Below are 288,358 nucleotides of genomic sequence, written 5' to 3'. Positions count from 1 at the left end.
TCCTAAAGATATTATATCTTCCAAAATTTCAACATTAGTTTATGCTGAAAGATAACATAGCAATAAGAATCTTTTGCTAAAATTAAGCATGTCCCTGTGGTTCTTGAACTGTATTTTCCAGCATTTCCAAAAGCACATTGCTTTTCAAACCAGGGGTCTGAGATATCTAAAATTCCAATGTTGTTTATGAACTGATGATTTCAGTTAACACATATTGCCAAGCATTCATTTTCCAGAAGCTGAGACTGCTGAAAATGGAATCAAATTCCAATTTTTATCAGACTTGCCTGTCTGATAAAAATTAACTCCTTAAACTGAAATACTTTAACAGGGGGATAAATGCACACCACTTAGATGGTGAGGGAGCAAGAAAAAATCACAGCTTGATTTCAGAAATAAGAGGTTGTTCTGTCAACATATACATGCTCAAAAACTTACCTTTTAGTTGACCACTACACATTATATGTTTGCTCTATAATAGCTGTAGGCATGGAAATTACTTTAGATTTCTTAGCTAGTTTAAATTTTGGTTTAGAAGGACCGATATAAGCTCTTTTTTTCTTGTTAGATTCCAATTTTCATGCCTCAAATTCTACATTTAGGCAATGAGTAAAAATCCAGATCAATTCTTAGCCAAGATTATCAAGCTTTGCTTCCTTAGAAGTCAAAACCAAGTTCTTACAGCCTTGACCTAAGACATGAGCAACATTTGAAATCTGGCCTGCCTTCTTCCAATAAATGAGAGGCCAGCCATTAAAGCTGATCCATGAGTAATTATTACAGGTGCCCTTCAGACTCAATAGTTACTAAAATGTCTATCACAACACCAGCTCTTGATAAAGTGTCATTCCTCCTGTGCAGATGTTTGCAAGGAGGACATCCACTCAGTGGTATGTTATTAATTCTGGTGTAATACACCTGCTCTTGTGCATTTTGCAGAGGAAGAGGACACTGGTGCTTTATTATTCATACATAATTAAGAAGTGTAAAACGTTCTGGTTTGAAATAAAGCTAGATTAGATGCTTCCTTTTGAATATAAATAGGAACTCAATGGACTAATGGTTATTTAAATCACTTTGATTCTCTTTGAGGAGTCTTATGCTAATAAAATGTCTTCTCTTTGCACATCAGCATAACAAAGCAAGATCTTCATAAATTTGCACATCTCTTCCACTTCCTCCAGCCTTGTTTCCCTAAGCACCACACTGACACCACCAAACCTGCCTGTCATTGCCTTGTCTGCCTCTTTTGTAGATGATTGAATAGTCTATTCCTCTAAGGTTCACCTATTAAACGTATTCCCTATTTGTGGGGGTGGTTTTCCCTTGCTTTGCACACCAAGGGACTCCTTGGCTCCAAGCTGCTCATGCCATTAACTACTATTTACTCCTCTCTTTTCTTGCTGCCACTTGAAGTCCACAGAAATTATTCCTCTAACTAAGGACCCTCAGCTTCTTCTTATCAGTTAACCCAAACAATTGAAAGTGGTCCACGGAGGTTGTTTTGCATAACAGTATCCATGCATCTTTGCTAATTTAGGAAGATAAGCAGGTAGCATTTAGAGCTTCTATTATCCAAATCCATCAGGAAAACAATGATTCTAGGACCCCACTCCAAGAAAACTCTAGTTTGCTTAGCATCTTTTGAGAAACAGATGCTTTACTAGACCAGAAGGAAAGGTATATTAAAAGCTTGCTTCACTGAGATCTAGAAACCATCAAAGAGTTATTTTAAAAAGCATTATTGTCAGAATGGAAGTTTTTTATATGGTTATTCTGATTTCCCTTACAATTTGAAAAGGAAAATGCCTTTGAAACTGCTAAAACTTTCCACTTCAATGAATGGCATGATTTCAAATTGTTCGATTAACTACATCATTCCACTAGAAATACAATGTCAATGACTTTGCAATCTGATTCGGAGAACAGTGGGCACTTCCTTCCTCCCTTCCTTCTTCCTCCCTCCCTTCCTCCCTCTCTTCCTCCCTCACTTCCTCCCTTCCTCCCTTCCTTCCTTCCCTCCCTCCTTCCTTCCTTCCCTCCTGCCTTCCTTCCTCATTTCCTCAAAAACTGAAGTTATTTTTTACCATCAGCTCTACAGCTGGCTTCTTTTAAACCCACCTCCCAGGCATATCCAAAATTCCCTCACTCCAAAGTAACACTGCACTTAACCTGTGCTAACTGGCCCATTACAGATAGAAGTTCCTGGAAGAGGAGACACCAAAGCAGAGGATACTGACATTCCCCACAGCTTTCTCAGTATCTCCCTCTGTTTTCTCAGGACACCACAGTGACCCCAGCTCTCAGGGACAGAGTTGCACCATACTTGGCTGCAGGTGCCATAGGAGTAGTAGGATAGCAAGCAACCTGGAAGATCTAACAATATATTTGGGTGGTTAGGTGGTTACGTTACAAGCATAATTAAAGCATCTAAAATATTGCCTTCCACTCAGGCTGCTCACTGCCAGGATAAACGCATCCACACGTTCTGAAGCCAAGGATTTTCCTACACGGATATCCAAGGATAAAGAGCAGTGAAAAGAGCAAAAGCCATAGAATTGACACCAGGCAATGGAGGAAGGGAGCTGATGGATCTATGAGAGTTAGGAAGGAATCAAAGTTCTTTAAACACTGATGCACTTCTGTGCCACCCCTAACAGATGCATTACTTACGACAGTAGCATAAAACATCTGCTTATTGCTTTATTCACAACTGGGGCCACTAAAACAGAATGCTCTCAACCACGAGATCTGCACATCTGCTTGGTTGCTTTTTTTGAGACACATTAGTTCAATAAAGGAGTTCCAAGGCTGAAGTAAGAGATAATCTCAGGAAATTATTTTATTTAAACACAAGGCTGTCATTAATTCATAAGAAATGAGGACCATTAAACTAGATTCAGACATCTATGGATAGAACTGACATTTAATGCTTTGTCAAATCATCTAAGTATAAACATAAATCAGATTCTATTATTTACAATAGAAAATGTGATGAACAATGAATCCTATTTTTTTGGTTTTTTGATCATTTTCCATTAGCAAAAACTATTCTTCGTATTTTGAACATGCACATAAAGGAAACTTCCTGCTTTTTTACAATTTTAAAGCCACAACACAAAACAGAATTCCCCCCAAATTATGCAAATTTGAAACTCAGGAGAACTTCTAACTGCAATAGCAATTACTAGTAAACTTTGAACAAGAACAGTTCATTAAGCAATGGCAGAGGAATCAGATCCTATGAATGGAAATTAAGAGGTGCTTTAAAATGACATGAGGATGTTGCTTTAATGAGACTCAAGGATGTGTGGCTGAAAGGTTGTTTTAATTCTGTTAAGACTTGCATGACTTACCCTTCTAGGCAAAATATTTTTCACAGGTTCACCTCAAACTGTCAAATCTCAAGGCTTCTAGACTCTAGACTTCCAGAAATTAGTTGACTTGCCTAAAATCTGAAATCTGTCATGAAAGAAAAAAAAAAACAAACCCACAAAATACTCCACACCAACCTTGGAAAAAAGTAAAATCCATTATAGGAGAAAAAAAAAAATTAGAGAGTAGATATGGAGTGAGAATCTTTATATTCACATGCTAGAGGAAATTTTAAACATGAAATGGAATGCCCGAACACAGAGCTTCCAATATAAAATAGCTGGCAAGAAATTTTAAACAGTACATAACTACAAAAGAATCCTTAAGAAGTGTTTCTCCACAACACTGAGAACCTCAAAGGTTTTGGTTTTATTTTTTTCTTATTAGTTGCATTTGCATAAGGACAGAAAGTTTATTTTGAAACACATGGAATATATCTATAATTGGGAACAGTTTTATAATGAGCATTTGGATCATCCCGCAGCACGAATACCTTTTTAACCCACAGACCCATAAGCAATGCCAGATTCAGAAGTTTTGACTTGAGATCTTTTTTCTCATGTGATCATACGGTGACCTAGACTGAAAAAAAGGATGGGGGGAAAAAGAAATTAAAAAAGCCCAAACAACTGGTTTTATGCAGGTATGCAAGATTGTTTTTGCAGCCTTTCCTCTGACCAGCTGAACAACTGTGTCCCAGGGCAGGGGCTGCCTGTGCTAATGCAGTGGCACTGCTGCTGAATGCCAAAGTGTTGACTCAGAGAGAAGAGTACAAACTTTCCTGAAAGCTGTGTACCACTCTCTTTTGGATGCAGATATGTCACCGTAAGAGGTTAAAGGAGGGTCATCTCCTTTTGCTTGTCTAGTGAATGCTATCACCTCTTCCAATCTGCCATTTAAATTGTGTGTGTGAGCTCTCACTGGTCCATTTAAAACAAAATGCATTAGATTGCTGTCTTAACAGTGGGACTGGGAAAAAAAATGGAGGAATTTCTAACAAATTCAAATTAGATGACAGGTCCAATGGGGTAGAAACCTCAGGAGAAGTGGCAGTAGATTATTGGCATTATGCTGCAAATCTCTTTAGTCAGCATCACTGCAGGACAAAGAGTCCTCCTCTGTACACATTTATATGTATATGTCCCTAATTATATGTATAAATTTCTAATGATACTGTTAAGGAGGGTAGAGTTAGACAAGACATACAAAATTGACACTGAAAAGGTCTGCCTTTACTTTCTTTTCCATCTCTCCCTCTCTATTCCTGGAATTATACCCTTGTTTCCTGTCCCATCTCTGTGGTCTCGTATCTAAAGAGTTGATGGCAAAAGGCTTTTTCTTCCTTTTTTGTTGAATTGGTTTCCTACTAATTCACTAAGAGGAATCAGATCTCTGAGTTACAGCAATGACAATATATTAAACAGTGAACAGTACCAGGAAACACTCCAAGGCACTGGAACTGGATTGTTTATGCTGTCCACAGTAAATTATTTTAATGACCCCAGTATGGTTTTGGCTCAGGTTAACTACATCTCTTCCAACAATTCCTAGGAACAGCTGCAAAACCATCATGGACCAGAAAACATTCCCCATAGGCAGCTCATATATGGCCACCAACTGCTGGAAGTTTCAAGAGCGTGATGGAGGGGGAGGGTGCTCTTTCTTTCCAGCTGGTCTCTGTGCCAGAGTACAGTCCTGGGCAAATATAATTTTCTAGAAGACTTGGAGCCCAAGGGACAGACATGCCTGAGAGCTGGTGAAAGAGGAGGGAAGGAGTCAGCAGATGAGAATGAGAAATAAGTGAAAAGCTGTTGAAGAGGAAACAGGACAGTTCCTCTCAGCAGCAGTAAGCTGTTACACAGGTTCTGCTTGTCTCATATAACTGCATCCCCATAGATTTGCAGTTGTGCTTTTCAGTGAAATATTGGTACCAGTTCCTGCTGACTGCAACAAAAACACCAGCCAACTGCAGAGAGAATATGGAGGCAACTACTGCATGAAGGTGAAGAGGTAAAGAAGCTGCTTTTCTCTCCTTCCTTCCAAGGCTGTGGCATTGTGTTATCACAAAATAACCCCTGGTTTGACATGTTAGCCATGTAAACTTTTGGTTAATGGCCATAAAAAGAGTTCATGTTTAAAGAATTTTGGATCCACCAATTTTCCCTGAATCAGAGCATAAGCAATCTGGATGTACTAGACCATTAACCCCCTCAGCCTCCTTGATGTATTAGTGGGATAGAATGGCTTACAATTATGACTGAAGGAATTCAAAGGTGAATCCTGAAAGAATACCAAGGCCATTTTTGTGTCTATCCATTTCTAGAAACAAAGGCAAAAAAATTATGAAATTGTTATCTGTTGATTGGATCAGGGCCAAAAAGATCAAGAATGGCTTCTGAAAAAGGGTCTTTTTCCTACTTGTTGCTTTTAACTCCAATTACCTCACTGATACAGTACAGTATTTCACTGTCTTTCTATCTCTCTCTGTCCAAAAAGGTTCCAGCCCAGACGGAGGTGAAAGGGCTTAAAGTGGAGGTGTCTGAAACAAGTGCTGTCAGATATGTTATTTTATGCTTATCTTTGGCCAGTAGATGATACAAGAAAAGATCTGTCTTTCTGTTGCGGTAATATTTATCTCCTTCATACTTCTCTGGGTGCATCTTGATCCACCAAGTTATAGCTGTACAGCCAAATAAATAACATCCAAAGACCAAGCCTGTGCTCTGATCTAAGTGGCATCAATTGACGCACATCCCCTGCTTAGGAGCAGACCCTGGTGGAGCTGATTAGTCTTGGAAATTTGGCAAGATCTGCCTTGCCTTGTGCAGAGCAGAGTGCAGCCTAGCAGATGCACAGTGGGGTAAAGTGCTTGAACTCATTTCCTGGCCCTCTTGTACTTAGCAGCGCAGATGCAGTCAGAGCAAACATGACAGAACATCTGGAAGGAAAAGATGGGGTCAAAGAAACTTAACAGAGATGAGAACTTTCCGTGGCAGTTTCTCAGCTAATTGCTCAAGGAAACATTTTCCAAAGTTGCATTCTCTTCTCCACGCTCTCAGTACTGCAGTTCTGTTTGATGATTAGGATTAGCTCAGGAGTTCCTGACAGGGAAATTACCTCACAAGGGCCTTGGCTTGAACATCTGATTCTAGACTGGAAGTTTAAAATAAATCCAGTTAAATAAATAGTAAGCATTTAAACTAGAATATTTGTGACAGTAATTCAATGAAACAACAAAACCAAATCTTTCTAAAGGCCAGTTACTTGAATTGCTTCCTACTAAGTGCTCCACACTCCATACACTGCTGATAATTCTCTAGATAAAATCTCACCTAAAGCTCCCCTTTACTTGATTGCTTTATAAAGCAATATGTCTCTAATTGTTCTTAAATTGATCATATCTCCCTCCTTCTCCTCCTATCTCACTTGAGATCTGTGGGGATTTGATGAAATACAGCTAAAAATGAAACACAAAAACACAAAAGAGTCAACCTTGCATTAACCTGTTGCCATCTTATGAAGTTATTTTTGGTTATTTTTGGATGGTTTATGTGCAGAAAGTAGAAGCAAAGAGCAGATTTGCACCAGTGACAAAAAGGTGCTCTAATCCTGCCATAACCAACTGCTCCAGAGAAAGGTCCATCTGCTTTGCATCAGTGATGTGGTGAGAAGCAGCTGGAGGATCTCAGTGGAGCTGTCTCTCATTATCCATAATGGACCTATTTCCTCTTTACACTGTTTTACTGTATGGAGTTCAGTGGCACAATTCCCACCTGTCCTGGGCACCTTAGCAGCACTGCCAATATTATTCATTCTTCCCTGCAATCACTGTTGTCTTTATTTTCCATGTACTTTCACCACTGTTATTCTTTATCTCCCTTCTCCCACACTTATCTTTCTCTTTTCTGGGGTATGTGTCAATTCTTTCCTTTTTCTCACTCTGATTGCAAAAGAATTCCCATGTGGTAGCAGCCAACCACCCATTTGCTTCTATCCAATGGAAAAACCTGGGCTTTCTACTCCTTCTACAGTGTCTGCCTGTGACCTCTTCAAGAGTATGAAGTAAAGTCATCTAAGTCTGCATTCAACCCAGCTGCACCAAATCTATGAAAGTTGTGCCTTAAGCTTCAGTAGAAATTGGATTAGAGCTGAAAGAGCCAAGTGCTTTTCCACAGATTTCTATAAACTTCAGTAAGCAGAATATGTCATACTGCTGTGTTATAAGGGACTCACCCAAAGAAGGTGATGCATGAAAAGCTTTGGTAAAAAAATTTAACAGGGAGTTAATAAAGGCCAACATAAAAGAGAGAAGCAAAGAAAAATAGACAGGTCTTGCTGGCTGGACATGAAGAATCTGGTCTTAAACTTGACTAGATTTCATACACCCACATGAAGCAAAAAATACCCCTTGTTTGCTCTGAGTGGTTATGTCAGGTAGCCACAGGACTAACTGGACTTTTTGGTGTTCTGTCTTTGTGGTCAGGTGTGCATCTGGTTTACTCTTCCACAGCCTTAAAACTCACCCAGTGAGGCATCTTGGGAAAATAGAGTCCATATGAATAGCAGAATCAAGGAGAATCGAGTCCTTCAAAATCAGTTTGTATTTTGCTCCTTGATTTTGTCTTTTATGGAATGAGAATCCTATACACTAGTTCCACAAGCAGATGAGTGGCATCAGCAGCAAAGTGAGATAGGATAACTTACAACAACTGTGCAGCTGCCATGTACCTGTGCGTTACCATACTTTGTGTCTTATTGCACTCATGTTGTTAACATTGCTTCCGTGGATTAATTGGACACTCATGTTCATGGTACTTTATTAAAGAATAAATCCTTTGTTTGAATAGGATTTCTGGCAAGTCCCGAAATATTGACTTTCCTTACATATGCTTAAAGCCACCAGATCTTTTTATATACACAACTAAATACAATTGATATGACTTGCCTATAAAGAATATTCAAAGTTTCACAAGGAATTCAGATTTTACTAGGAGAAAAAGTGCACACTACGACTGAACCAATCTCTGTTTATGAAGGAGTCCCTTTTTTACAGTAGAACTCTTTTTTCCTCTTCTAAGCCCCTGACAATATATAATCTTGGGCTTCAATGAAAACAGAGAGAGAAAAAAATATCAAGTATCAATATTAATGATTCCTGAGGTCAGCTTATAAAATCCTAGTTTTCTTGTCTCTTCATAGCATATTGCCAGATCTCTAGCTTGACTTGAGACTACAAACCTTTCCTCAGGGTTAATAAAGGATCACATTTTATCTCTAGACTTTGTGCCAGTGAGCAGGCAATAAACTGAGAATATTCTGTCTCCATGGATCTTCAAGACATATTCAGAACTGATTAAGATTGGACTCACATCCAGCCTCTCACCCACCAGTGCCCACAAGTCCTTCTTGGCAGGGCTGCTCTCCATCCCCTAGCCTGTGTTGATAACAGGGGTTGCAGCTTGCAGTTGTTGTTAAACCTTCTGAGATTCCCTTGGATGGGACTCTTCCCCTTCTTCTCTTTCATCTTTGTTTAAAAAGTTTAATCAATTCAAGAAAGGGAGTATACAACACAAGAAGGCATGGCAAGAGAATAATGGAACTTTCCAATACTGCTCTTCCACTGAACTGGTGAACTCTATTATTGTGATACTGTAACTTTTAAGGGGTTTTAAGTGGGAACTAAGAATGGAGAAAGTTGATTCCTAGGTCCCTTTTCTGACAAGACTGCTTTGGGTCAGGTTCCTTCCAACCAGCTCAAAATACCTCATGGTTAGACTGAACTCTCTTACAATTCATTAGAAAGAAACCTCATGAAAGCAATTAATCACATTCTAAAATAAACATCTAAGATCAAACAAATCACTTTAAAAGCACTCATTTCTCACATCTACTGAAAAAAAAAATAAAACAAAAAGTTCATGGCAACTAGTTCACGGTTGAGCACCCCATGCCAGTGAAAAAGATTCCACACTTACAGTTAGTTTTTCATCAGTTTTTGTTAAGAGCTGAATGAGGATCTTTCTGGACGCTTTCCCAGGGAATTTCACATAACGCATACCTTTATTCTTCAGCATAGAATGCCAAAAGTTGTGACTGATACAAATGTCTTAGTGATATATCAAAGAGCAAGCCATTGACAAGGATCTGGATAGAATTTGTAGCTGAATAAGCTCCCAAAATTGCAGGTGCTAGTAATCCTGATAATTTACATTACTTTCAGTATTCATAGAGAATTTTCAAACCTCATGTACCCTTAAGTATTATAAATGTATTATTAGGATTTTTTTCACCTTTAAGTCTTCTAAGAATAGCAGCTGTTTGCCAAACAAGAAGCAGGACCATTCTCTTCTGGTACGTTTATTTCTAGCAGTTGTTATTCCTCCAGTCATGTTTACTTTTCAAATGACTGATCAGATATTAAATGCAGGAAATAACTTTCCTTGTCTGGCAGTATCCTCCCTCCATGACACGAACAGCAGCAGATTCCAGGACTTGGCTACATTCGCAGGCTTCGTGTCACTCCTAATTACCCTGCTCATCCAACTGGCAACTCAGGCAAAAACAACGTAAGAGAAAGGAAAGACAGGAAAAGAGCTTGACAGACCTCAAAGCAAGTAGTGTCTAGTTCCTTTCTTGTTTCAGACTTCCAGATGTGTTTTTCCTACAGTCTTTAAACAAGCAGGCAGTGCCTTGGTCTCCAGTTCTTAGCAGAAGTCATTAATTGAATGTACTTGCTTCATATGTTGACAGTGTTACCACACAGACCAAAGCAAGGGTCCTACACAGGAACCCAGGTTCTCTTCCCCCTGAAGCAACTCAGATTCCTCTGAAAGTCAAATGCTCCAGAAGCAGAGCATGTGAACAAGGTTATCAAGTTTTGCAAATCCTGTACAATAAAACCAGTGTTCTTAGAACATCTTTAAAAAGTGCCTTTTCATCAGTTAATTGTTCTGATGCACCATGTCCACTTATTTGGGTGGGTTTCACTACACTGTGTACAATGTAAGCTCGGGGTCATATCTGCTTTCCCTGAGGGACCACATCATTCACATGCCAGTTAGAACCACCATGTCAAAGGAAATTCATATTGAGGGATTCAATTGGTACTGCAAGGGTATTCTCATTTGTTAGACTGTACCTAACAGACTGGTAAAAACAGAATAAACTGGGTGGACCTAGAGAAACTGATAGGGTAGATAATACTTCTTCATGAGATGTAGCTAAAACATTTGAAGAAGAGTTGAGCTTTTGTTTTCAAGGGCAACTGAATAAGTTTGCAAAAGAACTCTCCTTGGTCTTTTCTCTCTCTTTCTCTTTTGTCTTCCATTTTCTCACACACATAAACACAGGAAAGTAGATGCATGGTTTTTCAACATGACCCAAAAGATAGATAGATAGATCGATAGATAGATTGATAGATAGATAGATAGATAGATAGATAGGTATGTATATACTATGGCTTCTATGTATCACTGCATTCAGCAGGTACTCAGAAGGTCAGTAGCTTCTAGGTTTTAAAAAGTTCTTCCACAATTGTTGGAAAGTTGTCCTTCCTTTTTCTTTCTCTTTTCTATTCCCTTTTCATGGTTATTGGTCTTTAAAGTTAGACTGGAATTAACACCAATATTTTGACACTGCCCACGTTTTTTGAAAACGTGTAAAACTATTTATTTTCCACCTACCTTTCTTACCCAGAATTCTGTCTCTACTATTTTTATATTATTTAGGTACTTGTATAGTAGTGGAAACATTGTTTTGATTAACTTATTCTCTTTCTAGCTATACAGTTCTCTCTGTGAGGAGACTTTCACACTCTTAGAGAATTCTGAATAATGATTTTGTTTTGGTACTGCTACTACAGAGTCAACTTTACCTGGGGACAGAGAGAAAAAAGAATGTTAGTGGCTTGTGACAAAGACATGACTTTTGCCATTGCTATTAATGTATTAATATGAAGACTAGAGTTTACAGTGCACTGTAGAAATACACAGTCATAGAACTGACATCCCCTGAAAAATCCATAGTCCAAATACGTGATTTTTCAATAATCAGTTAATTTAGTTTCTGATAAACTGTCAAATAAATTCCAATCCCCATCCTGAATCATTAGCAACCAAAGCAAGATTGAACCACTCAGGGGACAAATAAGGGTATGTGTGAAAAGCATGTAGGAAATATGTCAATGTTGTGAAAACAAGGTGCTCAAAGAATAGAAAAATTATTTTCCAAATGAGTGGTTTCCATTAATTTATTTTCAAAAAAATTCCAAGCTAATCTGGTTGCAGTACTGTGAAGGTACATCGGCAGTACAGTTCACCTTTCAGAACTTCCCATGCTTACCACCATTCTGCCATTCAAAAATGCTTATGCAAAGAATGCCACTCATTTTACTTACAACACAATCCCCACGGATTTGGGGTATCTTTGATCATTTGATCCTAAAATAAATCAATTTCAAGTAAGGAATGCACTGCACGGCAGCCAGAGGAAGAAAGATGGGCAAAGAATCTTAGTAATTTCTTGAACTAACCTTATCTTAGCAACTTCATACAGAATGGTTGTCAAACCCAACCTTAATAAATATTTGGATAACTATGAAGCTACTATTAAGTTCAGACAAGGGGTTTGGTTACAAGTAGCAATAATATTTTAGTACTTACGTTATCAAGCATTTCTAATGCTGCTGAGCTGTTCAAAATGATATGAAGCAAAGGTTGCTCCAAATGGCTTTATAAAATTAATCTGCTCTTAAGCATCACAGGCAAAGTCTGCATTGCACTTACATTTTGAATTGTTTACATTTGATGGTATTCCATTATCTCTAAATGAGGTGAGTTACTCTAGGGTCATGATCTGTTTCTTGTTATTAGGTGGCATGTTCCACTGTGTATACAAGATAAAGAGTATTTGATATTCTGTCTTTTTGCTTAAATTTACTGAGGCTGAAAGATAACCAAAAGTGATTTTTCTTCTATTCCAAGGGCTATAATATCAAATACTTTGAGAAATTATTAAGGTTCTGTGATGCTTTCTTTGCGTAGTATTCTCATCTCAAGAAGTACAGATTTTGGATGATACATATCAGATTTCTGCTGAATCAGTGTTTGACGTTGAGAGTGCCTGCAGATATAGGCTCTAAGGACAGATAAGAAAAACAAGATTTTTCTTTTTCTACTGTAGAGAACCATCATGTCTGCTGTATCATCATTTTATCCTCACTGCAGAAGCAAAAGCTTTTACATAAGGGAATACCAGCCTTTGCATACCTTGTCACTCCAGGCATGCACCCCGTCCTCTTCCACCATACCGCCCAAATGATTAAATAAGCTTTTGGAAGCTGGAGAAGGAAGTTTTTCTGATTGAAAAATAACCCAGAGTCAAATTAGGGAGCTATCAAACTGTCCATGAAGTCACACTGTTGCTAGCATAGAAGAGTGACAGTGTGTGGCCAGCATTAAGGGAAAGTCAGTGCTATTCATTCATAGCTGCAGTGGCGACATGAATTAACTTACACTAATTGTAAAATTACACCCTATAGTCAGCTGTTTGAAGGCAGTGGAGACATTATCCATTTCCCATTAAAATACCCCAGCTGTAATACAAGGGGATTTAAGGCCTCATTAAGCATGTAATTATTATGGGGCAGTGAGTGGTTGCTCTAATACTGGTTTTTTGGCTAACAACTACTGTCTGCAAGATTGCAGCAGTACCTACAACTGAACAAGCTGGACAGCACTTTGAGCTCACAACATGGTGCCTTAAAAGTGTATGCTCAAAACCTCTCTGAAGGTAGCCCTGAGAAATGGGACTACAGCATTTCCCAGCTTTTAATCACACAGGAGCCATGCCCCAAAAAGACTGCAGCCCCTCTATGCCAGGCATCTTGCTGCTTAGCATGATCCACAGCTCTAATGTTTGCCTGGGTTGCCTGTTGAACACAAGGTGATTTCCCAGAGAAGACAGCAATCTAAGCTATCATATTGGCCAGTAATGAATTCTGGGATGAAAGGCAAAGCAGATTCTACAACTCTTATTAAGTTAAACTATTACTTGTGTTTGGCATTTTGTGTTGTGAAGTCCTTCCAAGATATATGCCTGATACGGCCCTTTCTAATAAATCTATTCAGCATTGTAGAAAGAAGTTATGATGCCTTCTCCAATTCTCCCAAAAGCCTAATGTTCACTAGATATGTGTGAAGAATATGATACATGAAAAAATACAAATGAAATTTTCTTTTGTGCTTCCTTCCAGCTCTGATATCTCACAAGGAAGGTCTGACCCCGGTGTTGTCAAAGTCCCAGAAGCCAGGTTCATCCCTGTTGAACATGCTCTGGTTTGTAAAAACTGTCGCGCTTGACTAAGCACTCTTAAACAGGTCCTCCCACTGCCAGCTGAGTTTCCCTGTCATTAGGTTGCAAGGTAATTCTCAGTGTTTCTTTGGCCCAATGAATGTTTAATACCGCCATGTAAAGAAAAACAGATCCAGCAGAAGAGCTAAGGAGACCCTGTTCCTTCCCCACCCATCAGCACTCACAAGCCTTTTTTATTCACAAATTTTAGAGATGCTGTGTCCAGATTGACTCCTGCAGAAGTTGTAAGGAAAAACACCTCTTACAGCTCAGGTGAACACTCCAATGAGTCAGTTATTGAGTAAAAAATGGAATTAATGCTTTTCACATACTGGTTTCTGTACTAAGCACGATGATGCAGCTAGTAGGAGAGACCTACCTATCAAAGACAGCTGTAGGACATACCCTGGGTATGCCCTGGGATGCCTAACAATCCCAAGACAACAGCACTCCAGCAAGTTCAGAATGGCTCACATGTAACAGGAGAGTTAGGTAACTGCTGAGGTGTGGAAATTGAACACTAAATAGTTGGAATGGCTGAATCCTCTTGTGCATCTGGGGTTTTGTGTTTTAGTGCATTAGCCTACTATGTACCAGGATTTGGGGTTTTTTTGCATTCTAGTTGAAGCAGTTTTCATTTTAGAGATGCAACTCCCTACATTGGTACCCTTCACTTCATCATTTCACTGGAAGTTTTCTTTCTACTCCCATCTCACATCTGTTCAGAAATATCTTTTAGAGGAATTCAAGAGAAATGGATGGATTTGTTGCATTTTTAACCTTAGTTCCTTTTTGGCAAACTTCTTCCTAACTTCCTTGGGAAACACAATATCCTCACAGATGAACTCCCTGTTCACAAAATGCACTTTAATAAATTATGTGGCCTGATGACCTAATGGCTTATTTGGAAGACAGAGTTGAGTTTACAAGACCTATAAATGAAAGACTTAAAAAAAGCAACTGGGTCAGGGTGTATATAAAACCTATTGCATAGAGCTGGACGTTCTTATCAGTTAAGAATGAAGAGTTTTCTTCTGATATACCAGATATGTGGTTTTCCTATGACCAAAAGTGTCATTTGTCATGAGGGAGAGGTGTATGTCAAATCACAGAGAATCACAGAGTTAATCTCAATCCCAGTTCTGCTGTCACTTATATCCATTTTACATAGTTTAATTTCTCCAGCTTCTGTGTTAATGGTAGGATAAATGACGATAAAATCAATTCTGAAAAACAGATTTTACTGAATCTGAAAAACATAGCATGAAAATTCTACATTATTTAGTTATAAGGAAATTAATCATTCCCACCATGGAAAGCCTTATAGATGTTTTCTTTATTATTATTTTCTTCAGAAGAAATTAAGTAGGGCTTGTAAAGAGCTGAGTCTTTTGGCCACTGCATCTCTTCACATTTGAGTTGTCATGAGTTTTTGCAGGACTTGCTACCCCGAAAATGAATTTGTGTAACTGTTGTACACACAACTTCACACACAAAAATGTGCTTATATTATACCCTAATAATCCCTATTTTACAATTGAACTGAAATATAGAGATTAAACATGGGAATATGATGTTTCAAATTTAGGAACATACATAATAGGAACATGTATAAATTCAAAGTAGTCAGTCAAAGCTGCTCAAGTCAGTGTGCAGAAACAGACAATTCCAGAGTTCAACTCTTTTAACCTATTTTGACGTAAATTAGAAGAAATCAACCCAAAGCTAAGTGCTCAGGACATAATTAAAATCAGTTCAGTACCAGAGGTCTTCATTTTCCATCTGGAAAACTAGATTGTTTCTCATGTTATTTGTCATATTCAGGATACAGGTAAGATCAATGGAGATAGTCTAAAGGTAGCCTTAGCCAAAGAAAATTCAATTTATGGGAAAGGAAATCTTTCCTTCAGTTAGTTACCTTGCTTTTCTACTTACACTGGTAGGTGTAATGAAAGGGATAAACATTTTTCCTACTTCATTCCCATTTCACCCTCATAATTAATGAAAGTTAAGATTATAGACTAGTCCCCACACCATTTTTGCCCTTACAAAACTGAGGCCCCTGGTTAGAATTGTCCATGCTTCTGAGAAGAGCAAACAATAATTTCAAAGCAAGCTGCCAACATATAAATAACAGCTAGTGCAAATGGATTTCATTAATCTTCTGACACAGTGACACATGTTCCAGTGTTCTACATTTTTATGGGACAAAATGTAACTAAAGGCTATAGAAATGGCACAAAGAATTGTTGAAAGAGTTTTCACAAAAGTATTTTGCCTTGAAAGAGAATACAAGTTTTGATAAAGAAGTAAAAATTGGAATTTCGTTTCAATTTATTCATCTAGTTTTGGCAAAGAATTATGAGAACAGCACTTCAGACAGATGTTCAGCAGAGGTTTCCAGCTGCTAGCAGAAATTATGTCAGAGCATTGTATAATCCCCTATGTTTGTAAATGGCTGGAATAAACAGTCCCATCATTAGCTCAGTTATTAGTATCCAAATTCCTTCCAAAGCTTCTGTGTTATGAACTGAACATCACTGTGTATCTTATAGCTCATCTCAGTGACCTTATAAGCCTGTGGGTTTTGGACTTCTGTTTTATTTAGAGTTGCTTGTCTTAGCAGTGTGTATAGTGTGAGACTCTACAGGTAGAAAATTAAGCCTTTACTTTTATCAATCCATGATAAAATTGTCTTCTCAAGGCCTGATCCTGAAATTCTCACATTAGCCAAAGGCTAAGCTGCAGCATCAGACTTATAAATGTGCTTCTGCGCAAAGTTTCATGTTTCAGAAGATGCTTCATAACATTATTTCCTAGAAACAGAATGGGTGAGCCATGTACCCATGGCATGTTCTTCCATAGCCTCTGTTCTCCTTAAAATTTAAAGCCAGAAAGCCAAATTATAGTCTGTGGACAGCATCCCTTGCACTTTATGTATCATCCATAATCCTTCAAATTCTTCTTTATTTCTCCACAGTTCTACAGTTCTTCTGCCTTTGAATCTGTTACAAAGCATTTTCTATGTTTTATAAATTATAAAGGAAATATGTATTATTAAGGAAATGTGTTGCCCGGAATGAGGAGCCATAGTACTTGCAGTTGATGATTGGTTTTGAGGAAGCAAAAGTGGCAAAAACACTCGCTAGCCAGGTGGCCCAGTCACATTGTTGTGAGTTTGAGAGTGTAAGGAATCAGAAGACAATACCCATTGCCCCAGCCAGAATTTTCATGCTGTGGAAGGAACTCATGTCTTTCAGATTATTTGAAGCTCAGTGGGAAGTTGCTGACTCTACAAGCAGAGCACTTAGATCACTTAAGACATGCAAAGACATTTTTGTTTACTGATCCTTCCTAATCTTCCCACATGGAAACTTATAGAACAAAAGGGCATTTTAAAGGCAAAGATCAGGAGGCTGCATTAAGTCATGTACTTTTTTCATTTGTAGCTCAGTCACCAGCCTTCATGTAGATGTTAGACTACATTTTAGAAAGCACTATTTCATCATGGGTTTAAAACACATCTGTACTGAACTGTAAATCAGTTCTGAACAGCTTACTGTGGGGGAAACAGAAGGAAATAGCAGTTTTCAAGTCTGGTAATGAACAGGAAAAATAAAATAAGCAGAAAAAGTCACAAGGGGGGAAAAGTCTGTCTGATCAGATATTCAGAAATGGTAATTTCATCATAACAATATTAACACATTTTTGTTTATTCTTATAGATATTGTTGTAATCATTAATCTTGACTGGTTTCTTCAGTGCAGAAAGCAGTACTTTCTGGGACCTGAAAGAAAAGAGATAAAGGGACTGTAGTTTATATTTATTCAACCCCCCTAAAAAGAATATGTTTCCCTGGCAATTAATCCTCGCTAATCAAAGTCTAGATCAAAACTTAAATTTTCATCTATTCTGCAACACCCTGATTAAATGACATTTTGACATATTCTTCAAATATTACTTAAGACGCTAAAATGCACATCAGACTTTCTGTTGTGTGGTTCATAACAATCTCAGGGACTTCTCTGCCTGCCAGGTCTGAGAGCAATTCTAAAACGGATTGGTTCCTGTTAGATGTTTATCCGTAGCATATCCATGAACTGAATTCATTGCAACAAAAAGGAAATGATAACCTATCATCATTCTTCCAGGCCATGATACTGGCGCAGAGACCTCTCCCGTGACTTCTTGTCCTTAGTTCATCTCACTGAATCAATCATTCTTTGAAGACAATGAGGGAGCTTTCTCTGAGGAAGAAACCACAAACCTCAAACAAGTTGCTTATGGGTGGATCATGGGAAAGGAGTTGTGAGGTTATATTTATCTCTACCTACATTACAACTGTATTTTCACTGTTGACAAGCTTTAAAAGTTTACAATACATATTGATAAGTATGGGTCAAATGTTAGATGATAAAGGAAACCTGGAGAAGAGAGAGGAAAGACTTGCTAAAATTGAAGGCTGCTAATATCCTTTCTTGATAAGGTTTTCAAGCTATTTTGAGAATAGAGTTTCTACTCCTTCACAAATCAGTATCACATGTCTTCAAGGACAAAATTAATTTTAAAATTATGCTTTACCTTGTAAAATCTTCCCTGAACTTCTCTGAATCTCTCTAATGTGTACACAAATTAATATGACATTAACTTTTAATTGACACTTCACCTTGCACATCTTCTCTGAACTAATGAAATCACCCATTTTTGCTAGAGGTTTTCAAATGTGTGAATCTGAATTATAGCTCCTTTTGAATTTAATTACAGCATATGTAAAGGGAAAAGCTTCAAAATATTTTTCATCCACATCAGAAAGATAAAAGACTTTTGTTATCACACAGAATATTGAAAAAGGAAAGCCAATTTTCTCCTCATTTGAGGTAAATATCTCAATGTGCAGAATACCTATTTCCTTCCCTTTTTATCTATAAAAGAAGCTGTAAAATTTTCATTTGTGCCAATACCTAATTAAATCAGTTTCATTGACTTCATTGTTGCAGATACTCACTGGAGATGACCAAGGAAGTGGATACTGAAGTCAAAAGTTTTCTGAAAATTAGGCAATAGCAGTTCTGTTGTAAAGTTCTCTGTAACTACCCATAGAGGAGATGGCAGTGAACAGGGCAGATCACCTGGTATAAGGTAGTGGTTACTGCAAAATGAGGTAGGCCAGCCTTTGGTTGCAGAGCCTAGAGGTCATGCTTTCTGCAAGGTCTATAGGTTATACTGCTACTTAGGTTATACCAGTGAGAAGAGGGGGGAAAAAATGGTTCCCTTAAGGAAATGAGGGCCTCTTATTAAAATCCCTTTTTCTTGCTTCCTACGTTGCCTATTAAAGCCTATTAAATCCTGTTTTTTTAATTATTGTTTTCAATGTGTTAAAAATAGGGATATAAATGGCACCATAATTTCTGACCTAAATATTTGGTCTGACATTTCCTTATTTACCTAAGTGACATTAACTAGCACACTACCATAATAGAGCTCTGCTACCAGGTGCAAGTATTTATATTAGACATGAGCTAATAACCCTTTTCATCCCTGTAAAAAGAAATTCACTGACTGCCAAATATTTCAAACTTCCTTTGAATACATATCCCTGAGCTATGTTAAATTGTGTACTGTACACGACATATTGTCATGAGGACATCCTAGTATCTACTCTGCCTAAGAAATCATAGGTGTGCTTCAACCACCCTGACACTCTGGCAACAATATTGTTGGGGGAAGAAAGCACCTAAAGGAGAAGAAGAAAGTACATAAAGGGAGCCTACAAGAAAGCTGGAGTGGGACTTTTGACAGGGACACATAGTGATAGAACACAAGGTAATGGTTTTAAACTGAAAGACAGTAGGTTTAGATGAGATATTAGGAAGAAATTCTTTACTGTGACAGTGGCAAGGTACTGGAACAGGTTGCCCAGAGAAGCTGTGGATGCTCTACGCCTGACAGTGTGCAAGGATGGGTTGGATGGGGCTTTGAGCACCCTGGTCTAGTGGAAGCGGGGTTTGGAACTAAATGGAACTAAAATCTAAGGTCCCTCCCAATCCAAACCATTCCATGGTTTTGTAAAAGTTTCAGATCACAGCCTAGAACTTATCAATTCATCTGTTAGGGTTTCTACTTCCCAAGCATCTGGTGTGACATCAGATCTTCATTTAGAAACATATTCTTGCTGGATTTGGGTACATATCCAACAGAAACATTAGGCACTAGATCTCACAGCCAAATGCATCATCCTAAGTGCTTCTCCCAATAAAGGAAAGGTTAGTTCTTGGGATGGGTTTCACTATAAACTTTGTTCTAAAATAACCAGTTGAAAACACCAAAATAGATGTGAATCAGAAATCTCTTCAGAAACATCATGCCTGAGTTAGTGTAAAGAACACCAGGAAACTGGGTTTCCACAGCCTTGAAACCCTTCCTTGTGCTTAGATTCTGTATTCCTCCTTTTAAGTGTAAGGAATTAGACAACAGGGTTTTTTTTCTGGAAGAAAGAAGACTTTCACAAGAAAATTTTCTGCCTGAGGTATTCACCGGGAAGAAAGAAATGGAGATATATTTCTTCCCTCCAATCTCGGAGAGGAAAATATTCGCTCCTGCTTCTCTTGCTTGAAAAAGTTACAGCGTAAGTACCAAACTATGGAATAACAATGGAGGGTTCAGCTTCTTCCTATACACTCAGAGTGACTGAGGAACCAAGAATACCAAATTCTTGGGTCTGTGAGGAAAGCAAGCATATTGGATGTTACTAGAAGTAGGATTAGTTTCACCTAACTTAAACCACCTATGGGCTAGACACCTACAGCAGAGCTGGTCCTCCATTTCTTTCTTCCTGGTGAATACCTCAGGCAGAAAAGTTTCTTGTGAAAGTCTTTTTTCTTTCACAGTTATGTCAATCTTTTAATTTATGAGTTGACATTGAAAGTTGCAGGTCCAGCAGAATAACTGCAAGTAGCATAAATCAGGCTTTTACATACTTAAGACACAAGAGAATAATTCAAATAGAAAACATGAAATACATATTTATGCAAGTGTATGATCTCACATACTGGCAAGTTCACTTAAATTTCTTACATTTCTCTGGGTAAAGAAACTTGAAGATATAACCATAATAAAAATGCTTTGAAGAATTTTTAGTCTAAGCCAGTGTAGACAGCTCTGGAGGGTAACAGAAGTAGTGTGATTAAAAAAATACATAAAACCTATGTGTTATATATAGCATAATTCTAAATCAGTATTCAACTATTACATTGAATATTTTAGCCATATTTTTACTACGGAAAATATATTGACTAAAACCTAAATTTTCAGAGAATTTGCTTGGCTAACTGATAAGCTTATCATAGTGAAACTTTGCAAAAGACAGAATTATTTTGCTTAAGGGTAAACCTGTAATATGAGAATCTGCACAAAGTCCTGTCATTCTTCGATATTCAAGAAAGCTTTTCACATCAATGCCCCAAAAAAAGAAAACAGAAAGAACAAACCAGTCCGAGCAGGTTGTGTGGTTGTGACAGGATCACCAGGAAACTTGCAACGGACTCAGCTTTTCTTGTTGATTTATGTTTCAGGCATTCAGATAATTGGGCAGCAGTACAAAACTCTAAGGTAGATATCTACTTTAGATCATTTGTTCTGTTCGGTTTTTTCTCTCTGATATTATATCAACATTTGTTCTTTACTAATTCCATGTAATTTTTGACACCTCATTACCTAATATAGATTACTGCATATAAAGACAATTTTCTTTTACATGTAGGAAAAAGAACAGCTTCCTTTTGTGTGGGAACCCAGAGTGCCGAGAATATTTCTCTGCCTGTTTTTAAGGGTTCTTACCCCCCTGAACAACACTGTTTTAACCTCCAACCTTGGAAAAAATTACCAACGATCAGACAAGAACTAGAAAATACAGTGGTGTGAATTAGGTGATAGACTATTATGTAAGATTGTCACAGGGTGAAAAATTTAGAGGTTTTGGGCTTCTCTTTGTAGTAAATAGATAAGAGTAAAAAATATCAAAATGGAGGATTGTTGTTGTTCTCTAAATCTTCTTCTCCTTCTTCTACTACTCCTGTCCTGCAGTAAAAGTAGCTTGGAATGATTGGATAGAGAATTCCGCAGTTCCTGCCCGTGTTACTGAATAATTGGTAGGTAAGTGAAAATAATGTATGTTTTTAGTAACTATTGGTTAAATTATCTTTAAAAGGCTGTGTAAATCTTGATAAAGAGAGACTTCACTCCTGCTTTCTGTGCTCTGTGCTGTACCTGGGTCATGCTAGTGGCTCTGTTCCTCTGATAAAGACTTAATAAACAACTATCTAGCAGCATTGAAACTCAAGGAAAAGTCTCAGTTTATCTTTGAAACTCCTTGCAAGGACTTTTAGAAAATTCTCTCCCAGCAGAAGGGATTTGATTTATGGCACGGTTCAGTGTCATTTTGTAAAGTGCTTGTGGAAACACATATAATAGAGTTATTGTCTTATCTACAGTAATAACTTTCCAGAGAAATTTTGACCAGCTGATGATGATTTACTCAATATCATTTAACAGTGAGAAAAACTCAGGTAGTTCTGGTTTACATGTCTATAAATAATACATTTAAAATTGAATATATCTGTTTACACCTCTTCCTTCATCCTGTTGAAATAATATTTTCACACATGCTGTCATTTTCCTTTTATGTGATGTTAGAAGTCGGTGTGCCTGCCCATCCATGTCTTAATTATTTTAAACAACAAGTTGTGTTCTGAGTCCTAGCAAAGTCTTGACCTTGAAGTGCAGCTGGTGTTCTACAAACTGGAAATGTGGGAAATGGTGGAACAATATTGCCGAGCTGAAGAAGCATGGGTGTTCAAGACAAAACCAGGTGTTTCCTTTTGGTGGTCCAATTTTCCACATGAAAAACTGAAGCCTAACCAAAAAAAAAATCCCAGAAAACAAACCTCATATACCGTTCTGACTTCATGGTGTCACACATATTCTGATGCTCAAAAATAAAAACATGAAAAGGAAGGTATTATCACATGTCAGCAGAGGCCAGATAATTGTAAAAAAATTATGTCTCTCATTAGACTGCTTTCTCATATCCAGTCTTTGAAAAATGTAGGTGATAGAATTTTCCTATAATAGTCCAAGAAAGCAAACAAATCAGGTATGTGTTCAGCTTCAGGTATAAAATTATAACAGAACAGTCAAAAACTATTACAAGCAGCATTTTTGATACTGTTAAGGGGTGAATAGTCTGAAGGAATGGGCAATGTGACATCGTGACAAATTTTGCTGCATCTGCTTTCTTCCAAAGCCAATCTTCCTCAATTTCACCATGATTTACTGAAAAGTATCAAGATGAGACTCCAGTGGATAGATATCTTCCAGATGCCAAATGTATCTGGCATATCTTCCAAATGCCAAGAGTAAATGAAGAGGGGGCATAATTTCAACTTCTACTAATGTAATCCTGAAAAATAGAAATAAACATGAGATCTTTATTAAATTCTTTGTGTAGTTCTAGACACAGTAAAAGAATGTGTCAAATAGTAACAAAAATAATAGCAGACTTTGCAGACAATAATTATTACTTTTTTATTAGGATTATTTTAAGAAATATTATCCAGTAAGAATATTTTACAGTAATAATATTGAAGATCCAATACCAGCATGCTCACTTGGGCAGTAAAGTGATTATAGTCCAAGAATGTAGGAGCACCTTGAACATTTATTTCAGAGGCAGTTGAACTTCCAACATAAATCATTGTATGATTATATGAATCATATAATCATTATATATGATTATATGAATAAATCAAATAAGTGCATGATTTCTATCCCATAACCATACACATGTTCTTAGCAGTGTCAAGCACTGTTGAACAGATACTCATTCAAAACCAAGAAACAATAGGAATAAATAAAGCCTCCTCCTTACCAGGAGCACATGCAACAGGTCTAATCCTCTAATCCTGTGGAGAACTTTACAATCGGTTATTAAACATTAGATGTTAACAGCTAAGTAAGAAACACTCTCAACTTGTAGAAAAAGATTTAGGCAGATATAGGAGATTTTCTTCAGATCAAAATGCAAAGTTCTAATCATGGAATAATCAATAACAATGACCAATGTAACAGTAACCAGAAATAACTGCAAAGAATCTTAGTTTAACGTTGAAACTTTAAAAGCAGAATCACAAATATAGGAATACAGTCTGACTTTAGGTGTATAGCTAAGGCATTACAAGCAAGAAGCAGTTTTGTTTTAAAATTCCTCTAGAAGATATCCCAGAAACCAATCAAGGTCCAAAGTTCAAGAGAGATCCATGTCTCTTGATTTTGAACATCTGAAACTGACATTTTTTAGCAAAGGTGTTTGGCTACACTCCATCTAGTATAAAAAGAAAGAGACAATTCTCTAAAAGATGATTTATCCTACTTGTTTTAGGATGGGACCATTATACTGAGGGACAGCTTAATTCTTTCTCAGTGGCTGTATCTCAGGCACATGTCTGAGGCTAAGGAAGATTAATTTGGACTTTTTAAAATAAAGATAGAAGAAAAAAAATTATATTACTTCATTATGATCACTTTGAAAAATTTTGAGCTGCAGACCATTAAGTAAGAGGTTGGGGACTAGAGGCTGCTATTGTTTGTGTACAAGAAGGACTAGACACAGTAAAATCTGATGTCATAATAAAAGACAATATAAGTATACTCTTGTTAATTTAAAGTCAGAGTACTATTTTGTTTTCAGTAACTAGTTTTTGTCCCCGTGCCCTTTATTTCTTATAATATTTGAAAGAATGTGTTCCTTTCAATTACTCAAATGATAATTACAAAGTTTCTTTAGGATAAGCTTACTGAACGAATTTTCATAAAGAAAAAACATATTTGCACATTATATTGAGAAAAGTAGGAATACAATTTAAATGCAAATCTTGACCAATATAATGAATACTTGAGACTGTTCTCTAATCTGCAGTATTTAAAGTGAGCACTTTTTCTAATAATATTTTTAAATTTTAAAAAGTTAAACTTTGCAATTGTTAATGTACAAAATTAGTTTGGTTCTTTTATTGGCCAAAAATGTGATAAATCCCAATTTTTTACAATTTTACTAGCTATATAATCTGCTTTTGGATTTACCTTATCTATCTATCATTTACACACTACGATAAAATCTGCTCCATGTTTTCTGCTGTGCCAAAACCCATCTTTCATATTGAGTTTATTACCACTTTTGAAAGTCTTTATAAAACTTTACTTCATAAAAAGTAGAGTTGAAGGATATCTTTAGCTGAACAATAACTTACAAAGGTCTTTAATCCACAGAACAATTGTGACTGAGCAATTAATCTCTGATGAAAAATTAAATATGCCCCCATCTCTAAATTCATATGTTCAAACACTGTGTTAAACTGAGGCCATTATCTTCCATTCATAGCAATACTTAAAACATGATTCAGGGTATTATTTCTTTATATGTTCTCCATGTTAATCACTAAAAACACCCTACAATTGTTTTTAGAATGCTCTTCACTGTCTCATGCTTACTTTGTGTGCAGGGACATGATTGACCTCACATTGTTTCAGGGATTAGAGACTCACTGTGTAGCCTGCAACCTGGTTACACAGAAATGCCCACAATCTGAGCAAAATTATTTGAGTACTGCTTGGGGGAAAATTCCCCAGCCCATGATAAATAGCCCCAACAAAGAGGTTTCTTCTCTTCTGTCTCCATTTGCACAGGGCTCAACCGTGAATAACAGCCTTATGAATCTCATAACTACTTTTCAGTAGAAGAAATAAGCTTTTTCTCTGTGTGCAGCAATGAATCCTAATGGCACAGGGAGATGATTAGCATACCTGAAAGCATAAAAATATGTCATAAAATATGTTTCTATGACTAAAGCATTTAACTGGAATGAGGCACAAAAATTTTCACACTGACATGTTTGTTCGAAACTAAACACTGGACAAAAGCAACACAGGCTCTCAGGGCGATGCAGTTCCATGGCAGATAATCAACATAAAGGGGTGGAGAGCAAGGGCATGGGTAATTTGACCGAATCATGCAGAAATGGAAAATCTGGCTAAGAATACTGGGTGAAAACCCTACTCCAGGAAAGTTGTCCTGAAACTTTTAGATGTTGATACTGAAAAACAATTATAGGTCTCCTTTGAAATTCCACAATGGCAATGCCAAAAAAAAGTATACATGAGGCATGACAACAAACAAAACTATGCAAGATGCAGAATCTATTTTTAAAACCTTATTCAAAGCAGTTACACATAAAAAACTCCAGAAGTTCAGAGTTTCTGTATTAAAGGATAAAGGGCAACACTCTTTCATAGTCAAGGATTATATTTCAAATTAATGCTAAAACCAGGAAGCTAGTTTTTCTGGAAATTTCAGCTTTAAAGCCTCCAGTTGGCTCTTTGTTCAACTTCTTTTATGCAAAAGACAGGCAGAAATACTTCTTTTTCTCCTAGTATGTAGTACCTATTTTTACTACAATGAAAATGCCCACAGGTTTTTTTCCTTTGTAGAAATACCAATCACTCCAGCATATGTAAAAGGACACTAAAATCTAGTCAAAAAATGAAAATCTACTTCTTCCTATTCATTCTTCCTTTAGTTGTATTTATTTGTCACTGCACTGTCTAGTATCAATTACATCAGGACAAAAGGAAGGAAGTTCGCACTGCTCTGCTGCTGCTGGCACTAACATTTTAACAGTCAAGAGTGAGTAAAAAAGGAAACATGAACTAATGTGCATTAAAATGTGTGCACAAAACAAAATGTTAAAGCTCAAGACTGAAACTTCATTCTCACAAGAAAATTATTTTCTCCAAACCACATAATAATCTTGACCTATAACATAATTTAACTTTTTTTAAATCAATGGTGAAACCAATAAAAATTTCAACGTGAACAACTATGAATATTTAAATGCACAAATTATCAATATGGTTACTTCATAAAATTCAGTTTTGATGCTCTGTTACTGTTTTGAGTGGAAACCAAACAAAACAAAAAAAAAAAAAAAAACCAGTAAGTGTCTATTGAAAGCTTTGACTCAGCCAAAACAAAATTCTGTGTCTTTGGTTTTGGGTAGTAAAACAAACTTTGAGTAACCATCCTGATTTTCCTAGTTCAGTATTTCTTTGTGCAGATGCAGTTACTCAGAGTTGCATCACAAACTTCCTCAGACATAACACACAAACAGGCAAAGCTTGAGAAGGCATGGCCTGAACTTCAGTCATCCATAGCAAATGACTCAAATATAACAAAGCTTGACATATTTATATCAGTAACTGGGTAATTTTCAGTGCTCGATAACTCAGAAAGGCAATGAAAATATACATTCAGGTTGTTAGTAGGAAGTTACCAGCTCTTGATTAGAGTGAACATCTTATATTCTGGGACTGTGTCTTGAGAAGAACAGCTGAAGTTTAATGACCAAGATAGCAGAATATGTTAGGACAAAGTTCTGGAAAAGCTGCAGCAAAAGGCAATTTCAGCATGTGCCACTGATGACTTAATATACTTTTTCCATCTGTGATAGATTCTATAGCTCCTTTATTTATGGAGAATTCTAGACTCAAGGCATTTTGCTAGGAATGACTGGACAATTCACAGTTATTGACTGCACTTTATACTATAGCCATTCTTTGCCCACAGATGGTTTATTGCTTGCTCTCTCTTAGTGCCATAAAGAAGTGCCACAGGCTAATTGAATTTTTACATGTAAATGGTCTTTCAGACCCTATTTCACTTATAAGCAATTGAAAGAAAACAGAGTCTTTCAGTGGAGGGTTTAGCAGAAGTGATGTTTCTTTGATTTCTTTAACTGCATATAAAAACTTAAGTATACATGATATCTTATACCAGCTTAAATCCAAAAAAAATTTAAAAATTAAAGAAGTAAACACTTGTTTTGTCACATAGGACTAAGAACTCCAGGAATAGCCATAATACAACTGCATTTTTGTCTTTTCTCCAGAACAGTTACAACTGGGGAGGCCCACCAACAGCTGCAAAGTGTGCCATGTTCTCAGAGGAGCTTTCAGCAGAATAAATTATGAAGCTGAAGTAAGCCGTCTATGGGGTAAAGATTGATCTTTGACCATGCTGACAGCCAGAGGTCTTATCATCTTGCTCAGCAACAAGTCAAATTGGGCTTTAACTGCTTTTCAGAGAACAGTGTTCGATTAAGTGTACACGACACAGAAACTGGTACGGGGCAGAAGGGAACAAGAGATGTCAAAGGAGTCATGAGACAAACCCCCTTTTTGATACTCTATTCTAAAGACAATGTGAGCTTTGTATGTAAAATGAAACACACAGAAAGGTTCCCTAACTACCAGGCACTGTCCTGAAACTTAGTGCTTAATAACTGGTTTCTGATCAGCAGTAGCTTGAAATGTATTTAGGCCAAATCTGTACTAAAGAGGGCTGCACTAAACCACCCTGTCAGGGCCCATTTCATTAATTCATCTTTGTAGTAGTTGGTCACAGGAAGATTTAAAAATAAGTTCAAATTAAAAAGTTTAAAGGCACAATATACTGCACTCAAGGGAATTCAAGGGGGGTTTTGCAGATATTCTTATTGAGATGCAAAATGGCCTAGATTCCTTGTAATTTAATAGTCACTTTAATAAGTGTTAATGTCTGAGTAAGCCTATCATCTCCTGTACAACATCACCATAAAACAAGTTACCCATTTTCCTCACCTCAGTCCTTTCATGCTTGCTGAGAAATTACAACTAATGTTTAAGGTATTTTTTCTGAGTTATTGGTAACAGCTGTCCAACAACATGTGTTTTCTTAACCAGTTCTAAGAACAGTGGCAGAGTTTGAAACATGCCTACATTAATAATACTTGCCAGATACAAATTGTAGGCACAGGTACCTAAAAGACATCTGTCTACTCAAAAAGCAGACAAGCCCAAGCACATCTGATATCTTAAACTACTGTAAGGCAAGCTATGAGGGCCAGATATGGTAAAACCATAGAAACCCCATCAGTTGCAGACACAGGCCAATGTAAACATGGGACCAAAGCTGGAATTTAATTTAAGAAGCAGAGACCAAATCATTTTCCCACAACTCTTTCTAAGTGTAAAAGAAGGGGGTTTTTTTCAGGAAAAAGCAAAGCCTTTTATGACAGCCCAAGTTCACCAAGTTCACCTTCATAGGTGCTAAAAATTTGATTCTGACTGACAGCAAAAGAAACAGGAGCATGGAGTCAGTCACCTCCAGCAATCTTCATGAAACTGTGGACTCTTGGCAGTGACATTCTACAGCTCTTCCTGTAATCAACAAAGGCAATAAATTTTTAACCCTGCCCAAGATCTACCTGGATATCAAGGCCTTAAACCTGGTATTTTCAGGCAGATTCTTTCAATTCCAAGAAACAAACATATTACTTATATTCGGGGTTGGGGGGATTTTTGCATTCTGTTTTTTACATAATAACATTTTTTAAATATCAAATTGCCTTTAATTATATTTATTTTAGTATAATGTTAAATGTTCCTTTGATAAAGAAAATGTTTTCGCACTCAAAAAGCTTTAAGCTTGGAAGACTTTTTTGCTCTCCTCTTCTGCACAGTGGTGGAGAGGTTTAGAAAAATATATTTTAAAGTCTAAGAAAGATGCAGAAAATATGTACACATCCAATATAAACAATGGACTAGGGTGTCACCACTGTAGGTATAAGGCTCTATTTTTACTGACTTGTTGGTGTGGCTTCAGTTTAGATACCTCAGAAATGTATTCCTTAAAATGCAAACATTTGATTTCTTTTGTTGGTTTCTTGTTCTCCATGTTTAGATAAGTTTAAAAAGTCCCTTTTGTGTCATATAACACAAAAATCTAAACCTACAGTTTTGTGGCTAGAAAACTTATGCTGGAAATCTTGCATGAAGTCCTAGCCAAGTACCTTGTGTAGAATATCATAAATACCAGGCTACAAGATTACTATAGTTTATCCCAAAAATTCCATCATAGGTAGACATATTCATCAGTTTCATTAAAAAAAATAAGTATGTTTGGTTTTTATTTATTTTGAGAGATTATAATTTTAAATGGAAAAGATTCCTCATCTAGTTCTGTTGCTTCTTCCTGTCTGAATCACATTTTCTTTGTCTGTACTTTCAGATTATGATAAAGTGCATCAGGTCTACTTTGCTAATTTTCTTTTATTTCCACAATTGATTTCTTCTAAAGGAAATACGATTCTCATTAAGCCATATTTATGATCATTCATGACAGTGATTCTTTTAAACCATGTTTAATTGAATGTGTCAAAGGTATTAAATGCAGAACACTGGATGCCATGACCCAGAAGTCACCTAAAGAAAGGAACATAAATATTTGAAAACATCTTGAAAAAACTTTTTATTTACATTTAGATCAACGATTTATTTAAAAAAATAAAATCATTACTTGAAATGTGTACAATTCTTATCTTTTTTAACACTTCCAGGGAAGGTGATTTCACCACTTCCCTCAGCAGCTTGTTCCAAAGCCCGTACACCCTTTCAGCGAAGAAATGTTTCCTTAAGTCTTGGTTAGATTGTGTCTTTCAAATGTTGGACAGGAGAATTTATGTCTGAAGTATGACATATGACTTTTTAGTGGAGCAAATCTGGTCTAGTACCTCATAAAACACTTTGCTGTGGTCTAAGTCTTAGAGAGATCATTGGGACTTTCAGTGATGTTAAATTTTCCTTGAAACGTAACAATGCACTGATTTTAAAGCCCATCAGTTTGGCAATGGACAAATGTCTTATGCACCTGGCAAAAATATGACATTTAAAAAACAGAGTCTGGCAACAGGATATATGAAGAAGAGATAAAGGTTTTCAGCTGGTTAGCTCTATAACTACATTGAGAATATGGATTAAAATCTTTTAAAGTTGGATAAAAAAGTAAAAGTATGAAAAAAATGCTGATAACGTGAAATTAATTCTAGGAAGACCTACATTTGTGCTTTGCAGCAGTCCCACAAAATTAATGTTCTCCTTTGATATTATAAAGATAATGGAGAACATTTATAAGTTGTCTCTAAGATGTAGTTGTCTACTACAATAGATTTGAAGATAAAAACTACTATGCAGAAAATAATAAAAATAACAACTATTAAAGCTATCTTTATGTTATGGTTGGGACTCTGTGAGAAGGTATCTTGTGAAAATCAGTTGGTCAAGTTTTTGCATAACTAAGGATTGTGACTGCCCTGTGACTGAGAATAGGTAATTTAATGTTTTACTGTTTCCTCACTGGTTTTAATGTCAAATGACAAATGTGCTAGTGCATTTTATTTCTTTGACTTGCCTCAGGCTTCGAGGTTAATTGTTTGCAACAGTGATGATATTTACCATCATTCCGTTCAATAAAGTATCCCCTATCAAAGGGAGAAACAGTAAACAAAGAAATGAATGCAATTACTTTGACAAGCTGTAATCCACTGTAATGAACTAAATAAATTCATTTTTAAAAGCTGAATGAAAAAAATTTGGATCTGCAAATTAAATTGTAAAACAGGCTTTTTACGCAGACCTGGTCACAGGCCAGCCAAAATCCAGAGAAGGGTTAACTTAAGCAGTGGGGGTTTTTAACTAAATGCACTGTTCACCAAGCAAACATAATGGCTGGTGATTGTTAAACACTTACTAAGCAAATCCCCAGTATCACATACCAGGCTGGTAGTTAGGATGCAAAGAGGAGTCTGAAGCAGACTTTTCAAAAGCATGATCTTACCTTAGATATACTTTGGTTGAAAACTTACTTGAACAACACGTTTCACAGAGATGAAAAAATGATCAAAATGTGTCCTTTTCTTAACTTGGAAAAAAACCCATTATTTTACAATTAATTAAAATTCAAAGTTATAAAAATTGAAATATTGAAATTTATGTGTAATAAACCCCTGAAATAGGTTGCTTTCCTCAGGATTTTCTATGTCAACCCTTCAATCAAAAACAAATCTCTAAAAAAGTGCATTCAAAACCTCTGAATAGTGTAAATTGCAATAACAGTGACATAAAAGTCATGCATTATCCAGATCCCAATTTAAGCTCTTCCATTTTATATTCTTTTTATATTGTTTCAGTGTTGCCAAACTTACCATAAGAGAACAAGCTTTCCTTAGTGCACAGCAAGGACAGAGGCACAAAATATCACACAGGAAATAACGATATTCATGCTGTGCTATAAAATCTTCATCCAAATCTAACTCACATTTTGAAAAGCGCTTTTGCTGTAACACTCTGTTAGGATAATCTCAAATATTGTGGGAATAGAGCAAGGTGTTTGAATCCCCTGATTCAGAGAAAGGATTAATCTGCTTTATCTCCCCATTAAATCATTATATATTTAATCCAGTTTAACATTCATGCAGTGTCTTGGTATTAACAGGCTTAGAACTGCAAATGTTCAAGATGGTAAAAGAATTGGGTATTAATTCACTGCCTGCCAGTTCCCAGGTATGCTTTTTAAACCATTGCCTTGGCTTTGGGTATTTTCTGCAAAAAGGACTAATGGAAGACTGTAATCTCCTGACCAGTAACTTAGTATGCTCTTCATATTTAGTTGCTAAATTTGCCATTCCACACCTGAAGATCTCTCAAATAGAAGAACTAAGAGGGAACATTCCAGCAGTGCCCAGAACACAAGAGCCAGAAACCTCGTAAATAGCATTTGCAATACTGCATTGTAGCTTCTGCCCCGATCCTGACCTTGATTACACAGATGTTGGTCAAGTAAATTAAAGTTCAGATGGCACTATTAGTAGAATTCTTGTGCTCCTACTTATGATTAAATAGATCTAGGTATCTCCCTATAACAATGAATTCTGGGTAACTATGTGTCATGCAATATATTTTTTATCATTTTTTATCAGGTTCAGCAATAATATAATGAATGGTGTAAACCACATGTAGTACGGCTAAGGAACAAACTGATCAGTGGATTCGTGGTGAACCTGGCAAGCAGTGGGCAACAAAATTCAGTATTATTTAAGAGAGTGGAAAATAAAGAAAGGGAGGAGAAAAAATGGCTAATAAAAGTCTGGATAGCTGGAAAGTCTCCTTATCTTCCACACTTGACTGTTAGTTTCTTCCCATATATTTTCTTGCAAATTATGTTCTTTTTGCACTCAACTGAATGAAATATGAATCCAAGGTTGTCTGCAGTTTATCACAGGCATCTATTTTTTGACCAGATTATAAGTGGGTTAAGTCCTGCCTCATACTCATGTCAAGATATTTGTTATTTGTTTCAGTGGAGTTAATACCCTGGATGTCTAATTTATACATTTACATCATTTCTAAAATAGACACAAATTTTTCATGGTGTTTAAATTTTCTTGGTTTATGTTGAATTTGGTACAAGGTTTAAGGTTTCCTTGTTACCCACAAGAACAACTTTTCTCTAAGAAGTAGAACATATGTATATTTCGTGGAAATAGAGTCCAGTTTCTATTTGAAAAGTTTTGTTTTGTTTTGCTATATTCAGAAACAAGAAAACAAGTTTGCCAGAAATTTCCTCTTCTGATAGATAATAAATTTGTTGATCCTTGTTATTGCATTGTCTTTTTGCCTTACAAACGTATTAATACATGAAGTCTAACAAGTTCTGCATAGCTTTATGAAATGCTGCTGAGAATACATGGCTTAACATTGCAAAAACATACAAAATTAAGAGCATTAATAGCAGCATGCTTTATATTAAATCCAACACACAAGACATATTTCCCACTGAAATGTACTTTTGAAAAGGAAATTTCTTATGAAACTTGGCATAAACCAACATAAAAGTAGTAAGACTGAGAGATGTCCTTTATTGGGATAGCACAGAAATTCTATATACGAACAAATAAAATGGTAATTAGCAAGGAAAGACAGTCAGACTTGCTGGGCTTCAGTCTAGTAACTGCTCCTCCAGGAGTGGACTCTGTAGAGATGGATTTGGAGGGTATTCTAGCATTCCCTAAAGAGATCGAAATTCATGAGTTAGTTAAACAACCAAGCCAAAGCTGATCGTATAGCCTGTCAAAAACTTTGTCAGAGAAGATAGTAGTGTTCTGATAGTAGATCATTTTTAGAGGAAGCTTAGACTCCCCCAACCCTTAAACTGGAAAGAGGAGGCACAATAAAAGCTCACATTGCCCCTAATAGCAGTGGCTATTTAGGTAGTATGGAATAAGGTCAGATTAGTACATATAGGTGGACCGTATATCTTTGCATTCTAACCATGACAAGCCTGGCAGACTTAAGAGCTAAACCAAGACACACTAATAATAGAGGTTTCTGTGGAAGCTGTAATCAGAGGTTGAAAATCCAGAACTGAGACCTAAGCAAAGAAACATATGATCAGATCGGTGTTCTTAAGAGGATTTTGATGAAATATTATAAAGAGAGTGGTATAAGGAATATGAGAATTACTGTGCAGCAGTCCATACCAATTCTTTTAAATGGTTTTGACATTTGCTTACTCCTCAGTCTGTTGCAGGTTAAATTGCATGTGGAAGCCATCCTACTCAGTTTAATAATATTTAACAGAAATTGCAGGTGTATAGCTTCAGAGAATGATCCAGGTCACCTAACACACCAGTCCAAATTTCCTACAATAGTTATTGGAGATTTTAAAGTACATGCGAAGACCAGCACAAAGGAAAGCTCTTTTCCCAATAGAGGCATTTCTTTTGCCTGAACACAGGCACTTCCTCCATTGCCTCCATTTCAATTAAACCTCTGCTTCTGTCAGAGAGCTGAAATATTCAATGTAAGAGCCTCATTCACATAACAGCAGCCCATCAGAGGACTGTAATTTCTATTTTTTTGCAGTGTGATGAATATGTTTGGAACTGCACCTAGGGAGAGAAACATTGCCCATGTTGTAAGCCAGCGCCCAAAATTCCAAGGAACAAAGAAACATCAATAAGGACACTCTCTCCTCTTAGCACTAGGCTCCCAAAAGACAACATGTATTTACTGAAGTGACATAATCCTGCTTCAAAAAAGGGTCACCTGCTATACCTTATGGCCTGATAATCAGGACACGCTCCAGCATTTTGGAGATGAGGATTTAGTACCCCGCTCAGACTAAATCAAGTCAAATGTTATCTAATTCCTTTATTACTGTTCAGATTTCTTAATTATTACACACCATTTCTGAAAAAACAGTGCTAGCATTTTAGAACATTTTTAGAGTTCAGTTGCCTGTATACCTAATCCTGGATCACAATCCATTTGTTGGCAGTGTTTAAAGGACATTCCTCAAGAACTTTTAAGCAGTCAACATTGACTTCCTTTAAGCACCCTAGAAATATTCCATCTTAGTAGGGAGGCACCTAATCAAAGTCATCATATTAAGCATTAAGCAGTCTTTGAAAACTGTTGACTATAGATGAAATGGAAATCAGGTGACTGTGTACTCCATCTCTACCTAAACCAACTAGATACCATCTACAGCTGTTTTGCATTCAAGTGGCTTTCACAATTTGAAGGGTTAAGGGATTTTTTTTCCCTGTGAAACATCTGGGCTTTGAATACATATTATTATTCCTGTTTGGAAATGAACTATTAAAATGAAAGATATATTTATCCACAGGAAAAATACATCCAAACTAGTAACAAAGAGTACGCATCTGCTGCTGTCCCACAGTGTCTTGCTAGATAGCTGAATCTGTTTATGTAATTGTCCTCTGTCACTCCTGGACCTTCCTGAGTAGAAGTCAATTAAACTTAAATTTTAATAGTTTCTTGAACATTTAAATTTTAAGTCAACGTTTAAATGTTGGTGGCTCACTGGGACCTGTCCTTTCATCTCAGACTTCTGTCATGTCTTGATAATTGACTCCACACTTGTTTATACAGGTTCTTCTTCCTGTGTTTTGACATTTTCTAACCCACTACTAAACCTGCAAGTAATTCAGGAAAACATATCAATTCTCCTGTCACTTTTTTTCTGTGCTGACGTTATTTTGGCATTTCCTTTTCCATAGTCTTTTGCCAGAATGTTCAGTCAGTCTATGGCCTTTACTTGTACCCTCGACCACTGCACCTTCATTCAAGTGCTGACAAATCAAGGACAAACAAGGAAAAAGTTTTTCAATTCAGATTTTTTCATTAGCGTTGCCTTTGTAACAGCGAGGAGTTTGAGGGACATATATCTATAGTTCACATTTTTATCAATTCCTTCAGCCACTAAATAATCTAAGTTCTTATCAGGTAACTTGGCAAAAGTACTATCTTGAAACACTTCCAGAATGAAAGGCAAAGTAAAAGATTGTGCAAGTTTAATTCATCACATAAAAGAACAAAAAAATATAATCAATCATACTTCTGGACCACATTTCATCAGCTTCCTCAATTCTGAGGGAATGAGAGCTTTAGGGAAGTAAAAAATTCCAGTCATGCTAAATAAAGATCTGAAAAAAAAGGAAAAAAAAAAAAGCATTTTTAAGTTTTCTTAGAGAATTCACATACATCATTTTATGGCCTGTAAAGTGCTTCATACTTTGTACAATGTCTGGCAAAAAACTCAGAGCACCAGATTCTCTTACTAATAAGTATAGCAATGATGATAAAAACTCCCGAAGGAGAGTTTTATATTGTGCAAGCTCTAACCAAGAAGTGTCAGGACTGAAAAAACCATGGGCTGTGCCAGCCAGATATCTGTGGAGATAATTAACTGCAGAGTCCACAGCTGTGGCTAGCCTGGGCACAATGTCATGCAAGACTGCTTCCAGGACTTAAGCTACCAGCTTTCTTTTGAACTAGGCTGTCAGGGAGAACTACGAACACATTCAGAACCAAAGCTGAAATCCTTGTGTGATCCCATGTGGTCTAGACATACCTCAAATGGTCAGCAGCACTGAAGTTTCCACTTAGATTTATTTTTTTTTAGCTTCAGGCATGTATAATTTTAAGTTTTCCATGTATTTCATAACAGGGCCTCTGCAATAGGAGAAGGGATAATGGTTTTAAACTGAAGGACCGTCAATTTAGATTAGCTATAAGAAAGATGGTTTTTAACAGTTAAAAAAAGAGAGTGATGAAACACTGGGACAAGTTGCCCAGAGAGGTGGTAGATTCCTCATCCCTGGAAACATTCAAGGTCAAGGTTGGACGGGGCAAGATGTGATTTCAAATTAGACACATATTTCATAGCCTGTCATAAAAACACTCACATATCTTTTAAAAGACTAAATCCGAGATTCCTACACCTGTGTGTTTTTCTCTTCTGCTAAGATACCTATTGGTTTTAAATTTCTTATTTCCTCCTTCCCTTTCCTACTAAGTGATTCAGTTTTTCCAGTGACATTCCTATCATTTTTCTGCTGAACTGCAGCTAAATACTGAGTAGTTTAAAACATAGGTATCTAAGTATACAGGTATTAGTAGTAATGCACTATGGTAATTGCACTTTTCACACTGAGGTCTTAAACTGAGTTTAGGAACACAGTGATACCTAGGCTGAATAAAGAACCAGCATTTGGTAAAGACTCTTCCCTTAATGAGTGTTTCAAAGTCTCCTAGCTCCCTTCAGGAGCCTTTGGGAATCTTCTCTACTAGATTCTAGATACAATCTAGATTTTTTACTAGATTTGCTAAAATCAGTCTCTGAAATACTTAGTACAGAATTCAGCATTTCATTATCATATAATATTGATTGCATAGTGTTGCAATACAATGTAATATAATTAAATCATACAACATAATATAGCTTTTGCCTGAAAATTCTCTAATAGGTCGGAAGGTACTATATTGATAATAATCAATGTCCTCTATTTCCTAGGTAAAAAGTATTCTAGCTGGTAGTTTCCAGTGCAGAATGTAAACTATCACTTCACAGAATCAGAATGGTCAAGGTTAGAAAGGAACTCTGGTCCAAACCCCCATCACCTGCTCCAGCTGTATCCATCTGGATGGCAGCGACCAAGAGTTGTCCTTGCTGAAGAGTGTTTGCATGGAGCTGGTTCACCTTCACTTCCTAGGATTGGGCTGAGATCTTTGAGACGTGGATCCATCCCAGTTAAAAGACCTGAGAGAACCACCTGCTTCATGATAACTTCCTTCAAGTCAATGCCTGGTGTGCGAAAACTACATAACTTCAGCCATGCTTGCATCAGTGAGATGACTACAAATATATATACAAATATATAAACATATGACCACATACAAATAAATGTATTTGAAGACTGTATGTGTGGTTTTAGATGAGTAACACATATTCAGCACTAATGATTGTTTCCTTCATGTTAACCATCAATGGTTTCCCTGAAAATGGGCCTAAAAAGATGATGAAATAAGAGGATGGTGGGAAAGGTCAATCTGTGCCTTACGCTACCTTCCTAACAGTATAATTTTTGTCTCTTTATACTTACAATCTTAAAATTCTGATTTTTTTTTTCTTTCACTTTAGAAACCTAGCAAAGGATACTGGAAAAATTCCAAGACATCTCTAGCCTCTTCTCTGTCAAGTCATATGTCTATAATGTTCCTCTTGGAATACAATATATATAAATGTACTGGCTAGCAAAAACTTTAGCACTGAAGCTGACACATCACAAATCAAAATGAGAAACTCTTTGCACGTTGAAACGTTTGTGAGGACCAAAAAAAGCCAAAAGACTCTGCACATCTTTGCATGATGTGCACCAGAAACATTATCCTTTCACAGACAATTTAGGCAATGAAGCCTTTAGTTGGGGGCTCAAGCTTTATTGGATGAAGGGAAATGTAAAGATAGATATAAATATCAAAGGAAGTTAGCAGTTCTTTTAAGTTTATACATTCATAAAGTATAAGAAATGATCCCCCTACTTTGAAGTGTGGACTAGGATACAGATAATTTAAAATAACTAAATAATAGCTCTGGCAGAAATGAGAACAAATAAATGGACTGTGATTTGTTGCTCTATTAATACAAGTATGAAATCAAAGCAGACTAAAAAAATGATTTTTCTTTTTTTCTGTTGCTACTTTATGAAGAGTAATAATTCAGTCATTCTGCTCAGACAAATGTTTTAAAGTACCCACAATGGAAAAGAGTGAGGATCTCACTAGATATTCAATATAGCATATCCCCAACACATATTATTCCTCCTTTGAAAAAATTACTAATCAGAGATTAAGGAATTCCCTGTACTTCATGGAAAGCCAGTGACCAAGAAGAGAAAAATAACATGCTGCAGCTCTTAAATTAATGATTTTTGATGTCAAGTAAAAAAATTATTTTAATAGTTTACTCATTCAGTAGTCTCTATGCAGAATGCTAATAGAACTCTTAAATACACTTCAACTGGATTTCATAACAAATGAGGGGTTGTTTTGTCTCTGCTTTTAGTCTGGGAAGGTGAGGGAATTACCTGGTTTCTCCTTTACATTAATTTGCTTATATTATTCCACAAGCATAGAAGAGTCTAGAGGCATTTATGCCAACTCTGAATTCTAAAAGACATGTATAATGAAAAGATCAAATTATCTATGTCTTTGTCAATCTCTTAAAAAACACACAGTGCAATGAAGATAATTTTTATTAACTCTAGAACTGGTACACATCTGGCCTGTGTCTGAACTAGAGAATTTAAAAAAAAAAAAAAAAAAAAATCATACTGTAGCCAATACTAACTCAGCTGCTCCAGCAGAGAGAAATTCTGGCAGCTTCTGTTGTTCCCACCAGCACATCTGCTAATCCTTCATTTTATGAAGAAATAAGAAGCCCAGTCAAGCTGAGCACCAAACAACTGCCGGAATCCGTATAAGACCAGAACGATCTTTGTAAAGAAAAATATTATTGCATAGAAATTGGATCTTGACCTTTTTTTTTTAATGAAACTGATAGAATGGTCTCTTTTTTTTTTTTTTATTAAGTACACTTGAACAGGATCCTTCTCAGCTTACTCTATCTAGGTGCACAGCAAGTGTTAGACATGAAGAAAGCTCCCTCTATCACCAGTAAACATCAAAAGGACAATTTTTGCAAGTAGTCTTGGACAAATCTTCTGCAAATAACTTTTCCACTGACTATAAAGAAGCCTAGATTCTCACTTCAGATTAGATGTCTAATTTCAGTGAGGTTTAAAGTAGGCAAGGTAAGTCAAATCACCTATATGTTTATAAGACCAATACACAACATACCTAATACATGTATTATATACTTACTGGTATATCTAGTCTTTGTACATGTCCATTTTTGTAAATACATGGGGGAACATGGGAAGATGAGTGTGCACATGTGAACTCAAATTACAGAATGTGTACATCCTAACTGCTTTACAGATTTCATATAGGTATACTGGAGAACATAAAAATATATTCCTGGGTGCTTCAATAGAAGCATGCTCTTAAAAAAAAAAATCCTCTTATATAATGAATAATCCAAAGCTTTTAGGCAAGAGTTTGCCAGAGTATAACAAAGAATATTTCCTTTTTGATCTCTCAGTTGTATAGTTACACATGTACTTAGGAGTATTTAATAATTTGGCACTCAATGTTGACACCAGCCAGAGCATGAAATAGAAATAATGCCCCACAAGAGTAAGAAAAAATGTGAGATTTCAACCCAGAAGCAACAAAATAAAGTCTTATTTATGCCTGGTGCCCAGTGAAATAATTTATATTCATAGAACAATTTTCTTTTTGCCTACACACGCTCCCTAATTGGTGTAATCTGTGTTCTCCAAACTCTTCTTGCTAAACTCAAATCCATAGACTCAATTTTCTTTGGAATCACTGACCAATTTTCAGAATATTTTCTATAGCAATAAAAATGGAAGAAACTGCATAAAGAGGGTGCAAGGAAAAAGTAAAATGAGGAGTCACTGCCACGATGGAATCAAATTTCCAGACATGTCATTAAAATGAGGAACTAATTACCAAATCCTGGAGTCAGATTTTACACTCGGATACATGTACATAACTCCCACAGGTTTCATTAGGACCTATTCTTATGTACCGGAGAACACAGTTTGGCATAAAATCTGTAATCATATCACATTAAAAAAACTTGTTCTTCAGGTGCAGCCAGAAGTTCAACAAGTTAGTCATGCAAATCACACCATGTAAATATTTGGATTCATTACTTTTTATTTTATAAACCATTTCAGACTAAGCTCTGAGTCCTATTACACTACTTGTTTTATCAGGGACTGTTTCTAGCAAATTGCCAAGTCAAAACAGAACATGGAGCAGAACCACAGAAGAATCATGAGGCAAAATGCAGGAAATAATGTGTACTGAGACTAGTCATTGAAAAGCAGCGTGACAAGACACTAAGAATTCTAATAAATTTCCTGTTCTGCTCCAGCAGCTAATAATAGAAAGACGCTAAGAAGTGCTTAGCAATACTGTTACAAATACTCTATACAACACAGTATTTATTGTTTATCAAGAACACCTTGACTAACTCTCAGTAAAGATATACACAGAAGGTATAATTGATGCTGTATGGTGGGAGAAGATTTACAGCTGTTTGTGCAGCCCTTAGCATCATACAATTGGTATGAACATGTCTGTGGGTAGGACTGTGTTACATATTCAAGCATGCAAAATGAGGTGAATACCACATTGCACCTGTGAACTATGAATCTAATCTGACATTATAGACACAGTGTTCAATTTAATTGCCTAAACATAAAAGGGTGGTATCTTCTCTAACATCCAAGGGCACCTAAGATCGCACATAGAGCTGAGAGATATGAGACAGGACCTACATGGCATTTAGACCCTTCTAAGTAACAGCAAAAGGACAAGTAGAATATTCTAGACAAGGCCTTGGCCAATACACAGACATAATATACTTCCATGAACAGAAGCGTCAAGTGCCATTTAACATTCTAAGGATGCTAAAATATCTGTACACATCTGATGCATGTGGCTGGAGACTGATGGGAGATCTGTGATTTTCCACAAAAGCAGCTGGAGACCACATGGGAGACTTACCTTGGGCAGTCTGAAATGGCACCAAATACAGATATTTAAGCAACTGCATTGTGTCAGATGTAGTCTGGAGAGCTACTGGATGCATCCTAGAGTAGGCATCCTGATGGAAATTCATTTAGCTAAAGGTAGCTATGACATTTGAGACTCCTTCAGGTATTTTATAAACCTTCACAAGTCAGGCAAGGTATGTGAGGACATCTGAGAGACTTAATGCTCCTCTGAAGCAGCAGTTTGATACTTCTCTGAGTCTAAAATTACATTAGTCACCTATCAGCAAGTAACCTCTTATGTTAGATGTGCTGAAAGCCTCAATACTGCCTTTATGGACGTCACAGATTATTGTGGGAAGTTGCATTGTATGTGGATTTTTTTAATGTAGGCACATATATTTGAGCAACTGAACCTGGAGTTGAAATTAAACCAATTCACTAACTAATGTCAGAGTTTCCAGTGCATCTGAATTGTTGGTAGAAGGCTGGACAGGAATATCACCACTGCAATGCTATGAAACTTGGAAGGTAGGGAAATCAGCCCACTCTACTTTATAATCATGGAAAGTAGTACAGAAAAAAAGTAGCTTTAAAAGACACAGAAACACTCTTGAGCCCTTGTTGAATTAAGTGCAAGTTGAAAAATGCAAATGTAAAAATTATTTGTATTTATGTCATATCATGAATAATCTTTATCCCTCATTCATTCTATCTAATATGTTCATTAGACTATGCAGCTTAAAGCAAAGATATTTAAGAATGGGAAACTGAAATTTAATATTCTTAGGTAGGAACCTTAATATAGTGCAAAAGCATAGATTTGGTCTTATATTTCTGCCCTGAAAACCAGACAAATTCTTACATGACAGACAAATAAATGTTTGGTCTATTGCAAATAACTAGTTTACATAATTTTGTATACTGTTGTATACTCACGTAACACAGCCAAAACCTTGAAAGACTCAGCTATCTTACCTCTGTCCTTCTGCTAAATAAACATAAATGGCTTAATTAACATTCAGGCCTTTAAGCAAGATGATTTTAATTTGGAATCATTTTTCACCTGAAACACATCTGACATTATAACTCTTTATTATTTTTTATTTTTTTCTTTTTCACTTTTACAAGCTTTAGATTGAATACCATAGAATCAATCACCAGAAGGGCAGATTATGCACTCTCTTGTCCCAGAATGCTTCCAAAAAAGAACTAGGAAAGGCAATGCATTTACATTAATGATAAATTTATATATCTGAGAAGTGAATCAAACTCAGTGTATGTAAAATGAGTAGGACACAGATCTAAGAAACCTACACTTCCAAAAGAACCACCTTGAGTCTCTCAAGACTAAATAAGAATTCATATGACAGTCAGAATAAAAGGATCATGGTGAAAATTATTCCAAAGTGATTTTGAGTCCTATGTACATTTAAATCAGTGGAGCTCTGTTAAAGGCTCCAGCCAAATCCAGTGCTCAGCCACGCAGAGGACCAGATGTTTATGTGTCAACCATGCAGAGAACCAGATGTTTTCATGTAAACCTGGAAAAGGACTTAGGTTAATAAGAGCATGATGAATGGGGCTACTTAGGGTGTAATAATTTTGCTGCATGGGACAAGAGTATACAGCCAGCAGCAATCAGTGTGAAATTAGTGGTTATGCAAAAGAGTAAATAAGAATAATTCACTGTATTTTATTGAGTTCACCATCAGAAGATCCTGAGAATTGCTATCTTTGCCATTCTTTCCTCACAATGCAATTCCTGAATCGCAGCCTGCCACAACAACCATTAGGTAACAAGGAACTGAGGGTGCATTTTACACGTCCTGGAGTGCACAAGTGTCTGTCAAGGACTTCTGAGCTGGGGGGATTCCTGGGGAATATGTGAGGACCTCTGACACATGGGAAGTCAAGCATGGCACCTCCACACAGGGAGCAATACCTGAAGACAACTATCTCCTAAACTGCACCTAGGTCTTACATGGAGATGCTTGCTTAGTTCACACTAAACAGAAGCACAAAGTTAGCCTTGTGGCCAAGATCCAGGGGTTCTTGAGAAGTTATGTTCTTGGCAATGTAAACCACACTTGCATCATGTTTAAGACTGTGGTAGCTATTTCATGGAAATAGAGACTGCAAAACACGGAAGTGTGCTCTGAAACAGAAATCCAAATGGAGAAGTTACAAATGTAAACTAAAATACAAAATGGTAGGGAAAAACAAAACAAAAACAAAACATAGAGATTTTTCTTTGCCTCCATTCAAGATTCTTGTCTCTAGCAGGTGAAGGGCCCACTAGAAAAAAACAGTCTGACTCATCAGATGCCCTTTGAGAAACAGCCAGAAAAAATACAGATGGGTGATAATGTACAGTTAATGTATCCACAGATAAAATTCAGCCCAAACACACTCTGGAAAGGAAGAAAACTGAAATATGAATATGATTTCTTAGTCAGGCTGACTTAATCATCCATGCCTTAATCATCCAACCCACAAAACATAGTAACTTCCTGTAGAAGCCTTTACAGAGAAAAAGCTTTTTAAAATTTCCTGAGGTACATTTTTCAGTGGATAATATGAAATAAAAATGTTCTGAACCAATGCATCTCATAGGTATCATGACGATCCTCTGATCAGGATTAATGATTCAGCATTAAACTGATTCTGAGGTAGGCAGAAATTCTGTAACTATTTTGCATTATGTCAATCTGCCCTGGAAGATTTTTTTTATCATTTCTGTCTTCCTTTATGTAGTTGCAGATGTGAAAAGAGCCAATCTGTGTGATGATGAGGCAGGGCAGTGGCAGTTCTTCTAGACAATCTCTCCTTCTCTCAGAACACTGCAGAGATTCATATTGCAGAGCCATGATAAACTGTGGGAATACAATGAAAAACTGGCAGTCTCCTACAGTCGCTTCAGAACTCAGAGCAACTATACAGCTAAGTGACCTCTGCTTCTGCTAGGTCACCAGGAGGTAAATAACAAGAGAAAGGCAGTAAATGAAGCATTATTGTGCAGACTCTGCCTGTACTGTATCAGTTCTGTAGAAAAATAAAGGTTTCCTGTGTTCTCTTCCTCCATGGTCTCAATTGCATGATTAAGCGCAGCGCTACGCTATGCGTGGTGTGAGTTAATTTGCCCCAGGCTGAGTACTGGGAGGTTCAGGGAAACAAAAAAGCTCCCAGAATGATGTGGTTTACTCAATGAGAGCTTGGGTAAACTTCTTTATCTCTATGGCCTGGAACATATGGGCTGAGCAAGCCTCAAGCCTGTGCCTTGAACTGAGAAGCAGGAAGAGGGAAGCCTGGTCCTGCAGATTACCTATCCCTTTTCAAGCCACTTGTGCCTCCCCTATCCTTCTCCCCACACTTTACTCAGGCCATAATTTGCAGCACCATCTCTCAGTGACTGCATTTACAGAACCTGGTCTTGCTCACAAAGAGCTAGTTGTATGCCTTGTGGTGATATTCTCAAGGAAATGCTTAACCCTTCTCTAGCAAAAAGAAGGCTTAGAAAGGTAAGTTAGGTACTGTTTTGGTAAACTCAAAATAAAGCAGCCATATGAAACACAGAATTAAAAAAATAAAAATTTTGGTTTATGCCTGTGATTTCTAGTCATTCCCATGGATCCTAATTTACCGTTTTTAAATGTTTGATACGCAGCATATGATGTTAAAGTCATTTTTGTTCCAGCAAAAAGGTGGTTGAATTGTCAATCAAAATATGCAGCAGGGTCGATGTCTCTGCTGACTTGAAACCAGAGTTGAGCACGATCCTAGAAGCCTTTGTTCTTTCCAGGAATCCTTGCACACATGAATAGCCCCAGTGAAGCAGTCAGGATTGCCCACTTCAGATGAGACAGGTATAACTGGCCCATTATCTTCCACGTTCTGAATCTCACATTAAAAACTTGTTTATGCATGGCTTGGCCACATTCACTGTTGAAATTCTTAATTTAAAGTAATGGATCTTCCAGGTATTTCGGTCAGAATTGCACATTATATTGAAGCTGAAATCTACTCCAGCCGGCTTTTGACATGCAGAGATTAACTCCTTTCATCATCCACTTAGCCCTTCTTCCTGCAAGGATCCAGACTGCAATTTACCTTTTACTTCTCTACTACTAATGAAATATCATATGTTTAATGGGAAAAAAGCAATACGTGATTTCCCAGACTCAGGACCATATTTGAAATAGCCGTAGCTTTGAGCTGCAACCCTGCTTTGTTTGCAACCCTTGCTAATATGCAGCATTGGAACATGTTTCTCATAAAAGCTGCACTTACAGGCAGAATTATGTTATTGGCCACCAGTATAATCTTTAGCAGCTACTTTGCAGTCAGTTGTCTACTAGATATTATGGACACAGTGACAAAGTTGATATGGTGACAAATCAGGGAACAGGAAAGGCAAGACTGATGCATAAATGGTTGAAACTGTAAAGATACATGTGTTTACAAGATTAAAGAGGGAGAAAGATGAAGAAAGAGACCACAATAGATAGAGTATCTGGAAAATATGTAGAATATCTGTTAAATATCTGAGTCTGAAAAAATTTTTCACAACAAGCTTATCTGACACAAGGAGAATTAAGAATGAATTTCATTACATCTGGCTTTCAACAAAGTATCTGTAACCACATCAACCCTGGCCTGGGTGGCCAGGCTGCTTTGGTGGTCACTTATTTTCCCATCAGAGACATTCAAGTTTATCTCAGATTAAAGTTCTACCATAATGAAATTTTATGATCTGCAACAGCAATCTATTCTCATTCAGACTGCTGATATATCACCCTGAGCATTCTGACAAGACAGAGGAGGTCTTGAAAAACAGGCCAAAAAATGCTGTGGATGTTTATGTACATCATACCATTCAACTATTTCACAATGCTGAGATATTTCTATTTATATTTTCATCAGAGATAAGAGGTATTTATATTTTCCTCCAAGAACTGTTGATTAAATAATACTTGTCAACTAAACTTCAAATTTGCACTGTTTTCTAGGAACAATATTATAATTACCTATTTAAATGTTGAATTAGACTTTCTTGTAAGATGCCAGAAAAACCACAATCTGACAACTGAGGCTTTTCTAAGGATAGTTGTAATCTAACTAGAGTCTCAGGGTCTAAAGTTGATTTGATTTTAGTTACTAGTGGAGACAGCCACCAGAAAAATACAACTTTTCTGCATTTCATCTGGAGATACTGGCTCATATTCAAGCCCTCACTTGAACAACTTGCTTGGGGGAAGAGCTGGGCATGCCATCCAGCCAGGAATTATGTGACTAGCACCAATGTCAGAAATATATCTTTGTGTCTGCCAGCATACAGACACAGAAGGAGCTGAGCCTGTAGTCGCATCCTCTTCTTCTTGCTTTGATTGCAGCTCTCACACAGCATCAGTCTCACGCAGGTATCATTCATGCTTAGACCTTTCCTGAGTACATATGGCTCTCTTACGTGGCAAGTTCAGTTTGGCCCCACACAGAATGACTTAATCTTTCTTTACAGTCCCCTCTACTTTGAGAAATATTTCAATGTAATACATTCCCAGCTGGTAGATTCACTCCATCCAGCTGCCAGAAGAATAGCTCTCCATATCTCAACAGAGTCCTACAACTTGGTTGTTTTACAGGGGACTATACAAGCATCATACAAAAGCCATATTTCAGAGTATAAAGTTCTTAATATAAATCTATGGTTCTCAATTAGTAGTGACACTGTCTCAAGGAAAATACTCCAAATGCAGGGAAGAAAAACCTTAATGAGGGAAATCTGACTGCATTTCTTAGACCATGCACACCCAAGTCATTGCCCTGGCAAAACAAACAAGGTCTTCATTTTCTAAATAATGGGTGCACGCACTTATCGCTGTGCCAGAGATGCCAAGGCCAACTGAACGTCTAAGGCATTCCTCAACTGAGATGACAAAGGCCCTCCACTGTGCAATTCATGCTGCTGGGGCTCAGTGAAACCTTTTATGTCACATGTCAGACAGACATACTCAAATGTATTTGCTCTGCATGACGTTGGTGACATTCCTTCTTGATAACAATGGACTTTCTCATTTAGGCTGGATCAGTTAGAGTTATGTGAACAGGAAGGATATGAAGCCCATACCATATGCAGTTTACTATGTGATATACACACACAATCTTTGCTTAAAAATGTTTTCAAACATTTCTTGTATCAGGGTGTTCATTGCCATTTTAGTCTCAAAGGGACATTTCTGCTGTCTTAATAACCGCCAGTAATTAGCAGGTGAAGACAATTTAATCAATACTAAAATACCATGAATATATGAGGGCATTTATGATTTTATTTCATATCACCAGGAATTCTGTTCTAAGCAAGAACAAACACCCTTTCCCTTTATCTCCAGCCCATCACTAAGGAAGAGAGCACTCCCTCTGGTATGCTGTAATAGCCCCATGCCATGTCAGATATGCAAAGCAATCATAAATCCACTTTAGCTTGTTAGTTTACTGCTGTTTTCTATCACCAGACAAGCACAAAGCAACTGGAATGTGTCAGTGAATCTGGCCCTAAATCACACTTCTTTTTTTCTTTTTCAAGTGGTATTTTTAAACTGTGCCAAGTAATAACATTCCAAGACACCCAGGGAAGAGAGTTACAGAACATTCACTGACTTTATAGCATGTAGATGGAATGATTCTCCTGATTCAAGCAGCCAGTTCTCCAGGCTGCTTGGCACAGTTTGAGCAAAGCAATATAAGCCCAGCTCAGCTGAGTAGTTAAATGGAGTTTACTAGAGTAGTATGTACAAGTATAATGCTCCTGGAAGAAATGTACAGGAATTCAATCATTCAGGTTTTTTTGCTTTGTTTTGTAAATATATTTTGGATCATTTAGAAATTGTAGTGGAAGAAAATTTTCTAAAAGTTTTTCTAGGAGGAATAGTTTTCTTCCCTCTCTTACTTTCCTTTTATTTTGAAGAATTTTGAAGAAAGTAAATGAAGCATTTACTGCTGTTTTATCAAGAGGAAAACCAGAAGTAAATAAGAAACAGTCAGGAAGATAAAATTTCACTATTAACCCAAAGTTGTAAGTCAGATCTGAAGCAGGGTTTACAGGATACAAAAAATCCACATAGAAGATGTAAAGGCTGATGAACGTAAGAGACTTTCTTTCTTTAGCAAGACATGGAAACACATAAAAGTCTCTTTAACCTCACATTCCTGACTATGTCTGGTTCCATAGTCAGACTAAATGAAATAGTAATTGCTCATCCATTACATTTGACAAGGATGCTGCTGTTACTCAAAAAAAAAAAATTAAATTGCTTCTTTTGTGTGCCATTCTATTCCAAAGAAAACTTTGAGAGTACACAAATGGCTCCTGAGACATTATGATGGTATGAGTGCTCCTGTGACCAGGGAATGACTTATAAACACATGACTCTTAAAACTATGGCCCTTATATTGTTTTGCTTATTGTGAAGGGAAAGAGCAAGAATCTAATTCTGTTTTTCCTAAATCATGCATAACAGCTTTAGTTGCTTTAAATAAATAAGTGGATCAAATTACCTACATATATATAAAAAAAAATTCTCAAGAAATCAAATGCAACATGCCAACATATAGTCAGCAGCAAGTCAAGTAATCTAGGGCACAAGAGAGACTATTTATACTGGGAGACAGCTACTATATTTGTCACTTAACTCTCCAGCCCAGCAGGACTTCAAATAGAGCCAGCAATTAAAGCTAGTTAGGCAATCAAAGGTTACGTAGAAGCAAATGAGGCCATAAAGGGGCCCTGCTCATAAAAACTTTTGAGAATTACAGATTTCTTTTGTGTATATTCTGTTCTTCTTCCACAGAAAATGTATTTCATACGTATTTTACAGTGATAACTTAGCACCATATGCTTTCTCAGAGTAGTCTGAAAGAGAGGGAACTAGAGATTGGTATAATGCAATGGCCTGATTTCACAAAGCTCTGAGGATATGGTCAGCTTTTTCCCTGTAAGCCTGCATGTTTTCCTGATTGTTATGAAGCTAATTAAGTGCTGTCAAGAATTTCAGCCCTTGGTGTTATAACTGTGGCTATCTGTGTTTAATATAAGCATCTTAAAAGCAGCATGGGAACATGCTTTGCTTTCAGAGTATCCCATGTTCATATGCCTGCCACGTGGGTGAAGAGCCCACCTATGCGTGCCCTGGCCCTGAGCATGCAACCACACAGCAAATGATGATGCCCGGAGGCTAAACCTATACTAGATCATAAAACAGCTGGGACTGGTGCTCAGGTCAGGTGGCACAACTGCCTTTGTGTGTGAAGCTCTTCTGAGGGTTTATTGCAGGAGAAGTTGTAATCTGTGATGTGTAAAATCCAGCCACTGGAGGTGTCTTGTTTGCAAGTTAGAAAATAAAACGCCTACTGAGAAAAGGAGGAAGGAAGTCCTAGAAATCATACGTGACGCAGTATCTCAGTTCCCATTCAGTACAACAATTATTTGCATTCTCAGACAACTTTCTGATTAAATGTACATTACCATATTTCACCTGTAACAGTGGTGTTGGCATTTGGGAAGCAGCCATAGGATAACATGTTCACAGTACTATTGAGGTGGAAAGGGACCTTGGCAGGTCTCTAGTCCAAGCTGCTGCTCAGTGCAGGGCTAGTTCTCAGGTCAGATCAGGTTGCTCAGGGCTGGGGGTTTGACAACCTGACAGAGACAGCACAGCCTCTCTGGGCAACCTGCTACACTGCTTGACAATCTCAAGGTATCTGGGTGGTGGTTTATTTTTGCTTTGTACAACTTTGTAGTTCTTCTGTTCCAATGTACCACTGTAGTTTCTTGTTCACCTGCCATGCATCTCCTTAAAGAACCAGTCTCTGTCTCCTGATGAGTGCCCTGTACAAGGGCACTGCTGTTAGATCCCCCCACAACTATCCCCTATCCAGGCTGAACAAGCCCACATCCCTCAGGCTTTTCCCAAAGTGCAAGTGTGCTGGTCCTCCTGAGCAGTCTGGTGGCCTTCCACTGGGCGATTCTCAAGTTCTGAACATTTAACATCTTCTGGACTTGTGGCTGAGGACAGAATTTGGGTGGGAACCCTCCTTTTAAGGGTTATTTAATTCAGTACGCATTCGTAATGCAGTTCCTCCAAGAGTTCTCACTTAAACCTGGCATCGCAAACACTGCAGAGCTTTCAGATGTTCCTCTTTAGACTCTCACATCACAAATGAACATGTCTCTATGATAATCATATGTAAAACTATACTCCATATTATGTTCCTTCACTCCCCTGGGGCTTTCACCCTTCTCTGCCTCTCTCCCTTTTTTCTCTTTCTCATTCTTTCCTCCTCTACACATCACATCTTCCTTAATATGGAAAAAATCCCATTCCAGCTACTTCACAAGTTTGTAAAGCTGCAAAACATACAAAAGGAAAAACCACTTAGGTCCAGCTTTGTTTTCTCTGATGGGTCTAGTCTTGTTTGGAATAATAATATTAATAATAGTTACAGTAGTGTATAATTGCAATAATAGTAATAATAATAGTGTAGTGCATCTTAAAACAAGACTTGCCAAACTGTGAGACAATTTGAAACGAAAAATACAAAACAAAACAGAAAAAAAAACCCAAACCCAAGCAATCACAGTCAGTTCTGACAGGTACAAAACATTTCTTTTCTGTGACCATTTTCAAGCTGTTATCCCAGCATTTAGTTAGCATTTAAAAAGAATAATTACCCTAAGCTGACAGGCTAAAAAAATTTCTAATATATCTGAAATCTTCTGAACTATAATAATGAACTTAAAAACCTATTTAAACCAGAAATATGACATTTCTTTTGAAAAGCACTGGTTAAAAAAGTTCAGTGTTTGGCAACTGGTTGCCCTCTGCTTTGGAAGGGAGTTATAATTTCCTTAAAAAACTTCCCAGCTTTAGGCAGGGAAAATACATTTTGGAATTGGCATGCCAGTTTTGTATTTCAGTCATTGTTAAAATGGGCTCTAAGCTAGGCAGCAAAGCAGAGAATGAATCAAGGCACCTACTGTGTCATTGTGCCAGCATGAACTCAGAGTGCTGCTCTTCCAAGATTAAATCTTTTCTTCTGCTACTTGTACTCCTATGAAAAAAAAGTGATCTGTAAAAAAGATGCTTCTATTCTGTGCAGACAAATATTCAGGCCAAAAAGGAAAAGCATGCTGAGGAGAATGATGGTCTAGTTAAATAGTCAGAAGCAGTGTCAGAAGAGGCTAAATTTCCCATTCCTGTTTCCAGTTTACTCAGTGACTGCATGAATTGATCACAGCAAAATTCTGGCAGATGGTGCCAAAACCCATTGAGTTGTTGTGTAAAAAGTATAATTACAAAGCCCTGGGCTGTCATTTTAAAAAAAAGTGTCAGCCAAACCTGTCTGTGTGTATTGTACATGCCCAGAATACACTAGATCTATTGGGCCTATCAGGGAACACAGGCAAAGGAATATTCACTATCCAGATTGCAACTCAGTTAGGATCAGACACTCAGCTCTGCTCAAAACTGAGTAAACCTGGGTGTAGTTGGAAACATGAAAGTCAGAGTGAATTTTCTATGGCATTTGATTTTTTCAAGTTGTGTCGTGTGTACTTTTATTTGTGTGCATTTCATTTCAGCTTAAACTCTCCATTACCTACATAGTTCCTGAGTTTTGATCTAGTTCTCAATGTACCTACATCACCTTTTTTCCTCTTTTTCCTTGCTTCCTCTTTTTCCTTCCTTCTCTTATGTCAGGTACCTACAAAAATAAGGATAGAACTGGTCACAGAGCCCTAGGAAACCAGCTTCTGTGTGACCCAGCTTTCCAAAGTTAGGAGTTCTTTCAAAGTAGTAATTTCAAAGGAGCAAGACAAATGCTGATGAACTGACCTTGTTTAAATATCTTGGACAAAACAGAATTGCTCATGCTGCATGCCAAAACCCATGCCAAAAATGGCTCTGTCTTAGCTTTGAGAAGTCTTTTCTTTGGAAATCTTTATCTAATGCAGCATATTTCTCAAAAGACTTTTGATTTCAACTGCAGTTTTCTAATGAAAATCACTTTCCTGAGAAATGCCTAACTGCTTCCACCCACTAGCAGGACATGAGCTTTTTTTAAGTTAGATTATGACATATGAGCTGGCTACACCTTCTTGAGAAACATAGCAGACAGTTTCACCAAGCCCCAAATTTGTCTGTTTTTCACTGGCTTATGAGCAGTCAGTAGCCAGTAAGCCCTGCTCTTTCAGTGCAATAACAAAAGCAATGTGCATGGCAGGCCAAAGCACAAAAACCTCAGGCAGTTTGCCTCAGGATTGTCCTGGCAAGTTCCTATCAATTCTTCTTTAAAGTCTTGAAGGAAAGTTGGATAAAAACATCATTGTTTTGTTATCCAGCCATGACATGGTCTTGACTCTTATCAGACAATCAATCCCTTACAGAAGCTTCTTCTTGTCTTAGTGGTCCTTGAAAGTGAGACTAGTATGGGCAGAAAAAACAAGGAAGGATTATACTTAAGCATCTTAAAAGGAATGATGTCAAGAGGGACAAATCAAAACAACACAAATTAAGAATGATTTACTATTTTTTCTCTCCTGGAACAAGTTACAGCTTGTCACAAAGATGGTTCCAAATACTCATGTGGTCTGGTTTTGGATTATCGCTACCTTTTGGAGTTTGTTTATTCAAAACAGTAAGTGATATATAATTAAAAACACTAGGGTATTCAGTATTTCACACTGATGAGGGACATTTTGGATCAGATTACTAGCGGCTCATTTGTTCTTTTGCTTGTCTCGTTTTTGGCTAAGACAGCACCACTTGTTTATATGCCTTGATATGGGCTCATCAGTAATATAATGACCTAGCCCTGCCTTAGGGCTGGCCTTAGTCAAGGGAAATTCAGACCAGAATCCACTAGAGTATTTGTTTAACCATCCTACTGGGTCAGGAACAGTGATCACCATATTGGCAGATCAAGTCTGCCTGTATGATACTTTGATGGGGAAAAAAAAACTTATATGGAACCTCTAAAGTTAATGTATATTGCACTTCTAGAACAAGCAACTATTCAGGATTTATTATCGGAAGATAATGGAAGCACTTTTTCTCCCCTCTTATTGAAGAGAGAGAAAAATATTTTTAAGGTTTCACCTGGGTAAAGATAAATTGTCTAAGACCCTGGGTGTCTCACAAAGAACCCAAATCACTTTTGAAGGGCAGAGTATGGAGCACAGGGCATCACCAGCGTTTTACATAGAACACATTCTAACATGCCCTTCTTGCTTTGGAAATTGTCATTATCTAATTATTTTGGGCTCATAATTCTTATGTTATTTTCTACATTTCAGTCCCAGCCAGGAGAAAAAAAAAAGGCTTAGTACAATAAGAAAGCACAACTGAATCAAATATATTTAGAAATTCAGAAGTGGAAACAGAAAGAAACCACTGACACATAGTGTATTGCATAACAAACTAATCAAATGTTACACTTAAAAGATCATCAGTAATGTGGTGGATAATCAAATCCCCTAGACAACTATTGTTCAATTTTAGCATGATCTGGACAGTAAAAAGGTAAGGGAACACTGGCATTATTGGTAGTGGAAGAAAAGGTTTCCATGAAAATGTATCAAGCAAAAAGCAATGTGATCTCAGCAGGTTAAAAAACTCTATGACTTTTCCTCTGATGGCAAATTGATTATTGCTGCACAGACCCTGCACCATGTGGCAAAAGGTGCCTACTAAGGTCTTATATCTGCAGTGACAGCATAAATGTATTTTACTGGGATCTGTATAATTCCCATCTATTCCGCTCTGTCAACACATCTGCATAAATTGAAACTAAACTTAATTCTAATTCAGATAGTAATTTCCTACTAACTGCCTAAAAAAGCCTTTTATTTTCTAGTCTCTGTGAAGGGTAGAAATCTTATTCTCAGCCTTATCCCCAGCACACAGGAAAACTGCACAACCAGATGAAATGAGATTGCATCATGTCACTTAGGCTTGTCCTTAACTACCTCCAAACACCGCAAGTGTGCAATCCAGATCATTCCCTGTATCTTTGCCTGTTCCATCTGAGTATCAGGACACACATTTTACTGTAAGGGTGGATGAGCCTTGGGCCAGGTTGCTCAGGGAGATTGTGGAATCTCTAACCCTGGAGATATTTAAGTCACCTGGACATGGTCCTGGACAACCAGCTGTACATGGACCTGTTTAGCAAGGGAGTGGACCAGATGATCTCCAGAGGTCCTTTCCAATTTCAGCTTTTCTGTCATTCTGTGGTAGTGTAATCTTCAATGCCATAAAAAATTCTTTCAAAGGAAAGAAGGTAAGACTTTCAAAGGAAGGATGATATGGAATCGGCTATGAAAAAAAAATGGACAGAATAGGGAATTCACCTAAATTCAAATAGTTAGTAAGACAAGATATCTCAGACTACATCTTATCATAGCTCTTCATCCTATCCTGTTTACCACACATTTTGCTACATAACCCTGCTAAAATTCAGCTGTACATTTGCTTTTTCTGATAGCTGAGAGTGAGTCAAGACACAGCCAGACTGATTGGACTTCTGCATGATAATCCAGAACAAAACTCACATCAAACATAGAATATTTGCCCCATTTATGTTACACTTCTGTCTTTGTGATTTGGTTCCTATTAAACAGCCCGGAAGCTTTACCAAATCCACTGAGAGCATCCCCCCAAATATCTCTGGCGTGTGGCCACATCAGGTCTCTGTAGCAGTGAGACTTACCTACCATCAAATGCAGCAGCTGTTTCAGAATCCCTCTTCTCCTTAATAACTTCATTCTCTGGTAAAGCCAAATTCTATTTCCTTCAGGGTTCATTATTACCTCATGAAGAAAAGAAAAGTCCAAATAATTCTTCACTTTGTAGCATATAGTCTTCCCTTTTGCTCCACAGCTCTTAAGAAGCTCTTTTATTAAGGTTGGTTTTTGACTCCTTTTCAGACAGGATCTTCCTGTTTTCAGTCCTGGATATCTGTAGGGATGTCTGAAGTCTCTATCTGCATGATCTAAAATACCTTAAACACTTTTTACAACTTCCTAGTTACTTTTTAAATACTCATCCTCTGATACCATTCATAGAAATTTTCCAGGCCTTCATTCATGTGTCAGTTCAGGAGACAGCCGTATTTCATAATATTGGCATAAGTTCATCTCAGAGGATCTCACAGAGTCCTTTGAGATGAAACCTGAAGATTTGCTTTATTTTAAGCAGTCTTGGAAGTGAAACACCTTGCTTGATCTGCAAAACACCTTAAAAGCAAAACCCTGTTCTGTTACTTTTCCAAATAACAGTTTACTTGATTAGCAGCTGAATCACACAACTTCCTATTAATTGACTTCAGGTTACTTTAGTTGGATATTTAAAAACACATTAAAAAGATTTGTGAAGTTTCTGTCAGATTGCATTCACTTCAGACTTGGTAACTGGCTAAGTACTTAATGAAGTGTTTTCATACAGAAAATCATGGGCAAATTTTGGAAAGCTTGGATAAACAAACAGATGTCCAAATATTTAAATGTTGTTTGAACTTAATAAGTTGTATTTCATGACAACCTCATGGCATGAGTTTCTCTCAAATACTTCCTAACTGTGACTGTGCCAAAAATTCATGAATGTTGTAACTTCTTAAAATATACTGACAGATGCATATCTAATTCTTCAGCAAGTTATGCTCTGTAGCCATTTAAAAAAATGATAAATAGATTTAATTGGTTTGATTTTTGAAAAGGCACTATGAACTATGATTCAAGCTGTGCTTCCTATAATCTCACTTCTTTTTTACAAAAGAAGTTCTTTCATAAAATATCAGGAATTATGCTAAACAACTGGCAGTTATGTTAAAGCAAGTAAAATCCTGTGATGGCTTCTTGAAGTCCCTAACACCTTTGCAACTTTAGAGTATTTATCAGCACAGAAGTAATGGTTAAAGTTAGATCAGCGTTTGTGAGATGAAAAGGAATGCCCAGAATCTTACACCTTCAAAATTTATCCAATTAATCTAGCTCACCTAATCAAAGTGTTTTAAGGCATAAATTATTATGACAAGATTCTTTTAATAGATCACAAACAGCCAATAAAAATGGTTTTTTCCTCCTCACACGTGTAGAAATAAATCATCTGTATAAAATAGAAATTGCCTGTCGTGCTTTTTATGAAAATAACAGTAGCAGCTCAGACAATGTAGCCAAGGGTGGGACTACCAACGGTTATAAATAAAACATTAACAACGTCATTGTATTTCCCTTGACTTCCACACTTGTATCTCTGGGGAAATAAAGGCCCTGTTACTTACTAACTTGAATTCCTGTCATTGTACTTTGGGAATCAGTTGCCTGAGATGAAAATCTACAACATATGCCTAAGGTTATCATATCTGGGGACATTCACAAGCACTGATGTATAGTTTAAAAAAATTATTTTCTTTTTCTTTTTTTTCTTTAGAAAAGCACAGAGTTATAGAGACTTGTAATAAATCAATATAAGCAACAAACTATGTGATGGCAGAAATTGCAGTGGAAAAGTGAAACATGTTCCACTTTATTTTTTTTTTTATTAAAAAATAACCACAATGTACTGTTATAGCATTTTTTTAAAGTTTTAAGCCAGTCCAAAATGGTGGTGTGTCAAACTTTGCAAAAACACCTATTCATCATTTCCTTCCTAATATCTTCCCCTCCTTTCTGCCACGACTCTGTTAAAGTGAGCTAATGACAGCAGAACCTTAAGTGAAGTGCTTTTTTCCTATCCTAGCAAATGCCAGTAGGTAATTTTCTCTCAGCTTTTTCTAAAAAGGGGAGGGGAGGGGAAGGGGAAGGGGAAGGGGAAGGGGAAGGGGAAGGGAAAGGGAAAGGGAAAGGGAAAGGGAAAGGAAAAGGGAAAAGAAAAGGGAGAGGGAAAGGGAAAGGGAAAGGGAAAGGGAAAGGGAAAGGGAAAGGGAAAGGGAAAGGGAAAGGGAAAGGGAAAGGAAATATTTGTCTCAGACAAATTCTACCCATTTAACTTCACTGGTGCAGCCTATGTAGGTGGCTATTTCTAGTTAAACCACATCAAGGGCTACTCTAACAAAAATATTGGCAGACGCAGAAGAATGTATAAGCTTACATTTTCATAATTCTTAGTTTTCTAGTAACATATGATGAAAGAGACATCTAACTCAAATGCATTATTGCTCTAAGTTTCCTTTCTTGCCAACAGGAGATACAGGTCCTTCAGGTTTCATATGGTCCAAATCACAGTCTGCATATGTCGATCTTTTCCCATTGAATATATGGGTTCAGGGAAAAATAAACTCCAAACAAAAATGACTCATTTAACTTCATATATTAGTTGGAACTGAACCAGTTCAAATTTTGACACTGATATTTATCAAACAACTTGTACGAGAATGTGATGTTCTCAGGTCAAAACTTGTATTCAAGTGCTATTTGAGCATAGTCGATAAAGCCTAGGCCATCAAATTCAGTCAACTTACTCTTTGCACAGAAATTTTCTTTAGATTTTCAGATAGTCTCAATAGATTTAATCATTTTGATGATTCATACAAAAAATTTCCATTTATCAGAAAATATTGGTTTTTATTTTTAAGCACAAAAAAGTTAGGGTGTCGACGTCTCTTCAGTAATGCAGAGTACCCTCTGTCCTTTGCTCATGGCATATTTATTACACCTGGATTTTGTCCAGAAAAATAACTGACTGATGTGAATTTATTTATTTTGGTATCACTGTTTTTAACTTTAAGATAATTGAATTCACCAAATATATTTATTATGAATGACTCTCTCTGTCCCTCCAGAAGACCAATGGGAGTGCTATTACTGATTTCCCAAAGTGAAGGATTATGTTCAAAACATCTGAATCAATGTCAAGGAAAAGTTTGTTTTGGTCTGAGCTTATGGCCAATTCCCTAAGCCAAAAATAGAGATAAAGGAAATGTTTCATTCTGATCATTAATATTAACCCATTTGAATCAAAATATGTGTTACTCTAACTGGGATTTTAGAAATGGAAATGGTATGGAACATTCACCCAGCCATTGTCTAGAAAAAGTGATCCAAATTTGCTGGTGGTTTAAGTGGTGAATAATGTTACACATGGAGAAATAATTGGTTAGGAAACAGATGTTAAGATGAGGAATAAATGATAAAAGAGACAATATGACATCATTTGTCCTTGAGTGTATCTAAAGTTTATGTGACAAAACACAGACAAATTTAAGGATTCCCAATAAACTCAATAAACAGATGTAGGAATAAGCTTTTATTTTTAACCTATTTAACCTATCCTAAACCTTCTTTGAGCTAAAACTCAGACACTAAGTTTCACCTCATCTAGTTTTAAACAGCTAAAATATTGAAAATTAAATCTGAGTTAGTCACTATACTCTCACCAGACCCAAAGGAGAGAGAATAATAGATTACCCAGAAGACAAATCCTCTGAGCAATCTTATACCCTAATGTCCAGATGCAATTAATCACCTTCAGAGACAACTGATTTTATTCATGCAAAGAAATCTTATAAAAGCTGCTTCAGGTTCAGCATCTATCTTGCAGATATCTAGCTTGGAAACTACTTTAATGCAGAGTACAGCCTCCAGCACACTTTTTGTGGGTAAGAAAGGAGATCAGGAAAAACAGAGCTTCATTTATCCAGAAAACATCTGCCATAGTCTAGTCATTGATGAAGGTCTTATTTGCCTCCTACTCTATGAGAATTAACACAGTGCTCTTCAGACATACTATGGCCAACCTGCAGAGACTCATTAGGCTACTTAGGTCTCACCTAGCTTTAGAAGGGGAAGGCTTCTTTTTCCCTGTTCCACAGATGCAATTCCCTTTTTCAGACTGAAATGCTCCATTGTTTTGCCAGATGACAGTTTTCCATCAGCTGCTCATCTGCTCTGCTATCTGAATTACAAGTGGTTCCAGCTCTGACTCTCTGGGAGCTTTGCTTACATTTGGGGTAGTGACTCACTAACTGTGTGTCACTCCTTGCTGGCAAAAGGTAATTCCAAGGTCCACTGTAACTCTGTCTTCAAGGCTTCCCTGGAACTTGCAGGACATGTCTGTATTGGTAAATAGAATTAACCAGGAACCCAGGGTTCAGTGGCATGCTGTAACTTACCTGCACACATCTAAACCCTCTTCCCTATAACCCATCCCATCCTATATGCACCAAAAAAAAGTGCCCAGATTCTTTACTGGAACAGTCTCTATCATGCATTATCCCATCCAGAGCACACCCAGGCATTATCTAGGCCAGCTCTAGCTGGCACAGTCACACTGCTCTGTGGGGGTCCTCTCAAGAGTGGTGAATTTAACCCATCCATCCATCAGCTAATTAGAATTATATGGAATTACACTTTCCCATTTCCTAAAACTTGCTCTTGCACAATAACATTTAGGTCCATAACTGTTCTTGGTGTTCAATGGGCTGGCATGCTCACAAAACAAGTCACCTGCCAAGGGGGAGGCAGTAAACGGGACATGAAGCCCTCAGAAATGATGGTTGATGAACATTCTTAGGAACATATTATCAGTATCTGAGAGAATGGCTTGAAGTTATGTCAGGGGAGGTTCAGGTTGGGTTTTAGAAAAAATTTCTCCACCCAGAGGGTGTTTGGGCACTGGAAGAGGCTCTCCAGGGAAGTTGTCACACACACCAAGCCTGTCTGAGCTCAAGAAGCATCTGGACAACGCTCTCGGGCACATGGTGTGACTCTTGGGAATGGTCCTGTGCAGGACCAGGAGTTGGACTCCATGATCCCTGTGGGTCCCTTCCAACTCAGCATATTCTGTGATTCTGTGATCACTTAGCTGCTGATATGTGGTAGGAACCACTGATTACACATTTACAGCTAACATGAAAAATTAGGGAAGGAGTCTGATTCTCTAGCTGTTCCCTTTTATTCCAGATGCAAGAAATATATATATCAGTTTCATGTTTCACCTATTGAGCCTGCTGGGGTTTAAAATATTAAAAGGGGCAAAGGGGTTGCTTAAAATAGCAGCTGCAAAAAGAATGATGAGAAAGGGAGTGGAGCATGGCTTTTATTAATAGTGAGGGTAAGCATGGAGATACCTTGGCAGGCTCATTATTGGTCTGAAGCATAACAGTGTTAACTAACCCCAACTGCCTCATGCCATCAATAAGCAGCAGTAAATCTGCCTATCTGTATTATCAGTCCATAAAAAGGGGTCAAATTCAGAAGGAATTAATTTTAACATTTTTACCATTGTACTGACAAGATACTTTTGGCAAATTGGATGTTACTACAAAAGCTGTTATACAATGGAGAAAATTACAGTTGCATTCCTAAATGTTATGGCACCTTATCTTTGCCCTAGTTCTCATGGCTTTTTGCTCTTTGCATCTGGACTTCTGGCATAACACAGTTATGAAAGAAATGCTTTCAGTCAAGTGATTCAAAGGAATGTTTGCATCAATCTAAATGCACAAGAACCATATCTGAGGGATGTAACTTGTATTTAACCAGGAAGTTCACAATAAAGTGTCTTGTTTGCAAGAGCATTCTGTGTTTAAAAATAGATGAAGCAATGATTCTCATTCACGTCATTAGAGTAGGTAGGCAAGGAATCTGTATGAGAACATGGGCTAATGGGTTATCATTCTTTTATATTTAACCTAAAAATACAACTTTCGTACTTTATTTTTAACATAATAGGAGCTAGCTCATTCTGCTCACTATGAACAGAAATAGGGGAAATGGCTCAGATATACTGAAATCCTCTTTGACATTTTGCCCAAATTAGAATGACGCTTTTGGAATATGCGATATTTGCACTTACTTTTCTTCATTGTCATTTAATATTCTTCTTCAACCACTAGCCAGAAAAAGAAGTGATGAAGAACCAAGTGCAAGATAGTCATTGCACAATTTCAGTCCTGACTAGAAACCAAAAAAAAAAAAAAAAAAAAAATAGAAATGGAGATAGACTGAGTTTCTACAGGTTAAAATTAATTCCAAAAAGTGCCCAGAGCTGCATTTGCTAACACAAACTGAATGCACAGTTCAGCTAATATGAGGTAATACAGTACTGTGAATTTCTGTTCAGTTACTTTGCACATTTTACCTGGTCCCATTCTGAAAGACAGTTGCATACGAATGTCAGCCACACTAGAAAAGAGAAACACAGGGCATGGGAGTAAATCCCCAAATGATTTGATCTGTTGTGCAGATTAATGAGCACAGGAAGACAAAGATGGGCTGGAGTTGGATTTGTAGGTCACCAGGAGACTGGCATGGTGGAGAATGAGAAATGAACAGTACAAACCTGGAATGGTGAGAATGACGCAGAAGAATCTTGGAAACCACAACATCTACTTGTCATTTTCAAGATGCTGAATATTTATTTAATTTAAGGACATTATCATTATCTGCAGGTGAAAAACCCTGGGGAATTTATTCCCTGCTTACAAAGAGCCTTTAGCAAGATAGAGTCATGTGGACTGCAGGTAAGGTTGGAATAGGCTTTCTAAGAACTCCTCATCTGTTAGAATAGTCTCTCTGAAATCTGAAGTTGAAATTTCAGCACAGAATCGAACACACTTTATTCTGCCCACTTACTACAGAATCACAACCCTTATTCAGTTACAGTAAAAAGACTAAAAATACATCTGTAGGAAAGTACTGGCATTATGAAGGAGACGAGGTATCAGCTTCTGCAAACAGTAAGGGAGCAAGATCACATTCCCAGAGGTAAAAAATGAAACAGTAGAAGAAATGTCAACAGATTTCACCTATGAATGTACAGGAGATGATAGCAGCAATGTTTGAATATCAGTTTTGTCAAAACAGATATCTGAGTCATGCTGTTTTGCTGAGAATCTGTGAATACAAAGGTCTCTCAGGGTATTACATTCATGTCATATTCAGAAGCTTTGAAGCAGGAGAGTTGGAGAGGAAACCAGAGGATTGCCTTGAGAAGAAATGGTATTCTGTGGCTGTGTCTTCCAGTAAAGTTCAAGTTCTTCTATGGGAAGATTTCAATAGATGTGCTCAAGGCTTCAGAAAGTATATCAGCTATAACAGGAAAAGATATGCCAGCAGCAGGATTTCAATGACAGGGTGACAAAAATAATAATTTTTTTAAAAGAAAGCAACCAAAAAACAATAACAAAAAGATCAGGGAAAAGTGAAGTAGCTATAGAGAAGAGTAAACAATGGAATAGAGATAGAGCAGGAGCTTGAAGACTACATTTGTACCTCATGATAACTAGGGGGAAATGAAGTGTGCACTGAAATTGTGCCATGGTATTTTACTTGAAAAAAATGAGTGGCAGTAGCAGAAAGTGTCCAGCTTAAAAAAGTGAGGGAAAGAGTTTAAGGAGTTAATTTCTGACTGATATTGAGGAGAATATGATTTCACTGGCCTGGAAGCTTAAGAGAAAGAGAAACAGGTATGCTTCTCTAGCAAAACAGAGAAAGAAGGGTCATGAAGGGGAGGTTGCAACAAAATGGTACCTAAAGGTCAAGGATGGGAGAGAGCTAAAAACAGGTTAGGGATAACTTTTCCCTGGAGAAATCAAAATGTATTTTTGAGCAGGAAGTAGCTTTGAAACAAGGATACTCCATTTCCTGGTGATAAAAAATAGATTGCTGTTAGGAGCAAAGAAGTCCATTTCAGAGAATGGTGCGTTATCTAAGAGCAAATATGTGACTGGGCTACTAGAGCATCTACAGAACCTTGCTGTAGATCTGTGGACTCAGAAACAAGTGAGGTAATGTTCTGTTAATGGCTGCAAGTGGATCGAGTGTACCAAATTCATGTTTGTGCCAGCTGGGTACCAGAGTTCCAGGCTCCTCAGTCTAAAAGAGGCACAGAGTGGCTGGAGAGACAGCAGCAAAGAGACACAAAAATTATGACCTCCACAAGTCCTTTCCAACCTCAACCCTTATGTGACTCTGATGATAGTATCTGTGGCTACCAAACCTACTCAACCAAAGGACCAAAGACAGCAGGAGAAAACATCACACAAAATCAAACCAAAATGGAATTCCAGAAAAACAAAACAACTGCGGTGTATTTGGGAGAAAAAAGGACAGCAAACTAAGAAAAGAGTCTATCGTGCAGCACAGAGTGGTCTGTCTTTTATGGGGAACTTTGAGATTGCTGGTCAGTACCTGTAGGGGTTATGTTAAAGGATTATTTTAATAGTGACCATGCACCTAAACAAAGGGACCCACTTAGGCCTTTAAGCCCAGATTCCTCAGTCTGTTGAAATATTGTAACGGAGAAAAGTTTTTGAACCCAGGAACATCAATAAAAAAGTCAGATGTTGAGGCTTCTTCCAGAAACCACCTTCTATAAATAAAACAGGATCTGGAGACAGAATTCCTGTTTTGCCTTTGTTGACAGCATACAATCTTCTAGCACTAAATATAGATGTGTGTAAAAACTGATATTAACGGTTTGAGCCTTTACCATGTAAAAGGAGAAGGTATTACTCCATTACAACATTTTTAAATGGTAGAGGCTAGATTTTGTTGCAAAATGCACAAGGTAACAATAACACACGCCTGTTTTCAACATATTATGGGCTGTGTTTGTTAATGTCCTGAGAAGACATGCATGTATAGCAACTACAGAATGTCTATATAGAATACAAATTCTTCAGCAACACTTTGAAAAATGTACTTAAACTAGCTACCTCATCAGGCGGCTGCACTGATTCAAAAGAGTGTGGCTTCAATTTATTAGATCTTGGCCTCTCAAATACCTCCTCCCAAAAATGTGGTGTCCAGTGGAAGCAGTAGTGTTAGGAACTTCCTAAAAGTTAATAGCCAGCTTCAGTCTTTGCTGGCCTGCAGAAGACAGTGCTCTGATTTTCTCTGAATTGAGAGCTGATGAGCTACAAAGATATTTCCATGGCTAACATCCAAAATTGAGAAAATGGCCAAGAACTGTTTTCATTCTCAATCCAACATTTGTCTGAAATAAAAGTGAAGAGCTTCTTCAAAGGTCTGATCAGTAAGGACCTACTTACACAGGTGAGATATTTTATATCTTATTAGAGAAAATCTTAGAGCCCAAGGTCATCACATAAATTGTAGAGAGACTTTTCAAGATCTCTGAGCATTTGAGTACCTTCCAGTCAATCACATAAACAGTACTCCTACCTCTTGGGTATATAGCATCTAAACACTATCTCTTGCTTATTCCCCTGAGTCTTTCTCTGCAGTTTGGTGAAAGTTGCAGAATCATGGAATCACTTAGGTTGGAAAAGACCCTTAAGATCATTAAGTCTCCTCAAGGGAACAACTCTCGCCTTAGAAATGGAAGTGTCTCCCTCTCCAATGCAGGCAGAGGATACCAGGGACTATTTTAGTTGTTAGGAAGTGCAGCCACGTTACTGCCCAGGAGGAACCCCAGTGCCTTGTGGCAAGAACCAACTTTCTTCACCACTTAGGCCTGGAGCCACAGTACCAGATTTGATTTTGTAGCTAGGTGGAACCATCCTGTGTGGAGCCAAACATGAAGCAAACAAGAAGCCTGTGGACAGCCAGCTCTCTGGCACATGAATTCTCCCTTTTACTTCACAGCATGGATATCCTTATTCTGGCGATTCTTAACTGAATGATTTTATTAGTGTGCATCTTATCAGTACATTTTAAAGCCAGAGTGTTGTGGCAGATTTGCTCTAGCCAGATGAGTGCAGTGTTTGTATTAAATGGCCACTCTTGCAGAAAAGCATGGATGAGTGAATCACTGCACCTCTTGTTGACGTCAGACATTTTGTTTGGAAATTATTTTAATCCAGACTTATAAAGCTCGCCTGGGTGATCTTTGTGTAACAACATAAACAATGTATGGTCAGTTATCACCTCTCTTGAATAAAGGTGCATCACAGCAGCTATCACAGCAGCTGAAACATGTACTTTTTTTAATAACAACTGATCTTATTTAGGCTTCCTGGGAGATTCTGATCCAAACTCGTATTACAGCTGGTATTTAAAAGTAAATTTGCTCATTTTTTTTCTATTGAAGTATCATGGGGAAAAAAAACCAAAACAACAGTTTTAATCATTTCCACAAAATTCAGAAACACTATTCTTTCAATCCTGCAGCTACTTCCCCAAACCCATTTCAGTAACTTTTCCCTTAATAGACAGTGATTCAGTATATTCTATACCTCAATTTAATTACATGCTGCTATATCAGTTTCAGAACTGTAATTTACCTTGTGATTTCCTTTGCTGCTGCTGAATAGGAAGGATGAAGGGAATAAATTTTACTAAGTGGCATATGGGTTTTAATCTTAGAGCTAGATGGGAAAAAAAAATCAGTTATCAAGTCTGACTCAAAGCCTTGAACTTAATTCCATATAAAAATCCTCAAACTCTTATAAAAAAAAAGACTATAAGAGACAGACAAATGTTTTCTTCTTAGTACAAATTTGATTGTCTTTCATTGGTTTGCATCTTGCAATCATATACAATGTAATCTACATTAAAACAGGTATGTGCATCCAAACTTCATGTTTAATTTGTGCTATCTACTGGTAGAGTTTTATGATAACTTTTTATGATAAAATAAATTTTGTTTCATTGTTTCTAGAATTAGGTATAATGTCAATACACTGCAGTTGATCACCAACACTATTATTTACAGAAGTTGCTTAGCTTTGTAGAAAAGGAGACAAAGCACAGTTACACATACTAAAAAGAATTCCATATTTTTTGCATGTTTAGACTAAGAAAAAAAATGAGACAGATAACGTCACTCTTCTTTGTCATCTGTCCAGTATATGAACATATGCAGTTACAAAACTCCAATATCCTAATATCTGAGTTTCTCAAATTGATTCTTTCAAAATTGCCATTGGTAATGTTTCTATGGTAGCTTCTGTAACACAGAAGACTATTTTCTGACTTTAATTCAACTCATGCATCTAATAAGTGGCTCACACTGAGACAGCTATTCTTTCTATTCATCCCAGACTTGCCCCAGTTAGTGGGCAAATTTCCACCAGACTCAGTGAAAAGAAAAGCAGGCCTGATGGAGCAGACTTCTAAGGCTGCTTTAGTTGCTGAACAACATAAACAGAAAATTAATGGAATTTGCAAAAGTACCTGCACACTCATAACAAAATTCTCATTGATTCAATAAGTATTACATGAATTAAAATACACTATCCTGCAGTGTTTCTCATGAGCTTGTTAATTAAAGGACTTTTTGATGCCATAATTGTGACCACTTCTCATGATTTATATTACATATAACATGATAATATTTAAAGTCTTTCTGTTGTTAAAAATCATCCTGGTGATGATTACAAGTTATCCAATCTTTTTACTTTGTATATTATTCCAAATTAGAAAAAAAGGAAAGTCAGAACATTATCAGTCGCGGATGGCAATGTTGCATCTGACATAATTAAAAGAGTGACTGGCTACAAGTCATATAATCATTAATAGCTGGTGGGATGAAATGGAGTGGAAGTGCAGAATACAATAAAATGAGTAACAGACACTTTAGAGGACCTTTTAGACTGGGGTCCAGCTTTCCCTGCTTTGTACAAAAGTGAACTTTCCAAAGGACAAGGAGTATTTCTGCTTCCCAGAAAGGGGGAAAAAAAATAAAAAAGCAGCAGCTTGCATAATCTTATATAATGTATTTATAATGTATTCCATACAGTTCAGTAAGGAATTTCTTTCATAGCTTAATTAGCAGAGGCCACTTAAAGGGCACACGTTAATTATATTTACAGATGTTTTTGTCTTGTTGCAGTCTAGATTAACCTTTTTAGTTGATCTCCATTCAAATTACAGTTAATTTGCTGAGATATCTGATATAGCCTTGGTATTTAATACAGTATTATCTTAATCCTCACCTAAATATACGTGAAACTGTGTTTTCCTTTAATTTTTGTTAATTAAAGCAGACTTATACCACAGCATATGCTGGGTTTAATTCCTCAAATATCTGATAAAATACTAGAAACAAAAAAAGGGTGATAAATTTAGCTAGTTGCAGCCAGAAGCAGCTTAGATGCTTTGTCATGTAAACTCATTTTGTGCAATATTAAAGAGTAATGTGCTTCAGGTATCAGCATCTGCCCAAAGTTCCGTATATACTAAGTTCGTATGTACTAACATTAAGCATTTCAGAAACTAAATTGCTGTTCCTAAAACTTCTGGAGCTGAAGTAAGTGGCAGAAATGGAGCTGCCACCAGTAGCAAACATGTCTTATGAAGTTGTGATAATAAAAATGTTAGCAAACATATCTCAATGTAGTTGCAATATATTTCTTGATCGCCAGGATCAGCATAGAAGCCTTTGAGACTTAGCTGGAACCTTGCAAGTACAAAAGCATTTTGAGATTAATGTTGTGTTAATTGGCAAGAGTTTCTAAATCAATATTGCATTTAGCTAAACAGTGTTCACTTAGATTGCTGAATTGGAAATTGAGAAAATGCAAATGTGAAAACTGAAAAGACTGTTTAAATCCCCAGGGCTCAGAATATAATATTGAATTCAATGTCCATACTTTTATCTTTGGGAGAGGAATCAGCCATGGTGTTTAAAAATGAATCACACTGCAAAGCACAGTCTTGAAAAGCCTGAACTTGGAAAGATCATTATTGCAGCTGGAGTGCAATCAGCCTCCAGGTACCCTTGTACAGTTTAGAAGTTACTTTAATGGCTTTATCCCACAAGTACTGTAATTTAAAATGGGAAGAAAAATCACTGTGACATAAATTAGGAAAATTATCAAGAATGATTAAATGGAAAGGTGTTTAATATAGCAGTCTTTTAAACAAAGATGGAGATGTGCAAAGGAAGCTAAATGAGGACAAGAAAAGGCTGTCTGCTACAGTAGCACAAGGATATGTTAGCAGGAGATGCTGGAAAGATGTGATAAAACAGATCACCAATTTTTGAAAAAAAGCATATGGTTTTCAGTGTTTTCCCATATTGGTATGTCAATAATGTAGGTGAGCAGGTTGCTTCTGTAACAAAGCATGTATATATCCAAGATTTAGCATCCAGCATGATTTAAGGGAAAAAACATCAGGGAGATGGACAGAGATGCTGAAAAGCAGGTTTAAATTCAACTCTTTAGTTAGACATGCAATTGTCTCCAAACTGCAGAGGTTGTTCTTAGTCTCCACAAAATCCTTTACAAATCACTTTCCTCCTTTCCTTACGCTTCACTGAAGGGTGCAACGACTGAAACGAGTTCACTGAGATCAGGCGCCTTGCTAAGGCTGCCCAAAGCGGCAACCAACCAGGTAACCGAACTGCAACTTCAGAGCAGTCAAAATACTATTTCTGATGTAGGAAAGGTTTTGTGAAGCGCTTTAAAACGTGGCACTAAACTCGTAGACGTTGCACACGCAGTTTCTCCAGCGTGTGAGCCCCTCGGGCTGTGCAAGGGGGTCTCTGCAGGGGGGAGTACCCCGTACTCAGCTACTGGGAGTGAGCCTCGGGCAGGACAGCGGGGAAGTGCCCCTCTTCCTCCCAATTGTCCTCCAGCAATGCCCATACATCTTGTAACAACCCTCCTGAAAAATTGTTTCAAATCCCGCAAAGGTGCTTCTTTAGGCTGCCAAGTCAGCCTGGTACAAGACAAGGGGGAGGTCGCAGGGCACACAGCCTGGTCGGTACTGTGCGCATACTGTGCACATACGGTGCGCCCTTCGGCCGGGCGGGACTCCTGACAGGGGTGATGGGAGGCTCCGGGAGGCTCCGGGTGGCTCCGGGAGGCCGGCGGGCGGGGGGGCTGGGCCGGGCTGCGCTGGGGGAGGAGGACGCGGGTGGGGTCTGGCTGTGACTGATGGGCCAGATGCGGTTGAATGTTTTAGAAAAGGGGGGGCCTGCGCCGCCGGCGCGACTTTAGCCACGGGGTCTGGTGCGCGGCTGACGGACACCGGGCTCTGCCGCAAGCGCCCGTCCCTCGAGCGGAGCGCCCATCGCTGGCGAGCGGCGGCAGCCGGGCCCGGGCGGGGACGCGGAGCGCGGCGACAGCCGGCGGAGCGTGTTTGCCTTGCCTGGCCGGCGGGCGGGGAGGATCGGCTCGGCTCCGCTCGGCGAGGTGAGGGGGAGACGAGCGGGGCACAGAGCGGGGCCACACCGAGCAGGTCCGGCCGGAGTGGGCTGCTGGCCCCGGCCGCCGCCGCACAGGTTTTCGGCCCGGCGCTGCTCTGCCGGCTGAGCCGCCCGCGGAGCCTGCCCACCGCCCGGGGGAAGGCAGCGCCCCGGCCCCGTCCCTGGCCCCGGGGCGGCGAGCGGCGGGGCACGGTGTCCCCGCAGCTGACGCCCTGTCCCCTCTCTCCGCGCAGGTCGGCGCTGACGGCGGCGGGGGCAGTCTGCCGTGCCGCACAACCATGCCCGCCCTCCTCGTCCTCCTGCTGCTCCTCAGCTGCCGCGCCGCCGCCGAGGACGACGGCTCCCTGCTCCGGCCGGGCCCGGGCAGGCAGAGCGCGGCCGCCGCGCCCCCGACGGCCGCGACCCCCGAGCACAACGCGTCCCGCCCGGCCGCGCTGCCCAAGGGCGCGGGGGCGGCTGGCGGGCGGCCGCGCCCGGCTTCGCCCCCCATGTGCACGGGGCAGACGGAGATCAAGGAGACTTTTAAGTACATCAACACGGTCGTGTCCTGCCTGGTCTTCGTCCTGGGCATCATCGGCAACTCCACGCTGCTGCGGATCATCTACAAGAACAAGTGCATGAGGAACGGCCCCAACATTCTCATCGCCAGCTTGGCTTTGGGCGACCTGCTCCACATCATCATTGACATCCCCATCAATGTCTACAAGGTGAGGAGGGGCCGGGGTAGCGGGCGCGGGGGTGCGGCGGTCACCCCTCGGTGCTCCTTTCCAGCCCCCGCAGATACCCGTCCCCGCCGAGGGGAGATGCGTCCCTGCCTGGTTGGGAGACACCCGTGGACTTCACCTCACGCCAAAACCCTGCCGGAGGGTGGTATTTTGGTCAGATGTGGTCGCAGATGGCACTCTCTCTGTCTTCAGTCCCATCCCTCTCAGCGTTCCAGGCTGGGAATGAGGCAAGAGCGGCCAAGCTCTGATAATCACCTGGAAACAGGTGCTGTCGCAGGGATAAAGGAAGTAAATGCAATAGATAACTGTTCAGTGGGTTAGTCGAGGAATAGAGGGGAGGCACAGAAGACCCTCTCCTGTGGGTACCATTTGGTCCCTTGTGCTCAGCTGCGGCAAGCTTGGTCATGATACTTCTTCACATGGGTCTGTAAAGTCCCTTTTGGCACGGGGGCTTTTCCAGGAGGAACCAAGATCGTTCAGCTGAACGGTTTAATACATCTCTTGGTTAGGAGGCACGATGCTTTCCCGAGCTGTGAACCCTTTCCCTCCCTTTGCCAGTGTTGCAGCAGGGGCAGCCGAGAGGGAATGAGCCACACCTGCTCCTCTTGCAGCTTCAGTAGTCTGTGTTTTGACTTGATAAGCCTTGCCACGGAGGGAATACAACCGCTGTTTTTCTTTACCCAGCTTGTGCCATCCATTTGTCCTTAGGAATTAGTTGGGCAGTTGAATCCAGCCTCTAGTTGTAATCTCGCACTCTTTGGAGGTGTACTGGAAATAACAGAGCTCCTTCTGCTTTGAAAGTTTACAGTCTGGATCCCTGAGCACCCATCAGTGACTTCATAAAGTGAATAGAAGAGTCTTTATCTATCACCTTCTCTTCACTTTGTATGCATGATTGTAAACTAGGGGTTGTTACTTGTACTTTTAGAAAGATACGTTGAAGGGGCAGATTTTGAGTCCATAATAATTACTCCCAGAAGCTGCTGAAATGAGAGAATCTTCTCTCTTTATCCTTTTAAAGTATTTAGGTATTACAAAGCAGGGAATGTCATCATTGTGTTAAATTCCAGTTAATTTGGATTACATAAGAGTTCTTAGATTTGAAGTTTCAGTGATTTTTATACTATACACTCTCTTAATACTTGAGAGAGGAGTGTGCTCTTTTGAATGAAGGTGGAATTCAGAAAACAACAGCTTTTAAAATATGTTTCTGTAAAAAAATGTATTGAGCAAAAAGATTTTCTTCTGTTCTCAGAAAAATCAAAAAGACAAAATCAATAACAGCTGCTCATCAGAAGAGTTTGCAATGTCTGTGATACTATTTCAAAAGTAATGTTAAGATGCAGTAATATACCTCAGTTCTTATCTTGATTGAATGTCACCAAGTATATCATTATGAGTAGGCTGGAGCAGGAGGAATAAAGGGTCAGATTGCTAACCAATAAATATTACACCAGCTGCAAGTATGGGATTTTTATTGTGCTATTGATAATGCTAGGAGTTGTGCAATAGCTCCCAGGTGCTAAATCTCTCACACTGCCACTCATCTTTTTGAAGAGCTCATAATCATTTTATATTATCCCGTATAATAATGAGTGAAATATTTGCTATTTTAAGACACAACTTTTGAATAAATGCAAGTTAAAAAAAACCAAACAAAAAACAAACAAAACCCCACCTATTAGATATTGTGTTTATTTAATCAAAATTTTGTGGGCAGTTTGAGTTGATGATAATTTTTTATCAACTCTACAACCCATTTCATTCCAGAGCAACACAGAGAATACATACAACGTGATAAAAAATTGGCTTCCATTACTCAGCAGTAGAAGAAGCAAAGGCTTCCTCAGTAAATCAAGTATACTTAGCAATTGTAACTTGCAGTTTGAAACAATTTAAGACAGGATGAAAGAGCTCCAGATTCAGAATTTGCTACCAGATCCTCAGTAAGGCAGCTGCATGAAAAAGAGTGTGAGAGAATTTCTCACGTTAATAAAATGCCAGCAGTTCTTTCCCCAGCACTTGCCCTAGAAAGTGTGAAAATGTCTATGAATGCTTTCCAGATGGATCTGTAGGAGACAATTCAAAAGCTGCACTAGAAGAAGCTTTTTATTAGGTATTAAAAGGGATGACTGCGGAAGATGTCCCCTGTGACTATTTAAGTGAATACATAAGTAGCTGAAAAAGTGCACAAATGAAAATTGACATCTTCTAAATCAAGGGCATGGAAAGAAAAACAGGTGTTATCTAGACAGGGAGGCAAATGCAGTCCAATGCATAAGATGCTAATTAGTCCATTGCACTTCCTAAATTGGATTATCATGCCATACGTTCAGTAGAAAATGGCAAGTATCAGAATCTGTCAGTCAGGAAACTGAGTATGAAATGAGGGCTTGAGGGGCGTTCAGTTCCAGCATGTAGAACCTGGCAGACCTTTTTCGCATTCTGAGTCCTGGTGAATGGTCTGGCTTTGCCTGGATCTCTGGGCTGCAGAATGGGAAACAGAGGAAAGTCTGAGACAATCATTCTGCAGTATGTAATGTTTTGACAGTGTAGATACTTTGCAAAATTGCTACTAATTGGATGTGCAGGTGATCCTGTGCTGCTCCACTAAACTGACTAAGTAAGCATGTCTTTGTTAATTTGAGGCCAGAAACATCAATTAAGGAGCAGAAGGATAGAGTAGGTGCTCAGTGAGCTTTTTATGTCCTTGTCTGCACTTAAATTTTGGAAGACAAGACAGTGGCAGCTTGTACACCTGAAAATACAGGTCTGCAGTTTCTGGACAGCTTATGCTGGCTTTCCCAAGTAAATAAAGTTGTTAAGTCCTGTTGTGCAAGACACCAAAACATCAGGACTGGAAATTCCAAGCTTGCACTAGCTTTGCCTCTCGTAGACTTAAAAAGCCTTAATCAAATCACACAATAATATGCTTTCTCTTCTGATACACAAACAACATCTCTCTCTTATTTTGTGATATTTATTCCTGTATATTAAATCCAATTTATTGTCATGTCCCAGTGGATTTTTAACAAGGGGAGCAATCTAGGCTCTGCACATTATTGTGTGGCATTCTGAAATCGAACTACCAACAAATGTCTGAGGAAGAATGTCTACCTGGCAATATTGTCATGGGTTCCTTTTTCTCAGAGCACAATGGAAGTGCAGAGAAAAAAATTTCCAGGGAAATTAAAAAATCTGGTCTTTATCCAAGCCGGTAATCAAGGGCCAGAGTCAGCTTTTCAGGCACTGATTTATTTTCAGGAATGTAATTTAGGGATTACATAAAAATTAAGCTTAACATAACATGGCATTATCAAGCACTGGAAATACAAGAAAGAGCAGATTAGGGACTCTATATACCATGCAGACACAAACTGGCTCCTTTTTCAATCCATCTATTCTCTGAAAAAGGCTCTGGAAAAGATTTCCATGGAAATTTATTTGTGACTTACCATGCAAGTACTTGTAGGCCGTGCACTGTGATAAAGCCAGCGTCTTCCTAACTTTCTAAATCAAGGTGCTTGTCTTTAGAAAGGAGTCTCATTATTCCATGTTAGAACTCTTGTCACTGGTTCTTCTGATGTTAAATAGTAGACATTTTATTGGGAGAAATGCATTATTGCCTTTCTTTCAACATCTGAACCACTTACTGGAGATCTCGCAAAGTTCATCTCAGAATTTCTTACACAAAGTTTATTATCTCTGACCATATTAAACTAGAAGTCTGTCTTGCCTAAGAACACTTTATGATGAACAAGTGCAGTGTATAGGCACTTAAGAAAGATCTGAATCGTCCAGTGGAGGAGCCTGTCTGGATTCTGCGGGCAATGGCGAGGAGGGGTAATTTTGTTCTGTATTTAGATGGGAACAGTCTACTCTAAAGTCAAGTATATGGAGTAGTGGAAATGTCTGAATGCTGTTAAAAGTACATATACATAGTTTTCATGGTGGATCTCCAAACTGAAGTAAGTTAGATGATGCTAGTATAGATTTGTAAATTTAAAGTAGGTTTTTTCAGTAGGTATACATTTGTTGTGTATACATTCACTTAAAAGATGCATGTGACAAATTTCAAAGCAAGTTTTCACCTGTTTTGGCTTTTTCTTCTACCCTGTGTTTATGCATCCCAATCTGACAGCAGCATGGCTTTCCAAGTGGTTACTTTTGATGCAGTCCTTTCACTGGGGTTGTGAAACTGCAGAATTTTTTTACTTTGACAGCACATTACGAGGTTTCTGTCATTTTCAAGATGACTGTATAAAATCACTTTATCTTAATTTTTTTTTAATTAAGTTTCTAAGCAGTAGTTATAATAAAGACACAAGTAAAGAAAGTAATTGCATGGCGCATATTAAGATTTTACTCTGCTTATTGGATAGATCAGTAAAGCATCTCTAGCTGAGCTTGAAAGCAGGAAATATATTTTCTTGTCTAGAGGGGAGATCCTCACCCTGACACAATTATTGCTAAATATTAATAAGTTTGTAATGTTGTCTGACTTATCCCTGACCATAACCTAAATTTCCTGGGCAAATTTTCTGTTTTGAAAAATGCTTGCTCCTATAAAATATCTGCATGACCTCCCCGTGTCAAAAAAATAAATCAGGTGAAAATCTACCAGTCATTTCAGAGATAAACTGAAAGACTGTTGCTTGTGAATTAGGTGTAGAGTTGCATGTCTGGTTTCTCTTGTACCTGCCGTTTATAAGGATGAAAATCAAGTCCAGTGTCCTGTGAACGAGACTTGCTGTGAACGCACAGCTTAGCGGAAGCACAAATTCCTGCTCTGCGTTTCCCATGTGCATTCACTGCTCGGGACTGGAACACTAACAGGAATATTCGCATGCTTTGCTGCTTCTTCCTGCCCAACTGCAGCCCATCAGCAGCAGTGGGCTGGAGCCAGGTATCAGCCTTCTGGCTGGGGACCACAGCAGCTGAGCCCTAGAGCAGTGTGCTATGCTTGTTCCAGCAGCAGATTGAGAACATCTTCCAGTTCTTGCACAACTAAGAGGAAGCAGAGGGGGAATTGTCATTCACAGGTGTGTCTGTGTGAGTCACAGCATCTCTTGGGGCTACTTTCATAGCTCTGCAGCTTGCACATCAGTTTAGGATCAGATCTGTCTGGTCTGAGAAAGGGTTGGCTAGGAGAGTATCAGATGTATTGGCTCTTTCAAGTATGATTTCACTTCATTCTGCAGTGTCTTCCCTTTCTGTTTGTTCTGTTTCATCTTAAACACTTAAACTCTGCTGCTCAGCAATTAGAACTTTGCCTGTGTAAAAAAAGTGACTAGAAAACATTGGAAAGGTCACTCGGAATACAGCCAGTGGTAGACTACTCTTGGCATCTTACTTACGAAAACACAACATCATTTTTCTCTTTGCTGCCACTTGGCAGTATCTCCTCTCATGGCTCCAGGTCATTTGTTATTTGTAAAATTACAATCTTTTTTACAGCTACCCTATTATGAATCATAAGAGAATCATTTCACTCATACAAAATTGCAATAGGCTACATCTGTACTTCACTAAGAATTATCATTGCTCCTGTCCACAAAGGTGATACTCCAAATACTTTACATTAGATCTTCACTGTACTTTAAGGCCTTATTTGAAGGGGATGGCAATACAGAGAACAAACAGAAACATCAAGGAAACATAGTTCAGCAATAAAAACATTCTTTTTTTCCTTAATGTTTTCAAGCTTTTGGTGTAAAGCATATCATTAACCACTTGCAATACCATGATAGGGAGACTTGTGACTCATGCATTAAAATGCTCAAATTTCACAATACATCAGCTGCAAGACATAAAGCACATGTTCTTGCAATCCAGTGCAGACAGCTGCATGTCCATTCTGCCCTGATATAAGCTCGCTGAATGAATGTTTTTATGTTTTGATAAACTGAAGCTAATGCACCCTTTCTCTCAGTAGCTAAATTCTCTCAACTAGCTAAATTCAGTCATGTGCCGTGCCTCTATAATCCCAAACTGGAGCTGGCTCAAATCCAGTCAGCTTGGAGCACAGGTGTGACCATCTGCACCTGAGAGATAAGTATTAGTTCAGCAAAATCTACAACATGTGGCTGAACTGCTGTGATTTTAGGGAAGAGAGACAGGGAGTGTCTTGTACTCACACCAGCTAGGTGTAAATAAAAGTTTTCAACAGAATCTGCCAATAGAGACTTGACCAAAGTTCTGCATTTCTGTTACAAAGAAAAGAATATTTTACTTCAAAGTGCTTTTTTAATGAGTTCTGTTTGGTCAATATACACACATGTACAATGTACAGTAGGCACCATAAATAAGTATACAATGTACTTGCTACCCAGTCCTTGATTTCTATAGCAAATAGATGTGAAAGGCTGGAGATTCACTGCCTGATTGATATAAATTAAATTAGTCCAGGTGTCATTGAGTTTTGTAGAGTGTACAGATAGAACACATGTAATTATTCACATTACAGTTTTCATAGTAGATTATTACTGTCACCGTCTTACAGCAATTCAGAAGTGTCAGGGAGAGGCTTTACAGAAAATACTTTAATTACAGATTATGTTATTTTCCCACATCACATAAGCAAAAGACACTGTATAGTTATTACAACCTCATCCCTACTCCCTCTGCTTTATTACTTTCTATAAAATTCTTGAGAAGCATAAATCGTTAGAATTTATTTCTCTGCTTCATTTCTGTAGAGGCATTATATTTATTGTCTTAGTTGAGAAGATTCATTGAAGAAATAGAAACCTGGGCCATGTTGCAGTTTGTCTACTGCTGTTCTTTTAAAGATTCCATTACAGCACATGGCTAAAGCAGGTATTTGGAGATATACTGGTATCTGAAAATACTGGTGGGCACTTCATAGGATTTCCAAAAGTCCATGGTCATGAAATGTTCTTAACATCCTTTGTGTTCAGATAAAATTATACTTAAATTATATCAGAACTCTTCAAAAAACTCTCATGGACCAAGTAAGTGTTTACCCTTAAATGGACATGCATGTTTGCATAAGGACTTTGCTGAACCAAACCAATGTGAGCAGGAAACTGTGGCTACCTTCAATTGTGGAATCATGGAATCATTAAGGTTGGCAAAGATCTCTAACATCATCAAGTCCAACCATCAACCTTGCACCACTGTGTTCATCCCTAAACCATGTCCCCAAGAGCCACATGTACATCTTTTTTTATCACTTCCCTGAGCAGCCCTTTCAGTGAAATTTTTTGTACCCAATGTAAACCCTCCCCTAGTACAACTTGAGGCATTACCTCTTCTCCTGTTGCTTCTTACTTGGAGAAGAGGCCAAGCCCCACTTTATTACAGCCTCCTTTCAGGCAGTTGTAAAGAACAACACGTCTCTTTTTCTCCAGACTAAACAGTCCCAGCTCCCTCAGTTGCTCCTCATGCAACTTATTCTCCAGACCCTTCACCAGCTTCGTTGCCCTTCTCTGAACAGACTGCAGCACCTTGGTGTCTTTGTTGTAGTGAGGGGCCCAGAACTGGACACAGCACTTGAGGTGTGGCCTCACCAGTGCCAAGTACAGGAGGACAAGCACTGCCCTGGCCCTTCTGACACAGGCCAGGATGCCATTGGCCTTCTTGGCCAGCTGGGCACACTGATGGCTCATGTTCAGCCAGGTATTGACTAGCACCCCCAGGTCGTTTTCTGACAGATCTTTCCAGCCACTTCCCAGCCACTCTTCCTGCCTATAGTGCTGCATGGGGCTGTTGTGACCCAGGTCTTGTTGAACCTCACACCCTTGGCCCATCAATCCAGCCTGTCCAGAACTCTCCTTAGAGGCTTTGTAGCCTTACTGGTTCCTAGAAACATCCACACAGTATGATGAGCTATTTCTTCTATTCTTACAACCCTGTTAAATGAGTTGTTTGAAGAGACCTGAGCCAAGGGAAAGATTTTCCAGACTCTTTTGGGTCGTCCTCATTCTTCCTTTTCCATTTTGTAGCTCTCTGTCTGCAACAGATTCCAAAGAGCTCATTTGAAGAAAGTTATGAAAAACAGAGATGGACTTAGATCATCTAACTAATTACAGAAACTCCAAAAGTTTACTCTTCTATATAACAATTGCGTCTATTTCTTGGCACAGCCCTTGTTGTGGAGAATGTTGTTTTAATGAAAACTGGAAGATTTGGCTGCTGCTGTGGTGTATTTGACCACTAAAGAACCTCACAGCAGATTTCAAAGGTTAAATGTTGATAAACTGAGGCTACAGATGTTTGTCTATTCATAGAATCAGCTGTGAGGAAGGTGCTTTCTGTGTCCAGTAAATCTTTTCCCCTAAATCAGGTAAAATGTGCAGCTGGGGATGTGACAAGATTTCCATTAAAGTGTATGATTCAAACTGTAAGCGAGCCAACCTGAAATTCATTCTGCTGCTTTATCTCTTCCTGAGCACTTACAGGTATGCTGAATGTGCAGATAGTCCTTTTGGTATTTTTATACAGAATATTGGAAAACTGGTCAATAAAGACCTTTAGTGAAGGATTCATCTGATCTGTCTTTACTTGCTGCAAAACATTTAGATCAAACTATCTGTCTGTGCTCCCTGAGTGTCCAGTGGGTCCTTTCATTTGTTTTCAGATGGTCAACTAGAAACTGTGAGGGATACATTTCTCTCCAGTGTTGCCTGACTTCTCAGCTGATGGAGCCTAGACACTAAACTTCAAATAAACCTCACCCCAGATACACACCTACTGGCTTTGTCCCTGTTCTGAACAGCCTCAAGTAATTTTCTGTATTTCTGGTCAAGGATGCGTTGTTTGGAACATGTAAGAAAAGCAACTCAAGGCAGATAAAGACAATTCAAAGAAGAGAAAGATCCTCACCTGTTCTGTCATTTTTTACCGTAAACACTAAGGTGATGAAGTTAGAAGCAAAAGGAGTGGAGTGTGCAGAGCTTAAGGAGGCAGGACTAAGACTTAATTGATACCCTCGTCCCACCAGGGAGTGACTACAAAGCTGCTGTCTAGCTTTTAGGACACACACCTCAGGGACTCTTTCATGAAAAGGTTCTTCTTGACTAAGTTTTGCATAGAATCATAAAATGGTTTGACTTGAACTTTAGAGATTGTCTAGGTTCAACCCCCATGACATGGGCAGGGACACCTTTCAGTGGACCAGGTTGCTCAATGCCCTGTCCAGCCTGGCCTGGAACACCTACAGAGATGGGGCATTCACAACATCTCAGATTAAAGCCATTCCCTCTTTGTTCTATCACTAAATGCCCTTGTAAAAAGTCTCTCTCCAGCCTTCTTTCATGCCCCTTTTAGGTACTGAAAAGTTGCTACAAAGTCTGGAGCCTTCTCCTCTCCAGTCTGAAAAAACCCCATTCACCCTGTCTTCATAGGACAAGACCTGGTGGAAAACAGTCAAGACAGAACTCCATGTTTCAGCATTGGGAATTATTTTTTTTTTAATAATTGTTTTCTTTTCACAGCTACTTGCAGAGGACTGGCCCTTTGGTGTCGAAATGTGCAAATTAGTGCCCTTCATTCAAAAGGCGTCGGTGGGCATCACAGTGCTGAGTTTGTGTGCCCTCAGTATAGATAGGTGAGACCCATTTTTCATTGAAGTCTCTAATTTCTTTTCTATATGGGCATTGGCTCAAATTCACCTTTCCACTCAGCTGATACAATGAAAAGAAAGGAAGTTAAACCAGGTGGGTTTTCTCATATTTTTAATTTGTAAATATGTGCTGTTGCTCCAGGTACCGAGCAGTCGCTTCTTGGAGTCGCATTAAAGGAATTGGAGTGCCAAAGTGGACTGCTGTGGAAATTGTCCTGATCTGGGTCATATCAGTGATACTGGCTGTTCCAGAAGCTATTGCATTTGACATGATTACGATGGAGTACAGGGGAAGGTATCTTAGAATCTGCTTGCTTCACCCCATGCAGAAAACATCTTTTATGATGGTAAGTCACTAACGTTTATAAAATCTCTTGGAAGAGTTCCTTGGACCTTTGCAGTGTTGTGTGGATTGTAATGTGCACAGGTGTATGTGACTTGTAGGTGAATATAATGTTCAAATGAATTACTGACATTTCTGAAGCATATTGGTTCAAAGAAGAGCATTCAGAAATCCTTGACTTTTTGTGGGCTTTGAACATCTTGCTGTCTTGTCCTTTTTTCTCATCTGTCACGTACACCTTACAGAGATGCTTTTCAGGACAGACTGACCAATCAGTTACAGCACACTTAGCAAAATGCTCAGCATTTAACTCCTAACTATGTTTTTGCTTTGCTTTTTTCTTTACAGTTTTACAAGCAAGCTAAAGACTGGTGGCTGTTCAGCTTTTACTTCTGTTTGCCGCTGGCTATCACAGCATTTTTCTATACTCTCATGACTTGCGAGATGTTACGAAAGAAAAGTGGGATGCAGATTGCTTTAAATGACCACTTAAAACAGGTAAAAAGTTATCCCTGTCCACTCTCTAACTGTAGACAGGATAACTAATAACTTTATTGATTTTCCGGCCACATCATTCTGTTCTTGTATGACTCTGGATTAAAAGCAAAGAGAACTTTCCTAGCAGTGGTGCTGCTGAACTCATATACATATGTATGTATCAGAAACCTGAGGTTTTAACTGACAATCACAAAATTGTTTCTTTCTTGTTTGGCTTTAATTTTTTCACGTTTTATAGGGTTTATTTCTTCTTTACAATGAGAGTTGGCTATTTTGTAGTGCAAACTGAAGTCATGCTCTAGTCTAGAAGGTGGTGCTACAAAACTGTTAATTATTTTGAAGCAAGTTCTTGCTGAACCCTAGTGAGGTTAGCAGAACAAAACATATTCTAGCATACATTCCAAGTTACTGGTGCACCAGACACAAACATCAGACATCACTAGAATTAAACTGTGTTTGTTCTATAATGTATATTTGTGCTCCTTTCCTCTTACCTGTTTAGAGCTGTAATTAGAATCTCTTGGGGCATTTAAAGTAAGACCTGAGATCAAAGCACAAGGAAATGCATTTGAAAATAAGCTGGTATTTTAAAGTGATAGGGGAGACAATTACATTCTTAATTTTAATTTAAATTATTGCTTAAATTAATGTTTTTCATATTATCACTCATACTTCTTGAAATGAGTTATATTGAATCAATGCAAGACATATAAAACAATAGAAAAGATTAAGTGCATATTCCGAGAAAATAAGCTATTTGATGTTTTCCTAAGTCCTATTTTGATAAGCTTTTTTATTGTGTTTATTGAACATTTGGATATTAGAAGACAACAACAATCCAGAGAGAGAGAAAAAAGGGAAAACTGTAACACTCTTCTGTCCAATTTTCTTTCTCAGAGACGTGAGGTGGCCAAAACTGTGTTCTGTCTGGTACTTGTTTTTGCCTTGTGTTGGCTCCCACTTCACTTAAGCAGAATCTTGAAACTCACTATTTATGATCAGAAGGACCCCAACAGATGTGAACTTTTAAGGTGAGAATACAAAAATAAAATGCCTGTACATTGTGGTCATTCTCCATAAGCATTTCCTATTGAGCTAGCTTACTCTGTGCATCTAGAGTTGTCCCTGCTTCTTCATCTGGGACCCTCCGGTTTCACTCCAATAGCAGACACAGAAAATTGTGAGGAATTCCCTCTCTTTTCCCCACCGTCCTTTTGATCCTTTTTGGGACTGTCCTGTCATGTGGTGCTATGAGAATAGAAGGGGAATTTCTGTCCCTATTTTCCCTTTCAACAGAACAGCTAGGATTCAATTAGTGCAAAAACAACCTTGTGAACATCTTCTTCCAAAAGTTAAGATGGTTGAGTCTTCTGAAATTACTTTCACAAGAATGGTGTTCTGCTTCAGACTTTATTGTTGAGTATAACTGTTACCTCCATGAGTTAATCCTGTTGGTTTAAGCCCCATTACCATTACATTTAATAGCTAGTCTTGTTTGAGTGAAGCTGAGTCCAATTTTCATAGTTGTAAACCTCTACTAAGCCTTTTCAAAGCAAATGAGAAGTGTCTCACTTTAATTCCCACACAGCTTTTTTCTCGTGATGGACTACATCGGTATTAATATGGCTTCACTGAATTCCTGCATCAATCCAATAGCTCTGTATTTGGTGAGCAAAAGATTCCAAAACTGCTTTAAGGTAAGTGGCTGCTGGCAGCTTCTCCTTTGGTTAAGAGATTATGTCAGCAGTAAAATTAATTCCTTAACATGCACAAAGTGTTTTAAACGGTCATTAAATTTTACTTTAAGTTTTAATTGGGCTACGGTAAATTTTCTCTCCCTCTCCTGCTGAAGCTCCATTGGAAGGAATTAAGGTTTGATGGGAACAAAAAGAGAAAGCAAAAGAGCAGAATGTACAATAAACCCTCTGGGGACCATGCTAATCAGTGCTACATCACTTCCTGACTGAAGCTGGCACCCAGCTACTTCCAGAGCACTGACGAAGCAGACTCGCCTGTGCTGCAGAGATTCACGTAGCCATATCCTCTGCATCCTGACAGGGAGGGTGCTGACCCTGGGCTCTCTCATCCTGACTGAGCACTTCAATCAGTCATGTAAGGCAGAGGGTGTAAATCTGTACTTGTCCCTTTCCAGCGCCAATGTTTTATGAGACAGACCTGGTCATAGTTCTGGCTTGGTCTGAGTGAGTAGAGCTGGGCACTAATTCTCCACACAGGATTTCAGGCTCTGGATTGCATAGGGTTTGCAGCCCACCAGTCCTTCAGCCTTCATGTCTACTTGGAAAATACCAAGATTTGGGCTTTTTTTGTGAACCCTTACCATCTTCAGACACTGTATCGGAGTCCTTACATTGCCAATGGAAAATTCTTAGATTTTTCTTTTCTTGCCAAGCATTTAACCACTGGCCACAGCTAGGGTTATTGTCTGGCTGTTTAAATTCCTTACTAGCAAGAGGAAAACATCTTTCAGTCAGAAGCCAGTCAGCTCTACATGTAGTAGTGTTAATGTATTTCCCACATAATTGTGACAGCACAGCTTGCAGAGGTGTTGGTCTTGTCTTCCCTGTCTATGCTGCTGGCTCCCTGAAAGAGTCACTGGAGCTGAGAGCACATAAGAGATCTCCAGCACCCTGAGCTTGGACGTAAGTGAGTATGAGGAAGGGACTTCCAGCACCCAAAGGCCAGAGAGGAGCATGAGAAGAAGGTCTGCAGTACAGCTAGTAAATGCATGAGTTGTATGTAGGTTTTCACCTTCTTCTACTGACTTCTCTTTTTTCCACCTCAGAACAATGAGCTAAATAGCAGCATCTTTCTTAGAAAGCACAGATGTGAATACATTTTTTCCCCAAGAAAGATAATCAGAGAAAGGACATCAAGGAGTCGTACTTTTATTTTCAGATGCATTTAGAATTGCAGACCAGATTTGAAGGGGTATGTGTGTGGCTGTTACTATGTATAACTACTCAGTAGAACTCTCACTGTACTCCAGCAGTAAGGTTGCTAATGGGGCCATTTGAGCAACTCAGACTTGAACCCCATTTCTTTGTTTTACGCTGTAATCCCAAAACAGCAGCTTGCACATTTGCCATTTCCTACTGTACCCTTGAGGAAGGGCAGCTTTTCAGTGCATTTTGCCAGATGTGCAAAAACAAAGTCATGTGAAGTGTTTATTTCTTTTATTTTAACAGTCATGCTTGTGCTGCTGGTGCCAATCCAAAGATCTGTTGTCCCTGGAGGAAAGGCAGTCCTGTTTAAAGTTCAAAGCTAATGATCACGGATATGATAATTTCCGCTCCAGTAACAAGTACAGCTCTTCGTAAAACAAGCATAAAAGGTATATTCTCTTACATTAATGCTGGTGCCTTTTTAAGTAAAAGTGGCGATTACTTTTAACAAGATGGTAACATCCAGAAAAATCTAGTTTTGTATTTGCACAAAAAAAAAGAACATTAAAGAAAATTGCCCTAAAACTGTGTCATGTTGAAAATCACGGACATTTATGAAATCATCATTTATGGAACATGAAGAAAGGCATAGAAAGAACAAGTCATTGTTAGCACTTGAATACTTCTGAATCAGCACTTCCAAATGATCCCCACTTCCTGTACATTAAGCGATCGTTTGTATTCTCTGTAACAGTTGTAGGAACTGAAGTCACAGCAATTATTAAGCAGCATAATATAAAGTTAATTGGATCAAAGCCATTATTATATGTAACTCAATGTATTATCTTTTCTAAAGCAAATTAACCACCATCACTATTGTGAGGTTTTTTTAAATAAAACATGAAATACTTTGTAATAGAAATCTAAATGTTAAAAAGTAGAATTTTTATCAGGTATATTATAGAGGTAGCTACTGAAAATATTAAAGGATGCAGTAAAGTCAAAAGTGCATTTTACTTTGATGATTGTTTTTACCTATTATTGCTAGAAGGAACCTCCCTAGGGCTCTATAAATTCCTTTCTGTAGCCACTGTGCGTCTTCAGTGCATTTGGCAGCACTTTGGGTGTGAGTATTTGTGTTTACTGATAGCAAAGGAGAGAAAAACACACCAAAAGCAAAAAATTAATACTACTAGAAACATACAGACAACAGCCTTTTTAGCTGAAAACAAATGGATTGTATCTTGTGTAAATGTGGGCATTCCAGATCTTGATGGTTCTTTACTGGAGATACTTTTGTGACGATTTCCAACTGTTTTTGCAATCCAAATACCATCTTAGGGCAAAATTTTTTAGAAATAGCAGGTGGGGAAAAATGTAACCAAGGTTAAAAGAGAGAATTTGAACTTTCTATCTGCATTTAGATTTAAATCTTCATAAAGAAAATAATTCATGAACTGTACTTCTAGAGAACAGTACTATGTAGCTTACTCATCTTCATACTATTTTAAAATATATTCTACTTCCGTAGTTCAATATTTATGGGCATAAGAAGATGTGTGATTAGTTTCTGCTTCTGTAAATAGTGTAGTGAAATGTAATTAATTGTAAAGTATTAAGATATGGGCAGGACCCTGTAAGAACAGAAAAAGATAAAGATGCCTGTAGTAAACATGATGTGTGTTGCCAGGAGCAATGCATATTTTGTATATACAAGACAGGTTATTCTTTGACTTTTCATTTCCTATTAATTTGTTACAGATCTCCCCAAAGACTTATTAACATATTTCATGCACTAAGGCATGAGTTTTTCAAGAAAAATTGTCATATATGCAAACATGCTTTTATGAAAGACATGTTTTCAAAAGGCTTGGTATTTTATTATAATAAAATTATTTATCAAAACTCAGGAATTTTTTTATTTTAAATTTCCAGATCTCACATGTAAGGATTTTTACCTTTTTATTTTCCAGTCTTGATTAACTTCCAATATTTTACAAAAGTGCCTTAAATGTGCTCAGGATGAAAACAGCTTCCATTAAAATGTTCAGCTGATGTTACCTTAGATGGGTTTCTGACTTTAGGTAGCTACAGCTACCTTGCAGACAGCTAAAAACTGGGTGGTGAGCCCCATTCCTGGTGTTGCCCCCATCAAAAGCTGGTAAGTGAATGCTTGTATAATCAAGCTGAGGAGGACCTCTGCACATGCATTTGAGCATGAGCACGTGTGTGTTTGTGTGTGTGTGTGCAAGCGTGTGTGTTGTCTACCATAAGGTTGCTGTTACTGTCTTGCTGCAGCACATCCACTCAGCTGCTATAATGCTGAACTTTTATAAATATAAATCTATTTTAAGTTTCCTTCTTTACATTTTTACCTTAATTTTCATGGTAACTTTCTCACAGTAAGCCATGAATATCACTTCCTGTCAGCCTACCTGCATCTATTTCTGTGAAATGCATTTCATCTGTTAAGGATGAATAATCAGTGAAATCCTAGATTTGATACTGATCAGTGTTATTTTCCTCAAGTTATATCATTACAATATTGTACATGTATATTATTATTTTTATTTAAAATATAGCTGTTGTATTGGCGACTGTGTAACATACTTTTCATTTTTTCCTGGACTAATTCTTTGTTAAGTCCTGCTAAGTCAGATATTCAGGTTTTCAAATAAAGACCATATATACTGTCCCTTTTTTGGGCTCATATATAAATATTAGTACACTCTTTGTCATTTTTTCAGTATTATTCAAAGCACTATTTTTATTGAAGCTTTCATTTCCTATAATAAAAAATTTCAAAACTTCTGTTCTTATACAGAATATATATTAAATCCCTTAATACTCCACACAGGTGTTTTCTGAAATCCTCAGTACAGGTCTTTTCCTCCACTCACTGAAATCAGTAAACATTTAACCATTCAATTCAGTTCAAGCAGAATTAGGGCCTAACATAGCTCTTTAAAAAATCTGACATTTGCTACTTTGAACAACAACCAAAAAAGCTACATTCATTTTTTTTTTCAGGAGTCGATTAGAAAACATAGGAAAAGAGGGTAAAATCAGCTTTTGGGGAAAAACATCCAGTCTAAGGCTCTCTAATCCTCAAATGGGGTCACAGGTCACAGAACAATTGCACAGAGACACAGGCATCTTTATAGGAGTGCTTGCCCAGAGTGGTGTGACAGTAAGAGTTATCTGTCCCAGTGGTCTGAAGAGTTCACACAGAATGGCTCAAGGTGAAAAAAACAACTTATAAGAGACTACATCACAACTCTGTGTTTTGGCCTTCAGACAGCAGTTAGATTTTAGTTCCCCAGCTGCTCTGAATTCAGCCTAAACTGAACTGAAACACTGGTACTACACCTCAGAGAATCAAATGCAAAAGTTGTTGGTTGTGGAGTGTCTGCTGTGAGCTGTGACATTTCAGTGTCCCAAACAGCTCTTGATCGAGACACAGCTGGCTTAGCAAGAGAATGTTGTATGTACTGAAATAATGTTTAAAGGAATTTTTTTAATTGTTCTGTATAGCTGTGTAAAATAATTCTATATTTCATTTTCTGTGATGACTTAAAATAGCAACTTCTGTAGTTCAAGCAGAGTAAACATTCTAAATTACCAATAAAATATTTGTAATTTTGATTCATTTCAAAAAGATGTCTGACCTTTTTTCTCCTAGGGGGTCCCATTTAATTGTTAAACAGTGACATTGATGTCAAAAGAAGCAAGCAATCCTAATCTAAATATCAAAGCTTTTGGGTAGGATGGTTTTATATAGCTGTTTGAAAATTGGAGAGAGTTCAGACTTGCATATGCATTGCAAAATTGTCTGATGTTTATTGGAACAATCATTCCTATCTTTGCTCCGCTTGTTTTTGCTCAGAATGTCAGTCGCAATCTCTTCTCTACACACCCTTATATAGTCAAAAATTCTCTTGTGTTTGGGACATCACAAATAAAAGGCAAGAAGCTTTTAGTTCATTAATTTAGAAGTGTATGCACTCAGTGCTGGAATATGTTACATGAAAACCATCATCCCTTTGTGTGCTGACAGTGTAATTTTGTGCATATTTTAATTTACCTTTCTTGAAGCAGTGGAAAACTGTATTGGGCTAAATATGCCTCAACTGGTCAAATATATGACTTTATTTGCTTGTGGTACATGTACATCCCAAAGTGTGTTTGATACTACTGCTGGTTTTGTTCCAAATACTTAAGTTTCCTTCCGTTTACTTGGTGGCCTGTTGCATCCACATAGATTTGTCTTTTTTCATGGTCCCAGGACCTTTAGCACATAGTTTCAAGTTTCCTGTGCCTGGAAGAGAAGCACCTGTAGCAATGAGATCCCTTGTAAGTAAATGTTCTGCTCAGTATCTCTCGTGGCCTCTTCACTTCCTTTCCCTTTATCCCTGTGGTCCAAGGTCTTCACCAACCACTCGTTATGAGGAAACACTTTTTGCATATTTCTTTTAAGATCTTACAGCCTTCTACAGGTATGCCAGAGCTGCAGGTTGTTGTCAGTTTTCTAAACATGCTGGAGCTTTCCCAACATCGTGCATGTACATATATCTTGCATTCTTCAAACACTGACTTACTCTGACCACTCTTGAGCAGGGCAGATTTGGCACTTTGGTGTTGGTGGGGCAGGATGGTCCAACTGGTAACCTGTGGCTGGCTCTGGTCCACAGAGTGGTTCACATTTTATTGCACTCTCCTGCAGCCTGCTGCTCTGACCACCACAGTCTTGTACTCTGCTCAAAAAGGCAATGGAGTTCTCCATGTACATGCTGTGCTCTTGGGTTCAAGTTTCTAAGCCAAGTTGCTGAACACTTCAGAAGACCAAGGCAGACAAAAGGACTTAAAAGTGCAGTCATTAAATAAAACCGTGACATCTCTTTGGTCTTGTCAGTCTTCCTACATACTGTCATTTAGCTGTGTAGGAGGTCCCAAAGCTCAGTGTCACCAGTGAAAAGGCACCACACCCCCCCCCCCACCCCTTTTTCTTACTATCAGTAAGAAAAATTTACTGTAATGTAAAGTAAAACCTTCAGAAATTACTATTTTACCTTAGTGATCAGTATCCTAAACCTTCATTAAATCATTGTGACAATCCAAGGATGTCCTGATTGTGGGAGGAAGTATCTGAAAGGAGTTTTAAAGTACAAGGTGGCAAGTAGCCAGACACATCAATATCTACATGATACCCATCAGTAGATATCTTCAGTGTTGCTATAAAACTTTGCATCCTCTGTAGCCACCCTAGAGGCTTTGGAAAAAAGTGGGAGTCAAATCCTGAAACCCAGTAAAACCTGAAAGGACACACTGATAAGGAGTTAGGGTAACCAGACCTCCATCACAAACCACATCCTCCAGAAGCTGCTTCAATTTGTTTTGCTCTTGGGTGAGTGGGATGAGGGGAAGCATTTGCTGCCTTTTTAAATTTTCATGATAATTCATTTCCCAAAGTTTGTGTGGATTACCCTGAAGAGGGTACAAGCTGGATTACCCCGAAGAAACAGATCAATGGTGAAACCAAGGTAGTCAGATGATGGCTCTCCTTTGAAGCTATCGGGAAAAAGAATAATGACAAATCCCAAAGAAGCTCACATCTTCCCCAGATAAATGGGTTTAATGCATGCAGCCTTTGCAGGAGCAGGAGAGAAACATGCCAAGTTAACAAAACCAAAACTGGTGGATTTGATAAGTTTTACTTGGAGCTGCAAGTGAAATGGCAGATGTAAAGGAAACTGGTTTTTTGGTTGGTTGTTTGTTTTTTAATTAAACTAAACTGGAACAAGCATCATAATTGCCAATGGGTGTTCACAGGACCAGACTGGATCTTGCCAAAGATGAAGGAAGCTTCTTCCTGGAATGCACCTACAGCAAGTAGCACGTCCTACAAATTTGGCCCCACTGGTCTCAAGGAACTAGCATAGATATAGCATGAAAGGTTCACATCTGCTGTAGTCAAATACTGAACACATGCAATAACCAGGTGCATACACTTTTGATGTGTATTTATATGAGTACATAGATAAGAATACATATATATTTACATATTTATACTTGTAAATATACAAATGAAATATATTTCATATTATGTAATATAATTTGTGTGGTATACAGAATGCTTTGCGTGAGTTTTATCTGAAAAAGTTTTCAATGAAATAAAGAATTTTTGAAAAACCGTAACAGTCTGAACAAAATGTAGCCCACTGTCTTTAAAAAAACCACAAACACACCACTTTTAATGTGTCCTATCACTTTAATCTCATATTTTGAATTTTAAGGGGGTTTTCATATATTTGGAGACAATTTTTCATCAGTTCATGCCATAATATGAGTAAACTGTGTGTGTCACTCATGCAAGCAATGAATGTCTGCCTAACCACTGGACTAGTCTATGGCATTTTTAAACTTTTATGTTCATTAGCATGAATAATAAAGACCATTGAGCACTGATGGAAATATTTTTATTGTTTTCTGATGTGGATATCAGTTTATAGTAATAAAAGTTTGAAATGCTGACAAATCATGTACTACTCACACTGAATGGCTAAACTGTGACATGTAATGAAACTACGAATAAACATTTATTACGTGGTATTCATAAATTCAAAGAGAATTGGTTAGGAATATTATAAAAATTTTGTCCTTTTAATAATTTATAATTTAAGTAATTCATAGCAGTGAATGGTGTAACTTTTATGGCCATTTAATGACAACAGAAAAGATACTTTTCAAAAATTTCAGAACTTTATATTTTTATAGGAGATGGAAGCAGATTGTGAAATGACCCATGACAATAATGCTCTGCTTCAAGGACCTCCACATAGGTTATGAAGACACTTCCTGTCAAACTAAATACTAAAATTCTCTTGTTAAATTTGTTTGCCCAAATTTGATGTTAAAGAACAAATAGCCAGAGAATATGGCAAGCTTCTTTATATTTACAACTCATTATTTAGTATTTTGGAAGTATTGGATCTTTATAAAAGCGTTCATACTGAAGTTGAGATACATCACTTACAAATGTCTTCAGAGGAAGAACAATATGTCACAAATAGGTGAGGCCATTTAATATTTGTTTACATATGCACTCAGTTTATGCAAGAATTCAACAACTTATTTTTAGTTGACCGAAAAAGAATAAATTTATATTCTAATAATATGCAAGTCAAATGCCTTTAAATTACTCTATAAACATATCTATGCATATATGCATTTTTACTTTTGTGTCTGTACACAAATATACATATATTACATAAGTCAGGATATTGGTCACAATATAAAAGATGCTGAAAAAACTAGAGAAGGTATAGTTGGGAGTAAAAATACAAGAAGTATATAGCATGTGTGATCTGCTGTGACTTCTACTGTGCTTTTGCCTGAAGAGCTTACAGCTTTCAGCTAGAAGTAACCAAATTTTCCAACTCTTCAAGGTCTGACCATCCTTACTCCAGTCATCCCAATGAGTTGCAAAACCTGCAGTAAAATGACATTTCATGTCACTCTTACAAAAGAACAGGAATGCCAGCCATGGTCTCCTGGCCAAATTCCAAATTAAATAATTACAATCTGTTTCCTCTGTTCCTCTCACTTCCCGCCAGTTGCAGCATGGGTTAGCAGAGCATCCTGCCCCACTCTTCACTTTCACACTCTGTATGGAGACATCTGCTCTGTCTTGTGCTGGAGGTGACTGCATTTCCATGCTAGAAAGTAGGAGCCTCCCGAATCTGTTGTCAGTTTGTAGAATATTTGTGAGTGTTTCAGAATGAAAAGTGAAATTTAAATGTAAAATCAGTATCTTAAAGTTTCTTTAAGCATATGTCGACTCAAGTTTAAGTGGATCTAAATCACCCCTTTTTTTACTGACTTTGTTAAGTTTTATAAACATGTTTTAAAAGGCTTTTAAATCTTTGTGTATGATTTATTTGTATAGTTGGAGAGATTTATTATGATCTGGAATTCATTAAATAGTGCTCAAATATTTGAATAGGCATTAAGGATGTCTTCAAGGTTGAGTGTAGAAAGCCATGAGCTGCAGAGATCAGTGTTCTCCAAGCTTGGGCTGAAGTAGTTGCGCTGCTTCCAGAGCAAAACAGACTAACTTCTATTTAACTCAAATCTTGGGTAGACTGAGCTAGTGTCAGTCTGCTGTCAGGTGAATCCTAAGCGAGGGTTAAATACTTAGAAAGGTGAGATTCTGTGTTTGAACCATTAGACTGTACAAGTAGAACAAGTTCATCATCATTTATTTCCTGTATTAAAAAAAAAAAAAGAGTTGCTTGCTTATATTCAGAAATTTCATAGACTGGTTTGGGTTGGAAGGAAACAGCACTAGGCAGAAACACTTTCCACTTGACCAGGTTGCTGAAAGCCCCATCCAACCTGGCCTGGAACACTTTGAGGGATGGGCCATCCACAACTTCTCACAACAAACTGTTCCAGTGCCTCACCACCCTCACCATAAAGAATTTCTTCCTAATATCTGGTCTAAACCCATAGTTTCAGTTTAAAGCTGTACCCCCTGCTTCTATCACTACGTATCCTTGTAAATAGTCCCTTTCCAGTGCCTCTCCAATATACTTGTTTGAAAGAATCAACAAAGAACTGGCAATATTTGCTTTAAAGTATCTAATTACTTAAATGCACTTTTGGAGGATTTGACAGATAAAGAGAGGTTGAGAGAAATGGGACCCCATACCCTCGAGAAAAGAGGGCTCAGGAGGATATCATTAAAGTGTATAAACACCTGCTGGTATTCAGTGGATATTTTGGAAAGCTTCTCTTACAACACACCGAAACAGACTTCGTTATGAGATAGCTGGACAGCTGAAATCAATGGATGTTTGCCAGACAAAGATGTGTTGAACCTTCTTAGAAAATTTAGTTTAGTTTAGTTTAGTTTAGTTTAGTTTAGTTTAGTTTAGTTTAGTGTGGGCAAATGCATATCAGGTATAGTGCTAATAATACCAGGCAAGTATGTTTACATTTTAGTTTAAATATTCAAAGCCTGCGTGTCTTCTTTCTGTAGACTATCTGGAGTTTGTCTACCCTTTTATATCCTTCAACAGGGATTAAGTTATGATGGTGCCTCTCACTGCATTATTATTTCATTGTATAGGAAATATAAAGCCCTGATCTCTCAAGCATTTCTTTTTCTGAATAGTTTTTTTCCTATAACTTGATTAAATAAGATGAACCTAGTGCATCTTTTGGAGGGTGAGAAGCAAAGGCATGTCTTATTTGTAAGGCAACACTAGTGATAATGTATACACTCTCCTCCATTTTGTCCCATAAACAATTGTATGCATTTCGAGTGACATTGAAGCAGTAATTCTGTTGTTCAGAAACCTTTGATTTTGTTGCACTTCTTGAAAAGCAAGAAGGAAGTTGTGGAACACACATCACATATATACAGATGTCAAGTACAGTTAATGAATATAAGGAGATGCATTCCTTAATAGCAATTAAACCGGAGGAGGGAACACACTGTCCGCTCGATTAGTAATTGTCTCTTCAATGCTCCCTACTTGACAAGGCTTGTCAGTTCCTTTACCTCATTCATATCAATATACTTTTACATTACTCCTGAAAATATGCAGCACATTAAAGAACACCAGACTTCTATGTAAGACAGGATTATAGATTTTCAGCTGCAACTGCAGCGTAAGTACTTAAGATTGTGACATTTTGCTGTAATAGGTACCTGATAGATACTGACAAACTACTGCACAGTATTTGAAAGATATTAAAATCAAAGTTATCTCACACTGGAACTCTACAAAATATTTATCATACATATGAGTCTCCTTTCAGTGTGTCCCAGAATGAGATTTTTCTCTTTTTACAATCATAAAAACTTTAAATTATCTTTACACGTTCATCTGATCTTTGCTTCTTGTAGCAGCATATACGACTCACCTTTACAAAGTTTCACACTGATGGTTACAGACCACCTTAGTGGTCTCTGATTCATCAAGACAGTTTTGAATTCTAGTACCATCTCCCAGACTGCTCCCAGACTCTATTTCTTACTCAATTCTTTAAGTGTACACTGTGTATAAACAGCCTAAAAGTGCAGAACAGAACCACACGCACAAATGATTCTTGCAAAGTCTTACTTGAAATGATCTACCAGCTTGACAGAGGTAGCTCCTGCTTAAGAATGGTTTTAAAACAGTTTGAGTTCCAAACAACCTTAGAGTGATTACTTTTTAGATAAATATTCTTCAGGGTGTTCATGAGGATATTACATGAGACAAGGTCAAGTTGAAGTCCAATCTCTAAGCTAGCCCTTATTTCTATCTCATGTAAATCAAACACATCATTGCTCAAGCCACCATTGAATACACAGATCTCTTGAGCAGAGCCTTCTTTCCGTCCCTGTTCGTGCTGTATCCGGGTGATTCTGTGGTGCCTTCTGCTGAAGCTACCTTCCCACTCTGAGTTTGGGCAACATGGATTGTCAGACAAAAGGAAGGAATGGAAACAATCCTGTGGCCACCATGACTATCCCAGCAAGACACTTATTCTAAGGAGCTGTTTTCTGGGATATCCCTTCCTCGGAAGCAGAAGATAAGCAGAATTGGTGTCCTTGTCGTGGCTACTACTTTGAGCACAGTCAGCTGGAGGTTCTGGGCCTGAAGAAATGGCTTCTTGTTTGTGTGCAAGGGAGAGGATCCTCAGTGCCGAACTGAATAGTATTCAAAGGAGCTGTGGGAAGGGAAGGGAAGGGAAGGGAAGGGAAGGGAAGGAAGGGAAGGGAAGGGAAGGGAAGGGAAGGGAAGGGAAGGGAAGGGAAGGGAAGGGAAGGGAAGGGAAGGGAAGGGAAGGGAAGGGAAGGGAAGGGAAGGGAAGGGAAGGGAAGGGAAGGGAAGGGAAGGGAAGGGAAGGGAAGGGAAGGGAAGGGAAGGGAAGGGAAGGGAAGGGAAGGGAAGGGAAGGGAAGGGAAGGGAAGGGAAGGGAAGGGAAGGGAAGGGAAGGGAAGGGAAGGGAAGGGAAGGGAAGGGAAGGGAAGGGAAGGGAAGGGAAGGGAAGGGAAGGGAAGGGAAGGGAAGGGAAGGGAAGGGAAGGGAAGGGAAGGGAAGGGAAGGGAAGGGAAGGGAAGGGAAGGGAAGGGAAGGGAAGGGAAGGGAAGGGAAGGGAAGGGAAGGGAAGGGAAGGGAAGGGAAGGGAAGGGAAGGGAAGGGAAGGGAAGGGAAGGGAAGGGAAGGGAAGGGAAGGGAAGGGAAGGGAAGGGAAGGGAAGGGAAGGGAAGGGAAGGGAAGGGAAGGGAAGGGAAGGGAAGGGAAGGGAAGGGAAGGGAAGGGAAGGGAAGGGAAGGGAAGGGAAGGGAAGGGAAGGGAAGGGAAGGGAAGGGAAGGGAAGGGAAGGGAAGGGAAGGGAAGGGAAGGGAAGGGAAGGGAAGGGAAGGGAAGGGAAGGGAAGGGAAGGGAAGGGAAGGGAAGGGAAGGGAAGGGAAGGGAAGGGAAGGGAAGGGAAGGGAAGGGAAGGGAAGGGAAGGGAAGGGAAGGGAAGGGAAGGGAAGGGAAGGGAAGGGAAGGGAAGGGAAGGGAAGGGAAGGGAAGGGAAGGGAAGGGAAGGGAAGGGAAGGGAAGGGAAGGGAAGGGAAGGGAAGGGAAGGGAAGGGAAGGGAAGGGAAGGGAAGGGAAGGGAAGGGAAGGGAAGGGAAGGGAAGGGAAGGGAAGGGAAGGGAAGGGAAGGGAAGGGAAGGGAAGGGAAGGGAAGGGAAGGGAAGGGAAGGGAAGGGAAGGGAAGGGAAGGGAAGGGAAGGGAAGGGAAGGGAAGGGAAGGGAAGGGAAGGGAAGGGAAGGGAAGGGAAGGGAAGGGGAAGGGAAGGGAAGGGAAGGGAAGGGAAGGGAAGGGAAGGGAAGGGAAGGGAAGGGAAGGGAAGGGAAGGGAAGGGAAGGGAAGGGAAGGGAAGGGAAGGGAAGGGAAGGGAAGGGAAGGGAAGGGAAGGGAAGGGAAGGGAAGGGAAGGGAAGGGAAGGGAAGGGAAGGGAAGGGAAGGGAAGGGAAGGGAAGGGAAGGGAAGGGAAGGGATCCATCCTCAACCTTCTCACCTATTTTTTGTGTAATTCCTATTTATTTTTCAGATTATTTAAGTGTTTCTGTGCTTGCACGTAGCGAGAATGCTATAATATTAATTTTGAGTTTTCATCATATATTTGTGTATTGACACTGTTGGTTTAGGGAAGCCTTTTTAGAAAGATGTTGTAAAGTTCCAAGTGACTACAAAATGTAGGAAACCCTTGTTAAAGGCAGAGTATATAATATACACCCCTAGCCCACACAGGTATCATGGAATCAGAGAATGTCTCTGGAAGATTCCAGGGATGAGACCCAGTAATACAAATAATTGCTTGTGTGTTGCAAATATTTATCTGGAGTAAATAAAGAGAGGTTCTGGTGCAATGACTCGCCTACTGACTGATACGATAAACAGTTACAAACAACTGTGAAAATGTCTCCATTAGATTTTTGTCATTTCACAGTTTTTCACAGAAGAGTTATTCATTTCCTCATCATCTATTTCCTCTTCTCAGTATGAATAATGTCACAATAAGTCCTCTGTCCAATGTTTCTCGTTAAATGATGTAGGGACATCAGAGCCAAAAAACATCTAAGAAAACCAGGAATAATGTGTCATAATGTGGCTAATATGCAGAGGGAAGCAGACACCCTGTAATGTCTCAGCTATATCTGGTGTCCAGATACATACAAGAGTTTAAAATACCACAATACAGGTTACAGTAATGACTTTACCTTCATTAAAGAGAGAAGCACTTTATTGTGACCATTTTTTTAGTACATGAAAACATACTTTCTTAGGGTCTATGTTGAACTGTACATACATCAAACAGCTGCACAACCCTGGACTGCATAGAGCCAGCTCCACAAAGGGAAGCAGCATAGTCACATTACCACAGATGATTGACTGGCCCTTGTGCGTGACACAGTTAATTAGCCAGAGCTCATCACCAGAATAACACTGCTGTACTGCTTATCAGATCTAAGGTAGCATCATCCCTGGGTCATGCCATGCAGATAACCAGCTCTCTCAGAGCACATATGCATGCAGGCATAGAAAAAGAGCAGAAGGGCTCAAATAGACAGTCTGATCCCATCAGTGACAGAGTGCACAGGTCTCACAGGGTTATTTCTGCTTCACAATAAGTAAACTTGCCTTTAGAGACACACCCAATCTAGAGTAAAAAATTACCAGTGATACCACACTACTTCAGCAAGTGAATATAGCCATTAACTTAATGGATTGTTAAGAAAAAAGTGCCTTACTTTGTATTTGAGTTTTTAGCTTCACCTTTTTGACAGAGGAGATTGTCAGACCTCTGACTGCTGGACTGAACAGCTCTTTGCTATTTGTCCTGTTTTGTGTACTGTGACCAGTTATCCTTAAGTCATCATGTTGATAAGCTGAGATTGTACTGCTGGAGACTTTCCAGGTCCTTAATATTCTCATGGCTTTTCGTTGACCCTTCTCCAAATTATTCACATCCATCATGAATTCTGAGTACTAGAACTGGACACTCTATTCCAGTAGCAATTGCTTCTCTGCCAAAAGTGGCAAGGCTGTAACCTTCCACTTCTTTCCAGTGGATACACCTACGGGTAGTATTTGCCTTTTTTTTCCCATGTGGTCTCAATAACGTCCTCTTCAGAATCTCTATTTCACAGCAAAGTCCTTTCTCCTGTTTTTATGGCTTATGTTTCTATTCCTGTATGACAGATCTCCTATTTGGCTGTACAGAAATGTCTTTTTTTTTTCCTATTCTTGCTTACACAGTGTCCCTGGATACTCTTTTTTGCTGATCACTATCTTCTTAGAAATTTTTCACTCCTGTAATCTTGTGTCATCACCAAATTTTGTCAGACAGAATGCGATGTCTTTTTGGCCAGTTATTGGTAAAAATGCTCAATGACATAGAGCAAAAATTCTCCCCCTGGCACGTCATGGAAAACACAGTTAATCAAACAAGACACAGATACACTCTTATTTACAATTATATTTGGAGAGAAAGAGTTTTGCTTCATCATAATATGTGCTACATTGACCTATTTTTCTGTGGTGTATTAAAGAAAATCTCACACAGTACCCAGTCAAAACTCTACCAGAAGTTTCTCAGTTCTCCAACCAAACTTGGATCTTCACCCAAAATATTCGGTAACTTGGCCAAGATATATTTCTCTCAATTTTATTGACTGAAATTAATTATATTAATATATCTTAATATTTTTAATTTGTGTATGTATACTGATCCATTATTTGTCCTAATACACTGCTCTGACTGCCAGACCTGCATTATTCAGCTCTGGGCTTTTATCCATTTTCTGTTCTAAAATAATGGCACAGTGTTAACTTCTCTGCAGTTCTCTGGAAATTCCAAGGCTTCTTGAAAAGCAACCAGAGGTTCTTTACACTAATCTCAACATTAATCTTGATAAGGGTTTGGTTGCAAGGTTACTGGAACTGCTAACTTAAAATCACATGATGTCATGCACCTGCTAGCTATGCTTAGCACCACTGGAGGATATTAGATCAGCATCATCCAACAGGAAGACATAATTCTTTTTTCTCCCCAGTCCACATCAAGGAACTGAAGCACTTACGGAATGCTTCTGCCTTCTTTATGTCAGTCATTGCATTTCTATTAGGGTCGTCCTGCTTTTATTATTGTAAGTATTGGTTTTGTTTGGATCTACTTAGAAAATACTTTATCTTTAACCTAGACGGTTACTCTTCCATTCTATAATCTTTTTCCATTAGTTTTTTTTATTTGCTGACTTCTATGCTGTTCAGTGACACCACTCATAAATATATCTCTGATACCACTCATAAATATGTCTTCTTTTTTATTATTTGTTCTGCTCTGATTTCTTGTACATCAAAACTGCTTATTTTCTTAGATACAACACTGTTTTCTTTGGGATAGTGCAGCTTTTTCAACTTCTAGTAACACATTTCGAAGCAAGTCCTAGTTATTAATATTTCTTTTCATATTTTTTCTTCTAACTGGTATGTGTATCACATTGAGTGATAAGAATCAGTACTGTGCATACAAGTAAGAGATGCAGACTGAATAGCAAAGGCTGCTATGTTAGAGTGGGGAAACAGCAACGTGTGTATCAGACAACGAGGCCCGTGGAAAAGAAATAGATATGGACCAATTCTTGATAGCTGTTTCAGAGATGTTTATTTCTCCAGCCGCATTCTCCAGCCGCATGGCCGGGCTCTGCCGAGGAACTGCTCAATCACGGGACCCGAGGGTCCCTGCCCGTGCAGGGGAACACAAAACAACCAATGGGAACGAGGCTGAGCAGGGGCAGGGAACACCATGCCTCCCCCCAGGGCCCCTCTCCCAGGGCTACATGGCAGGGGGAGGGCCCCAACACTGCTGCTCTCAGATGAATCAGGCATCCTGCCACTTCAGCTATCTGGCAATGGACCAGCACAGGTTTAAAGGGAGAAAAAAATCTCAGAAAGATCTAGTTACCATTACCTTGTACAGAAAGCAGTGAAAGCATCCCCATCACCAGACAGCAGTACCACCCTAATGTCAGCAGGAAAAAGACATATAGGAAAGCTTTGCTATCACTGAAGAGTTAAACTCACATAGCACTCAACAGCTATATCTTCATAGCAGCATACCAAAGACCAGCGTCAGATATGAAAAAAAATCTATTTAAAGTTAGTTGCAGTCCTTGGTAGTCTTTTTAATAATATGTATTATTTGTGCACGCTTAAAATGTGTTTTATATTTTTTTACATTTATTGCCTACTTTGAGGCAATGAGAGGAAGCAACAAAATAAAAAGAAAAATCCCTCATACAGTATTTGGTTTGCTTTTTCTCTGGCTGTGGTGAGTAGAAACTTTAGTGTGCGTCTTTGGACACAAATATGAAGGCTACAACTTACTCTGTTGTCTGATCCCAGGAAAGGGCAGAGTATCATTCCATTCTTTTTCTTGGCTCCACACATCTAGGCTGCCAGCACAAACACTTCCTGTAGCACCTCTGCAAACATGAATTCAACGGTTACAAATCTCAGTTGTTCTTTTGATGTGTGGCTCTGGTGTTCTTCCCGTTAGCCTTCCATGCCAAAGTGCTTTCTCAGCATCAGCTTCATGGCAGAGCAGAGGCCAGGTGGAAATATACTCCCCTAACCTAAAACAGCAGCTTTTGTTAAACCTGAAATGTTTTACTTTAAAAAAACGATGTGCCTATACAGAAACTCTGAGATCCTTAGAACAGAATACCTCCAGTGTAAACTGTTACTGTCTACTACGATGATTTGGCAATCAGCTGATAAGAAAATGAAGAATAAACTGAAACATAGGCACTTACTCATCACTAAATAATAAATTTAGCAAACTAAAACCCTTCATGTTTTCTCATAGATTAAATCTGTCAAATAATTTCATGTATTTAAAAAATAAAAAGCAATATGTTTTAGAAAAGTTATGTAATACATTTTCTTTTGTCTTTTTATAAGCCTCTTGTCCACATGCCAGTACTTCCAGTGATCCCTTCCACTTTTTTTCGGGATTTGTGGACACCCACTGCTTTCCTTTTGTCCACACACCCAGTCATTTTATTATAGAAGGCAATCAGACTCGGCTAGGCATGATTTACCCTTGATAAATCACATTCTTTTCCTCCACATACCTGGAAAAGGTTTCCAAGAGGATTTGCTCTATAACTTCCCCACAGATTGAAGTGAGATTGACTGGTCTGTAGTCTCCCAGATCCTCTTCCTTGCACTTTCTGGAGGTGTACATGGCATTTGTCTTTGTCACATCTCCAGGAACCTCCTGCACTCTCTACCACTTTTCAAAGACCATGCTGAAGAGCATTCCAATGCCACACAGCAGCTCCCTCAGCAATCTTTGATGCATTCTGTCCCTGGGGCTGGACAGAATGCATATGTCCGATTTGTTTAAGTGGTCTCTAATTCGAACACACCCTACTACAGGTAACATTTCTCTCACCCCAGACTCTGCCACAGAGATTTGGGAAGCTGGAAAGCAGACCTTGCCAGTAAGAACCAAGTCACTCAGACTTCACCGTTAAGTCATCTGTCCTATTCAGCCGCAGATCAGTATTTCTGTTGGTTTTCCTTTTTCTCTCAATGTACTTATAGAAGTCCCTCTCGTTGCCTTTCCTATCACTCATCAGTTTAAACTCCAGCCAGATTTGGGTTTTGATGACTTCACCCCTTCAAGCTCAAACTACAATTTCCATACTCCTTAGGTGATCCCCACTTCCATTTTCTGTGTATTACCATTTTGTGTTTGAGCTCAGCAATGAGTTCCCTGTTCAGCCAAGTTGGCTGCCTGCCACACCTGCTGTTTCCTGCACATCCGGATGGTCCTCTTGTGCTTTGAGGAGTTGTCCCTGGAGATCACTGCCCTGCCCTGCTCCTTTGAGTGAAGTCTTGCTGCGGAAGCCACTGCCAAAGGTTTCAGCATTTCTACAATTCTGCTAGAAGAACAGTTTATATTAGGGTTTCCTAATCCACTTCAGACAAAGCAAACCAGGTAAACTGCTTAAACTAAAGAAATGAATCCGATCAATTTTTCCTAAAATTAGTTAAGAAGTACTCACAAATTGCTTTAGGGCTGGATATAGGGTTGTAAATAGCATTGAGGGGGTAACAAACAGCTGGAGGGAAACAGACCACTGAAACTTGGTGAATCTGTCTTCAAACCAGGCTCAAATGGGCAATACTTAGAGCAAAATTAGGAAAGGTTGATCTGGCACATATCAAAGTGAATGTTTTTCAAGTTATGTGGCAGAACCCCTATCTCCGGCACACAACTTTATATTCATATATATATATATATATATATATATATATATATATATGTGCAATTGTTGAAAAAATAATTTTAAATTCATGTTGATATTTTAAATACTTTATATACCTCTAGATATCTGGGGTATTTTGATACTTTCTCTCAATATCTTTTATTAACACTATTTCATTGTCTCTTAAATACTTCAGTTCTTCACATGTAAGAATGAAAAGTTCTGGTAAGTTCTGATAATATTCCAAACATGGGTTTTCAGCCAAATGAGTGGCAAAAGTCAAGATCATCTCAGACAAGGGTATTATGTTGAAGTTGCAGCTTAATGATCTGGATTATGGGATAAATCCTTAACTTTCAGGGGGAAAAAAAAGCAGAAGTACTTTTTAAATTTTTTTTAACGGATAAAGCCCTGAAAACCTCTGCAAAATATAAACTACTCTTGTAGTTACTAACTGCTCTTGAACTAGTTGTATCCACTCCTTGCACTCCTACTGGATATCCGTACTCCTGGAGCGAAGAGTACAAGCACTCCAGCAGTGCTTTTGGTGATTTCTGGTTGTCCTCACCTTGCCAGCAGGCTTGGAAAGGTTGAAGAATAGTAGAGCTGGAAGAAACTCTCTGCAGTTACACATGGGTCTTGTCATTGTGCAAAATCACAGCTCCTAGCCTTTAATGTGCCATTGCCCTGTTGCTAAAAATGCTTCACTGAGTGGTGTGTCCTATTGATCACAGCTGCCAGTTTTGTGGTTGATAGCCACTTGGGGAACGGTTTCTCCCATACTCTTAGCAGACATGATGTAGAGTCTTCACTAAACCCTTGCTGGTGCACCTCCATCATGGCTCTCAGTTTGTCAAGACCATGAGGCACGGCAGGTAAAATTTGAGGGAGGCTTAATGACTGGTCCCCTGGTTGTGGGATACACCGGAGGCCACCTCAGCACATGGGTCCTGTGAGATACCTCCGCCAAAGTACTAAGAGATGTACAGAGCCTATCTATCTGTTTCCAACTAAACAAGCAAATTTTGTTAGTTGCAAATATAGGTTGAATTTGCATGTAATTTCAATTATTTTGCTGGCAAATAACAAAAAAAATAGGTGAAAATATTATTCAGTTCCAGCCTTGTATTTACTGCAACAGTTTTATAAAATTCAGTCACAAATAAATTATAAACATCAGTGTTTTGGAAAACAAAAAAGGCAGCAATTTTCATCTTTATTTCAAATACACACACTTTTCTTCCCAGTTATTTTCTGGCTAAAAATTCTAATGTTCCCTCCACCGTTTTTTTTTTCATAATGATTTTGCCATTGTTAAGTCTCCTCCCCTTTACTGGAAATAACATTTCATTTTTCCCTCTCTTCAAACATCCTACTCTGCAGATGAGCAGGATACAGAAAAAGGCACACCTACTTACTGAATCTAAACATGCCTGAGTTATCATGACATCTTCAAAGTGCTCCTCTTCCTTCCACTCTTCCCCCCACCCTTGTTGCCACATACATACTACAATTGTTTTTGATGTCAATGTGTCTGGATTCCTGGTTCTAGTGACAACCATCATTTAGGATACTTAAAAGAAAAATTGAAAGAGGAAGAACAAGTCAGACTAGGCCTGTGTATTGTTGCAGGAAGTCTTCAGAACATAACTCATTTTAGACACAGGAAAAATTGGATTAAGATCAGGGGGGTTTAAGCCATTTGTTTTAAGAAGCTGTGAAAATATCTTACAAGACCAAAGACTAAGGGCCAAACCTAGATCCATGGTTTTGTATCCATAGCATAACGTGGTACATTGAGGTATGCTAGGAACCAGGAACCAAAGAGCAGATTAATGGTATCAGCCTTGCTAAGGCCTGAGTGGAGGCTTTCAGTTCCCTAAACACCAGTGACTGGAACAGCTGGAGATGTCCTGCCTGCTCTCCCCAGTGTCCTCTTGTGTGCCATAGCTGATGCACTCAGTATAATCCATGGTGAGACACCTCCCTGAGGACTCTGGGTCATCTCCCACAGATCCCCTCCCCAGCCACCCTCCCCCCTGTAGTTATTGACCCAACTAACAACTCTACATGGGCAGTGAAATTTTGGATACTGTCTCACATCTGCACCTGTGATGTCAACCTCCTATGACAGTCTGCATCTAAGCTACAGATGGCTACAATTTTGGCACAGCTGAGCAGCTCAGCATATATTTCATGTTTATACATAATTGGGATTTTAAATTATGCTTGTTTTCCAAGAAACTCAGTCTGGCAGGTACACTCTGTGCACACAAAACACTTCTAAGGCATAAACTCCATGAAGAATACACCGATCATGACCACCTTCCTTCTAAAATTCAGAACTAGGGTATTTGCTATGCAAAAAAATGGTATTTACTATTCAAAAAAAAAAAAAGTTTACCTTTTCTTGCCTCCAAAATGTGTACCAGACATCAGGCTGCAGGCTGTTTATGTCAAGAAGCAAAGCTTATCCATCCCTGATGCTCATCTGTTCTACTATACATAAATCAAAAGTGAGGCCAAGATTGATTAGTCTGGAAAGGAGCAGAAAGCTGATTACTCCTCTCCAGCAATTAGGGCACTCACTCACAAATGTGGGCTTCTCATTCCTACTCCAATGTCTGCATTTGACATGAAATAGTCACCAGCTAGCATGAGCACTGAGTGCTTTCATGATTTTCCTTTCTTACGAAATTATGCAAAGCCCTGAATGTAAAGAAAAAAACTCCAAATGAAATCTGTCTTTCTTCACCAGAAAGAATGCCTCACAAACACATTTCAAAATTCATCACAAAAAAGCTGGATTTGCTGTCTGAGACTAAATAGGATCTGTTCAATTCTCTATTTAGAACAAGGATGGTAAGGTCACTGCAAGTCAGCAGAAGTATTTAATTCACAAAAATTATTTTGGATTGCTATTTGTATTTCTTGTTATATATGAAAAGAGAAGAAACTCATTAAGCCGCAACTTGTGAGACAGGCTAGGAATTAGTTCTACATTCAGGTTTTTAGGGTGGCATAGATAGCAAAGATACAACAAGATTAACATTGGCAGAGATACACACAAACCTAAAACTGAGGATGGAAAAAACCTTTTACTTTTCTTAAAACAAACTGTAAATAAAACAGTCTACCTGAATGTCATGTGATAGATTGCTTTGCAAATCTGGGATTTCTGTCAATGTACTTATGTAATTTTTTTTCTTCTGCGCTTAGAATGTTTTCTAAAATGTGTCAAGGGAGAGGTTGTGTGTGTAATATTTTGGGCATCTACAGAAATGTTTAAATTCAGTTTAATTTCCAGTACCATGTATATCTCTAAAGCAAACCAAACAATAAAACATGTCTTAAATTTCAAACCTAGAATTGCACGTGGGATCTTTTTCTTTTAATAAATTTATATAATGTTTTAAATTTTTACAAGAACAGTGGAGAACATTATGACCTCTTGGTATACAGGTTCTTTGAGCTCTTTTAAATAGATTAATTAACTTAATTTGAGAATATGATATAATGGGTGTTTCCAGTCCCAAATTCCAAATGTAATCCATCCATATCTGTGCACATTTCTGCAGAACATCACACAAAACCTCTGGGAAAATCCAGCCTCAGCAACCAAGGGAAACTACACTCTTATCACCGTGCTGGTAAAACCAGCAATGCTCTATCTGTGTTGGCATCTGGTCTTTCACCAAGAGAGCAGACCACAGGCAAGCAGGAAACATTCCTACTCCACGGCAGAGGACCATTACTTCCCAGGCTATACTTTCCACACATCTTTTGCCTGGTCCAGGCAGCCAATGGAGAATTCTACAGGATCTTTACTGTTCCTCAGAATTCCTGAAAATACGCATAGTTATCAATGGCCATGTTGTTTCCACACGGCTTCATTTTCTGCCTGGAAACTTAATTATGGTAGTTTTAAGAGAATTTAGAATATTCATCTAATATCAGTGTGGAAATCCTGAATAATATCCTGATCTCCTGTCTACATAACCTAGATTTGTTTGCAGCATGACTAGAGATCAGCTGCACAGGAGGTTCACTGAGAATATGTCCCATTTGCAGCATGTCTCATCTTTACTTTCACATTTCAAACTGAAAGAAGGTAGATTGAGATTAGCTATTGGGTTTACTCTGAGGGTGATGAGGCACTGAAACATCTTGCTCGAAGTTGTGGATACCCCACCCCATACCCAGGACACAAGGAATACCCACATTCCTAGGACATTCCCTAGATCAGGGATACCAGTGCTCCCCAGACAAGTTTGTGTTGTGGTGCTTGCACCAAGCCCTGGTGTAATCCCTTTATTATAAAAAGTGGTTGAGCAGTCCTATCAGAACTGAGCTGAAGCCAGGATGCCTGTCCACAAATTTCTCTTCTCACAAGGATTCAGAAGCAGGGACCTGGTTGACACCCCCATTACCTCACAGACACTGCCATTCATCACAGAATCACAGAATGGTTAAGGTTGGAAGGGACCCTGGAAGTCATCTGGTCCACCACCCCTGCTCAAGCAAGACCATCTACAGCTGGTTGCCCCTCTGTGAGAAACCTGTTCCAGTGCTCAGTCTTCCTCACAATAAGAATAGTGTTTCCTGATGTTTGAGTTTGTGCCCATTGCCTCGTCCCTTCATCCCTGCGTGGAGATTCATCTTTAACAGAAAATGAGGACCATCCCTGCATCTTTATTTTGGCAGAGGTTATATAAAATAGCAGCTCAGGATTCAAAGCTCCTTATAAAAAGAAGGACTCAAAAAACAAAGCTCCCATTTCCTATTTCATGAGCTCCATGTCCTGCCTCTGTTCACATGGAGAAGTGAACCAAGAGTTGTCCATGTGCTCAGTGGAGCATAGGCACCTATCAACTGCAGAAGGCTTTATTGTTATTTTGTGCAGGTATCTAAGGACTTTCCAGATATATAAGGGCTTGCAGTCCACAGGAGTCACAGGTACCAAAACTGGTAGCCTTAATGTAGCCCTACATGTCCTCATTGGCCTGTAAATGGATCAAATAATGCATCAATAGAAGACAGATTCCTTGACAGTATCAGATGGTAAAAACTATCATATGAAATAAATTGTTAATAGTATCTAGTAAACACATCCTAGTAAACACTATCTTACTTTATTGGAATGTAACAAAGATTGGAAGACATGAAGACAAGTAGCAATTACCTTAATAATTTTGTTTATTGCTTACTGAGTCACTTGAGTCATCCTGAAAGAGACTGAATGACCAGTTTGGCAAGTCTCTCTGAAGAATGGGTACTTAACATTTAACAGAAACATTATTAGTTTGCCCTTTAATACCCCCCGTACTTCAAGCCTGACAGCAGTTCAACATTCAGCCTCCTCTGCATTCAATCTACATCCCATTAAAGTCAATGCAAGTCTCTCACATTTTAATGGGATTTAAATCAAGCCTTTAATCCTCAGTGTCTCTGTCCTTTGTGTCATTCACAGACAGAAAATTATGAATGTGGGTTCGTGATGTAGATATTGCTGCAATGGGAGGTGAATGATAGCAATCTGTGCAATTTACTGTGAAAAAATACTTCTTTGTGTCTTTTCTATTGGGAGTAGCATATCTTGTATACTTTAAGAAAAGCTAAACAAAAAAATCTTGAAGCCCTTTGCTTTGCCAAATCTACACCTCTGAAGGGATTCATCTGCATTAATAAACTTGCCTAAATATTGGAAGCTACTCCTTCAAGTTCTCTCTTCACAGTACAAAAACGTCATCTGCAGAGGGCAATTTATCTGATCTGTCTTACATATATGTTTTCAGCTGAGATGAACAGCATTCTTCTGATGCTTATTTCTTGCTGTTGATCATACTGGTTGAGCAGATAACTCAGATATCTCATGTTTAGGCATCTATAATTAAGGCAGATATCTCACCCCTTACAGGCGACTTTTTTAAACCTGTGAGAGGTACCCTTTAAGCCTGGAAAGTAGGTAATCCACCTCTACTGTGATGGTGTTCAGTTCCACTTCTAAGGCTAGATGCAAGGAGCATAACATGCTGGTTTCGAAAAGTAATTTTTTCCTTAAACTCAAATACATATTTTAGCTAAAAACAACTGGTTTTATATACATATTTTGAATTACAGAGATATCATCACACATCTTGTTAGGTTATTGCTATCATTAATTATCCTTATTACTAAATGTATTATTCCAGCTCTGGTAGAACTCCATCATTTCTTTAGTATTTGATGCAAATCCTCTCTAACAATTTGCAGTCCATACATTCAAGGCTTGCATTTACCCTTTTAATCACAGGAGGATGTCAGGAGTACATAAATAATTTGTTCACTGAAATTCTTTAGTGCTTTTAGGCATGTTGCTTTTCAAGGCACATATCCTTGAATAGTAATATAGTCTATATTCACTTTTTCTGCAGTGAATGCTTCATAATTAGCTGTACTATTAACCTGTTTCTCTCCACTGAAGAGGTTCTGTGAATTTGCTCTGCTAGCAGAGCTATTTCAGCAAAACAAAATACTGAAGGTGTTTTTCCACAGTGTCTCCACCACGCCTGCTTTAATGATGCTTGCTAAGCCAAGATTAGAGCTCCATATTGTGTGGACAGATAAATGCGTTTAGGGTGTGGGATTTTTTTCCCCCAGCTCAGCTGAGACATCAAACTGACAGAAAAATTTTCCATCATAGACCATATCCATGCCTAAAATTTTGCCCACAGAGCTTTACTAATAAAGTTATACTAAGGGTAAAAAAGCAACTGAACAAAAAGAAAACTTAATGTACGCATAGCTTTCAGTATTTAAACCATCATAAGAAATATTGCCTCATTTCTAAGTATTTTGTTGTTATAGGAGTTCCACCCCAAAAATCTGTCCCTTGATGCTATCCCAGTGCTGAAAAGAAGTGTGTAACACCTGTCTGAGTCTAGCATGCAGCATGAGCTGCATGAGTGATCTTTCCTCCTCACAAATTAGCTGTTAATTCTCTGTGCTATTGCCAAAATATGACTGCTATAAAAAATTACTATTATGAGAGTTTGGTTGTGGACATTGTGATGATGTTCCTTTGTTATACATAATGCAATTATTGAACCATGAATCCTTTTGTTGTTTTTCTGCCTTGTATTTGAGGGAAAAAACCCAAACCACAAAATACTAGTTAAAATTGAATACAGGGAGATCACCTTTTTGGTGGATTTTCTGAAAGTACAAAAAATATGTGATTAGGACTAAATTGCCCCTTGTAAGCTAGACACTGGACTACATGTTAAAACACAGGAAAAGTTAACCTTTAAGTCACATACAAGATGTATAGCTATGAGCAAGAATATTCTTCAAGTCACTAAGTTTTACACATAGCACATATATTAATGAGTATGTTTTGAGCTGAGGAGAGAAACCTAAGGATATTGAACAAGTGAAAAACTTGGTATGAAAAAGTCTTTTCTATAACTCAGAAAGAGTTGTATGTGATTGAAAGGCTCAAAGACCTTTCTAGTAAAATCAAGCAAGCCACCCTTGAGGCTCAAAAAAAAAAAAAAGAAAAAAGAAAAGAAACAAGTAGGAAGAGTGAAGTAAAGAAAATTCAGAATCAGGAGTAAATTTTTAATTTGTGGGACTACTCGAGTGCTTACAGCTCACAGCTACTGGCAAATGTAACCACAGGGGTAGCAGTAGGTTGCTTGTGCCTTGTCTTCACAATGCTTCCTTTTGTGTGATGGCTGCAAATGTTTGACAGTCATTAGAAAGTCATCTAAGGAAATACTTCCTTTCCATGTACAAGATCCTTTTCGTGGGGTTTTAACACTGAGCATTCTCAGTAATTCAGCTATCATTAGCAAAAGAATAGTTTCTTACAGCCTGCCTCTGCCCTTAAGGGTCTTTTATAAAGAGGACAGAAGCTCTTTGTTGTCACTCCTTCACACGTTATTAACAGAGGTTTAACAGAAAGAAGAGGGGCTTGTTACATACCCGCTGCAATTTGTTCTTTTTTCGGTTCATTCAGATTTCACGATGTCCACCAGAAGATGGATTAACCCAGATCTAGGGTGACTGTTTCCATACTGAATAGAAAATGAATTCAAACAAGGCAGACGGAATAATCTCTCCCTGCAAAGAATCAAATCAGATAACGAGATGGTGAATATTCCTGCATGCCAGACAACATTTTTGTAAAACCAACTACTGTTCAACAAAGGAAAGTAAACCTCAGTAAGATATATTATCTTGATAATTTGATATGATCATTGTTTTTCCATCATTTTTACTTTTTTGTCTCTGCTGCCTAATTCTTTCCATGCCACCTATGCACATCCATTGCTGAGCCCCCCGATTGTTCTGCACAAAGCAGTAATTTACGGTGATTGCTTCTAATCCCATCGCATTTGGGTCTGCAAACTGATAGCTGTGATGGGGCTGTCAGCTGGTGTAAAATGGGAATGCTCTGCTGATGACAGCAAAGTCGAGCTGACTCAACGCTAGCTGAGCTGCAGCTTCCTCAGTTCAGCATTTGGCAGGGTCCAGGCCCCCACAGTGACTTGCCACTTTTGCAATTCCAGTAATATTTTTGATGAATTTGGGACCATGTCCAGTATGAATCATACACAACTCTTCAGCACTGCTGCTCAGGGCAGGAAGTTGTAGATTTTTCCATCGTGGCCATTTAGGTTTCTGTGAAAATTTCTGTTGGTTCAAAATTTCATAAAGGGATGATGAAAACCAAAGACACACAAATATGAAAAGGAACTTCACAACAAAAACTGTCAAGCCATATACTGATATACTAAAAAACTCCACTAAAAAACTTTTCGACAGTCCAGAGGTCTCAGCCTAAGATATTTTAAGAGCATCTGAATGCTGAAGTTTAAAGATAAGATTCCTGATGTGCAGCCTATCCAGGAAAAGGTATCTAACCTATCTTTTTCTTAGAGCCTCTAAATCTTCCATATCAAGAACAGTGCAGTGCAGATCTGCTGGTTTAGTTCACAGCGAACAAGTAATTAGAGGACACTCCCTCCCTACAGGTAAAGTTCTTCCAACTATTGGATAGGTTTGAGCAACCTCCTCAGTTCAAGGAGTGTAACAGTCTCAGAACCAGCACAAATTTGGCCATGTGTGTGCAGTGCAAGATGTTTTGTAAACAGCCTGGCAAAGAGTGCCATGGTGAAGCCTGTGGATGATATTAAGTCATTCAAGGTAGTGTAGGAAAGAGCAGCATCCTAAGTGACTGAGCAGTAAAATGGTAGGTGGAATTCTATGTCGGTAAATGTGAAGTCATGGGGAAAACCATGTGGAAAAACAGATCTGGTATCACATGTAAAACGGGTGGTTACATATTAAATGGGCTGATGGATTCTGCAGAAGGATTCTGCAGAAGGATTCTGCAGAAAGGTTCTGCAGAAAGGTTTAGGCTAGATAGCACTGTGAAAGCACCAACTCAGTGTTCAAAAACCAACTAGAATATTAGCAAACACTAGGAAAGGATAACCAAACAGAACAGGAAAACCTTTATGTCATTGTTTAAATCCATCATTCATTCACACCTTGAATAAATATTGTGTAAAGCTTTGATGCCTTCATCATAGAAGGTGTATTAGAAACTGACAAAATTTTGCCCAATTTTTCCTTCCTTTCATGTCCAGACATGGACACTGCTAGGGCAGGGTACTGTGCTAGACAGACTCTGTCTGAACCATTCCTATGCTCTTATATGCATGTGAAGATTATTTTGTGACTGAGAGGTACAGCTTACAGTTCTGAAAAATGAGTGTTGTCAGCCAGTTCCAGCTGAAAAATGCAATTTGGCAATGGTTTACCTGTTACATACTCAACATCGTATTCCATGTGGGCATGGAGGGGAAGAAGACTCGATTACAAAAAGAGCATTTGAAACACTATACATGTGAGATCATCTCAATCAGGAATCAGGGTAAACAATTTGCTATGCCACCTATACAGATGTAAAGTTGAATGCTTATGCACATGGAAGTAATGCTATAGAATGCAGTAACTGCTCAGTATTGTGATCAGGGTTAAAATAGCTCAAAATCTTCACTGTGTGAGATCAAGCCATGACAGGTACTGACACATATTACAATCATCTAAAGCAGTGCTCTAACTGGGTTATAAAACAGCCTAAGGCTACTGCACAGGCAGGGCTTTTGATGCCATTCTCCCATGTACAGTTCAAGCCCACCCCATCTTTCCCACAGCTGCATGCAGGGCACCACCAATTCTGGAAATCTCACAAGCAAATTTATGTGGATTCTCTATAAATGGTTGCAAATCCCACGAGAAGCTGATCATTCCCTCTTTGTATCAGCAATATTTGCAATGTGGGAAAGTACAAGCAATTCAAAGGATAAATTTCTGCTTCTATGCCAAAATAAAATGTCATTTTCAGGTCTCTGAAAATATCACAGACTCTGGTAACACCAACAGTACCCTATTGTTGGTGGCAGTTGCAAGTAACACACACCCCTTTCACTCGACTGCTCGGACACTAAGGGAGTTCTTCTCTTCCTCACTCTGCTTCCCCTCCGCTTGGCTCCTAAACTGACAAAAGGAGGCCAGCTGAACACTGTGGTCATTTTTATGAAGTATAAAGCCAATGCCTTCACAAGGTCTTAGGAAAACAGTAGTGCAGACACACTCAGCTGCTTCAGAGAGACTGAGCAATATGGAGATACAAGTTGGACTAAGAGAGATCAGCATCAACTCACATCAGCACTGTGTCTATGCTGCTTGCTGACCATGAAAAAAATGGAGCTGAAAACCTAGATACTGCTGCCAGTCTCCTCCTTGAACATTTTATTGATTAGGGTTCACAAGCAGTTTGAGTAGCTGGTTACCCCCAGTACTGGTATTTCAGGTATCAGCTGGAAAAAATTGATTCAAAATTAAGCAAGACCTTGATCAAAGCAGTGGTGGAAGGTTTAACTGGTCTAAATGGTGTTTGGGAGCCGAGAGAATGGTTTTTCTAAAATGGGACTTGTGTACAGTATTTATTTTAGAAACAAGGAGAATATACAGCAATCACTGTGGCAGTAACCATGAAATACACCCTTAGGTATCTATTAAAGAATATGGCCTACTGTAAATGAAAAACAACATCCATAGTGCAATAGGTATCAAAAATGAAGGATCCAGAAAAACAGTAGAAAATATAAGGACAGTTACCTCTGTAATGCCATTCACTATACAGTCATCTTAGAAAATCTGACAGCCTGAATATGCATGTAGCTAATACGAAAGCTGCAGTTCATCCCTATACTGGTGTTTAACCCAGGATTGCAACAGTGAAGGGAGAGGAAGCCACCAGAAGCATAAGAAGCTGGCAGTAGTGCCAGTGACAAAGGACCCAAACCCCAAAGATATCTTCAGCCTCAAACAGTCTTTATGCAGTGCCATCACCTTCTTTGTGTGTTTTCAAGTGAAATAGTGTTGGGGTCCCTCCCCCTGCCATGGAGCCCTGGGAGAGGGGTCCTGGGGGGGAGACACGGGATTTCCCTGCCCCTGGTCAGTCTCATTCCCCATTGGTTGGTTTGTGTTCCCCGGGGTGGCCAAGGACCCGCAGGTCCCATGACTGCAGGGTTCCTGAGCAGAGCCCCGGCCATGCAGCTGGAGAAATAAACATCTCTGAAACATCTACCACGAATCTGTCCATATATACTTCGTTTCCACGGGACTCCTGGTTTGAAATATGCTTGTTGCAGTAATCCCCGCTGCAACAAAATAGTGCTCCCCAGGTATGTTAACCAGCCTGATCACAGTAAATCAGCCTCCAGGAGTTCAGGTTCCCACAGGTATAGATTGGGAAACTTTTGTGATTACATAGGATCCTGAGTTTTCTGTTCTTAGGGAAGCCTGCACTGCAAGTCTAGTAGAATTAGAGGTTTCCAAGGGCCATCAGCTATCTGTTGCAGACATCCTTAATTTTTCTTTTGAATCTTGGCATCAAAACTCAACCTGAATCCAGCTGAATACATGTCAAATTTCAGTGTGAACATTCTAATCTGACACTGAGTGTGCCTTTCTGCACCTAAGCATTATCCCAAATTATACCAGTTCTCAAAATGTATTAAGCAAAATTGCGCAAATGTGTTGCTATTGAAGATAAAGTGGTTCACATAAAACTCCAGATATGCTGACCTGGTGCTTTTCTCTCTTCCACATGATAGGGCTTAGAGAAACCCTCCCTTAAATTATGTGATTCGACTCAACACCTGAATTTATGTGAAATAAACCCAGAACATATGGCCTGGACAAGAGGGTGTTCACAGTGAAAAACATCTAGCAGAAAGGCCATCTAGTGAAGTCAACTAGGTAATCACAAAGTATTATTCATATACAATATGTAGGTGGGAACAAGAAATACTTTCAACAGAAGAACATTCACTGCTGCATTTCTTCAAAAAGCCAAAGCAGATCATCCTACTAGGAAGTGTTCAAGTTTGAACTCAGAAGGGAAGGCAGGAAAAAGAAGGAAAAATAACAGCAATGACCTCCCTCTTATACTTTAGGAAATACTTGTTTGGAAGAGTTGCATGAGAACATACAGAATTAATGTTTTTGGTTTCTTATCAGGCTGGACCAAGCTCAAACCAATGACCTCAAAGTTAAAAGCCCTACATGTATTTTCCATGTTTCTAAACAATCTAAGCCTTCCAACTAATAAAATACCTTATTTGGAAGTCCATACCACTGAATTACATACAGCTGGCAAAAACAACTAAGTCTAGACATGGAGGTTGTGAGGCTATGCAGGCAGAAAATTTTATGGCCCAAAGCCTAACTAGAATTTAATCCGGTTACTGCCATAAAAGACAATTAAAAATGTTTCTATAAATATGTGACCAAAAAAAAGGGAACCTTCATCCTTATTGGATGGATATTCTGGCTGGCTGGATGAGCTCAAAGGGTTGTGGTGAATGGTGTTAAATCCAGTTGGTGGTCGGTCACAAGTGGTGTTCTCCAGGGTTCAGTTTTGGGGCCAGTCCTGTTTAAAATGTTTATCAATGATCTGAATGAAGGGATTGAGGGCATCTTCAGTAAGTTCACAAATGACACCAAGTTGGGTGGGAATGTTTATCTGCTGCAATGCAGGAAGGCTTTGCTGAGGAATCTGAAAAGGCTGAATTGAGGGGCCGAGGCCAATTGTATGGGGTTCAAAAAGGCCGGGTCCTAGGACCTTCACTTGGGTCACAACAACCCCTTGCAGAGCTCCAGGCAGAGTGGCCAGAAAGGTGCCTGGCAGAAAAGGACTTGGGAATGCCAGCTGACAGTAGCTGATCATCAGCTGGCAGTGTGCACAGGAGGCAAAGAAGGCCCATGGCATCCATGGCATCCTGGCCTGTGTCAGAAATAGTGTGGCCAGCAGGACCAAGGCAGTGCATTTTGGGTTACTTCAGTGCCCACAGTTATGTCAGACATCTGTGTGAGCAGGAACTGCTTTGCCAAGAAGAAGTGGGTGTGTATGCATATGTGAGCATGTGTGTGTGTGTACGAAAGAGCAGAATTAGGCCAAAATCCATTCTGGGAAGGTGTAGTGGGCATAACTGGCAAGGTTTGGGTAGCAGAAGGCTACAGGAGTGACTTGTCTGGGAGAAGGCCATGAACTATCCTGTACAATAACAGTTCCAGCCAGCTCAACAGCCAATACAACCTGTGCCAAAACCTCAGCTGGTCAGAGGAACACACAGTAGCTCTGCTCAGACATATTTAGGAAAGGACAGGAGCTGCCAGATGCCCAAACTGCATGTAAGGAGACCCAAGAGGAGGCACAGGAGGGGACACGTGAAGATACAGGAGGAGGGACACAGAAGGGGACATTTTGAGGGGCATTGGGGGAGATGCACTCAGAGGAAGCACTACTTGCCAGAGGACTGGAGCCCATGGATAAGCCTGTGCCAGTGTGGATATGCCCATGAAGGGACAGTGGCCTGTGGAGGACCCCACACTAGAGCAGAGCAATCAGAGCAAGTAAATGTTTAGGAAAAACCTGGCCTGGGTCAGTCGGCAGTGTTTCATTGAAGTCGTAAAAGTGATTCAGATAGACAAGCAGTCTGTTCTCAGCAGGTATAATTTAAGGAGTATAAAGAGGCAAGTTACCATTGTCTGCAGTAAACCACAACTTACTCAGTCTGGATGACACCAAAAGATTCAACTTCATTGTGCCATGAAAAAGTACATCAAAGAATAACAACATAAGCATTTCAGAGATAAGAACTTTTAAATGGTTAAAAGATATATTGTCTTTTATGACTCTTTTCCATGTAGCCACACAAAAAAGCCAGACTATTTTGTTACGTGAATTAGCTTGACAACTCAACTGGGTAAATTATGAAAGAAGTCTTTGCATCACATTCTGCATACCTGAATTCCTATAACAGATGTCTCGGTTTTTGAGACAAAACTTCAGGAGGAAACACTCCGGAGTGAGTGTCTTCTTTGAAGGGAAAAGGGCCTCCCCTTTTCCTCTGTCAATGAGACAAATGGGTCACAAGAAGTGAGAGTGGAAAAGAACAAACTGTTCCTTAACACACAAACAAAACAGGGTAGAACGGGATAAAAAACCCTCAAAATACAACAAATTCCCGGAGAGGGAACAGACATGTGGGCTTGGACCAGCCGGGGCCGTCCTGCAGGCTCCCTGGACCGGCAAGGAGGGAAGGGAGGTAGTGAGGCAAGGGGAAGGAAAGGGAAAAAAGAACAAGAAAAACCAACAGAACCTTTTCCCAGCTAGCTGGAACACAAAGGAAAAACGAAAAAGCAGCACAGTGCTCCTGGCACACTCCCTCCCGAGCCCTGCTGAGCCCCAGAGCCCCTGAGCCCTTGGGCTGAGCCGTTCAACTGCCCCGCACTCGGGTCCCGAGGCCCCACCCCCGGGTCCATCTTACAGGCACAGCGTCCTTGGGCATTGAGCAGATGGTTAAGGAATGAAGCAGCTTCATAATGTCAGCCCAGGACAATAGAGTTGCTCATTAAGACATATACTGTGTCTGAAAATTTCAATTTTTCAGTTTAATGAAATTTTTGTTTTACTAATTCAGTTCTCTATGTTTGGCTGTAAACACTGCATATATTAATATAGAATATAGTTTAAATCAAAATGCTGTTTAATTACCTAAAATGTTACTTTATTACAAAGAAAGGTAGTTCAATATATAGGAAAATGAATGCGTAATTACTATGATGTTACAAAGATGAATGAGTTGAGGGAATCACAATAATATTATGGGGACACATTCCAAAAGAGACTAGTTGAAAGAACTTTGTGTCATTAGCTCTATTTGGAGCCTTTCCAAAAGACTCAAGTTGAAGGAACTCATGCCATTAATATATTTGGGAGTCATTCCAAAAAAACAGTAGCTGGAAAATCTTTTTGTAGTTTGATTTATTTGTTGGTTGAAGCAGATAAGTTAACACTTTTTGGTATTAGAGGCTGGATTTTGACAGCAATTCACTCTACTAATGGCTCTTGCAAAGGGAGTTGGGGTTTCCTGGACTAATATTCATTAAATGTTGAAGTTAACCACTTGAAATCAGGTAAGTTTTTTCCTGTCTTCTCCAAGCCTCTTTAAATAAATTTTTTATGGCATGAACACCAACATTAATTTTCCTGATTCTTCACAGCTCAGCCTTTCTATATTTTCTCTGTCTTGTATTTATCACTGACATGTGTTGCTACTATTACTTTTTCATTTGAAGTGTGCTTTTTTTGCCATAACAGATCATGCTCCTGCAGAAAAGTTCTCAAAATTTTTGATTTACTGGCCAGTGCTTCTGCACTGATAGTAGCTTGAAATGCTCACTTGTCTTCTTCCACTGCCTGACTGCCTGAAAAAAAGGATGTTCTCTTTAGTACATGGGGTGGATTCAATACTAGGAAATTTTCCTCATTCTCTTACATAATCAGGGATATATCTTGCATGTTTGTTATGCTGGATAATATTGTGTCATAGCTCCATCTTATTTTCATATCTTTTCATACCCCTATCTCAGTTCTTTTCTCAGATAATTTTGGAACAGGATTTGTGTTTTCTGTCCTTTTAGAAGAGCACTGAATATAGAGTAGTCCTGGCTACTGCCTAATTACAAATAGTGTCCTATCTTTACTGTTGCATTGCTATATCCCATGTTTCACATTCCAGTCATAGTCTATTGATCTTCCTGGCCACATGCATGTTGTTTATCATCCAATATTCCTTGTAGGGTGGTGTCGGAAGGGCTGGAGCCTTAAACAAAAAGTGCAAGCATGAACTGGAAAAAAATAAATGCCAAAGTTTTGTTCATATATGAAACATAAAAATAAATCCTATCAGATTTGGTTTCTTCAGTCTGAAGGCTTCACGGCCTCATGTGCCCTTCCTGATTCTCATGCTATAGACCAAAACAACATGCCTTAACCTTGGCAACATGCTCCAAAACATTCTTGTGTTAGATTGTGAGGCACTTGTCTTGTTTGTATCCTTTGCTGAACAGAATGGTGCCAAACAGCATTTAAAGAAGCGGCAGCTGGAGCCAAGAGGAGATCAACACTCATGGTTTCACCATTTCAAATTCAGCAAACATCATCTAAAGCCAAAAAAAAAGAGGCTGGAATTTGAGGGAAGTTTCAATATTTCCAAAATATGCACAAAATCTTTGATGGAGAATTAACTATCCTACATGCATATGATCCCATGTGCTCAAGGCACACCCTATGCAGGGGTGCTAGAGTCCAAGAGATAGGTTTGTGTCTCAGTATCTCCAGACTACCCAGAGCCCAGCTGTGCAACATCCCACATGATTTGCCTCCAGATGTTGGTAACCATGGTGGTGAGGGCCCCAGGGATAAGTGGACAAGCACAAGTCATGACATTAATGAATCTCCTCACTATCATCAATGCCCTGCAGGATCAGGGAGTGATGCCTCTACTGATTCACAGAGTTGTAGGTCTTAGCACTGGGAAATCTGAGGGAAAGTGTCCCTTTAGTTTCTTGTATTCACAGGGAAAAGATGCACTTACTGCTTCAGAAAGGCCAAGAGCCTACAATAGAGAGGCCAAGAGAAGGGTCTTGCCTTACCTTTCCTCTGAGCCTGCTGAGTTAACTTTCTCCAAACTATTTTGGGGTGGACAGCTCCCCCAGGACCACTTCCAGTCCATGACAGAAAGGTTCTGATGATGCCATGTTGCTGCTGCAAGGCATGAATGAGCACCCCACAAAGAACTTATATGTTCCCATTCCTAACTTCAAGTTTTGGAGGTGCTTTGAGCATCCCAAGTCTAAAATATAATGCTGTGGTTGTTCCTCAGCAACAAAGTCTGTGGCTGCCCTCCTGACAAAGTGAGATAAAGGGTTGTGTCACTATCAAAAGAGCCTTGTCTGAGAGCATTGGAGACGAGAGGGATCCATCTTGCCAAGGTCTGCTCATCCTCTGCTAGACATCTTTCCTCCGACAAAGGCAGTGTGAACAAACCTGAAATATTCTTCCCAGTCAAAAGCATAACACTGCCAATAAGAAATCAGGAGCCACACCAATGGACAAATTACTTAACAGGTCCAAATAAGAGGTTAAGTGCCTCTCTCTGACATACAGAGAACTGGAGGTATTTAAAACCCAAGCGGACAAAATCCTGAGCAACCTGATCTAAGCTGACACTGCTTCAAGCAGAGTGTTATATCAAAGAACATTAAGAGGTCTCTTCCAACTTAAACTACTCTTTGATTCAGGGATTCTAACATACATCTATGCTGGAATACCACCACACGCAACCATAGGAGAAAAAATAATCACCTAACTTAGAAGACCAAAGTGAAGTCCAAATGAAATCACTGCTAGTGATTGTGATAGTACAATATAAAGCTTGAAAGTTCTTCAGAGTCCGGACGTACCATCTTTCTCTCTGCCTTCATTACATATGTGAAAAATAGAATATATATAATAAATAGCATGGACTAATTTTCAAATTACTTTTTATGTACAGCATTTTTCTTTGTGGTAAATCATTCACTACACAAGATACATTCTGATAAATAATATGTGTAGCACGAGACCACAATTTTTTAATGGCAGTCTACATCTTGGACTAAATTTCAAAGGAGAATGCAGATATCTGTAGACTTACACATGAAACCCTCTTCTGTAGTCTACCTTTCAAGACCAAATAGTGTAACCATGTGTATCCAAACACAAGAACACATATCAAAAAACCAATTTTCTCTCATCCAATACAGAGCAAAATTCTGTTTCCCTTTGTCATCACAATCTCTGACTCTGTACTTTCTCTCTCAAAGTTTGATTTTGAAATGCATATATTTGGTATGCATATACTGTGCAGATCTAATAGAAGCTTATACTGTGCTTTAAGAACCATTAAGAAACATGGACTTTACCACAATTGTATAAATATGCAATCAGAGAAAATATCAGGACCACAGAACTTAGAAAATACACTAGACAGACAAAGGGCAGAAGAAAGGAAGAACATACAAGCACAGCAAACAATGTGGTAGTAGCAAATATTATCTCTGTTAGCATTGCTATTATTGGCTTTATTTGTTGCTTAAATCTTTGCAGTGGAGTTCTGAGAAGAATTACATAGGTGGAAAAACAAAAGGATAGGAGAAAATCAGTGAGAGCAAATGGCAAACCTGTATGGACAACAGGCTATATGGAGTTAAGACAGCAGAAATAAGCTTTTAAAGTCATCACTGTTTTAATGCTTTCAGCTTCCACAGTTTCTGCAGTGGCTCTGTCAGCTTTACTCTTTGGCTGGCTCAGATCTGCTGCTTCTTTTGTAGGTTTTAAAACCTGTATGATGAAGGAAGGAAGATGTTTAAGCTCCGTTCAATTTACTGTCAGTGATGTACACCCAGATGTCTACATGACAGTCTGTTTAAGCAGAGTAACTTCTGCCTTCATTCCATGGTAAGCTAGGAAAGCTGTGCCTCTCCATCATCTCAGTCCTAGATGCACTTCTAACCCTGATCACCTAGACACAGCCTTAGCAATTCCTAGTCCATACTTCTCAGTTTGGAAAGTTATACAGCTTCACAGAAATCTTTAAGCATCACTTGCCTATGCAGAGTACACAGCAAGGCTGAGTACAAGCTGAGGATAAGACTTTTAAAAAATTACAAATACTATTAGCAGAGGGTGGTCTCACCCATCCTGTGAGAGAGAATTTCAGACTCAGACAGAATTTTGGACAAAAAAAAGAACATTTTTGCACTCTTGCTTGTATAAAAGACCGTAGAGGTCATTTAAGGACTGAAAAACCGAAGAGAACCAGAAATGCTTTCTATTGGCTCAGCTGAACAGAGATATTGAGAAAACTTTCAAGATGTGTTATATATTCCAGAAGAATAAGCCAAGTCAAGCAAAAGAGCGCCTATTGGTGGCACAGGAAAAATTGTTCCTTTGGAGCAACATAGACTTAGATTTGTTTAGATTGGCCAAGAAAATAGATGTACTTTTTTTCTTTTTCTGGACTAAGTTTACTCAGAAGCAGTATTTTGTGAAGTTTGGGTATAGACTAGTTACTGCTAGTGTGCCCTTAGTCGTTATCCAAGTGACTTGTGAAGAAGTTTACTACAATTAAATTACAGGATATAACAACTTAATACAGGTTGCCACATGTAGGTATTTGTTTGACAAGGAGAATTCTAACACTTTTACTGATGATAGAAGTAGATGTCAGAGATTTGTGGAAGTATAAATACAGCTATATGCAATATGATTAATCACCTGACTCAAAGCACCGTATATGCACGTGATGGAAACTATTGATCAGAACACAAAGGAGATGGAGGAGCACAAAGTCCAATCAAAATTGCCTCATGCCATGCACTCTAATCATATGACAATTGACCAAATTTCCCCAATTTCCCACCTTTTCCTACTTACACTGTGGCTAGACAGAGATGGACTACGATACTGTTGTTCACATGCTTCTGAGAATGACATCAGTAGGCAAATGCTGCTGCCTCCAGTTTCAGGAGAAGATGTAAGAGTCATTCAGTGCTTTTTTTTTTCTTTTCTAGTCATAATTAGGCAGATGTTACAACAAATAAGACAACTAAACCCCAGGTCCTTTATAGTATCTAAATAAACTACTTACAATTTCCAATTAGCAACAGTTATGATATTTCAAAAGAGACCTGTCACCTCAGAGACTAGTCAAAAATACCTCAGTGCATGATAACCAGTTTATGTAGTAGGTTCATTGCAAATATTTGGAAGCAAGCCCTATACGTGTACCTTAAGGATGAATATATTAAGTGTTTTGAGCAAAGAAGATCATGTTCTGCATGCATGGAAGATCTCTTAGATTGTCCCTCCTTGCTGGCATAGAGGGGAAAGTGTGGAATCTGGAGGAATGAGCAAAGGAACATTCTTAGGTATGTTTTATGTTCATTTCATGTTGTATATCTATTTAAAAATTAATACTAAACCCAAAAATATTATGTAACTGCAACTCCACTAAAAGGCCTCCTAATGCTTCATCCTAAACTAGGAGATATAATAGAGCCTTGGCCTTTAAACCTGGATGGCTCAACAGTGACTGAGATACAACCAAAAGTAAGAAGCAAGTAAACAGCTCTGAAGTTCTTGGACTCAAACTGGAAGCTGCGTACTTGAGGAAAGAAGATGTACATTGTTTCTGCTTCTTTGCTTCCCCTCCTCCCCTTCCTCCTTCCCTCATTTCCACATGTTTAGCACTGTTTAATCTATTAATTTGTTTGGTTCATCACAAATATCTAGAGAAGTATTTTTCCAGACAAAATATGTTTATTTTCCCAGGTTTCTAGATGAATATTCAAATCTCTTTTAGTAAAGAAACTTCTAGCAGCCTTTTCTGCTGCCAATAAGGCCTGAGAAAAAGACTACTGTTGTTAAGTTTTAGCTTGGAAAATAAACTGTGGTGTATGAAATCTTACCTTTAAGGAGTTCATCTTGGAAAGTGATAATCAAAAAGGATCTCTCTCTATTACCACAAACCCTGAGGTTACCTGTTTACCTGTTGACCACAAACTGCTCAAGAAAGGGTGTCACTTTGGCTGGCACCAGCATGCTTACCTCAAACTGGCTTAGGACTAATCTCCTAGAAGCATGTCTTGGAGATGGCTGGCTGAAGCAGCCCAAAAGAAAGACAGGGAATGAACGAGGAATTAAATGGTGTAGACCATCTTGGGTATAGTGCCTGAGCTTCTTCCCCAGCTCTCTTTTTTTCTGCAGCAAGAAGTCACTCAACTAGCACAGAATAGAGGAGGTGTCTCTGCTAACTGTTTGAGGATTGCTCCTCAGAAACCTTTGGTTATTCCAAGCTCTTACCTGTACAGGGATACATGAACATGACTTTTAACTAAGGCTGTCACACCAGCCTTGCATCACAGTTTACTCCTCTGCAGGCAGTGTGCTGCACCATTCACAGGACGTACAACAAAGTCACAAGGAATCTTCTGCAAGTAGTTCCCAGAAGCTGACACCAACACAAAAGTTCCTGAGTCTAGCTGTTAGCAGGGATGGTGCTAACAGGTCTTTAGAAGGGCCTTATGATTAGGGATCTCAAGACTGTCAGCCACCCTGCCCAGGGGTGATTTGGACGGATCCTACTGTATTTGTCTCTCCAGATCCCCTTTTTGATGGAGGGTTTGTTTATCGGGCTAATGTCTGTTTAAGAGTCACTTCTCTTTAAGAGTCACTGTCTCTTCTGCCAAGGCAAGGAAGGGACTGAGTTTTCACATCAAAGCCTGTGCTATACTCATGTTCTTTAGGTTTAATGCAGATTTAAAAAATGCTCCAGGAACTATAGAGCATCCAAAGGACTTCTAGCCTGTGATAAAGCATATTCCTGGACCAAAGCTGCTAGAGGTATTATGTTACATGAATGGTCAGCTGTCCCTGTTGTTCCCAGTTGTATTTTCTTTTGGACATGGGAACATAGCCACTTAAAAAATAAAACCCAAACCACTCTACCGTGTTGGTCATACTTCTTACAGATGTTATTAATTGCCCTCTGTGACAGAAAAATAACTTTCCTCATGCAAAAGTCTCTTAGAAACATGATCTAGAGATGTTTTTAAATAATATTTTTATCACACCTTCAGGCATTACCTTTCTACAACACACGTATGAGGTGTACTGTCATGTCACAGAATACCATATGACTAGTAGTAAAAATAAATTGATGTACAGGCTATGTCTGTCCTGCAAAATTGCTGCAGGTGCTGCATAACTTAATATAAACATCCTAAAATGTATAAACATATACTCATTAAAACCTACCACATAAAATTCTAACAAATGAGAATGAAGTGAGCATGAAAAAAGGGTTTCTGAGCTAAATAAACCCCAAGTAACTGTTATTTAGTTTTAACATAGTCACATTACTCTAGCTGGTACTGAATCAATTACTTTAATGCAAGGCAACTGTACACCGATTGGAAAAGTTCTCTTGATAAATAATTCCACTGCTCTCAACTAAAATGCCACCAGATGCCTGTTAATAGAAGAATTTGGCTTCTACGAGTCAGATCAAAACCCATTATAATCAGCAATCTATTTTTCTGAAAAATTTCTGTTAAATGACATCTTAGCTCTCCAGACACCACTGACAGTAGTAATTAAATGTGCTTTGATTTTAATGGGAGCTTAGACATGCAATTCATTTGCAAGCATTACATTCAGGCATCTACAGTCTGGTACTAAATCCCACTCCTAAATGGTTTAAGTGGTGAAAACTAGAGAATACAGGACTTAATTCAACAGCTTAACTACAACAGGGCATCATGCTGGGCCTCCTGCTTTCTACTAGGGAAGAGCACAGGTCTCCCACAAGTCCTACCAGTCTCATGTGGATGGCTCAAGACACCTTATGGAGCAAGTATGTTTAGACACCTGAACTGGTTTCCACATTTCAATTTTTAGATGAGATGAACAAATGCCTGCTTCTCTCTACCGAGCATAAAGAAAGAATAGCAGGTAGCTCCGGTATCAAAGCTGATACAAGAATCTCACAGTGGGTGATCTGACTGTGGCATGGTGGTGGCTTAGCAGCTGGAGAATTAACTCTTCCCATTTGAAAAATCCTAAAGTCAACTTCAGTAAGTAAAGTTCAGCCTAGTCTTTGTGCATATGCAGAGACAGGTAAACGATCTTAAAAATTACTATCTCATCTTGGGAGAGAAAACAAGGAAAGGAACAATGTCATTTCCTATCTGTGACTCATCTTGGAGAGAGAAAACTCTTTTTAATACCAAGCTTACAGTTTCCAGCTACGTTTCAGTGCTTCCATGTATCAGTAATGATTGATTACCAACTCACAAAAGCTCCTGTACTGCTGTTTACCCTTCATGTTTTCCTTGGCCTTACAGCATGACTGGTGCAGGTACTCTCCAGGTATAATCTCACCCCAAAGAACTTGGTCTTGGGCCAGGGCAGACTGCAGTTTCCAAAGCTCAAGTCTGTCAATGAAGAGTATGTATTTCAGAAGGAAATTAATTTTCTGCAGAATTAATGTTAAAACACACTCAAAATAAAAACTCCACAACACCAAACAGCAAGACGTGTGATAATAAATTTCATGTAAGGAACTCATTCTTACTAAGATGGGTTTTGTGGTGTGTTATATCACAAAGGAGAGGTAAACAAGGACAGGATAATCATGTATGTTTGTACACTGAAAGTAGCTCAAAGCTTCCTCACCTTCATGGAAAAACATCATGAAAACCAAAACAAGTGGACTGGAAAATCATGGGTTTCACAGTAAAGATCAGTTTTATAAAAAAAATCAGAGCAGAAATCACTCTTCCATTGGATAATTAACATGTTGTGTTAATCTCCAGGAAAGCTGGTGTTAGACCTTTCTTTTACATCTTGGCACCTTTTCCAGGTTAAGTTTTTTTGAATTGCTTTACCTAAGTGGCAAGTGTTTCCATTTTCTATAGCCAGTCTCCTAGAGAAGAGTTAAAATTCCAGCACTGTCTTTGCTCTAAAAATCACTCAGTCCTCATTCTTTCCTACCATGCTGAAAAATCTATTGGTTTTCGTTACTGCAAGTTAAATCTCAAGGGCCATCCTTGCACCTTGGAACTATTTTAGGATAGAGAATTTGTTTGATTTTGTTTCTCTGCTTCCTAAAAATTATTCAGTGTGATTCACGGAGTCTTTTAATCAACAGCTCTTTCCTCTGTAGCAACATTATGGATAATGCAAAGTATTTCTGCAAGCTCTCTCTTTCTCAAATCCTACCTGCTACTGGTTGCATTGAATTCTCTGAGTTTTCAAAGCATATGATAACTGCTACGCTTTCCATTTCCTCATCTGGACATCCTTTGTCTGCATTAGATCCAGCACATTGTCAGAAGGCATCATTTAACATAAAACCTGAATGTACAATAATAGAGCCAGGATTCATCCCTTGTAGTTATTAATATTTGGGTGAGGAATTGAGACAGAAGTGTAAATATCTGATGCTGTAGTCAATGGAGAGAAGTAAGCATTACAGAAAGACTGAATTACCCTCCTGCTAAGTATTTCCCTCTATTAACTAAATAAGGAGATGAAATTCATATTCTAGATTCTGTAGTTAGATGCCTGACTTCCATGAGAATACCTCCAAGAAAAAAAATACAAATCATACTTCTAACACAAAGCAAAATGGTGAAGTTAATGCCAAGAATCTCTTGTGGATGTACCTGTACTTATTTTGCATACATCATAGCAAAACCAAAGTAAATGTACTGATATCAGGCTGAGGTACTTAGTTTGATTAGTGTCAAGCCTTGAATTTCAAGGTAACATCTTAAAATTCTTGAAAAAACTCTCTCTATTAAAAACCAAAAAATTAAATCTTGCATAATTTCCTAGGATATTACTAACATAAATACAAAATTTATACCTCTTTATTGTCCTGGCTCACCCTCTAAAAAAATTCTGGAATAGGTAATAGCTTTTTTGTACTGGATTCTAGTAAAAACGAAAACTCAGTTTCCAGAAAACTTTTTTTTTTTTTTTGTAATAAAGACAAAAGACAGGCAACCTGATTTTCTTCTCTGTTATCTGTTAAAAGAGTACTGCTCCTTGTACATAGCTGTTACTTTGCAAAGCCACAACACATCAGCATGAGATGATTTATTCAACATTTATATCTGTTTAGGAATGCACTAAATGTGAATGACTTTAACTACTGGGGAAACAAGTGGCTCCTATAACTCCAGGAATCAGAAGTAAACAATTTGTGAGCCGCAACCATGGAGAAGCATACTTGTGTAGTGGATGAGAACAGCTGTAAGGGAAGACAAATTGACATTTAAGGATAAGAAATATAATTTGCAGAGAGAAAGCAAGAAAGTGATGAAATAAAAAAAACCCTGAGGACAAATGTCTTATTCCTACATAATTAGTGTGATGGGTGCCTCCCCGGTTGCCTATCAGCATTTTATTTCTGCACAATCTCCAGTGGTTACTTGAGCAGTTACTGTTCATCATATTTGCTTCAATGTCTAGAGTTACTTAGCAATCAGGGTGCTTCAGACAAAATGTTTACTACACAAGTGCTATAAACATTACACGTGAGTACGTGCACAAAGAAGAGAGAGAAAGTTCATCTTGCAGTGCCATTTAAGTCTTTCCGAAGTTGCCCATGGGCACGTATCAAATGGGATCAAATCACTTATTTTAAACCTGTGCTCACACGTTTAAAGTAAGTGACGCCTTCAGTAGCTGTCACTGAGAAGAGAAGCAGTGTTTGGAAGACATGCACCTTAGTTTTGTCAACCAAAGTGTGTTTTAATTCATTTAATATCTATCCTAATGTTCCACTAGCAGGAATCTTGAAAGCATGGGTAATACTCTTTGCAACCATCCCAGAGGTTATAGGACATGATAGGGGACAGGATTCTCTCATTGCAGACTGTGATCTAGTTGCCTAGGCCTCTCTGCTTTAATGGAGAGACTGACACTTCCACAGGGAAGCCAACCTGAATTAAGGTCTTGGTGAAAGAAAAATTGCTCCAAAGAGAATCTTATCTTTCTTTGTTGAATATGGGGAAATTGTGTATGGGATAGCTTGAAGGAGATGCCTAACTTTGGGGTGGTTAAGGCTAGTTTAAATACATCATCTCTTTAGAAATTTTATTTTGGGCTGAAATATTTTTTGTATTTCAGAAACAAAGAACAGATGACAGAGCAACATCAATGCATGTGTAATGGCACTGAAGGAGTGGGAAAGGCAGTGGGCCCAGCAGGAGCAAGTGGTGCGTACAACAAAGTTGTTCTCTATCAGTTGCCCTTGACAGTTTTTATCTCCACTTAGATTAATAAATCAACCAAACCGCTTTCTTGTTTTATTACTTGTTTGAACTGTTTTATGCCTTTACTGGTGCTGAACTGTGAATACATGAAAGTAACGAAAGACCAGGCATATACAGTGGGCAAACATACAAATCAAACAAAAGAGAAAGGCCCCTTTTGTATTCAAACTAGCAAATTTCATTTCAGTGTAGCCAGATCTGCTGCTGGAAACTCTGTCTCATACTGACTGGACAGATTATGCCATCATGCTGTTCAGATGTTACTGCTGGCAACTGCTAAAATGGGTTTGCATTTCCACCAGCAAGCTGATCATATTGACAGATTTAGGTCAAAGCACTGAGGAAGCAATTCACACCTGGTCTGGAGAACTGGACAGGCTAATACTGATGGAAACCTTTACTGTATTTAGTTTTTCAGCGCTGCTGTGGTTTTCTCACTATACTAGCAGTCATCTAGCTGCCTTCTAAAACCTGGAAGGGTTTTCCTTCCTACACTTTGTGTTTTGAAATTGGCAAATTGCCTTTGTTGGCTTTTGAGATTCTTTTGTGTAATTTAGCTACTGTTTCATGTAAAATACTTGAAAATAATGAAAACAAATAGTACTCAAGAAACCTTAGAAGACATGGAAGTAATGATAATAAGCTCCCAGTTATCTTCACCAATGAATTTCCTCTCTTCCTGTGTTTCTTGTAAACTCTAGGCTATTCACATCCAATAGTAATGTATATAGAAGGCATTGCAAATGCTGAACATGTTGCTTGTGCTAAACTAAAAATCATCTGTAATGTTTTAGCAGAACTGTAAGTCCTGATCACGTTTCTATTACAAAGAAAAGACACAGATCCATCAGTGAGTTCCCTTGTCCAAAGCCTGTGTCCAGAACAGGTACAGCAGTTCAAGAATTTTGAACAATGCCCACTATGAGCAGGCAGCAGGCCATCCAAAAGACATCCCAGATATCAATGGGCACTTCTGTAAAGTACATTCTTCCTCACTTCTAACCAAACTTGAAAGAACTGAGGTAACTGTGAGCACTGTGTTAGGTCTTCCTTTAGAGGATCCTTGTCCAGCAAACTGAGCAGCTATGTTTTGCTCTAGCTGAGTTTCCCAGGTGGTCTTTTCAGTGCAACCCTATTGAGAGAGCTTTCCAGTGCCACAGCCCAAGAGAATAAAAAAGGACACTGCTGTGGCTAGATCATTGCTCCAAAATAAAGCACATAAGCAACCCATGGAAATCAGAGTAACTCCTTTGATTTTGTGGGCTGAATACACTCAGATTAGACCTGCAGCACAAAAGTCAAGAACATTTCCACAACAATTTACCATTGTTACAGAGATTTTTCAAGGGCAAATGAGACCATATAAAACCCTTAGTAAGTCAATGCAAATAATGACCTTTTAATTTAAAGAACTTTTTCCAGGTGACTGGGTTGTCTTCCTCCATCAACAAGCAACACACCCATCCATACATGAATTCAGGATTGCACTTGTATATAGATTTCCTCAACCTCAAATTCAGTAGTCAGTACAGAGAAATGCTTGTCAGGAAGGGACATAAGCAGAAGCAGCATGAACACAGGGATACAATTATTTAATGTTCCGGAGGGATGCCGTGGACAGAGAGACAGTAGAAGAGCCCCACTGCATGGTATAGAAATGGCGACAGAGTTCAGGAAAGAGGAACACAGACCTGACACAGGCACCTGCAGTACTCCTTCCTGCACTGTGCTACAACTTCTCTCCAGCTTTGGAAGAGCAGTGCTCCGGTGCTCCAAATCTAAGTCACCTGCACAAGACAAAGAGGAAAGAAAAGTGGGATTAAGAAGGAAAGAGAAATCAGTAAGTCATTTTCTAAGTAAAACTCTTTCTCAAAGAAATGGAAGAGAGTGCACTGAATGCACTAGTGTACTGGTTTTCAGTAAAGCAAAAATGCACAGATGCAAGAGAACTTGTAAAAAAAAATTCTAGAGTAAATGAAAAATCATTTGTGATAGCCAGTAAATGGGAAAGATACACTTAGAATTAAAAAATGAGTTCCCCTTAATATAGTAAAGAAAAACCCTCCAAAATAATGAGTCGACAGGAGGGCAGACAAGCTTTGTTGAAGATGAAACCAAAATTAAAAAAAAAACAAAGCAAGTCCCTTTTTCTTTTTTTTATAAGAGTACTCATTACGCTGGAATTAAGGAATGACACACCACAGTGTTTCTGGTTTCTGAGTGTGCCTTAGTGGCACTCAGTATTGAGCAGCATTTCTTAGGTGCCTTAAAATCCATGTATACCTTGGTTATTACTGCTCAGGACTCACCATGTTGCATTAGAGCCACTTGGGTATCATTTGGGTATACATAATTTTGAGTCAATATGGTTCATTCTGCTCAGATGTTTGACAAGATACTCCCTGTCCTAAAGGAAATGTGATTTAATTCACCAAGTATGAAAGATTTGCAGACATACATTGAGGCAAATTTCACCATCTGCAAAACCATTGAAGTGAGGGGAATACCACAACCCTACAAACCCTGTAGCTTTTATTTTCCCTACGCCGGGAATTTACCTATTCAAAGGGGAAGGAGGTATGTATTTTACATGTTAGGTGGTAAAGTACCCTATTATCTCAGAATCAGAACTTTCAAACTTGAGAATATTTACTCTCCCTTCTGTCCTCTGGGCAAACAAGATGCAGTGCAGTTTACCAGTGCTCTGGGGGGGTGCGTCATGCACAAAGCTTTAAAAGTTCCTGTTTATTCTGAGTGGACATTTGAGATCCTGGGACACAGATCATAAAACTAGACCTTTTTTCTTTTATACTTTGCCAGCAGCAGACTGCTCACTCTTCTGTGGTAGCATACATACATATATAACAGCTTTTGGATCATTTGAAAAACCATATAAATGTAAGCTATAAGGAAGGTAGTGAAACTTGAGAATCATGTGTAGCTTGTCAAACTGGGAATTATGACAGCCATCTACTTTAAGAGTGAGACTATAAAGATCTCTTATGAGGAAATCCATTCTAATTAAAGCATCCACAGACAGCTGCTCATATTTTTTTTAAAACACAATTACCCTGTGCAGCACTAGCAGTCCTAGTTCTAGTGAAAAAAAAATCCAAAAAACCCAACCAAAACCAAAACAAACTACAAAACTATGCAGTATTACTGAGTCATATGTTAGTGTGACAACTTCTGTTTATCTTAACTTTCTGCAGCTTTAAACATGAAATCTAAGAGGGAGGAAGCAGGAAGACAATTTAGCAGTCAAGAATAGCTGGTGTGAAAGGAAGGGAGGGAGCTTTCCCCTTGGGCTGTGAAAAGATAACTTGCAAAGTCTTGCTGTTTCTTTCAAAATCCACTTAAAATTGGGGATGGTGATTTACAGAATACACAGGTTCTGATACGTAATAGAAATCATTTATGCCAACTTCTTTTTTTTTCCAAAAAAACAATAATCTTCTTTTGGTCCAAAAGATTTTTCTAGAAAGAAACAGGTTCCATAAGATGAACAAGAAGATTGTAGGTGACCTTGTGCATGCATTCAGAGTATATAAATATTATTTGGTGGTATATCTTAGAAATATAAACTGGCTTGGGTTGGAAGGGACCTTAAAGATAATTTATTTCAAACCCCTTTTCCATGGGCAGGGACACCTTCCATTAGACCAGATTGCTCACAAGCTCATCCAACCTTGTCTTTTGTCTTTTATTTTCTATAATAATTTTGAAATCTAATTTCTATAGTTCACAATAGCAAAAAAAAAACTCCAAAACCCAAAACATACACACACACACACACACACACACAAAACCCAACCAAAAAAATCCTGGTACGTTCAAGCAAGTTCTTGTCATTCAAGTTAAAAAAAGTTTTGTTTCCAGTTCTGGGTTTTAAAATGGTTTTAGAATGTATCTTTTGATACACTTACATTTCCTTTGAGGAAGAGGGAAGATATTTCAGTATTTTAGACAGCTGTGCAAATATCCCCATTTAGGAGTTTTTGCATTCAGTAATTGTAACAAGGAGCAAAACTGACCCAGCTGTGCTGCCTTGTCAGCACAGGGATGGATTTTCTCCCCATCATGAAACTAGCAACAAATACTGGATAAAACAAAGCTTTGTACATCAAAAAACAAGAGGTTCTACAGTTCTTCACGTCTGCATGATTTTGAGGGCCTAGCCAGTATAAATCTGCACTCTTGCTACCAAGTGGAATGAAGATTTAGAGCCATGCACATTCACATACTCAGAAGCCACAGGAGCTGCTGGCATCCTTTTTTCCACTATGATGATTAAGTTACATACACACTGTTGTAGCACTTCAGCTCCAAAATTCATTTTAATAGCTTAAAATGAAGCCAGAATGTGATTAAGCAAACTTCTATCTGTAAAAGAAAATTTGGGACTTCTAGAAAAATGTTCTACAGTTACTTTTAGTTCTGAAAAAGCCATACACTAGTGTAGCACACATGCCAGTGATGACTGAACATTTCTTGAGCGTAGGTTTTTGATCTATGTACAGGTAGACACTGTGACTGTTTGATGGTGACCTCTGATGTGAATGCTGCTTTTCCAGAAGGCAGAGCACTTGGCACAAACCTGAAAGTCATGAGACTTGCATGAGACTTAGACATTACCATCTGTACCTTCGACCTCTTTTGTAAAATGTTAAGAACTGCCACTGTTCTCTCTTGAATGGCTGCTAAAAAGCTTAACTAATCATTGTTAATAAAGTACACTGAGGCTTTCTCACAGCATGAGTATTTGGTTCTCTGGGACAGAAGAAAATGGAAAGAAGAGCTATCAATGAAGAGCCACAATTCCATCTTAGAAAATGAAATTTTATTTCAGAACCACTAGGATACACAGAATGAGATCCTCAGAATGGCAGCTTCATTGAAGCCTGCTGAACTTACTGGATGTAGCTCAGTAAAATATATGGGCCTCAGTTTTTAAGTAGCATTTTAAAAACGTTTGAGAACTGGAAATTAATGCATGAGTGCTTTGGATCTTCATATTCATAAGAGCCCATATAGAGTTTTCAATTAAGTGTTTATTAAATATACATTGCAATCAATGTTAGGCACCTGTTTTCATACTTTCCTGAAGAGGAGCAATGTTGTTTAAGAGCTTTCTCAGTCAGTTTCTTCCAACTGCAGTTATCAAAACAATCAGATAGATAGGGCGGTTTCTGAGGCTTCAAAACAGAACTCCATGTCCCCTGTGTGCAGTGAAACAATATCTATTTAATGTTCATTTCACAGAGTACAAGCTCTCTAAACTATTTTTGCAACTGTATTTTCACAGTGTTCATTTCCCTGGTATCTGGAGAGGTTAAAGAGCCTTGCTCATCTACAGCAAAAGCAGTAATGTTTCTACCAATACCTGAGAATGAAAGCTGAAACAGCACTCAAATACATCAAAATCATATCCTTAGGGTTGTTTCCCTTGTTATTGGCAAATCAAGTTTGCATGTGTCTGATAAAATGGTTTGAACTATGGAAGTTTAATACTGCAAAGAATGTTTGATTATGTTAGGACATGCCATATGACAATCTCAGAGCAATTCACAATTCTCCTAGTTTGCCAGTTCTTGCTACTAGAAGAAATCTATCAGATATATCGAGCTGGACACTCACTTTCTTTGTCTTTCTAGTTACTGGAATTTTACAATTAATTTCTGAAGTTTTGCCTCCTACCTTTTTTGGTAAGCCTGACAATTTGTATTAACTTGTCTTTGTTGCAGCACATGACATAAAACTCCCTGAACTCTTCTGCCTAAATGATAAAAATGATAGTCCATGACTTTTACATTACTCAAGTGAGAAACAAGGCACGTATTTTTGCCAGTGAGGAGGACAATTAGTAAAAGAAAACTTTATGAGGGAAGAATTCTTGTATTTTTCTCTCTCCTGAGCACCTCAAATCATTACTAGGTAACTTCCCAGAGATTCAGCTAAACACAGAGATCAGTGGTAAGATAAGTGGCTAAACGTGTAGAAAACAGGAAAGATTTTAATCAACAGAGACTCATAAAAGCAAAGCAAAGCATACTAAGCCAAGCCAAATGAAAAAAACAGCTAGAGTAGTACTGCTTTAAATAGCCTTAAACCCTTTATTGAATTCTATCAACTGAATTGGAGCACTTTACTGGGCAGAGATGCTCTTCTACAACCACCTCTGTAATTGTCACCCCAGTGATGTTGTGTGTTCCCCCCAATATGTAAAGCCCCAACCAGGATTGAGGAGACCAAGCCAGTCATGAAAGACACCCCAAACACTGGAGGCTCTAGGATGGTGGGCAATATGGATCCAGTTTCTATTTATTTAATTCAAATAGGAACCCCTGGAAACTGAGGAATTTTATTGCACCATACTATTTTCAGTTGCAGCATTAATTCCATTTCCTTCTACTTGTGAAATTTCTACTTTTCAGAAACAAAAAGTTTCCCAATGTCCTATCAGTGCTTGTGGTGGTGTCAGAAGCACAGAGAACAAAAAGAAAAGCTTTTCAGTTCTCTATTGGTTTTTGGCTGTTGAAACATTCAACTGGTATTCTGGCTGACACACAGCTCTGGTCAAAAGAGAGAACTGTGATTATGCAGAATGACAAACCAGTGCTCAGCAGGAGCGTGATTGCATTAGGCTTGATTTGGTGGTGACTTTCCATCATTTCAAGGAGTAAAATGTTCCTTGATTTCTTCCAGGACACACGAACTGCAGACATTTTTTTTTCTGGAAATTTTTCAAAACCAATGCACACTGAAAGCCTCTGAAAACTGAGCACAACCTTTTTAAAGAAGTACTCCATAAAAGTATTTGCAAAATATTTATGGATGGATGCATTTGACCTTGGCTATCATGTTCCCGTTCATATCTGCAGAGCAATAAAAAGAAGTGTGTTTGTTTGGCATACAGCTTAAAGTATAGCAACAAAACACTGAGGCAATTAATATGAGGATTTTAAGACTTCTAATTTTCCCCTCCGTGGTCTCCCCTCTTCTCGTCACATTTTGAAATAATCATTACAAATTTTGTAAGCCATGTTCAGGAAAAAACCCAAACAGGAAGAAACCACAAGTTCTGTCTGCTGATGCTAGTAACTACCACTTGCATAAAGGTTTGCAGTGCTGAGTACATCTAACAGCTGCAGCCTCTTCCAGAGAAAAGCAGTGAAAAGGGCTATATTACAACAGATGCATTTCAGATTCTCCTGCTGAACACAATCCTTTCTGTGATAATATACACAGCCTGCATCTACATCTTGTACCTACATTTGTCATGACTGCTTTACAGTAACCTCTTTGGGGATTTTTCCAAGCTTTTTTTTTCTTTCAGAAATAGAGCCAATAAAAGGAACCGTAGACATTTAAACTGTATAGTAATTCCTGTATTTAAGAACTGCTTCCTCTACAGAAATAGTCCCAGGAGAAAAGCAACTAATCAAACCAAACCCAACCAAGAGAGTGTTTCCTTTCCCTTAACTATTAGCACTCAAAGTTATGCAAAGTTATTCTCCTTCTCTGCCCTGAAGCTTCCAGTAGTATTTTCTGTCCAGTTTAACAGGAGAGTTTGAAGGAATTTCATGGCAGTGGCACTCCTTCGGAACCTGTAAACCAGGTCTCCCACTTCTTCAGAAAGCATTGCAACCATTGATGGCTGTATAGAGAGTTGTTGTCTTGGAGGCTCTCAATTAAGGCTGGTAGTTCTCTCCAAGTCTCACAAAGCATAACTTTACTGCTAAATAAGAGAGACAGAATTTGGGTTAAGCAGCAGGCCCACAAATAATGCACAATATTTAAATCTTAGTTCACACCCTGATTCCTTTTTCCTGCTTCAGGTAACTCTCTCCAAGACAAATTTAGTTCCAGAGGAAGCCTCAACTGTGCAGCCTTGAGCCAGTTTGTGCCACTTGGCTTTGAGGCCAGGGATTGACTCACGGCCCCTTTTTAATTAGCAGCATAAACATCTCTTTAAAGAACATATGTGGGTGTCAACCCTCATTAAAGGATTTGTGGTTGTGAATCGCAAGTGAGCAGTCATCTCTGTCGAAGACTTAATTCAAGCACCTGCAGTCTAGAAAAAGGGAAGGATTTAATTAGAATTTTTTATTAGTTAGCCCTAATGGGAGCACTCCTCTGAGGTGTTTCGCTTTCCCTTAGCAATTAGGATGCTTCCTTACTTTGACTTAGTATTTTGGATTACCAACTAGGACAGGAATGCCAAAGGTAGACATCCCATTTTGTACCATGTAGGCACCCACCTCCACAATCGGATCCACCCCTACACTCCTCCATGGAGCATTTTTCTTTTACAGGTTTTCACCAGGCTTAGACTTAATCTCTCATTAAGCCTCTGCTGATGCAAATTTAGATGAAGAACAGAAACTTCCTGGTTGGAACTGCTTAGAAGTGATTAAGAGACCAGTCAGGACAGAACCTCACAACCAAGGAAAAAAAAAGTGCCACATGATTCCATAACACTGAATAACAGAACCATGTTCTTTTTCCTCTGCTGTTTGTCAAGTCATCATAGATGCTATCATTCCTGCTCTTCCCTTCCCCTTTAAGGGGTCAACATCAGCTCACAGATGACCACAGTCATGTGGTTGCTGGCTCAGGGTCCTTAATCTCAGAACTAATACTTCAAGACCAGCTCCTGTGGCAAATCCAAAAAATGAGAAAGAAAGTTGCCAGAGACTTTTCCCTTTCAAGTACAAACAAACTAAGCCATATCTGATTTGCTCTATAAAAGTACACGAGTTTGTTTTGTTTAGTATTATAGTACATTTTTCCCCTTGCTTTTCAGACTTTTCAAGGCAGGGACCTGTTCTTGACTTGATCCAGTTTTACCTCCTGACCAACAGCAGTTGAACAGGTCCGGTCCTGCAATAACACTGACTGCCCTGAATATCAGAAAACAGGATGGTATTTTTGTTTAGCTATTGTAACCCACAAAATACTGAAGCGTTTGGATTGTGGTGGAAAGGACAGTGCATGCATAACCAATACATACTATCAGAACATCAAGTGGTCTAGCGCAGATGCTCTGGTTCCCTATTACTTTTGTGAACCACCTCAATACAATGTAATATAAAAACAAATACAGATGAACCACAATTGTCTCAGTTTTCTACCATTCTCCCTCCTTCTTCTCCTACGTCTTGACAGCTGGATTTGCAGCCAGCACATGTAAGAGTGGACACTAGAGGACATTTATATTTCCTCCATTTTCTGCTACCTGAATACAGGTCATACCTCTATCATCTTGTCTCTCCAGCATCCCAGGAAAATCCACTGTCCCTCAGGACAAGAATCAGTATGTGTGAGATTAAGGATGAGTAGCACTTAATAGTGCTTTTAACGTCTCTGGAGATCTTTTAAGTGAGCTCTCCACTTACAGCTCAAAGGAAACAGCATGGGGATGATAAAGTGGCTCCCAGTTGTGGCTTTTTGACTGTTGATGCACATGACAGATCAGTGCCTCCTATGGAAGTCTCCTTGTCTTCAAACAAGTACTGCTTGAAGTACTTCAATTACCTTTCTCTCCTTTCCTGTCGCTTGTATTTGTCCTATTTTGTTGCATGACATGAAAATACAAACCTTCATCAGCACACAGAACAAAAAACAAAATTTAACAAGCTGTACATAATTATTTCCTTATGGATTCCTAAACTTGCTACACAGACTTTGCTCATTGACTAAATGCATCGGTAACACAAAATAATCCCATTTAGACAGCACATATCTGTACAAGATTTTATTTTCAAATTTGAATTATACAGTTCTGTTATTCCACTGCTTTTCTTCATTGCTACCTGTGTTCAATAGAATCAAAAATTATTAGCTTTACTGTAGCTCCCATAAAACCTAAACAGTAACTCTATGAGTACATGGTAAGTTTGTTAAAACAAGAACTGTATAAGGAGAAACTCAATTATGAAAGAACACAAAAAATATCAGCTTTAAAGAAAATGTTTGGGAAAGACAATCCAGGTTTTCTGATTTTCAGTTTACTGTCCTGACTGTTCCTGTTTTGGAATTGGTTCTGCAATTCACTTGCAGCTGGAAGAGCTTTATTCACATGACAAGGCGCACAGAGCTTAGGCACTGCCCTCACTTAGACTGCCAGCTGCTTTGGACAAGGCTTTTTGGCTTCATTCCATGAAGTCCAAGTTGCTCCCAGCCCACAGACACTACCAGAGCACATTTAATCCCATTACTCAAGTGCGAGCATGTCAGGCAGGTTTTCTGGTACTACTGAGGTTTCAAGAAAATGCATTCATTTCTACTGTTTTGTGATTCTATCCGCAGGCTAACACATGCCACGAGACAGTTTTTCCCGTATCTTTTTTCCACACAGAGGAAAGGGGAAAAAAACCCCAAACTATTTCACAACAAACTTAACCCGTGGAATTAAGGAAAAGTTTCAAAACAGAGGGCAAAGCTGCCGTTTACTGCTTCACAAAGGATTAAAGGAATATACAGAAGATGTACTTCATAAGCTCTCTTCAAGGAGATGGCCTGCTTTTATGTAAACTCCCTTTCATCTTATCATATATTGTTCACACTAAGGATATAAAGTAGACAGGATATCGAGTGAGGCTACAAAATGATGCAGACGGAAACAAGGCTCTTTTCAGCAGTTTATGTTCCAAAACACTGCTGAAACACTCCAAGATTGCCACGTCCCTATCTTTCTTGAAAATATGTTTGTGCTTATGTAAACCCCACATGCACCTGTGATTTATATTTTGAAGCAAGACATGAATTTCTTGAGCAAACTGTTGGTTTAGACTATATGGAGGCAGAAAGTCTACTCTTGGGAATGATGCTAAGGCTTTCCACAATGGAGTCCTCCATTATGTTAATGTCCCTGAAGGGTAGTTTTGGCTGTGCTGCATTTTAAAGTTAACTTGGATTTTAATGAATACCTGATACTGTTCAATCAATATTGGCATTTACACTCAATTCTGTATAAGGAGATTGTGTGCCAGGGAAAATTATCATCCCAGTTGTCTGGAATAGCTTGCCAAATAAATAGCACATTTCTTCCTGTTTCCTTTGGAAAACGGATCATTGACAGCGCAAAACAATCTTAACCACTGTTTTTAACAGAATGTTCTGTGCACTGAGTTTGGAATTCCACAAAAGTACAAATTAACCATGCCCAGACAGTGAATTTTATTCCAAGCCAGTTTCACTCAATGCCATTGTGTAAACTGCTTTCTGAGTAAAATCTAAGATACTGACCTGTGAAAACACAGTAATGAAACTTCATTTTAAATGGGACCTTAGTAAGACAGTATCAGCAAGATAATTTTTTCCCCACTGTCTAATTCCAGAGGTGCTAAAAGTCTTACCACTTTAACTAGATGCAGTTGGGGCTGGAAGTACTCAGTGCTTCAGAAAAACGTGCCCATGTTGACAGACTGTGCATAATTACATTTGGCTCCTCATCAAAGAGGATCACGCAGCTCATACACAAACCACAGGGCTGGATAAAAAAGACACAGATTTGTTATCAGCTATCACCTACCACGCTGATAGGACCGAACTAGGTAAGGCAGATGCATGGTCTCCCTCCACCCAACCCACCCAGCCACAGATCTCCGTCTGCACAGGATGAGCCAAAGTAATAAGATGTCTTCAGAAGCAAGATAAGTGCCACTAACACGCACATAACTCCTGGATCAGGCTGCAGTTACACCAACAAGATGAGAGCATAATTAAAATAGTTGAGCCCAGCTGCACCAATCCAAGTAGTTGCATCTGTAAATTAAGTGGGATGGGGTCCATTTTATATCACCAATGCTGTTTCACATTGATTGAAAAGACCAGGTGCTAAAAGTGTTCCTTTTTGTAAGGCAGAAGTAGGTTGTTTAATTTTAATTCAGATTGAGTGATGAGCAAGCCATTGATACAGCTACACCTTTTTGTCTGATGCTTTTTTCCTTCTCACATAGAGAAAAATCCTTTCTGCTGAATATGTATATACCTATTCAGAGCTGCATAATTTACTGCAGTCAGTGACTGCCTAGATAAACATGGATTAAATCAAAATACTTTTTTTTTTTTTTTTTTTGGGCTTAAAAAATATCACGTCTTCTAAATAATTTTTTTCTTCTGAGTTCCTGAACTTTCATTTCAATTATTTACATTTTAAAGGAACTGAATGGGATATTAGCAGTATGTACAGAAACGGTATGCTAGCATCAGAATATCTCAGTTTTAAAAACAATGTAAGTCTCCTAAAGAGGTCAGTATTCATTAAACATTTTCCTAAAATTGAATTCAACACATTTGTATTGGCTCAATGAAAACCATAAGAAAGCAAAAAGCATGTATCAAGGGTTCCAAAAACAAAGTTAGTATAACCTCCTGCAGGAAGGGTTGAAAAGCAAAAGAAACATTATCAGTACCTTTTCTGTTTTCTATTACTGCAAAAAAAACGGTTCCAAAAATTTCAGTTTAGGTGTATTGTAGTTGACATGCCCATCATGTTATCTGCTGCTTACATTATTGAAAAGTTCAGTCTTGGATACAGATAATATACCTTGTTTAGTAACATTTGCGTGCAGACTGCAAAGTATTAAGGGTTGGCTGGATTGCTAGAGCTCAGTTTGGGAATTTGGCCACAGGCTCATTCTTTCTATATGTCTGGCCACAAAGACAAAGGAATATTTTATTTTTCATGGGGAACAACAGAAATCTCAGGGGCAACAAGTGAACAGAAACAAAGAAGAAATATTATTTCATATTTTTTTAACACAGAAAAATATTATTTTAATTCTTCTAACTAAAAAAAAATTAGTCAAAATAGGAAAGTTCAGCAATAAATGCATGAGCAAAGGAAAAGAACACTACAGAGCAGAAGATCATGTCTGAAAAGGCAAAACATTATCTTTTAGCTATGCTCACAGAACAAAAATAACGTTTGACTATCATTGTGTAGTTGCACTCTGCCCCAGTAACAAGACTCTTTTAAGCATTCAATCTTAGCAAGCAAGGAATGTCCCCTCTCTGGTACCTTCACAGAAGGCAGTGGGCAGCCAAGGCTGCATCTGGGTGCCAGGTGTGCAGCGGGCATCTGTGCTCCTGGAAAACAACAAGGCTACTGCAGATCCACACAGCATGGCCAAGTCTACTCCACACTTAGGAGCCACAAGGGGGTTTTTCTGCCCAGCCACAAGAACAACTTGAACGGCTCAATCTCTTTCAGATGGTCAACCCCTCTACAAAGAAGGCTGAATTGAGAAGCAGCAAACACCTAACAGAGTTGCCTTCATTTTGTGTATTTGTCACATTTTTTTTTCAAGTATGAGTCACTTAATAGTGTGTGAACATTATCTACTGTCTGACTGTAGTTTCATACAATTTTGACACCTGCATCTGGGAATGTGCACCTCTTTTGACTGTGTTAGATACCAAGCTTCTCTCTTCACTGCTAAAGTCAAGATAGATTCACATCAAAAGATTCACTTTTGAAGTAGTTCTCTGCAAAAAGTTTAAGTTCAACCACCATTCATCGTCCAAACTTCTTACCATGGTTCACACAGCCAAATCTATACATCTGTCCATTCACATGAACCAGTGGAAAACAAGACTACCAGCTGCTTTTATGTGTCTGTATCGATGCCTGTTATCATTCCATAACCTGCTCAAGGTAATGCATGAATTAAGAAATGTGTTTAATTCTTTAAAGAAATTAAGCAAGAATCATGCAATCAGAATCATTAAGGTTGGAAAAGTCCTCCAAGATGATTGAATCTAACCTTTGACCAAACACCAGAAAACAAAATGTGTCCTGGGCTGCATCCAAAGCAGTGTGGCCAGCAAGCCAAGGGAGGGGATTCTGCCCCTCTGCTCTGCTCTGGTGAGACCCCACCTGGAACACTGCATCCAGCTCTGAGGTCCCCAACACAGGAAGGACATGAACCGGCTGGAGTCCAGAGGAGGGACACTAGGATGACTAGAGGGATGGAGCAAATCCCATGAGGAAAGGCTGAGAAAATTGGGTTTGTTCAGGCTGCAGAAGAAAAGGCTTCAGAGTAACCTAACTGTGGCCTTCCAGTATATGAAGGGAGCCTACAAGAAAGCTGGAGACTGTTTACAAGAGCATGTAGGGATAGGACAAGGGGGAATGGCTTCAAACTGAAAGAGGGCAGGTTTAGATTAGATGCTAGGAAGAAATTCTTTACTCTGAGTGTGGTGAGACACTGGAACAGGTTGCCCAGAGAAGCTGTGGATGCCCCATCTGTAGAAATGTTCAAGGTCAGGTTGGACAGGGCTGTGAAATACCTGGCCTAGTGAAAGGTGTCCCTGCCTGTGGTGGGGGGTGTTGGAACTAGATAATCTTTAATCCCCCTTCCAAACAAAACCATTCCGTGATTATACCAAAACTAACATTCGGGCACCAAAGGACTCTGGTTTGTTTATTGGTAAGGGATTCATAACGCTTAAGTCATCTAAATAATTATGGCTTATAGAAAATGGCTTATTTAAAAGAGGAATGAGGTTTCAAGAATAACCTTATCTAATCCCTCCCTTCCTACCATGAGATACTTTGTATGTATTGTTGAACTGCACATGTGGAAACAATCTCTTGGGCCTCTTTAGGTCAAAGATAATCCTGTGAACTCCCCTTGCAACAACCGGGCAGCCTGGTCACATGCTAGTGCAAAGGTGTGACCCCTATTCCACAGACAGTAATTCAGATTAAGTATAACTGCTTACCTTGGCAGGTAAGAGCTGGGAGTCTCAGTTACAGAGACAGAAGATGTACTGAGGACCTGCTCCCCAGGCAAGAGAGTGAGGAACATATTAGCAGGGTGGGAATCTGCACGTGGATGGTCAAGAACTGCACCAGCCACACGAGCCACAAGAGCATGTGTAATCACTGAAAGAGGTTATAAGAAAGGTGTGAATCTGGGGAGTGCAAGAGGTAGAAATACTGATGAGGGGGAAAAGATGGGCTGGTCAAATGGGAAAAAGAAAATTAAATCAGACTAGCCAGAACATATCCCTTTCACCTTAACAGTGACAGAGAAAGTCACCCAGGCTCTGTCACTTCCTTTTTAACCAAAAGTTCTGAATTAGTAAATCATGCCTGAGGATTAAACACCACAAATCTGCTTTCAAGAGTGATTGTGCTACTGCCCCGAATATTTTTAATTATGAAATCTCACCTATCATTCACTGTGGATATTTAAATAGTGTTTTCTGTGTGAAAATGCTAATTTTTAGTATTAGTATAGAGGCTATATTAGTTGTAATTGGTGGGCCTGAAATCCTGCTGGGCTTCATGCCTTGAAAACCCACAGGAAAAAGACAGCAGTCTAGGTCTCCAACAGCTTGCAGTTTAGGTACAGCAATAACCAAACTAAGAATGCTGTGCCTAAAAGCAGAAGATGACAACACTGGCAATTTAACTGTTGTCCTGCTTTGAGTGGTACTGTGCCAAAGAAAAAAACCTTTTAAGAAGGATTTGAAGGTGAATTAAAAAATTGAGATGCCCAGGGATCCCCTACAGTGAGGGACAACACAGAAGGAGCTAGCAGGTGCTTTGCTTGCAGCAGGCACAATACAGGCTGGCATCATGGACTTTGATATGGGAATTCACATCAACACACAGTGAGAAACTAATAGTGGGGATGGGATAGTGTCCATGGCTTTGCAGAAGAGTAAAACTAGGTCACAATTCTTTTCAACAGAGAGGGGAGTATCAGTAGCAATACACATGAAGTGGTCAAAGAAGTGACATTGTCAAAGCAGGAAGAGATAAAAAACTATCTTACCGGTTTTAGTTTGGACAGATTTCACATACTGAAGCCACTACAAGGCCCAAGACTACTTCAGGTGAGGAGGCAATGGATGAACTTCATATGTAGGGGTGAAAAAAAGAAATGTGACTTTAGACTTACCCAGAATATCAGCTTGTGGAAAAGTCAAAGACAGTGCCCCAGATTTTGGGGCTCAAAGACTGCAAACGCAGAGGTTTTAGCCCCAGTGACTAAAGAGAGGGGAAAAGACCGTTCAGAAAAAGGTTGACATGGTTCATCCAGTTGCTCAAGAGGTGAGCCCAAGATTACAGTTTGGACTGAAGGAAGTAGGTCGTTTTTGGGATGCAGCAACAAGGAGGCAGGAGTAGGATTTGCATTTATGGACCAAAAGAAAAGACCCAAAGAGTTTTCAAATGCTCCCTTACATTTAGAAATTACTTTTTTCTTGTGAAAAGTAAGTTTGAGTCTATATTTTTAAAGATAACTGTTTTCCATTGCCCTCTCACGAAATTGAGCCTGGCAGAAGTGATGTTGGGCTGCATATTCTGCCCAGTTTGCTCCCACTGAGACTGTGGTGAAGTATGTTACACTGTGCAGCAGTACTCTGGTTCACTGATGCAAATTTGAGGGGAAAGGCCCAGCTCCACCAGCTACAGGTGAACAGCAGCAGTACCACAGCCCATGGTTGAAACGAATGGGATTCTGTTGATTCTCAGATCCAGCTGCTCCCACCTCGGGTTTCCTCCTAGAGCTTGACGGCATCCAGTGTGACAGATACTTGACAAAAACACTTATAAGAGAAAAGCTGTAAGGTTACCAAATCCTAACATGATGTATTACAAGGGAATAGGGTCATTAAAAAGGGAAAAACAACTGCATCTTCTCAAAGAGCTCGTAATCTTTTCAGAGGAAAACAGAAGAGCTTTAGCTACCAAAAAGAAAATATTTTCCAAGTATATACTGCCCTCCTGTGTACAACTCAGTATTAGATCCAACAGCTGCAACCTACTTCAAAAACTGAAAATAATGTGGTGCTGTGGTGTCCCAGATAATGTAGGAACAGTGGTAAAATCCTGGCACTACGGGAACAGATTGAACAGACAGCTCAGGCCAGGGCTGTCATCAATGAGAAACTACTGCCATGGGACTCCATCAATCTTTTATGAAGGAGATCATGCTGGATCCCTAGCATCAGAAGCCATGAGAGCTGCAGGAACTCCTTCTCACAGACCAAAGGCAAAGCACCCCCACGCTGCCTCTGAACCCCACCACTACCAGATATTGCCCACAAATGACTGACTTCTTTAACTAGAAGTAATTTCTTCCAATTAAAGCTTCTAATGAACAATTTGAGTCTGGCATACTCCTGCTTAAATACTTACCTGTGCAGAGGTAATTTCTTTTTTTGAGTATTCTTGATACCTTCTTCAACAGCTCTGCTCTTTTAGAAAAAAAAAAAAAAAAAAAAAGGATTTTAACTGTATTGAAAGAACTTCACTGTGAAAAATTAACTGTCTATCTCTATTAAACAATGCTATGCTGTGCAGGGATCCTACTGCACTAGTACACATCGCTTCTCAGTGTAATGAAAGTTTTACTCACCACTAAATACTTTCCCTTTGCTTTTTATTTTACCTTTCCCTTTTTAGAAAAGCAGGTCCTCAAGCAACTGTGGAGCAAAACTGAGAGCAAATTCATAGCCACAGTGAATGGTACACAATTCTGTTTCCAACTGCAAGTCACATTTGCACTAGCACACTTTCAACATGAAATTGAAAAAGTCTCTTAAGATCATACTAAGATTGATTTGAAAATAATATATATTTGTCTTCTAGGCATACCATGGCCTTCTAACGCAATTAAGTTTTTTTTTCAGGTAATTCAGTTACTATTTGCAAAAATCCAGCACAGTCTTTACAAAAACTAAGTAAAAACTTCAGGAGCTAAGTCGATGTGAGTAGCAAAGTTCTGACAATGTTTACATTGCACACTGAAGAAGAGCATTATTGCTGAAATAGATTCTTTATTTCCTGAAACATTCCAAAACAGCAGTATACACAGTTGTAATCAAATATTAAGTCATATGCCATTATAAGAAAGCATTGATTAGTGCAACTGGATTTTGTAAAAGATCTATCAAAAAGATTTGCATTAAAACTCATTTTCCATAAGCAACTGTTAATAAAACATTACAATTTTATTCTTTGTAATAAAGTACTGAAAATCAACAGTAGTTTTAATGATCATTGTACCTTTGTAAGTGCAACGTGATTTATGCTGCCATTTTAAATACAAAACACTATGACAATAAATTAACAATTCAACACATGGTGATAGACCAACAAAAACCATGCTGACCCAGCTGGATGACAATTTCCAGTGAATGCTACCTTTTTTTTTGTGCTTCTGCAACATAAATATACTGCTTGGTATTGCCAATGGTAAGATTTTCTAAGATATGTTCCTAGAGCTAAAAAAGTACATTACCCCAAAAATATTATTTATGGCACAGAAAAAGTTAAATTATCTCTCTGTAGTTCAAGGTTCAGGCAAGTTTAAATGAACTTAAGTATACAAAATAAAATGTATTGAAAACACTAGAAAAAAATTCAAGCACATACATAAGTACCCCAAAATTCCAAATAAAATGCATGATGCCTTTACACTGAATAAATTATCTCAGAACTTCAGTACGGCAAAGCTGCCCAAAAGGAAAATCTCCTAGTTCCTTCCAAGGAAATATTCTGGTATTTTTCACACATGTAATACTTTCTTCAGTTCCAAATGCCAACACTGCCATTGTTAGTCTGATAACAATGCAGCTGTTCAGGTAACTGATTAAGTGCAACATTAGTATTTGATAAGATGCTCATTTTTTAAAAATGACATGGCATTGTAGATGGTTACAGATTAAGATCCTGGGCAAAATAATACTGCATGACCCTCCTTTTCCAAATCATTGTTACCCAGCCAGCTGGGTAATGAAATTCACACTGTGTTTTCCACTGTTGAGGGGCAACCTTCATCAATAGCAGCCGTCTCTCCAGTTCCCATCCCGCATCGTGCTCAGTGACGACAGTGGCTTTGGAGGCTGAAGGAAACTGTATTAACCAAATGACAGGGGAAAAAAGAAAGGAAAATGAAGTCATATCTCCTGTGAAAGATCAAGGTAAAAGACATAATTTACTTCTGCAGTGACAACGGCTTTGGGGCTTGCTCAGAGATATCACTCTGGTATATTTCTGGCTACACATAAATGCATATGTAAAGATCTATGGTGAAATTAAGGCCACTTCCAGTGAGAAGAGCATGAAAGATTTGTAAAAAGGAATTGAGAGAATAATTGTAATCATGCATGAGATCCCTCTAAACGGCAAGATTTGGTTTTTCAGGGCTAAAGACAATAAAAACATATTTTTGTCACTATAGGCAGCGGAGATCTAATGGGAAACACTTTCCAGAAAGCTATTGTGCTCAGCACGCATGAAAAACCAGCAGTTTATAAAAATACTGTGCAAACAGCGACGAATTTTATCGGTTGAAGAACTCCACCGAATTCTGCTCCAGACCCTCTTTCCAGGACATGTGACAATGTGTTTCCAGAGCCACCAGTTCAAGCACTATGACTCCTGACAGGAACTCACCATCCTCTGTGTCCCCACCCTCACACCTGGGCTGCATCTCCCACTCATCAATGAGGACTTCTAAAATACTTCCTGACCATTATCCAAACCCTCCAGCTACTACTGAGGCAACCATTTCAAGTAAAACTACAAAAAGGAAAAACAACCACGTGACTTGATCTAACTGCCAGTTCACTGGTAACACAGCAGGCGCTATCTCTGATTTGCCACGTGTGATGTAATTTTGTCACACCACAATTTGCTGAAAAAAATGTTTCAATTTTGTGAAACTATTGCATATAAAATCAGATCTCAAGCCTTGTTTTCACACTACTCTGCTTTTGCAGTAAGCTACTTATGCCTCCTTTCCCTTCCAAATGCTTTTTACTGTAAAAAGGCAGAGGTATCTTGTGAAGCAGGCAGCCAGTCAACTCTCAGAGCAGCTCCAACTCTCTGCTACAACTGCTTTTTAAGTAGCAAAAACACTACTTAAATAAAAATAGTTGGTTAAACTTAGATTCAGCCAAGCTGCTTTTGTGCAGCTCCACTTTGGTGCAGCATCACTTATCTTTGATACAAATCCAGTTACTTGTGACTAAGAACATAATCTGCCTCTGCTATTTTCTGCAACTGCTGCTTTGTTTCCAGAAAAAAAAAGAAGCAAGTATGTTTAATAATGTTCAAAAAAACCCCAAATCAGGGCAAAAAAAGGAGAATAATTAGCTAACTTGAAAATAATTCTAATACTGCTATGTATCCAGAGGTGAATCTCTGCTACAGGGCACTGACAGAAAAATGTGCCAGCACTGAAAACCATTTCAAACAAGCACAAGCTGTAGGTATCACATTACACTGTTTGAGACAACAGAGTTTTGGAGGGATTGTAGTGCATTTCTACTTTTCCATCACCAGCTGGATAGCAGTGACTGGCTCCAGTGCAAGGCAGCAGGAACAAGCAAGCCCTGGCTCCACAGGTATGCTTACATTCCTGCCACAGTTGTGTGTGGTATGTGGCATGATCCAGACCCTGAGCTGCTGACTGACTTTCTGGCTTTAGCTGGAACCTGCCTCACCACTGTGGACTTGTCTGGAAACTGGGAGTGTTGCCTGACCCTGATCACCATCAGCGCTGCTCTAGGCTGGGCACTGCGGGGCAGCCCAGCTGTCCCACTCGGCTCCCTGCTCACCCTGCCCTAAGGGAAGGTGCCCCCACTGCCCCTCACACTGCATAAGGCTAAAACACAGAGAACTGGAAGGTGGGGTCTGCAAGAAGCCCTGAGATTGGAGTTGGAAAGGGCTGAGGGTTGTGTGGATCCACTCAACAGGAGAAAGAAAAAGGTGCTGTCTGACTTCTAAGGCTAAGGAGAGATGGATTGTACCATCACAGTTTCTTTACACTCCTTGAATCTTGGAGGATAAGGAGAAAAGCAGTTAACATTTAGCCAAATTATTTATCTTGGCTATTTTAATTTTATATTAAAAAATATTAAAAGCATTCCCTCATCCAGTGTTTTATCCTATGCAGTAAATACTGAAGTTCCGTAACGGAACCCCAATATACTGTGTCTAAGAACCTATTTTAAGTACTAAAATACCACTAACTTGGCTACTTAACAGTCTGGCCAAAGGTAGGAAGACAGATTTCCTCTGAGTGTGCACTTCTCCCTGAACATCTAATTTATTTAAAAAAAACCAACATACCTGTTCTATTTTTAATCAGGTCATGACTAAAAACACTATTTAAGTGTGAAAGAAGCTAGACTCAAACTGATAATCATTCATAATCTAATACCATTCATTAGAAATTAACACAGTGAAAAAAACTGACAAGTGAATTCCTTCCAAGAAAAGTCTGTACGAACTGAAATTGCCTGTATTTTTCCTAATGAATCAATAAAATTAAACGAGGGTGTTAAAGAACTGGAGGCTGAGCTCCAGTCTTTTTGACTGAGCTTTGCTTTTCAAGTCCTGTGAACTCTTCATTCCCACAGTGCAAAGATCATCCATCTTCAAACTATCACTGGTTTGGCTCTATGGCAGAGGATGCTGCTAAAGTACATTTGAAGGAAAGGAGACAGGAGCCCAGACTTTCTGGACTGTAAATAGCTTTGTTACTAATTTGAATCAGCTTCTAATAAAAAACACTGTTGAGAGTACAGTGTCTTACCCTCCCACTGAAACCTCTTAATTCTGTTTTTCTTTAATACTGTCTGTTGTATGAGAAGTTACAAAATAGCAAGGGACTGGTCTTCATGACCCAGAAAGGCTTCCTCACATGTTGCTATGAAAGATTTAAGAGCTCTGGAGAAGAACATGAAGTGAAGGAAAGGAAAAAGAAAAAAGGAAAGAAAACCCTCAGCTATAAAGAACTCTAACTGAGAGAGATCCAGCTGAGAGTAAAGAAAGCTATAATAGAAATCTCATGGTACAGTCTTCATCAAAGAAGAAACCTGACGGCTCTTTATCAAAGTTTCACCACAGTTGGTCAAAATCTGTTGTCAGTCACATCAGTATAATCCCCAAGTAGCTCAACCAAAGACAGAATGTGAACAATTGAACTTATTCTGGATCTAGCCAGTATGTAGTGAAAAGTACAAAAATGATGAGAGCTAAACAGTGACAGTTCATCCAGCAGACAATGAGGTGGTCACACAGCAGGCCCTCACAAGACGAGGGATGTTTGCAATGGGAAGAAATAGTTGGAGGAGTTAACTCAAGTTGAGAGAAGTTTATCCTTGACAAGACTTAATTCCTATTAATTACAGAACATGCAGCTAAGAGTTTAACTCCCAGCTATTACAAGGTGATTAAAACACAATCTCTTGCATCAAGCTTATTTTATTGTTTGATTTTAAAGTAATTAATTTGAAGATGAATTTATCATTTTTTTCCATGCAAAAAAATGCATTTGCTTAAAAGTACAGCTTATTGCAACTATGTGATATTCTAGGATTCTCTGTGTGCCTATTGTCTCCCAGCTGGAATTGAAAAGATGTTCCAAGACTGTACTATCCAGGATATTTCCTTCCTCCCAATGCTGTAATGGTACAACTTGCATTTGTACAGACTACTGCCATTTACAACAACAGGGACGCAGCTCTTTCTATCTGAGCACTCTAAGACTTGCTCATGCTGTGACACTGAAATAGCAGTAGGCAAAAGTCTGGGAGAAGGTAAGACACATCAGTTAATGATATGAGGTTTCCATTTGTTTGGATTTCTTACTGACAGGTGGCAAGCCATTCCTATTTACATGTGACTACACACTACCCATTATCACAGTTTACCAGGGGCTACCAGCATGCATTGTCCATCACTACTTCTGGCAAGCAATCTTGACCCATTCAGTGGCTCAGCACTGGGAGACAGGAACTTATGTTTTATAGCTTCATATTAAGGAGGTAAAAAAATTCCACAATTTAAGCCTAAGCCATCCACATAGAGACTGAGGCCCGTTGAACCCTCACCTTCGAACCGGCTGTGCAATTTTACTTCTGGGAATGCCACTCCCATTGACGGCCAGCGACGGTCTTGGAAGAGCACTGCGCCCTACAATGCCTTGACCAGCAGTCTTGTTTGGCATTGGGATCCCAGTGTTGGAATACAGCTGCGAGTTGCTGGACACTGGAATACTGCTGTTGTTACTACTCCCTTGTACAGTTGGGCTTACGTAGGCAGTAGCTTTGAGAGGCTGTCTGACAGACACTGGAAAATGTCCCACACTGTGAACTCGGTGTTGAAGCTGTCCTGGTGATGGAACTGTGAAGAGTGATGGAAAAGGAAGTAACAAGGTCACTATGCAACAAATAACACCAGGTAGTTATGCTCATTTCTAGATAGATCTGAATAAAGATAAACACATCATTACGCAATTTACTTCCTGATTACAAACTGCTGAAAAACCTCTTGGATCCAATACTGTATCGAGTAACAGTGCACTGAACTAAAATATCCCATTCCACCCCCATCCCTAAAAAAAATCCCAGTCCATATTGATCCTTCTTTCTACCCACAGAGATTAAATTAGCCATTATAAGCACATTAAATCCATCTACACACTTAGAGCTTTAAACTGGAGAAACTGCTGAAGGTATAAATTAGTCACTGTTAGATGATTTTGATTTTTGTAAGATGGCCTGTAACAACCACATCTTGTTCAAGCAACATTGCATTAAAGCATTATGAAGCATCACAGAAGTTTAAGCTTTGTGCATAAAAACAATAAAAAGGCTATAAAAGGTCTTGAATGTAACAGCATATTCAAAGGCTGATGTTATGCAAACTATAATTTTCAATCAATGCTATGAGCTCCAGAAGCTTTATATACAGATTTTTCTACCCAATCCTGCCCTCTGGTGTACATTTGGCATGCATCACTTTCCAAGTCCACGTATCAAAAGCAAACTGTCAAAAGCCTGAAGCATATAAACTAAGACACTACATTTAGAGCAACCCTTTTTCAAGTCTTTGAAAAAAGAGTATCTTTAAACCATTCAAAGACACAGGAAAAACTGCAAGGGAGTGACTCAGATTATACCGGCAATATATTGCTATGAAACAGTTATAACATAGCTCCTGAAATACTCCAGCACAGCTGCTTATCATAAATAGTTTTTTAAAAGAGTATTTCAGGAAAATGGAATTTTATAAACACACACATATATAAGAGCATGAACATGCAAATAAATAGATATTTCTAAAATATTAAATAAAATTAAACTCTCAGTGCACAACCATGAAAATCCATGTGGGAATCTGAACTGTTTCCATTCTCCTGTAAAAGCAGGACAAAATACAGTAAAATAAAACCATCAGTCAAGAATATTTTTCAGAAAAGAGGCAATTTAATTGTTTTGAAGACATTTGTAACTTCTGCTCAAATTTGAAAGAAAAACACCCAAAGGAAAAGTTTTTGCCAACTTCTCCCTTCAAAATCTCACAAGAAATGGAGAGCATAAGTTAAATCCTTTCTTCCCAAATTCTTTTTTCCTCTTTTCTTCTGCCTTTGTCCAGTAACATCCACTTTTCCTATTTCCACTCAGAGAACCTCAGCTACAGTGCTAAAAAAGATGAGTTTGGATCTTGATCTATCTTGCTCAAGTTCTACATGATTCATCTACTAGATCAATACCCCCTCCATCCCCCCATCAAGAAGTCACTTAAATTAAACCAGTTACAGAGCAATTTAAATTCCCCCACTCAACAAGTATATTATACTTGAGAATATAACCCTCTGTTTACTGCATTTCCTCAGAAGAAAGTGGCTCAACTTCAGTAGGAGAGAGGTCATGTATTTTAAGACAATGTTTATACAGTGTACTGTACAACCAGCATTGTATAAATTACCAAGAAAAGCAGTTTTCAATTGTAGTATCAAAACTAAAAATGTCATCTCACATGAATTAATTGCATTTTTCGTGTTTCTACAACACTACTACTTATAAAAAATTCAGTTTTAATGCTGGCACAAGATGAATGGGCAAAGGAAAAAAAAGTGAAGAAATTCTCAATAACAAGACTGGCAGAACTTGCTTTCCAAAACGGAAACTTTGAAAATCCTGAGGTGTATTAAAATCTGGTGCAAAAGAACAGTTTGCTTTTAATTTTTCATAGAACAAAGGGTCAGTGACTGGGACATGTATTCTACTGCTTTATCGATCCCTTGCACGCAGCCAAAGAACACACACAGGTACTTACTACACGACTGCATCCTTGAAATCCCATTACTGGCTCCATGCAAATTGGAGTCAAAGCTCTGACTATTCCTCACAGTGACAGGAGAACCAGCAAAGCCAGCAGTACTGCTAATGGTGGGGGTACTTGGCATCCGAGTGAGGTTAGGCATGCTTCTGCGGAGTTTGTCTGGAGCAAAAGGAGACAACATCCATAATCAGGTCAGAATTTCCAAAGAACACAAGCCACCTCCATGTAATTTCTGTAGAAAATCAGAATTATAACAAACTATTTCAATAAAATGAGAGGTTTTGCTTTACCAGAAGAACATGAGTATGTTATTGACAGCCTTCAAATTGAACCATTATGACTACTGTAACAGCATGATTATTCACAATTTTAAAGACACCAACAGGCAGTACAGCTTCGGAACTGCAAGGATTTAAACAATGAATAATGATGAGTTTCACATAGATGTGTAAAGTAGGTCAGGTGAACCATGCCCTAAATGTGCCTGTTTCTTTGCAGTGAATACAAAAGCAAGTCTGCACTGGCAGTCAGACACAGCTATTTATTCTGTGGATGTCTAAAGACAGGTAAGATAAATCCATCCTAAGTGACTGAAGTCTTGCTTTCAGGTGCCAATAAGATGCTAAATAACTCCATTCCGAACCTAACCTTGTTAGCATGTTAAGTTTCTGCAGGCAGCCACGTGCAAAACCTGCAAAGTCTTGATGCTGTTCAGTTGCTTGAAGCCCTGGGTTGATGTAAGAATTTTCAAATCTGGTGCTTCTCCCTCCTACTTCACTTGTGGTATCTGATTTAATAGGCATTTTCAGAATAGGCTTTTTTGTAGGGCTTTTCACAAAAAGCAAGCTGCAAATGCGCCAAATATTTTGGGGGGGGGTACAACAGCTAAGGCAAGTGTCTAAGAGGTCAAAGGACGTCTGCAACCCCACTCACACCAGTGCATTTGAAGAAAGAAACCAAAACCTTCCTGACATCTCAAGGCAGCTTCCCAACCGTAACACCATCAGGTAGTCTAAGGGAAAACTCTTTTGGTCTCTTCTGCCGTTGGGCCAAAGGGAGATGACTCAGTTTTGTACAATCAGAAGAGACTGGCAAAAAGGCACAGACTGAAGGACCCGATCCTGTGACGTGACAGACTTCAGTAAAGCACCACTGTGGGAAAACAGTGGGTATTTATTAAATTGTCACTGACAACATCACCAAGGTTTGCCTCTTGGCCAGGTTCAGAAACAAGCGCTGCGCCCTGCAGAGGTGGCTATGTCCCTCCTCATAGCATGGCCAGCACAGAGGCCACCAGCTGCTGTTCCTGACATAGGTCCCACTGGCTGGCAGTTGCCTGCCCTCTGCTCTTACACTGCAACAGAAAGCACAGCTATGCTTGTCTTGTAACAGCAGCTACAACTGCTCTCTCCCACAGAGAGCAGGGCATTTCCAGACTGATGCTTTGGTTTTATGCATAGGAACAACACAGCACCCTGCCTGGAACTGCTGGCATGGGTCGACCTCCTGGCTCATACAGGGCAAGTTCAGTTCACAGAAACAACAGATTTATTTAGAAATCTCTGTTGATCAGTCCACATAAATACACAACCTATTTAGCACCATCATTAGCTCCTCTAATCCTTAAAGCTGCTAACAAGTGGAAAGTAATAAGATGTGACAGTACAGTTCTACCTATACAAGTTCTTAGGACTCACTAACAGTAACTTCAATACATGTGATGCCTACATAACTCCAGCAACCTGTGTCAGAGAAAGGCTGTATCTATCTCCACCAGGAAAAGGAAATGTAAGGTTTGAATCCCTGGAAACTAGAGTACAGTCAAATCCTAATAAAGAACTACTGTATGGACGATCTTTCATTAAACGAGTCAGAATTGTGCTTCAGTGACTAATTACTGACAGTGGCAGACCAAAACTCTCAATGGTACAGCCATGAACATTAGCAAAGGGATTACCACTGTGGTGCAGCCAGGTACTAAGTATTAATATCAGTGATGTAACAATGATAGAACAGTTATCAGGCTTCCTAAACTGTCCTGGGGATGCAAACAATAGCACCCAAACAGCTACCGTATGTATCTATTTCTAAAATAGTCAAGAATTTTGCAAACCGAAGAGGGAACTGTCACCCTGTAATGCAATCCTTGGCCAAGAGAGGCAAAAAAATCATGAATATGGAATGTCTGTAGCTACTGTTAATTCTGGAGTCCTAGCCTACCCTTTCAAAGTCCTAGGTGAAATCCTAATTCAACATTACAGAACTTGAGGAAAAAGAGCTTGAGCAGGATGGTGGTAGGGAAGATGGCACTGCATAAAATCGCTTTTTTTAGTATCATTTAGTATCTTTGGACTCTACATGGTCTTCCACTCAGGGTCTGCATCAGCCACCCCAGCATTATTTGTGCCTTGAACTGTCCAGTGGATGCAGCTACAATAGCAGAAAAATAGGTACAGAAGTAGCTTGGATTTCCTCCATGTCTTGGGTGGCCACATGCCTCCTGTTCATTAGTCCCTTCTTGTTCCAGCAGTTTGCTCTGCTGCTGATTCATTCAGTCCTCAGGCAGCAGATTCCTGCTGCACCTGTAAATTCTCATCCATCAAGCAGCTGCGTTACTTCTTTGATGGGTCCTTGTGTCTGCTGAGATAAATGGCCCTGAAAAGCAATGAAAATACCAGGTCAGTTTTGTGTTTGGGGGAAAACCCAGAAATGTTGGCCTTGATGGCATTTTGCAGCTTTCATCTCCTTGGATGATGCATCCTCTTTCATCTCCTTCTTGAAGTTTGTTCTGTCACCTGCTTCCCTCCTAAGAACAGCAGAAATAGTCTTACAGATGTTTTGTTTGTACATGAAACACTGGCTCTTGCGAGCTTAATATATGGAAGCAGAAGGTGGGAATTATATGATTTTAATATTATTTCAGGCCACTGAGATGTGACTAGATATGAACTTGCTGGAAAATACGAGAAGAAAACAAAAATATTTTTCCAAGCTGCTTTCCTTTTCAGACCTCTTTGCTCTCCTAAGACTGATGAGAAAACGAATAGAGAGGAGAAGAAAAGGAGAAGAGATGTATTCTCAGCTGAGAATTCATTTGCTCATGTAGTCCTGTTTGTGATGAATGCTGGAATTTGCTACAGTTTCTGCTACCTCTTCTGCACTAATTTGCTTCAGTGGCAAACCTATAAAAATCATCAGTTGCTTGCAGTTTGTTTTGTTAGGAAGATGTGGATAGTAACACCAGTATGGGACTTCAAAGGACCTACACCCGTTCAAGAAATTACTGGATGTGGCGCTTGATGCCATGGTCTAGTTGGCAAGGTGGTCATCAGTCAACTGGACTCGATCTCTAACAGCATCCACAGTTATTACTGTGACCCACTACTGAGTCTCAACTATAATTTAGGTTGAAATGAATAGGGTGTTTAAGTAGAATGCAGCCATATAAAACATCACATATGTATCTTTGCCTTCCCCAGCCTTCTCCGAGATAAAATATCATGACCTACAGCCATTGACTTCTTGAGGTATTTGTAAGTGTGAAGAAAATTCAAGGATAGGTCATGCAAGGGGAGTTAATAATCAGCTCCTGGTTATTACCACCTTCTAAGAATAAATTATGCATATACACATGTGCTTGTCATTTCATGATCTTTCTCTAGGCAGCATACACTGCCCTTTCACATACCTGCAGTAGAATGAAACATCAAAAATTGCCTACTGCATGTTTACACTTTCCTCCATATGTGGCATCCATGCTGAATTAGCCCATTGCCTCTACAGCACAAGAAAAGCTGGGAATTGAGAAATACAGGATCCTCTGCCCTCAACTGAAAATGGACATGAAAAGGCCACCCCACAGCACAGATCATATTCACTACTGCTAAAAACAGGTCAAAAAGCAGGAAAAAGTGTCCCTTCTTTGTCAAACATTGCACAAAATTACAGTGAAGACAGCAGTTCGCCTCTCACCCAGCTGCTTCAGTTCTGATTTTTTGCCAGGAAGTTCTTCCACTGATACTATTTCTTCTCTGAAGTCAGCTCGGGATCAGTGGTCCAGCTTCCTTCTGGCAGGACACCAGAACAGGCAGCACCTGCCTTCTGTCTTCTGATCCCCTCACCGTTGGTGGCCGTCCCTGTTCCACTGCTCCTTTTTTTTCCTTTCCCTGAGCTACTACTATCACCAGCCAAAGATTAATTCCATGTAGCACACAAGCAGACCTTGTCCTCGGAGCAAAGCTACCTCAGAAGAGGTACATTCTTGGTGGGAGGCCAGATGGGGACTTCTGCAGCAGTCCTTGGTCAGTATCATCTTCTATCTGCCAAAATGTCTCATCCAATGAGGTTCTCCTTACAAGGAGGGCTTATGTAGACTGTACAGTGAAGTGTCTTAAAACACATTTATTCCTTCACTGTTATTCTCTGCAAGTGTTGTCAGTGTTTTATTTGAACAAAAGGACTCCCAAACCTCACCAAAAGTGCAGGAGTGTGATACAATGAATCACAATTATTTGTGTCTCAGAGAAATCTGTATCACTGTTTGAGCTATGTTAGCAGTTCCTTATACATATTTAAATCCTTCACACAAATCCTGCAAATTCAATTCTGCCTTATCTGTATTGTAAAGTCAGGGTAAAACCATAAGGAAAAAACCCATGCTTCTTGATTTTAATATTATGTAGACATTCAGAGTGCATTCTGAAATCCTTAAACTTGTAGACTCTATTACAACTTCACTTCACTGGATTAATTTCTCTTCCTCATCTGTGAAGACTTGAGATGAGTATCTGCATTATATTTGTTATAACATTTGTGACATCCCAAATACACCAGGGTCTTTTTAAAGGTCTGTGGAATCATCAGCTGATACAGCAGAGACATCAGTGTGTAAAAACACAAATACAGACTAAAGCAAGTCCTTCAGGTAAGTGAGTGATGCCATTCTCAGTATTGTCAATACCTACATTTTATTCAGAATTACTACTTTACCTCGTCCTGGCTTCACAGGAATATGTCTCTCACCACAGATAGTTAAGAGCCGATTAAAGATTTTTCCACTAGCCTTCTATGAGTTCCCCACTGATCACTATCCTCAATATAATGCAAAGGTGGCAACGTTAAGATTATTTTCCTCATTTTCTGTCTTAAAGTCTGCAACAATTTCCTAGAGAGAATTTTTCCTTTCTTACCAAGCAAGAGAGGTTCTGAGCAGAAAACACTTCATAAGTCTATGCTGAACCCATATCTAAACACACTGTACTGCCCTTGAAATGCTGCTCTTCTATGGTGTCTGGAGTTTGCTTGGAAAACCCAAACAACAAACAGAAACCACATTTGCAGCTTTCAAACTGAGGCAACAGCCAATGATGTCCATAATATTTTCAAAGTGTAGGCAAGAAAGTAACTCATAACTATTAATTTCTGGAAAATAAAAGCGAAATTTTTCAAGTGAATAGCATCTGTGGCCTGTTTATGAAGGTATAAACCAACTTAAAAACTTAGCTAAAAACCAAGCTAAAAATCAACATGAAAAGCTAATGGAAAATATTTATTAAGATTAACCAGATTGAATGCATTGCTACACCATGAACCACGTATTATTCATCCACCTTCTCACTGTATTATAATAAACTCCTTCTTTACCTGGAATAATTTGTCCAAAGTACAAAGTTTCCAATTTTCACGTATCATAAAAATGTACACCTTAAAATGCACATAAAATAAGGGGTGCCAGGATAAAAGGTTGTGAGCAAGCTGCTCTCAAGATAGGGAAAGTGGGCCTGAACACAAGAAAATCAATCCTATTTTCAGTATCTTGTCTATCCTGGATTTTGATTACTCTGGATCATTTCACAGCACTATAGTTAACCATTACCTGTGGTTTCAGAAAATCGGAAGTATAAAGGGCAAAAATACTAACAGCTATTAAAAATTAATAAAATTACTGAACAAAAATAAAATATATTTTTAAAAAGTTAAAGTGACAGCAGGTACTTTTGCATCAAAGTAACTAAAAGAATGTATATTTATGGACAACATAAAGCAGAAACCAGCTTGGTTTTATGACTTTCGGTGGTATTTCTTATATGAAAATTACTATATATAAAGTATTCTTGATATTAATAGTTAGCAGTGTTTTAAGTTGCTAACCAATAACTTCTTCAAATTAGACTAAGGGGAGAGAGATGTAAGCATAAATCTTTCCACTGCAAACATGTTAAAGGCTTTATTAAAGTATAAAACACACACTAACTAGACAAATTCACTTCAGCTAATTACAACCGGTACTCAAGAGGTGTTCACCTCCTGTCTCTTTCAGATCTTCTTTAAATTAACTATTTCTGACCCACCAACCAATTAAAAAATCCCTGAAAATCAGAATACCTTAAAAAGTTTACAAATGGAACTCTTCTGATGTAACTCATCATTACAGAAAATTCAGCTGATTTAGGAAGAGAGTGTAATTAAACAAGGAAAACAAAATTTCACACAAAGCTTATCTATTACTATATTCTTGCCAGAACTGGCAATAAAACCTACTAGAAAGCAAAGATAATACACAGACTCTACAGACAGTGGCTGTGAAAATGCTGTTTAAAAGGTAACAGGTACACCTACAGCCCATGCTACAAGTGGCCCCAGATACACTTTAAACATATTGCAACATATTTCACATCTAAACATATTTAGATTGGCACACACCTGCCATTTTTGATAGCGTTTACCAGGAGCCATCCAGTACAGCAAGCTGTTGGGGACTGGCAGTAAATATGACTGGCACCATTCATTCAGACTTGAGTGGGTTAAGGCGAGATAAAGAACCTGGACATGAGAGTGGGGGCTACATGGTGTAGTGTGGTCCAGAAGTATGTAATTTTATCTTCAAATAGATGTACAGCAATTTAAAACAGGGCCGTGTGTCAATTTTACAGCAAGGGGAGCACTTTGCTACAATACACTGCCAAGAACAATGTATGAGCTCAAAAGCATAGCTTCCAACACAGCTGGAAAACACCTGAGAGACTATTCTCAACCCCAGAAAAGGCAGAAGATCACCAGAGCAACAGAAATCTGCTACCTAAAATGGAACCCTGTGGATGGAGAACAAGCAGACCTTTGGCTATACTTAAGAGACCAGACATCTGGTGCACAGGTCAGTGCCTATGTGAAGGTACCTCATGCCACCTCAGAGATCCTGGGTTGTTTATGGAATCTAAACAGCACTGACACAGGGTGATGGTGAAGCCAAGGTGCATCAAAGTACCTCATGTAGCTATATGTGGGCAGCTGAATTAGACCCTTCATACAGAGGTGGGCATCCACATCTCAGCATTTAAATGTAGGTGCTTCTCATCAGGCAACCAATATTATACTCCTAGAGTAATTATTATTAGAGTTTTCCAGGTTTATCACACCTTCAGTATATTTTTTACAGGGCAGGTAATTAGGTACCTCAACTAGAGTACCATACCAAACATTATGAAAAGCAAGTAGGGCAGCATCCCTCAAACTATTTGCCTAAAGGCAAAAAATTGTAATTAAGCTAATACATGGACTAGTTTGAGGGAATATTGTGTCAAAGCTAAATACTGGGTTTTTTACCCCAGACTGAGTGTCAAAATTCAGCAGTTACTTGCTGCTTATTCTTCTTTTAAGAAGAGCTCTGTGAATGACCAGATGAAGCAGGGGCCAGACCCTTGACTGCACATACAAGAACGTAAGTGATCTCTCTGGGGGAAGACAGAGGAATAAAGATTTGGGAAGACTGTTGGAATGGCCAAGTCAGCACAGCACACGGTATTTTTGACAATTTTTAATTATGGATCATGCTTTCCACACATACTGAAGGCAGAAACTGAAAGTTCAGTTCTTCCATCTTTCACACCCCTCCTTCTCAACTGGCTGGGTAAACTAACAGTGTGGAACACATCATCCATCACAGAGAGCTTCAGACAAATTCTTGTTTTGGAGTCTACCTCCATTTCAACGTGTAGGAATTCTTGAGAGACAATGAAATTGTTGCCAAGAAGGTATGTGCTAATAAGAGGATGTTGTAATACTACGAAGACATACTCAATACAGTGAACACTTGACTCCTTATCTCCTTGTCTGCCAAAAAACACAGCCAAAGTAAAATGTTTCTCACCATCAGTATTTGCCACTTACATGGATCAGAGCTGCATGTGTTAGAGGCTGAAGGTGTGGAAGCTGAGGAGATAATTCCCTTCTAAAGACAGTGACTATTATAGCACTGTTTGTCATTCCTGCAAACAGGTAACTGCAGTCACATGTCCAACTTCTGGGTGATGCCAAACACATTATCCTCAGAGTTCTTGAGAAAAACGTCAACCAGGTAATAAAATTGGTGGTGTTTTACATTTATACACTTTGTAGTTAATAAACTAAGAGTCTAGTGTTTTTAGTGCCTTAAAGGTTTCCATGCCATTCCATGCAGGAAATCCAGTGCTTAAGTTCCACTGACATGAAATATCCATGCCTTTCCATGCAGGAAATCCAGTGCTTAACTTCCATTGACGTGAAACATGAAAAAATTATTTAAAACACATTTGGGAGCCACATAAAAGCACGGCAACAACACATCATTCTCTTATTCCTGAACAAAAATGCCCCAAAGCCTTCCTTTCTATCTCCCAACATTTCTGCAAGCCCAGCATTATTGTCCCATTCTTGTACCTCCCTGACAAGAAAAGCAACATTAAAATTAATATGGCACAAATGCTGTACTAACAGACACCCACGCTGCTCTACCCTCTGTTAACATCACCTCTCCTTCTATACTGCCACTTGTCAATTATACTTCCATGCCATTACTTTGAATAGAAATGGTTTGGGCACCAACCTGTCATGTCTCATTTTTCAGAAAAGCAACATGCATATATACCTGTAGCACCAAAAATAGCAACTATATGTTGTTTTGAACAACACATTTATTTCCTTGCCCAAGGGTGAGCTGTAATCTGTAATGTTACATACAAAACCCTGGCTGGAAATGGACTGTTTAGAATTAACTTGGGGGGAAGACCCAAGGTATAGGAAAGTAAAATGCAGCAGAAAGAAGAAAATTGTGATTATAGTAAGGAAAGAAAAGAAGTAAACAGCAATAATGGAGGGTAATTTAAACAGTGAGTAAGCACTGAGAGACAAATGTTCCAGACCCTAGAACATATCTCAAATGCAGTATGAAAAAGCAGCAATGTCTCAGGATAGTTTGGGAGTGACATTACCTCCAACTACTTTAACAATCAGCCCCTATAAGATCTGGAACAGAAGCAAAGTGTCATAAGCACCCCTCACAGCACAGCTGCATTAACAGCAAACTCAGGAATAAGAAAGAAAATGAAAATCTGAAAACCCTGATCTGTATTTTACTGCATCCACAATGGACATGTGTACATCAAGCTTGAAAGCCCCAGAGGTGGTTCTAACCGACTATTAGCCTGCTAAAACATGCTCTTCTTTACTTCCTGTTTCTTTCTTCATTTGTGGTCAACTTTGCAGCATTTTAAAACAGACTAAAGCAACAGCTTTCATGACCAGGTCATGACAGATTACATTTTGTAGAAAACTGCTTAACAGTTAACAGTTAACATATCTTAATCATTTACACAAGCTTAAACTATTTGTCACAATTTATGTACAATTCATCTTTAATATGGCACTGGCACTTGGCAGAGAAAAGACCACTTCTCAGAAAAGCATGCAACCCACCTCCATTAATCCTATTTGGTTGCTGCTCTGGAGTTTGGGCTTGAGGAGAGTAGAAGGGCTGCTGATAAGTATTTGTAGGGAATTGTGGGGAAGTAGGGCTCCTCCTGCAGTCCCGGATACTGGAGAAAGTCTGTGAGTGAGGAATCCCTCTTTGGAAGGGGGAGCAGCGAGTCAGACGTGGCTGTGGAGGTGGAAGGCGGTCAAACTCTTCCTCATCCTCAAGACTATAGTGATCATACTCCTGGTCACTGCATGTCCCTTTTTTTCCCGCATGCAGAGAAACACTGGAAGTGTGCCTTGACACAGATGCTGAAGTTGAAGCATAGTCTTGCCTAAGGCCTGTAAATTCCAAGAGGAGGATGATTCAGCTTCTGCTAAGTGATTAACTCTTAATATGCACTTCAATCTTGAAAACGAAGCAGGTAAGCAGACAATTTTACAGCAAGAATTGGATTTAAAATGTAATCAGGCTGAAGATCTGACGTAGGATTCATCTCATCTACCTTTCAGGCATCTGATCTACCTTTCAGGCATCTAAGTCTGAATTCTTTCCCTCAAAATCTTTTTAAATAAAATACTAAAAAAGAATACAGGAGTCTCCAAAAGACATCTTCGATGCCTTTCTTAAGATGAACCACCCTCAGGAGGTACCTATTTCTCTGCCAATAAAAAGACCACATGGGTACTAAGTTTTTAACTTCCCAATACTCTTAATTAGAGGAATTGCACTCACATTAGTTTTCCAAGCTATTGATATTAAACTTTTGTATTCATGCAACAAAAATGTTTACAACAACATTTGTTAAACTTACAACCCATCTAGATCTTCTGGCTCTCCAACCTCCCTGAACAAGAACTGGTTCCTGATAGCATCCAGTATCATGGACAAGGCTTAGTGGTAACACAACTGTATTTTACACAGGTACACAATCCTACCACCCTATTCTCAGAATGCCAGGTTTTGAAAACCATCTCGCTATTAGCACTACCCTGTAAGAGCCTGTTTGCTCCAGGTCAAGTGAGAGGGAAGCATTCACATCCCTTGCACATGCCTCCTTTCTCCAAATGCACAGCAGCTAAGGAAAAAACATTGCGCTTCCAGGAGCCAAGTAATTATCTGACAGTAGCTGCAGATAACAACCTTCCTAGACTTACAAGAAGCCCTCAGCTTTAACAGATGTCTTTGCCTCATAATGGAAACTTCTTAATATGCTTCCTCACCCCCTCCTCGAGTGGGAGTTTCTATTTCTGGCTGTGAAGAGAGCGTGCCTGTGTGCACGTATAGAACTGCCACCTTCCACGGGATTAAGTGGTCAACAACTGTCACATGCTCAAACATTCCCCACCAGCTGCTGCTACAAGGATGAGATACAACCACTGCACCTGACACAGAACAGAAGAAAAACCAGCATTTTTCTTTCCAGTCTGCCAATGCCCTGATTCCTTAAAGAGCTAAGTACCCAAAGTACTTTTTAAACCTTACTCTAAAAAAGATGAGCACAGCTGTCATTTAAGTAATGCAATCCTTTGTATCTTTGACAGTCATATATTTTTTTGCTTTTTAAAATTAGAACACTTGTTAATTTTGCTGCAGAACATGATGCGTGCCACTAGATACTCCGCAAGTTCTCCTGTTGACAGGTGATCACTCTGCCTGCTCAGTCTGGTGGCTTCAGCCAGACCACAGCTCTGATTTTTTCTTCCCATTTTGTTATTTTTGTTTTATATAATCACTTATTACTTGGCATTTTCATTCAGGCCCCATCTATGAATTTCTCTTGCTTCTAATCTCATCACTTCCTCCTTGATATCTCACTTGTCACTAACAGGATGCGAAACAGATACTCCACTTACTGTCTCAGTGACCTCTAAGTCAAATGCCCTTTATTTATTAATAAAGAAATTTTACAGAAACTACTATTAAGCTAAACTATAATCTATCTCAAAGAAGACTCTAGGCTCAGATTTGTGCATTATCAGTAGTTTTAAACCAAGATATTAAATTTAAAGGCCCCAATTCAGTATTTAAGGGGCATTTAATTTCAAAACTCACCTGACAATTTAAGAAAATTGAAGTGGAGGCAAAAGAAGCCAAGAGAGCTGCTTATTTTTACCTTTCTCTTGAAATGCACGTATGAGAACAATGCTTTAGCATCTTCCCTCTCCAGAAATAATTTTATTTCAATTTATATTCAGAAAAATATAAACATCAAATTTTGAAATCCAGTACCAGTTCAGACTAACCTTAACCCAACAACGTGCACACCTTCTCCGTGCAGGTGAAGAGTCTTTCCACCTGCCACTCAAGAGACAACACCGTTTAAAAAAGAACCATTTGACGGGAGACCAGACTGGAGCAGTTTTAACTTTTATGGGAAATCTTCCTCAGACTATTATGAAAACCAAAAAAAGCACCACCTACTCTCCTCCTGTAGACGAGCCATGATCTGAACATCAGTGAGGTCCTGCAGCTTGTATCCCATGGAAATGGAATCATCTTCCAGCTCTGAAGTGCTCAGTTCACTGTCTATGGATGACTGTGGACTCAAAGGGGAACTCCTAGAAATGTACCCTATATAAGAAAACATACACTTTAGGCTACAAATATGTCTGGCCAGCTTTCATTCAGAATCACCTGCTCTTTACATTACAATACCTGAAAACATTTTCTGAACAGCACATAAAAACTTTCAGAAGTGTAGTTCAATTCAGTAACAATTAGCAAAGAGCTTTGATATTCATGAGAGGTATTAAGTGTAGGAATGGATCATTCCTCGGCTTGTTCCCAAAATAGCATTGCATAGCCTAGACAATGAATAATTTACCCAATACTGTTCTGATACAGCTCAGATTTGTTAATGTAGTCTAACCACATCGGCATTTGCATCTCTCTTGTGGCACTGTGGTTCGCCCTACCCTGTTTTGAAAAACAAGTGGGTATGTGTCACCAACTTCTGCTCAGTACTCAGATGCTGTGTCAGAGCCGTTTAGCTAATTGTACTGTTCTTTTTTTAAACTGTTTGTAATTATCATATAAATCAATGACAGTAACAATTAAGATTGAACATTATGCAACAGAGAAAGCATTGCTTCCTTCACAGAGCTACCTTTTGGAAAGGCTCTGGATTCTACTTTTTCCCCGTGTGCGACAGTGAAATATAAACTAATTTGCAATCAGTTGCATAAACTAGTTGTTGTCCAACTTTAAAGAAAAATCTCTAAATCAACTAAAACAGTAAATAATTTTCTAATATCCTCTGGACCACCAGAGACCCACACCCTGCAGGGCAAGAATTGTTGTGACTATGGGTCACCAGTTGTGCTTGTATTACAGGTGTGTTTGCATCCTCTTGCACTGCTGAAAGCAGCCACCTAAAATTCATCCTAAATTCAGCTATTTTCTAATATCTCCAAAAGAAAAGGACAGGCAGGGGATTACTTTGCTTTGGAAGGATTGTATGGAGTAAATGTGTTTGCTTTCTTTCTTAAATGTGCAAGTTACAGCAGTCCCTGAGGTTCCGCACAGGTAGTAACAGCTGTGCTCTTTTGGAGCAGCACTGGGAAGCTAGACAAGGTACCTGAGGCTATCTCAAACAGCATGAGTTCATTTAGGAACTAGGCTTCATCCCACTGAATAGGGAGTACATTTCACTCACATGCAGACAGCTACAGCAGGCGCTGTCTCAAGCTGTATCTCACCCACAGTGCCCATATCCCTTAAAACAGGGCTTTCTGCAGTGATTTCATGCATCGTAAGGAACACTGCATGCAGATCGGTGGGATACTGATGCTGACATCCTCAGCCCATGCCTGCTCCAGCCAGCAATAAAATGTTAATGCCTCTCCCCCAGAAGATTATTTTCTCCACTACCACTGCAGTTTAAGAGAAGTCATAGATACAAACTGACTCCTGATATCTGTAGTGAAGAAGGAAAATGCAAATCCCTTCAATTTACAGACCACAGAAAGTTTCCAGCTTTCCTAGGACTTGTGTGTTCCCTGAAAATCAGTAGAAAAAAAAATAAATCTTAAACATTAGCAACAAGACTAGTATGAAAACAGGCATAGATTTGCCAGCTCTTTTTATCATAGAGAAATTCTCGTTGCAATTTCATTACACAGCTGCATGTATGTTTCTGCAGACGCAAGGAAGGGGCACCATGGGGCAGAAATGAGCAACAAAGCTGGGGACTGTTTTAAGTTGATACAGTCACAACTGTACTATTGGGTGACTCATTAGTTATATCTACTAGCATCACTTTCCCATAACATGCTGCATAACACCTATAGTTAACAGCCATATTTTAGGTCATTTAAAAAAAACGCAACAATCTCCCTCTGACATGCGAGTTCATAGACAATCATTCAAAAAGTGTACTGCTGTTAAATGCTAGCAGGATTAGATTAAATCAAGCATTTTTGTAAGCACTGTAAATCAATAAAAAGATAAGCATTACCTGTCCGTTCGGGTGTTAGTATTGCTTTACTGGAGGTTTTAGAGAAGCTGGGACTATTAAAGCCATTGGTATATGGGGTGAGTCTTGCAACAGGACTATAGGGGAAAGCCAAGGAGACAGGCGTAGAGAAGAGGTTCCGCCATCGGCTAGCTGTTACAGGTGTGAGGGAGGAGGGGAAAAAACAAGATTTACAGTTATTAATAGAACAGTACCGTTAGAGAGAAAAAGCATCTCATCTTAATCTGTTCATCATACATTTTTTACTTATTACAAAAGCAAAATAATGGTGAATATTCCACAGCAAATCAGAGTATCAGCATAGTCTTTTACATGTAGAAGTGAGCTCCAAGAAGTTTTCCAGCAAATATATCTGTTTACTATTTTCTATGTATATACCTTTTTTGGTATTTATTCATCACATACATCACTGGGTGACAACACACAAATAATAGAGGAAGTAAAAACTGCTACAGTTAGAAGAGAAACAAAAACGAAATTTGTTGTGCTCTTCAAGGAATTGTTAATGGCAATCAATCATCACACAATTCAATTACCAACAAAATTATCAGTTATGGGAGTTAAGAGACACAGTAGTAAAAGACGCTTAACCATGAAGAGCTAAAAACAACTGTAATCCCATATCAAGCTTTTAAGCTACCATATTTTCCCTTCTCTTTTTACAGCATAAAACTCCTGATTGCATAAGCACTTTTTTTTTTTTTTCTTTTTTCACTGTTTCTGGAGTAACAAAACAAGGTATCCCTTTTTCTACATATTGTTTACAAAAAGCTTGCAAGGCACCTGGTCTTCTAAGCAGTATCAGAAAGCGCTCAAAGTAGGCAAAAATAAAGCTAAAGGCTTATTTAATTTACATTTATTTACCTTTTCTTAGCTCATCCAGTAAAAATATTAATACAACTATCCTTTGTTTCGCCTATTTTACATACCTTGAAAAAGTAAAATAAACAACATTCCCAAGCTCTTCCAAAAATAAATAAATATTAGTAATAAAATTGTTTTAAGAAAAAGGGAAATTTTAAAATATATAAATTTCAGAGAACTCATACAGATACAAGGAAAGATGAAAAACATATGACAGTATTGGGTTTTTATAATAGAATCTATTTTGTACTCACAGATGTTAAGTACAGTGACACAAGAGGGGGAGCCAGGAACATACTTATACTTAGCTTTGAAACCAATGGCATAAAAAAATAAAGCCATTCTCCATCACATGGCTACTTAAAACCACAATCTGCTGTGTTATTTGGACCTGTTCATCTGGTCATTTTACACACTAACAGCTACTCAAAAAATACTCAAGTTTTCTGTTTTCAAACCTCACTACCACCAAAACGATTTAGCAGGACACAAAAACTTTATTCCTCCTCCTTGCTAACATCAATTCCAAGCAGCCATGGGAACAGCAGGGAAGGATGTCTTGGCAGGCTGTCAGTCACATCTTCACAACCTTTTGGAGTAACCAGTTTGTCACCAATCCAAACTATTCCTTTTGCTTTGACTCACTTAAATGTATCCTGGGTTTGTAAGGCGTACAAGCCTTTTCAACTCTTCCCATAAGCGCTGCTAAGCTTGGAGTGAAGACAACTGCCTGGTTACAGCACAGGCACAAAGCAGTCTGCTGGGGACAGGGAGTACCTGCAGGGCTCAAGCTCTGAGGAAGGTAGCTAAGTACACATTAGTAACATATAAAAATTCAAACAGTATTCTTTGCTGTCCCGTCATCGAAGAATTATTGCAATTCTCTCATTTTTGGTGATTCTAGCTCCTTCAAGCTCAAGGAAACCCAAAATTCTGAGATCTTTAAAGGCAGCACCAGCACCACTTTCAGGAAATTGCTCGATGCCAAGCCACACAACACAGACTTCCCGCCTGGATTCTTTGTCCTTAAAGTGATCAGTTCTAAAGTGAAGCATTCAAGTGTCTCAGGACAAAAAGGAGAGCAAATACAGATGGACACAACTCTACAAACTAGCAATTAACACAAATCCCTGGGGATGAGATTAATTCACAAGGTGTTAATAACAGCAAATTGATCTGAGGCATTCACTGAAAGAAATGCATACGACAAGAGTAGATCTCAGTATCACATCCACAGTTAATGTCTGTCATGTCCACCAGGAACCATCAATAAGAGCAAGGGATGACAGCTCCTTGCGATTTCATTTTCCTGCCTAGCACAAGCTACTGCTTTGTAGCAGCCTGATCACTTGCCAGGCCAATTAGCTGCCAGCATGTTCTCACCCCCAGATGTGGTCAGGCACACAGTATAAATAAACATCATTCATTACCCTCTACAATAACTGCTGTGAGCTGGCCCACGGAGCACAAGGCAACGGTTATCGTGACTATGAAAGCAAGAACCCACACCAAGAATACAATCAGTATTTATGGCCAACCAGATTTCAAACTCCTCTTTCAAATGACATGTGTTCTCAGGGAAAGGTGGATGGAAGAGGCCAAGAAGCTCTATCTACACTAACCTCTATATATACTAAATCTCTAGGGATACCAATGTAAAATATTCACAATTCTACAAATTTCTGTCACTGTGCCCAAAACAGAGCTTTGTAGTTTAAGCATCAGGAAAGGATGGATACTTTTGAGGCATGTGGTTAAATCCATTGTTTAGAATCAAATACAGAAAATGGTTTTCATTATATTTCAAATGGAAATATCAATGTACAAATTGACTACTTTACCATACTAACAAAGACATCAAAATTAGACTTACTGAAGTCTTGTGCTAATGCCAAAACCATAAAAAGGTACGTAGGAAGCGAGTGCTACAGATATGTAGGCAAATACGTAAACTCATGTAAAATTTGTTAAATCCCAAAATTGTGCAATGGATAGTCATTTTAGAATAGTTATTTTCCTCCAAACTGAATCTTAGACTGTCCTGGTTAGCATGATAAGCACCAGTCTACTACGCATGGATGAGACAATGTTTTTAAGACCTTTATTTTAAGTTTAAAATACCAGCTGTTAAGCTCTGAATTTTACAGTATTTGTAGCTTCTTCTTAAAGCCCCAGTGCCAGTTGCCTGCAGATGAAGATGACTGGGTACCCTTTAAAAACAAAGTTTCTAATCTTAGCAGTTGAATAGAAACATAAATAATCCTGCTCTGAGTAACTTACAGTGAAGATGCACTGAAGGAAGGAAGAGATTCGGCCATGGAAAGGAAAACAGGGGCATCTGTTTCCACCAAGAGAAAAGAAGCAAAAAAATCCATTTCATTTACTGACAGCAAAGAGGTAAATGCTTTCAATTTGACTTCTTGAAGTATTAAAGCGGTGGAACAAATATTGTAATAAAATAAATTGTCCCAGTCATCTTAAGTCTACAGTTATTAGAAGTGTCCAACTTTTTGGGTGTGATTTCCTTGGTTTTGGTAAATTCTTAGAAAACAGACTGCTGATAATGCACTGTGTTACACAGTACCTACTCTAATATGTTAAAAAAGGACTTTTCAAACTGACCATTTAAGTAAGCAATCAAAACCTTTCCTTCAAAAAATAAAATCAGCAACAAGTGAGAGTGCTCAGATCTTTAAAATATTTACTAACAGAACTGAAGGTTTAAAAATTAATTAAGACCTTATTTTTATAACATTCCTGGAGCTATCAAAAGGCTAAAACAGATGAAAATAGTAACTCATATAGGAAAATATGAGCAACTAATTAAAAAATAAAAATACTCACCATCATGACTCCTGTGAATTATCAGTATTTAGTAAGAACTGCTAGAAAATTTCACAGGAAAGCCTGAACAAATGAACATCTACAGAACTGCACTGCTCAAAAGGAGCGGCCCACCCTGCAAAACCACAGGATGCTGTACCATCTTTAAAGCAATTCCCATCCTAAAATTAGTTCCTCATTTAAGCTATATAAAGTAAAAGAACTTCCTAAACATATACAGAAGCATGTTTTTGAAAGGGAAGATGAAATTTGCCTTTTAAATTCGTGGAAATGTTCATCACCTGGAACACAAGGTAAAAATTGGCAGAGATCCTCATTATGTTGTTTTAATTTTGAGGGGGTTATACTGATGTAATCAGGGACAGTTCAAGCACAGGACCTCTACCTGAGGAATCAGATACACCTAGAACATCAGATGTGATATATCTAGGACATGTGGGTGACCAAGCACTGGAACAGGTTGCCCAGAGACGTTGCGGAGTCTCCCACACTGGAGATACTTGAAAGCCATATGGACACAACCCTATGCAATGTGTTATAGGATGACCCTGCTTGAGCACAGAGGTTGGACCAGATGACCCACTGTGGTCCCTGCCACATTGAGCCATTCTGTGATTCTGTGGATTCTATTAGCTAAGGCTATCAGGGTTTCCAAGAAACCAAATCAAGTACACGCACATTATAAACACCTTCTACTTTCATAACTCCATCATGGAACTCAGCGAGCTCAGTTTGCCAGAACAAGAACTTACTTCCACTCTAAGCAACACAAATAAAAAGTACTCTTTTGCTGTTAATACAGAAAACAGTAAAATCATATATATCAGTGTTGTACTACTGACTAAACATGCTAAATTATATGAAGCATTATCTGGCTTGTTTATCCACTCAAGTTAGCTTAAGTTTTGTACAGATCTCCAGGGCCAAAGTCAAAAATACATTTTAAGCTCAAGCTGAAAACAAATTATATTTCATACATGCAGACATTTGAAATATGGGTTCTAATTACATAGCCTGAACAAAATCCTCTTTCAAGCCAGCACTGAAGGAACATTTACAATACTGTCAATCCACAGTACTGCAAATACTTTCCTGCCATAGAGCAGAAAACCCAAACCACTTCCCTGGTGCATTCTGCATATGTGTGGCTACATAGCAGCCACACTTAAAGATATCTCTCATGGGAGATACCATAAATACAGAGACCTATATGGAAAACAGAAGCATTTAGCTGATCACAGGAGAAAATCAGGAGTACTACGAAGGAATTCAAAACTCTCTCTTTACCATAGAAAAGAATGCCTAAGCCAGCTAAGAGGCATCACCTCAGTGAGGTATATCTACTATCTCCCTCCCAAAGATGGGTATTTAACCTTCACTTTTGGTTCCTGTAAAAAAGCAATTCAGAGTTTGAAAACTACTCCTGCAGTCAGATACACATCTGGGAATAGCTAAGTGTCTAATACGCCTGAAAAGACTGACAGAGGAAAACATGAAGGTATTCCCCACTACCCATTGATTAGTGCTGTTATTGGGACACTGGCTCAAGAAGCAGGAAACACAGGTTCCCACTACTCAGCAGCCTGTGGAGATTTACGTGAGTCACTTGAAAACTCAGAGCTCCTGTAAGAACTTGAAGCAGTACCAGGTAGAAGACAGGTGCTAGATACTTACTGGGAACCAATACTGTGCTGCCCTATCCTGTAACAGATCTTCAGGGAGCCAGGTTTTCAAAGAAGGAGAATCTGTATTTCAGTAGCTCCCGAATACATGGACCTCAGAAGTACGTGCAATCCTTTGGTCTGTTTCACGGGGTGAGGCATTCAGCTTCCGTGCTCAGAAGGACTGTAACACCTTCCACAGTTTATCAAAACACAGTGCTTCAAAGCTTTCCTTTGCAATTTTAAGTCCTAAAAATTCACATTTTTGAAAGAATTATGGGTTTACAATTTACAAGATTGTAAAATATGGGCTTAAGACAACAATGTTTTCAGTTCTAGTAACTCTGAGTAAAGAGCATTGAGTTGTACCTGTAAATCTGGAAGTTAGTTTGGGGCATGTCCATTTTCCCATCTTGTTGAATATTACACAGCAAACTTCTTGACTTTTCAAGCAGCACTCTCCTAGTTCCAGTCTCCCATAGCCATCAGCTTTGGTCATCCCATCAGCTTATTCCAGTTAAATTTCCTAACCACAGCTGTAGCTCAGTCAGCCATCCTACTAGCGGCAGAAAGTTTTGCCATCAGGCACAGTCACACCTCATATGCTTAATGCACGTTTGCAGTCACAGTGAAACTGTCACTGCCCAAAACTATTTCTCTGCCCTGTCACACAGAGCTCAAAAAATGCTTGAGGCTTGTTTGTCATTTCTGTCTGTTGATTTCTCCATCACAAGAGGCACAGCACTCCCTCATCCCCAACTGCAATGAGAACAGAAACTTCCCAAGTATAGACTGCACAAGGTGAGTTCTTTCAAGAGTCAGAAGAATTGAGAGGTGGGAGGAAGGTGTTTTAAGATTTGGTTTTATTTCTCGTTACTGTACTCTGATTTGATTGGTAATAAAATAAATTTTTCCCCAGGTCGAGTCTGGTTTGCCCATGATGCTAACTGGTGACTGATCTCTCCCTGCCCTCATCTTGACCCACAATCCTTTCATTGTATTCTCTCTCCCCTGTGCAGTTGAGGAGGAGAATGATACCATAGTCTTCATGGGCATCTGGTGTCTAGCCAGGGGCAATGCACGTCATGGAAAAACACCAATGAATTAGGAGGAGCTGAGAAAATTAATAAAGACTGTCTATTTGCCTCTAAGCCTAGGAAAACAGAAAAGCAACTTTAAGAGTATGTGAGAACTTCAGTTTTAAAAATACGAGAAAACTGGGAGTACCTGAAAAGTTTGTTTCCCAATTCATTCACAAGAAGCACATCTCCTTCTGAAAAATTATATTTAAAAGATCTAATATTAGCATAGAATGAGAAAGCAGTTCAGTTGGTATGTATCAGTATAGAACTGCTTGATACGTAGAGCTACAACATATACCTCAAGGGCTGCCCCAGCAAAACCAGCACAGACCTCTTTTAAAGGTGCAATCAGAAAGCCTGTCTAAATAGCAGCAGTTTCTGTAACTTTTAGCTAGCACAGCAAGTAATGCAATCGGCAGTGGTGTCTGGCATGCTGCTATTGGTGACAAAAATTTAAATTTAAGATTCAGGACTAATCCTTTGCATGACATAGTCCAGTTGTGCCAGTGATTACCTATCGGTGTGAGCAGGGAAGTTTCAAAGGTAAATGTGTAACTACTGTACTTTGATGTATTCCAGTGAAAGGCTGACCTGAAAATTGGTTTTGAACACATTGAATGTTGAAAAAACAACCACAGCACTGTCCAGCTGCAGCATGCTGAAGAGCATGGAAACTCCAACCACCATTCTTTGACCCAATTTTGTCACAAAAATGATTTTATGATATCAAAGAATTCAAAAGACCAGAAAGGACATGGAATTGAGAGGTATAAGCTACTTCCTACAAATCTCAAAAAAGGATACTACATTTTAACTACGTGCTTTGGAGGGTTGGGTTGTGGGTCTTTTTTGTTTTGTTCGGTTTTTTTAACTTGGCTCTTTTTTTAAGGCAAACCCTTTACTGTACACCTATGTAAAACAGACAAGCACAGGGGCCTTGTGAAAAATGCAACAGCATCCATTTTCCTCCCACATGCACAACTCTCTCTGCACGCACACGTCCAAAAGCAAATTTTCTGATTAGAGCTAACAGCCAAACTTGGCTTCCCAGCTTCCCTCTTTTGAGAACCCAGCCAAATACTGTAATACTAAGCCTTAGGCACGACCTAGGGCCCAAATCTCTGTTCCCTCCCCAGCTCCCCATTTCTATATAAAAAAAGTCAATCTGATGTATTTTCATTCTATTTGGTGGATTGACCAGAATCCATGAGCATACATGAGCAGCTCACATTGCAGCTTGTTTCAAGTAAGACAGACCTTTCTGAACAGAATACTCATTGTCATGTATTATTAGAGCAACCTGGATATATAGCCCCAGATTCCCCTACCAAACTATTAGTATTTCATTCATTAAGAAGAGTGTTTACCCCACTTCAAATAAGGCATTAAGAGCCTTCAAAACCACAGGATTCTTACCAAAGGGCATTGTGAATGCAAAAATTAACATGGGAAGACTACACAAACTCACAAAAGAAGAATCCACCAAAGGTTAATAAATCACATATCATTCAGAGTTCACATCTGGTTCTATCAGTCACTGAACTGGATATACAGCTGGGATGGTGTCAGGGCAGGCACATAAGCTACTTCCCCATATTCTCTCTCTTCCAGTATCTGTTTATGGTGCTTTAGGATGCTGCATCCTATGTCCCAGACGCAATGAAGATGCTCACACATACAGACATTGATGGCTGGCCTAGTCACCTCAGGACACTATTTATTTCTAAGAGGAAGGAGAGGGCATTATTCATCTCACCTCTGCTTGCAAAGGACATGAGCTGTGCCCCTTTGTCTGCTCTGCACACAATGGCAGCCCTGTGTGTCTGGCTTCAATACAGAGCTCTGCATATATTCAAACAGAACTCACTCTGACTGCATTCATTACAGAGAACAATAAACAGAGCTTAAAAACAGAGTTCAAAGACTGCATTCAGTTTTCACTTTTTCTAAGCAACTGAAAAAGACAACTCTTGCAGCAGTAGAGCACCGCAATGCTTACATACATCCTACTGAAACAGCTTGTAGATACTCATTGAACAACTTTCTCAGCAGCAGTTCCAGTTGAAAGGGTACCTTTATGATAATTAATTTTTTTAAACAAGGAAGAGTTTCTCAATCCCCTTTACCAGGAAGATGAAGCTCAGTTGTATCATCACATTTAAGGGAGAGATGAGAAGTGGAGAAGAGCAGCAGGAAGGTGGGACTGCTGAAGTAGCATTGCCACCAAAAGAAACACACATCAGAGAACAGCCTCCAAGATGCGTGTAAGGGCAGGTGAGATGAACTCAAATGTCTGACATCAGTCACTTCCTCACACAGTGCAGAGTAAAACAACAGCATTTTCATTGTATTTTAACAATTAGCAACAAATAAGGGAGAAAAATGGTAACTACCTCACAATGTCACTCACTGGGTAAAGATCTACCACCATGACGTGCAGACAATGCACCCAAGGCCACTGAAACATCTTCCTCCAACTCTTCCTGTGCCAGCTGGACAGACCTCCTGCCTCCACTGGTTCTGGCTGTAAATTTGCAGGTCTCTGGTTAGGTTTACCCAGCAGGTACTGACTGAAATGGGCAGGAAAGTTATCATCTAATAATCTCAGCTAGCAGATGTGAAGGGGCAGCAATTCCTGTAGGCACAAAAGAAGAGCTCTGACGAAGCTCTGAAGAAGCTAATGCATCAGCCAGGTGAAGGAAGGACTGTGGCAAGAAACTAATATCTCTTCCACAATCAGCATACCTTCGCAAGCAGCCGGCTGCACCCAGTCTGGTGAGGATAACTAATCTGTTGAAATAAGCTTGCCAAAAGCTCCACACCACACTAACTTAGGAGTTGTGGCTTTACTCTAATGTGGAAAGGGTGTCTTCACAAAGACATTCTATTGCAGTCTATAGCACTAAGATTTAAGTAGAGCTGTGTCAGAAGTCATGACATATATACAATTTTAACATTGCTGGAGCATTGTGATCATCATGAATCACATTTTACTCACTGCCTGTTAATCCAAAAGGGAATCATTTTCACCTGCACAATTTGTGAGAGTTTGTATTTTCCTGAATAAAACACAGGTCTATCATTGATTACACACACACACGTTACCATAACATCAACATAAGCAAAATCCAAACTCTCATACTCATTGCATAAACACCGTGAAACTCATCCTAACCTGGTTTTCCCTCTTGAATTTGTTACCTTTGGTAAATGCTTTGTTTGTATTTCAGTGACAGTGTGATAGAGCAAAATCCCACAGAGTATTCTGGGAAGAGTATTTTGCAATCAGAACTTGTTTAATTGTTCCGTTTGCCACAACAGTCCACAAATCATAAAAACAGGTACATTTTAAACAGAAAAAGGTCTTTTCCTTTAAATGCTGGCTCTTGGGTCTGTAGCATCTCTCAGGTCTGAGAGACAGTGTGTCTGGGTCTCAGGACATCTCTTCACTGCCTACTTGCTTGCAGAGCACTAGCAACCTTTGCCATATAGTTCATACCTTTTAAATGCAGTGGAGATTTGCTTTGCAGACCAGTATGACATACCCTTTCTAAGTCTGAAACAGTCAAGGGAATGCCTGCAGATGGAGTATGTGGCTGCAGGCATCAACTCTGCAGCTGCCATAATTCAAAACTTGCAGCATCTTCAGCAGAGATACTTGCCCAGGATGCAGCTCACACAGTAAAACACTGGTTACCAGGAGTTTGATAGCCACCATTCTAGATTTATTACCACCACAGTTCTGTGGGTCATGGCCATTACCCAGAAGTATGAGGACATAGGTAGATCTGTTTTCTCTGGCTCAAAACTGTCGTACTGTCATCATCTCACAGAGAGGTGCCTTTAACTGTAACTGGATCAATGACACATCCTCATGGAGAAGGAAAGCGGCACAATCTTGGCAACCTCACCAGAAATCAGGTTGTTTTGTAAGGTTGTCACTGATTTTCAGGTCTGGTGTACAGAGACAAAGAAAGTTTAAAATCTAAAGTCAGGCCCTGATCAAGACATTAAAAAAAGACAGAAATTCCTTCCACTTTGAGATGGAGACTAGCTAAATAGTTATTTTGCAAGACTTCAAACCACTTAACAGAAAGGAACAGGAGAGCTCCAGCTCTACAACCCTTCCTGGGCACATCCCCTGGGGCATGCTGAGCCCACTAACTCACAACTCTTGATAGCCAAGATTCTGGATCAATGACAAGAGAAACCTAGTATCATACACACAATGAATAATGTATGTTGGAGTGGGAGGGTTTGCTCTAATCTAGGCTAACGATCATAAACCTGTGCACTTAAATAAGCCCCTCATCATCCTAAAACATATCTAGTGGTAAAGTTGACTGTGAGAAATCTGACCTGCTGCTTCTTTGGACACGTTTATGTATTATTCAGAAGCAGGCTTTCAAGCTACCAATCCACCTGGTACATATACTGGTTATGCGACTTTTGTAAGAGGTCCTCCTCTTCCCCAGCCAGACAGCTCTGGCCCTTGGGGCTATCTTTATATGAGGAGTTTGCCTCACCACACCAAGAGGAAGGAGAAGCAGTTTAATGTCCCCTATTCAGAGGGCTTGGCTTCATCCACCCATGTACTTGCCATGTTGGCTGTAGTGACAATTTTTTCAGTTGCAGTAAAAGCTGCTAAATTACTTTTTTGCTAGTTCTCTGTCAGATTACTCATTGAACTAGTACTTACGACAATGCTGCTTCTCTCGGGCATCTGCCTTGCAGCTAAAAGATACTTATTTCCCCTAACCAGTCTATTCCACACACCCACTCAATTCTTTGGATTCCTTAATACAAAAACCGAGTAAGCCTGTTGAAGGGGTATTTTGCCAATAAGTAGAATAACATCTGTAAACGACACACCACTGAGCAAAGCTGTTCTTTAAAAAACACTCTACAAGCATTGCCGTGAACTACACGGGCTGTATTAATACAAGGAGAACTTCCCAGAACAAATTTATGCATGTACCAGGGACTTTAGCCAAAGCAGGTCATGGATTTACATCTTTTCACATTCTTGAAGAACAAAACTATGCCACATTCACATCTTCAGCAGAGACCTGACCTTCCCTTGTACAAACAGCAGGAATACCACATGTAGCTCTGTTACATGAGTCAGAAGAACCCTGTGGTGTCTAGGCAAGTTTTGCAAAGTCCTCCTCGAGCAATATCTCTAAATATAGTGCATCAAACTCCAGAGACTGAAATAGTTTGTACTGATCACTGCCAGCCAAATCTAGAGCATAAAATTACTGTATTTTCAGTCAGGTGGCATACCAAATCTCAGATTATCATATTTTTGACCTCAAATACAAAGCAGAAGACTCATCTCAAAGTTGTTTGACACTCATCCCCAAAATCATACAATTAGTAGGCAAAATACCTTAAGGAACATAAAGGCAATGCACAAACCCCAGGTAAATTAAAGACTTCCAGTGACTGCAGTAGGCTTTGGATCAACATGGTCTTTTTTCTTACTATATTTCTACTATTGTAAGTTTTCTACTACTTCTATCTAGTATGTTAGACATAATTACAAAAGATTTTTAAAACGGAGTTTATTTAGTTACCTTCCTTTGTGCCATAAAACTGGAGACACTGGATTCTTGTCTCAGGTTAGTTCTGAAGTTGTAGAAAGCCTGTTTTCCAGAGAATTCATTCCATTATACCACAGGGTAAGTAAAAGCTGGAAATTCATTTTCCTCAATGATTAAAAATTCTTATGAGAGTTTCTTATGAGAGTTACAGTATGGAAGCCAACCTGAATTTCAGCCACAGAGGAGGAGAGAGAAGAATAGTATTTGGCAAAACACAGCATATTCTCCATCTTTAAGAAACTGTGATCTGTATTTGGCTCAACTAGTGTACAATATTCAAATGTGACCTCCAGTCCTAACCAATGATGCTGCTCTCTGTCACTGGAGGAAGACAGATCTCAGGCTCTGTAGATGTTGTTATTTTTCAACTAATCAAGGATTTCAAGCCTGAAGTTTAAGATGGCTTAAATAAAGTAGTATGACCCTTGTCTTGGCAGCACTTACAGCATGTTTAACAATGTTTAACAGAGACAGATATGAGAGACAGATATGGTAATTAGAAACCTGAAAGTCGAAATATGACATGAATGAATGTCATGATATTCATTCAAGTTGGATCCCAGTGACAGCTATACCAATGTATATTATCCATGCAGTACTGCGCTGTGTGGATGTATTGGAGCTGTTTGGCATGCTCTGCAGGGTGTAGACAGGCTGTGTGCATTGACAGGATCAACTCTTAGGGTCTACTTATGTTTTGGTAACACAACAAGAAGGTGTGAGGTCTCCTGTGTGCCTGCATATGCTCCATACCCTTCAAAGCTACGAAGAACATGAGAAGCTTCTCTCTCATCAGCAAGCTACCTTCTACATAGCAAAAAAATTATGAGCTGTACAGTATTTTCTTAAATTCAGCCTGAGAAGGAGACCTGTTTTCAAAGCCAGTTAACCTAATCAGGCTTTTTTTAGTGCAGAAATACATCTCCCCACTCTCTTACAGTTGTACATTAGACATCCCCACTTCAATCAGCCAAGAGCAGATTTAAAACCCCACTGATAGCAATGCATCCACTCTTTTAGAAATGTTTTCAGTCCTTAGAAAATAACAGCTGCTTTGTAATTCTGATTCTTTGTATTGGTAGGTGCTGAGTCATTGCTGAGTCAATCACAGCAATCCCAGAGAACTCTACTGGACAGAATTCCCTTCTGCAGCTTTGATCTCAGGAGTTGAATAAATGATAGAAGAAGACAATAGTAACAGTACCATTGCAGAAAAACAAATTAACATCAAATCACAACTATGTAACAATAAGGACAAACATTCAATCACAGTATAAACAATTTTATTTTTAAAAAATGTTGAATATATTTCAAGAAGAGCTCAACTGCCATTGACAAAATGAACGAAGATGAAGGGTGCCTTTGCCCTTTCACTCTCTAAGTCCATGCTTAGGGGGTTCCTCTAGGATGAGGAGCAAGGCTTCCCTGTGTGATTTAAAGAACAGGGATTAGTTAACGCTCCTCACAGATCAGAGCTCAGCTACTACACAAGGTAATCTCATGCTGAAAATCTGCTATTCATTTAGTCTATACATGGCACTAGAGGTAAACTAAAAAAAATGCTATTATGTACGGGTTAGTGGACTCTTCAGAGAGGGTAACTCCAGTTAATAATAGTTCTCCTAAGTGGACATGTGCTATACTCCTAATCAGAAATATTAGCAACAATTTGAATCAAAGGTGTATTTCTGCTCTGAACAAATTGCTGGAGGGAAAATACAGTTAAAAATATATAATTACATTTCCTAAATTTAAATTTTCTGGTAGCATACATAATTCTTTTTTTCTTTGTTGCATTATCATCAGCAAACAGAGAAGCATAAAGGGGGAGGGATTCATTCTGTTTACAACAGACTCACAGAAGGACAACTTCCCATTCTTCTCCTAACGGTGTAGGGTCTTTATTATATACCAAGTAGAATTCAAATATGTGTCTGTTAGGATATAACTCTCTTGATCATTCATGATACCACAGAAGAGATAAAATTAGTTCAACATTTACCCTAAATTGCACTTTTCCTAACATTACTGCTTAGTCCCAAAACTCCCCTGCGTCCCAGAAACATCCATAAAAACATTGTAGCTCCCCCTACAATTGTATCTACTTGCCATCTGTATTCACAGGTTAAATTTCTGGCAGGAGCCTTTTGCCTGAGAGCTCAATTTACAGTTTCTGACTCCAACACCATTCCAAGATGCCACAGTCCCTTTTCTTTGTTCAAGTATATCTGCTGCCTATATTGAGTCAGACTGAAAAAGCTAAATCTTTGGCTCAAATTGAGGTCAAATGCAGCACTTACTCTCCAGGAATCCTGTGGCTTTTGGATAAATATAGCAGGTGTCACAGTTATGTGATTATCATGAGAAACTGTTAACACTAATACCAAAAGCAGAGAAAAGGGACAAAACACTTAAAAAACAAAAGCTACTGTGAAACAGATTTTTCATACTTCTAAAACACCTAATAGGAAAAATTCATGAAAGTTTATGATTAAGGAAAGTTGTAATAGAGGTTTAATTCACTGCCAAATATAGTAACATATTCAGAATATATATTCTCATATAGAATTAAGGTTCAACATCAATCTTGAGTTTAATTAAGAAGCACTAACCAAAAAATTACAAATAGGAAAATGGGTAAAGTGACACATAGCTGTTTGATATATATATACCATTATCATTACTGCCATGGGGGTTAGGGCTTCTGCAACAGTTTTTAAGCTAAGCAGATCAGCCTCTTCAGATTCCCTTGAGAAAGACCAATGTCTCCTGACACTAACTCAGAGCACATTCCTACATTTAAGCTTCCCTGCGGTGATTTCAGGTATCAAGGGAGACTCCTTAAGTAAACTTTGCCTTGTGAGTACCTTCCAGATGTACCTACACTGCACCAAGAATTGTACAAGCATTCAACAAAAAGGCATTCTTTGCTCCTCACTAACAAACAACAGGGATAAGGCGGCAGAGGAGAAGAGTGTAGTACCACCCAAGAGCACGGTACAACAGGGAAAGCATGAGAATGGCACACAGACAGGAGTCAAAAGCACACTAACTGCAGAAGCACCATCTGCCCCGTCTTACTGTTCAGGATAAAAGGTACTCTGCAGCACTTTTTACGTGTTTCCGTCACCAGAACCTGTCATGTTCACAGTAAGCAGAAATGGGATTCCACAATATAGTTTGAAATGTTTCTTCAAGCTTCTCTATAAAGAAACATTTTATTTCTTCAAATAATTATACCAGATTTATCAGCACCCACATAAACCAGGAACAAGTAAAATATTTTTTGGACTATGTCCAACACAACAAGCACATCTGTGCTTACTTACAAATAGAGATTTGGTTTTTTATTTATAAATAAAGATCTATTTGTGACCATAGTGAAGTTATTTCACACCCAGTGTTTCAAAAGACAGTAAGAAACAACCATGAAGCAGTCTGAACACTGTCTATACAACTGCAATACATGAAGCAGAGATGACAAAAAAGAAAACTGATGATACCATGAAGGAACGGGCTGCAGCCAAGATTCTGTCACTCCACTTTGCCCTATTTCATCCTGGCCTGCAAACCATTCTGTATCCCCCTTTCTTATGGGCTAGGAAGAAGGAACAAAGAACACGGAGAAGGTTTGCTAGCATTCCACTGAGCTGCTTGAAGGACATGGTGGACTTTTAGGAAGAAAGGACATTAGGATGTTAGGATGCTGAGTCAAGTCCTCTGCAGCGGAAGGCAACAACACAACAGATGACTCAGTTGCTATCACCCACACCACAGGCCACAAAACCCTGCCCTGCACCTGCAACAGACTTCAAACATGTTATGAAGAAAAAATTGCCAAAAACAAAAGCCACAAATACATCAAGTGCCAACTAACTTTAAAATAAAACAAAATAATAATTAAAAAAAATATGGTATCAGTCAGATGCAAATTCTACAGACTTACTACTCAACTCTACTCTTTTATTAAAAAGTCCCTAGCCCTAAGAGCTTACTGTAACTTCTGGCACAAATCTCTACATGATTTTGAAGTGATTTTAAATAAAGTGGCAAGTAACTAATACTACTTAAAGTCAACTTGCACTAGCACACTTTTACCATGTGAGTGATCTTGCACTTACTTTCTTGTGTGCTGGTAACTTTTCTATGACATGACAGCATTAATATAAAGTGCATATTGAATTTTCTCACATGTAAAAAGCAATTCTAAACAGAAAAGACAAAACAATGCACCCATACACACAGAAGGGTCTACTTGCAGACAGCCTCATTTAAACACCTACAGTCTGGAGCAGAACCCATCCTTCAGCACAAAACAGCAAGGGCATGATTCAGCCATCTAAAACCAGCATGTAATGACATTTTAGGTGCTCCAGCTGGTCCAGTTAAGTGAGGCTATTGTGCACATCCTGTGTCATACCCATCTGCCCACCCAGATACCTCAAGGATGCAAAAGCATGTCCAATTATGCCTACCACCCTAAGACCAATGAATCACAGTCAAAGTGACTGAACCCTAAACTATTTATTTTTTAGCCATGAGACTAAGATTAGGTGGAACAAATCTGGACCATTACATGTTCTGTGAATTCTCATAAATACCTGAGACCCAACAACAAGGTCCTTACAGTCAGACACAAGAGAAACAGCTCCATGTCTGGAGATGGAAATTGAGACACAAAATGTATTTCCAAGGAAGAATCAATCATACAGATGTTCCTCTGTGATACAGCTGCAACACTAAGCAATATCCCATGTATCTAACTTAAGACTAGCAAACACAACAATAGAATTTACACCATTTCACCAGTGATTGGAATATGGCACAAAATTTTTGTGCCTTTCATAGAAGGATACAGATAGCTACTAGTATGTGAAAACACAAAAAAATCCCCAAGCATCCTGTGTCCTCATTTTGGAGAATGAGTTTAGCTTCTAAACAAATGATTATGAACAAGGTCTGAAGTGCCATGATTGAAGGGCCGGTGAGAAACCATCTCTGAATTAAAGGCACCAGGGCTATTCTTGCAAAATGCAGAGGGTATTCAAAACTTGTTAAAAATACAAATACTGCTTTTTATGTAATAATCTAAATCCTTCTGATGCTAAGTACTCCAAGGTTTTTTTTCCCAATTAGTGGAGAGAAATTAGTATCTCCAGACTCAGCTCGCACAACTATTTAAGAATGGTTGGGTGGACTGCCCTTGGCTTCTTCAGAATCAGTGGACAGATAGTTTCTCACAGATACCTAACTTAAATGACTAATGTTCAGTGAAATTGCATGTAACATTTAGTATCAAAAAGAGCTCTTACAAATCCTTATTGTACTTAACTCAGAAACAATCTGTCCTTCATCAACTGCAGACAAAACTAAGAAAAAGCAACTGATCTCTCCCATGCAGCAGAGGACACAACTCATCAACTTTTACAGAGGAATTTTTCTGACTGCGTGAGGGTATCTTCACCTCTAACTCCCTGAGTAACCATTTTAGAATTGTGCACTTCAAGTCCCCTCATCCTGAATTAATACAGGGCAGGCAGCAAAACCAACACTTGTACTTGGTACTACCTAATGGGAAAAGACAAGTGAATACAAAGAAGCTGACGTCTTCCCAAAGGTAGGAGAACTTGTTTGTTCCAAGTCAGACTGCAAGTGCAGTGACCCCCTCTGCATTAGAGGGGCACACAGGGTTGACTATGCTCAGCAAACAGCCACCATTTTCAAGCAAAAAGCTCTCCCAGAATGGTGTTGTCATACAGATTTCTCTGGTGTTATGAAAAGGGGTCAGTCTGAGCTCAGCCAGCCGTGTAGCCTTGGTTAACAGGTCCTTTACATTGTAGAAGTGGTAATGGTGGTCCAAATTCACCAGTGAACGTGATCCCGTACCTCTTTAGTCTTGGTTACACAACAGAATAGATTTAAAAATATATAACATAGGTAAAACAAAGAAATGCCTATGCTACCAGCTCAATGTTACTTTAAAAATTGTTACCTCATAACCTCTTATAGCCAAATACTCCAATCATAGTATAAAACATTCAAGAACTTCCTGCAGTGACTTAATTCCTTTAAAATTACCAAAAAGGTAGTCTTTAAATGCTACAAATCTTTTTTCAAAACAGGAACCACCTAGATTGTAAGTATTTTTTTCTGACAAAGATTTTTTTTTTTTTGTCCAACAGGCATACTTTTACTACTTTTTTCCCCTCAGACTTTGTAAGTGTGAAGCTTTCAATGAAGCATTCCATTACTGTGTTTGGTAAACCCACAGGCAGAAGACTTTTAGAAAGGCTTAGTGACTTCACCAAGGGTAAATACTCCCCAAGAAAACATTTTCTGTAATTAAAAATTTTACAAGAGTATCCCAATTTCAGAAGTAAAATTAAGAAAACAGTATTTTAAAGGAATGTCATGAAGGGAAAAAAAAATAGAACACACAGGAATTTTATTTTTAGAAACTCCTATGTCTCTATCATTTGTAATAACTCAGAATCTTCTGTCTTGCAACATTAAAAAAAAAAAATCAAGAAAATCTGTGAATGCCTGTGCCCCATAAGTATTCAGATTAGAGCTTACTGACTACATTTCATTATCGAGTAGAGTCAAAAGAATTTTATTACAAGAACTGTTGCATAAACCCTTAGGTAAAAGCAAATTATTGATGTAAACATCTTATTTCTATGAAATATGAACAGAGATGCTGAATATGGAACACTTAGGAAAGCAAGTGCAAATAATCAATTTTCTTCTAGCATATTAAAACCAAGGTCAGTTGCCAAGAAGGACTGCCTGACACATTTACAGCACTGTAGACTATATCCCAGAAGTAACCAATCAGAAGACACTTAAGGGTCACGGCATAAAAACACATAAAAACACACACATCACAGTGTGAACAAAAGCCTCCCAAAAGATGCAATATTATGAAGACAAGAACCAAAGTACTCCCTGAAAGTGAAAATACAGAAATAAATGTTTTAGTCAAGAACCAGTGCTACCTCTACATATCACACTTGTCTGCATTCTGAAATGTTATTCCCAGCTCTCTTCTGCAGATACCAAAAACAGACCGTGGAAGAAAGACAACATGAAAGACAAAAGCTGTAACAATAATGTGGGGACTAACAAACAGTGAGCAAGACACCTAAGACTATTAGAAGCAAAAATGAAATGACAGCATCCAGAACAGTCCAGTTTTGAAAAGATACTCCCTTCAATAGCAAAAATATCTCCAGAGGATAATAAGCTTTCAAATGCCCTCAAGTCAAATATTAAAACCTAGGTTTCTTTTTAATTTCTATATAGGAAAGAAGTTGCATACTTCAGAAACCAACCCAGTGATTAGTACTCTGCTGGGTAACACTAAATGTGCCTGTACTTTTAGCATAGAACAGTGTTGATGCTACTTCGACTGCTTTTAGACACACACTGCATTACTTTGAACTTATATTGTGAGTGTAAGTTATTTTAAATAAGAATCAGCCTACTGAAATCCTCAGGTGAAATTTAACAGTGTTTCTAGCTGTTTAACCACTCATGATGAGATGATAATGCTAGCTCAGTAGTCAGCATGGATTAAAAAAAACACACACTCTAAAATGGGATAGGTGTTTTCTCAACTGAGGCAAGACCTAACACCACCTCTCTACAGACATTTCAGAATTCAGCTTCCTCTTGCAAGTGTAACAATAACCAGAACTCTATTCTAAGCAAATAATTATGAGCTGCACAACAATCAATCCCCAAATATGAAATTAAATTCTTAAATAGTATGTATAATGTAATTTAATAAAAGGCAGAAATCATACTGAAAGAGCTGTAGTAGAAAGGCAACACGTATCTCTGAAGTTAATCAAAAGTGTCTGATCTTCTACGCATTTGTTGCCATAAGGGTTTTAAACCAAACACTTCTATCTTCAAGTGTATTTGCAGAGTAGCAATGTTACAGCGGCAGAGAGAAATACTGTGTTTGAAATGCAAGTAGAGTATCAAAACTGAGTTCTTCCAAATTGAAATACAAAAATCTCCAGCAGCTGTGCTAGAAAATCCAGTGGTATCAGCATTTGTAAAACCTCTAAGAAGTGCTTGGAATTATGCAGCTGCTATAACAAGTTACTTCAAATAAATGAAATCTACCAGGAAGTAACTGCTGTGCATGCATAGGTGCACTCCAAGCACTAAGCTTGTACTGCAGCAGAAGATGCCTAAACAGCCTGGCCTTCGAGACCATTCCTCAAAAGGTGCTAAGATGTGGATAAGAGCTATGGTTGCTTATCATTTTTTATTATCAGAAACATACACAAAAAGGAACCAAACTTCTCATGCCACTTTTTTAATTCCTTCTAGAGTTTTAGACATTTTATTTATGATGGAAGCAACAATTATCCGCAAGCTTCTGCACATTATTATTTCCTGCCTCAAAAGCAATTTACATAGAACTAACCTGCATTATATATGAGCAAGAAAGCTAAATGAAATTTTGTTAATCCAGTACTGAGTATCACAACATACATATCTGATCCATCAATGGACAGCAAATAAAATTAAACCTAATAAATCTACTTCAGAAAAAAAAAAATAGAAAAAGCCACCTTGCCCTTGGTTCAGCACTGGATCCAGCTCAAGTATACAAGATAAAAACTTTTGTTCACTTACAGCACTTTCTGCTTGTTTCTGGTGTTAACAGACTACAGCAAAGAAGTTCCCTATGACAGAGGTTTTTAACAGTTGACAGAGTGTATTCCGTATCTTAAAGACTCCAAACTACATTATTTCACTATGAACCCATAGAAATTGCAAGAGAGTTAGAATAAGGTGACAGAACACTGCCTCTTCTTGCATAAGCCACAAGTTACACATCCAGATAAAACCTCCTCCCTGGGGTCCTACCAGCTATAACCTACCAGATTTTTTTTTTAACAGAAAAAAAGAATACAGTGCTATTGTAATGGGATCCAGCACAGTAACACTAATGACAATCTTTGTTTTGTGGAATCATAAGCAATGGAGAGAAACTGCAATGGATCTGTATCACAACATAACTTATCATCCACAGATGATATAACACCATCCATCCTGAAGCACAATAATAATTTAAGAAACAAGAGTTTTACTCTTTAAACTACTGCAGCCAACTGCAAAACCTACAGACTTCAGTTGTCTACTGTTTCTAAACATCTGAAATGGTATTTCTGAGTAGAACTCATCTAAGCCAAACTCTGAATCTAGCCAACATTTCATATTCCGCAAGCAAGTGGAGATTCCTCTCTGGAAGGCAGAATTGGATGAGTTATGCTTTGAAGCCCTGCATAAAAGCTGAGCTCCTACAGACTGACTCCTTCCTAAGCCTCTTAAGTCCTCAGTTTATCCATCCGCCCGCTTCACAGCTTTTTGCAGAGGTGAAGTTATGCAGTGTATCTTCAGCCAGGGTGTCAATCACCACTGTCTCATCAGTTTCAGAAGGGTTATACCCATCTACATCAGCTAGGAAGCTTACATGTCACATCTCTCTGCTCACTGAACTTAATACATGTCCTAACATCTTCAACTACTGCCAAAAAACACAGAAGAGGCTCTACCACACCATTAAGACTGTTAGGTGGCCCTGTTCATTTAAATTAACCTAAAAAAATAAAATAGGCAGCAAGATTAAAATCCACACAGCAAGGAAACTGACCCTACAATAGTGAGAGAACTGCTGTTAAGCCTAACAAACCAGACATGTTTCAAACAAAAGATAATTGACAAAGAGCAAGAAGAAAGATGTGATCCAGGCCAGCCCACTGAGCTAAAACAACTGAAACAAACAACAAACAAATATTACCTCAAGACCGTAACTGTTCACAGAAAACAGGAACGATTCCAAGCAAAGATCTTACCGTAGGAGGTTACATTTAACTTTCATCCTCCTTAAAGCTAGCATGCTTAATCCACAGAAACAGGGTTTGTAATAAGCCTAGTTCATTATAAACATTATAAAAGCTTTACCTACTTAGTGGTAGACCAGAGGAATGTTGAGAAGCTTGCCCAAGTTCCCACAGCGGTTCACAGAAGAACCACCTGCTGGAGACCACCTCCGTGCTTATAATAAACCTTAAGGATTTATGCCAAGAAGAATTCTTAACATCCACCATGAAATACTCAAAACAGTCATTTTCACTAGAAAAGAAACAGGCTGGTGAGTGCAGCAAAGTGAGAAGAGAATACCCCCAATTCAAGTGATTTTCTGGCCTGAAAGACCAAGTACCCATTGGACTATTTTATTGCCTTGGACTGCTTTGGCAGTTAGCCTTGTTATGAGACACCCTAATGCTGGGATATTTCAAAAAACAAATGAAAACTTTTATGAAAATCAGGATTTAATGTAGTAAGAAAAATTCACACAAGCAGGAATAAATGAGGGCAGGATTCAAAATCTTAGTAAGAGAACAGGAATTTGTTACAACTCAAAAATAGACTGGCAAAACTTTTACTTGTTTTGGCTCACAGCTCTTCTCTGTGCATGAACTTATTCAGATATGCTGACTTAGCAGTCAAAAATCAATTTTTGCTGCTTTTTATTTCCATGAGCACTATGGTGTCTAAAGACCTAAGATAACTAAACTGGTTTAATTTTTGGCTAATGCACCATGCAGTAAGCGAATTCTACCAATAAGCCATTTCAGAAATCACACTCTGGTACACTATAAATGTTTTTTGACTATGCATTTAATAGTTCTCAAGTACTTCAGGGCTAACCATTGATTCAGGGCCAAGCAGGAAGAGGCACAACTAGATTTCAAAATATCTTGAAAATGCCCTTGCAAGGCATATGGCTAAAAGGGGAAAACACCATTTGACTTACAAGTACTAAGTTTGAAACTTTAGTACCAGAAAAGAAGAATGCCATTCTTACTAAGTCACTTATAAAATCTGGATGAATTATGTGTATATATTTATACATGTATATTACTGATTGAGTGCACTGCAAAACAAAACACAAGAAAGTCAGGTTACAGAAAGTTTGCTGTACTTCGAAAACCAAATTATTAGATTCTTACAAAAGTCTCACATCTGGTTGAAAAACTAAGGAATAAATAAATATTGTGAAATCAACTTCTAAAAATTTAAGAATAAGAAGGATGGCATTTGCTTATTATGTATTACTTGTAAAGGTACAGGTGCTAAAGGAAAATACTTAGACATACGAGTATTAATCAAGTCTACACTGAATTATTAATTAAAGCAATTTTACCAAAGAATTGCTGTAGTATAAACACAAGTCTATTCCCTCCCTGAACATACTGCTCTCATAATAGGTTTTATTTATGGCATATAATTTCTCAGAAACTTTCTACAGACCTCAGGAAATTCATGAGCCAATTGCCATGAGTAGAACATATGGATCAGACTAACTCATTGTCAACATAACTCAGTGACATATGTCACTTGCTGTGACTTCTGCAGAGAGAGAAACTCAACTGATAACCCTAGAGTGACTTAAATTTGAAACCTTTATTTCCTATTCAATTTAAATAAACCCTTGTAAGGGAAAAAAAACCAGGTCATACAGTCCTCTTGCTTTTCTCCACTGACATTACAGGCTTGACTCAATTGTCCATACTCAGATGTGCCTGCCCACCTGAGAGGCCTCTGGGGAGGCCAAGATATCATTAAAGGACAGTAGAAGCACAGACCTTTGGAAGGTCTGCATCTGTCCTGAATAGAAACCAGGGTAACAGGCCATCTCAAATAGCACTGAATACCTATGTGGGGCAATCTAAACAGAGCTTCTACACAAGATTGCTCTCCACTGTTGGATGAAGAACCCCACACAGATGTACCTTCAGGTGAGCACATGGGGTTGAGTGCCAAGCACCCATTACTGTCAGTGGACTCAAGAGAGCTACTAAATTCATTCTACAGTCAACACCTACACCTTGTCACCTGAGCAGCTCCCCTGACTCTACAGACAGAACTTCCATAGATGGTCAAGCACGATACTCAGCTCACCCTACAGACACCTGAACTCAGATACCCAATTAACAAGGCAAAGTCCACCCTAAAACTAGATGGCATGATTACAAATATAGGAACCACAGCTTGCCCCATGTAACTTGAGGCAAATAAGTTCAGCTAAGTATTTCTAGAGCAATAATCATTGTAGCATCTTTTAGAGTCAATGCAAAGAGGCAAATGCCTTCAGAGCCTGATTCATTTAAAAGCCTGATTTTGGATAAGACTTATCCACAGCTACCCATATCCTCCAAAGCATACAGGAACATAATCTCTCTTAATGACAGCTGTAGCTAACTTATACAGCCATATTTTCATGCTGTCATTAGCTTTATTCCTTCTTCTGTCATCTTCCTTTATTGTTCATTTTCTTCTTCTTTCCTTGTGAGTTATAAACATTAATATCCTCCCTTAATTGCTTTCCTCAACAACACTTAATACAATCTTAATTGGACCCCAGATGGTAAGAAAGTAAGAAGACTGCTGTCTGGTATTTACTTAAAACAAAAGTCAGTGCGCACAGAGATAATTCTTCAAGTTCCCAGCACTAAACAGCCATCAGACGGATTCCAGTACCTGAGATTACCCAGAGGCCAACAAAACAGCACTACAGTCAAGTTGCACCTCTTTTTGGTGTGTGCTGTACTTAGCAAAGTACTGACACTACATTAGATGTTGATAAATATGCCTTTAAAGATTTGTAGCCCATGATAAATTTGACTTTACAAAAAACAAAAAGCACCCTTCTTCAAACCTGAACAGATATGCCAACAGTAAAGTTAGCTCCAATATTTCCTTACCAGGAGGTCCTCTATTTTAAGCCATGGATGAAAACTGACAAGTTAGAACAAGCTGTGCAGAAGAAAAAAAAGCTAACAAAGGAGGCAAATACTTTAAAAACTGCATGAAAAAATTCAAACATTTGTTAGCATTTATGTAATGAAGGAAGACTTCCATACATATGAGGAAAATGCACGTCTGCCATGTGTAAAGCCTCCTAAATTGTGAAAACACCAAAGACGAATGGGACACCAGACCAAAAATGACAACCTCCTAACAAGAAATTAACAAAATAGTATTACCTTGCTCCAATCTAAAGCATAGGGAACGTTTTGCAGCTTCTACCTCTGGAGTTGGATGATCCAGAACACGCCTGCACCACTGCAGAGGACTCAGTGATTTCTCTGGAGGAGTGTGAGTCTTGGTAGGCAAGACGTACAACCTTAACCAAAATACACAGAAGTATCAGCAAGATACACAGCACTTGAAAGCCTGCTTTTGTAAGCTCACTTTCCTATTAGCTCACTAATAATTCATAACATGCAAAGCCCTGCAAGAGGATATCTAATTAAAAAAATACATTCTGAAGTAGAAGAGTTTACATTAGTTTTCTTCCTTCCCTCCTCAGAAAAGTAGGTGGCAAAATATTAACTCTACCGGTCTGGCATGTCCAAAGTTCAAGTAGATGTCACACTAAAATCTTCCATTGTCTGAATTTCAGCACTGCTCAAAGCTGAAATGTGTTAGGTGCTATACACACACCAAAGGTGCTCTTGCTTTTTCCTATACTTATCTTCACTGGAAATCTACATAATTTCAGTATCTGATTTTATCTTCACCCAGATGAACCAGATGTTGTTCGAGTCATATTCATAATGATTAAAAAACATTTGATGAGAAACAATGAAAATCCATTTTCAATACTCAACACCAGCAGAAAAGAAAAAAAATGCACATATGCAAGAAAATCTAATGTACGTGCATTATTCTCAGACAAGAGTTGGGAACTGATAAGTTGCACGTTAGGAAACCAGGTTTCAAAGCAGATTTCTTGGGAGAATTCTTGAGGCTGAGACCTGGGTTGCTGTTGTCACTGTGGCAGATTAGCAGGCACAGCAGATGCCAATTCACCTGGGAGAGTGCAAATCTTCCAGGAAGCAAACTATTCTTGTCTGCTGGAGGTGACTCACAGCTCCCTGCCCTGACCATCTCCGAGACAGGCGGCTAGGGACAGCCAGAGGCAGATTCTCAAGGCACCAGAAAAACACTCCACAGACTGCATAGGGATTTGGCCTGCACAAAGCAGGAGGGAAAGGCAAGACCAAAAACTGAACAAGATTTTGCCCCTCAGGGGGTCACTAACAGGTAGCAGCAGCCTTTCACCTTCATGGTTTTGCCTCAAGAGCTACCCAAGTCCCACCAGAGCAACCCCTCTCCAGTGTCTGCTCCACGGAGTTTTTTTGCTTTTGAAGTCAATCAGCACTGTCATTCAGTTCACACGGAATAAATATCCTCACTGTGATTGCTATCTATCTCTCTTGGCAATCCCAGCAGAGATCAACTATTGAATTGCTCTGAGAAGAGGACTCATTTCCCCAGACTTCCTGCGGTGCCAGACCACACATTTAAAAAGTGATACTGAGAAAACCAAAAAGCAAAGGAAAGAAAAGCTTTCAGGCTTCCTGTTAACCTGCAGAAGCGCTTCAAAAGCTAAACATATGACTGATGATCAGACCTTCCTGTAAAAAGCTGAACACTACGAAGTAGTTTGACTTGTCTACAGTTCCACAGGGTTAGTTGGTTTTGGGGTTTTTTGTAACTGCAGGTAACAAAACAAAACAACAACAAAACAACAAAAAAGTAAAACACAAAAAACCAAAGGTATTTAAGGCCTAAAATTACTAATCAACAACTAGGATATACACTGAAGGCTTTGCCTTTCCAGATAGCAGTTTGCTTTAAAGACTGAGATAACAAAAAAGCCCCAAGCAACTGGTATCACACGCCTGACCTTTCATGGACAATGACAGAGATTTATCCTTGAACTAAGAAACAACAGCTAAAACAACTCACTCTTAGTAGAATAAATTTGTTAAGAAATCCCTGTCATTAAATTCTGCCTGTGGACACATACATGTGTGACATAAAGGTAAATTCTGGCACCCAAATCTAGGATTGCTCCCAGGGAGAAAATCAAATTGGAAATTTTACTACAGCACATAATGCAACGATGGACGAGTGACTACCACCTTAAAACGTAAACAAGGAAAGCATTTTGTTTAACGGGGCAGTATCAAACAAATTTGATATTCCTTAATGCTAGGAAAGCTACGAGTTGGAAACAATGCAAAATTTGCTTAAGTCTGGACTGACAAGCCCAAACTAGTCCTGCACAGACCAACCACATACACAATGAAGCAACAAAATTTTCCACACAATTTGTACATGATTCTCCAAAGCCATTTTCAGAAACACAGTATTGTGTACCATGAAGCACAAATTTTTCTAACATTTAGACTGATTTTTGATCACCTTATCTTCTACCAAAATTAAGGATGTTTGAACACATCTCAGCTTCTTTATACTGCATTTTATTTTCATCCAGCATTAACTTTAGCTTGATTCAAAAACTAACCTCATAAAAAATAAAGCCACATGGAAGCTTAAGACAGGTACTCTACAGATACTATTTAAGTAAAGATGATCTATATATTGCTACTGACACTTCAAAACAATTGAGGATCAATGACGTTCCACATGGTTATACAGCCAAGATAGTATTCCAGCACTGTCCCTACAATGTTCGTCCACGTTGCTGAAACAGGTTTTGAGGCGCTAGCTCTAATATCTCTACCTTACAACCTCCTCTTCTGTTTGTTTTTACGGGACTGTAACCATTCGATCATGTCGATTTTATTTTTTGCTTTATTCATTCGCTATTAATTTCCCGTTTATTCCATTTACTAGCACCCTGCCGTGCCTTTTGGAGCTACGTGGGCGCCTAAGATACACAATTTAGATCAATGTCTAAAGACAAAAGCCCTCCCAAATCCCTGAAGATGGGAGACAATTTGGCAGAGATTTTAGCATGACGAGGCAGCGCTGCTCAGATCAAGGCTTTCCCGCAACGAAATTCCGCTATTTTTAATTCCTTATGTAAACACGAGGCTGAAACTAGGCTGAGATCTGAACGATTTTCCTCGGGGTGTAAAACCAGCACTGTTCCCCACGGACGGCGCGATGCCCCAGGCAAGCCGGGCGGTGAAGCCCCGATCTGAGCCGCGTCCCGCACACGGGGCCCTTCCCTCGGCAGGGCGGCACGGTTTGGAGCGGGAGTGGAGAAAGGAAAAAAAAAAAAAGGGAAAAAAGCAAGCAGATTTCAGTCTAAGCAGGGAGATCAAGTGGATTTGGGGGCTAATGCTAATCAGAGCCGGGAGATCGCTGCAGGAGACCCGGCCGGGGGGCGACCGACCCGCGGGGCGGGGGGACAGGGCAGGGCCGAGCCGCATGTACCATGTATCCTCGTCCTCTCCGCAGCCGTCCTCCAGCTCCAGCACCGCCACCTCGTCCAACACCGTGGCTGCCGCCCCCGGACCTCCGCCGCCTTCCTGCCCGCCGCCGCCCGTCGCCGGCGGCCCGGGCGACGGCTTGAAGTAGGCGAGGGGCTCCGGCGTGCACAGCAGGGTGGGCACCGGGCTGGGCATGCACGGCGGGCCCGCGATGGGGGGGCTGGCGGGGCGCAGCCCGCCCGAGGCCGGCGGTGGAGCCAGCAGCAGGTGCGGGCTGGGCGGGCTGGTGGCCACCGCGGCGGCGGCAGCACGGCTCCGGAGCTGCTCGTTCTGCTTCTCCAGCTTCCGCACCAGCTCCTGGAGCTTCTTCACCTCCAGCTCGGCGCTGACGGCAGAGCCAGCGCCGCTCCCTTTCACCTCCGCCATCATCGCCGGCTTCAGTAAGGCAGCCTCCATCCTGCCGGCCCGCTGCCGCCGACCGGCACCTGCTCCGCCGCGCCGCCGGAGGGCAGCGCCCGGCCCCCGGGGAAGGCGGGAGCGCCGGGGAGCGCCGCTCGCAGCGCCGGGGGCCCGGCCCTGCGCCGCCCGGCCCCGCTCCGCCGCCGCTCCTGCGCCTTCCGTTAACGGCGGCGAGGGCGGGATCCCCTCCCACTCCGGCAGCCCGAGCGCCGCGCACACGCGCTCAGCGGGAACAAAGAGCCGCCTGCTGCCCCCGCTATCCAGCCCCGGGGAAGGGCGGCGGGGGGCACCGCCGAGGGGGAGCCCCGGGTGTTTAAACAAAAGTGCCTTGCCCCCACTGCACCCCAGCGCGTCCCGCCCCGCCCCGCCCGCGGGCTGGATCCGGCCCAGGGCGCCGCGCCTCTCGTGAGCCGTGTAATTAGAGCCTGGTGGTGTGAGGGTTGTAATTATGCAGATTGAGACTGTGAAGGGAATGGGAATCACAAATAGAGCCTTTGTTGGGCTTGAAAGGAGCTAATTCAGCCAAAAGCCGCCGTTTGTAGGTTTGAAACATGCTGATGCCGGGACTTTGGGCGCAAAGCGAGGAAAGAGACGTGTTTGAAGTTGCGTTGGTGGTGAAGCAAAGACTGAACCGAGCATTGTAGAAAGCTACGTAACTATGTACTGGTTATGTGTAGGAGAACCCCTGAGGTGAAAGATGCCCTCGTATTGAAATGTCTTCCTTAACACAATCTAGTTACATAGGTGGGCTTGTAGCTTGCAGATCTTTGAGAGAGAGATGAATAATGTTCACTCACGGTAGTGTTCTTGCGTTGTCTTTCATCGCCCAGCACTGTAAGAAGCCATTGCTTGTGTCTCTTCTTGTCACCTAGGAGGTGAGCAGAGATTCAGTGTTGCTCAAGACAGCTCAGGCATCACACAACCCTCGTTGAGTTCATTTCCTCTAGCTGCGGCTATAGGGGAAAACCTTCTAAGCCACAGTCCTAAGCCTCCTACAGCTCTGATACGAAATCGGGAACAAATCTCCATGAAGTCAGGCCAGGTTTAGATAGATAGGCTAAGATGAGGTATCATAAAATATTTCTTCATCAAAAATGTCGTCAAGCATTAGAACAGGCTGCCCAGGGAAGTGGTTGAGTCACCATCCTGGAAGTATTTAAAAGATGTGTAGATGTGGCACTTGGGGATGGTTTAGCATGTGCTGGGTGGCAGTGCTGGGTTAACAGACAGTGATCTTAGATGTCTTTGTCATCCTAAATGATTCTGTGAGTCTGAGTTGCTCAGCTACCCACTAGTAATAGCTATTGGTTAGTTACTACCCAATTTTTGAGCATCACCTTTAGGCAGAGCAGTGGCACTACCAGCCACTGCTACCTTCACCGTGCTTTGTTGCTGTCTCAGGTTTCTGTGTTCAGGGCATAAGTCAACTTTGAAATCATCAGCCTGTCACCATTTCCTCTTTTGTTTATGATCTGGAAGCTTTCTTCTGCATGTGCACAGGACAACAGCACTGTTGTTTGTCAGTCTTTCAAGCACTTTTGCAGCATAAGTAGTAACAACCAGTCCCATAAGAATGACTAGAAGGGAAGCTAGAACGGAGCACAAAGCATTGACTTCCAGATGATGTAACTTCTGTCAATGAAGAGAGTAAATACAGCTCCCAGTGTACTACTTTGCAACCAGACAGTACTTAATCCAAAACTTCAATTGTGTCTCCTCTGTTCCTTTGGAAGGGAGAAGGGGAAAAATGTTGAGAGTGTAAAAACCATCTGGCCTTAATTCTGCCATGTTTTATTAGAGTGAGTAACAGAATCCAGTTTTTACTACTACAGATAGGTGTAATCTTTATTCCCACAAGTGAAAAAGAACTGATCTTCTACATGTTTAGTCCCAGGCAAAATGCTATCTCTCAGTTTGTCATCACTAATAATGGTACTAGCCTTGATTCATAGAAGTGCACTGTTAATCCAGTAAGATTGCAAAATGATACAAAAAGATGAATTGGCAGCATATGTAATATTGAGTTTATTATAGATCACTAGTATAGACTAAAAAAAGAAGCCAAGAAGTTTATGATAATATCAGTGCTGGAGGATGCAACGAGGCAGTGGAGGTTCAGTTATAGATCATAAATTTTTTTTCCACTGAAAGAGTAGTTAGGCACTGCAATAAGCTGCCCACGTAGGTGGTGGAGTCACTGTCTCTGGAAGCATGCAAGATGTGTCTGGATGTGGCAGTTGGGGATATTTAGGAGTGATTATAGTGGTGCCAGATTGATGGTGGACTAGATGGTCTTGAAGGTCTCTTCCAACCTTGATGATTCTGTGAAACACTCAGAAGAGATTCAAAATGGAGGAATTAATTTTTTTTAAATATGAACTAAGGATGCAAAGTCATTTAGTGGACTGGCAAAAAAACCCAGTAAATGGGTATCTGAAGTTTTAAGTTGTCAGAACAGGAATGTGTGTGGACTGGATATTGCATCATTAAAAATATCTTGATGCAGACACCAATTTGAAGATACATCAGGAGCCACATTTGAAGACACGGTAGAGCATGTAGCATCGCAGCACAGGATCTGAAGAGTCACCATGGGAATGCTTGTCCTCAGTTATGAGTACAGGTAGTTGCAAATTTTCAAATGCCCTCTACTGTTTGTGCCACCTACACAAATGTTGCATGCAGTCATTCATTTCAGAACTCAGTTGTCAAAGAGAAAAATCTTAGGACCAGGCATCGTGCCTTAGCATGGGTACAAATGCTCTTCCAGACAAATGAATTGATCATAGACATCTCATTGCAAGAAAACGATCCAGAGATTGGCTGTTATTTGACTGGGACTGCTTTAAGCCTGATACCCAGTAGGATGGGTAGAAAGCAGCTTAAAGTTGCGCATGCTTCAGCTACCATGCTCACAGTCAGTGGGAGAGACCCTGTCTTTTTTCCAGGCATTTTCTGTACAAGTGGATTTAGTAAAGGGTAAAAATGCATTTGACTGTGTTGTATTTGTTGCTCTATTTTAAGTGTACTTGTAATTTCATTAACACATCATTCCACTAATAATACAGCTTCACACAGAATTGCTGGCAGGTAAAATGTGTGTTGATGAATACACTGTCCCATGGTTTTCATGCAGGTCTGTTTGTCTAGTGGGAAGATGATTTGAGCATACTAGTCATTTAAATAGTTAACCTAATTGTTTGGGTTTTTAAACAGAAATTATACTCCTCCCAGTATTGACATTTTTTGTAAATTGTAAATGATTTCCATTCAGTATCCCAGCAATAGCTGATGAGTTTGATCAACCCAGAACTTCATCAGCGCTTTACAAACCACACTGAAGACTTGAAGGTTCCATTCTTTTTTTAAGGCATTGATAAAATGTTTTTAACACCAACCCCAAACATCCTAATGTGCCCATGAAACCTGTTACTCCTGGACTTGAGAAGTCATATGCCCCAAATCAGTAGAAATATACTATAGGATGCTACTTACACAGTATCCTATAGTAGGAATTTCTGAATCAGTGTAGTTTCTAATAGGCTGCCAATGCAGAGAACAAAGAAGCAGGAAGTTCACAAATCCCATCTGCTCTTTTCTGGTAATAAGCTTGTTGCTTTATTCTGCAATAGCTGCAGGCTGGATCTGCCCTTCAGGCAAGCTAGTAAAGAATTAATTGCAGTAATCCAGTCTGGGCTATACAAAAGATGTGTAACAATAAGGTCAGAGCACGGACAGTAAACTCCAAGTCTAGTGAGATTATTTTAAAGTGCAGTTCCAGTCTGAAAAATGACTGTAAAAGTGGTTTTATAAAAATAGAGCCACTGTCATGCTAGCAGAAGTCCATCCTATCCAGTATTCTGCCTTTAGCAAGGGCTGATAGTAGCTTTGTAAGAAAAATATCTCAGAAGTGAGAAAAATATTGAGGGATATTTTCCATCTTTCAGAAGTCATTGAATCAGGACATCTGGATCATTTAATTTTGATAGCGACCAATGTGTAATAATATTCCATTTGCTGAGACCCATTTTGAAACCGTTTAAACATTAGGGCTCTACAACACCCTGTGGCAATTAGAGCTGCAATTTAATAATGTATTGTTAGGAAAACTACTTCTTATTATCTACTTTAAATCTGCTGCTTAGTAATTTAATTGGGTGTCCCTTAGTTCTGGTTTTCTGAGAAAGACAGAATGATTAATCATTCTCTATTCAGCTTCTCTTTGTCATTCATGGCTATATAAAACTCAGATACTTCTCTTCCCAGCTGACAAGCCCTAATTTATATAGCCTTATCCCCGCAGAAGTCGGGCCAAAGCTCCCATTGTTTCCTGTCTCGCTCCATAACTAAAACGGAATTTTCTAACCCATTGTTTTCTTTCTATTCTCACTCCATGTTTTCTTATAAAGCCAAATGTTCTTAGTTAAAGAAATCAGCTTCACCAAAAACATATTGGCTTCTTTGGAAACACTCATATATTCATGAGCATGACCTGCTTTAAAAAATCTGTGTGGACTCTCCTCCAATGTGTCATACATATCCAGATGCTTCTGTATTCTGTTATTTATTCTAATTTTTACAAATTGGCTTGATAAAAGAACAAGACTAACTGAAATGTAGTTCCCTAGAGCAGTTTTCATGGGTTTTTTTCAAGGCTGGTGTCCCAGCCGATGCTTCCAATTTGGCACCAATCCTGCTTTGAACAGTAGAGTAAATGTGAGAACTTCAACAATGTCACACTTGAGCTGCCATAGAGTTTTTGCATAGGTACTACCTAGACTTAGCAATTTTGTGTTGTTAAAGTTATACATTTACTCTGCATTATTTGAGCAATTAAACATTTTCCTGAAGTTACAACATGGATTCTTCATTCTCAATGTCTCTTGCAAACATTTTGACTTCCTAGCTGTTGCTAATTTCAGGCTAATTGACTTTCTCTTTTTTTATACTGTTTCCTTCTCTGAACTACCATGGTTCCTTCAGGCTTTTTCTTTATTTAATTAATATTAAATTGAAGTACATTGTAATCACCATTAGAATGGATTTACTATAGGAACAAATCCAAAATGTCATCATTTCAGTGACCTCAAATTGCTCCAGAAAACCAGTGCTTATGGTATCCAAAGATACTGTCTATGAATTAAGCTTAGGGTCTGTTAGTTTGTAGATCCATCTAGACAGAGTTATCCATGACAGCTCATGTTCAATGGGTTGTTATTTAATTGTTATCAAATCACTCTGACTTTCAAATGCTTTAGCCCTCCCTCCCCCCCTTCCCATTCCTTCCCTTTCTTATAAACTGAAAGCATCAGCCTGAATCTTGCAAATCAGGATGGGTTTCTTCCTAATGAGTCTTCATCGATAACAAAGACTAATTAGACTTTCAAAGAAGTTTGAATATTTACATTGTCTCCAGTATACAAGTATATTGGAGAGTATAATTTAGTTTACCACTGATGAATAAGAAAGAGGAGGTTGAGGGGGAGATGTGGTGTTCAAGGTTGTTAATAAATGAGCTGATAATGTAGGAGTAAAGTTTTTGAAAGGCTGTTTGAGTGTGAAGTACTGAAGATCGCAATGAAAGAAATGCAGCTTCTCTCCAGGAGGCTAAAAATCCACGACACACCTTCTACCAAGACTCCAGATTTCAGCTTGACTTACTTTCAGGGAACAGTGGCAGTTGATTCAGGAAAAATGCCGTATTTCATGATGACGTGAATATAGTAAAGGGTTCAACTAATCCTGATTATTATTTTTTCCTTTTTTTGTTCCTTTTCTTCATCTTCTGTCATCTTTACTTTTGTCTATTTGCATATAGTAGGGGAAAGAGATTCAAGAAATTCATCAACTTTGCAAAAAAGGGGGAAAAAATTATGATCCATGTCAGCAAGTCCATCATGTGGATACGTAAGTGATTTTTACAGTTTGCAAAATATTAGTAAGTATACACAAACAGACTGAAGGCTTTATGATGTTGCAAAGTGGTTTAGAAGTTATCATCTTAAAAAAATAAACAGCAATATGCTTAGCTTTGGTTATGTGATGTATGTAGGAAAAATTAAATAATACAAAAACCCCTCAGTCCAGCAGTAATTGAGAATTGTGCTTGAGATAGCACATCTGAGTGGCACCACGTCAAAAGAAAATTTGCAGTTGCTTGAAAGGCTTTTCTTGAGTCAAAGTGGGTGTGTTAGATTTTTAGATAGGGACTGGTTTAAAAATAAGTAACTGAACTTTCATCCAGTTTCAGTTTGGCCAAGCAAGAATCTTTGCTGAATATCCAGAAAAGCCCGTGTAATTTATTTTTATCTTATTTTTTTACTCTCAGATGGGATTAAAAAAAAAAAGCCTAGCACGTAAAAATGTGTCCTTGCACTATCTATAACCCACTCAATCACAAAAGATACGATAAAATGGCTGAGATACCTAGACGGTAATTTAGGTACAGTTAGAAAACCTTAGTCCAAACTTTTTTCTAGACCCTCTGTTCCATAAACTGTATAACTTGTAGGGTACTCAAGATCTTCCCTGTAACATCACTAGACTGGCATAAAGCTGAGATAAAAATACCGGAACTCCTGGGTCCAGGCAGTGAGGGCTCTATCACAGGTGGTGATGGATCTATCAGTCTTTCTCCCTCTGGGTCCCTTTTGTCCGTCCTGGAGATGTGCAGTCAGTGTCAGACACACTTCCAGAGCTGGGGGAGGGCTGGTCTAAAATCAGCCCTTTCAGGGGCAATCTGGAAATAGAAGAAATGCAGTACAGCAAAGGTATTTCTTGAGTACATTCACTGGATTGATGAAGGGTGTATGAATTGTGGTATTACAAAAAGAGTGTATTCTTCTTAGCTAGATCTTTTCCTTGTGTTTGTTCCAATTTCATTATGGGAAGCAAAGCCCCTACTGTCTTCGCTCCCTGTTTCATTTATGTTCCTACTGAGGAGATTCTGATTCTGAATTAGAAGGCAGGGGAGTTTTTAAGGTGGTCTCCGAATGAAATCCCAGAAACCACAGTTCTCCAAGTATGTGCCCTCCTCTGACTGGGTATCTGGGACATCTCTCACTAGAGTGGAAGAGGCAGAAGAAATACTGTTCCTTCCTGGCTTTCCTCCTGCAGCTTTCTGCAGATGTCAGTCATGTCAAAATTGGTATGCTTGTTCCCAGACAGAATTCTGCTGTGAGAAAACTGGTGTTTTGCTACAAAAGGCTTTACTGTTACTTTCACGTGTATCACTTGGGCAAATGGATAAAGTCAATGCTCAAATGCATTCTCAATTGTGAAAACAGATAAAAACAGTGTCCAAATGCATGATCAGTCATATACTTCTGTAGATATCCAAGTATTGTTTAAATATTTGGCTATTTGAAATTACAATGTTACAAATATGGTTAGCTGGGTTCTCATTCTTAATTCCAAGATTTGAGCTACATACAGGGATAATATAATTCAAAGTTCCGTGGGTGGAAACTCCCTGGAGGAACCAGAAAATATGAAGACAGACCAATGTTTTCTGGAATGTTCATCTTACAGTCAAGTTTGACTATTAATTTCAATGGTACCATTATTTACAACAACACTATTAATTTAAAAATTCCTTAATTGACTTATTTGCATAATACTTTCATCTTTTTCATAGTATTTTCTCCCTTTTCTGCTTCTTTTAGTATTTGAACATGTGGAAAAATGGCTTGAATGCCAGAAAAATTTTGTCCTTTCTTTTCAGAACTGACTGTGTCTTCTTTTTTCCTGAGTAGGTAGTTTTAAAATGTTGGCTGCCAATTGTTTTGACCACAATAGCTGTCTAAGCTCCCTAAACAGATGTCTGATGACTGCACAGTAATGCCAAGACTCAGACAAGTGCTTTTGGCATGATTATATTCAGATATTGATTCTAACAGGACAAAAACAGTCGCTTTCAAGTCCTGGCACAGCCTACAAGACTGTCGTTGTCAATTTATAACTGACACACTTACAAAACCCCATGAAAAAATATGCCATTTTCAAGCAGCTTGCTTGGAAAGGGAGGTAAACTGAATTTTTCTTGGATCACTCATATAGGTACAGCAGTACCACCCAGAGGCCACTGCCATGCTGGACACTGCAGAAACAGGAGAGAGTTCCTGTCCAAAAGAGCTCAGAGGCTGGAAAGACAAAGAAGAGACCGAGACTAAGAAGAGATCATCATATGAAGATGTATTAGTAATAGTCTTGAGATGAAATCCCCCTCAAAATTCCACTCCCTCACTGTCCTACTCAAGCCAAATCTGAGTGTAGACAACCCCTCTAATCATTCATATGGCTTTTCATTATGAATTAGACCACCTGGATGAGATGGTGAAGTTCCAGGATTTGGTTTTTGCTCCCAGGACTATGTATTTTTTATTCAGTAGTCATTCCTGAGTTATCAATAAGCATGTAATGAATGTGCAAGCAGTGTGGCTATCCAGTGGAACATGAGCCATAAGGATCCACGCTGCACTGGGCAGGGAACATGGCAAAAAGACTGCCGGGAACATCTTGTTTATCCCACACACCCAGCTGTTCTACTGTGTTACACAACCTGCTTAGGTATGTTGGGGGAGAAATTGAAGTTGGCACACCCAAGTTCTGGGCCCAGTTCACATGTTCCGAGGAGAACACCATCTCCAAGGTTTTAAAAGGTGGTAGTTACTACGATGTCCAAGAAGGTATGATTGTGCAAAACATATTTTGAGAGTATCTGCAGATTCTTCTCCCTGAAATGCAAGGAATGTTTGTAAGTCCTAGTTTTACTGGTGTAGGATATTAGAGCCGAGTTGCTCAGAGCAGGCAAAGCGCAAAACAGAAGGCTTTTGAAGTCAAAGAAAGAAATACCTTATCAGTTTAAGAACTCAGTTGTTCTGCATCAATTAAGCAGCTAAACAGAGCTATTCAGACTTCAGCACATCAAACCTACCTAAATATTAGGTCTCTTTATGTTTTGGCTTTATGGAATGATGGATGTCTCTGCTGCTGTGAAGAAAAATGAGGTGTTTTGGTGCAGCAGAAGGAAGAAAAGGAGACATTTGTCCCTTGTAATCTGGTGTCAACTAGACTGAAAGCACCTCCTGGTGTATCAGAGTAGCTACAATGAGCAATATGCAAGTATGGTCAGAAAGTAAAACCAACCAAGAAAGTGGGTATTTTTAATTCTAAACAACAGGATTGTGTTAAAATACCAAATATCAGGGAAGGCAAGTGGAGTAGCAGAGTTCTGACCTTATTGTTCTGAATAAACATACTGAACACCTGAAGCTATCCCAACACTACACACATCCCTATGCAAAGAAGCAAGGAATAGAGGTGACCTACGGAATAAATGCGAGATCCATTTGATGTTCTTTACAAGCCTAGCTAAGGAGACTGTGAAGTAACAGAGAGTACGTCTTGTCAAACTGACAGGGATGTTTATTTCAAGAGGAAGAGGATGAGAGGACAGTGTTACAGATGTTTGTCACCCTGTGTCAAGCACTGATAGGGAGGGATGCTCAGGCTGAGTGTTCTCTGAGAACCTACACAGGATACAACAGAATATATTAACACAGCAAAGATGTTCTTATGACATTCCTTGTTCTTGTAAGTATCAGTAGCTTTGAAGCAATCTACATATTTAAATGCATCAATTTGCATTATATGCATTATTTCACTCCTTTCCTCTGATTGCTGATTCCTCTCCTGGTAGAGCAATGCCCCAGCTTTGTAAAATGAAGTATCCATTACACACTGAAAAAAATGGGCCTGATGAATCACAAACCCCCACATAATTTAGTACATCATCTCTCAATACAGCTTTTCAGTCTAATTTAATGCATTATTGAAAATAACACGTTCATTAAAACAGCTGCCAGCAAACTCTTCATTTGAATTGTTTCATGGAAGGACTAGTCAAAGGGAAATGAAACACCACAGACTAATGATATGCAAAAAGGACAAAAAACATTTAAGTTTTGATACATTGGTATTGAGATGTTAATATGATTTTTCTTAATGAGTACTGCTATGCCAGATCTTATATGGTAAATCACAAACCTGGTGTTTCTTCTTAGCCAATTTACAACATACAATAAAAACTAACAAAAAACCACATGGTAAAATGACTTAATGAGCACAGAATTATTATTTATTGTTTCTTATTGCTACTTCTCTGTCAGTGAGCATTTAAGTAGCAGATATTTTCATCCAGAGCTCCTGGTCTCTAGGGGAGTGAACTAAAATCTCTCATCCCCTCAAACACTAGGAAGTCCTAGATTCTAATGTGCTGGCTCAAATGAATGTCTAACATCTTCTATTGTAACTGGGCTTTAGCAATAACTGTTGGTCTCTCAAAAGGACCGAATTTGTGACATTAAAATTTTGCCACTACTTTTTTCACCTTGTTGTGCAAATATCATTGTTTCCTGGTAAAACACAGGGTTATAACAAATACAGTTTAACTAGGATATGTCATCAGCAAGAGACACACACCAGAAAAAAAATATCAATAACTACAGATTTATTTGAGCTACTGACATTAATTCATAAGGTATTCATAAAATTAACAAAACAAAATATCCACTGTCTCATGTCTCCATTGCATAATCAGTCTGAACATCCTTTAAGCCAGACAAGATCGATTACATCCTTATCCAGCTGCAGGCCCAATGGTTTAAATTACACTGACATCCATACCTCCTGCCTCCACTATGAAATGTGCAGTCATGGAGAGAGAATTTGACTGGGACAGCCACTCACCATTATTAATCTATGGCTTTAATACTTCGCATGCTTCTAAGCTCTTGCCTAGGTCCAGTAGCCTCCAAACACTAACTCTGTCATGGTCATATCCAGGAAGTCCTTTAAAACTGAGATGTAAGGCAGAAAAATCAGTTCTGAATAACCATAATCTTCTAAGCATCTCATGACAAAGACTAGTAGTCAATACCTTCGTCTGTCCAGTAAGCTACTGAACTATTGATTATTTTCGGCAACATATTACAACAAAGCATGAATTCTTCTTTTGATTTCTATACTTGTATACACATATACTCTCCAAAAGGAAAATATTTTCACTGTAGTCTCAAAGGAAGGAGTGTATCTGACCTAGTGTAGATGTCTAGAAATCTGAGCTCTTCATTCCAGGTTCCTTTGCAAACTGTGGAAGTAAGATGTACATTCATACAGGGTTAACGTCACAGTAAAATGGACGTTTGCAATCTGACCAATTGAATTGCTTCCTAAAAATGTCTGCTTCTCTATATAAAACAGAATAGATCAAGTTACTCAGAAACAAAAGTCTACACTGTAGATATATAAATTTAGGCGAGATGAATCCATCCAAAGTGTTTAGATAGTCAATTTAATAAAGTAGGAAAGACAAATACAGCATAATATCATGCAAAGTATGTATTTCATTATTTCATGTCAACTATTAAGTGTGCACTTCTTAAAAAAATGATGATAAAATAGTTACCAAAATTACAAACATGGAGTGGGGTTGTTCTACTTAAAACCCTCTATCAATTTTTGTCTAGAATCCTCCTGCAGTAATAGAGATGCATTTTCCAAAGATAATTTGTTTCATTTCAAACTTATAATTTAAGTTACTTGAGAGGAACCTTCCTCTGGAGGTTGATGTCTCTCCTTGAAGGTGGAGTATGAACCCACATCCCTCTTCATGAAAACACTAGTTTAAACTGAATTGCTGACTTCTAAATAGCTAATCTTGACGAGATGAATCCCGTTCATGCTATAGTAAGCCAACAGATCTTTATATTGGAGGAGATATGTTTTCACAAAAGAAAATACATACCCTTCAAAACATGTATGAAGCCCCTTCAAAATATGTAGGAGTGTCCTGACATTCAGAAAATTTCAGTAATTTATCATTGATTTTACGTACGATTTTGTGATTTCACAGATATGATAAATATACTGACCAATATCTTGTTTTGCTTCCTGCAATGTGTGTATGAAAGTGCATCTAAATTCTCGTTAAATTAATTCCTTTGATAACCATGCAGTAGGACTTCATTTAGAAAACTCCCAGAAGTAAAAGTGAATAATTTCCCACAGTGTTTTGAATTAACAGGCCAGTACAATTAACTAAACAACAGTAACTTCTTCATCATGCGTTCTGTATGTCAAAATTAGTAGATCCATTTTTCTGCAAGAGAGAAAAGATTGGTCAGAGATGCCAAGCAAAGCAGTATACTCTAAATGTCCTACAAGGAAACTTTAGAATTTTTTTTTCTTTTTTAGAATGTCTACTGAAGTACGACTGTTTATCTTGTAATTTCATAAAATAGGACATGTCAATTTATTATGCTTAGTATACAGACCCTTGGTATGTCTTTCTACAGTGTTATAACTGTTACCATGCCTTATTAACTTTCTAATCTGATTAGCTGCAAAATTCGCCATTCTCATCATATTTTGCAATGGCTTAATAATACAAACTATTTTCAGAAAACAAATTTTTAATATAATTTTAGTTAGTTAACATGATCTTATCTCAGAATTACATAGTTGAAAACCAGCTTATCAGAGCATTTCATCTACATCTCTGTTTGCCTTAATTTGGTACAGAGGTACTGATTTATTGTATTATGAAATAATGATTGTCATGAAGAGAGAAGACTTAAAATCTAGCAACTTCTAGAAAAATTAATAAAACAAAATGTTTATTTTTCCCTGCCTTGCACATTTTTTTGCTCACTTTGCTCCTCACAAAGTTAAGAATCACAACCACAGTGCAATATTTTTGTTATGATTTCATGGATTTTGTATCTTCTCTCTACTGGTCACAATTACTCCACTAGGTGAAAATACCTCTGAACCCTGTCTTATTCATTTCAATAGAACAATCTGATTCTCAGATGGCCTTGCAATTTATTCTCACTTCCAGGGCAAGGTGCCGTTGCCTCACTCCAGGTGTCTCTACTGATTGCATAGGTACAACTCCGCAGTGACACCTGAAGAGATGAAGTTGCAATGAGACCAAGATCTCCCTCATAGATACAACATAATTGTGTCTAGGTCCTGGGGTTGGCTATCATCCCTAAGCACCCAGACTTACTGAACTGTATACTTTGAAAAAGTTTAAGTTCACACAAATGAGCAAAAGCAACAGCTGTGTTGTCATATATTGAAGTCATCTGAATGAAGTTCACTAAATTGTTTTTCCTACATTCAGTATTTTATGTCTTGTGCCTTACCTTTAACTTTGGAATAGCAAGGCTCACAGTGCACAGTTTGTTTGTAAATCCAAATGCTGTCTCCAGCTTTTAGATCTTCCAGAGGTCTCTTACATACTTCGCACTTCAACACACCAGTCAAAGAATGAAGAAAAAGTAAAATGAAAAATTTCTCTAATACTCATACCCAGCATGCTTTCCTTTAGGAAACAAGCAGCCCCAGACCAGAACAGGGGTTATTAGTACTACAGGATAAAAAATGATCTCTGAAAGAGTAGTTTCAGAGAACAGGAAGTTAGGTATCTGACTGTCTCATCTTTAGACATCTAAAAAATCAGATACCAATGTCTCAACTGGTTGCCTAGGTACTCATTATACTCAATAATCCTGTCCTTTACTCAGAAATTCCAAAGGGTACTTGCTCTTTCTTAGCTTAGGGGTTTATCCTATAAGAAGATGAATCAACATTTTGAGATCCTTTTCTTTCTTCACTGAGTAAAAGAAGCAAGATCACACATAAAGATCCAACTCAGAGTAGCTCTTAAAGAATCTAAACCTGCTTATTTCAAAATATTTTATGTCGCTTTATCTTAACAGTTAACCAGGTCTCCCATTCTTGCAGCATCTGCACACTGCTTTCACAAATGCCTCAAAAAAAGCTAGTTTTTGAGGTTGAGGAGCATTGCCCATGTTTCACATATGAAAATACACAGATACACACAGAGGCTGCCTTACCAAGATCACAAAGAAAGCCTACAATGGATCAAGGAGCATGGTAATTTGATACAGAAACTAGGATCTTGATACCCAGATAATATTATTTATTTATGTATGTATTTAAATCTAAAAAAAGAACAGTAAATTCTGGTTTCTTCGGCTATTTTATCCACTCACAAGTAAAAATCAGCATTAGTATTATGGTGCTATTGAAACAAACTGCTGTCTTCACTCATCTTATATTTCTTTGTTCAAATCAGCAAAAGGATGGCCATGTCTTCAAAGCTTTGATCACCAATATTAGCTAGAATTTTTACACTTTTGGTATATACCTTTAAAAGGAAATGAAGATGGTGTACTGCTGTCAGCTGTGTGCAAATCTCTAATGGACACAGGGTATTTGTAAGGAACTAAATGAATATTAATGATGACAAATTGCACTACTTAGCTGAATACGTAACTACAAGCATGAACCACAGACCTACATCAATTGTTTAATTTTTTTGCCAATGCTTTCATAAGTTTTTAGTTATACAAAAATTAAGCTGAATATTCCTGGCCAGACAGGTCCCCAGTTGATAGTAGGTAACAAAAAAATGTATAGTTTAAAAAATAAGCATAAATATTTAAGAGATAATTCAGCTACTGCCACCATGTTACTATTCCTAACTAATGAAAAGCCCATTCTTCTTTATGTGGGTTGATCTGTCTAAAAAAAATGGAAGCAGACCAGAGTTTATATTTACTTGTAATAATAGTATGGAGGAGGTATTACATAGTGGTTCCCATGAAGTAATTGCTTTTCTAGTGCTCACAGACCTCAGAAAGTCCACAGTAAACAAAAAGCACGTGCAGCTTCATACATGTGAAGTGCAACGTTACTGCTGTATTCTGATTTGTGTTACTTTTCATGTGGTAAATAGGGATGAGAACTGCTGTCAGAAGCAGAAGAAAAAGCTGTGCAGGACTGGGCAGAAATATGAGCTATGCTAATGCAGTGATTTTGCCAAGTATTGTTTGTTAGAACAACAAACTCTGTGTGTAGATGCAAGCAGAAATAGGACAAATGAGGCAGAAAGAAGACAGACTATGGGACTGAGCACTGCCAGGCATACCCTGAGAAAAGCTTAAGAGCAAATTTTAGGCTGAAGCTTAGGGTTTGGAATTGCAAACAAAAAAAAAATTTATTTTGTGCTTTCATTCCTAATGGAAATAGGAAAAAATTGCCTACTTTTTAATAATTAAGACTGTTTTAGATGTCAATGAAGAACATTTACAAAATTTCATTAAAAACTAAATAAAATTTTACAATATGAAGAAAGTGTAAGTTGATATAATTCATTGTATCAGACTTGAAGGCTTGAAAACATGTAGGACTCTAAGAATACATTCAGCTGCATCCTTTATCCTGCTTATGGTTGCAAGGGAGGAGAGGCAAGGGGAAGGAGAGTAGAGGGAGAAGGAGACCGGGCGATAGAAAGAAAAAGGAAGGAATTGTGTAGGGAAGAGTGGGAAATGGAGAGATTAGTATTTCCTACATTAACCTTCTCCTCCAGTCTCAAGCCTTCTTATTCTCACAGGTGGAGAAGGCCTAAGGCCTAAATAATCTCTTATTATATGTGTACTATAATGCAGGTATTACAATCAAATTATATTTCTTGGTAGCAGGTGAAATCTTCTTACCTTGAAGCAAGTCGAGTGACAGTAAATTTGCAAGGCATCTAAGATCATTTTGGCATCTATGCCCAAGGGCTTCCTGCAGTATGTACATATATCTTTTCCAATTATACTCCTGTGTGTATAATATAACATCAGCTGTCAGAAAAAGAGCTGCTATTGAAATCTCAAGCAGAAAATTGATAAGGTTAGCACACTGCATGGGAAAGACATTTGTATAACTGTACAATGGCCATTAGTGGAAAAATGTCATTTCTGTATTTTTTCCATTCTAGTTGACAGGTATCATACACATGCTCCTGTGATGGTGGCATTACTCTCTGCTTTATCTGGATATAACTGTTGGTGTTGGTTTAGCATTACAAAATCAATGGGTCTTGCTCCTTTCCTGTCAGTGACAAACCACTGTACTAATATTTAATCATCCCCAGAGTTCCTCATCCTTATGTTGGAAAGCATACAAGATTTTCTGATTTGTTATTTCCAGGTAGTGGGGCTGTCCAAATTTTATTTTTCCCCATGAGGTAAGTTATAACAGACTGAGCAAATATCCTGAATCTTACTGGTGTGAAAATAGTTTTCAACAGCACTGTCATGTGAACTTATTCCTCCACATTTGTACAGAAATTTGGTCATTACAGAGACCGTCCTTACAAAGGAAGGAAATTTTGCAGAGTAAGCGGCTGCCTGAGATAGAAACCTACAGAATCACAAAGCCAAGTCTGTCACTTAAGGCATTGGTTCTTGTTTCTATAGATATTTTAAAATGTCAGCTGTGACAAGCCTAACATAATATTAGGCTGCTGAACTGTGGTAATGATTTGATGGCAAGATCTCACTGAAAGAGAGCTTTGTATGAAAAGCTGTCTCATGATGGTGACTTCCACTGCGCTCTTTTGTCTGAAGACTTGAATGCTTATGTAAATGTCGGTGTCCTTTGGTACTCTACGATGTTATTAATGTGTACTTACCGATCAGAAGTAGAATAAACAGTTTTGATAGTATTTCCAGTTATATTTTCTTCATAGGCACCATATGATGATTTGCTGTGAAGCAGAGAGTGCATAGCAATCACTATACAGTACTACATTTTCTTAAAGGTTTCACTACACTGATGTTAATACGCAGAATAAACTAAGACAACATGCTTGTAAAAAAAAAATCATACTTTGTGATGAGTTCTTTTTCTGGTTTTTTTTAGAACCATCAAGAATAAGATATCAAATAAAAAGTGTAAATTAGTAATATAGTAATATTAGTAATGTAGCGTCCTTAGACTGTGTTCTATTTTTGAATGATTCTTAACATTTCAAAATTAAATCCACAAGCCCATTGAGCAGAATTTGCATAACAGTATTGGGTTTCCTGTGCTGATATCTCAGCCTAAATGATACATATCAGAAAATGGTGACAGACTACATTTTTTCATTTTCCTCTGCTTCTTTCACTTGTCCTCAAAGAGCTGTCAACAGCCAAACAAAATTACAACATGTCCCTAGAATTAGAGAGAGGGTCTTTTGTAGCACAGGCTGTCCAATGTGTGATTTGTGTTCACTACAGTAACTGTATTGTTCCTTATATCAGAGTAGAAAGGAACATACTGACTTTAATTATCAGGGAAGTTAAATCTTCCATTTCTAAAAGTCCCATTTCCAAGTTACTTAAATGTCAGTTTTGTTTCCATGGAAGGGATGGACATATATGCGACAGTTGAAGAAGTAATATTGCCATACATGTTTTGAAGATTTCTGAATTGATTTATTTATCCTATTCTCCAGAAATTCTTAAGGTATATAGTAATTATTACATGATTCATATCACTCTAGAATAATGTTCTGCAATGTTAGGAGCAATTGTTTATAATCATGTATTTACCAAACACTGGGTTTTTTTCAGGGAAATATAACAGATTGATAGCATGTGTAAGGTCTTATGAAGCTCAGATACTCTTTTCTACATACCTGTATTTTGTAAAGTACATGTCTTATTTGATTTCTGTGCAACACCAGAAATGTCTTTAAATTGCACAGTTACTGATAAGCTGAAATGATAAACGTTTTATTAATGTTTCATAGAACATAAAAATAGGCTTTTTATTTAATCAGAATGTAACAAACCTGGGTTTGCTCACCACAGAGGATGTATCTCATCAAATGAACATTTGATGTCATTTACATTTCAGGTGAGATGAAAGTAAGCTTACTAAGTAGGAATGCAAACTAAAGCTAAGTGATCACCTTTTGAAAGGGTTTCTCTGGCTGAGAAATTCTCTTGACCAAGAATGTGCACAACACATGTCACAGGGTGGGGTATACTGGTCGTGCAATTGCCTAAAGTTTCTTGCTACAGTGAAAAGTGGCATAGGCGTATAATTTCTCTACTCCTGTAAAATATGAGCCTGTGCTTCTTTTTTTGTTGTTAAGCTTATTTTTCCCAAATCTTCTATTTAACTTGTTGTATTTAACTGCAGAATCTCAGGCATTGCACACTCAATTTAATATGGGTATCTGCATGCTGCATGCCTGAAAGTAACACTATGTTACGGGAAGTTGTATAGAGAAAAATACTTTCCTTGAGTGTCCTCCTATAGAGAAGAGCATCCCTTGGACTTTACTAACTGACTGGGGTATTATGGTTGAAATACACAAACATATATATAACCACAGCTTAGGAAAAAAAACCATAACTGGAGTGTATAAAACAAAAAATGCTGAAGCTACAGCAAAAATATTTCCAAAGCATCAGTTTCTAACCTTGTCAACTGAAATAGTAAGAAAACTGAGAACATTTAAATAAATGCATAGTCTGACAGCTTGACGAGACACCAAGTGAAAACCGAGTCCCAGTATAGCCTGAGAACTGTGCATCTGATCACGTCCCTTCTTTCCGTTCGTATCAGTCACTCCTTTACTTGCTATGGTGTGACTTGTTCATACAGCAACCTACTTAACAATAAACCCTCTGTAACAATAAACCTACTGCATAAAACCTGAAAGAATAACCTACAAAGACCATTCATTTAATAAGTTTTCATGAATTAAATTTGGATTAGAACTTCAGGTAGAGGGTATACATTCTGTCAACTGTAAGGTAACATTGCAAATTTCAGCACTTTGCCCTGCCATTCTTCTATTACTGTTCTCTATTTTGACTTTCAAAGATAAAGAGAATATTGTAACTCAGAGCCTGTATGTGCGCAAAATTATGAAAAATGCTAAATAATTTTCCTGTTGAATATTCATTTTTAATTTTAAATTGTATGCTCTTTGGCTTTGCTTTTATTCTCAGTCAGTTTATGGGATTTTCCTTCAAGGTCACGGCGAATTTTCAGAATACACAAATTTCAATTGTACTCTAACCTCCTACAGCAAATGTAAGAATATCAGGGATTAAAGATTCCGGGCCCATTTATATCCACAGTAAGGATCAGGTGTGCATAAGGTTAAGGATGGGGACATTGACCATAGGTTCCATAAAGTACCAGACTGTGACTTTTACTTTCCCTGTGAGTGAGGCTCAGTAGAAGATTTCTCCTCTCCCTGCTGAGTCATCAGCCCTGACTCAGGCAGTTCGCAACTGTTATACAGCAATACAACGTATAGGTTATGTCTTTAAACAATCCTTCCTACATTAACACCTAATTAATCCATATAGATGAGTGGATTGATACAGAAGAGAGGTTTTCCTAATCCAAAATGGTCTTTCATTCCAGAACTGTATGTTGTATTTTTTGTTGTCATATTTCTTGAAAGTAATTTTGACCTTAAAGAACAAGATATAATTTCTTTTATTTCAATTATTTCCTGTTACCAACAGACCTGGTGTTCAACTAGTTCTATTAAATATCCCTACGTCACATTTTTCACTCAGATTTGCAGTATGTGGGTTTGTAGAGGCAGAATCCAGCTAGAGCATGAGCATTGCAAGAAAAATGTTTTTTAAAATAGTTTGATCTTGGTCAAAAGTCAGAATCCCATGCCACAGTTTCAGTGATTAGGTTGATGATACATGGGTTCAGATTTGTCCCATAAAGGTTTAGGAACTTAATAAGGCACTTGAGTGAAGAGTGTAATGTTTTCCTTACAGTCTCACAAAGAAACAAGTTCATAAGAAATAAGAGCATTCAGGAAATGCCTTTTTTCTATTGATTATATAAGAATTCTGGCCTAGCTGCTGTCCTAAATTTTATGTTTCAGCTACATTTCTAGAGCTACTCAGGGTGTGTCTTGTGCTCCCCACTCTGTGCACTAGAGTTAGGATTTGTGACCTTCTGTGCCTGGGATCCTGGAAGCAGATTTGGAAAGGGGCTGGCATGTTTCCAGAGACCAATGTGAGCTTCCAAGCATACCCTAAATTTCTTGCATAAAAAAGTTTTTTATTAATTTTTTTCCAAGAAATGGCACTTTAGACATTACACTACTTAATTCATTGTCCACAGTACCTGGTCCTTCTTTCACTGTTACTAGAGTAGTTTGTTTCTGGGAGATTATTTGGAGCCCTTGGAGGGTTTTCATACGCTTTCTCAATTATCCTAAAATAAAAAAGAATCCACACAACAAGAAAAGAAACACTTTTTAGAAATCATTTTCAGCTACATAGTTTTAATTTACACTAAGTCATGAATGCAGAAGCTTGGACTAGAACAAGTAGGTAAAAGAAATTTATCTTATTTTTGTTAAATTGCTGGTAAAAGAAATTTATCTTATTTTTGTTAAATTGTTGCTGGTGAAAAATAATGCAGTCACTGACCTGTAATTTTAAGTCTTCCAGTTTATGCTGATATATTGGTATATATTCATATTGGAAACTTCATCTAACTTTAATTGAACTCTAGTTTCCTCAAAGTGCCCACTGGGGTTTTCAACTGCGCAATAATGTCTCAGTCGTTGATAGCATTCCACATTTTCTTTTCAGTATTCCATAATGTTGTATTCTTAGGCTTACTATATTTTAGTTCCAAATTTTCTTTTGTTGGATATTCTACAGTTATGTTTTTAGAAATGACCAACTAAACAGATATGTAGACTTGTTTCAAAAAGCAGGACTACGATCAAGCAAGAGAAACCTTGCCTCCTGCAGTTTTCCCTGCCACAAAACATGTCAGGCAAACAAACATAAAAATAGACCTTGTCATACAAATTATGGGATTTAAGGTATACGTGCTAATAATGTTTTTGATGATTTTACAAAGCAGCTCAGACAAAGGCTGCTCTTGTTTGGTTCTGCCAAAGGTTATATTCTGGAACAACATGATCATTATATGCCTTAACTCTGGATGTGTGGGCTGCAGCTTGATTATTTCAGCGAGCTTGCCAAGAACTGAGGCTCTGCTGAACGCCCCTCACTCAGTGCTTGTTGCGCTTTATATGCAGAGCAGTGCTGCAAGAAGCAGCACCTCCATTGTGCCCAACTCCTGATGGAGCAGGCCCCTGTCAGAACTGAAAGAAACTCTTTCACTGGAGATGCTTCCCTGGTCAGACTGTCAAGTGGAACTGCTGGGATAAAAATACTTTCTAATAAAAAATAGTAAAACTGCCTATGTATACAGATAGTTATTTTCTTCCTCTTCATGTGCATGTAAAACTAAATGGAAGACTCAAAAAAGATACCATCAGATTGGTACCTAAAAACATAATACTAATATCACTTTAATTGACCAAAATGGATCCTACCTTTTGTAAATAATGAAATTTAGTAGCAGTAAAGCTTTTATACTGGGAATTCATTTACTTATATTTGTTTGAGATGCCAGCAGCTGAATTCACAGAACACTTAGATAAACACAAAAATACTTAGGAGGATCTTGTCACTAGTCATTTTCATTCTCCATGAAAGATTATAGGCTTGAGTCATTTCTTATCAAAATATATGCAGCTTTATTGTTATATTTGGTTAATCAGGCACATTTTAGAAATAATCAATTATAAATTATTTATTATTTATAAAAATAAACAATTTAGAAATAATGAAATATCTCACATTGGGCAAATTCTGTTTGCTTATATTAGGAATTCACATTTTCTGATACCCCTAAACAGCTGCATGTCTTGATATTTTATCATTAATCTTTAGAGAGAACTATGAATTGAGTCTCACCACTTTTTACTTTGGTCATCAGCAGACTTTACTTCAGTGTGATCACCATGGTCCTCCTCTCTGAAAGTGAGAAAAACTTCAGAATTAATAGAAGTATTTAATTTAATCTAAACATATTAAATGGACTGAATTATTTACGTTGAAGAAGAAAAAATTGTATGCATTTCTCAGGTAAGACTCCTGACTACAATGAGTAGTCATCTGTTCAGGCTTTAATATTTTTCATTTTCTTTCCAATGTGACACTGCAAAAGAATTACAAATGACTCAAAAATGTCAAGTCCATTATAGTATTGCAGGATAATTCAGGCTGGAATTCAGGGACTTCAGGAGCTCTCTAGTCCAACCTTCTGCTCCAAGCAGGGGCAGCACTGAGGTCAGACCAGGTTTCTCAAGTATTCATCTAGTTGGGTCTTGAGAACCTTCAAGGAGAGAGATGGCACAACCTCTCCAAGCAAGCTGCTCCACTGCTGGACAGCCATCCATACATCCAGTCAGAATGTCTTGTTTCAGCTTATGACCACTGTGTCACATTGTGGTGCCACACTACAGGTGAAGGTCCTGCCTACATCTTCCAAACTGACTGTGGCTCTGTCATTTTAACTTGAGAAACAGACTTTGATGCAGTTCAGGCATCAGTACCATGAGCTATGGAAATGGCTGCCAAAGTGTGTCCCTTGCTTTGTTACCATATCCAGCCCAAATCCCTCTTCCAACTGCTGTTATCTAGGGTTGTATACAATCTCTAGGTCTATATGGCCACATTTATACCAGTAACTCATCAACCACTGGCTCCACAAAAAGCTTATTTAATGTAACACATTTCATATGTCAACATATGTATATAAAATATAATTTTACATTAATATTGCATATTAAATGCTCTATAATAAAAGATATTACCCATTGACAAATCGTTTAAGTTTGAAAAAAGGTCACTGTGGTTCTCATTTGAAAACAAATAAAAATCTAATGATTTTTATGGAACAGTACCTATTAATGCTAATATCCAATCAACCATAAATATTTCATAAGTGTATAAGGGAAAGATTATGACAGGCTTGCCTCTTATTTTCCTGATCAGCAGTATTTTTTCCAGTAAAATCAGGAAGGTCTTTTCCTCTGAAAGAAATCCAAATAGAACTGTTAAGATATTCCCCCTGTCTAGGAAGGGATAAAATGTCGTAAAAGAAAGAAATATATTTATGCACCCATTTAAAAGAAAAAAGTAAATTGTTAGTTAATTTTATGTTCAAAATTTGCAAACACTTATGTTATTGAAGAAAAAATGTTTGTAATTTTCCCCTAGCAAGATAAAGTTCTGTACTATTTATTTCTTTATTTATAAAAAGTATTATCTAGTATATCCAAGAAAATAAAAATGCTTTCTAAAATTGTATCAATGCCATGGTTTAAGATTGTTCTTTGCCAATGAAGACAGTGAAGAAGAAACATGAACTTTCAAAGAATTTGGAATTAATTTGCAGATTCCAAGCTACTTAATCCATGTTTGCATCATTTATTTGAAAAAATGATTTTTTATTTAAATTAAGAAACTTTAGCTTCTTAAGATAACACCTAAATATATGGCCAAATGTCCAAAATTTTGTGTCTGGAATGACAAGAAATTACCTCTGTGTAACAATGAATGCACTGATCATGTCCGTATGTTGAAAATGTTAGTATCTGAAGATTCACATATTTTACACAAAGGAAACATTTTCTTTGATTTCATAAATACAGTTAAACTAGAGGGTAGGGTTTTCTTCTGTTTTCCTTACTATTTTAAAATGGTTCAATGAATTAGAGAATGGAATGACTTACGAAAAACACCGTAACTACTGTAAGAAAAGCCCCATGATTCTCTTTGAATAGAAGTAGAGAGCAAAACAAAAGGCCAAGTTAGCTCTGTGAAATTCATTATTTGGTCACTTCAATCCATGATAGGCTTAAAATTTTGGATACTCCTAAAATTCAGTAGTGTCTCAAAGCCTTGGACTCTATCCTAATAAGTTCTCTGTGAATGAACGTTTAAAAAAAAAAGATACTTAAGTCAGAGTTTAGTGCTAAGTGTACATCTACATGTACATGTATGCATATATGTAAGATTGTCTACTGCAAAATAGATGGGCACAGGTTGGCAACATTTATGTGCTGTTACTGTTTAGAACACGGTTCTTGAAATTTATCTGTAGAATATGAGTGCTCAGTATGACAAATATTACACAGCTCTTAGTAGCACAGTACCCCCCCAGTTCATCCCTTTCTCTGTGCTGGAGGGCTGCTTGCAGACCTCCAGAAACTTGGCTTGAAACTCATTGAACTGACACACTATTCAGAAAAGAAAGTTCAAGCTGTTCTCTATGGATCACTTCCCTTGCTGATTGAAATGCTTTGTTACATCTTGCTGGGCAACACTTACCATCCATGAGTTCTACAGTATTTTGTTTACTGCCCCTTCTCTAACCGTATCAGAATATTTCAGCAACTGTTTAATTGTGGGAGCACATAGGGCATGTATGAAAGTTTGCCACAGGTAGTACTTGTTCAGCTGGTAGTGCACATGCCAGTGAATTAATCTGTATTTTTATATTCATCTTTCTGTATAAGGAATGCTACTTATTAATCTATAAACTTTTTACAGATTAGCAACATTACCTTTCCTGACATTCTCATAGTTGCAAACTACTCACTGCCTTAGAAAAGTACGGCCTGAGGAACTTTGAAGACTTACTCCTTGTCACTTGTGAAAGAACTTGGATTCTCTTTGCTGAGGTTATCGAGGTCTTGGTTCCTTCAGAGACAGAACAAAACCCAGATCAAATTACAATTAGTATAGCCAGCTGTCAATTAGTCAAATTAAATACTCATTTTAGAAAAAGTTGTAATTGACAAATTTTTTGTGAAAGAAAAAATTGAACTGATGACCATCATTTTAGTAATTCAAAGGTATAGATACAGAAATATGCCCACCATATGCACATTAAGCACATACTCTTTCTGGAATAAAAGCACCAAATTATGTTTTGGAAGCAAGAAGTTATACCTAGTACTTATGTCAAAAAGGATAATTCCTGCTGAACTTGCATTGTGGACAACTTCAAAGAGTGCCTGACCTCTAAGATGTTATGATATAACAAAAAATCTTAACCACGTAGTACAATGAACCAAGTACTGCCAATATGTGAGTGAATCATATCTTAACTAAAAAGTAATTATGGTCTAGGTCTTTCTGTATAAATTAAAAAAAAAGTTCTTTTGTCTATTTGGTAGGCTGTCTAGACCAGGTCCTTCCCAAATAAACTCTCCCTTCTCACAAGAAATTTAATGTTTAAACTGAGGGATGCTGAGATCTAGTTACACCCACTGATTCTTGCACTTCCACACAAGAGATAGAATGTGATTTATCATTACTATCTGATGTAAGAAAAAAAATCTTCCTTGAATTAGATCTGTCTGGTAAATTAATTTTCCCTTTTTCAATATACTAATACTAAAAATATATTAATGTAATGCAACTATTAAAAATAGAAATTTAAATTAAGGTATTTCATACTTTTTAAATGAACTTTTGAACTTTTAGTAGTATCAAGGCAAAACATGGAGTGTTTCTTTGAGTACCTTTATTTTCCTTCGAAGGATTGTACTGGTGTTAACATTTCTGTAAAGCATTTCATTTCTGTGAAAATGCATTTTCAAAATGCAAACTCCTCTACTGAAATTTTTCCAGCAGCTTTGCTTAAAAAGCTAGCATCTAATAACATTAACTCGCTACAAAAAATGGTAAGTTTACTTCTCAAAAGCAAGCAATGGGGAAAGAACGATGCCTTTGATTATATGACCTCCTATAGGACCTGTTCTATAACCTGGCAATCAACAATGTTCTTTATGTTTCTTTATGAATAGCAATATGTTTCTTTACTGACTTTTTATTCTGACCTGCTCTGTCATGAAACAACATCTCCATGAAAGATAAAGGTAGCCTTTCAGGTTTCTTCTTGATCATGTTAATCAGATTTGGGGCTCTCTTTGATAAGATTATCAAGATCTCCATTTGTTTAGGAATTAAACAGTTCAGCATAAAGAGAGTCTACTGTCATTTAGCTAGAATTCCATACCAGTCATTAATAAATTATATAGTTTTGGAAATTCTCTTTATATCATCACAGATTTATCACTTTTCAGAGTATTCCTTCAGAAACGGAAGCCTTGCAGTTATCCAAAAATATCCTTTCCTTGGTGAACTGGATGGCAAGTTGCTTCCTCCCTACGTGAAGGTAGCAACACTAAAATTATAGTAAGTGTAAATAAGAGCTCAGGTAGTTACTTAATTGATATTTTTGCGACTTTTATTAAAAAAAAGCCAAAAAAACCAGTTGTGCGTGTGTCTGGCTTGAGTAAAATAAGCATTATTATTCTTGTCTCTTGGATCCTCCATTCGTTTCTGTTCTTAGAGGTATTTTAAATGTTCATTTAAAGTCTTCTACAAAGTCTACTGAAGCTTTGAAATTGCAGCTATCTCAATTATGATCTTTATGTGCTGTGCAACCTGCACATATACATCAGCCTCAGCATTGTATATTCACCCAAAACATAGAAAGCAGATCTGGGGCTCCTATTCATTCCGGCTGCAATCACAGGCTTATATGCAGTTTACTCAGCACAGTTATCAGTAGCCTTTCTGCTGACTTCTGCTGACTTTCCCAGCGTGGAGCAATGGAAAAGCTCTGACAGTAGCAAAGCTGTGCCCTGCAGGCCACTGTGTCTGTACTTTCCTATGTCTGATTGTCAAAGGCGTCTAAGCATTTGGAGAACCAAATTCCAATATGTTTTTAATGAGATTTAGCTCAGTAATAGAGATATATTTGAAATTTTTACTCATAGTGTAGATATAAAATATTCTGTTCACTTTTTTTCAATTTTAAGTTTTGTATTTTTTAATAATTTCTGTATTTCTCTCAGAATTAGATACATTACTCGAAGAAGCCTTCTTACCAAAACAGTCCAATACAACGCAGATAAAATATGCTCCCACAACAAGGCCCAAATACTAGAACTTTCTGTCTTAATCTTTGTAGTATCAAATACTACATAATTGAATGAATAATGCTGTAGAGATTTATTTTAGAACACTGAAAAGTTATATCACCCATATATTTGTTCTTGTAGGCAGCAACTTTCTGTCAAAAGGGTTGGGAAGAAGCTCCTTTGAGATGAGCAGGAAAGATTCTGGTTCTAAAACATGTTCTTTTTAAGTTTTCACATGTATTTTAACACTCTTTCCACGTAACTTCAGATTTCCTTTACCTTAAATTGCTTTGGTCACTTCGCACAGTTTTCAAAAAAATAATGAGGAGTTACCTAAAATAGTTCAAACTTGACCTACTGCCTGATTGGAAATACTGGGGGAAAGAAATTTCCAGTAATTTAAGACCTATTCCTTCAGAAATGCATGTACTGGCCCACATTAATCCTTGGTGCAACTCAAAGGATAGATGAGTGGGTTCCCCTCTGTAATCTTTAAATCATCATGACTTTGCAGCTGACAGCATTTTGTTACTTCCTGCCACGTTATTTTGTTCTTGTTGGTGCTTTGAGTATCCCAGTGCACTGACTGGCTTGGAGGGAAGATTTTACTTGTTACCTAGGTGAGGCTACTAGTGCACTCCTTATCATCTACAGCCTGATTCACAGAACATGAACTCTGAAGTGTCCTAATAAGTGAACAGAAACAATTGCAGCTGCAGATTTCCACACAAAAATACAAGCAGACTGACCTGTTCAGCCAAAGGTTATGGCTCATATGAAACAAAAGTTCTGTAAAAGAGAACCTTGGAAGATATTAATTTTTTGTACTGGTAACATTTCTCGAACTTTCAGCCTCATGAAACATCCTGACATGACTGCAGCAAATAACCAGGACTGACATCCAGCAAGTTCTTTGCCTTGAGGTGGCTGCCTTAGTGAAAAGCAGAGGACATAGGATACACTACTGCAAGCTACTGGTTCGAGCATAGTTCAGGTTATTAGCAACTAAAGTTAAAGAGCTGTTATTTATAAAAGGACAAAATGTAAGGTAGGAAAAACTGCATGACAGGGTGCATAACTCAGAATTTATCTGATTGTGCTCGTGGCATACTTTTGCTGACTTTTTAAATCTCTCTTTGTTAGCAAAGCTACGTTTACTTTAGCATTAGCACACAGTGCTATCAACCAGTGTTGGTATTAGAACATAATCCAGCCTCACATTAAAAATTAAGAGTAGATCTGCATTACAGAACCTAAACGGAATTACAGGTTAGGTTTCATTTGAGAGTTGTTACTGTGTTAAAAATCAACAATATAACTTAGATCGTTTTTAATACTTCTAAAAGAGGTGACAAGTATTAAAGTAGAAAAACACTAACCTATATTCATACATTAAAAAAGCTTTTTGAATATCAGAGTATCAGATGCAGTGAAAGGCTCCTGTGGAGAAGGATTTCCAGTTGCAAGTATAATTTTCACTTGAAAAAATAAACTGTTTTGGTGTCCAAGGCTGGCTGAATTGAATTCATACTTCTTACATTTGTCAACAACTTTTTAAAACATAGATGATGATGGAAAACAGCAGCATAAGACTTCTATACAAAGCAATTTAGACAATATAGGGGAAATATCTTTCAAATATGGTAGGTGGCCTGTAATGGATGTTGACATTTTTCATAGGTCATTCCAAAGGATGCCACCTCCAAGTATAGTATTTTCTGAGACAGCCATTAAATCCTGTGAACACTCTGCCTAGGGTGAATGTTTTTGAAATGGATGAGAATGAGGTAGGTCAGACAGCCTGCCAGGAGGAGAATATATAGTTTGCTCACAATTCAATAGGATGAAATATTTTAATAAAAAACTCAGGACATGACTGGAAGTTTTTAGGAGCACCTAACTCAGAATAACTAACATGTATTTTTGTATTCTACATAAAAATATTTGGAATGGCAGTACAGAAAATTTTGTATCACATATTGTACAAAAGGATCTCAGGTACTGGAGAAAATTAATTAATTTATAAAATAGAAACATTAAGATTTGGATTAAGACCTAGGTACGCTTGTTGTTATTGTTAAAGTACGGAAGACAATTCTATTGATTAATTTACTTTTCTGTTTGTAAGTGACCACCTGCTGAAAAAAAAAAGCCTATTCTGACTTTAACAACATATTTGCAGAAAAATGCTCAAAATAGCACTGTGAATCCAAATTACGCCCCTCCCTGAAGGATAGAAAAACACATGTGCAACTGGGCCACTGAGGGCCTCATGCTATAGGCTTGTCAGCCAGGAACTTTGCTGCTGCTGTCTACTATTTTGCCTCTAGCTGCTTGTGTAAAATAGGATTAGAAATCTGACAACTAATGAAGACAGTCCAGCAGAATTTAAAAGACTAGCAAAAAACGTAAGTAAAGTAGGTTTAAAAAAAGCTGTCAAGGCAGGCTGCATGCAAAATTTATGGCTCAGTTTAACCAGGAATTCCTATTCTCCTATATCTTGGACCCCTATGCCTCTCAGACACAAACAGAAAGGGAAATTATATAAGGCTTGTGTGACAAGCTCTTCAGAAATCAGCTAAATTTCAAAAGCTTAATATCTCTGATCCTATATCAATATCAGCAAATGTTCCTTCTTTATGGAACAGTGTCTTTGGCAATACCTGATTCTATTAACGTTAGATACCTCATGCCTTTGTTGATTTAATGTAAGAAAGATCTGTGGACATTTTCAGTAAGCAATCTTTAAAAGTAGAAAAATGAATGTCATATGTAATCACAAAGTGTGGGGTTTTTTTTTTTCCTTTTATGCTCTGTATCAAAAAGTTAGAGAAATTGAATTGTCTACATTTCGCTTTGCTTTTCAGTCTGCATTTGATTTCTAACTCAGCTTGAGATAGAGATCTAATACTTTTCAGTCCTTCTGTTCTGTGATTTATGCTTGTGATTATTGTGAATCTCACTTATTTCAGTGGATAGTGGTTCTGAAATTCTGGTGTAACTGGTGCCAAGTCAGATCACCATCAAAATGGAAAACACAAATGAATCCGATCCACACATTCATGCACATCTCATAGTTCTTTCTGATTTCTTGGGTTTTTTTTTTAATCTTGAAAACATTCAGGTAAAGTTCCAATGGCATAGAAGCAGGAAACATGAATCACACTGGCAAAAAAGCTTTAGTGATGTTATTCTTTAGAGAAAGCAATGAAAATCTTTCTAATATTTGTATTCTCAAATCCTGAAGGCAATGAAGAAAGCATCAATAAAAATAGATCTTAAAAAGTTTGATCACATTTTTCTGACTGTCCTTAGTGCTGAAGTGAAATTGTGGGAGTGAATAACGAAATTTTAAACAGACCCCAGCTAAGCTCTTGAACCTCAAGGATGAGGTAGTAGAGTATGAGCCCACGACTGCCTCATTATTCAGTGAATATTTACCTAATCTGTTAAAGTCCTGAGCTTCTATCCAGTTCCAAATATTCCCTAATTCTTGAAGGCATTCTTGCCTTGTTGCCTAGAATTTCATCATCCATCTTTGCTGATACACCAACAGTTGACATAATACCCAAGCACCAATATTGTAAGTGTTATAATATGGACTAGAAGTCTGAAGGACCATGCATATTTCAGACTTGCTGGAATGCCTTTAATGACTGGGCCACTTGATGTCAAATCCAGGCATACTCAGTGAGGTTTTGAATCTAGTCACTCTGTCATCATCAACATAATCATGAGCAATCCAGAAGCAGCTCTGTTAAAGGAGTCATGCACAGTGTTTTTAACAGATCTGCATTGGTTTTCTGATTAAAAGCACTGACCAGAATTATAAAAACTACTGAGAGGACTCTCTTTTTCTAATAGATAATAAGATACATAGAACATTTTCAAATGTGATACCAAAAAAGTTGCATCTGATGTCCTTTCCTCAGTGATCTCTCCCACTTGACCTACAAAGAATTCCGATCGACAGCTTCTTCTTCTGACATGATGGAATACACAAAGACCTCACTAAGAAAGTCTGGCTAAAACCATAAGGACATTTCTGAACTAGTCATGTCAGCACAGGACAAGACAAAAACAACCAATTGCCAAGTGGACCTTCCAACTCTGAACTAAAAGAGTTGGTCTAGAGTATATTAAATGTGTCAGGCATCTTACTGGGTAAAGTTTAACATCATGGGCCCAGCTGAATTTTGATCTGATGTTATGGCTGTTTTACTGTCCTTGTATCAGGTTTTGACCAGTATAACTGAGAATGAATAAAGGAATTTTTTGAGGAAAGACTGGCATTTATCCTGGAGCAGGGTGTATTTCCTTCCACATTGTTATGCTCACTAATCAGTGCCAGGAGCCCTCACTCAGACCTTTCATCAATAACCTCTGAGGGTAGGGAACAGAAGAGCAATGCAGTCAACTGTGAAAGCCAATTTATACTGTGCCAAAACCAGTGTAATGCTTAGCCCAGAGGATTTTGGAGTTAAATACAGAGGAAGAAGCTGTTGATCAGAATGTTTTATAGGAGATAGACTGGGAAAGATCACTGGAAAAAGACAACTTATTCCATTTTTCTGGAAGGATACGTATGACCCTGGAAACACTGTATTAACATTTCAGTTAGGAATAATGTGCTTGAATCTCTTCACAGAAGCTGTGCAACAGTGAATCATTTGTATCAACAGGCAGAAAAGCTGCAAACCAGCATTACAGTGAATGCCAGATCTATCAAAATTGAGAGACAGAAGGAGCCTGTCACTTGGAAGGGCCTTCTGCTGAAATAAAAAAATTTTAAAAAATTAAAAATTACTGTATTGATTTATACTATCAAAAGCAATTTAGAAAGTGTAAAGCCACTTCACTTTACCATAAAGAAACAATTGTCATTGTAGCAAAAGCAAGCTAGTGAATGATGGGTGCGCTTATATGAGTTCTGTTCAGTATCCTTGCTTCCAACGATTTTTGAGGCACACAGGTGTGCTCCAGAAAATTTTAGAGGTCTCCAGATGGTCTAGCTAAAAAGTCAGAGCAAATAGAAGACATCCCAAAAGAATATTCACACAGAAATTACTCAGGCAGGAGCCATGCCTTAAATTTTTGCCATCTAAACTTTAGTCCCACCTAAGAGAATTCCTTTGAATATTTCTAGTGGCTCTTTGGAATCGCCTATCTCATAGACCCATAGAATGGTTTGGGCTGGACCTAAAAGATCATCCAGCTCCAACCCCTGTGCCATGGGCAGGGACAACTTTCACTAGACCAGGTTGCTCAGAGCTCCATCCAACCTGGCCTTGTATACTTCCAGGGATGGCAGTCTAACAAGAACACAGAACTAGCCAATGTTGCAAAATGCACCTACATGTTCTTTCAGTTTTGTGCTTTACGTAGCTCTAGAACAAGAAAGGTTTTGGCAATAAATGGTCATTTAGGAGACCTGACATCATGGTTTTAATTCCATTGGTTTGGAAAATTCCAAGTCAATAGTAATTCACTTTTTTTTTTTTTTTAATGACTTAAAAAAAAAACCCTGGATCTAGTATTTTTTCCGCTTTCAAAGTTCCCGGATGTTGATAGACATGGAAATGTGAGATCATATTACAATAGTTAGTTTAAGCACAGATAATTAATGTGTTGTTCTTTCACAATCTGTTGCAATGAGAGCTGGGAAGACATCTTGGGTCAAATAGGAGTATCATTAAAAAGGAACATAGTAAACACAGATTTACAGCATTGTCTGAATTTTCTACTACCTGATAGGAGTAATAATAGTGAGTCACACTGTACACTAGGGGAAAAACACGTACAGAATATAGGATTCTCTTAATTATGCCAGAAAAATTTATTCTAGTCCCTTCTGTTCCCTAGAATTTGCCTCTCTCACCCACATACTTGCAAATATACAGCTGAAATATTTTCTTCAAGATAACTTCTGTAGCTGGCATACCAAAAAAGACATACTTATGTAAGGGTTTCTGCAATACGCCCTTTGCCCCTACAGACTAATAGTCTTTCCCTGGTACCAATCTCACTACAGATGCCTTAAGAGCTGAGTGAGATCTGTCTCTAATCTCTTGTATAGCCCCTGTTACGATCCCCTCAAAAGCTTTTCCTCAGGTATGTCTAACATGAATTAATTCTGATATATATGAAAAATAAACGATAAATTCATTAGTTCTGCAGTTTATGAACTTATGGAAATATGGCTTTTTGATTATTCTGCATCCTTTGGTGGTAATAACTTTGTAAATGCCCTGGTAAATGTTGCTCACTATGCCAAATACCCTTACTTTCTGTAATGATGTGTAGTTCAATACAAGTGAACCCCATTATAAAAGCCTTTTTATAGAAACACAGATGTTTTTAATACTAACTGCAATCATTAATGAAAGCCTGACTGAAACTGTGTAAAACACCCTCAGAACGTTTGAAGTGGTTTAACGTGATTTTCTGCAGAATACTGTCCTTTTAAAAATGCCAGTTTTTAAACACCTGCATTTAATAGTTACTACAATTATGGAATGGAAAAATGCAGTGCGCGAATCTCCCATCTTCACTGATGTGGAAAAAAGCACAAAAACGACTTGATAAGCAATGAATAAAAGGCCCCCCCCATTGAGGAAATCAGAAAAACGTCTCTGTACGTATCCAGTGTAGTGCTCATCTGCTGCTGCATTTGTGAGATACCAAGAGAGCTGATTTGACCTGTTATGCTCTGAAAGATGCACAATTATTAGGCAGTAGTTATCTTTACTTTTCCTGTGTCCTAGCCTACTTATGCTGCCTAGAGTATCTATAGATGCCCTATTCCATCATGAGATGCCTATTCCATTCTCTTAATCATATCCAACAGGTGAAGGTCCATATGTCCATGCTTCAGAGGTGAGATAGGTATACATATACACACACACTCTGTGTTTGGATGCCAGATCTAACTGTTGTCCTTAAAAGAAATACAATAATTGGGTTTGGGTTTTTTTTTACAATTTTAGCCAAAAGAGAGTATCTGACATCCTTTCCAGGTTAATCCCTTCTGAAAGATTTTTGTTTATCACTGACCAGTTTGTTAGAAAGCCAATTACCATTTTCCACTTATTTTATACTGAAATTAATTCATTATTCCTTTAACATCCCTATCAGAATCCTGAATGAAAGACAAGTAATCAGTTAAGTCTGACTTTAAAAGCATGACCTGAAAATCTTTCTACTCCAAGTAAAAATATAGGTAACTAAAGGATGCAATTTAAAATCATATTCTAATACTAATTGATGTTACTATGCAGACTCTTCATGTAACTGTTTACTTACCCTGTATGACACAACCATTTTTGCCAAAAATGTAGTATTTATGTGAAATCTTTAATAGCAAAAGGGAACTTTTGCTGGCAGCTGATTAACACATTCCTGGTTAGCGAAAATGTAACAAAAATCTGTAGTTTTGTGAAGCTAACCCATCAGCAGCAGATGGATGACATCTGAAGCACCAGCCAAATGTAAAGGAATTATAGCAGCAGTAGAGAGGCCTAAATTTTGCCCACTAAGATTACAGACTACTTACAGTTTATATACTGACACAAATAGCAGTGCAGTGTTGCCATAGAAACTTGTAGACCAGTAAAATATTCCTCCAGCTCTTCACCAATGAAGGGACAGGAATACAGAGCTTGATATGGTAATGAGAGCAACCAGGGGATGATGAATGCGAACTGATTGAGGGTGAGGATTAAGTCAGACCTTAACAAGCCCCTAGCAGTGAAGAATGGCCGTGACTTCCCTAGTTAATACTGGGCGTATTTAATTCTCTAAGATCTGTCACATTTGTTGACAGGAAAATGTTTCTCTGAAACATTGCTTTTTTTCCCCCTTTTCCTAGGGATTACACTGTCAGACATCTTTTGGATGCTTTCTTAGTCATTTTGTACTGGTTTTACATTTTGAGGACTTTGGGGGAGGGGAACAGGATTCAAAATAGTATAGACTGGAACTTCAGACCTCACAAAACTGAACTTTATGTATCAAATTAAATAAAATTAGCTAATTTAATTTTAATATCTGCTCCATTTAATATTTCCACATAGAAACTGCAAATGAGCTATTTTAATTCTCAGTGCATATCTAGAAATCTGTTTCTAATTTAATTCAATTTTTAATTGCATATTCAGGCTTTTTACTCTGGTCAAGGACACAGAGTAAAATTTTTTGTTTATAGAATCATAAAGTCATAGAATGTCCTTGGGTTGGAAGGGACCTTAAAAATCATCCCGTTCCAATCCCTTTCCCATGGGCAGGTGCATCTTCAACTAGACCAAGTTGCTTAGAGCCCTATCCAACCTGGCCTGTAACACTTCCAGGGATGGGGTAGTTATTGCTGATTACTTTGAAAAAGATAACATCTCTGTCAGCACAGAACCTTACAATTTGCTGAAATTTTAGTTAAAAAAATTTTAAAATTTCTGTATCTTTTCCACCAATGATTTTTATGGTATTCTGCAGACTTTCAAAGATTAGTACATATGCCATCTAACTCATCCCTCAAAAACAAGTCCATCTGTTGAAACATACTAATTTTGTCATCCTAAAGGGTAGATGTTGGGTTTTCACCATTCAAAATGCTAACACTACAGTGCACAAGTTGGGGGTTTTTTATATATATAATAAAGTGTAGTTACTACTTCACCCACAATGTCTTGAAGAGCAAAGAAAATACACTGTATAATCCATACTACCCCAATTTTTCTCTTTCCAAACATTTGCAGCAACTACCTATATGCTGCTTTTAAAGATGCAGGCTGGATAGACTAAAAGATTAAAAAATGAAACATCTGAGATAACTTAGCAAGTCAATGAGAGGGAACTCAGAGTCTGTACTTCTAGGCCATTCATTAGGACTGGGTAAGTCCTGCATTAATCAAACACCATGTCCAAACGAGCCATCAAATATAGAAATAAAGCAAATTGAGTACTTAATATCACATTAATCAGTTCTTATCAAAACGTTTTGATTATACTGTCCATGTTACCTTGCTGTAGCCTGATCGTCCACATCAGACTTTGATTTCTGACGGGTCACCTGTTCTGATGAAAGGGCAGCCCTGCAACAGGAATGGTGAAAACATACTTAAGGCACAAGAAGATACTTGAAAACACATTGTATCACTTAAATGATTTATTACTGTAGATACTATATTTCTTTCAGGTGTAACCACAGTGAGTTTTCATTGTCTTTGAGAATTTTTTCTGGTTTTTTTTTCTTTAAATACTATAAAAAAATACATATGATATGTGTATAAAGAATTATACATATATAAAACAAGAAATGTAATGCTTTAGTTCACTAGATTACCACATCAACTGAGCTTTTTGGAAAACTAATATGCCAAGACTAGCTGTTTTGCTAGTATGGATATAGTAATAAAGTGGAGTTTCTTTACTGTTCGAAAATTACTTTAGCAGTAAAAAAAGTTGAAAAACCTTTTCTCTTACCTGATAAACAAATCTTATCTATAAAGACAAAACTTTTATTTAACTAGCAAAGCACTGGTTTTTTAAAAGCTAAATAAGCATACATTTACAGTTTCCTATTTTTCTTTGTTTATGTGAACAATCAAATTGATCACTACAGGAATACTAAAATTATGAATAATTATAAGAAAGGGAGAAGGTGGCAGATAGAGTTGATGAGGGTTACCTGCTCCTTTTACAGAATTTTTCTGTTCGTATGGCAACTAAAGCATGACATGTTGCATAGCTGTCTTAATTATAAGTCATGAAATCGCAGGTTGGTTAAGTAACCTTTTCTTAATTTAGACCATGTGAAATGTACATTTAATTAATGAATTTAATAAATTTATTTTCTAAAATTAGAGCAACCTTTTCAGACACTTGAATAAGTTTAGAGTACTTTCCATCAATTCATCTTAAGTTAATGCTTCTATTACAAGCCTTTCCACGTGCAGAGCTTCTTGATTTAACACTTTTTCTTCATGTAGCTCACACTCTCTCACAGACTTTAGAGTATCAGTTGCATATAAAAGAGTATTTGCATTAGCAACATATATAACTTTGGAACTAAAATTGCGAGGTAGTTTTTAACATTTATGCAGTTTAATGTTTTTTCAATTTGAGTAAATATCCAATGAAATGTTCTAATATATATGCAAATAATTGCATTTCTGCCAGGAAGGAAATCTTCTTCATGCACTTCTGCATGTCATCTATAGAGGAACCCTCACAGGTGAATTATATATAGTTTGTATTATAAATAAATGTAAAATAATAATCAAGGCTTATGCAAAGGAGTGTGGTACGTTTCTAAATCTACTAAGAAGCAAAGTAAGACAGACATACGTTGTTGGAGCCTCTGAATTTTCTGAAGAGGTTCTAGAGAAAGAAGAGTAAACATTTCAGAAACCAAGTAGCAAAATGCAAGTATTGAAGCACTTTGCAAGATTTAGATCAATCAACAGCAATTACTTTTACTTTCCCTTCCTTCCAAGATAATTTTTTTTTCTTTAAAAGGCAGAATATGGTTTTAACTCAAGTAGCATAATACTAAATTCAAACTATATTCTTTATGTTACTAAGATAATAAATCTTCAGTTAACATTCTCCAGTTAATCACTTTGATTAATAGTGTTTTGTTTTCAGCACACAATTCACAACCGTAAAACTCAAATACAGTGAGCTGCTTATAATCTTAGCTCCAACTGCAATTTCTTTAAGTGTTCTGTAAAGTGTGTTTAATCAAGTGGGAACTGAGTTCCAGAGTTCCAAAGAACTCTGGAAGTTTATATATCATGTTTAACTATGGAAGACTAGAATCACATCTCAGAATCACAAAAGTATATAACTAACCCTGACCAAGAAAGCCCACGTACTGGATTGCTGGACTCCCTTCCTGAGGATAGCAGATCAGTCAGCCATTCTCAAATTTGAAGAAAAGACATAGCTGACATAGCTCTTTGCTCAGTCTTTAAGACTGGTAGTGACCTTTAGAAACTGTGCTTATTAGCATCTATGCATGGCACTTTATTTCCTGAAACTCACAGGCAAGTAAAAGGCTTTCCTTTGATAACTATTTTTAGTTACAGTAATACTCACAATTTTAAATAGCTTTCACATCTTCAAAGGACTTTTAAAACATAAACCAAGTAATCATTAAATGCCCATCACTTTTTTACCAGCTGTTCTTGATGACAGCATTGTTAGAGGATCCAGGAAGAGTCATAAGAGCTTCAGAAAGAATATGCTTGTTTTCAGTCTTCTCTGAACTGTGAGACTGGAGGAGTAACTGGATAATTAGTGTTGAGAAGAATAAAGGAATTCCAGCTTGCTATTGGAAGCTGGGTGGATGCCATGTAGAGCATTATCCTATTCTTTCAAAATTACCATCATCTTAGCAAGATACTGAAATGAAGCCAGATAAATTCTTCTCAGTTGGCACATTGAGAACATCTAATAAAGACTGACTTCAAAGAAAATAAACTTTAACATCTAAGAGCCATCTTTCTGCTGGGTGGAGAGTGAATCTTGGCCAAACAGATAGAGGGTAGTAAACACAGAATAAGATTTAAAATAATTGCTAAACTTGGTTTTAAGTCTTCCAGTGCCATACATCCCATAAATTCCCTGGGCAATAGTCTACCAAGGCTTGTACCTAACATCACAGCATATCCATTCATTTCTGTTTCATTTAATTTTCATCATTCCAGCGTGAGCCTCATGTGCAGCAAACTTCCCAGATTAAAACTAGGGAAGCAGAAGGCCATGCTGCAGCAAATAGTGGACATTAGCAGAGAATATCATGAAGGTTTATTTATTAATATTTGACACCATCCATATTCTGCTTTTAGGTAAGAGCACAAGAAACATTCCCTGTTCTCTTTCTATTCTGCCAGGAAACAACCATGACTTCAGAAATAAACATTAAACATGCATCTGCAAGTAACTTTAGTCTGATTTTTTGTTCTAAACTATTTCTTGGATACTTTGCTGACAGGGAACTTAGTAGATTTTGAGGTTTTGCTCATGCTGATACCCAAAAGGGCCGAGGGCCTGACCATGAACCCAAATGGCAGCAACAGATCCCTGCCCTTATGGCCAGTCTCTCTACAACATGTTTGCCTTGAGGAGAATTAACTGGAATTGTCAAAGTGAAACCATGGAGAAAGAATGCATGTGTGACAGAAAAAATTTGGGACCACTTAATGTAACCTCAAGTTTCTGGCACTTCATATACTCAGGCCCTAGTCAATGCTGGGCATCAGGCTGCAAAGAGCCCAAACAAGAGCTCTTTGCAGGGCATCCTATGCATCAAACTCAGTAGATCAAAGAACTGCCCTGCTTTCTTGCTCCCAAAATTAGCTCTAGCCAAGAGTTAGGAAACAACCAGCGATCACTGATACACACCGTTTGCTTTCCTCTGCTTCTGTCGGGGTCTTACTACTTGAAACTGGAGGAGGCATCCAAGACTGCCTGTACATTTTAATAAATAAAATTTTCAGTGTTATTTTAATGCTCTGGGGCTGAACAGCATACTGTGAATATTAGAAAAGAAGTATATAAAAATACCTGGAACTTTTCTTAAATTATCAGTATTTTCAAAGACTGCATGTTGATACTTTTTAGACCATTTTTTACAGAAAACTGAATGGAATAGGAAATACTACAGTAATTTTATTTATTGTGAAAAATGTATTCTGTGAGTCTAGGTGGTTTTTTCTGCAATCTGAGGGGTACAAATAAATGGATCATTCATGTAAAGAACAACCAGATAAAATGCACAAAGGAAAGCGTGTCAATTTTCAACACAAGAAATACAATCAGGCTATTAGAGGTCACATAAACAGCACAAGCACTTTCAGTTCCTTTTTTTCATTGTGGTTTTTTTTTTTACCCTCAAAACTATCAATCCAGCAATTGTTTGTGAAGTAAAAACAATTACAACAGAAGCAGTACAATTCATTGATGGCCTTCCATATCTTTCAAGAGCCTGGATTGAAAACACCATAAACTTCCACCAAACAAACAGGTCTATATGTTAATATAAATATGATGACATTTTAATTTCTACATTCATTATTCTACTGATCACATTTTTTATGCATGAAATATGAAATAAAATATCACAAATGAACAGAATTTGCAGCTGGGAAGGATGCAGAAAAATATGGCTATCACCAGCAGTACATTTTAAATTAAAAATGTACTTAGTTCTACACCCTGTTTTTATTTTTGCCCAGATAATGCTATCTGAAATCCAGATTTTTAAAGGTAGCTGTGTATCGTTCAGAAAACTGCGTGATTCATATGCACTGCAACAGTACAGGGTCAAGTTTGGCATCAGAGATTTCACAATTACAGTGAGCTACAGTGCTTTAAATCTGGACATTGAAAATGAGTACACCAGCTGAGTTAGGAGCTGCAGCCAAGAGTTAGCCATTGTGCCATGTCCACCAGGCTCACAAAACTGGGTCTACAGAGATAGAACTTTTAAATCCCATGGAAAAAGACAGAGGATGTAAAAGTTTAATTCTTGGAGTTTGCTGAGGAGTTTGAGTGTGCTGGAGGAGGAAGTTGGTCATTTTTTAATGTAATTGTGATATATTACTGAGACTTAATACAGTGCTATATACCCTCTGGCAACCAAGCAGTGGTGGTAATGAATACCTTTTTTTCTTGATTGGAGAAGTAGCTGCAGTGTTTGTGGATGCTGCATTAGGAGCCCAAGACTGTCTGTTAAGGAAATATACTTAGTGAGTTAATCTTGAACAAGAGTATAATTTTGAATTATAAAAAAAATAAATTACAAGAAATCGTGTTTCTGCTATCAGAATGATACAAATGTGTATGGTAAATGCTATAACTATGTTTATATACCTCAAAGGACACAAGATGTGGGAGACCTTAAAGGGTTCTGATGTTTAGACAGCTGCATTTTTACTTGACGTCCAAATTTCTGACTTCTTAGAATACTGACTTCTGTACCTACACTTTAGTCTCCAAACACTATAATAATAATATCTTTCATTTTCATACTTTATATTTTATGTTTCTTGCTCAAATAAAATGCTTTATGCTATATGTTTGTAAAACTAACCTATATAAAATCCAAGCCAGTAATTTGTCGTAAAATTTATCAAAAAGTTATTGTCTTATCCTCTGCAATTCTTAATGATAGTAATTGGCAATTCATAATAACAGTAATTGAAGAATAGCACTTTACAAATCATTTTGCTCTCTGGCAGGAAAAAATATATACAATTTAAGTCTCTCAAGTCCCACTTCAGAACTAATTGTTGGTCTGTTAAAAAACCATCTCCAGAACAAACCCCATAAAATCCAATTTATATGAGGCTTCATGTGTCATCATCACTATGATTTACAACATAATGGTGCAAAATTATAATTTGAGTGACCTCTGTTGAACTGTAAACGCCAGAGATACTGATTTGCTCTTCAGAGTAATATCACAACTCTCCACAAGATGACTTGTAATTGCTGTGCTCTCTAGCAACTATGATCTGTGTAATTTAGTACTGACAGAACTCTACTGACATTGATGAAGGCACAAAGCAATGCATTTGTCCCTTTGCATTTACACATATGGTGGCTGAGTTCTTCTGACTTTCCCTTCTTAAATGAAGGGAAGCAATCAGGCAATAAGTGTAAGTTTTTTAGAAAATAAGTTTTCAGTGTTGTGGAATCATATTACCTATATAAGTGGCCACCTCCAAATCATAGCAACTTTTTTAACAATGTATCAACAATGTTGTGCTAACTTGCTTTAAATTAAAACTGTTTTAAACAAAAGACTGGCCTTCTGACAAAAGAAAAGGTTTCCACTGGAAAAATAATCTATCCTATCAAAAAAATTTTTTTTATGTTTTGGTTCTCAAGTTTTCCACTGGCAATGTACAATGGCATTTTCCACTGAAAGCATTAAATAGATTTTTTTCATGTATCCTTCCTCAGAACTATGTGTTGTATTTGGTAGATTTTATGCAGAGAAATCTAGAGCTCTAAAACATACCCACACTTTTCAAAATGCTCTTATTCTCTTCTTTTTTGTATTTAAAATACTGCAATTATTAAATAATCATTATGCTGAGTAAATGTGTAATCTGAACTAGTCTCCCTTTTAATCTGTGTGGAGAAATAGGCTTCTTCAAGCAAAATTCCTCTTATTCTAAAGAAAATATGTTTTTCTCCTCACCAGCTATAAAAAGAGCCTGTGATAATCTAGATATATGCCTACATTCCAGAGGTCACGTGGCCAAATGAAGCCTACACTAGGCCATATCCAATACAAATAATTTCTCTATATAATCTTGGTATGTACATGAATTCTAAAGTTATGATAGTATATAACACTTAGATGATAATGCATGGTAAATAATACATGATAAATTATAATACATAATAGTTAGATTATAACGTTTCTGAAATTCGTACCTGTTGTTTTGCTTATGATTGAGAGTTGGGGACTTATTTATTTTATCAGTATCATTTCCAGCTGGAATTCTGTTGGAAACACAGAAATTATTTATAATACACACTCTAAATTTTTTTAAAATCCATTTTCAATAAAATCAAAAGACAGAGTATCATTTTGGCCTGTGTACTGATTAAAAATATCCCAGTATCAAAATAGGTAGAGAACAGAAGCTGAAATTATATCACTTTAGTGCATTATTATCTGAAGACTCTAAGTAGCTCACTAAAAAAGAGTTTTCAAAGATGATGTTCAAACAATAACACTGCATTAAACTTCACTGTTGCTAAACATTTATTACAACTCCTTTGAATTAGGTCAGAATACTAGAAAGAAAGCAATGTTCAGTCAAGCAGCACACACAGAGCTATTGCCTTTTCCTCTGCCTCACCATCCCTGGAGAGATGCAACGGTCTTGTTTTATTTACAGATTTCATAGATCCATGTGATGTGAAAATAATCTGGTGCAAAATCCCTAGCAAGGCATGGTGCTGACCTACAGGAATAACTTCTATCAACAAAGTTAGATTATTTGTGCTTGAACTGATTTCATTAAGCCATGAAATTTACATGAAGAAACAAACACATGATTTTTCAAGCCCTTTATGGATTCTACAGTTACTGCCTAAAACCCTTCAAAATTTTCACAGAAATACACCATGTAGCTATCATAGCTGAAGCAGTTAGGTTCTTCTTTTATTCCAGATTTCTTCCTATATATGGAATATTCTTTAGTAAGAACAGGGGGACTCTGAAAAGCTTAAATATAAAGTGATGTACATTGAAATAGAGGATAAATACTAAGCTGACAGGGTTGTCTTAAATATTTGATTCAATCAGCTGAAACACATCCTGAGCTACAACTTACATGTATTTTTTTGTATCTATTCCCATCCATAAACTGAAGCTACAGATGCAAAACAATTAATCCTAGAACTATAATCTGATGTTACATATAAAACATTTTGTATCCTGCCTTCAAGCAGCACAGAATACAGTTGTATTTAATGAAAAGCCTTCCAGGGAATCCTGGGACACAATCTGCACCAGCGTGTGCTCTGTGTCTTTTGCAAGTCTTAACTGCAATTTTGCAAAGAATCCTCTCCTGTCAGGGCAGCTCGTGACTGTGACAGCAGCTACAGTTGCAGGGAAGATCACTAGAGGGCTCGCTAAACCTGCTGGCATTGCTGCAGATGCAAACCCGAGCGTTCCTTCTCATTCCCCGCTCGCCAATGAACCAGCATTTCTTTCACATTTCATCACATGTTCTCAAAATTCCAGCACAATGCTTTACATAGTTTTGTATTTTCTCATTTTAAAGCCTTAAAGGTTCTATCTGGCATCCTACTCCCTTGCTGCCCAGTGTAGCAGAAGCTTTAAATAAAAAGTGGAAGAAAGGTAAGTATTATGTTAACTTCTCCTTGTATAACTTTCAAGCTTCTGATAAGGAATCAAAGAATACCCTCTGTTCACACCCACAACACCGTCTACAACAGACACCCCTGGATCAGTGGGCCATTTAAACATGTAGTGTTTATCTGAACCAATTTAAATTTCTGGCCTCCACAGTGTCCTGTGCTAGTGACTCCTATAATTAATGTATGCATTAAAGGAAAAATAAATGTTTTTTCTCCCTTTTCTTTCTTTCTCTCTCTCTCTTCTATAGCTTTTTTTCCCCCTTAATTCATTATCCAAACATTTATAGAGTATCTCCTCATTCTAGCAGTGCAACAAGCAGAAAATATTCTTCCATTACCGTTTCCCTATATTATTCTTTCCCAAGCTGAGGAATTTTTGTCTTTTCAGACATTTTACATGAGAGTTATTCCATCCTTTCTCACTTCCCTCTTTAATTTCTTCTCCTGTTTCTATTGTAGTTTCTTCACATAAGCGAAATGATGCATGCAGTGTTCAAGACGTGGAAAGCAGGTTCATACCACACACTGCAGCGGTTTCTGGTTTGCTCTCTGATCCTTTCCTAGTAATTTCTATCATTCCAAAGTATTAGATTATTAATAAATAATAAATAAACAATGAAAATATGTCATTTGCTTCAGTCCCATCTATCCAGATCTAATTGCTCTAGATGCAGTTAGGACTTAAGTGTTTCTGGAAGCTATTCTGGACTTAGTACATGGAAAAATAGCAATGTAATTTTCATCACTACCTGACTTGTAAATTTTCTCCCACCTTTCGTCAAATGTTTGGTTAGTTGCTAATAATGAGTGAGAAATAAAAGGATAAATAATTTTTTTCCACCCATCCAGAAAGGCTGTCTGTGATCATCTGCACAATGCAGTTGCTGTCTTAGTTGGAAATAGTGTAGATCTACATGCCAGTACAAGTACACGTGCATCTACTGCCATCAATCTATGGCTTTCTGAAAACAACTTAGTATGTTTAGCACTTTCTTGTGCTTGCAGCCAATGGTGAAATTCCATGTAGTTATCTGCAACATCTCTCCCAGATTTTTAAAATGGAAAATGGTGTTCAAATTTTGTAGCCATTGGGTTAGGCAAAATTCATATCAAAAAATACCATTTTTGACATGGTTATAGCAGTATCCAAGAAGCAAAAAGCTGCACATAATATGGCTTTTAGATATGTTATCATTTGCACATTTACACATGCAATGAAGAGCTCAAAATTATTCCTATAGTCCTCAAAGATTTTATTAATTCATATTTCAATTATTATTTTGTCATTTTGAAAATTAGATATTGAATATATATTTAACTAGATAGAGCCAGATTCCTTAAATCCTTTCCTCTTGGAATACTACAGTATTCCTATTGGAATACTACTGGCCAGAAGACATGCACAGCAGAATTGTGAAAAGATGTTCTAGTATCCAGTTTGAAAACAGGTAACTCCCTAGGACCATTTGCAGGATAGAAGAAGGTCATTTTCCAGAAATTTATCTAGGCAGAAATGATTTTCCATATAAGCAACATGACATAATACTGTAAACATAAGATGACTTGTAATTGCTGTAAACAGATCTGAGAGATCTCCAGTACCAAGGTAATTCGTCTCTAGAAGCATCTACTAGGAGCAGTCCTTCAGGGTTTTTCTACAAAAAAACCGAATGTTTTTTCCACACAGGCAGATAAACCATATAGGTGTTCTGCAAACTGGTCAGTTCTAAGCTTGGAGACTTCCAGCATATGGCTATGCTTGTCAGGAATAATTTATAAGAAAATAAGAGAATTATACCAAGTGGAGAACGTCCTTCACAGAGGAAGCAGAAGTACCAAATTCAACTACAAAAAAGGTACTAAGAGAAGATACATCACCACAGCCTTTTATATCTTAGGTCGCAAATTTGAGGAGTTGCAGAACATGTGGTCATCCCTTATAAAACTGCCTGCTGGCGATAGGTGTGCACAAATTAATCCTGGAATGGCTGTATTCCCGTTTTGTAAAGACTATTGATGACTGAGGAATATAAACAACTTGACTGCAGCTTCCTCACTGTGGTAATTTCAAGGCAGAAGCATCATTATTCACTCCCTTTATGGCATGTTCCACGTTAGTTTTCAGAAGTCTATATTTACACCTAAATTCCTTTTTTGGTATACTCTGTCATCAGTTGCATATTAAGAACCCTTTATGTTAGATATTTGTGTATATGAAAACACAAAGATAGTCAGCTTACAACCTCAAATAATTCAGATACTTTAGTATCTCAGCATAAACCAAAAAGATATCGAGTACAAAAAACCAGTGTTCCTCAGTGACACTGTAGAAACTGGAATTGTCCTGTGACTTCTAAATTAGTAATCAGGGTTTGAGGCATGAAAATCAAATTTTAAAATTGTTTTGAAGTGAGTGGCCATGTGAGTAAGTGTGACATAGCTGATATATGCTACTTCAGTTTCCAAAAAGCTTCATAGAAGTCAGTTTCAAGAGCTCTTAAGTAAACTGATCTCCCATGGGTAATAGAGAAATAACTGCTTAAAATGTAGGAAACAAAAGTTTGAAATAAATGGCAAGTTTCCAAAGTGGAAGGAGAGATATGTACAAGACCTATGTTCTTCCATGTGTTCATGAATTATCTGGAAAAGAGGAGAGTGAGATGATGTTGCTTGCCAATGTTATTACTTAATGGTAGTCAAAACAAATGGCAAAGCTTTTCAGAAGTCATCTGCTAACATGTCAGATTTCTAAAATGGCAGATGACATTCACTTTTCTTAGATGCAAAGTAATGCCTGCCAAGAGAAACAATTGATCTCTGAACCAGCAATTATCACACGGAAAAGAAATCTTGGAATTATATAGATAATGTTGTGAAAATTAAAACTCAATTCTTAGCAGGACTCAAAAGAGCAAACTCAATGTTATGAAGTACAAGGGGAAGAATTGCAAATGAAATAGAAATCATTGTTATTACTCCTCTGTGTACATACAAGGTGTGCACCCATCTTAAATAGCTACATGGAGATTTCGATTCCCAGACCAAAAAGACTAATATAGAAATAGAAAATATACAGAGAAGAGCAACAGGTGAATTGAAGTTATAGAGTGGCTTCCTCATGATGATTGAACAAATACAGCAGCATTCACTGGCTGTCGGATAGGCAGGGTGATGATAGTGCACAGGTCTCTAGCCTATTCTTTTTCAAACTCCTGCGGAGAAGGTACATTTTATGTAACAATTTTGCATTGTTTCTTACAAGAGAAGTAAGGATCATGAAATGAAATAGCACAGTGCTAAAACCCAACTAAACAAAGTGCACTTTTCCCACAGTGTGCGTTTAAGTGCTGGATCTCACAGCCTCAGCATGTTCTGGATAGCAGATGTTAATGGTGGCTGGATTTTGAAGATGCAACACAAAGAATCTGCAAACACAAGCATGGTCATGTCTTCACCCAGCAGAGGTCAAGGCTGAACAGAACATTCAAATTAAGCACCTGTATGACAACCACGACTCCAATATTGGTACTGATCACAGTATTTGCAAAGAACTATGGGTTTAGCCATGTTGTGCTTAGCTGTTGGAGATAATGACTTTGGTTTTGAGTTTGAAAAGGAGGAAATTGGGGAGGAGTGGTTATCATCTGTGGAAAGATACTTACATTTATGAGGAAAGGAATATACAGAAACAGGTACAAAAAAAGAAGATGATATCAAAAGAACGTTTTCTCAAATCATATTTTCATTTGTCTCATTGAAAATTCATGCAAAAATCATTCAAAGTCTTTTACTCAGATGCTTAATGAATACAAAAACTTTAAAAAAACACTGACTTCATTCATGCTTTCATTTTTAAGACCTCTCACAGGTATGACAATCACAACACACAATACATCCAGAAAAAAAGCCCTACCTGTCCAAGGTGGTATCAGATCTGTATCGTCCAAGTACAGCTTTCTGATCTTCCTTTTCATTTGTGCTACTGCTGGAATAAAAAATTTAGAAATGCCACTTTGGTTACTGGTTATATTAAAAAACTCATCATTAATAAAACAGTATTTATGTCTCAGATAAAGTATCATACAGGGTTTTAGACCATCCAGGTGTCAACAGATCTAACCCTGGATCCACTGCAGTGATCAATTATTGACACTGGAGTCTGATTTACAGTGAAAATATGAACAGACTAAAACTGAACAAAGCAAGCTCTTGCTATATACAGGATATAGTAAAAGGATACCAAGTTTTCTTTGGTATCATTAGAAAGGCGTACAGATACTCTACCATACCTGTGTAGGCTATCTTGGGATTTGTATTGGTTAAGGACAGCCCTTCCGTAGTTTTCATCAGCACTTCAAGCAAAAGAAAAACAGTGAGTGTTAAAAAGAGATCACTTTTTCTTGGCAAAAGATTTCTGTCGTCAATCAGATTTCACAGCTGTCCACTACCACTGTAATTGCACCAGCTGCAGAATTCTGCAGTAGAAGACTCCAGACATTTTGCAGTAAGAATTATCTCTTCCTACATGCTATTCATGGGCCAGATAATGATAACACGGTCTTAAGGCATTGTTTCTGCTGTAATTTAAGTCCTAGTTTACATTAGAGTAAATTTAAACTGATTCTGACTTAAGCTCCTTAAAAGAACTTGCCCAGATTTATAATCTTCTTGCTTATAAAAAGTCAGATCATAGTCTTGCAACCTAGATACGTGAAATGTGGGATTTTACTTGTAGAGCAAAACCTTATCAAACACTCAGCACTCAAAAGTCCCAATGAAAAACAGTCAGTGAATATTCAGCAAACTAATACTTCCAAAAGGCAACCAATACCTCATCAAGATAAATAAATAAGAGTTATTTGATTGAATTCCCCTAGTTCTGGTTGATACCATCCATGCAACAGTAGACGCTCCATGCAAAGGTACATGGCATACTGAACTAAATATGGAAGAAATGCATTTCATATTTTTCTTACCTTTCCTCCTCAGGCCTCTTCTTTATCCAGCTGTTATCTTGCAAAAGGGTCCGTCGTTTATTAATATCATGAGTAGCCTGTTGTCTGCTTTTAATTGCAACAGAGGGGCTCTTCTTATCTGCAAATGCAGAGAAATGTCGTGAAAATTAACATGTGGAAAAACTTTGGAAACCTAAAGTACTATTACATAGGTTGAAATACATAAAAGTTTAATACAGATTGAATTTTCAGTTATCATAACCTGTTTAGTGCAGATTGCTTCTTAAAAAGGTTGTGGCTTCAACTTTGAAGGGCCTGCAGAAGCCCAGCATAGTAAACTAAATTCAGTTTCATCCTTAATATTAAACTGCTTTGCCTATTTCTAATGAAAACACGTATCACAGATCTGATAAAGGAATTATGAAATTTGCATACCACAGTAATCCCAGGAAAGTCAAACTAATGAATCCTGACACCAAATTTCCTGGGGCGTTGTCTGTGGGTTTTGTATTTGCAGATGTGTGACAAGATGCAAATTTTGAAGGAAGGCTAATCTTGAGTTGACCACATGGCTCTCCAATTACAACCAGCCCAAAATATGTGGATTTTCATGTTTCACAAAGAGTTAGACTCCCTCTAAAGCTTTTTCCTGAAAGGCTAAATGAATAGAATTTCTCTTCTAGTCAGTTACTTAGTTTTACTGAACTTTAATAAAAGCAATACCTTTAAGATTTATACCTTTACATCAAATTTAACTAAAATTGGTGTATGGTTTCAAAGGTTGTTGGGAGAGACAGACTGACATGCTGAACAAACATGGAAGACTTATTTACTTCTGAAAACATCCAAAAATATCATTGTCCAACAAGGCTGATATTTAGTGTACTAGGGAAGTAACAATATGATTTTCACTTGATTTCGGAGAATGTGGATTCTTCCCTGTATTAGAAAGCTGACATTTATCTCCTTTGGTTTGTTTCATGAGGATTTTGGCCCTTTTTGCAAGCAAAAATATGCAACGACTATTGTTCAGTATTCTCAGTTTACCTGAGTTTCATATCGTCAGCTTGAGGTGAGAAGAAATACTGATGTAATATTTTAACATGACCTATTAAAATGAAAAGCTAGAAGTTCAGAGCAAATATGAATTCCATTTTTTATTTGCTATATTTGCCCCAAATTTTATCCAGAGAAGAGAAGGTGAAAAATTAAATATGTAAAATCCTTGTTAATACAACCAATTAATCAAAAAAATTGAAAAATACAGAGGATCTTGTGTTTTCCTCTAAAGACCCTCACCATTTTCTCCATTAATTCCTCACACTCTGAAGATTCACGCAAAAGGAGACACCAAATTTCAGGAGACATCACTATCTGGTGTGCAGTAATTAGACTGTAAAAATTGTGTGTAGAAAGAACACACTCCACAGAAAACACATTCAGTCAGTAATACGTCATTAGTCAGAGCTGTGTTTTGGCATTCTGCTCTGATTTATAAGAAAATGTACTTCTTGCTTTTAATACAAGAACTTCACCCATAGTGGTAACATTAAAAAATGACAAATGGCTACAGTGAGTGGAAGACCAAATCATAATAGAGCACCAAAACATGTATTTTGATAATGGCCAAGAGTGAATTTTTAAATACATTTTTCTTGTAAAAGTAGACACTGATGTACAAAGATAAAATTCAGTATAAGAATGTATATATATCTGTCTGTAATTCAAACTGTGCCTGTTTCAATTCCCTATACTGCCAAGTGAAAGAGAAGGAATGAAAGGTTTGGACTCATCACTGATGTTTGCCTAGTTGTAAATGTTCTCTGGTTCTGTGTTGGACTTGCTCTCTCCAAGACTGAGGTGCTAGAAAAGTGATAAATGTTTTAGAAGCCATGGCTGTGATAGCACGCATGTGTGCTTCCATCTTTTGGCCTTGATGCCCAGGTTTGCCTTTCTTCTTTTTAAGCAGCATAGATCCAGCCATTTGACAAATGACCAGAGACATGAAAAATGATGTTTGTAAGAATGAGCTGACAATCATGGTAGATTAACAAAAACTAATCTATCCTCACTGCATGACTTCTGCATCAGCCTGTTCACTGCCTATTGAGCTAGCTCTTCTCTTAAAAATATTTATTCAAATCTGACTTTAAAGACTTAAAAAAAAATGAAGGCATCCCAGGCTTGTCTGAATAGCTCCAGTGGTTCATTAGATTATCTAATAAAATAAACACTTCTTGCAAACTAAAAAGAGGAAAGACCTTCACCACTTTAAACAATAATTTTGTCTCATGGTCACTGTCAAGAATGGAGATAGTTTTAATTAGAAAACAAGACTATATAAACTGCATTTTCTCTAAAAATGTGTACCTTTTCTCATTTCTCATAAATATTTAAAGATTTTTAATTTGGTACAATTATTTGTATTGTTAAAAAAAAACAAAGGAAAAGTTAGTTTTTCAGAAGTAGGAAAAATGTGAGCTCAAGTTTATGCATGCCAAAGAGAAAGCTTCTCTTCAGCAAGGATACTTGATGGCAGCTAAAGGGGGGGAAATTATTCCAGCATTTTTTTCATCCTAATAGTTTTAGCCAAAGATGCTTTCAACTGTCTCCAATATATTTTAATCTCTGCTCTACTATCAGCCATTACCTCCTCTGAATCTTGAAGAAAAATTCTTCAGTAATATGAACATCACATAAGCATTTCTGTATAATCAAGAAGTACTTGGTATATATCCAACTATTAAAATTAACTGTACATGTGCCATATTGTCTTTTTTACCAATAGTACTTTAGGAAAACTGATATCACCTACCCAAAAATCACTTGGATTTCTCAGATATCATGGTTTTTTAAACTGCTAAGTGCAAAGAAGGTCTCATGAAACCTCTTATAAAGGTGGTAGACAAAGAATAGATATTGTTTTCTTCTCAAGAAACATTGCAAGCACTCTGCTAATGCCTGAGGCCCTGGGCTTGCAGAAGAGTACTCGTTTCTGGCTTATGAATTTTCTCCCAAGCTTCAGCTAAAAAATTAAACATAGATCTGATACAACTGATTAGGTCACATGAGCACAGGCAGATGCAGCTCATCCCTGTCTCAATTTGACAATAAAAATTTATGTCCTCAATACAGCAGAGCCAAGCAGCTCCCTGACGTAGAAACACCAATTTTGTAAGCCTGGTATATCCCACCCGAACCAGGTCCTCATGCATCTCAAAAACCTTTCAGTCTACAGAAATATTTTTGAGCTTCAGGGAAATGGAAAATTTCATCATGTTTCTAGTTTGCCTCTGGACATTTCTCTGTACAGAAAGCAAATTCCAGCAGTCCTCTAGTTTTATTCCTCTAGAGGAGCAAACCATCCCATCAGACAATGACTAAACAGCTTTTCTCTCCCCTTCCCCCATTCTAGATTTCCTCAATTTCTCCTCATTTTCCCTGTGCAAGTCAAAGAGACGGCGCTGAGACCAGTGGATCTTCCCACTGCCCTTGCAGCCCCTTGCTCCTGTGAGTTCTCCATGACAACCACACCACCTTGCCCCGCACCACCCAGCTCCCCACTCGACCACACTCCGCTGCCCAGTGGGATGTTCTGGTCTGAATCCCTGCCAGCCCCATTTTGTGCACAACACCAATAGTTTGGCATCTGAAACGGGTCGCAGTGGCCCGAATCACCCTCCTCCCCTGTGAGGGAGCTGTGCCAGGGCCATGGCGAGGCCTGGACAGGAGGGAGGCCATGCCTCAGCCTCCAAGTGCCCCGGGAGCAGGAAATGGAGGAGACTCAGTATTACCGCTTTGATTAGGAGACTGTTTTCGTATGCTGAAGGCTGACATTTGCTCTGTAGGATGTTGTCCTTCTGCAGGAATCTAAAAGAAAATGTGACAAAAAAAGGAAGTGAGGGTTGACAGCGATACCAGGAATCAGCCCCAAAGACAGGTCAAGTTTGTTGTCCGCTTCAATCACCTCCTTGCACAAGTTTAGCCTGACAGGGTGGAATGGCTTAGGGCCAGCAGCAGCCCTTCTCAGGCCGAATCTGGGGCACGGTGGTGGCTTTTGCCTGCCTGGTGATGACTGTGTGCATTCCTGCCCTGCCCCTCTGCCTTGTCACACTGCCCCTTCCCTGTTGGGAGCTCTTCCAAGAACACTTGGTGTGGTAAGAGCCCTCAGCGGGCAAGACAGAGTACTGAAGAATGGGTTGAGGTGATGAGCTTAACAGGGAGATGGTATCAGTCCCTGGCACAGCACCTGGAGCACAGGTGAACTCATCCAGCCCTGCTTCTTGGTCTCACGGATTGTGGCCAGCAGATATCACAGGGGGTCAAGACAGAAGCAGTTCTGCTGCTCTGCAACAGTTTTCCAGTCACTGACTTCTTCCCTTACCTCAAATCAGGTTAAAAGCCTCCAAGACTGATAATTAAAAAAAAAATTTATTATTTGGGACTTGAGCCACTCAAAAGATTTCATGTTTTGCTTTGAAACTGGATTGTGAATACCAGCTTTCCTAGAGAAAGCATCAAGCAGAACATAATGACATTTTGATGACAGAAAATTCTCCCTTAAGTTAAAAAAAGCCCCAAATACTAACATTGACTTAAGAGTTTGGCCAAAACTGACCCTCTTTAGCAAATGGATTCCTTCTTGTAAAGCAGCATTTTCCAAGAAAACAATGTTGTGCTGGAAAGCTCACAACCAGTTCCACTGTCAGGATGCTAAAATTTACAGAAGCACCAGAAAACTGTTTCTGTGACAGCAGCAGTCCTTAAAAATCAGAAACATTCCTGGTTCTCTGGATGACACAGAGAACATTTTTTTCTTTTTGCAGACGTAAAGTGTATTGCTCACACACCTAAAATAGAGTAGATTGACACTGGAGCTTGTGGCTCTTTCTTTACTGATGGAAAGTGAAGATGATTTTGGACTCTGGCAAAAGCTTAAGAATAATGCTTATACTGACAATAAAACATTGTGGATGCCACAGAGGATTGCACTAGAGCAGATTTTTCTTTTCTATGCTTTTACTGCCAAACAATTACTAAAAAAAGCTTATGATGTTAAAAACACAAACGAACAAAAAATTTCCAACACCCCCCCCCCCAAAAAAAAAAAAAAACAAAAAAAGGCACCCAAAAAACACCCCAACACTAACAAACAAGCAAACAAACAAAAAGAAGCAGTAACCCAAAATCTGGATGTAAATAACTACAGATTTTTTAGAAAGTAAAAATATAAATACAAAACTAATATTGGAGTCCAAAAGTCTGCATGTATCTTAAGCAGTTGTGAAATTCCAAATATTCATTAGAGTTTAAAATTCTGGCATTTTGAAAGGCTCCTACCCTCATTCCTTTTTTTTTTTTACCTTAGTTGTTGGTATCAAGCAGGCATTGGCACAGTGTGTGTAGAAAACATGTGACCGCTGGAGCTGGTTCCCACACAATAAAAATATGCTTGGGGCTATGGTGAGCCTTAAGTTATTTTGCAATAGGTTATAAAATACCTTTTAAAAATACTTATATAAGCTTTTAAGCATATCTGAACTGAATTCCCTAGAAACTGTTCAGCTAGGTTATCAAGCAATCCTGATATTGAAATTTTCCTGAACTCCATCATCCCAGGATGATAGAGAGGTCTCTGATTTACTTTTTCAGCTTAGGTACAGTTGGACATCTGACGTAGTCAGTCCCAGGATGATCGAAGGTTTGATATTTCAGTATATTTTACAAGCACTGGGAACTGGCACTTCTTCATCTCAAGAAGAAGTAGTAGTTTGTATAAAAGGATTTTGCATTTATTTTCTATTAAGTACTTCTAAAGCCATTTGCTAAGGGAAATGAATCATAAAACTTTGAAAAAGGAGACTTCTTTTGTGAAAATTAAACCAAATAAAAAGTGACTATAAAGAGGTTTGCAACTCCTCTTGTATCTATGAGAGGGTCCAGCAAGTGTGCTTCTTTCATCCTCAAACATTTAATTAAAACTGTGTTTTTTCTCATCCTATATTCATTTTTTAATGTTTTTAGGGCAAAAAATATTTCTGTTGCACATGTGTAGAGCATTCAGAATAAACTGCTGCATAGTCTCCCAATGCAAAAGTAATATGCCTAAGTAAATATTAGAAACAGGTACACTCCCTTTTACAATCAGCACTGAAAATGTGCCAGGGATTCCGAAATTTTAAACTCAGGCATTTTAGTCCTACAAAATACTGCCATTTTGTCCTTAAGGCTTGCTTCTTGCCTCTGAGCTTTCAAGTTGCATATCGAAGATTAATTCATTAAAATTTAAAATGCAAATTTAAAAAAAAAAAAATCTTACTTTAATCTGTAGCACAGACAATGGAGAATCATCAGAGTAAGATTTAAATTTTAGGATCTTAGAAATGAAACGAATCTTGCATAAAGAGGCAGAATACAGCTCATCAAAGCATTTTTACTAGGTCTTCCCTAGTCTGAACCGTGTGTGTATCTGTGTATTTGAAAAGGGGAGTGGACAAGAGATTATGAGGATCACATTAGTTTAAAAATATCAGCTCATAAAGATCTGGAACTGTCACATTATTCACACAGGTCAGTGAACACTCATCTTCAGACCATAGGGAGATAAAAAAAAGTTTTTAACTTGGCAAATGAAATTGTGCGAAGCAGAGTTAGAGCTTTCTATACTATGCTGTAGTAATAGTAAATTATGTTCAGACATTCTTAATAAGATCTCAACCACTGAAGCAAAACAACTCAGCTGGAATGCAAAACAAAAACAAACAGGAATGCAACTCCAGTGTAATTTGAATTTAAAAACAGCGTCAGGAAACTCTAAGCAAAAATTAAAACTGCCCTGGCCAGTCCAGTGAGCAGCTCCCAAATGGTTTTAAGACATGCCAGTCCTAGATTCAGACCCTCAAACATTCTGGGGGAAATCCAAACATAATCCCAAAGAAATTCAGAAAAAAACTTCAGACATGACTTCAGGGAAAGTCAAAAGTCCATCTAATTTCTTGCCAGTCCATCTGGCAAGCAATTACTCCAAAAGCAGCACAAGTCTCCAACACTGTTTTCATCACAGATACCTATATTTACACATCTACATCTCCTTTTCATCTCGTGTAGTGACTGATCAGCAGTCTCAGGCCTGCCTTAAATTCTGAAAGCCAGACCTTCTAGTTTTCAGATCATCTGAACACACCCATTCCTCCATCACAGTCCTTTCGCCTTCCTTCTCCTGCTCTTGGCTGTAGCTGTCTATGTGATTAGGCTTCACACATATGCATTGCTGTATTTAAAAAAATACATAATAATAGAAGCATTTCCTGTAAGGTTCATGTTTTCCTCATCAGACTGAACTAGTTCCAACCAAAAAACATCTTTGTGCTTTGGCTTGAAGCTATGACAGTGATTAGGACCTTATTAATAACTAGTCAGTTGATATGTATTTTTCTTTTAATAAGCAATATTAATTTACACAGCTTAGAGGCAGGAGGCCTCTGCATTATCATCACACTGTATAATAAGGAATTCAACACAGTAAATGTTGAAGGAGTGTCGAGAGAGATACACCTTCTTCTCTTAAAAGTCAAAATATTTGTTTTTATGCTGAGCTTTTTTATATAAAGCATTGCGAAATGCAAATGCCTAAAATGTCAAATTTCCCGCTATTATTAATGAACTGGGTGACACAAAAAGTGGTAGCTGAACAACTGATTTTAAAAAAGGAATGTTTCAGAATTTTCCTGTCATCCAACTTCTTGTGGTGTATTGCTAAACCAGCCTGAATTGTAGAGAAGTTGCTGAGATTGCTATGTCCACATGAAACACCAGCTGGAACAAACAGGTTTCATATGTGGCTCTACACAGCCACAGCTTGCTGGCTACTGTTTGCTACATGTCCTTCAAGTTTCAGCTTTTTGAAAGCATCTAATATTTGCCATGTGAAAAAGAAAATAGGTTTATACTTTGTTCTTTCTTTATCCTAAATACGAAGCTTGCCACCAAAATTTCATCTTCTTGAAGAACTGTTCCGCTCTGAAGTAAGATGAATAGTCAGTATTTCGTGAGTAACCAGAGCTCAAATTTTAGAATTATTCCATTAGAACTGAAGATTTACTTCAGCTCTACTTTTTGTTTTGTAACTCTTAATGTTAATTCTATATGTGGCTTATCTTTCATTTAGGTGAGCTGAATGTAGGTAACGTGACGGTTTGAAGAAAAGCACATTTGGTCTTGATCACAGTTAGGAAACACACAACAGTATCTCCCTGCTTTCAGTTAACAACTTTCAAGTCAGCAAACTTCATTATTTTCTCCATCATTTCTCTTGAATATAATAAGTGTGAGCAAGCAACTGAATAAAGTAATTCTGACTCGATACAGGATAAAGATTTCCAAGCCCTGTAACTAAGGCACCAGGGACACACATCATTGCAGCTGTTCTTCTAGACAGGCACCTGTAAGTGTGTGAGGTAAAATCTTTCTGGTTTGGAAGTCAATACCAATTTTTCTGTTGTCCATATCCATCCTTTCAATCCTCAGACAACAATAGTGCTGTGACTGGGCTGTCAGATGGGCCTACCTATACTTACACGCAAATAAGAATTTATTGATTGTAGATAAAGGCTGTTTTGCAAATCACCACCACAGCCAGAACCATTCAAGGCTGTACAATCCTTCACACATCCAAACTTGTTATTACAGACAAGAATATGATCTCTTCAAATAGCCTTAAAGATCCTTTCTGTCAGGTGCAGATCTATATGTATAACTGATGCTCTAATTTCTTCCCTACACAATTTCCACAAGTAACATGATTCTGTTTGTTTGGCAATTAGTTAGTATTTTTGTCCTTTTATTGAAAACTACATTTAAAAATTACTACATTTATTTTACAGACATTAAAGAATCACAGAAATATGTTCCTAGACAGATTTTTTTTTTCCAAGAGTTACATATCAGAGCAATAGACATATAATACATTTATGAACTTCTGGAAATAATACCTTGTGTTTAAATGAATATTTTACTCTACTGTTTTGCCCACAGAATTAATAACACAGAAAATAGTTCAGACAGAAAACAGAAATAACGTGTATTTCTGTAAAAGAGAAAATAGGCAAGGTAGGACTAGAAAACACATGAATGTATGACAGCAATCATTCATGTATTTGTAGCTGAAAGAGCTCTCAAAACTGGTTTTTCAAGATGTGGGCGGAGGAGATTCTGTTTTGAAAGAAGCTTTGGAACTGTCACTAATGTAAAATCAGCTAAGTCACAATCCAAATTTGTGTGTATTTTCAAATTAGAAATACGTGATCAGTTTTAAATGTTAGGGTTTTTTCAATAGAGTGTAGAAAAGGGGGTGATAATTTTAATTTTCTTTATTCAGCTCTGTCATTCAATTCACTCGATCTCTGATGAACAACCCTTCCTGTTTGTACATGGGTTCAGGTCATTGTATAGGTAAGTCCTTGTATTAAAGTAGAATGGGTATTTTTGCAAAGGTGAAAATTAAAGGAAACTGTTGTTTTGGGGTTTTTTTCCAAAGTAATAAACTTAAAGAAAATTCAAGAAAATAAGAAAGGAGCAAATACTCATTAATTTGGGATAAAAATTCCAAATAAAGAAAATAAATAAACAATAAAATGAATCAAAGAGCAAAAATTACATTAAAACAGCCATTCATGAAAAGTGGTCTGAACAGTGAGTTTATCAACAGCAAATTATCACTAGAATAAAATACAATTAGGAATATAATATAAACAATGAAGAAATTAAGATGGCATTGACAGAAGTCGTCAGAAATGTCCAGGGACTCTAAACACCTAAACTGTAAAATTTTCAGAGCTGCAATTTCATAGTAAAGTTCTCCATACTTCTTGAAAATCAGATCCTTTGAAGTGGCATCATAAACTGGACATTAAGAAATCACAGAACGTCTGAAAATGTAGGAGCTTCCCTCCATGGTATATAAAACCAGAACAATAAACGTCCTTACCCAGGTATGGTAGAAGTCAGTGTCCTAGCGTGGCTCAGTGTGGTTAGTCAACCTGGAGGAAGCACAATCAAAGCAGACTGAGAGCTGAACTGTTCTTCCCCATCCAGCTGCCTGAAAAGTAAGGAGGTTTCTCCTTCAGAAGCTGAGTCACTTAAGGAGGAGGTAGGAGGTGTGGAAAAGGGTGGCACCCTGTAGAAATACCAGATCAATTAAGAGAACGGGTGAGTTGTTACCTTTCTGTGCTTGCTGTTCTTTTCAAGTGCAGTAGGGTTGGGTTGGGTTTCACAAAATGAACTGCCTTCACAGACCTTGAAACAGAAAACCAAGCAATTACCATTTGGAAAAATATACTACAGTCATTTGGATTTTCTACTGAAATACGTGTTGCAGAGATATAGGGCTGCCTCTCAGCTACAGAGTTGCAGGTATTTACATGGGCAAACACGAAGTAACATCATATTTCAACAGAGAAAAGTTCTGCAGAAGTGTTAAGTCGGGAACACACACTGGGATCTGATCTGCATTAAATATTTTCACCATTTGAGTATGTAGGCAGAGGCAAAAGATCTGGGGGGAAATCCCTCCCACAGGAGATTTTGTTGCAAGTCTCTCTTATCTCTGCGCATTTGCATTCTCTGTCAGTACTGCCGGCAATAAACAAAGGAGGGGAGAACTTGTGTTCACTTTTCTTTCTTTAAAATGGCTGCAAATAAGTTTGTCTATAGGCTAAGAGCTGCCTTACTATTAGTAAATACAGTAGTATGAAATCTATACTTTTCTTATAGCAATACTGTATACAGCTCCATGCTTCTGTTTAAGATACAGAAGCTGGTTTTAATGTATCTTATACAAGTCCACCTTATTTTATATTTGGGGAACTTTTGTAATGAAATGTGTAAGAGGTCATTTAGCAAGATGCTGGGCAACCTTGTCTTTTGTGAAAATTAAGAATTTCTTTGAACGCAAACAAAGCAAACTGACATGAATTAACTTAGTAATAATCTGTATTTTTGTTGATGTTTACATTTTCATAGGCGTGGTACTTAGTAGCATGAAGCTATTCTCTACCCATCGGTTCTATCTGATAAAATACAGCTGACGAAGCAGAGCAGCAAAGAAAATACCACGTATAAACTATTAAGTACCACAAATCTCAGCATTAAGGAATACAAGAAAGCAAACACTTCTAGATTTTGTATATCTCAAATTCTGTGTCTCTTAAAGTCAAAAATACTTACAGCAGTCCTGTGACTTTCAGGTACTACGTGTTTATCTTAAAAGAAGAAACTTTTGTGAATACGTCTCTTTACAGACATACTGAGAATTTAGTTGCCTCTCATATGAAACAGATGTCTTTCTTTCCTCATAAGAAATGAAGAACTAGCATTAAATGGGAATTAGCTTTAAAAAATCTACATACACTTTAACTTGAAGTGGACATCTAGCTTTGATTTATAATAACACCTGAGATTAGGAATATTTTGTTTTTTGAAACATTTTTCTTTCACAATTCAGGTGTTATATGGTATGAATTTGTTGTTGTTTTACGTTCAATCAGACAAGTTCCACTTCTAAATCAGAGATACGCTTGTCTCACAGCACTGCCTTCTTTAGCCAAAGTGTTTGAGAAACACAAATAGAGACGCAAACAATACAGTCTGGAGAAATTAAATTGGTATTTTCCTGTAGTTATGGCCTTTGAACACAGAAAAGAAACTATGGGGCAGAGCAAGCCAGTTCTGCTACCCAAAATAAGCCCAAGGCTTATTCTAAGGCAGTCCTTGCTGAGGCTTTGGCGTCTGGTGTGACAGAATAGACAGTCTGCAGGAAAATGCATACATGTGGAATTCCAGCAGTGGTACTGACCTCAGCCTAGGAATAAAGCAGGCCAGCTGTCTTTTAGTGACTGGTCTGCAACAACCAGTATATTCATTGGTTGGTGAATTTTTGGTGTTAGCTATGCTGATTACTTAATTTTTCAAAGCTGGAAAAAAACATTTAAACTCTTTTTAGACTAAAGCAAATCTGACTTACTACTAAACATTCTGTCTCATTTTCTGTATTGTAACCACATGCAAGCATTGTTCATAATGAATAAAGAATATATGATGCAGTGCTGTGTATCAGAAATCAAACAGTTTCAGCATAAACATGTTTCATACAGTGAAAATGACCCATAACTATTTTCCATGAAAAAACTTCCCATACTCTGAAGAAATTCAGCTTTCAGAAATTCAGAGGAACTCAGACTTTGCCTCTGGATCTCAGTATAACAAGTAACACTCACAAATCCAGCAATGGTCAGAGTGTGTGAACTGTTCTGCTGTCAGGTTTCAGCTTTCTTGTAATTCTCTAGTATAAGGTCCGTATTTAATTGAAGGAAGAACAGAAGTGAAATATAGTGAAATTTAATTTCTCAGACTATTTCAGAACTTAGTTGTATCACCCTTACTACCTTTCTTGCTCTTAAGAAAACATCCAAGCTGAAGCACAGACAGACAGTAGTCTAGACACAGATTTTTCCGCAGTGTCAGAAAAGAGCAATGCAAAAATACAAGCAAGTTGTATTGACAACCAATGACTATCAATTGAAGCATGTAATTCAGCTAATCATTGCACTGGGTGATGTACTACTATTGATTTATCACATTTCAAGGATTTTTCAAATTTTTCTTTTTAGTTCAACCAGTAAGGTGCCTTGTAGCTGACAGTAACTAGTTTCATATCTATCTATCAATAATCTGCTTCCTGGGTGTGCTAGTTTGAAAACAAACCAGTGGGAGGCACCAAGTCAGAATAACAATTTAATGGAAATTAAAGAAAAGGGGAAAAAAAAAAAGGTAAAAGAAAACACTGTCAAACTGACAGAGTCAAGGTACAACCTGACACCCTGTTAGGCAGGGTGGTGGTAGCAGTCTGGTAGAATGGTGGCTGCAGTCCTCTGAAGCAGTGATCCTGTAGTAAAACAGTCTGCTCTTCCTCAGGAAGTCCAATGGTGGCTGCGTAGCTCCTGTCCTCTGGAAATCCAGTGGGAAGCCAGTGTCTCTGGTGTTCAGCCTCAGCTTATATCCACGATGGGATGCTTGGTTCCTCCCTCTGGGTGGAGCATCTCACAATGGGGTAACGAGTCATGAGGCAAAGTGTTGATTAGGCTCATTAACAGAAGATAGTCCGGAGGGAGTTATCTCTGAGTCATGTGGCAGGACAATGATGGGCAATTAACAGAAAGATAGTCTGGGGGGAGGAGGCAAGGAAACACTGCCCCACCTGATTTCAACAGCTGATGGGGATGGTAATAGAATACACTGCAACCCAGGACACTGGGACTTAAGTAAATGCTCTGCTTTTGCTTATCATTCTCTCAAGAAAAAGAGGAAGTTCTCTGAAAAAAGATACTAACATAAATGGCAATATCCTAGGCTTATATAACTGGATATAACCCCATCAAAATCATTCTGATAGCTTGATTTTAGAGAGTGTGTGGCCTGTCATGATTTATGATAGAAAGAAAGAAATATCTTAGAATTCCTCCCAACGTTAAATCCTCTTTATCATTTATTAATAACCAGCAATAGGGACAAATTAGTGATCAGTAATCAGAGGCCACTGTCTCTTGCAGCTTAGATTTTTAACACAGTTTGGAGGACATTTCAAGCAGGCTCTTTTTAAATACCTCATCAACAATGGAGGCTTATTTGCCATCCAAGGAATTCTCACCATGTCTGCTAAGAAACTGCCAGTAGGGGATGTTGACTTTTAAAATAGTGTAGCACTGGGAGAAAACTGAACATAAGTATTTCAGAAGTGCCATAATTTAGATTTGGATGGCTTATTCAGTGTTATTAAAGTCAAATGTTTATAGCACCCTACAGTGGCAATAAATTATCATACTCCCCAACTCGCATCGTTTTCTGAACAAGATGATTGTGTTCAGTGTTCTTAGCTTCAGCTCATACACTTTTCTAAAAAGTCTATGTCCCTTGATTGCTAGTAAAATGCATTTTCCTCTACATGATTTTCTTGTCAATTTTTGTTGGTTTTCCATTTTTCAGTACAAAACATACCGCAAAATATTGTGCTACCTCCACATCTTTATTAAGGTTTCTAAGACAGCATCATGAAAATAAAATAATGTAGCCTAGCTCTATCAAGCTTTCACATAGATTCACAACAGAGAGTTGGGAATGAGCAGTGACTCACAAGACAACTTTTTGGACAAATATGATTCTGTGACTCCTCCCAAAAAGGGAGGAATACATTACTGAATACATTTTTTCATACAGTCAGTCCTCCAAAAGAGAAGTCCTGTAATACTTCAGACTTTCCAAGTAGGATTGGTTAACTACAGTGTTATGGGTTATAAGATTCAATAACTGGTATGTCCAGAAGATTGAAGGCAGTCTAGCAAGTAATGTTCAATTTTTTTTCATTCAAGACAGGATAAAGCAGCTACATTTATGCTATTAAATGAAACATACCAAAACCCAGTATCTGGCCTGAGGACAAGCAGCACATCATGTTCTGTACCTATATCACTAAAGCTGCTTTTCAAAAAAACCTGTGTGGCCTCATCCACACTCCTACTGAAAGCAGTCCAGAGCTTGTAACAGAGGGATCTGTTCATGCCCAAGTCTTTTTTCAGAGACAGATAATTGGCATGAACAATACTTTGTCAAGGACTGTGCATGATAATAATATGGACAAACAGAGGATGTTGCTTAGGCCCATATCCTACTCCTACTTAGTTCACCAATATGGTCCTTTTCATTGGCCCTGATTTCTCCAAAGTTAATTATGTTCAATAGATCTCGCGTCAAAAATGACTACAAATACACACTGAAACATATAGATAGGTGCTGGCAGTGGATAGTGCCCAGCTGCAAGGCAGCATTTAGCAGACCAACACAGCTAGTTAATGTAATCTTTATCTGGGAGGTGGGTTGCACATCTATGCCACCTGTACATTTTTCTCGCTTAAGCTTAGTCTAAGCTCACCTATATATGTAGGCAGCAGTTCTAACACATTAAGTCAAAAGGGAAGGGGCCTCTTGTACAAAAAAAGAACCCATTGCAGCGAATAGAAAAGGAAGTGATGCTCATGCATAGGGTGACACCTTCCTCTTGAAGGTGACTAACGCAAGGCCTGCTCCTCCCTAAATTCCCAGTCCAGCCCTACATAAAATAAGCTGATGGTTGGGACCTGTGCTACCTCTTTATACAGGGTTGCTTTTCACTCTGGTCAAAATAATTAACCAAGAGAATATATTGCCTGTGGGTACACCCTTACCAAGAGGTATATGTGACTCAGAACCAGGTTAAAAATGGCTGTAGGAATCCTAGCAGCATTCATGACTGCAACACAGAGGAGAGGGAGAAATAGAAGTATGACTTTTTTCCATGGGCAGGTTATTATAACATTATAATTTTCCCTGAAGATTCTAGTCCTCCTGCTCCTAGATAGACACCTCAAAATAAAATATACTAATGATCTAATGTGAGATGGAAAGCCCCTTTCTTCATGGGCTTCCTTGCTCCTACTAGGATATGGGTTTTAAAGGTAGATAAGTAATGTCCTGGGCTGCCTTGCAAAGGGCAACTACTGGCAGTGCCAAGTGCCTGGCGTCCTTTATAACAACTTTGTTCTTTCCTTCATGCTCAAAAATGATTCCTCTGCTTAATCCACATGCAAGGCTCATGCTGTTAAAATTCGATGATTAAGAGATGCCTCTGCCCAAGTTTAGGTACAAATGAGAGAGACCATATGCCCAGGTCAATAATACAGATTTATTTTTAAACTGAGTGTGAGGTAGAAAGATAGAAAGAAATAGAAAAGAGGGAAGAGATAGAGAGAGAGAGAGAGAGAGAGAGAGAGAGAGAGAGAGAGAGAGATGGGCATCCCGGGCTTGTTCAAAATTTTCATTTATACATCTCTTATTAGTTAGTATTCTATCTTCTGTTGGTTAAATGATTCCCTCAACTCTAGAGCTATTTAGTCTGCATACTCAGTCTTTCTCTTCTTTTGATGTGGTGGGTTTCTTGGGTCAGTGGATTGTGAGTCGGTGGTCATGATCGCCCCACATGAATTGCATTTATTAGTTCCTTCTTATCTTGGAAGTTCTGTCAAATGTCCTTGTAGCCTGTAAACTCTGCATTCTTTTTGTCCACGATCAGTGATACATTTTTCTTCACAAGCTTTGTTAAGCTCCCCCGAGGCCTGAGATCACTGAAGTATGTCAAGCCCTAAACTTTAGCAAGTTCTACAGACAAGTAATTTATCCTTCAATACTCAGACAATAGTACCACCTTTATACAGCCCAAGTTCCAGGTATCTACGGAGACATATCTGGGGGGCCTTGGTGGCCATTGTTGGTTGCAGATGCCATCTGTCCCATAATTGGGGTGACCTTTGTTTGACCAGTGATATGCATATGAACTATTGCTTTTTTCACACAGTTTGCCATGGTGAGAATTTTTGTCCAGATCCATTAACCAGGATGTGCTAACCAGATATTGCCTCTGCCAGGCCTGGAATTAGGGCCTTCCTGTCTCAAATTCCTCCCTTCTGTGCCCACTGTGGTGGCTTATCTTATGGCAAGTTTCTTCAGTGGTCTTACAATGCTGAGACAGGCAGCTGTGCTCTTTTAACTCCTTAAACACACTTCACTCATTCAAAGAACAGAACAAGAAAGCAATACCTTGCCAGTTGGAAAGGTCACTTAGGCTATGACTAAACCCAAGTTCAAATCATTCCTCCTTTTGACAACAGCCTACTTTTACCAGCAGGCTACCCTAACCACTGAGCTATCATTTTTTGGGTGAGGGAACACAATTACCTGGAGTTTTCTACCTCCTGACAGTTTAAATATTCACTAGAGAGAAAATAATGCTACAGTCCTTCTACTATGGTATACAAATACTGGCCTCACCATTGGCGAAATTAATATTTAGATATTATGTATGGAATTCTCATTTTTCTTTTTATGTTGTAACTTCTCAGTATTTCATCACTTGGATGATTAAAATAGGCAGGCATGAGAGTTATTTTTTAATACTATGTAGCAACAGCTTTTGTGCAGAGGCAGAAGAACTTAAAAACACTTTCACTAGATTAAGTTACTGTCAGAGTGAGTACAGCAATGTACCAGAGATAATGTTGTGTTTTATGGATTAACTTTTGCCAGCCAAGCCATTTCCTTTAGTTATTGTAGGTTGCTGTTACTGGGGAAGACCATTCGACTGGTTAAAGTAAGACATGCAATCTTTTAACCACACCTTTCTGAATACAGGAAGGAGCACTGTCAGAGCTTTTTCATATGCATTTTTTGAATGCTAAGAAAACCTTAGTCACAATGCAGACATATTTGCAGCCCATTGTTCTCCCGAAGGGTGTGGCAAAGTTCATAAACTAAAGGAGGAAGAAAAAATGCCATAAATAGTATGCAAAATGTCTAAACCTTTTCACATCATCTAGTTGCCACAGAAGATGTCTGAGCAGTGTCTTCTGTTCATAGCAGGTGCCAATACATTTCATGGAGATACACAGTCTTCAATGTTAGCGGGCCTGATTTTCCCACAATTTGAATAGCTCTTTAGTCTGCAAATAAGTGAAATACATTTCAGAAGTCCCTGAAAGTCTGGCCAAAAACATGCTAAACTTTAGGGTTTTGGTCTTACACCACTGCCATTACTGCCCTAGCTAAAGAACACAGTTACTAGTTTTATTGGTTACTGATGAAATCAGTTATTTAAGGAAAATTGTGCTGAAAATCTAAGTCAAATGACATCTGTGTGGTACCAGCTGAATGGCTATAGCCAGTTTTGTAGATTATGTTATTGACAAATAGCTTAAAAAAACAACTATTTGTTGATAAATAGTTAATTTGTTACCAGTATCTGAATTGACAAAGAACATTCACACAGGTGGCTAAAGAAATGACAACCAAATTACGCCCAATAGTAGTAGAGGGAGTGTGAGAATTATGACTAGATGTGCTTTCTTCATTAAAGAATAACTTTGTAATATTTCTATCAAATCCCCAGTGAGAGAGCTCTGGGAAAGAACAAACAGTGCTGATCTCAGGAAAAATCCTGTCTTTAAAAGACATTAGAAGAGGCAATGTTAAAAGGAGGAAAGTTTTTTCCTGCTCCTTGTCAGAAATTTTCTTACAGCATTTAATTGGTCTTGGGCACTGTAAATACATAGGAGACAACCCCCACAGGCTGTACTTTTTTATGGCAGAGATAAGGAGATTTATCTGCCCCACAGAACGATATCCATGTGAGGAAGTTCACATTACACTTATCTGATAGACTGGTTTTCTTCTCCTTGCCCTGGTATTGTGCTTGGATTTTCCGCTAGGGCTAAGCAGTCTTCTCTTGAAATTCTTTCTTTTATTATTTGGATCAAATTAGTTGTCTGAGAACTTGATTGTCATTTGAAAACCTACATGGAAATTTCATACCAATCAAAACAACCCAATGAAACAATATCCTACCTATTTAATTAAATCTTCCTTTGACACGTACATTCCATACTGGTGTTATCAGCACACTTAACTGCTGTGCATGCTAGCCAAACATTACAGATTGTGATCCTATTCTCTATCCAGATCCTGTTCTCTATCCACATCAAAGCTGAATATGGGCATGGAAGAAAGGAAGGGTTTTCCCTGTTCCTGGAAGATGCTGGCTGTGGTATAATTAGCACAAAACAGCTTATTTTAGAAGAGTTGTTAGAAAATGTGTTCTAAAATCAGTAACTGCAAAAATAAGACAAAGACCAAAAATGGGAATCAGAAAGGATGGGGTTGAACTTAAAAATGTGTACGTGTGTGTGTGTGTGTGTGTGTGTGTGTGTGTATGCATGTATGTACTTACATAGGCATGTGTGTGTACCCATACATCAAATAACTCAGTGAGACACAAGCTTGTGGAAAAGAAATATGTTGATAGCTACTAAACAAGCAGAAACTCCATTGGGCTAAAGAAGAGCCTGACAAGCAAATTGATAGAGACTGTAAGGACACTTAGGGAAAGCAACTTAAACGTTTTCCCTGCTCTTCCACTCTTTCCTGAAGATTCGCTTTTGGCAACAGAGAGTCGGAGACAGAGTACTGGGCTGACCAAGGACTGCCACTGTCATGTTATGACCCTATGAACAAAATTTGTATAAGGCACATAACTAAAATTGCATTAAAATTATTTCCTAATTCTTTGATGATAATGCAAACAATTAGCAATACAATCAAAGTGATACCATTTTTCTGTGGAATGTTGATTTGTTAGGTATTGAAATAAGCCTTAGTGAAGGGGTTTTCATTCAGCCCCTGAGCTGAGAGTCATTCAGCATTGTCACTTTCTTCAGAATGACTTTCTTCTCTATTTACAGGACAAATGTGGAGAGTATGCATATATGTAAACATGGAGAGAATTTTACTTTGTTAGTACATGTTTAAGACCCTTTCCTTACTAATAAATACCTTTGCAATCCAATAAAATTGCTCACCTGTTCAAATAACAGAAAAAATAGCAAAGCAGATTTATGATATGTGTTGAAATGTATGTCATCTGCAGGAGTAAAATTGAAAATGGTATCACAGAAATGGCATCAGCCCTCCACATTCCCCTTCCAGCTTCCCTGGAAAAGAATTCAGCTGTCTTGTTGTTCTCCTTTATCCACAGAAGTAGAAGGTTTAGTGCATTTCCAAGCATCTTCAAAGGAATAAAATTCAGGTGCATATTTCAATCACAAACTATGTGAAGGAAAGGAGAATGCATTTCCTAAATTAACACATCTGCAAACAGGGCCTTATGAGCTGAGAAGCTGAAGAAACCACTGAGCTTTCTTCTTGCCTTTTCAAAATACTTTTCCCTTATTATAAACTGGCCAATAGACAGTTGCAATGGTGTGGAAGTTAGTACATTTTAAATATCAACTTCTCCTTCCATTTTATTTTGAGTAAATCACATTCTTCTAAAAATTGTTTTCCAAATTGTGAGTACTTTGGAAAGAATGTTGGCAGAAAAAACTTTTACATGAGTTTTAATGTTCAGTACATGAAGAAGAATTTAACTGAAGTTTTTTTCATTTCTTTTTGTTGCTGTTTTTAAGTGAAATGAAAACAAGGCTGGGCTTTGAAACAGGATGATTTTTTAAAAATTTGGATGATATTAGAAGGGAAAGGATCAGAACGGAAGTATTATAATTATCTGGATGTAATCACAGAGGCACAAATAAGTTCCTCAGGTTCCAGATCCTGCCATGGTGCAGTAAGAGCATAATGTGAAGAACCCAGTAATTTCAGGTGTAGGCTGCTCTGGGTCTCCATGCAGGCTATTAGCCTGAGAGAGCTAAACGCCAATTAATGTGTAAGTAAATAATTTGAATTCTACTCAATGAAGGAGACGCCAAACCAGCGACATCTATTTTCAAACACTTGTTTCCTCAGAGGTGGGTGAGACTTTCCATCACAGGCCCTATTTAGCAAAAAAAAGCTAGGCTACATCAAAAGCTAGGCTCTTATCTCTAAATTTATCACTCAAAACACCCCTAATGTAATCTCACACAAATACAGATTAAAGTAGGTCAGAGGCTTGGGCTGTGGAAGTTGCTATTTCTTTTCACTGTTATGAAAGGAAGTCTAAAAATGACAAGTCAGATCTAGGCATCTACAGTGTAGATACCTATACATGTCAGATGAATTCCATGTAATGGCAGGATTTCAAATAATTTTTTCCTCTTGCGGAAAGCAATGGCTTCTTGTCAAATTAAAAGGAAAAGGAAACGAGGATACAGATTTTTTTTTCCCCTCTGTCTGGACAAAATTCAAGCTGCAAAGCTCATTCTGCAGCCTCAACAGTACTACATCTATAAAAATGTGCTCCCCTGCTGCACTGTGGCCACTTACACAAAAAATATGACTAGAAAACTATAATCTGGCCATGTAGGAGTCTGCCACACAGAGAAATTATAAGATGAGAGAAGAGAGAAAAAAAAAACCAAAAAAACAGTGCTTTCCTGACAGTTCCATCCCTTTAATTTATGGGTACAAATGAAATATTCCTTTTATTCTTAGAAAGAATATGTCATGTTTTTCTGTATTTGAACCCTCTAGCTATAGCAACAGCAAGTCTTGAATTTTGGGGTTTAACTGCTTTACTTGTAGGTGCTATATTCACTCTGTTCAGATCCCTGACCTTCAGATAAAACAATATAAATGAGTTTTGGCATCTTCTATGAATCTGTGAACAGAACCTCATAGCGTTGTGCATAAATCACAACCTTCGAATTCTAAATATTTTCTTAGTTTTCTTAATACAATTTTTAAGTATGCAATTCTGCTCCAGAATATTTGAGACTTCTAAACTCACAGTGCTGAACTCATTTTAGGTTGAAGCAGAAAGATCCGAGCTAGTGAGCTTTGTTGTAACTTAATTATATGGCCAAGCTGGGTGTGTGAAAATATCCAGTGCACACTGGAGAATAAATTGCTGGGTTTGGTTTTTCTTGATTTACAAGTTGCTGTAAGTGGTGCATGTTCCCAGGGAGTGGTGAAAAGTCGGGGTGTGTTAAACAGGTTTAAGAACATTTTAAAGAAACACTGTCAGGTTTGAGACATAATAGGTTTGGTGTACATCCCCCCTCCTTCCAAATAACATTTTCTGTTTCTGTGGTTACAAACAGCTGAGCTGCACGCTGACTCTCTGTTTAAGCAATACCACAAAATCCAGTGTAGCAGTTATGCGTCACAGTGTTGCTCTCTCTTTTTTATTTATTTTTGCCATCAGAGGGGAAATGAAACTGCCAGAACTGCTGTTCTTTGCACTCCTTGGAGAGCTCAATACAGAAGCCATTGAATTCAGCCAGTAAAATCTTGTGGGTTTCTGCAAAAAATAGCTGTGGTGAGGACAAGCAGCTTCTGGATCAAACAATTTCTCTTCTCAGAGTTGTACAATAGTTATTTGCTAGTGTTGCTGGGACCACCACTTCAAGGTCTGAAACTCACTCCCCAGTATAAAGTCTGGGCTGGAAGTTCCCAGGAACCTTGGAAAAGTCACATGATTTTGAACCCGAATCTTTTTTTTTCTCAGAAGTTTTGCATGGAGCATGGATGTAATTTTAAATCTTTTATACACATAGCACTGGTTTTGAGCCTGGGAGACCTAGTAGGTATTTCCTTTTTCTGCATATCCTACTGGAACTACAGATAATTCCAGCTGAAAATGAGAGCAAAATTTCTTGAACAGATTTCACAAGAGATGTCTGGAATATCCATTTCAATACCTTGATTAGTATAGCTGAGAGGAATATATATACAAAATTCTGTATATATGAACAACTATTTGCCATTATTGCAAACAACACTGAAGTCTTTGTTTGGAAGGATTCAACCTTATTCTCTAGGCAACATTTTGAAAACAATTTTTCTTCCTAAAGCTGGTAAATCTGTTAATTTTATTTATCTCTCCTGTGGCATTATGCTATAGTACTTACAGTGCTATTCAAAATTTTGTAAAATAAAAACATTCAATGCCAAAAGGTCCAGTAGAATCATAGAATATCCTGACTGGGAGGGGAACAACAGGATCGTTGAGTCCAGCTCCTGGCCCTGCATGGGACATCCTCAAGAACCACACCCTGCGCCTGAGTGCATTGTCCAAACATTTCTTGAACTCTGGCAGGCCTCATGTCATGACCTCTTCCCAGGAAGCCTCTTCAGTATTTAGTTATTTGAGTAAATATATCTTTTAAATTCCCCCTTCCAAAGGTAATAAGGGAGCGCCATGACATGCACACAGATCACTGTTTGCCAGAACAACATTTAGTCTATGAAAAGGCAGAGTGGAGTTCGGACATGCAAGTGCTGCTCTTTGGAAGACAGAGAGCAGAGGGACACTGATATTTGGAAGCAGGTATCAAAGTAACTGAAGGCATTTTGAAATAAGAATGAAGGAAAAATATGTCAAAGAGAAAATGGAAGTAAGCAGGAAAGGATCTCAAAAGTCAAAAATCAGTCTGATTTCATATACTGACAAAGCAAATCCTCCATGGCAATGTTCACAAAGGGTTTCAAAAACAGTATCCTGGTAAATGAAGGTTAATGTATCCCACTGGTTTTAAGCAGTGGTAGACATGTTTGTGTAAAAAATAGAAAATTCTTTGCCTGGAAATTGTACTCTTTAGAAAAACTGCAATCAAATGAAGAGAGACAGGATGAGCAGTGATGTTGCATGAGAACTATGCCATGAACAATGCATGGCATGTCAGCTATTCCATCCACATGGCTTGTGTTTGGACAGAAAAACACTCAGATTAACATCTGAATTATGCTGCAGAAGGAGCAAATGAAGGCAAACACAGAGGATAAGAAAAGAGGGTTGCTGAGTTGCAAACAAGGGAACCAAGTGATTTGAAGACAGTGCCACAAACAAGCAACACTCAGAAGTTCATGCATGAGGGTAAGTGCAGTTATAGCCTCTCAATACAATTGTTTCTCAGGGTTTTGCACGGTCAGCCTCCTCACTGCAGGGACTACATGTTCAGGGAACACCACAGAGATTGTCCTGAATCAGTATCTCTGTCATTTATCTAACTGTACAGTGCAGTGATCCAGTAAATGGGTGTTGACAATAGGTTTTGCAGTGAACAGCAAGGGTGCGGTTTCTTTATCAGTTTAAACTAATCTAGTACTACATTTCCACCAAAAGTAACAGTTGTTCCTGGCCTGTCCTGCCCTTGGCCATGCTCTCCAATCCCTTAGCCTTGGTCAGATCACCAAACATCAAGATTTAATTCACTGCAACTCTCATAATCAAAAGAAATGAAGTAAAGCATGTGGAGGAAAAAAATATTCAAGGTAGGCCAAGAACATTCCATTGCCACAGTGTGTTTGGGTGGTTTATATCAGACAGGAAACCAGCTCTTTCAAGTTAGCACCTTAATTTAACAACTATTGAAACAAAAGGACAATTAACACCTTAAAACTAGTATTTTAACCTCTCTGTAAATTCAGTCATATTGTTATTAGTGATAGTTATTAGTAATTTCACTGCCCTAACAGCTACAGTGTTTTTAACACAAGAGGTCTCCCACAGGATTTCAATTAAAAGGACTTTCTAACACTTAGAAGAAACCATCTATGGCCCTTCTGAGGGTCTCCAAAGTATCTTGAAGTACTGCATTAGCTTTTCTCTCATCTACAAATCATACGTTGTTCAGATCTCTGCATGCATACATATGGGAAAGGTTAGTAAAAACATCATTTGGTATATATGGGTAATTTGCTAATTATTACCAATTCATGTCCTTTTCCATATGGAGTAACTTTTTCTGATATCAACATTTGTTTTCATATCAATGGTCTTTGATATCTTTCAGACACTGCTGGGAAGGGTAAAATTTGAGGATTTGAATGACAGGAACTATTATCGCTTTAGGTTTTAAAGAAGCCATCTGACCTCCAAAGTCTTCAGATGTGCTTCAGTACTTTAATCATCACTGCACTGGACTTGCTGCAGTAAACCATATCATTTTTTTACTGGGTAATCCAGAACCGGACACAGTATTCCAGATGTGGCCTCACCCATGCTGAGAGAGAAAGGATCCTCTTCATCTTGCTGGCAATGCTCTTACTAATGTAGCCCAGGAAGCTGCTGCCCTTTTTTGCCATGAAAGGTGTGTTAGTAGCTCACGGTCATCTGGTTGTCCATTTCCTGACAACTTTCACTCCAAGGACCTTTTAAGCAAAGCAACTTTTCAGCCAGTGGGCCCCCAGCATGTACTGGTGCTTGGGGTTCTTCCTCCACAGATATAAGGGTTTGCCTTTACTGTTGAAGTTGAGGAGATTCCTCCCTGCCCTGTTCTCCAGCTTGTCACAGTCACTCTGAATGGGGCACAACCACATGGCACACCAGCCAGTCTGCCCAGTTTGTATCATCTGCGAACCTGCTGAAAGTGCACTGTGCTCCTTTGCCCAGATCACTAATGAATATGGAGACCAGCTTTAGCCCCAGTACTAAGCCCTGGCACACAGCACTAGTGGCTTTACTAGATTAGATTCAACCATCTAAAGCACAGACCGTCCTGCTTCTTGTGATGAAAGACAATTTCTCTTCTCCCTAAGCCGCATGTACACCATATAAATTGCTACTACCCCAGAGGGAAGACCAAGACAGAATTAATAACTTTGAAAAGAAGCCCGTGCTTTCTCTCTTTAATTATATACATTTCTTTTCATGTGACAGCATTAACCTGTTTCCTTCCTCATTTTCTCCTATTCTTGCCACATCCCACCTCTGACAACCATGTAGAAAAAAATTAAAGGCTTCCTTGAACCCTTCATTTAATAACAAACAAGAAGGAAGGAGGTGATCACCCATACATTGGCAACTCTATAATTATAAAGTCAATGAAATGTAAACCATCTCCATTTCTGCCTTCTAAATAATTTCTTGTAATTACTAAAATGTACTGATTTATTTTCATTCTTCTGTTGTGACAGAAATTACTACTAAAAAGTTTGCAGAAAGAAAGTATATTAGAAGCCCAAATTCCAAAATTCATATACAGGAAGATGTTTAAATATAAGCATAAATATGTATTAGAAGCAAAGGAGAGGAACATAATAAATAGGCATGTTATATTGCCATATTTCCACTGAGGTATTTAATCACTTGTAGTTTTGTGTAAATACTAGAGATGTTGCTCAGTGATGAACATCCAAGCTAATCTGAGTACAGATGTACTGTATCTCATTAGCAGTAGTACTATGGAAGGTAAAATACTCAACTGCTTTGATTTATCAACAAGGTACAGAATATGCATTCAGGTAAATATATGACCACACAGTAGAAGCAGACTTCATAGATAGTATGCAGATGAGTGAAACTTGAAGCACTACTTTATGTGTTTTAATTCTACAGTAAATTTAATGTATGTGTAATATAAATATTAGTTTACTGAGCTTAAATATGGTCATGTACAAAATTAAAGTTCCACATGGCAAGCTTTCTCTATAGTTGTCCTGAAAAGTGTGCCACCATACAATCAGGAGGAGTCCCAGTTCTGGCCCCTGGGTTATTCATGCAGAGTCTCTGATCCCAAGGTGGCCACATGTCCCCTGTATTACTTTCTCATCAATTTGTAATTAATGGAGTGGTCCTCAGTCAGTACTTTGAGGAAACAGTGGTGAACACACACCTGTCTCAGGTTCCAGATGGACAGAGCTCAGAATAAGGCACCTGCAAGCCAGATATAAGACAATCCCTGCCCTCAGTAATTCTGCACTGACCACTCCTAGGTGACTGCACAAAGGGAAAGGGAATTTCAGGTGGCTCCATAATCAGGGATCTCTGGCTCCATGCATTATTTAAAGCAGGCAGAGATGGCCTGACTCAGCTTTGAGTGTAAGTGGCAGACACGTCACTAGTGTGGTGAGGTCACATATCCTCTGGTTATGTCTGACCTCCCTCAAACTTCTTTAATTTTATTGTTGAGACCTTTGAAAGTCCTACCCATATATTCAGGGAGTAACTTGAGAGTAAGACCAAGACAACTGCAAGTTCTGAAATTGTGACAAAGCAGCACCAAACACAAGAGGTTAGATTACTCCCTTGTAACAGTCACAAGGAAATATCCGCTCACCTCTCTCAGCAGATAGGGATTTTCAGTAAACATGCTTAGGCATGTTCAGCTGTGAATGGTTATAGGCCTTGGATTGGTATCTGCCCCTGCTGTTGTAGCCCCTGCCTCCCAGCCCCATGCAGTGCCTCCAAGTCACAGCAGCCATTCCATTTTGTTACACTGGAGCTTCAAAGAAGGATCAGACTTGAGAACCACTGCCATAGTTCAGAATCACTCAGTGCAATAGACAGAAAAATCTGTGAAGGGTTTATTCATTATTTCTGGCACCACTGGAATCTTCAGGAGGCTGCTCAAGCTGCATGGACAGATTTACTACTTTAATATTAGAAGGACAGCAGTGCCCTTGCTTCTGACTGCAGGTCCTTGCACCTTCCTCTGAGGCATCTCCCTCTGGGCTCTGTCAGAAACAAATTACTGGCCTGGATGGTGTGTGGGTCTAATCTAGTGTGTCCATGCCTCTATAAAGGAAAACATTAAAAGCAGAAGTGCCCTTCTTCCTGACAGCCTTTGCAAGAAAAAAGAGTGATTCAAACTATGATATTGCCAGTGAAACGTTACAAATATTGAAGAAGGGTTACCCCTCACTTTTAAGTGTGATAATTTATTTAGTTGATTTAATTTTCCACACTCTCTCCCAAAAAACCCCCCACATATTCTCATCCAAACACTCATTAGTGCAAAGATCACAGGACAGGACTATATAGACAAGTCTGAAGAGGATACACAGTACTAATTTAATTTAATCACAATCTATTAAGTATTTACATAAATACAGTCCTCCAAGGAAATAAGCTTTTATTTTGCCAAGAGCAGTTCCTTGAAGGATGATAAGACAAGAAATACTAAACATATTATTAAAAATAATTATTTAGAAGTAAATTTACTAATTTTAATTATATTGGATAATACTGAGGCTTCCCATACTTTAAAAAAAAAAATTATTCTGCTTGCAACAGTTTATAGTTGCTTTCAGACACAGGCAGTACTTTTTTCTCTTGTAACAAAGTCCTATGTTCCATCCCCTTGGAAAGGCACACTGTCTGAAATAATACAAAGACTCAGATAGTCTTCACCTGTCTGGGCAACCGTAGAGAATAAAACAGCCTCTCACCTTACCATGATCCAAGACAAGAGCAGCTGTTTCCAGATGGGTGGGACTTTCTCACAGACCCCACAGACAGACCCTGCCCTCTTCAAGGACTGCTTTCTGTACTGTAGAGTTAGATCCACAGCAATCCCTTCCCTAGTTTACATTTCCTGCCAGGTGATTTATGGACTCAAATCAAACCAAATCTATGCTTCAATGCAGGAAGCTCTCTTTCAGGAATGGGGAGCTCAGGTAGCAACAGATAGTATAATAAAATAATGCTGTTCACTTACACCTACCCATTCATTCTCCATCAAAAGCACCATTTAATTAATATTATTTCACGAATAAGGAGAATTTGACTGTAAATAAATTTTGATTTTACTATTCAAGCAAGAAGGTTGCATAACAAAAACTGGTGTAGGCTTGAGCCATTCTGTAGCTCAGAGTTCATAGCAATGTTCAAAGTGGTAAAAAAAATACAGTATTTTAACAAGGAGGTTCTGCTAGAAAATGCTGACCTATACAGTCCTATGCTCTTAGTCTCTTGAAAGGTTAAAAAAATTGATCTGTAAAATGAAATTTAAATCTAAAACTAGAACTGTAAAAAAACTTCAGCCCACCTGTTGTCTCTACCTAGAAAAATGTAAATTCCATAGGCAGGCCATTGTATTCGGGGTTCCCTACTGACATACACATATGCCTCTGTAGAGGTATCTGCATGGCTTGGAGCAAACAGCTTGGTATCTGCCTCACATCTAAACTGGGTGACCAATATCCAGATGGAGTTTGGTCCAATACAGGTTTTCAGGGTGGCCTAATGCAGCAGTCAGTGCGGGGCACTTAATAAACCAGAGAAGCTGCAGAAGCTTTATTATAAAATAAATGTTATCACAGGTGGTGTAGTTCAAAGGGGTCTGTCTTGTTTTATTCAGAGTTTATGACAAGTTGCTTCATTTGTGATTGCTACCCTGCTTTTATCCAGGAAAAGGTGGCCACAGTTGTGCTGCTCCTACCTGGTAGACCAGCGATTATTACACTCTCCTAAGCCAAGGACATTGCAGTTTCTTAGTCTGGGCATTAACTTGTTCATATTTTGCACACGCTCAAAGAGAAAGCACAAGGGAAAAGCAGGAGCTCGCATCATTTTCCTAAAGAAAATGTTCAAACTACAAATTGTGGAACAGGAGGTTCCATCTTCCTACACATCAGACACCAGGAGAAATAACCTTACTGTGTTTTTCAGATGGTGCCTGTGGTACAACTAAGTGTTATTTAGCTATTTTGATATTTATAAGTCTATATACCATAAAAATTTTGTCTCAGAAGCTGAAAGCAATTTAAAACATCACTTGTCCTGTCTGTGTATGCCTGTATCTGTCCATAAGCCTCTTGCTACATTTGGCAAGGTAAATCCACAAGTTGTGTCTTTAGCTCTTTTCAACCTCCTGAAAAAAATACAAATTTCATAGTCCATTACAAAATCTCTCCTTTTTTTCATCCTGCGGTACAATCAAGTTTTTGAATCCTCCAGTTGTGTTACCAAAATGCTATGATTGTTATAAAATGTGAAAGGTATTTTATAACCTGAGCTATATGAGGAAAGTATCTGGATGATAGTCCACCTCAGAGCTTCCAGGTGTCTTAGCTATCCCTTTCTAGACTTCATCCTGAGCACACACTTGTGCCTGTGAGAGTAATGAATGTCTCTCAGTTACTATGGGTGTTCCTTTTTATTCACATGCATTCATTTGTCTTCAGTTAACAAGAGAACTACCACAAAAAATGCATCCACAAGAGGGATTCTAAGAGTAAAACCAAATAACTGACACTCTTGTTTCTGAACAGATCGTGCAGCAAAGACCATGGAGACACCTGATATGCTTTATTCTGGGAACTGGTGCTTTTTATGAAAGTGATAATTAATCTTACACTTGCTTATTTGTACTGCAGATTCCCTGAAAACAGAGAGCGACACCGATTTGCAGTTCTGGATTCTAGAACATACGTACAGCTTGGTGCAATGTGCACTTTGAGCACTAGGTGGAAACAGAGCAATGAAAATAAGACAGTTAGCAACCCTTCAGCACAACAAATGGAAGAGCTTTTCTCAACACACACGACTGAGATCCCCGAAAGAAGGAATGGCAGCTAAAATACACTTCATTTTGTTGGGGGACTTCTATCATTCTCACTTCTTTCACACAAGAATAAGAGAAAATTTTATCCTTAGTCTTCTTAAAATTGATTTTTAATTTTCTTGATTTAAATTTTGGGATACCTTTATTCAGAGTGCTTGGATACATTTCTGTTGGCTATTCTTCAAATATTTCCATGAAAATTAGTACCTGAATTAGACACATAGCAATCTTCCCTCTATTTCTATTGCAGTTTTGCAAAATTTTATGTTGAACATATAATGCTGCTTTTGTCTGCTGCCATTTCCTTGTTACAGATTCTAAGCAAATAAAATAGTGAAAATAGAAATGTAATGTTTTTCTTTCACTTGCTTATGCAAAAAGAAAATCAGAGCTAGAAAAGTTACCCTAATTTTGCTCCTTTCATCACCCTGTACTAGGAGCCTGTTTATCATAATTCTTTTTTTTTTTTTTTTTTTTTTCATCTCAGGAAAGAGAACTGGAATGATATTGAGCTTTGGATGGTAGCCATATTATGTTGCTTGTGGAAAAATTTGCTCCAGAAAAGTCCATATGCAGAATGCAACTCCAGCAAAAGCCCACAGAAATGAGGAGGAATTATGTGGCATTACATTGGAAATCACAAAGCAGAAGTGAGACACACAACAGCAGTGCTGGTCCAAGCATTCATGGTCAGGGTGGGACATCCAGGCCTTCTCATCTTACTTCCAAGAAATGATCAATGGTGTAAGACCATCCATTTGATAGGATATAGTCATGATTTATGCAGCTTCAAAAGAGTCTGACCTAGGCATCCCTCACCCTTTCAGTACTGTCTGCAGAGCTTGAAAGGTCTGGGTTAAGAAGCTGATACAATATGAAGGGACGTCTCTAGTTTTATTTAGAGCACATGGCATGCTGTTTCATTTGTGACTGCTACCCTGTTTCCTGCAACATTTTCATTTCTTCTAAATTCTTCTATTTTTTTTTTTAGCTAAAATGTTGTTGATTACCAATAAGTTGTTCAATTTCATTATGCAAGTTTGCCCAAGTTCACATCTATGCCCACTTTGTAACCGAGGAGAGGACAGACATTCATATCTCAGGCCAATTTTACGAATTGAAGTAGATTTCAACTGCCTGAGGTGACTTAGTCAATCAGCTCAGATGCCAGAGCAAGTATTCATTCTGGTGGAATGCAAGTCAAAATCTGAACCAAACTTGAAACCTGTTGAAGCTTGGGGGTAACTTAGACTATTGTTCCAGATCCAAGAAAATATAACTTTCTATCTACTGGGTAAATATATTCAATAAGTTAGAATTAATGACTACAAGCACAATTTCTAAATTCAGTAGGAACATATGCTAAGCTCAGCTCAAAGACCCAGTATCAGATAGGTGCATAAACCTCCTGTCCACATTCCTGAAGGAAGTTTGTGCATGATATGTACAATGAAGGTTAGATAGGCCAAGATATAAATGCAATTGTAAAGTAAAACCTTTGGTGGTGGAAAGGTTTTGAGGAATTCAGTGCCAGTTGCCAATAAATTAAACCTATCAGTGGGATACTATATATTTCTGCAAAGATTTTTGAAAATTGTTTAAAAAATAAATAAATTCCATAGGACAAGTAGTGTCTAGCTTAGTCCTTTTTCCCTTATGAGGTGGTCATCCCAATCCTTATAATTATGGTCATCTTTTAGAGAAGAAGACACATGTTAAATAGCATGAAAATCTCCTTGCAATATAATAAAACAGTGTCACTCATACTTCATTTACAATTAAAAGGTGATGAATACAGGTATTGTTAAACACATCCTTAAGAGGTTCAATAACATCTCTGCTTGAAATTGTGTCAGAAGATACTGGCATGCATTCAATTTATCCTATTATTCCAACTCTGCTAAGTATTTAGGCACTGGATTTTGTGTCAATGGAACTTTTTAGTAGTCTAGCTACATGGCTGAAGAGTTTCTTGATGGTGCTGAAATAAGAAGAAGGACTTTTCAGGATAATCAGAGCCCACATTACACATGGCAGGAGTACAGGAGAAATTCTACTTGTAAATTAAACAGAGATTATATGGAAAACACTGCAAGTCAAGCACAGATGTTTCTTTTTTTAATTTCAATTTAATTCCCATTTCAAGTTCCTCAGGTAAGCTTATTGCTACAACATGGACTTACCAATTTTGGCACTGAAGAGTGTAGCTCAGGAGAGCTTTCCAGATGCAAGAACTTCCACTGCTCTCAAATCCTTTGAAGACTTGACCACTGAATAGAGGATGCCTGATGTGCCTCCAGTTACTACTTCCAACAGATAAAATCCCTTTTCCACCAAGATTCAAGTTTCAGGCTAAAGCAGACTGAAAGTTCACCTCTTGTTATCTACTTTTGCTGGCTGGCAGTTGCTGTTAGTGACTGGAAGTGTTACTAGGAGTGGTTTTGGCTCTCAATAGGATAGCTGTGAGTCAACATGTGGGATAAATCCAGACATGCCCAGCTTTCCTCCTGCTCTGTAAACAGAGTGATCTGATACAGAAATCTGACTTTGATGCACTTCAGGTGAATTAAGTATATCTCTGCCTTTCTGACACATAAAGACTGTCTTCATACTCAGCCCAATAGTCATATGGCAAAGGTTCTTTTTTGAGGTACTGTAAATTGCAATGACTTCCTTGCCCGAAAGGTCAAGCATGAGTGATAAGCATCAGGAGTGAGATCCTGGCTGCTGTAAAGCCAAGAGAAAAATCTCATCAATCTCAACAGAATAATGGCATTGCCTCAAGACAGTGCAGATTTTGGAGGAGACTTCCCACAGAATCCATTTGTTTCCTCTCCATTGTGCTGTTCTGTCCACTTCTTTAAATCTTCTCCATCTAGAGCCAGTCTCCTCTACCAGAAAACCCCTCATGATAAATTTCCCTGTCTTGTTTCCACTCTTTCCTCAAATAGGCTGCCTTTATATTCTACTTTGTTTTGATCAAGTAAAATTCCAACTAATACTGTAATCTGGAATATTCACACATTTAATTTTTTTTTCTGGGTGAATAACTGCTGTAAAGCAAGAGTTATTCAGCTGAGTTCTTTCAAGTATGTCTTTATGCTACACATCAGGAGGATAGCAATTGCTTTCCTGCGTTTAATATCACACATATCACACAAGTCTTGGCAGCGTAGAATATCTTCTGCAGACAGACTGGATTTTAAGCAGGTGTCATATATCAGATTGAGTGTTAGCCTTTGCATATTAAGTGTTTTAACTTTTAATTGTTAATTGTTTAATTATTGCTTATTCAAATTACCCTCAACCCAGCTGAGAGTTATTAAGTTCCCAAGTTATTCCCCTGATTAGTGTTTTACATGATTCCTCCTTAAAAATCCCTTGTTAATAAAAGTTCCACAAGTTTGTTTCCCTCTTTAGTCCCTAAAAAGTGTAAAAACCCACAATGTCTTAATTCCTGTATGTGTCCAAGTTAATTACCCCGTTTTTAAGAGTTCTCTGAAATATTTATAACCCAGTTTTAGACCTTTTACCAAGTGTTCTTAACCTTTGTAAGTTTTAAGTGAGTTTTGAACTTTGCCAAAAAGCAGATCTTCTAACTGACAGAGAGCTATTTTTAGAACGTGGCCATTGGCCTACAACTCAGCATCATGGCAACCTGGAATTTTAATGAGGACTTTTCCCACCTTTGGAGCCGATAACATCTTTCCCCTAGACAACAGCGAGCCATTGGCAGCCTGAGATTACCTCACCTCAAGACTCCACCAATCATCCAAGACCATGGAGGCTGGGCAGTGGGCAGTCATGGGCGGGACCCAGACTCTATAAAACTGCTGGAAAGCAGATCAGAGGTGCCATTCACGTCAGACTAGGTATTGGGGAAGCCCAATGCTGGGAGCACAGGCCTTTATTTCTCTGCAGAGACAATGTTAATTACCTTGACTTCTGATTAACTGAACTCACCCCAGCATTGCAGGTTCTCTGCATTGAGGACTTTGAGCTGGTTCGGCCGACCAGTCTTTAATCTCTGCGGACACAGTTTTTTGGCTTTAATTCTCTTGGATCCCTAGTTATTTTGTACTTGCAATTTTTTTTTACTGATTGTCCTTCTAATAAATTGTTCTTAATTATTTTAATTAAGAACCAAGAGTTGTGTCATTCCTCACAGCAGCTGACCAGCACTATGCTGTATTCATTCACTGAAGCTAATTGACACAGTGAAAATGGAATTGCATATATGAAATGTTAAAGGAACACGTTCAACAGACGAACTGCTACTGTGCTTTTGCAGGAGAGGACATCGGGAATTTGTATTTCAAATGTTTAGAAGTAAGCTGGTCACAGACAGAAGCAGACATACCTGGCTGTATTCTTTGCAGTCTCTGCCTTATCCCGCTGTCTCCAGTAAGCTGAACACACAGACATAAACACAGTTTTCAAAATTTTTGTTACGAAAGTTCAAAGATAAATGAAGACGGAAAGAAAGAAGAAGACTGACTCCAGCAATGTCAGGATTCCTCCATAAGTGGCTACTTATATCATCTACTTATCCATTTATGAATCTGTGCATTTTTTCCTATAATATTTTAGGATCACAAAAGAACCTTTTGATCTTTGCTCTGGCATTCTATAAAGGCCACTGGCATCCTATAAAAGCCAATAACCACTCTGAATTTTGTTTATATTAGAATGCATTTTTTTAAGATAAAGTGGATAATATAATTTATCTGACAGTGTAATATACATTTATCACAGATAATAGAAACCTGGATTCTTGCAGTGATGCTAAATCTGAAACCCAGGTATTTGCAGAATCCATATACAAGGCATAGCAAAATTTGCTCATTACTCAAATTAGGCCATCAAACTGGCAGCGCATGAAAGAATTCTCAAATGGTTCTCAGATCATTTCCATCATCCTTTAACACTGTAAAATTTATTTGCCATTGGATTCTTTGAGTAAACAGCTATAGTGTAATCTCTCTCTTGGTCATCAAAAAGTTTGACAGCACTTGATTAAAATGTAAGCATCTTAGATGCAGAGCTGCTTGTAAGACACTTTTAGAAGTTGAAGACTTACCTAAAGCAAAAAGTAGTTTATCTATATGTCTTGCTTAGCTTTTGGATGCTGGTCTCCATCTTTGTAACTAAAATGTTCTGAAAGTAATTCATTATGAGCTCTGTATACACAGGTGTGCATGTGCATGACCATACTTGTGTTTAATTCAGTCTCTACATCAAATTTCTCTTAGGTTATTTAAACGGATTAATGGACTGAATGACTTTATTATTAATGAGTCTTGGATATGATAAACCATAGTGATATTATACAACCAAATAGACCAGTATCTGACAATAGTCAGTGAACAGTACTGAAAACACCGCTTATACAATAATATATTAGGCCAATACAATCCTTTTCTACTGAACTAGTTAATAACTAAAAATTTCTTAAAATATTTAGCACAGGCTATCATAAAATCACAGTGAATCATTAAGTCACAGCCCTAATAGCATTTTAATAAGACAAGAGTGTATTTAATGTCAGTTAACGATGAGTGTAACTCTAAAAGCATACACTGTCTGGGAGTCTGTGTTTCTTGGGTAGTAATCAGGACATGTTAATTTTATAACGTCAGTCCTGTCTCACCACATCAAAACCTTTGATTTAGTGCCCTTCCAAAATGGCACAAGTTCAAGAGCATATCAAGGAGTGAAGAGCTTAAAGCACACACAGTCACTTACAAGTATTATCATGCACTCAGAATAATTGCTACTAAAAAAAGCCAGGGGCTATCAAGCAGCATTTTAATCTTAATTCTGAGTAACCACAGTGTATTAAGCCCCTCTCTGCAGTTTCTAACTGGACATACTTTAACATATTTTCCTTTCTATCTGAAATGAAGGGAGCAATTGAGGAATCCTCCTTGACTGGTGTTTTCCTCAAAGTACTGAGGAAATCACAACAGACTTCCAGTTACAAGTAGACACAACTCCTCTTTCATTGTTTTATTTAGATTAATTCATTTAGATTCTTTTTAGATTAACAATCCAAAACCAAGCTGAATTTTGACTGATAACACATCTTCTCATAGCTGTGCTTTAAATGAGAGCGTATTTGGCACAAGAAAAAGGAAATCCTGTCTTATTACACACAATATATAGAAGTGTGGCTTGTATTTTAAGAATTCAGTTCATAGCATTTTGTGTTAACCTACTGTACTGTGCCTTCTATGGCTCTAAAGAAGACTGAACTCAAATTATAAAGATGCATATTATGTATAAATTGAAATAGACTGCTTTGGGTCCTGAATAAGAAATCACAAAATCAAGTAGCCCATTACAATGCAGTATGGACACATTAAACTTTAAGAGAAAAAATTCTAAAACTCCCAGGAGGTACAATCGTTTCTTTCATAGGAGGTCTCTTAGCAATAAATGCCTGAATCTGTTCTTCAGAATTGAAATGACACATTCTAAACTATTCCAAGACGTAAAGGGTGAATGCCAGTCTTAAAGACGGCAAAAAAATTCTTGTAAAATCTTCTGTGAACAAATCCAGGCCTGGTAGCTAAACCAGAAGGAAATGTAACGTAATTACTTCAGTGTTCTCGTGGGGCCTTGCTCAGAGTCATAACAATGAGAATTAAAGCTGTGCATCAGTCTTCTCATTAATTAACCTGTTTCTTTCTTCAGGTGTGGTGTAAGAAAAAATGAAATTATGGAGACACAAACTGTCACCAGATCTCTGAGCTTCATTGTGCAGAGGGGCTCCATGGGAAAGCCCCTTATTCATGAAGTAGTGGGGAGCAGTGCCTGTCTCTTGCTTTGCCAGAGGAGAGCACGCAGGCAAGCAAACAAAGAAGTCAGCTGGTCACTTACTTCAGCTTCGCAGAGCCAGTGATCTCACCCTCTCCTCCCACGAGTACAGAGTAAAGAGCTGCTACACTTTGACTGATTGGTTGTGTTTTATTACCTGCTCTCCTGACATATAAGAGAAGTTAATGCCCCGTTCTTGATCACTTAAATTATTGGAATTACTGGACACAAGCCAGCTGATGATGACAGTGCTTGGGATTTTCTTCTCCCTGTATAAAAAGGAAAACGGTTCTGGGCAGTTGCATCAGCGCTTTTTAGCAAGGCATTAAAAAATCATGTGGAGATCACCGATACTGATAATTACTCACATGCAACACTTGAGAGCTCAAGTTCCAGAAAAAAACCAGGTGCCTAAAATACGTATTTCAATGATTATTTGTGTATTGAGAAAGAATGTCTGCCTTCTCTGTACTGATGATATAAAATTAATTAATGGTTTAAAGAAATACTATGGAAATGCTTTGCTTGATTCAATGTTATGTTTGCATAAAAGTAGAACTAGTATGAATGAAATCTGCTTCATTTTGAGAATTTTTTTCTTATGAACAGATGCCTAGGTTTATTCATTGTCATTTAATAGCAGAGTTTAAATTTGTCTCACGAGTAACGAAAAATATTGGTAAAAAAATGCTTCTTCTCATTGTCATGGAAAATAGCAACATTATTTTAAGGTCTGGACTGATTATCTACAGAACTGAAAAATGGATGCCAAAAAAAATCTACATGCCCAAAATCTATACAAGGAATTTGTGGGAGGAGAAAAATGGGGAGAATATCTGTTGACTAAACTGTTCCACAACCGTGTCCCCTGATATAACTTGTTATTTTGCACACTAGCAAACTGCCAAAAAAAGCCCATTTAATATAGTTTGGCTCTTGGAATTCTTCTTTGCTTTGTGGTGATATACCCATCTCTGGATGTTCTGCAACCCTACTTTTCTATTTCTTTAAACAAAAGCTGCTGCTTTGATCATGTCTAGCATGTGCCAAGACACAAGACAGATGCTCCAGTGGTGCAGTTCTGCACCCTCAGAAGGAAACTTTTTATTGGAGAAAAATTACCTCTGCACTTGAGATTAAAGAAAGGATTTACTTCCTTTGGTTATTCTCCTGCTGCAGGCAAAGAGCAACTGCCTCTGCAAATGGCCACGAGATATCACGTTTTCTCAGCAGCAGTGAATGGCAGCTTGGGCTGGACTGCCCAGATTTGCAAACACAGGAAACCATCTACAAACAGTTCTCAGGAATGCAAAATGTGCAATGAAACATGTGGCAACACTGGATAGTTAATAAACACATCACAGATAGAAAATGGTTACACAACTAAGTGCTGAAACAGCCAGCTTAATAGAAAGACAGATCTAGAATGCCCTCACTTTTAAAATTTAGGGAAGGAAGGAAAGAAGGGAGGAAGCAAAGGAGGGAGAAAGGGAAGAGAAGGGAAGGGAAAGGAAGTAGAAGAAAATATAAAACATAAGGGAGAGGGATGGTGGGAAGACTTTGTATTTGGGGTTTTTTTTAAATAATTTTTTTTTTATTTCCTGATGAACTGCATGAGTAAATAAAAAGTTTATATTAGAGCATCACAGAAGTTCTACAAAATAGCCTTTAGGATTTTCATATTCTGTTTCTTTTGGTTTTAATAGTTTTTGCTGTAGTAGAAATCTGTGCTCCATCTCCTTCCCCTCCCCTAAAGATTTTCTGACATAACCGCCAGGACTGTGTTAACAATTCAGAATTACTCGGTCATGTTCTTCTGCCAGATCAAGCCCAACTGTTCCAAATCAAGCAGGAACTCTGTGGTTTCAGTTAGACACTTCAAATATCTCCTTCTGAAAATAAACATTTTCCCTTATTTCCTGTGATCAGCTGAGAATCCAAGTCCAAGTAAATCCCCTGTAAATAATTACCTAGAGTTAATTGTTTAAATACAATCATAGATTTATACCAGAAATAACATTTATTGATACACCCATTTTGCTGTTACATTTTTGTACCAATGAAATGACGCTCTCCAATGACCAGGTATGCAATCTCTCTCAGAAAGGAACAAAATAAAAAATAAGTCCATTCGCTTTTTAATAGGGTTCTATCATCCTTTCTTCTAAGTCTCAGAGGTATTTATGCTTATACAAGTCAGTTACAGTTCATCATGTTGCTCCAGCTCTACATTTGTAGCTGCACAATGCCATTAGTCATTTCCAGAACCACAGCTATTAGAGATTGAAGTGACCTTTTAATGTCATCACATCCTACCCTGATTCCTACTATCCATGGCAACAGACTAATGTCAAACGCACAATTATGACTTCACTGCAAAATGTAGCAACAAGGGAGCTGATTTCCAGTTTTAAGCTAAATTTCGGAAGTCAGAGGCCTAGGTTTTGCCATCCAAATCAATGAAAGTTATTTGTATTCCATTTGCAAGTTGTTCAATAATCAAGATATTTCTAACCACCCACCTCGCACTGGTACCTAAATAGAAAATGGATTATTTTTAGCAAAGGAGGGAAAATTGAAATGGCCACATCATGCAGAAATGGGTGTTTGATCCAGGAATCTTCCAAACAAAGTATAGTGTTTTTATAATGTGGGGTGGACATGGTTTATCTGTCTTCCTTACCCCAGCCAAAGCATGAAGGCTCCTGTATTGCAGGGCTGGGGTATAGACAGGACTATATCCATTTTATATAATGTGTACTCCAGTGCAAAGCAGTTCTCAGTTATATCCCCCACCCCCAGCAGGAACCACTCTGCTCCACATCAGACAAGTCTGTCTGCAATACAAGGTGTTGGAACCTGGGATAAACACAAGGCTCACCAACGCTGTAGTGTAACTACACTTTTGGAGATGAGCAGTTTCTATCTGCTGCATGTATCTGGGTGTGCATGTATCTGAAATGCATCACTGTGTAAATGTATTTCAGCTTGGTTTAGACTAATTGCAATATAATGCAGTGTCAATGTAGCACTACACTTAGGAGAATTAGCCCTTCCTCAGAGGTAGCAGTACTTACCCTGGGCCATTGCCATGCTAACACAGACCTATTGCTTGTAGGACCAGAGCTGGCGTGTGTACAGGGCTATTTACTGGGCCATACCTGCCCATCCCGAGTGCATTGCGCTTCACTGAAACTCACTGGTGGGTTTGCTTGGTATAAACATAGTACCTTAACATAATAAAAAAAATAAGCCTCCTGTATTTGTGGTTAATGACATTCCTACAGTAAATGAATGCCAGGAGTAATCACACCAAGATCATTTGTCAAGAATTGAGATGTGTGATTCGATTTTGTAGCTGGACCTCCCTCTCTAATAGGATTTAAAGGACATTTCAGAAAGAATTAAAACCCTCACAATTATCATAGGGAGTTAGAGTCCTATGACATCTCACCTCTGATATAAACCAACAGGCTGTTGCAGCTAGAGACCTATGGCAATATAGCACCAGGAAAGTGCAAAGTGGTTAAAAATGTGCTCAGACTAGGTCATGTGTGAAAGGGAGATTATTTTGTAATGAAGAAGATTCCTTTCCTACTGACATTCCAGTAATCAAACAGAACAAGAGAGATATATTCTTAGGTTTTAATTTGTCTCTATTCAGACAAATTAATACTGAAATAAAGAAGATACACTGAGTTTCCCTTCAAAAGGACTGAGCAGGACTACATAAGGGCTTGCTTAAGGAGTTGGCTCAGATCTTTGTAAAATGCAGTGTTGGAAAACTGAGCATCTGTGGTTTTATATTTCAGGGATGATGCAAGGTTTTTCAACCTTTAAATTACAGCTTGTGCAAGCAGTACTCTGTTACTTAACAGATTTGCAGATGTGTCCATCTCGAAGGTAATGGGCATTGCATTTCTGTCATTCAAAAGGCTGAGATTCAAAATAAGTCAAAGAATGAATTGATCCAATCCTCTCTTCTAAAAGCTTCTAAACACTACTTGGAGGCATTCTAGCAGAGGCAATAATAGATTTGTATACAGATACTCCTTAAAGAATTTACAGATAAAAGTAAAATTTTTCATCTCTATTTTAGAAGCAAAAGGCATGAGAGAGCTCTACTTGAACCAGTTATACAGGCAGTCACTGCCAAAGCTTTGTCCAAGGTCTAGGCCTTGCTATTACACTCCTCCCTATCTGCCCATCCCCCCAGAAAAATCCAATATGAGAGGAGGAAGGGAGGGAGGAAGGCAGGAAGAAAGGCAGGCAGGCAGGGAGGAAGGCAGGAAGGCAGGCAGGAAGGAAGGAAGGAAGGAAGGAAGGAAGGAAGATTGGTTCTGAAAAGTTAGAATTGATAATATTTTATGACAAGGTTAATAGGTATTTTTCTTTGACTATGGAGCATAAGACATAAGCAGCTGCATATGTTTATGACTAATAATATCTGCGGTGGTGCAAGCTAAAATAACAGTTATTTCTCAGAAATAAAAACTGAGTTCAGTGAAAGGACATAATGTTACATGTGTACAATCACTGGGAAACACCGACTGGCATTTTCCCTTTTGACCTTACATGACAGTGTAACATTCCAAAGGAGAACATTGCCAAGTCTCAGTTCAGCATAAAAACAACACTGAGGAAAATACTCTGTAACAAACAAACAGAACTAAAAACTGTTTCAATAAAAAAAGGGTCACACTTGGAGCCATCAGCATCTCTGAAAGCCCGTTTATTCTATTGCCTGAAATCTGACAGTCCCATGATGAATTAAATGTACTACAATTAGGAGAAGTGTTTGGCATAAACTAGAAATGCTTTGTTTTCTTTTTCACACTAGGACTCAGCTGACCTACATACCTCATCACAAGATGCAAGGATGTGGCAACTCTGCCCTTCTTGCTGTGTGACAAAAACTTAAAAAAAAAAAAAAGGCTACAATAAAATTAGGAATAGAAATCTTGAAAGCTTAATATTATGCAATCTATTCTGCAATACAGGAAAGAGATTTTTTTTACACTTCAGTTTCACGATTTGGAGTTTGTGGCTGTCAGTTGACAGAAATAAATCTCAGAGAGTCAGATTTGCGTGGGACTTAAGTAAAGTGCCACCTCAGCTCTCTTAAGGATCTCTTTGCATTGGGTTGGAAATATCAGGCTGTTAACCTGCTCTTTCTGAAATAAAGGAAATAGTATCTTTTACTAGAAAACACATACGATTTTGCCAGATTTTCAAAGGTGTTAGTTGAAATGAATCTTCTAAACTTTAACCCCTCTGCTGTGCTGTTTTCCCTGCTGAATAAAAATTTTCAGTCTCTGACCCCTGGGAAATTTTTGATTTCCCAAAAGGGACAGACAATAAAGCTACTGTCTGTACAAAAGAAGCAACACTGTACCTGTACAACAAAAGCCAGGCTCCCTTTTTCACAGACAGGACAAGGATACTGAAGAAATATTTTTTGAGGGGTCCCCTCTGCACTTGTACTGCCACTGCCTGTGCTGGGAGGAGAGAAATTAAGATTCCCCACAAGTAGGTGCCCCACCAGCTCCAGAGGAGACTGTGGATCCAGAAAGAGATCCAGGAAGATCTTAAAATGTCCACCTGGTTATGTCTCTGTTGGCTGACCGATGCTGACATTGTGATTTTGCCTTCTCTTGTTAAAGAAGTGAAACAATCCCTGGTATGGTTCAGGCCCTGACCAGTTCCCAAACAAATCCTAAACATAGGCTCAGAGTTTAAAAAAGCCATGCACTATTTCCCAATAAATAGCTGGGATGTAGCAAGCTTGTTTATGAGCCTTCAGTCGTAAGAACAGGACTAGTCCATGCCAGCTGGCCAGAGACGATTGAAGCATGGATCCTGGCAATGCTGAATATGTAAGCACAGGGAAACCCTTTGTATTCCATGTGTTGATGAGACAAAAGCTGTGGTGTTTACTACTAGGACTGGGATGAAATCAGTATGACTCCTAACACTAATATCACTTGTGGAATGGCCAAGAGACCTAGAGAGGTGAAAAAACAGCTTATATCCTGTAGGGCAATAATGTTGATTTGAGTAGGGAGGAAAGCAGATGGAGTGAATGGATGTGCTGTTCAGAGAAGAGGGGAGAAATAGCCTCCTCCCAGCACATTTTTGACATTAAATGTCCAATGGTTTTTTTTATTATTATTCCTCAGTGTTTGCAGATGTGTTCAATATTTTCAAGAATTTTTGTGTTCCTTTGTATCTTGGTCAACTATATTTCATGGCTTTGGGAGCTATTGGCATTACAGCAAATCAAGATGGGCTTTCCATATCAAGGGCTTTTGTTGTAAATGCAAAATGCTAAACTCCCTCAAATTTGCCAATTTTTTTAGACAAACTATTGTGAGGTATAAAAGGCTAATCAAGCTCAGTGGAAAGGAGCAAGTGCACATCTACTGAATCACCATGCTTTATAATCTTTTCAAATGGATTTTCTATCTTTAGACAAAGCTGACCATCAAGTACAACAGCAAAAATAAGCCCTCTTTATTAATTGGAATTTGCTGGTAAGGTTCACTGCCTCTGCAGTAAGAAGTCACATGAAATCCCAAGCAGTCAGGCTAACAAATTTTAATAATTGCTTTGTGTTGGAGGAGGGAGTGGTAATTTTATATCATTACCCCTTTTTGAGATTATCCAATTGGCCTGGTTAAAATCCTGTTTCCATCACCTTCAAAATTACTTTGAAACAAATAAGGATTACTTCAATTGCACTTATAAATGAAAAAAAACCCTCATTTAGAGTCACTAGTTTTAAATTCCTTTCCTTTATCATTCTTACCACAACTAAGTCAAAAGAGGCTATTAAACACTGCCCCTTCTTTAGGAATTCATTAAGACAGGTTAAATGCTAGGTTTTGACTATTTCATTTAATTAGAAGATAAATTTAGTTTTGGTACACTGAATCACTAAAGCATATTGACAGCCATTTCAGTTAGGTGTTAATTTAAGCCCCAAACCAGAAAAGATTTTGCATGTCCCTGAGCCTGTGGATATTTTCCTTTTACACAGAGTGAGCTAAA

At 38.4% G+C, this 288,358-nt stretch overlaps 3 protein-coding genes and 2 long non-coding RNA genes across 13 annotated transcripts; 2 read left to right on the top strand and 3 right to left on the bottom strand.

Annotated features, from left to right (window-relative positions):
- The first annotated feature begins 69,529 nt into the window (after window positions 1-69,529).
- On the top strand, window positions 69,530-87,488 carry EDNRB (endothelin receptor type B). Its single transcript, XM_048295667.1, has 8 exons — window positions 69,530-69,761; window positions 70,009-70,482; window positions 79,959-80,071; window positions 80,229-80,433; window positions 80,778-80,927; window positions 81,825-81,958; window positions 82,516-82,624; window positions 84,134-87,488. The coding sequence occupies exons 2-8, from the start codon at window positions 70,054-70,056 to the stop codon at window positions 84,263-84,265; spliced, it is 1,272 nt and encodes a 423-aa protein (XP_048151624.1). The 5' UTR covers window positions 69,530-69,761; window positions 70,009-70,053; the 3' UTR covers window positions 84,266-87,488.
- A 2,037-nt stretch (window positions 87,489-89,525) lies between these two features.
- On the bottom strand, window positions 89,526-112,310 carry LOC125322077. Its single transcript, XR_007201831.1, has 2 exons — window positions 99,773-112,310; window positions 89,526-91,318 (listed from the first exon to the last, which is right to left on the bottom strand). It is a non-coding gene; the product is annotated as an uncharacterized LOC125322077 (long non-coding RNA).
- A 4,670-nt stretch (window positions 112,311-116,980) lies between these two features.
- On the top strand, window positions 116,981-139,018 carry LOC125322076. Its single transcript, XR_007201830.1, has 3 exons — window positions 116,981-117,204; window positions 127,814-127,902; window positions 138,271-139,018. It is a non-coding gene; the product is annotated as an uncharacterized LOC125322076 (long non-coding RNA).
- A 6,723-nt stretch (window positions 139,019-145,741) lies between these two features.
- Window positions 145,742-196,400, bottom strand: SLAIN1 (SLAIN motif family member 1). Of its 3 annotated transcripts, XM_048295664.1 has the most exons (8): window positions 195,613-196,400; window positions 192,402-192,541; window positions 167,251-167,400; window positions 165,216-165,365; window positions 162,794-163,132; window positions 153,059-153,223; window positions 150,829-151,120; window positions 145,742-146,839 (listed from the first exon to the last, which is right to left on the bottom strand). In XM_048295664.1, the coding sequence occupies exons 1-8, from the start codon at window positions 196,062-196,064 to the stop codon at window positions 146,764-146,766; spliced, it is 1,764 nt and encodes a 587-aa protein (XP_048151621.1). In that variant the 5' UTR covers window positions 196,065-196,400; the 3' UTR covers window positions 145,742-146,763. The 3 variants fall into 3 exon arrangements, with proteins under 3 accessions (XP_048151621.1, XP_048151622.1, XP_048151623.1); XM_048295665.1 differs by lacking the exon at window positions 167,251-167,400 and having other exon boundaries at window positions 195,613-196,147; XM_048295666.1 differs by lacking the exon at window positions 162,794-163,132 and having other exon boundaries at window positions 195,613-196,138.
- Window positions 196,401-206,560: 10,160 nt separating this feature from the next.
- SCEL (sciellin) lies at window positions 206,561-276,903 on the bottom strand. 7 transcript variants are annotated; one of them, XM_048295669.1, is made up of 20 exons: window positions 276,673-276,903; window positions 254,853-254,927; window positions 254,620-254,730; window positions 248,429-248,504; window positions 244,656-244,773; window positions 243,969-244,031; window positions 243,593-243,664; window positions 238,222-238,290; window positions 236,437-236,502; window positions 235,177-235,242; window positions 233,116-233,148; window positions 231,789-231,860; window positions 220,481-220,540; window positions 218,812-218,868; window positions 217,748-217,807; window positions 216,093-216,182; window positions 212,623-212,697; window positions 211,658-211,766; window positions 209,279-209,381; window positions 206,561-208,227 (listed from the first exon to the last, which is right to left on the bottom strand). In XM_048295669.1, exons 4-20 carry the CDS (start codon window positions 248,469-248,471, stop codon window positions 208,211-208,213), a joined length of 1,173 nt encoding a protein of 390 aa, XP_048151626.1. In that variant the 5' UTR covers window positions 248,472-248,504; window positions 254,620-254,730; window positions 254,853-254,927; window positions 276,673-276,903; the 3' UTR covers window positions 206,561-208,210. The 7 variants fall into 7 exon arrangements, with proteins under 7 accessions (XP_048151626.1, XP_048151625.1, XP_048151628.1 ...); XM_048295668.1 differs by lacking the exon at window positions 254,853-254,927 and having other exon boundaries at window positions 254,620-254,808; XM_048295671.1 differs by lacking the exon at window positions 254,853-254,927 and having other exon boundaries at window positions 243,593-243,661; window positions 254,620-254,808.
- Window positions 276,904-288,358: the final 11,455 nt, after the last annotated feature.

The sequence above is a fragment of the Corvus hawaiiensis genome, chromosome 2 (assembly GCF_020740725.1).
Source record: "Corvus hawaiiensis isolate bCorHaw1 chromosome 2, bCorHaw1.pri.cur, whole genome shotgun sequence".
NCBI lineage: Eukaryota > Metazoa > Chordata > Aves > Passeriformes > Corvidae > Corvus > Corvus hawaiiensis.
Note: the sequence above shows the minus strand (reverse complement) of the source record. Positions and strands in the feature narration are given on the sequence as shown.

What these genes read in the sequence shown, in the direction of transcription:
- SLAIN1 (XM_048295664.1), bottom strand. Translation starts at nt 196,064, where the DNA reads ATGGAGGCTGCCTTACTGAAGCCGGCGATGATGGCGGAGGTGAAAGGG. An exon ending in TTCAAGGATGCAGTCGTGTA is followed by an intron (nt 151,121 to 153,058) that starts GTAAGTACCTGT and finishes CACTCTTCACAG; the next exon opens with TTCCATCACCAGGACAGCTT. An exon ending in ATTGCACAGCCGGTTCGAAG is followed by an intron (nt 146,840 to 150,828) that starts GTGAGGGTTCAA and finishes TGGTTAATACAG; the next exon opens with TTTCCTTCAGCCTCCAAAGC.
- SCEL (XM_048295669.1), bottom strand. Translation starts at nt 248,471, where the DNA reads ATGTCAGCCTTCAGCATACGAAAACAGTCTCCTAATCAAAGCG. An exon ending in GAAGCAGAGGAAAGCAAACG is followed by an intron (nt 233,149 to 235,176) that starts GTGTGTATCAGT and finishes TTCTTTCTCTAG; the next exon opens with AACCTCTTCAGAAAATTCAG. An exon ending in GACGATCAGGCTACAGCAAG is followed by an intron (nt 220,541 to 231,788) that starts GTAACATGGACA and finishes CTGTCTCTGAAG; the next exon opens with GAACCAAGACCTCGATAACC.
- EDNRB (XM_048295667.1), top strand. Translation starts at nt 70,054, where the DNA reads ATGCCCGCCCTCCTCGTCCTCCTGCTGCTCCTCAGCTGCCGCGCCGCC. An exon ending in TGTGCCCTCAGTATAGATAG is followed by an intron (nt 80,072 to 80,228) that starts GTGAGACCCATT and finishes CTGTTGCTCCAG; the next exon opens with GTACCGAGCAGTCGCTTCTT. An exon ending in GATTCCAAAACTGCTTTAAG is followed by an intron (nt 82,625 to 84,133) that starts GTAAGTGGCTGC and finishes TTATTTTAACAG; the next exon opens with TCATGCTTGTGCTGCTGGTG.